The sequence below is a fragment of the Prionailurus bengalensis genome, chromosome D2 (assembly GCF_016509475.1).
Source record: "Prionailurus bengalensis isolate Pbe53 chromosome D2, Fcat_Pben_1.1_paternal_pri, whole genome shotgun sequence".
NCBI lineage: Eukaryota > Metazoa > Chordata > Mammalia > Carnivora > Felidae > Prionailurus > Prionailurus bengalensis.
Window position 1 is genome coordinate 54,713,321 of NC_057351.1, and position 288,358 is coordinate 55,001,678.

At 39.7% G+C, this 288,358-nt stretch overlaps 3 protein-coding genes, 3 long non-coding RNA genes, 1 other non-coding gene and 1 pseudogene across 14 annotated transcripts; 5 read left to right on the forward strand and 3 right to left on the reverse strand.

The window, feature by feature from the left end:
• Window positions 1-4,475: 4,475 nt before the first annotated feature.
• Window positions 4,476-100,663, forward strand: ENTPD1 (ectonucleoside triphosphate diphosphohydrolase 1). 3 transcript variants are annotated; one of them, XM_043597098.1, is made up of 10 exons: window positions 4,476-4,610; window positions 50,216-50,343; window positions 75,373-75,490; window positions 78,091-78,241; window positions 80,227-80,386; window positions 81,082-81,321; window positions 82,526-82,783; window positions 93,949-94,065; window positions 95,831-95,968; window positions 97,968-100,663. In XM_043597098.1, the coding sequence occupies exons 1-10, from the start codon at window positions 4,595-4,597 to the stop codon at window positions 98,172-98,174; spliced, it is 1,533 nt and encodes a 510-aa protein (XP_043453033.1). In that variant the 5' UTR covers window positions 4,476-4,594; the 3' UTR covers window positions 98,175-100,663. The 3 variants fall into 3 exon arrangements, with proteins under 3 accessions (XP_043453033.1, XP_043453035.1, XP_043453036.1); XM_043597101.1 differs by lacking the exon at window positions 4,476-4,610 and adding an exon at window positions 43,312-43,561; XM_043597100.1 differs by lacking the exon at window positions 82,526-82,783 and having other exon boundaries at window positions 4,489-4,610.
• On the forward strand, window positions 5,277-7,476 carry LOC122493065 (annotated as a pseudogene).
• LOC122493067 lies at window positions 24,023-29,453 on the reverse strand. Its single transcript, XR_006299813.1, has 2 exons — window positions 27,387-29,453; window positions 24,023-27,002 (listed from the first exon to the last, which is right to left on the reverse strand). It is a non-coding gene; the product is annotated as an uncharacterized LOC122493067 (long non-coding RNA).
• Window positions 98,868-113,070, reverse strand: LOC122493066. The gene is made up of 2 exons (XR_006299812.1): window positions 112,959-113,070; window positions 98,868-102,188 (listed from the first exon to the last, which is right to left on the reverse strand). It is a non-coding gene; the product is annotated as an uncharacterized LOC122493066 (long non-coding RNA).
• A 180-nt stretch (window positions 113,071-113,250) lies between these two features.
• Window positions 113,251-215,979, forward strand: CC2D2B (coiled-coil and C2 domain containing 2B). Of its 3 annotated transcripts, none has more exons than XM_043597095.1 (33): window positions 113,251-113,382; window positions 117,495-117,559; window positions 121,481-121,546; window positions 126,372-126,455; window positions 129,717-129,915; window positions 130,222-130,358; window positions 130,460-130,588; window positions 136,900-137,109; window positions 138,618-138,715; window positions 144,230-144,370; window positions 147,065-147,173; window positions 147,370-147,488; window positions 149,749-149,926; window positions 152,539-152,689; window positions 153,519-153,666; window positions 166,281-166,419; window positions 167,571-167,774; window positions 178,173-178,265; window positions 178,451-178,542; window positions 180,075-180,245; window positions 181,478-181,574; window positions 182,415-182,524; window positions 188,372-188,465; window positions 194,353-194,451; window positions 196,770-196,952; window positions 197,118-197,315; window positions 199,567-199,656; window positions 202,481-202,594; window positions 204,706-204,840; window positions 205,219-205,341; window positions 209,920-209,978; window positions 211,908-212,085; window positions 214,406-215,979. In XM_043597095.1, exons 1-33 carry the CDS (start codon window positions 113,265-113,267, stop codon window positions 214,592-214,594), a joined length of 4,320 nt encoding a protein of 1,439 aa, XP_043453030.1. In that variant the 5' UTR covers window positions 113,251-113,264; the 3' UTR covers window positions 214,595-215,979. The 3 variants fall into 3 exon arrangements, with proteins under 3 accessions (XP_043453030.1, XP_043453031.1, XP_043453032.1); XM_043597097.1 differs by having other exon boundaries at window positions 113,272-113,423; XM_043597096.1 differs by lacking the exon at window positions 126,372-126,455.
• A 10,385-nt stretch (window positions 215,980-226,364) lies between these two features.
• Window positions 226,365-244,987, forward strand: CCNJ (cyclin J). Of its 4 annotated transcripts, none has more exons than XM_043597102.1 (6): window positions 226,365-226,574; window positions 227,231-227,340; window positions 232,366-232,576; window positions 240,298-240,597; window positions 240,685-240,844; window positions 241,879-244,987. In XM_043597102.1, the coding sequence occupies exons 2-6, from the start codon at window positions 227,272-227,274 to the stop codon at window positions 242,288-242,290; spliced, it is 1,152 nt and encodes a 383-aa protein (XP_043453037.1). In that variant the 5' UTR covers window positions 226,365-226,574; window positions 227,231-227,271; the 3' UTR covers window positions 242,291-244,987. The 4 variants fall into 4 exon arrangements, with proteins under 4 accessions (XP_043453037.1, XP_043453040.1, XP_043453039.1 ...); XM_043597105.1 differs by having other exon boundaries at window positions 226,405-226,574; window positions 240,721-240,844; XM_043597104.1 differs by having other exon boundaries at window positions 226,407-226,574; window positions 240,718-240,844.
• A 21,766-nt stretch (window positions 244,988-266,753) lies between these two features.
• On the forward strand, window positions 266,754-268,893 carry LOC122493069. Its single transcript, XR_006299814.1, has 2 exons — window positions 266,754-266,953; window positions 267,099-268,893. It is a non-coding gene; the product is annotated as an uncharacterized LOC122493069 (long non-coding RNA).
• LOC122493626 lies at window positions 268,210-268,298 on the reverse strand. Its single transcript, XR_006299982.1, has one exon. It is a non-coding gene; the product is annotated as a small nucleolar RNA SNORD88 (small nucleolar RNA).
• Window positions 268,894-288,358: the final 19,465 nt, after the last annotated feature.

Consider the following 288,358-nt stretch of genomic DNA (forward strand, 5'->3'; position numbering starts at 1 on the left):
ACCCCCTGGCCAGACTTATTAACCATCAAAGAGAGAGAGAGAGGACCCAAATAAATAGAATCGTGAATGAAAGAGGAGGATCACAACCAACACCAGAGAAATACAATTATAATGCTCATATTATGAGCAATTATATGCGAACAAATTTGGCAATCTGGAAGAAATGGATAAATGCCTAGAAACATATAAACTACCTGAAACAAAACTAAAACAGGAAGAAATAGAAAATTTGAACAGACTCATAACCAGCAAAGAAATTGAATTAGTAATCAAAAATCTCCCAACAAACAAGTCTGGGGCTGGATGGCTTCCCAGGGGAATTCTATCAAACATCTAAAGAAGAATTAATACCTATTCTTCTGAAACGATTCCAAAAAATAGAAACAGAAGGAAAACTTCCAAATTCATTCTATAAGGCCAACATTACCTTGATTCCAAAACCAGACAAAGACCTTAATAAAAAGGAGAATTACAGGCCAATATCCTGATGAACATGGATGCCAAAATTCTCAAGGTACTAGCAAATCGAATCCAACGGTACATTAAAAGAATTATTCACCACAATCAAGTGGGATTTATTCCTGGGCTGTAGGGGTGGTTCAATATTCACAAATCAACGTGATATATCACATTAGTAAAAGAGAGCATAAGAACCATATGATCCTCTCAGTAGATGAAGAAAAAGCATTTGATAAATATAGCAAAGTAGGGATAGAAGGAACAGACTTTAATATCATAAAGGTCATATACAAAAGACCTACAGCTAATATCCTCAATGGAGAAAAACCGAGAGCTTTCCCCCTAAGGTCAGGAACACAGCAGGAATGCCTGCTCTCATCACTGTTGTTCAACGTAGTACTGGAAGTCCTAGCCTCAGCAATTAGACAATAAAAAGAAATAAAAGGCATCCAAATTGGCAAGGAAAAAGCCAAACTTTCACTCTTCACAGATGACATGATACTCTATGTGGAAAACCTGAAAGACTCCACCAAAAAATTGCCAGAACTGATACATGAATTCAGCAAAGTCACAAGATATAAAATCAATGTTCAGAAATCTGTGGTATTTCTATACACCAATAATGAAGCAGCAGAAAAAGAAATCAATGAATCAATCCCATTTAAAATTGCCTCAAAAGTCATAAGATACCTAGGAATAAACTTAACCAAAGAGGTAAAAGATCTGTACTCTGAAAACTATAGAACACTTATGAAAGAAACTGAAGAAGGCACAAAAATAGAAAAACATTCCATGCTCATGAATTAGAAAAAATATTGCTAAAATGTTCACACTGCCCAAATCAATCTACACATTCAATGCAATCCCTATCAAAATAACACCAGCATTTTTCACAGAGATAGAACAAACAATTCTAAAATTTGTATGGAGCCAGAAAAGACTTCAAATAGCCAAAGAAAAACAAAGCGGGAGGCATCACAATTCCAGACTTCAAGCTGTATTACAAAGCTGTAATCATCAAGACAGTGTGGTACTGGCACAAAAACAGACACGTAGGTCAATGAAACAAAGAAAGAACCCAGAAATGGACCCACAACTATATGGTCAACTAGTCTTTGACAAATCAGGAAGAAATACTCAATGAAAAAAAGACAGTCTCTTTAACAAACGGTGTTGGGAAAACTGGGCAGTGACATGCGGAAGAATGAAACTGGACCACTTTCTTAACCACACACAAAAACAGATTCAGTGGAATACTACTTGGCAATGAGAAGGAATGAAATATGGCCTTTTCTAGCAACGTGGATGAAACTGGAGAGTGTTATGCTAAGTGGAATAAGTCATACAGAGAAAGAGAGATACCATATGTTTTCACTCTTATGTGGATCCTGAGAAACTTAACAGAAGACCGTGGGGGAGGAGAAGGGGGAAAAAAAAGTTAGAGAGGGAGGGAGGCAAACCATAAGAGACTCTTAAAAACGGAGAATAAACTGAGGGTTGATGGGCGGTGGGAGGGAGGGGAAAGTGGGTGATGGGCATTGAGGAGGGCACCTGTTGGGATGAGCACTGGGTGTTGTATGGAAGCCAACTTGACAATAAATTTCATATTTAAAAAAATAAAATAAAATGCATTCAAAATGGAGGAAAGTCCTAAATGTGAGACAGGAAACCATCAAAATCCTAGAGAACACAGGCAGCAACCTCTTTGACTTTGGCTGTAGCAACTTTTTACTAAACACATCTCCAGAGGCAAGGAAAACAAAAGCAAAAATGAACTATTGGGACCTCATCAAGATAAAAAGCTTCTGCACAGTGAAGGAAATAATCAACAAAACTAAAGGGCAACCTACGGAATGAGAGAAGATATTTGCAAATGACATATCAATAAGGGGCTAGTATCCAAAATATATAAAGAACTTACCAAACTTGACACCCCAAAAAGAAATGATCCATTGAAGAAATGGGCAGAAGACATGAAAAGACATTTCTCCAAAGAAGATATATAAATGGCTGACACATGAAAAGATGCTCAACATCACTCATCATCAGGGAAATATAGATCAAAACCACAATGAGGTACCACCTCACACCTGTCAGAATGGCTAAAACGGACAACTCAGGAAACAACAGATGTTGATGAGGATGCAGAATAAGGGGAACCCTCTAGCACTGTTTGTGGGAATGCAAACTGGTGCAGCCACTTTGGAAAACAGTATGGAGTTTCCTCAAAAAGTTAAAAATAGAACTACTCTATGATCCAACAATCACACTACTAGGTATTTACCTAAAGGATACAAAAATACTGATTTGAAGGGACCCATGCACCCCAATGTTTATAGCAGCACTATCAATAATAGCCAAATTATGGAGAGAGCCCAAATGTTCATCAACTGATGAATGGATAAAGAAGATGTGGTATATATATATACAATGGAATATTACCCAGCCATCAAAAGGAATGAAATCTTGCCATTTGTAACAACATGGATGGAACTAGAGTGTATCTTGCTAAGTGAAATAAGTCAGCCAGATAAAGATAAATACCATGATTTCACTCATATGTAGAATTTAAGCAAAACAGATGAATATGGAGGAAGGGAAGGAAAAATTAAAAAAAGATAAAAACAGAGAAGGGGGCAAACCATAAGACTCTTAACTATAGAGAACAAACTGAGTTTGCTGGAGGGGAGGTGGGTTGGGGGATGGGCTAAATGGGGGATGGGTGTTAAGGAGGGCACTTGTGATGAGCACTGGGTGTTATATGTAAGTAATGAATCACTAAATTCTACTTCTGAAACCAGTACTATACTAGATGTTAAGTAACTTGAATTTAAATAAAATCTTTAAAGAAAAAGAAGTAAAACTCTATAGTGGTCACTAATTTAGTAGTTTATATGAAGAAAAATGTCTTATGGTATAATTGCATTTAGACACAAATTCTCATGCTAGAGAGGCAACGTAGAAAAAGCATGAAGTAGGAATCAGAAAATCCTATCTGCTCTCTGCTTTGTTATTTATTCGTTAATTCAACCATCTATCAAACATTTATCGACAGCCTACTCTGTAGAGCAACTTTATTACGTGCTGGGGAGCATGGTAGCAAAAAAGAGAGACCCCCTCCCTGCTTTCTCTCTTTGTGTGAACATGAGCAGATGGCATAACTTTTCCTCCTCTCTAACCTTGGTTAGACTAGATGTCTGTGATCTGTTTTCAGACCTAAAATGCTAAGGTTTGTGACAGCCATGTGGAGGGAGAATTTGCCCAAGGAGCGAGCCTTGGGCCTTGAGTACTTAACCTTCCTCTGGGAGAATTAGGTCTTGTCCTGATTTCAAAATAACATAAATACACAATTTGAAAATGTTTTGGTCAGCCTCTTATCTGCATTTGACTCATCTTGGCAAAGCCTGGGTGTGGCAGTTCATGCTGCGAAGACTTCAGAGGTGGGACGTTAAAGTTTGGAAAAGGTGGACGACTTGCATCAGTACAGCTGGATAGCGGTTCCCAGCCTCCTCTGCCTTCCCACCAATAATGTGGCTTCTCCTGCCACAGTGACTTTTCCTGCCACAGCATCCATCCGTGACAGGACTGTTGCTCTTGTGGTCTAATGAGCCTGGAAAAGGGATTGCTCTTCAGCCGACCAGAGGTAATCAGCTTTATGGGGCAGGAAGAACTGTTCTTGAGTTCTTCTAGTTTTTCTAGTGGGTATCAGGTAACAAGCTTCTAGTTATCTGGCTTCAAAACTGCAATAAGTAAATAGCTTTTTTGCTTGCAGCCAAGATAACATTTCTCGAGAGAAAAAAATGGATTTCTGTAACAAAATGAGAGGGAGAGCGAGACACTTGAACATACATAGCTTTAAGAATACGAAAAATGACCACCCCAACCCGGTCAAATCTTCGTGTGCTTTAGGGAAATGAGCAGCGGGACTCAGCCAATCTATTCTTTCCAGTCAATGAAAGAGACATAGGGTTTGAAGTTCCTTCCGAAACGGGGCCGGCTAATTTAGCCCCTCCCACAAGCCCGAGGGTCTGTTATATCTCAGTTCCTTGAGTACCTCTCTCACTGAGACCGACCACAGCAAGCAGAAGCTGAAAAAAATAAAGAGCAAAGAGGAAGAAAACAAAAGCTGCCAATTATGGAAGATAGAAAGGGTAAGAGCAAATTGATTTGATCTGAATCCTTAAGAACAAACCAAAGGAAAAAAAAAAAAAAGAAGGAAAAAAAACCCAAAAACCCAGACCAAAAGCAAGTACTTGAAAGAGCAAGAGGCATAAATCCCCAAATGAACTTTCCCACCCTCTCGTTCAGAGAGGAGGCAGAGAAAGAACTTTGGGAAACTTTTTAGGAAGCAAAGCCCCGGGGTTTTAGTGAAGGGTGGCTCTTGAGTAAGCTGGAGGGGCTCATGAATATTCATGATCAATTTGCATTCAACTCTAGTGTTTTAGCGGCAAATGACTCCTTCCATCCCTTTGCGGTTTTAAGAAGCAGCTGCCTCATTTATAGTCCAGAGTCATCTTGCTTCGGGTCTGTACCTCAGCGAGTTTGCTTGAAGATGCTGGGCTCTGTGTGTAGGAGATTTGTTTTGTTCTCAAGTTTCCTGCGTGCTTTCCTGTTGTTAAATTAGCCAAGGGTTCTCTGCCAGGAGTTAGATAGAGAAGTTAATGTGGCAAGAGGCTGTCACAACAGGACCTCACAGTATGTCTTAAAAAAGACGAACCGCTTCTTGGGATGTGTGTATATGTATGGTGTGTGTCTGGGTGGGGGTGGAGTGAAGGAGTGGAGGGGTGAACAGTTTTATCTTAAAAAAGCAAGGCATATCTGGGTGACTATATTTAGATTTTGTCTAAAAACTGTAAGAGCAGCCTAGTTTGCACAGATGGTGTGCGCTCTCTTTTACCTCTTTTGGGCATTTTCTGCCACGATGGAGAGCCAGCTGCTTGCCAGCCCATGGGAGTCAGGGAGAGTCTCCACAGCAGTGTGGTTGTGTAGGGTTGCAAACCTTCTTCTTCATCTCTAATTTCTGATAGCCCCACACGTTTTTATCACATAGAATGCAGAGCAATGGGATGAGTAGTCAACGTGTTCTTAATGATAGTGATAAAAGCTATTAATGTTTACTAAGTCTTTACTCTGCGCCGGGAGCTATTCTAAACACATTACCTGTATTATTTATTCCTCACATCAACTTAAGAGGTGAGTGCTATCATTATCATTCCCATTTTCCACATGGTGGTGATATAATGAGAGTGTTGCTTGCCTTGGGATCACACTGTTAGTGAATGGGGAATTTAGATACAGGTCTTTGGACTCAGGGTCTATAGGCTTTTTTTCTATACTCTCACTGTTACACCTCCTGAAGGCTCTGGCTACTACGGCCACATGTGGTTGATTCGGAGTCTGCAGAGCTTTGAGCTGCTGGGAGAAATGATACTGATGAAATCTCAAGTCTGAGAAGGAATCTGTGCTTTGCTATCAATTCACATACATTTTCTCACTTGGTGCTCATGGCCATTCTCTATGATAGACCCCCAGGTATAGTTAATTTTACCCTTTTACAAAAGGAAGAGAGTGGGACCAGGAGGGGTTATGTGACAGTAATCACACAGCTAGTTTTTCCAAGTCCAGACCAGAAATACCCTCCCTCTGGTTTCCCTTCTAACCTGCAGAGTGAGCCCAGTCATCTCTGAACTTCGGTCCCCACCCCCAGCCACTTTCAGTTCCCCAAGTGACCTTGTTTCTTTCCGCCCTCTCAGACTGTTACATGGCACTCGCTTCTGCCTTGAAGGCCTAGCTGGCCTTCTCCTTCCCCTTCAGTCTGGAGCCCCACTGCCTAGATTTGAATCCCAGCTCCACCATTTACTAACTGAGTGCCTTGGTTTCTTCATCTATACAATGAAGAGAATAATAATATCTACCTCATAGCGTTATTATAAAGACTAATTGAGGAATTTATGCAAAATTCTCAGAACAGGATCTGACGTATAGAGTATGTGTTCAGTAAATGTGAGCTGTTGCAATCATTCTTTCAAGCTTTATCTTGGTTACCAACTGCCACTTCATGCCTTCTCCTTCCCTTGAGCCTTAGAATAACCCCTGACTTGGATGTTTCTACACCTCCACTGCTTACGCCTAAGCTGGTGCTCATGATACTCATCCACATTGCTGTCCTCTGCATTTCCTCCCCCTTACCCTGATTATAATTTCTTTATTCACCTTTGGATTGGCAGTGTCTAGTACAATGTTTAGCACATAATAGGAACTCAACAAATATTAGGCAAACTAAGTATTATTTTTTTAGCTGATGTTTATCCAAGAATCAGAAGGCTAGTTTAAAAGGGGACCTATGACTCTTTTCTGATTATTGTGGTGCATGGCACCATGAGCAACAAAGTCTCCCGTGACACCCTGTATGAGGCGGTGCGGGAAGTCCTGCCCAGGAACCAGCCAGCACAAGCACCAGGAGTTTTGGGAGATGGTGGAGCTGCAGGTCAGCTTGAAGAACTATAACCCTCTGAAGGACAAATTCTTCTTGGGCAACATCAGGCTTACGTCCACTCCCTGCCCCACGTTCTCTGTATGTGTTTTAGGGGACCAGCAGCACTGTAATGAGGCCAAGGCTATGGTTATTCCCCACATGGACATTGAGGCATTGAAGAAACTCAACAAGAATAAAAAATTAGTCAAGAAGCTGGCCAAGAAGTATAATGCCTTTTTTGCTTTAGAATCTCTGAGCAAGCAGATCCCACAAATCCTGGGTCCAGGCCTGACTAAGCCTGGCAAGTTCCCTTCCTTGCTGGCCTACAATGAGAACATAGTGGTCAAAGTAGATGAAGTGAAGTTGGCCACATGAAGACGACAGATGATGAGCTTGTGAACAACATTAACTTAGCTGTCAATTTCCTGGTGTCATTGCTCAAGAAGAATTGGCAGAACCTCCTAGCTTTGATACTTCAAGAATACCATGGGCAAGCCCCAGTACCTGTACTAAGGCACAGTTTAATAAACCCTAGTGCTGCCAAAATAAGTAAGTAAATAAAAAAATAAATGAGAAATAAAAGGGGACCTATGAGTTTTCAGTAGAGTTCCCGCTGGTACATACCGCTCTTTTATTCACTCTATTAAGATACCCCCTAAGTGAATGCGCCGAGAAACAAGATGCATCCCTTCTAGGAGGCTGATCATCAGAGCTGATGTGGCCCCATGCCAGGGTACCCAGGTTGGCCAGTCCAGCTCTGGCAGAACTTTAGCCCCCACTCCCCATTCAGCCAGGAGCCAAACTGGAGATTTCAGATGCCTCATAGCACAACCTCACTATCTCTGAACAGAGCATCTGGTTCCAGAAATAGTGCCTCCCCAGCCCCTTTTAATAGCAACCTTATAGTCCGAGACAATGTGTTCTGGTAATAGAAGAAAAACATACACTGCAGAGGTTGGCCCTGAGTAAAATCATAAAGTACGTTAAACTTGTTTCCAGCACCCTCCCTTTCCTCTTCCTGGCATGCCTTCAAAGCAATTTGACAAATATTATTGTGTGTCTACCATTTGTAAGTCCCCATGCCAGATGGGTGAGATGTAAACAGTTTGCTCACAGTCTAGTGAAGGAAGACAGACATATATACAACCAACTCTAACTGAAACCAGACTCTGTGAAGTGTTAATAATAAGAGCTAACATTGATTACTATGTACCAGGCACTGTAATTTTTATATGCATTGTGTCATAGAATCTTCACAACAAACCTGTGATATTGGTTTCTGCATCTCATAGCTGAGGAGGGAAGTCACTTGGCCAAGGGCCCAGAGATAGTATAGGAAGAGGGAACATTTATTTTATTCAAGTGTAATTAACATGTGGAGTTATATTAGTTTATATTAGTTATATTAGTTTTATTGATTCAACAATTCTATACATTACTTGGTGCTCATGATGATAAATGTACTCTTAATCCCCTTTACCTAGTTCATCCCCCGCTCTGGAAACTACCAGTTTGTTCTCTGAATTTAAGAGTCTATTTTTGTTTTTCCCTCTTTGTTTGTTTTGTTTCTTAAAATCCACACGAGGGGCACCTGGGTGGCGCAGTCGGTTAAGCGTCCGACTTCAGCCAGGTCACGATCTCGCGGTCCGTGAGTTCGAGCCCCGCGTCGGGCTCTGGGCTGATGGCTCAGAGCTTGGAGCCTGTTTCTGATTCTGTGTCTCCCTCTCTCTCTGCCCCTCGCCCGTTCATGCTCTGTCTCTCTCTGTCCCAAAAATAAAATAAACGTTGAAAAAAAAAATTTAAAATCCACACGAATGAAATCCTATGGTATTTGTTTTTCTCTGACTGACTTATTTCGCTTAGCATTATACCCTCTAGATCCATCTATGTTGTTGCAAATGGCAAGATCTCAGTCTTTATTCTTTTTATGGCTGATTAATATTCCATTGAATATATATAATGCCTCTTCTTTCTTTATTTCATTTTTTTAAGTAAGCTCCATGCCCAACATGGGTCTTGAACTCACAACCCTGAGATCAAGAGTTGTGTGTTCCACTGACTGAGCCAGCCAGGTGCCCCTACCATCTCTTCTTTATTCATTCATCTATTGATGGATGCTTGGGTTGCTTCCATATCTTGGCTCTTGTAAATAATGCTGCAATAAACATAAGGGTGCATATATATATTTTTTTCAACGTTTATTTATTTTGGGGACAGAGAGAGGGAGAAGGAGAGGGAGAAAGGGAAGGGCAGAGAGAGGGAGAGGGAGAATCCCTAGTAGGCTCTGCACTGTCAGCGTGGAGCACAATGCCGGGCTCAAACTCACGAACCTTGAGATTATGACCTGAGCCAAAATCAAGAGTTGGACACTCAACTGAGTGAGCCACCCAGGTGTCCCTGGTGCACATACTTTTAAAATTAGTGTTTTCATTTTCCTTGGGTAAATACCCAGTAGTGGAATTACTAGATGATATGGTAGTTCTATTTTTATTTTTTGAGGAAGCTCCATACTGGTTTCCACAGTGGCTGCACCAGCTTGCATTCCCACCAACAGTGCATGAGGATTCATTTTTCTCCACATCCTCACCAACACTTATTATTTCATATGTTTTTGATTTTAGCTAATCTGACAGGTGTGAGGTGATATCTCATTGTGGTGTGATTTGCATTTCTCTGATGATGAGTGATGTTGAGCATCTTTTCGTGTATCTGTTGGCAATCTGTATGTCTTTCTTGAAAAAATGTCTGTTCATGTCTCCTGTCCATTTTTCAATTGGATTATTTTGTTTGTTTGTTTGTTTGTTTGTTTTGGTGTTGAGTTGTATAAATTCTTTATATATTTTGGATATTAACCCCTTGTCAGATGTGTCATTTGCAAACATCTTCTCCCATTCAGTAGGTTGCCTTTTTGTTTTCTTGATGGTTTCCTTTGTTGTACAAAAGCTTTTTATTTTGGTGTAATATCAATAGTTTGATTTTGTTTTTGTTTCCTTTGCCAGAGGAGACTTTGAGTCACAGATTACCTATGTCATTGCAGGATCATGGGAAATGTCATTCATTCATTCGTTCGTTCATTCATTCAGCCAGGGGCCATTTATGTCTTCAATAAATGAAGGGTTTATTCGTTTATTCAATACATGGCCTAGAACAGGAAGCTAACCTCTAATTTGCCATACAAGAAAGAAGTCTGAATTTATCGCACACAAACTATTATTACTAAAAAGGCCCTGTGAAGAGTTTCTAAATATTGCCCACTTTTTCTCCATGGCTCCAAGTCTCCCTGCTTTTATTCCCTGTCTCCAACCTGAGAAGTACTGGAGAAGTATTGTCTCTAGAACCCTTTCCTGGATGTTTGGAGTACCATGGAGTAGGGGTAGCAGGGACTCAGGGCTCTGAGACTGGGAATAGTGTGCCTGGGGCATTGTACCCACTCTGCAGAAGTGAGGTGGGAATGATTCTAGGTGCAAAGGGGGGAAGTGGGTGCAGAGAGGACCAGTGGAATTTCTTTAGTTTGGAAAATTGAGGGAATTATGAGGAAAAAAGAAGCTGTTGGAGAAAAGAAGGCAGAGGAGAGTTTGTGTAACATGCTTCCATCCTGTTGTGTTTGTGCTAGAATATCAACATGACTTTAGAGACCCAGGAACAATGGCAGTACATGTCCTTCATAAAGAAGTGTTTCCTTTTGATTCATAGAAGGTATGTGGACAATTCTTTATGACCGCGACAGTGTAAGTAATATGGCACATGCCCGTTAAAGAAAACATGAAAATACAGATTAGGGGAGAAAAGAAAAACAATCATTCCCGACAATATCTTGGTGTATTTCCTTGCAGTTCCTTTTACTATGCCTGTGTTGTTTTTCTTTTTGCATTTTCTTGGCTAGGATCTTGAAAAATTATGAGATGGCATTATGATTGTTAGGCTGTACATACAGTTTTAAAGCCTGGATTTTAGCATAGCAGTGAAGCACGAACATTTTATCTTAGCCTTGCTCTGTTATCACAATTTTTATGGTCCCATAATTTAATAATTCTCCTGTTATTGAACATTTAGGTTGTTACCATTTCCAATAAACGTCTTTATGCATAAAGTTTTTCCATACGTAGGGTTGCATGCTAGGATAGATAGAGTCCCAGAAGTAGAAATACTAGATTAAAACTTGTAAATAGTTTTTAAAGTTCTTGATTACTGTTGCCAAGTTGCTTTCTGTAAGGGTGGACATTTCATGCTTCCACAAGCAGCTCCTGTTTTGTTGCATCCCTGACAGCTTTGGTGTTGTTTTAAAAAATAATCTTATCTACTTTTATGTTATTTTAATTTGTGTTTTTTTAATTTTGTTATTAATTTTGAGAGAGACAGAGAGAGCATGAGCAGGGGAGGGGCAGAGAGAGAGAGAGTCCCAAGCAAGCTCTGCACTGGCAATGCAGAGCCCAACATCGGGCTCAAACTCATGAAACTGTCAGATTGTGACCTGAGCCAAAATCAAGAGTAGGATGCTCAACCTACTGAGCCACCCAGGCACCCCAAATTAGTATTTCTTTAATTACCAGTAAATTCAGTGTTTTTTAACATAATGTCCTTCTTCTTTTGTATACTGTTTATATCCTTTGCCCTTTTATTACTTATTTGGATTTTATGTTTTCAATTTAATTTATGTGAGCTCTTCATCAAATAAAGATATTCAAGTTTTTCTGCTATATTCACAACAGTTTTTCTGAGTCTTCCCTTAGTGTTTTTTTTGTACAAAGACTTATAGCTATAAATAGATCCAATACACTTTTATCAGTGGTGCTGTGGTTTTCAAAATAGTTTGATACTGCATTTTTATGGTCTCTTTAACCCAGAATAATATATATTAAGTTCCAAGTGATTGTTATTTTTGTTTAAACTATTAATTTTAATTAAAATTTCATTTTATTTCACAATGGATAGAGAATATGGCTTTATAATTTCTGAGGTTTCTTTGTACTTAAGCATGTAGTGAATTTTTTGTGAATGCTTATAAAGGAGATATATTCTGCTTTTAAGACATAAGGGTGGGTATTTAAAAATCTATCCAGTCATTTCAATCATATGGTAACCCCTCCCCAAGCATAATTTTCTCCTATGTGAAATGATAGTCAATATCCATTATTTTCGGTTCTGGTGGGGAAATGCGACCTGAGTCATTTTTATTGTGGCTTGTTAGAAAAGTAGGGGCATGATGAAAAGTTGGGAGTACGGAGGGAAGGTCAAGAAGATGCAGAGAAGGAGTAATTCAGTGTTGGGAAAGAGACAAGAAGGTGAGAGGAAGTTCTCAGGTGACACCTGAAGCAGCTGAGCCTCGTATGGCTAAGTATGCAGTGGCTGTGAGTGAGAATTACCCGGCCTCTCTGTTTCATGTAACCATGGCAGGTTCCAGGAGGCCAGAGCCAGGATGTGGGACTGTTTGGCAGGATTTAAGAGGTGGGGTCAGAATCACTGAACCATAAAACTGAAACAGTATCGCTTAAGTGGATAAAGACTCAGACACATGCACAAAAAGACATCTGAAGTGATGCGTCATCAGTAAAATAATTTTTTAGGCTTCGTGCTCAAAAGACAGGGTAGATAGGACCCGAACAACCCTTGTTTCCAGTGAACAGGGTTAGTTAACAGAAATTAATAGCGCAGTACTCATATTTTCTAATTTCAGCTATGTAAAAACGTTGTTGGTACCATCTTTTGCTTAATGTCTTCTTTTAAATATTTTTTTAATTTTTTTTTCAACGTTTATTTATTTTTGGGACAGAGACAGAGCATGAACGGGGGAGGGGCAGAGAGAGAGGGAGACACAGAATCGGAAACAGGCTCCAGGCTCTGAGCCATCAGCCCAGAGCCTGACGCGGGGCTCAAACTCACGGACCGCAAGATCGTGACCTGGCTGAAGTCGGACGCTTAACCGACTGCGCCACCCAGGCGCCCCTAAATATTTTTTTAAATTAATTTATTTGGAGAGACAGAGAGAGTGCACGGGAGGGGCAGAGAGAGAGAGAGGGAGAGAGAGAGAGGATCCTGCTGTCATTGTGGAGCCTGTCACAATTGTGGGGCCTGCTGTCATTGTGGGGCTCGATCCCACGAACCATGAGATCATGACCTGAGCCAAAATCGAGTCAGATGCTTCACTGACTGAGTCACCCAGGAGCCCCTATGTTTTCTTTTTATTGCTTTCTTTTGGTGAGTTGAGAAATAGATTTTTTCATAGAAATAGAGCTTTTCCCCATAGATTTACTTTCTTTTTCTTCTTTTTTGGTCAATATAGTAACCGAAGTAGGCTGCAAAGATTATAGCTCCTAATCTTTAGAATTCATGCATGTCCTATTGAAAAAGAGTCTTCACAGATGTGATTAAATTAAGGATCTTTAACTGGGGAGAGTATCCTGGATTAGCCAGGCGGGCCCTAAATGCAACCAATATCCTTATAAGAGGGAGGGAGTGGGGGATTTGTCACAGAAGGCAATGTAACCACTGAAGCAAGATGCTGTGCCTCTGGCTTTGAATGTGGGGGAGAGGGCCACTAGCCAAGGAACGCATGGAATGGAGTTTAGAAGATGGAAAAGGAAGAACGGCTCTGCCAACACCCTGATTTCAGCCCAATGAAGCTGATTTCAGACTTTGGACCTGTGAAACTGTGAGAGAGTAAATGTGTATTTTGCTTTAAGCCACCAAGTTGGTGATAATTTCTTATGGCAGCCGTAGGAAACGAATACAGTAAGTTTTTAATGCGTGGAAGTAGTGGTGACTTTAGTTAGTTAACCTACAGGTTCCGTGTGTATTGGGCCACCTGCTGTTCTAGTCACCTTACAGCTGTTAACTCAGTTCTCAAACAAGTTTTGGAGATCAGTACTGTTTACTGTCCCTGTCTTACAAACGAGAGACTGAAGAAGTGAGTTAGCAAAAGTCTCTCCATTGGTCAGTGTTGAAGTTGAGATTTGAACTCATAGTTGTTGATCTTACTATTATTTTGAGATGTAATTCACATACCACATAATTCACCCACTTAACATCCACTTTTCGGTGTTTTTTACTACGTTCACAGAATTGTGTACTCATCGCTACAATCAATTTTGGAACATTTTATCACCCCAGAAAGAAACTCTGTACCCATTAGTCGCTTCCATTCCATCTCCACATACCGTTTCTTCCCCCCACAGCCTTTGGCAAACACCAGCCTCCTTTCTGCTAAAGTTTTGCCTCTTCTGAACATTTCCTATCATATATTCTACTGTATGGATAAACCACATTTTATCCATTCATCACTTAGTGGATATTTGAGGTGTGTCTACCTTTTATCATTATGAATAATGCTGCTCTGAGCATTCATGGACTAGTTTTTGTGTGGATCTATGTTCTTAATTTCCCTTGGATATATACCAAGAAGTGGGTCATATGTCTATGCTTAACCATTTGAGGAACTGCCAGACTGTTTTCCAAAGTAGCTGCATCATTTTACATTCCTACCAGCAGTGTGTGATGGTTGCAGTCTCTCTCCATCCTTACCTAGCCCTTTTCATTTTTTTATTGATCTTTGATTATAGCCATCATATTGAGCGTGAAGTGGTGTCTTGTGGCTTTGATTTGCATTTCCTTGATGGCTAATGATTTTGAGCATCTGTTTGTGTGTTTAATGGGTATTTGTAGATCTTCTTTGGAGTAGGAACCTTTGTCTAATCCATAGTCATGAACATTTGCACTTATGTTTTGTTTGAACGATTTTCTGGTTTTAGCTCTCACATTTAGGTCTTTGATCCATTTTGAATAATTTTTGGATGTAGTATGAGGTGGAGGCCCAACTTCATGTGAATATCCAGTCGTCCCAGCACTATTTATTGCAAAGATTATTCTCTTCCCCAGTGAATTTTCTTGGCAGCCTTGTTGAAAAGCAAGTGACTGTAAATGTGAGGACTCTCAGCTCTATTCTGTTGATCTGTATGTCTATCTCTGTGTCAGTTCCACCCTGTCTTGATTACTATAACTTTGTAGGAAGTTTTGAAATCAGAGTCAGTTCTTTTTTTCAAGATTGTTTTTACTATTTGGGGTCCCTTGAATTTCCATATGAATTTTAGGATCAGCTTGTCAATTTCTGCAAAGAAGCCAGCTGGAATTTTCATTTTATTCTCCATGCATCCTTTATGAACCATTGGCTTTAAAAAAAAATTTTTTTTTACATGTATTTATTTTTGAGAGGCAGAGAGAGAGAGAGAGCACAAGTGGGGGAGGGACAGAGAGAGAATGAGGCACAGGATCCAAAGCAGGCTCCAAGCTGTGCACAGAGCCTGACGCAAGGCTCGAACTCACAAACTGTGAGATCATGATCTGAGCCAAAGTTGGACGTTTAACTGACTGAGCCACCCAGGCGCCCCATGAACCATTGGTTTTTTAAATCCAAGTTGAGTCTCTGGAGAGTCTCTGGAGTTTTCATGGAGGAATTTATATTAGTTCACATTTATTTTACGTACCATTCTTGTTTTATTCTCCCTGGTGTTGAATGTTTTCTCATATTATGCTTTTTGCTATATGGACTCTGCACTTTTGCTTATTTATTTTTATCTGTATTTCTAGAAAGCTGTGGATAACAGATATCTTATTTTTATTTTTGTCTGTGGATATATTAAATGAAAATAAAAACATTCCTGAGCTTAAGTTTATCTTAATATCAAAGTAAAAACAAGAGTAATTGTGGCTGTGTTATGAAAGGTAAGAATTTAAGAGCTTTTGCTTCCCTTGGTCTTCCTTTCTTATTTTAATTATTTAATTTCATAATATTATAAATTCTAGTATCTAAAACTATATTAGGCATTTATTTAATAAGTTTTTCCTTTTTATTTGGATATTAATAATTATACTCATCCCTCCATGGATTTAATTGGTTTCAATATAGGTCTTTTCTCATTATGCGTTCAATCCCATCCTTGAGTTCTTAATTTTGTTTCTCTTCATAATGCTCTAGTCAGCATACCAAAGTAATTTTTTAGAAAGGGCATCAGTGTGGTAAGAGGGTGACAATTTGTCTAAATATAGACATCTTATCCCCTCCTGTAATTGGAAATATTCTTCTACTGTCTTGAGGTATTTGGTGCTGAGAAGTTTGAGGACAGCTGTTTTCCAGCCCTAATGTTCTTCTGTTCTCTAGTCCTGACATTTTATACTTCTTACAGCAAGACAACTGAGTACAGACTTCCTTTCACAGATTTTGCCTAGAATATGGTAAACCCCCTTGATTGCCAAATTCAGGACTTCTTTAGGAGCAAGAAAGATTTCTCTTGGCATAACTCCTGTCAGTGTTCCTGCTTTGTTCATTTTTTCCCTCCAGGACCTATTATTTGGATCTCTAATCTCTGAACACCATCTACCTTTCTCTCTCTCTTTCTTTCTCTTTCCTTTCCTTCATTGGTTTTTCTTTGTATTCTGAGAGTGTTTTCCTACAATATGCTCTATGTCACTGATGCAATTTTCCTTAATTATCTCCAATATAAACTTTTCATTCAGCTGCAGTGTTTTTGGTTACCATGAAATCTTTTATCTTAGTCTGTTCTCTTCTCATAGCAACATCCTCTTGTATCTAACTAAAAAATAAACAAGGAAAGATTTCTCTCTCATTCTTGCATCATATCTGTTTTAGAGGCAAGCTTTTCCTTCATCGTTCTTTCTACTTTACTGTAAAATTTATTTAGTCTAAGGCCTTACCCTTAAAAAAAAAAAGATTCCTTTTGTATGTGTGTGCAAATGAATGTGTGTATTTTTCACCTTGTTCTAAAAAGAATTGAAGGAAGTGTTGGGGGAGATTCATCCTAGCCCAGTGTTAGAGATGATTGGAATGCATAGTCTCCCCTTGACCCCCTCAAATTCCCTTTGGATCCTGGAAGAATGCAGTCACTAAGTGCTAGATCCCCTTCTACATGTGGGAAGATATTTCAGTCCTCTAGCCAAAAAAACCTAACTCAGATCCAGGAAGGAAGGCAAATGTCCTGTCACTATTTAGTCATGTTTGAGAGGACAGTCTATAGTTGTCAGAATTCTCTCAATGTTATTGTCCAGAGGCATAAAGACATCCAGGAAGGACCCTTCTTAGGACCTGTTTTCTTCTCTTGTCCCTTCCCTACTGACAGCAAATTTATGTTGAACTGAAGAGTGAGCAGCTGTTCCACTGCTTAGTGCCTTGCCTGAGTAATGCCTTTTTTTTTGGAGATCAATTCTAAGATCTCTTTATACTCATGGTAGACACATGGCTGCCAATTCACAGAGGCAAAAACAAACTCAAACAAACAAAACAAAGCGAGACAAAACAACCAACCCGGGACTTCTCAAAGAGTTACCCTTGCCTCTCCCATCACACTCTGCTGCTCTTCTCCCGTAATGTGCGTTTGTTCTTTCTAAGTTAATGGGTGTTTAGGAGGGCCAACTAAGGCCTTTACTTACTTGTGCCTGGTTATGCTGCCATGTCTCAGAAGAGATGATGCTGGCCATTAGTGTCATGTCTTAATTCGAATACAGCGGCTTTTCATTTGGGAAAAAAATCCCATTTCTTTTAAGGCATAGTTGTAGATTTTCACAAAAATGTGGGAGTGTGGCAAAGTATTTTCACTTATGCTACCATCATGCTTGGTGGTCATAAGACTTGGCTTTGTGAAATCATTCTGGCAGCATTCTAGGGAATGAACCAAGATTGGTGAGCGATGGAGGGAGACTCGTATTGGGTTTCTGCAGTAGCCCAGTAGGCGAGAAGTGATGGGGACTTGCACTAAGGCATTGATGGTGCAGGGTGTGGGGGCAGAGGAATGAATGGGAGGGGCTGGATTTAGACAATTTTCTGAATTATAGAGTCTGAAGTAGAGAGCTAAGTGGTTTGTTGGGAGAGAAGGAGAGAGAGATGTCAAGACTTATTCTCAAGTTTAGATTTGAATGATTGGGTCAGTAAGTGCTTATAAAATAAGGCTAGGAAGTGGGGAAGAAGAGTAGATTTGACAGAGGAGGAGAGAGATAACAAGTTCATCCTGGCACATGCTGAACACGAGATGGTTATAAGACATCAAGCAGAGATACTATGTTGATTGCTGGAAATTTGGGTCTAGAGCTTAGAGAGGTCTGTCCAAAATCCAGAGATAATGAGAGTTGGAGTTGGAAAGGATGGGCATGAATAAATCTCCCTGGAAAGGGTAGAGAATGAAAACAGAAGAGGATGAAGAATGATACCTAACAAGTACCAACGTTAATAAAGGGATGGGAAGAGAAAGGATTTGAGAAAAGAGATTCAGAATCTCTTCTGGTATTTGTGCTTTCTGTTGCTTATTTTGGTAGCTGAGTGCCTTTCTTTTTTTTTTTTTTCTTTTTTAATTTTTTTAATGTTTATTTTTGAGAGAGAGAGACAGAGAGACAGAGTATGAGTTGGGGAGGACCAGAGAGAGAGGGAGACACAGAATCTGAAGCAGGCTCCAGGCTCTGAGCTGTCAGCACAGAGCCCAATGTGGGGCTTGAACCCACAAACTGTGCGATCATGACCTGAGCCAAAGTCAGCCACCCAGGTGCCCCATGAGTGGTTCGCTTTCTTACATTCCTGCAGGGTTGCCTTCTCCACACCATCGTGATGTCACAAGTTTCGGTTAAATCCATATGCAATGTTTCCTTTAGCATGACTAATTATTTTTTGTGCCTCAGATGTTCTTTCCTATAGGACTTTTTATTTTTACTGACATTAATAAGGCCTCTCACTTCTTTATATGCTTAGTTCTCAGTGTCTCTCTATTAGTAATCCTTTTTTGCAAACCCTTTGATACACTTTCCTACGTAGTCAGTAATTTTTCTTTTTTGTCCTTCTTTTCTTGTCTGTTCTTTTTTAAAACCTCCTCTCTGAACCTGTTGTCCTATCCCCATCTAAGCTCATTGCTCTTCTAGACTGCTGCATGGTTGTCTTCGTGGACTTCTTCCCCTGACCTTTCTACTGTTGATTTTGATTCTTCATTTGTACTACATATTTTCCTTTTCCTAGGGTCACTACCTCATTTGGGTGGAGCACATCCTTTGGTACTTCCTGAGAAAAGGTGCATTGGATTAAAAATGTTGAGGCCTTTGTGTCTTTTGGATTTTTGAAGTCTGATGCTATTCTTATTCCCAATTATTTTTATGCCACTTGTTCCTCCCACCCCACCCTCTGTTTTCTAGGAAGCATTTAGGATTTTTTCTTTATCCCTTATGTACTAAACATGTATAGTGATGTACTTTGGGGTGTGTTTATTTTCATCTATTGTGTTGGGCATTCAGCCCCTCCCATCTGGCAACTCAGGTCCTTTAGTTCTGGGAAATTTTCTCATATGGTTTCTTTGATAATTTTCTTTCCGTGGTTTTCTCTGATCTTTCTTTCTGGAAGGTGTATTAGTCAGGTGCTGTCTCTCTTGTATTAATAATTTTAATTTCTTGTGTTTTCTCCCCATCCTCTTTGGCAGTCAGCTCTACCTTCTAGGATATTTTCTCAACTTTATCCTTAAAATTTCAAAGACATTTGTCAAGTTCATTTTTCAGTTGTTGTAGTTTAAAATTCTAAAAACTTGTTTTTATTTTCTAATTGTTTATTTAAACAAAATTGTGCACTCTTTTGGTCTCACAGATGCAATTTTTTCCTCATCTCTGTGAGGATAATAATTGAAAATTTCCCCTCTGTTTCCTCTGGGCTTGTTTATTTGTTTTCATTTTAGTCTTTCCCATTGAAGTCTTTTCCCACATATGATTATTATCTTTACACAATTCTGTCAGGTCAATGTTATTATTATCCTCATTTTATGGTTAATATGTCTTAGAAAGTATATCACTGCTTTATTTTTCTTACCAGGGATGTCTGAAAAAGTTATCAGAAACCAGCCAAATCCACAGTCCAGCGTCTTGATCAAGCTGAATTCTCTGTTGAGTCCTAGAGTCTCTGCTTGCCCTCCTATACTTTACTTTTCCTAAATGCCAGATAGAGTTCTCTTACTATATGAGATAGATCTGTTACAAAGATTTGCTCTTTTTAAAATTTAACTGAATGTTTCTCCTTTCCTGCATCTTCCTTCTGCCATTTGCACTAGTACTTCCCTCTGAGCCATAGAGGTGGGCCAGATCTAAATCCCTTTCCGTGGGATAGTCCCTCAGATATTTGAAAGGATATTGTCATGACTCCTCCGTGTCTGCCATTCCCCAGCTGAAGAGGCCTCAGCTTTCCTACTGTATTTCACTGTTTTGTCAAGTTCCAGTTGGCTAACACTTTTGTTTTTTGGGAAGCTTCAGATCAGTTCTAGGCTGTTAAGGTCTCACTTTAAGTGTGTTGTCTGAAACTTAATACAGAGTCCAGATGTGCTTTGAAAGCCTGAGCCTTGACTGGGGTCCTGTCACTTTATTCATGTGTCCTGCAGTTGGTTTAGTTTTAACTTAAGAGAGTGTCGTATGCTCTAACATCTTTTCCTAGTAGGTTATAGTTTTGATAAGCGTCTCACAAGTTTTAATTTCTGAGACTCTGAGCTGCTTACTTCTACTTACTTCCTTTTGATTAGGGCTATGAGTATGTTGTCCTTCTTGGTTATTGCTTTTACTACTTAGGATTTCCTTTATAAGGCCAATTGCTCTTGACCTTAGATATTAACCCCAAATGGAGGTTCTAAGGTGAGATTAAAAAATGGAAAGATCTTGTTAATGTAAACTACATAAATAAAAACTATCATATGCAAATTTGAAAAGGAAGATACAATGTAAACAGGAGTTTTCCAGGTACCATCTTAAGCACGTTGAACCCATTACCTCATTTGACCTTTACAAAAATCTTATGACATGAGAAATACTGTTATTCTTGTTTTAAAACTGAGGAAGTGAGGCCAATACCATATAGCTAGGAAGGCCAAAGGTGTGATACAGTCCTAGAAACACCATGCTCAAGGCTGATAATGCTATTACCTAGAGAATTGAAGCTCACACATTACATTTTGTGCTAATTATAGCTAATATTATTGAATGGAATTATCTTATATAACCTACTGAGGTGTATTACATCTGTTTCTTTTAACAGAGCATACCAAGGATAAAAACGTTTATTTGACAGATCAAGGCGATGACATTGACATTCTGAACATTAATTCTTACAGTTCTTTAAGAGCAGGGATTATTCATACTTTATATATCTTATTAATACTTATATATATCTTATACATACTTGTGTATATCTTATATATCTTATAAAGTTTTATTCATACTTTATATATCCAGTACCAAGCACATTCCAGACAATCAAATGTTATTCAAATCAGTGCAAGCGTGAATATATAAATGAGTACATAATGAATGAACGAATGAAATTATAAGATATCAGTGACTAGTAAAGTTTTTAGGTCTATTAAAGTTTTGAAGCCTATTTGCCCCATACATCTTCAATAAATTTGTCCCTGTATAAATCTTCAATAGGTTGCTTTGCTTTATGAGCTCATATGTTTGCTCTTTGTAATGTTTTCATCTCATTGTCAGTGTTCTAAATGGAACATCCATAGATATGACATGTACCTGAAGCTCTTTGTAGATGGGGAGAGTAAAAGGAAGTTCCTGTAGGTAGCTCAGGTCATTGTGTCCAAGGGAGACAAATAAAGTCATGTTTGATCCAGACCATGGGTGTATTCAAGGGCTTTGATCCAAGGTGGGGGTCCAGCTGCAGGGGCATCTGGGAAGTACATCCTTGGTCTGTTGCCAAGTCATTGGGCAGAAATGTCTGTCTGAGGTCACTGGAAACTGAATTCAGATCCTACATGAAAGTAGTGGACTGAAACCAGCATACAAGGTCACTCCCCTACCAATTTGGTCAACATCTGTGGTCTGACTCTAATCCTAAGGTGGAAATGAAGCAAGGACCAGGAACTGGGTGGCCAGACTCTAATGTACTCTATGATGAATTTACCTAAGGAGGTTTGCCCAGATTCTCCCAAAGGGGTGGTTAAATTCTTTGCAGGACACTTGACCCAAGGCATGGAAGCAACATGGGTTTTCAGATGCTCTCCCATTATGGTGAAGAAATTCCCAATATACTGTAAGAATTAGGTGGAATTGACCTCAGGAGATAAACCTGTTGTGTCTTTACCAGAGTAGAGCAAAGCTGGACAGCCGCAAACAGAGAGGAACAAATTGCTAATGGAACTTTTGTGAGTAGGAGCTTCTGTCTCTCCTTTGAAACTTCTGCCCTCCAATTTATTGTCTGTCTCAAAATACACTGCTCTGGGGGTGCCTGGGTGACTCAGCTGGTTAAGTGTCTGACTTTTGATTTCAGCTCAGGTCATCATTTCGTGGTTTGTGAGTTTGAGCTCTGCATCGGACTCTGCACCGACAATGTGGACCTGCTTGGGATTCTCTCTCCCTCTCTCTCTCTGCTCTTCCCCTGCTCATGCTGTTTCTGTCTCTCTCAAAATAAATAAATAAACTTAAAAAAATACATTGCTCTGAACTGAAGATAATACTTCAGAGAGAGTGCAATGAAGGCATTGATTTGCAGGGAGTGGTTCATAAAAGGACTTACATTGTGCCAAGACCTATGCTAAGTGCTTGATTTTCACTATCTCATTTATCCCCACAACAACACTTTTTGACCCATCGAGCTATATATAGAGTATTTCCACCACTCAAAAAGTTCCCTCATGATTCAGTGCAAATTTGTTTACTTTTAATTGATTCATTGAGTAAAGAACTGGAAATCACTATGGGTGGTACATTCCCTTTCTGCATCACATTGGAAGTGAGATGTTGACAAACTGGGTGGGTGGGTATGTCCAGAATGGGAAAGGATTCAGAGACCATGTTGTATAAAGAACATGTGTCAAAAGAAATAGTGACATGAATATGACTGGTACTAATATGGTAGTTCTAAGAAAAATTGGAAACCTGCGTTTGGTCAATCAAGGTTAGCCAAATATTTTAAGAGACTTTCCAATATTGGAGGAAAGGGTTATTATAGGGCCATTTGGGGGAAGTCCGAGGTCTTAGGACAGTCATGAGCAGAGAGGATATGAAGGAGGGAGAGAGAATTTTCCCTGTTGTGTTAGTGACTGCATCCTGCATTAGTTCATCTCAGCTTTGTTTTTTCCTTCCCACCCCACCCCCCACAGTCTTTCCATTATTTTATTTATTTATGAATTGCTTCTCTAAGAACTCTTAAGTCTGCCTGTTTAACTCCTGGTCCTCTGTATCACAAATTCTACTGGTTTCAGGATTCTTGGATGATAGAAGGTATGGTGAGGTGGAGGCATAAAGAATATTCAGGATAAAAAGACATGGGACTGGAAGTAGAAGACTTGGTTGAGTTGTACACCCAGTAGCATATAGGTGGGGCAAGTGTCCTTGCTCTTCAGCCTCAGCTTTTGCATACTTGTAAAATGGAACTGTGTGTGTGTGTGTGTGTGTGTGTGTGTGTGTGTGTGTCCTAGGGAGTTTCTCTGAGGATCAAAAAGAGAGGGAACATAAATGCGTTTGCAAACTGTTGTTGAGATAATTGAAATGTAAAGTTTTCTATCACTATTGCCATTGTGACATTACCATTTGCAAGACCTCCTTTAATTTGGAAGCCCCCCTTAAGCCACAATGATTTGTATAGTGGGGTCATTACTGTGTTGGAGCCTTAAATGGAGACTTTATCCATGATTTCTGAAAGGTCACCCACCCCAGAGACACATGTGAACAGAAAACAAATTTGTTTGTTAATTGGTTTCAGTTCTGTTGGCTTCAAATAGAGATCTCTGGGAGTCCTTGGCTGGCACATCAAGGGGACATTTCGAAGGAAATCTGTATGAGACCTCAGAGCAAATAGGCACTCAGCTATTTCCTTTCTAAAAAGGAAAAAAATTCTGCTTGTTTGGGTGCATGAACATATGTATAACAGCTTGCTCTAATCCTTTCCCCCATGCCTTGTTCCATTTTAAAGATAGAACAATCTAACACCCCAGCTTTTATATTATGTTCCACTTTAGGACTTTCACAGTATTTCTGGAAATTTTGCCTAAGCAGCATTACACCTTCTTTATTTCACAGGTATGCATAAAAAAGCAATATCCATTAACATTCTTCATGGCATTTTGATGGTAGGAAAAATCTCTGAGTTTATTTTTAGGGAAAATCACATGGCAGAAAGAATAACAAATATTTGTGGTTGCCTTGGGAACTCAACTTCTAGATATTATGATTATGGAAAGGAGGAACAGATTTGGAGCTGGGGCAATTGGTTACCAAGTAATAGAACAGCAAGAGAACCTGCAAGAGAGTTAGAAAGAAGTAGATCTATGTAAAAAAAACAGGTGCCTTGTCAATTATTTTTTCTTTTTGTCTATCCTGCCTTCCTGAGAGAGGAATGTGATGGGATGCTTAATATAACCAAGTGATTTTCTTGTTCTCTCTCTCTCTCTCTCTCTCTCTCTCTCTCTCTCTCTCTCTCGTTCTCTCTGTGCATATGCGTGTGTGTGTGTGTGTGTGTGTGTGTGTGTGTGTGTGTGTAAAGGTCAAGTTACCAATTTGACCTTTTGCCAAATTGTCCTCAGAGGAGAAGGTTTCCAAGGGGAGGCACTGGAGCCAGGAAATCAAACTTTTTGTATTCCTGGATCTTTCTTGGAACAGCTCATTATGTGTGACATTTACAGATGTAGCCCCAGCTGCTCAGGAGTGTAAGTTCCTCAGAATACACATGCTTTATAGGAGCATTAAAAGTGTCCTATGTGTTGGGAGGAGCACTGGGTGATGTATGGAAACCAATTTGATAATAAATTTCATATTAAAAAAATAAAAAAATAAAACTCAAAAAAAAAAGTGTCCTATGCTGCTTGTTGCCAGCATTTCTAGCACTGATACTCACTAGCAGCTTGTTCCTCTGGCCAACCTCAGAGACAAGGGGACTTCTGTGAGCTCTGATGTCTTGTGCAGACAGTGGGACTAACTGTGGGGTTTGAAGGCCTGGAAAAGGATTCTAGTTTCATTCCCCAGTCACTCCAAGGCCTTGGTGGACCCAGGATATGGAGGTTCTGTACTTGTATGGCCTTCTGAGTTGCATACGGCATTTGACTTGCTGTTCCCCCAGAAAACATTTGATGTACACCCCAAACACTCAGGACCCGTTGGAAAGCACCCCTAGGCCTAATACTCTTTCTCTTGGAGCTGGCAGACAATGGAAGGAAAGAGTTACTTGGGGAAAGAAGTAAAGCTGGATGTCAGAGTGGGGTTAGGATTCAAGCATCAGGGTCTACAGGGCTCCAAGACTCTCGCCACTCCATTCCCACAGGACAAGATAGTGATGGGGTGTGTTATTGGGAGTTTAAGCCTAAGGGAGGGATATGTGTGAGGCATAAGTGACAAGGACTGGGTTAGGTTATCTGGGGTGATAGGGGCTGACAGGCCCATTTGGAGAAGTCAGAAAACACAGGTAACAGACTCTATTGCTGCATATAAGCTGGCAGGAACTGCTTTGATGAGGGCATAGTGCCAGCCCGCATGACTGGGCAGCCACTGTGGAAGTCATCCTCCCTGATTTCTCTTCCATTGCCAAAACTCAGCTCTTCTTTGATTCTGTCTCTGTGTCTCCTGCTGCACAGGATGCACTGGCTGGAAAACTCCCTTCTATTGTCACAAATTGTATTCGAGAGGGTTTCTTGTTCCAGGCCAACCCCATTGATCTCCTAAGAAAAAGAGGTAGAGCCGAATGTTCAAGCATTTGGATGAACCAAACCTCCAATCCTAGTTCTGCCTCTTACTAGCTATATCATCACCGCAGGCAGGTAACTTAACTTTTCTGAGTCAGTGTTCTCAACCAGTACAATATGATTAATTTTGTATTGGTTTGTTCAGAGGGCTAAATGAGGTAATGCAAGCCCAACCGTGGCTCAAGCAGTGGTTGTTGGCGTAGTCTATTGTGGCCAAGATCATAAGGTCACAGGACATGAAAAGCAGCCACAAAACCCAACCTAGACATTTATGAGGCAGAAACCACCTGTGGTGACCTTCTTAGAAGATGGCTATGTTAACTGGCCATACTTGACTGAAGGAAGTGGGTAGGTGGTAGGTGGGGGGAGGGGTAGGAGGAGATAGAAAAGGGAAGAGTTAAATGAGTGTCAGTTCCTCCTAATAACGAAGAGCATAGTGTTCCCACCATCACACAGGCTTGTGCTTACATTCCAGCTCTGCACTTACTGTGTGACAATGAGCACATTACTAAACATCTGACCCCCAGTTTCCTCAAGTGCAAATTGGCCTAATGATATCTATAGTGTTGTGAAGATTTCATGGATGGTGCACGTAGTGTTTAGCATAGTGCCTGGTAGCCAGCAAGCACATAACAAATGGTAACTGTGAGGATGAAACTGAGAGTTTTCCAGTGCTGCTCTTTCCATCCAAGGAGGCAGGAAGGAGACAGGGTGGGTACTTAGTAAAACTGGGTGCTGGTGAAGTGGATGTGGTATCTGAGAGCTTCATTTCTGGACCTCTCTTCTATATCCTGAGCCTTATGTCCTCCCACCCTGCTGCCCAGTGCCTGGGTGCTGCCAAAGTCCCTTCCCTCCAACCCATCCCAAGGGATAGTTTGTCCCTTGCCCTCCTCCTATACTGCCTCCAAACCCGTGTTCTTTCTATTCAGGTTTTCCACAGCCAGGTTTGGGGAACACAGTCCATCTCAACATTTCACGTTAAGGTGTGAAGAACCACACAACTCCCTTCCACTTTAAGGCCCCAGAGTATTTCTTTACTCCCCTGAATTGGAAATGAGAGTGAGAAGCAGTGGAGTAGAGAGTGTACTTTGAGCCCAAGGACTTCCATATTGCCCTGAAAGGAGCCTGCAAGACAAGCCTGGAGGAAGGGCAGAATCAGCAGGGGAGGGAGAAGGTGTGGGTTTCCCTAACCTCCCTACAGCATCCCCTTTCTTTGCCTGAGAAGGCAAACCCTAATTCTAGAACTTGAAGCTGATGTTGCTTTCCAAAGAATAGGGTGACCCAGGACTGATACTCACCAAGCCAGGCTCAGTCCTAGATTCTGGCTTCCAGTGTACTGTCAGCAGCAAAACCTGGTTCCCAAACCACCAAGTCTAGTGAGAAAAAGTATCAGCAAATGGTGAAGTGACAGGAATCTTTGTACCCACCCTAGACTTTTCTATCATGAGAAAAAGAAGAATCCTGGAAATTTGGGAAATTAAAACACTTTTCAACACCATTTACAGATGTAAAAAGCCTCTGGTTACTTGGGTATTGCGCATTTGCATATTTGATTTTATACATTGATTCAAATGAAGTTATGGCCTTGCAAGCTATAATCATCATTATCATAATAATCATATTCGTTGAATTTACAGTTCATATGGGAGTTTCTTAAAGATTATTCAGTTTAATTCTTTTAGCAACTCCATCAAATAGGTAGTACTGTTAATCCTCCTTTTACAGTTGAAGAAACAAAGACTGAGAATGTGACTTACTCAAGATCCCAGCTCCTGTAACCTCTGGGTGTTGTTTTGCTGTTGCTTTTTCATTTAGGTAGTCTGCTGCCAACTTTAGAATAATTCATGGAAAGGTGTGAGGCTATGGCTCTTTGCCTCTTCCAATGTGAAGCATAATAAGCTGCATTAATTTCCAGGAAAAGGGCTGAGAGAGAAAAAAGGAGAATACATCTATGATTCATTGATACAACTTTTAAGGAAATTTGATAAGTCTAGAATTTCAAGCTTTCTTTTGACCATCTTCATTTTTTTTCGAATCAAAGTTTAACCTATTGAAATAAATATACTTTTACTCTACCTAAACATGAAGCTCCACATGTCACAGGGCTTAGAAGGGTGGGTCTCCTAACTGATTGGAGGCAGTGAGTTCTATTTCTTATTTAAAGTCATAAGTGTTTTAGAATAAGGAGGGAATGTTAAGATATTGTTTGTATGAAAATACAAAAGCATGAGATTGGAAGCTTGTTGCAGGGCTTTGGATGAGAGCAAAGGAGGGAGAGTGAAAACCGACATTGTTGTATGAGTATAAGATAAAACCACCCTAGTCAGGTGGAAGCTTTGGATGAAGTATTTCTATTAAAAAGCAAAGACAGAAGCAAAATAAACTGTGAATGGAGTTTTCCAACTAAAGGAGGTCTTTGCAAACCAGATATTCTAATAATTAGTATTTCAAAGATACTATGCCAGCTTGGTCTTGGGGAAGTTGCTTAATCTGTCTCATTTGTGTTTTCCTTATCTGTAAAACAGGAACTAAAACAGTAGTTAACTTATAGTTCCTTTAAGAGTATTAAATGAGAAAAAAAATTTTTATGTGGTGTGCCTAGTACAGCGCTTGGCATGAAGATCACAGTAGATGTTGGCAACACTTTCCTTCATTACCCCCCACCCAACCCCTTTCAATTATGAAAGTTTGAAACACTGTAACTTTACCTAGATATTGATTGGAAATCTAATTTTCCAAAAATATATGAAAAATTCTTAATATTCCTCATAGATACTTTTTGCAAGTTAGAGGAGGATTTTAGTGCCCTTCTTCCATCTTCTTTGATTTCATTCTGATTCAAAAGAAAGATATGGCTAAGAACTAGGAGAAATGAATAGTTGATTTAGGCATTAATAATCTTGAAGGAGGAAAACAAGGCAACCAGCACTTGGCCTCAATTTTTAGGAAGAAGGATTAAAAAAAAATCAGAAAAATGATAGGTGAGATCTCATGGTCAGATTTGCTAAAGAATATGGCTCAAAAGGATAGGAGTCTAAAAGTGATATAACCAACTAAATGAGCAATCAGATTATGTGATCAGAAGTAATCTTAATAGGTAAGGGAAGTGAAAGGCATTTAAAATACTTATTTGACCAGAGGGACCTTGATAAGGAGTTTAGAAATTAGGGGTGAGTTTAATTTTATTTTATATATTTCTCCATTTTCTCAAAATTTCTATGATCACCATGGCTTTTATAAAATAAAGTCCTCCCCCCCACCCAAGGATTTGTACAATAGAGAAAAAAGATGGCAAGTAGTCGAGAAGAACGTTTAGAAGCTAGGAGAATTCTTTTAAAAGTAGCATCCCTTGGGCTAAGTATCACTTGGAGATGAGGCGTGCAGGAAAAAATGCTAAAGATAACAAAAAAAGTTATTTTGATTACGGTTCAGTGCAAGACATGAACAGGAAGAGGGATTCACAATGGTAATGGATTATGCAAAAGAATTGGAACCTCTGAACTTCTATTTTGCTTGAGTCTAGAAAGATGCAGTTCAATCAATTCAAAGTGAAACATACCTCATTAAGAAGTCATTAAAACAGATGAGAAGTTATTAAGAGAGTCCATGATTTTTCTAAATGAATTTAAAGAACTTTATAGACATGATGGTCTTTAAGTTCTCAGAGTTAGTAACCTAAATCATAAAATATGAGGAGGATAGGTTCAGGAAACTCCACATGAGGTTGATTCTTGGCAAAGTCTTAAAATAAATATGGAAGATTTGTTAGCAACTAAAAAAGAAAGCCCCAATCACTTGAAACTGGCATGAATTTATTAAATCAAGTTATATCAAATTGCCCCAATTAGGAAGATGCATAGGAGGATGTTAGAGTTAATGAATTTGGAAGTCTCTCAAATTCATAGAAATAGTGTATTTTATTTCAGCAAGAGGTTCATAAAATTTTTTATAGAACATTTAAAACAAAACCAAAAAGAATAATATACCTCTATATACCCATTACCCATCTTCAACAGCTATCAATATTCTGAGATTTTTGTTTTCCCTGTTGCTCTCCCCTCCACCAGGTCTTTTTATTGTTGGTATTGGAATACTTTAAAGCAAATCCCAGATATAATATCATTTTACTTGTAAGTACTTCAGTATGAGAAAAACGTATAATATACAACAGTGTGAAACTGGGTATCTTTGTGGATTAAAATTGTTAATGAAGAGAAGTAAACATACTGCATTGCATCATAGCTTAAAGCTGAAATCAGTGGGTGGGAGTTAGAATGAAACAAAACTTGCATCGTGATAAAGAGCTTCCTAGAGATTAGCCATGTCTGCCAAAAGCATGCACTACATGGACATGTATTTCTGTCAGTGGAGAAGGATACTGCAGAGGTTAAATACCCAGCTTTCAAGAATTCCGTAGAAGTAGATTTTCTGCTTAGAAGCAATTTGAAACCTTGGCTACACATTAGAATTACCTGAGGGGTTTTAAAAATGACTAGTGCCTGAGCCCTAAGCCCAGAGACTCTGATGCAGTTTCTCTGGATGGGACTGGAAAAAGTTCTAGGAGATTCTCCTGTGCATTTGGGGCTGGGAACCTTGGAGTGCATGAACTCTAAGCTTCTTTCCACTTTGAGATTTTTTTTGATCTGAAAAATATGTACCACATTCATGGAGTATTAAAAAGTCAAAATGGTGGAAAGCCTAAAGATGACAGTGAAGTCAGACACAAAACTGAGCTCAGGGAAGAAAAGAGAATTGATTAAGTGAGACTGAAAGTGCCAGAGGCTACGAGGAGAGAGTGCATCTTAGAAGAGGGGGTGCCCCTGTCTTTGGTAAGAAGGTAAGAATGAGGCTGAGTGAGAATGGTAGAGGGGATGAGAGCATGACTAAAGAACATGGGGGTCTGAAGAAGAAGCTAAATTCAGGATGGTCCCAGGAAAACTGGGGTGGTTGATCATCCTAAAATTGCCCCCTGGCCCCTAAATGAGGACAGCACAAGAGACCTTTTCTTATCTTAGTCCCTCCCCCTCGCAGAGTGAAGCTGTGTTGTGTATACATCTGAGTGGGTCATACTGGCATAGCGAGCATCAGCAGAGGTTACAATTCATGCTCCCTCTAGCTGTTGGTTCCCGTCACGGGGTCTTGCTTGCCGGGCATCTTGCTGGGGTGCTAGTGTTGGGCTCACTTCCTTTGGGCTGCCTGCGAATCCCTTACCCTACCTCTCTCCCAAATCCCTGCTGAAACCTCTTAGAGTGATTTTGAACCTTGTTTCTCTGAAGAGCTTCCTAGAAGTTCCCTCACTGTTATTTCAGTCCCCCTCTCACCATGATGTTAAACAATCTCGAAGGTGATTTCCCAAATCTGGCTGGCTTCAGGGATAGTGAACAAGGGCTGCCTTTAAAAAGTAGGCTAGATGGGGTGCCTGGGTGGCTCAGTCGGTTAAACGTCCGACTTCAGCTCAGGTCACGATCTCACGGTCCATGAGTTGGAGCCCCGCGTCGGGCTCTGGGCTGATGGCTCAGAGCCTGGAGCCTGCTTCCGATTCTGTGTCTCCCTCTCTCTCTGCCCCTCCCCCGTTCATGCTCTGTCTCTCTCTGTCTCAAAAATAAATAAACGTTAAAAAAAAAAAAAAAAAAAGTAGGCTAGAGGGGCGCCTGGGTGGCTCAGTCGGTTAAGCGGCCAACTTCGGCTCAGGTCATGATCTCGCGGTCCGTGAGTTTGAGCCCCGTGTTGGGCTCTGTGCTAACAGCTCAGAGCCTGGAGCCTGTTTCAGATTCTGTGTCTTCCTCTCTCTGACCCTCCCCCATTCATGCTCTGTCTCTCTCTGTCTCAAAAATAAATAAACATTAAAAAAATTTTTATTTATTTATTTATTTTTTTTAATTTTTTTCAACGTTTTTTTATTTATTTTTTGGGACAGAGAGAGACAGAGCATGAATGGGGGAGGGGCAGAGAGAGGGAGACACAGGATCGGAAACAGGCTCCAGGCTCTGAGCCATCAGCCCAGAGCCCGACGTGGGGCTCAAACTCACAGACCGCGAGATCGTGACCTGGCTGAAGTCGGACGCTTAACCGACTGCGCCACCCAGGCGCCCCAAAAAAAAATTAAAAAAAAATTTTTTTTCAACATTTATTTATTTTTGGGACAGAGAGAGACAGAGCATGATCGGGGGAGGGGCAGAGAGAGAGGGAGACACAGAATTGGAAACAGGCTCCAGGCTCTGAGCCATCAGCCCAGAGCCTGATGCGGGGCTCGAACATACGGGCCGCAAGATCGTGACCTGGCTGAAGTCGGACGCTTAACCGACTGCGCCACCCAGGTGCCCCCCCAAATTTTTTTTTTTTTAAATAAAAAGTAGGCTAGAGGTGGCTGAGGGATTCCCTATTAAGAACAGGCTAGAGGCATGCTGCTTTCATGATCTCTTTCTCACCAAAAGAGAAATATAGGTGGGAGATGTTGAGTCATTTACAAAAATAGCACAGAGGAAATCCCTCTGAAATCATAGGAGAAATGCCCAGAGTTGTGCTTTAAATATAAAGAATAAATTGGATGGTCTTCACTGACTGTACCCCTAGTACGCCTCACAAGTGCTCTGCAACTATTTTTTTAAATATCCACCATTGACTAGGGTGTAGTTAGAGTGCATTATGAATTAAAGCAGTAGTTTTCAAAGTATGATTCCTGGAGTAGCCACAGCAGCGTTACCTGGCAACTTATTAGAAATGCAAATTCTCTGGCTTCACCCAAGACATAGTAAATCAGTAACTGAGCATAGGGTCCAGCAGTTTTGTTTTAACAACACACGTAGGTGATTTTGAGTGGGTTTATGGTTGAGAACTGGATTACAGAAACTGTGTCTTTAGAATGTTCTCTAAAGGACTTGCCCAGAGCCTGCCCTTTGACGTAGGCAAACTGCAAGCCAAAGGAACTTCAGTTCTAACCACCGAGCCAGGGTGGGGGTGGGGTTAGTATTTTGCTTAGTAAAATAGGTCATGTGACAGGAGAGAAAAACTACAAACAGGGAAGAGTAAAATCAAATAGAATCAGAGTGATAAAGCAGTGGACAATCCAGTTAATTCATGTCATTACAAAATTCAAAAGTCATTATTCAGATGACTATAATTATGAATACATACCTACATAAAAAGGAATTGTATGATATGAATTGGATTTTTAAATATGCTGTATTTTGTTTCACCTTGGAGATGTGATTTATTGTGAGAACATTATATAGTAGGTTCTGGTCAGTCCTCAATTGAAGGTCTGTGTTGACAGGAAAATGGAAGAAACATGCTGAATTTTAATAATTCAGCTGATTTAATAATATCAGCTAAAAGATAATTTAGCTGCTACAGGTTTATTTTCTTGGAGTTACGTGGTAAAGAATCACAGATACCAAAAATGTGAAAAAGTTACGATCTTAATCATAACCATATCAGCCACAACAATAACAATCATAACTACAATTGCCATTTATTGAGTGCCTATACTGTGTGCACACACTGCTGTGTGCTTGGCACTAGGGATGAAGTTGTGGACAAGCAGACATGGTCCTTGCCCATGAACCAGTGGTTCCCAACCTCGGCTACACATTAGATGTACCAGGGAGCCATTAAAAGATTGCAATGTGTAGGCCCCACCTGCAGTAATCCTGATTTAATTTGTCTGGGGTGGAACGCAGGAGTTGGTATTTTCTCCAGTGAATTTAATATGCAGCCAGTATTGAGGCTGGTGTGGTGGAATACTTACGTATGTAGATAATTAATTACGATAGCTTTAAGTGATAGAAAAGTTTCGAGTGTCATGCAGAGGGCCTGCTAGAGTGAGTTCATAAAAGGGTTCCCTGAGGCGTCCTTGAGGGAGTCACTTTCAGTTGGGATCTGAAGGCTGAGTAGAAAATAGCTAAACAAAGGAAGTGGGAGGAGAATGTTCCAGGCAGAGTAAAAAAATTGTGCCAGGACCTTGTAGCAGGGGGAGAGTGGTGAAGTGAGGCTGAGGGGAGGCAGAGTGAGGGGAAGAGTGGTGAGTCTAGAAACCCAGAAAGGGTAGAGCACACAGAACCTATGGCTTACATGAAGGTTTCTGGTTTTTATTCTAAAGTAATGGGAAGCTCTGAAGTGTTTTAAGTAACTAGTGGGTGATGTGATCATATAGGCACCTTGAAAAGATCACTCTGGCTTCAGTATAGAAAGTAAATTGTCGAGAGGCAAGAGTGGATGCAGGGAGATGAGTTAGGAGCCTGCTGTGGGAGGTGGTGGTGGTTGGACTAAGGAGGTGGCAGTGTGATGGAGGGGGGTGGGGAGGCATCAGAATCTTTGGGAGGCAGGACCCAGGACTAGACACAAAGTCTCAGAAAAAGTTCCTGAATAAATGGGTTGTTTGGGTGTGAAGGGTGAAGGTGAAGAAGAAATGGAGGATGATGCTGTTCTTGGTATCACAACTGGGTGAGATCTCAGTAGAGATGTTCACTGAACTATAAATGTTGAACTATGGGAAGTCGGAGGAAGAACAGGTTTGGGGGGAGGAGAGAAACATGCATTCTGTTTGAGTAGAATGGGTTTGAGGTGTCTGTGAGTCATCCAAGCTGAAAGGGCAAAGAGGGAGCCAAAAAGTCAAGAATATGTATGTCTGGACTAAACATAAGTTAAACTATTTCCCACACATTGACAGTAGTAACTGAGGCCATGGGGTCCGTTGGGATCACTCTAATCACTCTTTTCATACAGAGCTCACTACATCTTCACATCAACTTCCCAAAGTAAGTGATGGATGTTTTAAAAATTTTAGTCTAGAAAATGAAGATTTAGAAAGTTAGAAAGTTTAGAAAGCCCAAGTCACACAACTAGTAAGATGCAGAGTTGAGAGTTTATCCTATGAGATTATTACATAGTCATAAAAAAGGAGATGCATTACTACTTAATCATACTCTCTTTAATCAGAATGACTCATTGCCAGAGACAATGTAGAGTTAACCGTACTTGCTTAGAAAGAACCAGCCAAATGTGGAGTTCCTTCTATTAAAACCTATCATTTAGGGCTATTATTCTTTGTAATTTAGTGAGAAAATATTCCATGGAGTTTATGACTAAGCACTGGGATCCAGATTTGGGATTTACTACCCAAACATTTGTCCTCTTGCTTCCTACAGTACATGCAGACTGAAGTTGAGGTTTCCTGGCAGCTCACTAAAAATAGAACCATGGAGTTGAGAAGTAAAACATTTGAAATATTCAAGCCCCCCACCCTTTTTCTTGATGGAAAATGTTGTATACTAAAAATTCAAATCAATCTTATCCATTCATTTATTCAACTGAACTGATATATGGAGTATTGACATAGGCCAGACCCTTTGCTGGTTTCTAAAGATCTAAAAGATACTCTGTGTTCTCAGGGCACTTATTCTCGTGGAGGAAACTGACACAAGTTAAAGGCCATTGTAGCACTGTGCACGGGTACCATGAGAGAGATGCAGAGGAAGGGCCAGAGGCTTTCAGGAAGACTTTCTGGAAGCAGTGACACATAAACTGCTTATTCTCTCTCAGCCTCCATTTCCCCAGAAGATAGTTAGATAAAGAAGTGAGAGGGGCGCCTGGGTGGCGCAGTCGGTTAAGCGTCCGACTTCAGCCAGGTCACTATCTCGAGGTCCGGGAGTTCGAGCCCCGCGTCGGGCTCTGGGCTGAGGGCTCAGAGCCTGGAGCCTGTTTCCGATTCTGTGTCTCCCTCTCTCTCTGCCCCTCCCCCGTTCATGCTCTGTCTCTCTCTGTCCCAAAAATAAATAAACGTTGAAACAAAAAAAATTAAAAAAAAAAAAAAAGAAGTGAGAGGAAAGAATAGTGTTTTACACAGAAGAAAGAAGCAGAAACATTGTGTAAGGCATAAGGATATGAAAAAGGGCCAGTGTAGAAACTAACACCTTGAAGTATACCTGGGGACATGGCCTCCAAACTGTTGTTAAAGAGTTTTGCTTTTATTTTGAGATATTGCTCAGAGAATCAGAAGTTCACACTGGTGGGATTGTAGAATCAGGTTTGCATTTTTAGGATGTTCGTGCTGGCTCTAAAGTAGAAAATGGACTGGAAGGGGAAAAGCCTGGATATGAGAGGGCCTCTATAGAAGCTGTTGTAGAAGTCCAGGCAAGAAGAGATAAATGAAAGGATTTGAGAGATATTTAGTGGGTAGAATCAATAAAACTTGGAGCTTGATCAGAGGGAGAAGAAGGAGTTTAGGGACACTGGTGGTATGGTGGTGACCTTCACTGAGCAGATTATAGAGAAAAATTAGTGTGGGGAAGACAGTTAAGTTTTAAACGTGGTGATTTTGGCTGTAGAACATTAAAGCAAATATGTCCAGTAGGTGGCTAGAATTACAGATTTGGAGCTTAAGAGCAAGTTCTGGACTGGAGATAATAGATGAGAGAGTCATCTCCATACAGATTAGGGAGTCATCTCCATACAGATTAGGGAGTCATCACCCTTGAGTTGAGTGTATGTATATAAAATGAAATGAGCCAAGGTTCTCAGAACACTATGGAACATCCCTATTCAAAGGGTATGGTGAGAAAGAAGAGCCAGTAAACCAGGGGTCAGAGAAATAGGACTATTACAAGAGAGCCTGGTGTCATGGAAGCCAAGAAAGGAGAGACTTTATGTAGTAAGAAATTAACAGTGTCAAAGTCTATAGGAAATGTAAATACTGAAAAGCATCCATTGACTGTTTTATGAGTGGCTTTAGTGGGATGGTGGGACAGAAGTCAGGTGTGGTGGATCAAGGAGGGAGTAGGTTGTGAGGAGGTGGAATTTAGGAATGCCCAGAGTATACGGAGAAAAAAAAAACAAGTTAGAGGAAGTCACATCTTAAGAACTGCTGGGGCATGACGGGTCAGGTCACTGGAGATGCTGGAGGGAAGAGCTGGAGGCAAGAGAAGTGGAATGAACATACCAGTAACCATATAAAAATCTAAGAAGAGAGGAAGTGGCCTTTCCCCACCTAGTCCTGAGAGAATAGGTAGAGGGTGGGCCCAATAGTTTCTTTGTTATCTAACTTAACTATCCCATCCCTAAAGATGGGTCTACCAATGTGTCATTCCCAGAGGTCAGTTCTAGGCAACAAAGACTTTCCCAAAAGGTGGAGTAAAATTTTCCTCTTCAACTCAAGTGTTCCCCAGAGTACTTGGGTTTTCAGGAATTTCTATAAAGAGTTTGAACTATTTTAGCCATCATTTCCAAGGACCATAATGTACGCTTCCTTTTTTGTGGTATGCTGAGGTAGAGACACTTTCCCTTCCATTCAGAACAATATTATAACTCCAAAGAAGAGAAAGCATATGGAATCACTCTTGTCTGCTTTGGCCCCCCAAGTCTGTTTCCTTGTCTGGCTGCACTCCTCCTACCTCTGTAAGTCTGAGCAAGTAGATAGCAGACTGTATGGGTGTGAGCAAGAAGTCAATAGAATGTGCTGTACACATGCCTTTGGTGGTCTCTGCGTTGCATCCATATTCTACAGACAGCCTGTATCTTAAAGGGAAAGACAATCTATTTCGCTTTACGGAATAAAAAGAATGACAATCCCATGCAACTCAATATGCAAATGATGAGTGTATAAGGCATAATACCCACTTATTGTTTAACAATGATCAGCTCATTTTTTACCCTGTTAGTTGTGGCAAGACAGCTTGGTGGACATGAAATCATAGTCAGGGAGGTTAGTCTCATTATCTTAGAGGGGTCATCCTTCATCACTATGGAGAAAGAACTTTCAGGGAAGTGGCATACTTGATTCCATGGTGAAGGCAGCTTTCCCCCAGACCATGCTGGAGACACACCATGCTGTCTGATTCTTTTAGTTGCCATTTCACTCCTCACAGATGACCCCACCTCACCATATTTACAAATTCTTCATTCAGGGTACAAAATTGAGTAGGACACCACTTTCTTAGTTGTATTCTGGATTTGAGGAAATACTTAAGTCACAGGACTGAACATACACTTAAGATAAAAAAAAGTGTGGGCAATTTTGGTAGGACCTGCTCTCATCTGGTTATGTGTTGGTCTTACTAGTTTTACCCTAGAAGGACACCCCTTTCTCCAAGATCCAGGGACCTTTCTGTAACGCCTCCTGCCTTCCGCCTCCCTAAGTGAATACAGAAAATAAACTAAAAAAATCTGGGGGACTCTTAGGTTGTCCTTCCCAAATATCAGTTGTATCTGTTACACCCTTGACAGGAACTAGATACTTATTCAACTTGAGATTGAGTTCTCACATAAGTATCTAAAGTGCAGATATTCTGTGTTGCTGGTTAAAGAGAGAGCCAGCTGCTTAATACTGATGATCTGTGATGGTTACCAGAGAATTTAGAAACTTGACTATATCTTATCCAGAGAGGTGTTGCCTCTTGTATTTACATAACAGCAGAGGTACCTAAGAGGAGATGCCAAATTTCCCTCAAAATAAAGTTCTGAATCCACCCAAAGTTCTGTCTCAAAGAATACAAAAGAGATTAAATGACCTGAGAAGAATGAATGAGTGGGGATCCAGAGGTGGCTACTTGGCCTCATCAAGGTTGGTCAGTGGGTAGCAGGGTGGCAGTGAGCAGAGAATCCGTAAAGTCAGCATCAAACCACCAATGCAAAACTTCCCATTTACTCATTCCCTAACTTCTGGGCTCCTAGCATCTTTGCCACTTTACTCTAAACTGGAAACCCTCTGTAAATATTTCTTCTTCAACTCAAAGCCTCTGGGTTTTCAGGAATTTCTATTAAGAATTTTAAATTACTCAGGGAAACGAGGAGGGAAGGGGAAGAGGAAGGAGAAGGAGGGAGGAAAAGGAGAGAGGGAAGGAGTAAGGAAGGTCATGTGGTAAAATATTTTAAGAATTGCTTGGTGCAGAAGGGAATCAACATGCAGACCTGGGACTGCTGTCCTTGAGAGGACCTGCTTGCTGGGTTGAATCCCTTTGATCGTGTCTGGGGGCTTGGGTTTCAGAAGAGTTGTCACCATTCTGAGGATTGGTGGGGATGGCTTGCTGTGCTTGTACTGTGCAGGTAGCGTGGTTTGTGCTGAGCCCCTGCTTTCCTTCTGGGAAAGGAATTCCGTCTGGAATATTGGTGTATGCTGAATGGAAAGTGCCTATGTATCAGCTCCCAGTGATAGCCCTGGGCACTAGATCTCTGGTGAGCTTCCCTGGTAGGCAATATTTCACATATGTTGTTCTAACTCATTGCTGGGGGAATTAAGTATGTCCTGTGGTCTCCACTGGGAGAAGACTCTTGAAAGCTTGTACCTGTTTTCCCTAGACGTAGTCCCATGCTTTTTTTTTTTTTTTGTCTTTGCTGATGCTTCATATCCTTTCACTGTAATAAATCTTAAGCCATGAGTATGACTATATGCTGAGTCCTGAGTCCTAGCGAATCCATATTCTTCCAGAGATGTCTATGCCTTTATCCAATGGGAACATACTGTACATATTGCTCCACATTTTGCTTTGCATATATAAAATATTTTGAAGACAGTTTGTATCAACATTCGTAGATCAAAATCTTTTTTTTCATGCCTGAATAATATTATCTGCTGTGTTTTAGAATTTTAATATCCAGACCCCAATTAATAGACCTTTGTCATTTTTAGTCTTGCTATTACAAATCATGCTGCACCAAACATCCTTATACATTCATCTTTTCATATATTCATAAGTATCATTAGCAGGTTAAATTTTTAGAAGTAGAATTCTTAGGTTACAGGATATGTACACTTCACTCTTTCATACATATTACAAAATTGCCACCCACTAAAGTTGTATGAATTTTTACTCTCACCAACATGTAAGAAATGCCTGTTTCCCCACTTCCTTGTTATTTCCTTGTTGATAAATAGAATTTCTCTATTGAATTTCCTTACTGAAAACTCACCCTTGTTAGGTATACAGTTCTATGAATTTTAAACAAATGTATATAGTCATCTAACTACCCCCACAATCAAGATACGGAGTATTTCCATGATCTCAGAAAGTTCCCTCATGACCTTTTGCATTTTGTAGTCAGTCCTCTGTTCCTGAACCTCTACCCATTGATCTGATTTCTGTCCTTAGTTTTGTGTTTTCCAGAATACTGTATAAATGAAATCCTACAGTATATAGTCTTTTTGAGTCTGGCTTCTTTCACTTAGCATAATGCTTTTGAGATTCATTCATGTTGTTGCATTTATCAGTAGTTTATTCCTTTTTTGTTGCTGAGTAGAATTACACTGTATGATTGTGTCATAATTTGGGTACATTCACTAGTTGATAGGCATTTGGGTTATTTTGAGTTTGGGGTGATGTTACAAATACTTAGGTACAGGTTTTTGCGTAGGCTTATGTACTAACTCTCCTTGGATAAATATTTAAGAGTGGGGTTGCCTGGTCATATGGCAATTATATGTTTAACTTCATAAAGGACTGCCAAACTCTTTCCAAAGTGGCTGTGCCATGTTGCATCCCGGGTAGCAACATGAGAGTTCTAGTTGCTCCACATCCTTGCCAACATTTGGTATTGTCAGTATTTTGGGGGTGGGGGGGCATTCTAATAAGCATTTAGTAATGTTATCAAATAAAAAAAACTTTTCTATTCTGATAAGTGATAAAAGTTATCCCATTTTTCCATTTGCATTTCTTTAATTAAGGACACTGAGAATACATTTAATATATTAAGAATATATTTCTTTGAAGTGCCTATTCATGGTTTTTGCTTATTTTTCTCTTAGATAGGTTGATCATATTCTTAATGATTTTTAATGACTCTATATATTAAGGAAACTAACTGGTTCATAGCTGTTACAAACATTTTTCGTACTTTGTAACTTTTTACCTTGTTTATGGCATATTTTCCTGCAGAAATATTTTTATGTTGCTTCTGACTTTTATATCTCATGGGTGCAAAGATGTGGAGATAGAAATGAGAGAATTTATGAATGTAAGGTATAGAACACAGGGGACTGTAAGTCTAGGTAACCTGAGTGAGTCAGTTTATTCCACCTTGGCTCTGACCCCCTACTCTGGTGATATATGGCCAGTACAGATTTTCATAGTCTTTGTCACTGGCTGAAACTAACCAAAGCTTATTGACAAATGCAGCTGCTCTGAGAAAGGGCAGAGTCCCCAGGGTGCATTTCTTCAATTCAGTTGTGGAAGAGGATTCATTTAGTGAAAGCAATATGCTTAGTGCAAAGACCATCAATACATGAGATTGTTACACTTGTTGGCTGGGACACAGGGAATTCCTGTCTGCAGTCTCAGTGATGTCACTTTGCTGGAAACAACCCTCTTCCTTGCCAGCCCTATACTTGAATACGGGATTCCATGATGACCACAAAGACTTATTGTGCTCCCTGCAGTCTATGGGCAAAATAATTCAGGAGAGGCCAGAAGGGGTGTGGGTGAGGTGGTAGATGGTATGGTGGGAGGAAGTAAGGAGAAGAGCGAGGAAGGAGACTCCTTTGCTTCCTTATTTCTCATACATAGAGCCCCTATTGGCATTTGATTTTTGCAGTCATTAACAATTTTTCCAGTCAGGCACACCAAATGCAAAGTCAGTTACTTGCTGCTAATCTGAAAAGAGCACAGCTCACAGCAAGAGCCTTGGAGAGGGGAACATGGGGGTGGCAGAATCCAATTTGCAGGAAGAGCTCAGCACCCCTACTCGCATTTCCACTGCCTGAGTGTCCCTAGCTGGGCTCCTCCTGCCCAAAGCTGAGCCTCAGATGGGGCTCACTCAGGACCAGCCAAGCCACTTTGTTAAGATAAATGTGCTCCTTTTCTAAAGAGTTGTGGGCTGAAATTAACCAGCTAATTAACATTTCAAAGATTAGGAATAAATGATCATAAATAGAAGCAAATAGCTTCCTCTGAAGTCTGTGGTTCAAGGGATCAGTAGGACAGGGCATGGGTAATTTACTCAATTAATCATCTCTCCCTCTCTTTGCATTCCCATCCTCCACCTCTCCCTTCCCCTCTTATTCTCTGGATCTGTCTTCTTGCCCATGTCTCCCAAGCCTGGATCAATCGTGTTTTCCCTCCCTCTCCTTTGCCTTTTGCCCTTTAACTAACTAGTCATCATTGAGGCCTTTCAGTTTATTTTTAGCATTTGTGTATTTGTTGACATTGTACTGACTTCCTTGACTTAAAAACACAGGAAAAAACCCCACCAAATTAAACAGCTTTGTCCTCAAATTTGACTCCTGATTTATTAATTGGGAAAATATGGGGGGTGTGAGATGAAATATGATCTTTCCATTTGAACAGAACTTGGGGTGTGTTCTTTTGCATTGAGTCAAGGAACGAAGCTGAGTAATTTATTTCTACATGTCCCTAATGCAGAGCAATGGCTGAGGCAGTGGAGTGGACATGAGAGACTTGGATCAAAACCCTCTCTGCCATTTGCCACACGTCTGTATGTATGACTTTGAGGGGCACCAGGGTGGCTCAGTCAGCTAAGTGTCTGACTTTGGCTTAGGTCATGATCTCATGGTTTGTGGGTTAAAGCCCCATGTCAGGCTCTGTGCTCACAGCTCAGAGCCTGGAGCCTGCTTCAGGTTCCTCTCTCTCTCTCTGCCCCTCCCCGCCCCCCCCCCCCCAACAAACCAACAAACCAACAAACCAACAAACAAAATGTATGACTTTGACCAAGTCCCTTAACTTCTTGGGGAATTACAATCTCAGCCTCTGCTACTTAGCTCCAAGCTTCTGACTCCTAGGGACCGAAGACTCTATTTTAAAGGTAAAACATTGTCTGTTGTCACCTGTGACAACAGTCCAGACCACTCTTATAGCCAAATCCTCAAAGTCAGTCACTTTTCACTTCTGGATGATGGGACTGGCTCCCACATACAGCACCAGTACTATGTGCCAAGCACTGTACTAAGCCTCAGTCATGTGCTGCAGGGTAGGGCAGTGGTTAAAAGCCTGGCCTCTGGGTCCAGAATACCTGTGCTTACTTCCTGGTCCCAACATTTACATCGGTGTAACTTTGGGCAACTTACTTAGCTTCTCTGTGACTCACTTTCCTCATCTGTAGAGTGACAGTAATGATGATGATAGTACCTACCTGTAAATTGTGAGCTTATTTAGAAAAAGGGTCTTTGCTAATGTAATTAAGGATCTTGAGATGAGTTCATTCTGGATTTAGGGTGGGCCCTAAATCCAATCACTGGTGTCCTATAAAAGAAAAGAGAGGGAAATGTAGCACACACAAACACAGGGGAAAAGGCCATGTGCAGGCAGTGATTGGAGAGATGCAGCCACAAGCCAAAGAATACCAGGAGCCACCAGAAACTGGAAGACGCAAGAAAGAAATCTCCTCCAGAGCCTTTGGCCCTGTTGACCCCTTGATTCTGGACTTCTGCCTTCCAGAATTGTGAGAGAATAAGTTTCTATTGCTTTAAGTCACCAAGTTTGTGGTAGTTTGTTGTTGATAGCCCTAGGAAATTGATGCAGATGATAATAGTACATCTACGTCACAGGATTGTTGTGAGGGTTAAATGGGTGGCTATATTCAAAGTGCTAAGAGCAGAATCTGGAGTACAGTGAAGGCTCTTGAAGTATAGGCTGCTATGTATTGTTTGCTCATTGAATCTTACCTAGCAACCCTATGAAGTAAGTACTATTATGGACCCCAATTTGCACATGAGGAAGTGGACACTCAGGCTGAGCAAAGGTGAGCTTGTCTGGGCTCTGCTATATCTTGAGCCACCCTTCAGACGTTTGTGGAGTTTAGCATTCTGCTCATGGATCATGGTGACTATTGGCTCAGTGAACCCTCATGATGTTGTTCTCTCAGCAAAGATTCTCTGGTCCTGATCCACCAAGGCCAGAAGGTATAGAGAAGACCTCCCACGTGATAGTATTTATTCCTCCTGGATCCATCTCACCTGGTCTTGGCACAGTCTTTTCTTCAACAGAGCCAGGTCTGCCTATATTTGGTTGTGTGATTGTGCTGTGACCTGACCTCATTGGGGTAGCCTCAGCACCTCATCACAAGAGGCAGGTGTGTGCTGCCTAAAAGGCCACATCCTCCCTTTCCAGGGACTTTAAAGGCCCTTGATGATTTCTTATTTACCTTACGGTGCTGACTGTAGATAATACAAATGACTAGAAATAAGTCAGATCTCTTAGAATAAGGCAAAACCTTGCTGGAACCTGCAAGGTCCTATAAGCAAGCAACCCAGTTACCCACCTGACAATCTTTTATTATTCTCCCCTGCATCTCTCTTCCAGTCACACTGACCTCATGACCAGGCACTGTCTCACCCTCAGGGCCTTTGCACATGCAATTCTGGTTGCTTTAAATGCTCTTGCTCAACAGGTATGCATGCTTTCTTTTCACATCTTTGACTATCATCAATATCACCATCTCAGAGAGACCTTTCATAATAAACTTATCCTTTCTCTTCACCTTTCCTGCTTTTTTCTCCTCCTTCCTTAGCCCTTATGGTTATGTAATATACTCTAAATTTTACTTATCTTGTTTATTGTCTTTTCTTCCAGACTAGGATATAAGCACCATGCGGATGGGGATGCTTATCTGTTTTGTTCATTGCTGTAGCTTAGAGCCTAGGGCAGGTCTAGTGCACAGTATAATACATTCCATAAATAATTATTGAATGACTAATTGAAAAAACAAATGAAGCATAGCCCCTCCCCAAATAGCTATAGACCTCCCAAACAAATGGCTCAATCCATTAAGTATCCAGAAGCAGCACATGGAGAGAGAACTACTGGAACAATTGAGCTTTGAAGCATATGGATGGGAACAAAGCTTCCTATTGAGCTTGATTTTATTTTTTTAATTTTTATTTACTTTGTTATTTTATTTTTTTAATTTACATCCAAGTTAGTTAGCATATAGTGCAACAGTGATGTCAGGAGTAGATTCCTTAATGCCCCTTACCCATTTAGCCCATCCCCCCTCCCACAACCCCTCCAGTAACCCTCTGTTTATTCTCCATATTTAAGAGTCTCTTCTGTTTTGTCCCCCTCCCTGTTTTATATTATATTTGCTTCCTTTCCCTTGTGTTCATCTGTTCTGCGTCTTAAAGTCCTCATATGAGTGAGGTCATATGATATTTGTCTTTCTCTGACTGACTCATTTCGCTTAGCATAATACCCTCCAGTTCCATCCACATAGCTGCAAATGGCAAGATTTCATTCTTTTTGATTGCCGAATAATACTCCATTGTATACATATACCACTTCTTCTTTATCCATTCATCCATCGATGGACATTTGGGCTCTTTCCATACTTTGGCTAATTGTTGATAGTGCTGCTCTAAACATTGGGGTGCATGTGCCCCTTCAAAAAAGCATACCTGCATCCCTTGGATAAATACCTAGTAGTGCAATTGCTGGGTCGTAGGGTAATTCTATTTTTAATTTTTTGAGGAAACTCCATACTGTTTTCCAGAGTGGCTGCACCAGTTTGCATTCCCACCAGCAGTGCAAAAGAGATCCTCTTTCTCCACACCCTCACCAACATCTGCTGTTGCCTGAGTTGTTAATGTTAGCCATTCTGACTGGTGTGAGGTGGCGTCTCATTGTGGTTTTGCTTTGTGTTTCCCTGATGATGAGTGATGTTGAGCATTTTTTCATGTGTTGGTTGGCTATCTGGATGTCTTCTTTGGAAAACTATCTATTCATGTCTTTTGCCCATTTCCTCACTGGATTATTTGTTTTTTGGGTGTTGAGTTTGATGAGTTCTTAGAGATTTTGGATACTAACCCTTTATCTGATACGTCATTTGCAAATATCTTCTCCCATTCTGTCAGTTGCCTTTTAGTTTTGCTGATTGTTTCCTTCGCTGTGCAGAGGCTTTTTATTTTGATGAGGTCCCAGTAGTTCATTTTTGCTTTTGTTTCCCTTGCCTCCAGAGACTTGTTGAATAAGAAGTTGCTGTGGCCAAGATCAAAGAGGTTGTTGCCTGCTTTCTCCTCGAGGATTCTGATGGCCTCCTGTCTTACATTTAGGCCTTTCATCCATTTTGAGTTTATTTTTGTGTATGGTGTAAGAAAGTGGTTGAGGTTCATTTTTCTGCATGTCGCTGTCCAGTTTTCCCAGCACCACTTGCTGAAGAGACTGTCTGTATTCCATTGGATATTCTTTCCTGCTTTGTCAACAATTAGTTGGCCATACGCTTGTGGGTCCACTTCTGGGTCATCTACTATGTTCCATTGATCTGAGTGTCTGTTTTTGTGCCAGTACCATCCTGTCTTGATGATTACAGCTTTGTAATACAGCTTGAAGTCTGGCTATTGAGCTTGATTTTAAAAGAGACAAGGAAAAAGAAGTGGAGAAAGAGGGGAATAGAATTCTAAGTGATAGAAATTTCAGATTCTCAGGAGAAGAATCTGAAGATTTATTTATTCATTATACTGGGAATATGGCAATGAACAATCCAGAAGAAAAGTCCCTGCACTCAGGATATTTACATTCTAGTGAACATGATGTCAGGCAGTATGATCTTGAAGAAAAACATCTGCTTCTTGGAATGGTGAGATAGAAAGGGCTTACATTTCCAGAGGGTTGAGAGGTCTAGGTAGATCAGTATGGCTTTCATCTGACAGCCCACAGGAAGCTACCTTAGACTCTTGATCAGGAAGAACCATGGGAATGTCAGTTATGGGAGATTTCTGCAGCCATACATGGATGGATTCTGATAGGGAAGGGCACTGGAAGGGGTGGAAGGTATAAGAAAGGTCTGTCATAGCAGAGGTGGAAGTGACTGGACCAGAGTGGATATCACCACAGAAGAGGGTGGGTCTAAGGCACCTGGAATGAACTGAGAATTGAGAAAGATCTTAAAACCCTGAAGTGTGAGAACAACCTAAATGTGTGTCACCAAGAACAACTACTTGATGGAAAAGAAGGAAGATAGGAGAAATGGAGCAGGGACTTTGATGCTGGGATTTGGGGGAATGGTGGGGCCAGATTAGGACCAGTCCCTTGAACTTCAGTGACTGTCCTGTCACTGGGCTTTGTCAATGCCCACATCAAGGGCTACAGCACTCTACTGGTGTTTACTTACCAGTGCTTGTCTGTGTTTGCTCTTCTTCTATGTGATGAGCCAAGCTTAGTCCGGATGTGACCCATCAAATTGGAAACGGTCTGAATCTAGTGAGTCACACAGGATCTGCAGAGTAAAACTTGGGTTGTTTTTGCCTGAAAGCCACCACATCTGCCAACACTCCAAATCTTTTTATTCATATAGTAAAATTTTAAGATATTACATCTTTGATATCATGAAGTAGAGATGCCAGGATTTCTCTGTTCAGCAGAATTTTCGCTAAGGACAAAACTAAATAAGACTGATCTTCACTTTAATAGGATGCTAACTATAGATGTCAGGATGGCTGTTGCATAAGAATAAAAACATCATTTTTTGTTTTTGGTTTTTTTCCTCAGACATAGCTGATTGGCTTTAAATCAATCGGTTTTCTCAAAGCTTGGGTTTCCTTCAGTTTTGTGTCTCAAGTGAGAGCTGAACTTTCTACTTGGTTCTCTCATCTTAAATAGAAACATTTCCCTGCTCATCATTTGAAAGGGGAAAATGGGAAAGAAGTAATAATCTTGAATTTTCCAGTATAGTGAGACAATTCAAAGGAAAACAACACAACACTTTGCCATTAGATATTCTGATATAAAATGTTTCTTGAAATTGGTTTTTGAAATCGTATTTCACATAGTGTGATAGAAACCAAATTTCTGTTATCCACAAGGCAAATTAAGGGCTTTTCAAGGAGTCTGGGAGACACAGTCACTGTGAATTTTCCATAACAGGATTTGATAAAAGCAGTCATGACATCTGAAAGGTTTCTGGGGGCCAGAGAAGAGGGGTAGTAACCTAAGTGGTTCCCTTTTTATGAGCACAACACAGCTAAGTCCCACCTGGACCCTTGTGTTTAGTGGTACATCTAGGACCACCTCCTAAGAAGAGTCTGGATTCCTGCATGTGATCAGGGCTTTGGAAAACTACCTGCCATAATCCATAGAAAACATGGTAGTATTTTAATTACTCCTCACTGGGAATCTAGCCAGTTACATAAAAAACAAACTGAGCCATTATTTTTTTGGTTTATTTTAAAAAACGTGTATGAAAAGTTCCTTAGCTTTCTCTTCAAGTTCTTTTTCTTGTCTTATCTTTAATAAGAATATGATGAAAGTCTTCAATACGTTCTAATAATATGGATGTCATCGAAAACCTGGGTAAATGTGGGAAAGTATATTTCCAACTGTTCAGGAATAATGATGTTAGTAAATAATCTCATTAGGAAATTGAAGAAACAGTCACATTGAGCTGTTTCCTACTTCAGGGCTTTTGCAGTTGCTGTCCCCTTTTTCTGAAATGTTGTTACTCCTTCTCATAGCTCAACATCCAGGTATCAGCTCAAATGTCACCTTCTTGGAGAGGCTTTCCTGCTTCAGTTTAATTCTCCCACCACAACTTTGCTGCATATCCCATTACTTAATTTACATTAAACTGTAAACATTCCTTAGTTTAAATTTCTTCTTAGCATGTATCATGACCTGAAGTCACTTATTTGTCACTTCTGTTCTGGTTTATTTATCTCCCCAGCTAGATTGTGAACTCCAAAGAGTGGGGACCTTGTTGGTCTTTTTCACCACTAAGATTAGTGCCCAATGGATGTGGAAGGAAAGTGAGAAAGCAAAATTGTCATACTTATGAGAACAAAACAACTTAATAGGTAGATTTTTTGGGAACAGCTTGAGGGAGTAGAGCATTCAAAATTCAATTAAAGTAGAAACATTGCTGCAGTGCGCTACCCTTGGTATTTGATTTGTAATTGTTCATCCAAAGTGCTGCTTGTTACGAGTTGTGATTGTCAATATCATAACTTTGGCAACTGAGGCAGGTAGTACCTAGGGGATGCTCTTTTCCAGACTCCAGAACCCTGGCATCAAACAGACTTCTGTCATACCAGTTATATTAGGATGTTTTGGCTTCAAAGTATTAAAATATTGACTCTAACTGGGCCAAAGCCTAAGTCTCATGGGAGGACTGGATCAGGATTTGTTGTTTCACCAGTACAAAATGCCATTAAAAACTTAAGTTCTCTCCATCTCTGTGTTCTGCCATCATTGGATGTCATCCTATCCAGGCAGGGTAATGTCTGAGGAAGACAAGAATGCTGCCTTTCTTTTCCTGAACTTGCCCCAGCAGCCTTCCTCTAGGATCTCATGGACTATTTTTGGGTACATATCCATTGTTGAACTAGTCATTGGTGAGGGAATGAGATTATGCACAACAATCAGGCTTGACCCTGAGCTTGAGGGTTGTATCCTTTTCCCATGAGGTATGTGGACCGCTTGGAGGAATGGCAAGCATCTGAACAAAATTGAAGTTCTTTTGAGAAGGAGAAGGGGTGGGGGAAGTGCTGTATATTTCATCTATTGTTGCTGTGTTTGGAAGCAGTAGCTAATGATTTTGTTAAAACTTTTTCTCCTAAGTTTTGTACTGTTTGGTCTGATGGGTAAAGATTGGTCAAGATACTAGAGGTTGATGAGCAGACTGGAGACCCATGCAGTTACAATTCTTTGGATTAAATCCAAGCTTCTGCTCAAAAGCTTAAGGAGGAACTCCTGTTTCAGTATGCAGTAGCTGCTGATGATCAAGAGGGAAACCCAGAGGGAAAGACTCAATTGGGCTCCTCTTTCAGCTGTTTTAATCCCATGCCCTGTCTTTAGAGAAGTGCAGTCTCTTCTGTAGAACCCATCTCATTTCACGTGCTTCTTTATTGCTTTATCCTATCCTTCTTCTTCAAAGTCTAAGAAAAAAGTTTAGGGATAGTTTGGGAAGTTGAAAGAGGAAGAGAGTGAGTTGTTAGAATGGAGGGAGTGGGCAGCATTCCATTTCTTGTTCACTTCTGCTATATGCTGTCTTCATAATGATCGAAGTAATTTTTGCCTTTTATCTAATTCTTTGCTTGGAGCTTTTTTATGTCCCATGACAGGTTAAGAACAGAATAGATGAGATAATGGGAATGATGATATGTTCAAAACTCCACAGCCTCTATGCTATTACCAATTACAACATATAATGTGGCTGAAATGCAAGGGGATATCAAGCCAGAAAATATCTTGAGGTAGTGGGAGTTTCATGTTTGATGATATATTCTGAATACTTTTTAACATCTTTTTTTAAAAATACTTTTTAACATCTTAAACATTTTGTGGTATATTTGAGAAATGAGGACGATTCTTGCTTTTTTGTTATTTGTTACTTGTGTCCTGATAGACCTATATGACCTATTAAACTGCCAATTTGGGATTCTTCTGTCTCCTCATTCCTTATCTGACCACTGACCCAATTCTGTCCATTCTCCTTACCAAAGCCACTAATTCAGTCTTGGTCCTCATCACAGAACAAACAAATCCTTTTGTTCTTGAATTATTTACCTATTACTTTGCAAGTGTTTTATGAATAAAGATGGACCTTTATCTATCTTTGATGTCTCCAGATAGCTAGCACAAGACCATACAGAAAGTGGAGGAAAAGTCAATGTTTGTTGACTTCTTACTGATATTTCCTTTTCTGCTTTTGATTTTAGAGTCTGAACTGAAGAGTTTTTGTTCTAGAAATATACTGATCATCCTTGGCTTCTCCTCTATCATGGCTGTGATTGCTTTGATCGCTGTGGGGCTGACCCAGAACAAACCATTGCCAGAAAATGTTAAGGTAAATCAAATCTTGAGGGGGTCTGGTTGGGGTTGGGCGAGGGAAGGAAGTTATGGTAAATCAGAGCTTTCAGGAGGAGTGGAGGTTCTGGCAGCTCAGGAGCAAGTCAATATCCATTGAATTAAGGGGTAAAATGGAAACAATGTTCATTCTGGAAGAGAGAATGCCTTGAATCAATTAGTGGTAGGAAGAGAATTGTGTTTATGCTTGTTCAGCAATAATTATTATTAGTACTTTAACAGAAACAGATACTTAATTCACTACATCCAGATATGCGCTAGTGTTTTGTGGGAATATTTTGTGCTGATATTCTCTGATCTAGTACTATCTCTACTTCTTACTCATTGTTTCATTGTGGATGTGTCACAACACTGTACTCTTTGTTCTTCTTATTCAATTACTACTGTCACCAAAATAATAAAATTTATTAGCATTGTATAAAGCACTTTGAAGGTCAAAGAATGTGGAGAAGATCTGTTCCTCATCTCCAAAATACTAAAGAAAGAAGCAAAATCAGTTTTAAAAATGCAAAGAAAATATACATGTATCGAATATAGTAATTTGAAATGAATTCATGGGTGGACAGATTTCTTGGGAAATTTCCAACATTTGAAGAGCTAGTTAATATCATTGAAAATAAGAATGAAATTTTGCCATTTACAACAACATGGATGGCACTAGAGTGTATTATTTAAGCGAAATAAGTCAGTCAGAGAAAGACAAATATATAATTTCACTCATATGTGGAATTAAAAAAATTTTTTTAATGTTTTTATTTATTTTTGAAGGAGAGAGAGACAGAGCATGAGCAGGGGAGGAACAGAGAAAGAGGGAGACGTAGAATTTGAAGCAGGCTCCAGGCTCTAAGCTGTCAGCACAGAGCCCAATGTGGGGCTCGAACTCATGAACTGTGAGATCATGACCTGAGCCGAAGTCAGACGCTTAACCGACTGAGCCACCCAGGTGCCCCACTCCTATGTGGAATTTAAGAAACAAAACAGATGAACATAGGGGAAGAGAAGGAAAAATAAGACAAAAACAGAGGAGGCAACCCATAAGAGACTCTTAAATACAGAAAATAAACTGAGGGTTGCTGGAGGGGAGGTAGGTTGGGGGGATGGGCTAAATGAGTGATGGGCATTATGGAGGCCACTTGCTGAGATGAGCACTGGGCGTTATATGTAAGTGACAGAATCAATGGGTTCTACTCCTGAAATCAATACTACACTGTATGTTAACTAACTTGAATTAAATAAATAAATTTTTAAAAATAATTAGGGTCATTAACTCTGTTGTGATTTATTTCTGCTTCCTTTCAAACTCATCAAAGTAAAATTTCTAAAACATGAATGTCTCATGAGTGCCTTATAATGTGGTCATTATTTAATCTGTTAAGTAATAAGCATATGGTAAATGTAAATTTATGTTGTAAACACACCTTTTTAAACTTTCATTGAAATTAATCTACAAGTAAATAAAACTAAAATGGCCCAGAATATATTAATATGCTAATGTTGTACATATTGGCACGTATGTACATGAATTGTACATATGTTCAGAAGTTAACTTGACCATGGAGGCTCTGGAATACATCTTCAAAAGTATATTTTCTTGTATTTGAAGTTACTAAACTGTGAGACTGGAAAGATGGATGCATATGCCGGGCTTCTAAAACTTTTGCCACCCACCCAAATCAGTTGCTGTATAGCAGAGGCCTGGATATTACATTGGCATTCCTTTGCAACACAAACTCAACTCAGTGGAACTGTGCACAGCAGCCCCTTTGTCAGCACAGAAGGCTGATATTATCTCATTGTCGATGGTCTCTTGCCTTTTAATGTTGAGTGATGTCGGCTCTCTTGGCAAAACTTCACTCACAGTTGAAGTCTCGTGACATCTTGGTTCTGCTATTTGTTTACCAGCTCCAAAAGTACATGCCTTCTTGATTTGACCTTTTTATATGTTCATTATTGCATCATTGGAGAGGGGGACTGTCTAGGAGGCAAAATCCATGACAGACCTGAGCTCCGTGTTCCCAAAGAATACTTCTGCAATCACAGTGGTCACCATTGACTCTGTTGTGATTCTGTGTTGTACTGGACCCACAAAATGGAACAAAGTCTTTAAATAAAAAGTATGAGTATTTGAAGAGTAGGCACTGGCATATGAAATGAATCTTTATAGCAATATCACTGGTTTATTTAACACAAAGATCAATTTATATATGCAAGTTAGCTATTTATTAAGGTCATACATTCATTTTAATAAGATTGCTGGCATATATTGAGGGCAAAAGTATTTTAGGCACTTGTCTTTGGTGATGGCTTTAAGCTATGTATGCTACCCAATTTGATAGTCATTAGCCCTATACAGCTATTTCAACTTAAGTTAATTAAAATAAAAGATTTTGTCTTTTAATTGTGCCAGCCACATTCCAAGTATTCAATAGCCTCATGTGGCTGGTGGCTACTAAATTGGACAGTGCAGACATAGAACATTTCCATTGCTGCAGAAAATTTAATTGGACATTGCTGCTTTGGAGCATACTCTTTGATAATATCTCTTAAATCATTCAAAACTAAGTTTGATGAATAAGGTATATGATTAAATATTATATAATCTAAAATAAGGAGCAATAAACGAGACTCTTTTCTTGGGTGGTTTGTAAACTAATACCAGGATCATCCCAAATATCATGAGCTACTTGAGTGCTTTGAGTAGTTTGTTGGAATCAGTTTATTTCCTTTCAAAAATGATTTAAAGAATAACACTTATTTTGATATTTGTACCTGGTACATTTGTTTGAAAAATGTATAATATCAAACTTCTGGGGAAGATGGAGTAGGAGGACCCTAAGCTCATCTTGTTCCATGGAACAAGATAACACCTACATCAGTGTAAGTAACCAAGAAAGTGATCTGAAGACTGGCAGAACAGACTTTCCACAGTTAAATGTAGAGAAGGGTAGGGGCGCCTGGGTGGCTTGGTCGGTTAAGCATTCGACTTCGGCTCAGGTCATGATCTTACGGTCCGTGAGTTCGAGCCCCGTGTCGGGCTCTGTGCTGACAGCTCAGAGCCTGGAGCCTATTTCAGATTCTGTGTCTCCCTCTCTCCCTGCTCCTCCCCTGTTCATGCTCTGTCTCTCTCTGTCACAAAAAATAAATAAATGTTAAAAAAATTTTTTTTTTAAATGTAGAGAAGGGGACCACATTGCAGAGGGTAGGAAGGGCAGAGCTGTGTTTAGAAGCTAAATGGAACTGTGCGACTGTCTGTGGGAGGGAAGAACAATACAGGCATGGAAAGGGGAGAGGACAAGACTCTCACACCAAGCACCTCAGGCACGGGGATCCTGCATGTGAAGCAGGGGCCTACACCTGGAACTTTGAAAATTAGTGAGCTCAGTTCTGGAAGAGCTGGGATGGTGAGAGGAAACTAAGTCCCCAGCCTTAAAAAGATAGCACAACAAACAGCCCCTGGAGATACAACCTAGAAGCAGCAGTTTGAAAATCACCTGGAGTGTGCAGGAGGGAGATTTGTTTACTAATCTCAGAGCATGTGCTTGGAAGGGTAGGGATCATTGAGAGACTTCTCCAGGAACAAAGAAGCTGGTAGATGCCATCTCCCTCCCCCACCTCCCAACATAAACACATGGACACCTGTGAACCAGCACTGTTCCAACACTAGCTAACTTGCTAACAGCCTGCCCCCACCCTTGTGTTCTCCTGAGGACATGCAGGTGTCTCACTCCAGGTCTATCACAACAGACCTTGCTAACACAACCCACCCTGCTCCCAAGTGCTTCTTGGGATCTACTCCCTCTAATCCAGCCAGCCTTGGTTCTGGTGGCTACAGGTCCCCTTCCACAGCAGACCTACACAAACCTTGCTAACACTGTGTGCCCCAGCCCCCCAGCCCTACATTCTTCTGTGTACCTGCCCCGTCCAATATGCCCTTGACCAGAGCCCATCCAAAGTGGTGCAACAAGCCCAGCAATGTGTAAGCAGCCCTGATGACCCAGCACCACTCCAAAGTGACTCCTGCCCCAGGGAGAAAAGATAACCACACACACCAGTCTGCCTGCAGCCCTAGCAGTGGGCTGGGGCAGATATCTGGTCTGACTGTGGGCCCCTTCAACCAATGAAAGTCTCTCAGAAGACAACACAAGAAACACCCTGCAGTTTGTGCTAATGCATCTCTGGCCAACCCCTGGTCTGACTCAACTCAAGCCAAAGGTGACCCCAGACTGGCCCACTAATAGCACAGGGGCCAAACCCTGCCCACAACAGGCAAAGAGAGCCATTGCAGACAATTGGACTGAAGTAAAAAGTGGCTCAGCCACAACAGCAGGGCACATGCATCACACATAGGAGACACCCCTGAAGTGCCAGGTTCTGGTGAACAGGGAACACTGCATGCCAGGGCACTACAGGACTTCTTCTTTATAAGGCCATTACTTTCAAGTACAGGGGATGTAGCTATCTTTCTTAACACAGAGAAGAAAAAAATGCAGAGAATTAGATAAAATGAGGAGACAGAGGAATTTGTCCCAAAGAAAAGAACAGAACAAAATCACAGCAAGAGATAACAAACAGAGATAAGTAATATGCCTGACAGAGAATTTAAATTAATGGTCATAAAGATACCCACTGGACTTGAGAAAAGAGTGACATCCTTAACAAAGAAATAGAAAACAAAAAAAGAACCAATCAGAGATGAAGTACTCAAATTGAAATAAAAAATACACTAGATGGAATAAATAGTAGACTAGAGGAAGCAGAAGAATGGATCAGTGACCTAGAGGGCGGAGTAATGGGAAGCCATCAAGCTGAATGGGAGAAAAAAATAAAAACAGACTTAGGGAACTCAGCAACACCATCAAGCATAAAAACATTTGCATTATAGGGCTCCCAGAAGGAGAAGAGAGTGTAAAGGGGGGCAGAAAATTTATTTGAAGAAATAGCTGAAAACCTCCTGAATCTACGGAAGGAAACAGAAATCCAGATCCAGGAGGATCTCTTTGAGTGGTAAGGAAAGATCATAGGCGGAAGTAAGAAAAGTAGGAAGCAGGAACCCATGAACAGCGAGATCATGACCTGAGCCAAAGTCAGACACTCAGTTGACTGAGCCACCCAGGTGCCCACAGAATACACATTCTTTTCAAGTGCACACAGAATTTTCTCCAGAATAGATCACATATTAGGCTACAAAGCAAGTCTCAATAAATTAAAAAATACTGAAGTCATACCATGGATCTTTTTGGACTACAACACTCTGAAACTAGAAATCAACCACAAGCAAGAATCTGGAAAGAGCACAGATATATGGAAGTTAAATACCATGCTACTAAACAATGAGTGGGTCAACCAAGAAATCAAAGAGGAAATAAAATCATGGAGACAAATGCAAATGAAAACATAATTGTTCAAAATTTGGGGGATGCAGCAAAGTTGTTCTAAGAGGGAAGTTCATACCAATACAGGCCTAACTCAAAAAACAAGAAAAATCTTAAATAAACAACCTAATCTTACACCTAAAGGAGCTAGAAGAATAAGAAACAAAACCCCAAACGAGTAGGAGGAAGGAAATATTAAAGATTAGAGCAGAAATAAACTCAGTGGCAACTAAAAATGACAATAGAACATATCAATGAAACCAGAGCTGGTTCTTTTTTTTTTTTTTTTTTTTTTCTCTGAAATTTATTGACAAATTGGTTTCCATACAACACCCAGTGCTCATCCCAAAAGGTGCCCTCCTCAATACCCATCACCCACCCTCTCCTCCCTCCCACCCCCCATCAACCCTCAGTTTATTTTCAGTTTTTAACAGTCTCTTATGCTTTGGCTCTCTCCCATTCTAACCTCTTTTTTTTTTTTTTTCCTTCCCCTCCCCCATGGGTTCCTGTTAAGTTTCTCAGGATCCACATAAGAGTGAGACCATATGGTATCTGTCTTTCTCTGTATGGCTTATTTCACTTAGCATCACACTCTCCAGTTCCATCCACGTTGCTACAAAAGGCCATATTTCATTTTTTCTCATTGCCATGTAATATTCCATTGTGTATATAAACCACAATTTCTTTATCCATTCATCAGTTGATGGACATTTAGGCTCTTTCCATAATTTGGCTATTGTTGAGAGTGCTGCTATGAACATTGGGGTACAAGTGGCCCTATGCATCAGTGCTCCTGTATCCCTTGGATAAATTCCTAGCAGTGCTATTGCTGGGTCATAGGGTAGGTCTATTTTTAATTTTCTGAGGAACCTCCACACTGCTTTCCAGAGCGGCTGCACCAATTTGCATTCCCACCAACAGTGCAAGAGGGTTCCCGTTTCTCCACATCCTCTCCAGCATCTATAGTCTCCTGATTTGTTCATTTTGGCCACTCTGACTGGCGTGAGGTGATACCTGAGTGTGGTTTTGATTTGTATTTCCCTGATAAGGAGCGACGCTGAACATCTTTTCATGTGCCTGTTGGCCATCCGGATGTCTTCTTTAGAGAAGTGTCTATTCATGTTTTCTGCCCATTTCTTCACTGGGTTATTTGTTTTTCGGGTGTGGAGTTTGGTGAGCTCTTTATAGATTTTGGATACTAGCCCTTTGTCCGATATGTCATTTGCGAATATCTTTTCCCATTCCGTTGGTTGTCTTTTAGTTTTGTTGGTTGTTTCCTTGGCTGTGCAGAGGCTTTTTATCTTCATAAGGTCCCAGTAATTCACTTTTGCTTTTAATTCCCTTGCCTTTGGGGATGTGTCGAGTAAGAGATTGCTACGGCTGAGGTCAGAGAGGTCTTTTCCTGCTTTCTCCTCTAAGGTTTTGATGGTTTCCTGTCTCACATTTAGGTCCTTTATCCATTTGGAGTTTATTTTTGTGAATGGTGTGAGAAAGTGGTCTAGTTTCAACCTTCTGCATGTTGCTGTCCAGTTCTCCCAGCACCATTTGTTAAAGAGGCTGTCTTTTTTCCATTGGATGTTCTTTCCTGCTTTGTCAAAGATGAGTTGGCCATACATTTGTGGGTCTAGTTCTGGGGTTTCTATTCTATTCCATTGGTCTATGTGTCTGTTTTGGTGCCAATACCATGCTGTCTTGATGATGACAGCTTTGTAGTAGAGGCTAAAGTCTGGGATTGTGATGCCTCCTGCTTTGGTCTTCTTCTTCAAAATTCCTTTGGCTATTCGGGGCCTTTTGTGGTTCCATATGAATTTTAGGATTGCTTGTTCTAGTTTCGAGAAGAATGCTGGTGCAATTTTGATTGGGATTGCATTGAATGTGTAGATAGCTTTGGGTAGTATTGACATTTTGACAATATTTATTTTTCCAATCCAGGAGCAGGGAATGTCTTTCCATTTCTTTAAATCTTCTTCAATTTCCTTCAGAAGCTTTCTATAGTTTTCAGCATACAGATCCTTTACATCTTTGGTTAGATTTATTCCTAGGTATTTTATGCTTCTTGGTGCAATTGTGAATGGGATCAGTTTCTTTATTTGTCTTTCTGTTGCTTCATTGTTAGTGTATAAGAATGCAACTGATTTCTGTACATTGATTTTGTATCCTGCAACTTTGCTGAATTCCTGTATCAGTTCTAGCAGACTTTTGGTGGAGTCTATCGGATTTTCCATGTATAATATCATGTCATCTGCAAAAAGCGAAAGCTTGACTTCATCTTTGCCAATTTTGATGCCTTTGATTTCCTTTTGTTGTCTGATTGCTGATGCTAGAACTTCCAGCACTATGTTAAACAGCAGCGGTGAGAGTGGGCATCCTTGTCGTGTTCCTGATCTCAGGGAAAAAGCTTTCAGTTTTTCCCCGTTGAGGATGATGTTAGCTGTGGGCTTTTCATAAATGGCTTTTATGATCTTTAAGTATGTTCCTTCTATCCCGACTTTCTCAAGGGTTTTTATTAAGAAAGGGTGCTGGATTTTGTCGAAGGCCTTTTCTGCATCGATTGACAGGATCATATGGTTCTTCTCTCTTTTTTTGTTAATGTGATGTATCACGTTGATTGATTTGCGAATGTTGAACCAGCCCTGCATCCCAGGAATGAATCCCACTTGATCATGGTGAATAATTCTTTTTATATGCCGTTGAATTCGATTTGCTAGTATCTTATTGAGAATTTTTGCATCCATATTCATCAGGGATATTGGCCTGTAGTTCTCTTTTTTTACTGGGTCTCTGTCTGGTTTAGGAATCAAAGTAATACTGGCTTCATAGAATGAGTCTGGAAGTTTTCCTTCCCTTTCTATTTCTTGGAATAGCTTGAGAAGGATAGGTATTATGTCTGCTTTAAACGTCTGGTAGAACTCCCCTGGGAAGCCATCTGGTCCTGGACTCTTATTTGTTGGGAGATTTTTGATAACCGATTCAATTTCTTCGCTGGTTATGGGTCTGTTCAAGCTTTCTATTTCCTCCTGATTGAGTTTTGGAAGCGTGTGGGTGTTCAGGAATTCGTCCATTTCTTCCAGGTTGTCCAATTTGTTGGCATATAAGTTTTCATAGTATTCCCTGATAATTGTTTGTATCTCTGAGGGATTGGTTGTAATCATTCCATTTTCATTCATGATTTTATCTATTTGGGTCATCTCCCTTTTCTTTTTGAGAAGCCTGGCTAGAGGTTTGTCAATTTTGTTTATTTTTTCAAAAAACCAACTCTTGGTTTCGTTGATCTGCTCTACAGTTTTTTTAGTTTCTATATTGTTTATTTCTGCTCTGATCTTTATTATTTCTCTTCTTCTGCTGGGCTTAGGCTGCCTTTGCTGTTCTGCTTCTAGTTCCTTTAGGTGTGCTGTTAGATTTTGTATTTGGGATTTTTCTTGTTTCTTGAGATAGGCCTGGATTGCAATGTATTTTCCTCTCAGGACTGCCTTTGCTGCGTCCCAAAGCGTTTGGATTGTTGTATTTTCATTTTCGTTTGTTTCCATATATTTTTTAATTTCTTCTCTAATTGCCTGGTTGACCCACTCATTCGTTAGTAGGGTGTTCTTTAACCTCCATGCTTTTGGAGGTTTTCCAGACTTTTTCCTGTGGTTGATTTCAAGCTTCATGGCATTGTGGTCTGAAAGTAAGCATGGTATAATTTCAATTCTTGTAAACTTATGAAGGGCTGTTTTGTGACCCAGTATATGATCTATCTTGGAGAATGTTCCATGTGCACTCGAGAAGAAAGTATATTCTGTTGCTTTGGGATGCAGAGTTCTAAATATATCTGTCAAGTCCATCTCATCCAATGTCTCATTCAGGGCCCTTGTTTCTTTATTGACCGTGTGTCTAGATGATCTATCCATTTCTGTAAGTGGTGTATTAAAGTCCCCTGCAATTACCACATTCTTATCAATAAGGTTGCTTATGTTTATGAGTAATTGTTTTATATATTTGGGGGCTCCGGTATTCGGTGCATAGACATTTATAATTGTTAGCTCTTCCTGATGGATAGACCCTGTAACTATTATATAATGTCCTTCTTCATCTCTTGTTACAGCCTTTAATTTAAAGTCTAGTTTGTCTGATATAAGTATGGCTACTCCAGCTTTCTTTTGGCTTCCAGTCGCATGATAAATAGTTCTCCATCCCCTCACTCTCAATCTAAAGGTGTCCTCAGGTCTAAAATGAGTCTCTTGTAGACAGCAAATAGATGGGTCTTGTTTTTTTATCCATTCTGATACCCTATGTCTTTTGGTTGGCGCATTTAATCCATTTACATTCAGTGTTATTATAGAAAGATACGGGTTTAGAGTCATTGTGATGTCTGTATGTTTTATGCTTATAGTGATGTCTCTGGGACTTTGTCTCACAGGGTCCCCCTTAGGATCTCTTGTAGGGCTGGTTTAGTGGTGACAAATTCCTTCAGTTTTTGTTTGTTTGGGAAGACCTTTATCTCTCCTTCTATTCTAAATGACAGACTTGCTGGATAAAGGATTCTTGGCTGCATATTTTTTCTGTCTAGCACCCTGAAAATCTCTTGCCAATTCTTTCTGGCCTGCCAAGTTTCAAAAGAGAGATCAGTCACGAGTCTTATAGGTCTCCCTTTATATGTGAGGGCACGTTTACCCCTTGCTGCTTTCAGAATTTTCTCTTTATCCTTGTATTTTGCCAGTTTCACTATGATATGTCGTGCAGAAGATCGATTCAAGTTACGTCTGAAGGGAGTTCTCTGTGCCTCTTGGATTTCAATGCCTTTTTCCTTCCCCAGTTCAGGGAAGTTCTCAGCTATGATTTCTTCAAGTACCCCTTCAGCACCTTTCCCTCTCTCTTCCTCCTCTGGGATACCAATTATGCGTATATTATTTCTTTTTAGTGTATCACTTAATTCTCTAATTTTCCCCTCATACTCCTGGATTTTTTTCTCTCTCTTTTTCTCAGCTTCCTCTTTTTCCATAACTTTATCTTCTAGTTCACCTATTCTCTCCTCTGCCTCTTCAAGCCGAGCTGTGGTGGTTTCCATTTTGTTATGCATTTCGTTTAAAGCGTTTTTCAGCTCCTCGTGACTGTTCCTTAGTCCCTTGATCTCTGTAGCAAGAGATTCTCTGCTGTCCTGTATACTGTTTTCAAGCCCAGCGATTAATTTTATGACTATTATTCTAAATTCACTTTCTGTTATATTATTTAAATCCTTTTTGATCAGCTCATTAGCTGTTGTTATTTCCTGGAGATTCTTCTGAGGGGAGTTCTTCCGCTTGGTCATTTTGGATAGTCCCTGGCGTGGTGAGGACCTGCAGGGCACTTCCCCTGTGCTGTGGTGTATACCTGGAGTTGGTGGGCGGGGCCGCAGTCAGACCTGATGTCTGCCCCCAGCCCACCGCTGGGGCCACAGTCAGACTGGTGTGTGCCTTCTCTTCCCCTCTCCTAGGGGCGGGATTCACTGTGGGGTGGTGTGGCTCGTCTGGGCTACTTGCACCCTGCCAGGCTTGTGATGCTGGGGATCTGGCGTATTAGCTGGGGTGGGTAGGCAAGGTGCTCGGGGGCAGGAGGGGCAGGCTTAGATCGCTTCTCCTTAGGTGATCCACTTCAGGAGGGGCCCTGTGGCAGCGGGAGGGAGTCAGATCCGCTGCCGGAGGTTTGGCTCCGCAGAAGCGCAGAGTTGGGTGTTTGCGCGGAGCGAGCAAGTTCCCTGGCAGGAACCGGTTCCCTTTGGGATTTCGGCTGGGGAATGGGCGGGGGAAATGGCGCTGGCGAGCGCCTTTGTTCCCCACCAAACTGAGCTCTGTTGTCAGGGGGCTCAGCAGCTCTCCCTCCCTTTGTCCTCCAGCCTTCCCGCTTTCCGAGCAGAGCTGTTAATTTCTGACCTCCCAGACGCTAAGTCGCGCTTGCTGTCGGAACACAGTCCGCCCGGCCCCTCCGCTTTTGCAAGCCCGACTTGGGGGCTCTGCTTGGTCGGCGAGCCGCCCCTCCGCCCCGGCTCCCTCCCGCCAGTCCGTGGAGCGTGCACCGCCTCGCCGCCCTTCCTACCCTCTTCCGTGGGCCTCTCGTCTGCGTTTGGCTCCGGCGACTCTGTTCTGCTAATCCTCTGGCGGTTTTCTGGGTTATTTAGGCAGGTGTAGATGGAATCTAAGTGATCAGCAGGACGTGCGGTGAGCCCAGCGTCCTCCTAAGCCGCCATCTTGCTGCAACTCCAGAGCTGGTTCTTTAAAAAGATCAACCAACTTGATAAATCTTTATCCAGGCTCATCAAAGAGAGAGAGAGAGAGAGAGAGAGAGAGAGAGAGAGATGACTCAAATAAACAAAATCAAAAAATGAAAGAAGAGAAATACCAATACCACAGAAATATAAAGGATTATAAGAGAATATTATGAAAAATTATATGACAACAAACTGGGCAACCTAGAAGAAATGGACAAATTCCTAGAAACATAGCCTCCCAAATTTGAATCAGGAATAAATAGAAAATTTGAGTAGACCTATTACCAACAAAGAAATTGAAATAGTAATCAAAAAACTCCCAACAAACACAAATCCAGGACCAGACGGCTTAAGACATGAATTCTACTAAACATCTATGTATGTAGGTATGTGTGTGTGTATTTTATTTATTTATTTTTTATTTTTAAAAATTTTTTTTCAACTTTTATTTATTTTTGGGACAGAGAGAGACAGAGCATGAGCAGGGGAGGGGCAGAGAGAGAGGGAGACACAGAATCGGAAATAGGCTCCAGGCTCTGAGCCATCAGCCCAGAGCCTGATGCGGGGCTCGAACTCACAGACCGTGAGATCGTGACCTGGCTGAAGTCGGACGCTTAACCGACTGCACCACCCAGGCGCCCCAATGTGTGTGTGTATTTTAAAGATTTTATTAAATAATCTCTACACCCAACATGGGGCTCGAATTTACAATCCCAAAATCAAGAGTCACATGCTCTACCAACTGAGCCAGCCAGATGCCCCTCTACCAAACATTTAAAGAGCTAATACCTATTTTTCTCAAACTATTCCCAAAAATAGAAGAGGAAGGAAAGCTTCCAAATTCATTCTATGAGGCCATCATTACCCTGATACCAAAACCAGATAAAGACACTACAAAAAAAGACAACTACAGGCTAATTTCTCTGATGAACATAGATGCAAAAATCCTCAATAAAATATTAGCAAACCAAATCCAACAATACATTAAGTCATTCACTACAATCAAGTGGGATTTATTCCTGGGCTTTAAGGTAGTTTAATATCCACAAATCAATCAGCATGATATATCACATCTGCAAGAGAAAGGATAAAAACCATATTATCATCTCAATAGATGCAGAAAAAGAATGCAACAAAGTATAATATCCATCCATGACAAAAACCCTCAACAAAGTATGTTTAGAGGGAACATGCATAAACATAGTAAAGACTGTATATAAAAAACCCACAGCTGGGATGCCTGGCTGACTCAGTCAGTAGAGCATGTTACTCTTGATCTTGGGGTTGTGAGTTCAAGCTCCACTATGGGTGTAGAGATTACCTAAAAATAATATCTTTAAAAAAAACCCCACAGCTAACAGCTCAATAGTGAAAAGCTTTCCCCCTAATGTCAGGAATAAGACAAGGATGTCCACTCACCATTTTATTCAACATGGTACTAGAAGTCCTAGCCACAGCAATCGGACAAGAAAAAGAAACAAAATGGTATCCAGATTGGTAAGGAAGAAGGAAAACTTTCACTATTTGCAGATGACATGATACTATATATAGAAAACCCTAAAGACTCCACCAAAAAACTACTAAAACTGATAAATGAATTCAGTAAGGTCAGAGGATACAAAATCAATATACAGAAATCCATTGCATATCTATACAATAATAAGAAGTAGCAGAAAGAGAATGTAAGAAAAATATCCCTTTACAGTTGCACCAAAAAAATAAAATGCCTAGGAATAAACTTAACCAGGGAAGTGAAAGTCTTGTACTCTGAGAACTATCAAACACTGATGAAAGAAATTGAAGATAACACAAGCAAATGAAAGATATTCCATGCTCATGGATTGAGAGAACCAATATTGTTGAAATGTCCATACTACCCAAAGCAATCTACAGATTTAATGCAATCCCTATCAAAATACTAATAGTATTTTCACGGAACAAGAACAAACAATCCAAAAATGTGTATGTAACCACAAAGACCCTGAATAACCAAAGCAATCTTGAAAAAGAAGAACAAAACCAGAGATATCAGAATCCCAGATTTCAAAATATACTACAAAGCTGTACTCTTGAAAATGGTGTGGTACTGGCACAAAAATAGACACACAGATCATTAGAACAGAATCAAGAGCCCAGAAACAAACCCATAATTATATGGTAAATTAATCTTTGACAAAGGTGGCAAGAATGTGCAATGGGAAGAAGTTTCTTCAACAAATGGTGTTGGGAATACTGGACACATACATGCAAAAGAATGAAACTGGACTACAAAAAAGAAACTCAAAATTGATTAAGGACCTAAATGTGAGACATGAAACCATAAAAATACTAGAAGAGAACACAAGCAGTAATTTCTTTCACATCAGCTGTAGCAACATTTTTCTTGATATGTCTTCTGAAGCAAGGGAAACAAAAGCAAAAATAATCTATTGGGATTTCTTCAAAATAAAAACTGCACAGCAAAGGAAACAATCAACAAAACTAAAAAAAGACAGCCTACTGGGTGGGAGATGATATTTTCAAATGACATATCTAGTAAAGTGTTACTATTCAAAATATATAAAAAACTTATACAGCTCAACACCAAAAAACCAGATAATCCGATTAAAAATGGACAGAAGACGTGTACAGACATTTCTCTAAAGAAGACATACAGATGGCCAACAGACACATGAAAAGATGCTCAACATCACTTATCATCGGGGATGTGTCAATCAAAACCACGAGATAATCACCTCACACCTGTTAGAATGCCTAGACTCAAAAACACAAAGAACAACAAGTGTTGGTGAGGATGTGGGAAAAGGGAACCATTGTGCACTATTGGTGGGAATGCAAACTGGCACATCCACTGTGGAAAGCACTGTGGAAAACACACACATATATATGGTATATATATCATACATATGGAATATTATTCATCCATAAAAAGAATTAAATCTTGCCATTTGCAACAACATGGATAGTGCTAAAGATAGAGAGTATAATGCTAAATGAAATGAGTCAGGGAAAGACAAATGCCATATGTTTTCACTTATCTGTGGAATTTAAGAAACAAACAAAAAAGAGACAACCCAAAAAACAGACTCAACTATAGACAACAAACTGATCGTTACCAGAGGGCAGGTTGGGTGGGGAGATGAGTGAAATAGGTAAGGAGATTAAGAGTACACTTATCATGATGAGCACTGAGTAATGTGTAGAATTGTTGAATCACTATATTCTACACCTGAAACTAATATAACATTGTATGTAACTATACTGGAATTAAAATAAAATAAAAATATATAACATCATCTCTTTATGACCATACCTTACTTAGCAGATCTTTGTTCACAGATTCATGTATCAACAATTATGTATTAAGTATCTGTGTTAGGCACTGGGCTACACAATTGGGAAGCCAGTATAGATATGATTGAGCTTACTATCTGGGGAAGGAAACACATTTAATAGATGGCACAAATTATTAATTATAGTTGTGCTGAATGCCACCAAGTGAAAGCCAGGCAGTCTTCCTTGAAAGAAATCACATTTACAATAATGTTTGAAGGATGATTAGAAGTTAGCTGAGTTAGGGGTGCCTGTATGGCTCAGTCGGTTAAGTGTCCAACTTAGGTCATGGTCTCAAGGTTCATGAGTTTGAGCTCCGTGTCGGGCTCTGCTGACAGCTCAGAGCCTGGAGCCTGCTTCAGATTCTGTGTCTCCCACTCTCTTTGCCCCTCCCCCACTCACGCTCTCTGTCTCTCTGTCTCTCTGTCTCTGTCTCAAAAATGAATAAACATTAAAAAAAAAAACCTTTTTTTTTTTTAAAGGAATGAACATACCTTACTTTTCAAAGTTAGCTGACTTAGGGGCACCTGAGAAGTTCAGCCGGTTAAACATTCAACTCCTGATCTTGGCTCAGGTCTTGATCTCAGTGTTGTGAGTTCATCCCCCAAATTGGGCTCTGCACTGGGCTTGAGTCTACTTTAATAAATAAATAAATAAACAAATCAATAAATAAATAAATAAGAGGAAGTTAGCTGAGGTAGAGACGGATAGAGAGTATTCCAGGCAAAAGGAAAGCAAGTCCAAGAATCTCACAGATAAAGATGGTGAGAGAGGTGGTGCAGTCTGTTTCTTGCAAATCAGGTTGAGGGTTTTAGTTTTAATCCTAAGAGCAATGGGAAGGACAGTAACACCAGATTTGTGTTTTGCAGAGATCACTCTGGCTGCAATGAAGTAGAGGGTGGGAGGATAAGAGCAGATGTAGGAGACTAGGCTATTACAGTAATTTGGAAGGGGGAGAAGGTTTTGAGTTAAGTTTCTGAAGAAAAATGTTCTTGTTTTTGAGGTCTTGGACATCCAAGGAGAAATGTCAAAGCAGTTGGATAATCAGATCTAGACCTCATAGAAGAGGTGTAGACCCACACTGGTTATGAGAAGTATAATGCAAGCCACATTTTAATTTTTCTAGGAGCAGCACTTTTATTTTTTTTTAATTTTTTTTTCAACGTTTATTTATTTTTGGGACAGAGAGAGACAGAGCATGAACGGGGGAGGGGCAGAGAGAGAGGGAGACACAGAATCGGAAACAGGCTCCAGGCTCTGAGCCATCAGCCCAGAGCCCGACGCGGGGCTCGAACTCACGGACCGCGAGATCGTGACCTGGCTGAAGTCGGACGCTTAACCGACTGCGCCACCCAGGCGCCCCAGCACTTTTAAAAAGTAGAAAGAGGTGAAATTAATTTTAATAACGATGTAATTAAATGCATTAATTAAATTTTAATGTAGTGCAATTCATTATATCCAAAATATTATTTCAACATTCCATCAAAATAATTATTAATGAAACATTTCCCATTCCTTTTTTCATGCTATTTTCAAAATCCAATGCAATTTTTAACTTAAGTCACATGTTAATACAGACTATGGTTGGCCCTTGAACAACATGGGTGGTTAGGAGTACCATTCCCTGCCACACAGTCAAAAATCCATGTATAAGTTTTGATTCCCCAAAAACTTAATTGCCTACTCTTGACCAGAAGCCTTACCAATAACATAAACATAAAATATGATTCACACATATTTTGTATGTTGTATGTATTATATACCGTATTCATACAATAAAGTCAGCTTGAGAAAAGAAAATGTTATGAAAATAAGAAGAGGGCACCTCGGTGGTGGTTCAGTTGTTAAGCATCTGACTTCAGCTCAAGTCATGATCTCACAGTTTGTGGATTCAAGTCCCCACTTGGGTGAGCACAATCCCTGCTTCTCTGTCTCCTCTCTCTCTCTCTGCCCCTCCCTCACTTGTGCTCTCTATCTCTCTCTCAAAAAGAAAGAAAGAAGGAAAGAAAGAAAGAAAGAAAGAAAGAAAAGAAAGAAGAAAGAAGCAAATCATAAGAAAAGAAAAATAAGATAAAAACAGAGAGGGAAGCAAACCACAAGAGACTCTTAAATACAGAGAGCAAACTGAGGGTTGCTGGAGGGGTAATTAGGTCAGGGGATGGGCTAAATGGGTGATGGACATTAAGGAGGGCACTTGTTGGGATGAGCACTGGGTATTATATATAAGTGATGAATCACTGGGTTCTATTCCTGAAACCAAGACTGCACTGTATGTTAACTAACTTGAATTTAAATAAATAAATTTAAAAAAGAAAATCATAATAAGGGAAAATACATTTACAGTATTGTACTGTATTTACTGAAAAGAATCCATGTATAAATGGACCTGCATAGTTCAAATCTGTGTTGTTCAAGGGTCACCTGTAGTCAACATTTCAAGGGCTCAATAGCCACAAGGGCTATTTCAAGGGCTGCCTTATTGAACAGTATGGGTCTAGACTAAAGATATGGTTCTTATGTCATTGATGTAGTGAAGTCCTAGAAGTATATGAAATTATAGGAAAGGGGTAAAAAGCAAGAAGAGGGCAAGGACCAAGTCCTGAGGAATTCTATCATTCTAATATAGTGCTTGCAGTTTATAAATCATTTCCATTTTTTCTTCCAGGACTGCTCTAAGGAATGAAAGATTATCCTCATCTTATAGATAAACAAAATGAGGGCCTTTGAGGTTCTCTTGCACAAGGCTCAGTATCTCATGGGTTACCGCAAGAACTAATTGGGATAAATAAATGCAAACGTGAAGTGCTGAGCAGGAGTCCTGGCCCACTGTGGACACTCAGGATTGATAGATCATATATTATCATCTTTGCGGCCTGTCTGCCTGGTGACAAATTGCCATTTTATCCCTGCTTCTTCCCATCTACCCCACCCTTGTCTAACCCAGCCCAGGTCAACCCTCCCATTCTGCTGATGCAGTCCTGTCATCTTCCTACCTGACCCAGTTTGGATTCTGCCTTACTGGAGAAGTAGTGGCCTCATGCCCACGCCACATCTAGAAAAACACAAGAACTCCTTCTTGTACTGATGTGTTGTTTACTTGCCCAGCTACTGAGGTGGTAATCATGTTGAGGACAGGGCCTGGATTTCATATGTCATTGCATGCATTTTATTCATTACTCAACTTATTCACTTAACAAATAGTCATTGACCATCTACTCTTTTTTAAACATTTTTATTTATTTTTAATTTATTTTTAAATTTACATCCAAGTTAGTTAGCATATAGTGCAATAATGATTTCAGGAGTAGATTCCTTAATGCCCCTTACCCATTTAGCCCATCCCCCCTCCCACAACCCTTCCAGCAACCCTCTGTTTGTTTTGCATATTTAAGAGTTTTTTATGTTTTGTCCATATATGAGGATTTTAAGATACAAAACAGACCATCTACTCTTATTTTAGGTCCTGGGTTTATGCCAATGAGCAAGACTGGCAAAGTCCTTACTTTCATGGAGCTTATAGTCTAGTGGAAGAGATAATCATTAATCAAATAATCACAAAATCCATGTTAAATTATAACCAGCACAGCATCTGACTTGGTTGCCTCATAGAAGTTTGCTGGCTCAGTGAATAGAGTTACGCAGGTTAAACTGCCTCCTACTTGGATGTAAAGAGCATGTGAAGGACCAGATTGATGGCAAGATTTGTCAACATGGGAGGCAGGCCTCTGTCTCCAAATCCCCTGGAGACCAGGGTTCCCTATTCCACCCCTGTCCCCCCAGCCCCAACTCAGTTTGAACCTTCAGGTTGCAGGGTTTGAAAAACCTACCTGTTGAATATGCATTCTGGGACATTCCCATGCCCTTAAAGTCTGGGAACCAACTGTCCCATAGATATGCAATGATGGCTTTCAAAAAATAGGCCTTAGTGAACTACGTGCCCCCTGGGAAAGTGCCTTTATCCTAGTGGACCTGGATGGGGAGGTAGCTTTTCAGATCTGCTCAGTTCATCACTTCCTTAATTTCCTGCTCATTAGTGAACACTGGCATTTAGCGAGTTACCAGATATTCCTTATAGCACAAACATTCTACATTCTGGCACACACAGATCCCCACAGGGTTCTCTCAAAGGCACCAGACTGACCCAGTACCAAACCACATGCCTTCATTAACAGCTGCCACTTCTGTGGAAAGCCTGCTGGCTCAGGGACCAGATGGTTTTGATTTCAGTCTCAGATCTGCTACTTTCTGCTATGAGACTTGGGCAAGTAGGATTCTCTCTCTGTGCCTCAGTTTCCTCATATTAAAATGGAAGTGGTTGTGAGGATTATAAGGAATAATACCAGTGGCTCACTTATCAGAGTATCTAGCACATCAGAAGCCCTCGTGGAGACCAGCTGTCCACACTACTTTGAGGGAGATGAGTTCTAGGGAAGGCCGTTAGCTGCTAATCTGTTAAGGTTGCTGAGCCTGTCCCAGTATATCTGCTTTTTCACAGGGAATTAAAGTGGTCTTTTTCATTAAGCATTTGTGATTGTGCGATTGTATCTTTTTATGGAGAATTTGGAAGGATTTGCTCCAATTGTCAATCTCAAATACTCCCGGAAAATGTCTATATTATTTGTACTCCACTGGATTTTAATGTTGTCTTGTTTAAAAAACAATCCCTGGTGATGGATGGTGGTGGTGTTTGCACCAAAGTGTGAATGTACTTAATGCCACTGAACTGTACATTGAACGTACACTTAAAATGGTTAAGTTTATGTTCGGTGTATTTTACCACAATTAAACAAACAAAAGCAATAAAACTGTGGTTTGTATTGAAGGTCTAGTAATTCCAATTAAAGGGGAAAAAAAGGCAGAAAATGGTCTCCAATTGTTTATAGGCCCTGCCGGCATTGCTGTAGCTAATGGAGACCTGATTTGTTTATAGAGTCAAGTTCAAAAGGATTAGTTTTGTTTATTCAAAAGGACTCACTGAAACAGACTGAGGAGGCTGCTAAAAGTACAACTAAAGCTACAGAGACTTTTAAGAAAGATTCTAAAGAACCAGTATGTTTGAAATGACCAAGAGAAGTTAATTATCCCATGGCTGCCCATGTTACCTGGCTTACGGGTTTTTTTTGGGTGGTGGTGGTAGTGGTGGTGGAACTCAACCCCGATGGCACTACTTTATATTGGGCTGTGAATATTAACTTCTTTTGAGACTGGAAGGAGTGCAGGAACCATATAATTCTAACCCCCCTCATTCATTCATTCGATACAACAATTGTCTGTTGATTCCTTCTTTGTGCCTAACACGTGGTAGTGTATACTGTGGTGGATGCTGGCTATACCATGGTAAGCAAAATAGAGCTGCCTGAACAATGTACCACATCCTTATGGGGAAGACAGACATGAAGCAAATAGCCACACAGACATGTAGTACACGTCATGGTAAGTGCTGTCTTTAGAGCAAAAGTACAGGTACTCTGAGCCATGGATTAGGAGGGTAGAGTCAAATCTGAGAAGGTCAGAGAAGGCTGGCATCTCAGGTGAAGGGCATTCTGGGCCAAGGCTGTGGAACAGAAGCTACCTGTCCTCCAGGGAATTGAGGGCTGGTCAGTGTCATGGCAGGTGCTTCTGAATGAGAAGACTGAAGTTGCATATCTCACTTCTGCAGAGTCAGGAATAGAAGTAGATCATCTGATGCTCCAGTTTTCTGTTTACCCCACATCTAGGGACATTTACTCAGACTCTTGGACTTGTGACATTTGTGCAGGTAGAATTACTTCCATCTTAAGGAGAGTTTTGGCCCACCTCCACATGACCCCTCTCGGTGGGCTCAGGGTCTGTTGTCACCTGTACCTCCAGGTCTTCACCAAATGCCCTACATTGGCCTCTCCATGAACCAAGCAAGGTCATTTTTATTGTTCCTTTCTCTTTCTTTTTCTTTTTCTTTTTTTTAATTTTTTTTAACGTTTATTTATTTTTGAGACAGAGAGAGACAGAGCATGAACGGGGGAGGGTCAGAGAGAGAGGGAGACACAGAATCTGAAACAGGCTCCAGGCTCTGAGCGGTCAGCACAGAGCCTGACGCGGGGCTCGAACTCACGGACCGCGAGATCATGACCTGAGCCGAAGTCAGACACTCAACCGACTGAGCCACCCAGGCGCCCCAGTATTGTTCCTTTTTCTAGAGCACTGCTTCCGTTCACTCAACATAGCTTAGGAAGATTGGTTATGATTTTTAAATCGTGGACATGATCAAAAACTAGCCTAAGATAAAATTGTATACAACAGTAAGATTTCAGCTATATAAAAATTTATGCATTTAGGAAAGACTGGAAGGAGATAAATCAAAATGACGGTGATGTCTAGTTGGTAGGATCTTAAGTATCTTTTTACACCTCTCCCCTTCATTTCCTAGATGCTATTTAATAAATATTTAAAATAGAAAGTAATATTGAAATAATACTAGGGGAATATCGTATCTCTTCATCATCACACAAATCTTTGATGTTTCTTTAATGTGAACAACAGACTCACAGGGGCTTTTAGAAGTGTTTTAAATATGAGCTACAGAAGCACTGGGTAAGAGTGATAGGATGGCACAAGACAAAGCATTTGTCAAAGCATTTCTGTTGGGTGGAGATTTTTATTTTAAACAGAATTCTGTTGTCATGGAGTCTAGGGAATGCTGGCTCAAACAAAGTTAGGCAAATTTCTCCACCACCAGACTTCTGTGAAGCATTCACTACCTAGTGGGTTTTATGAACCCAGGAGAGAGGAAGAGAGAGAGCACATTCAGCTTTCCCCAGATTTCTGGGAAGGTTTATTTGCTTGGATCCTTGCAGGCTTTGTGCTCGCTGGAACATGCACTGGAAATGCTGCTATGAAAAAGAAACAAAAGGCGGTGGCCACCTGGGCCCCACATGGGTCTCCTAAGGCCTTCACTATCTGGACTTGTTAGGCAAGTTGTCAAATTGTACCGGACATAGTTTCTCATCTATCAAATACAAAGATTAGATGGAATGAACTTCTAGCTCTAAGATGGGAATGTGTAAAAATGCTGACAGTTTTGTAACAATGAAAGGCAGACTTCCAAAATGTTCAAACAGAATGTTCATACAATCAAGCTTTATCTGTCCCTCAAGCAGCAAGCGATGCCAATTCTTTACTCTGCAAACCACTTCCGAAGACAAAAAATATTTGGCACCGTTCAACAGATTAGCATTCCAGTCTGCTGTATACACAAGGTGAAATGTCCTCAATGCCTGTGTTACAGTATACACTCCACTTTCTCAAACACTTGACAAGTGAAATGTAGTGAAAACAATCGTTTCTTAGCCACCTCCCTGTGTAAGGCTTTTGAGAAGCAGGCTGATAGAAGTAAGGCTGATTCCTTTGCTTTACTGGAAGAGTGACCTTCATGTCAACAAAGAATAGAATGTCCTGATTCCAGATAGAGGCTGCTTGCTGCTGCTGCCTTGATAGATTTTATCATCTGCTGCTGTGGTTGGAACATTTTCTGGCGGGAAGGATTCACGGACCCTGCTAGGGAACAACAGAATTTTCTGCTGTGCAACCTCTGAGACTCTTTCTCCACTCTAGGAGGCTTCCCATGGTTCCAAAGGCCCCAGACCCCAGGCATTCCCCTCTCTGCCAGCAGTGGCCAATACCTAAGTCAATTCGTGGTTTCCTCTCACTGCAAGCCTGCTTGCAGAGGAGTCTGTCCAGCTTGCTTTCTTGCCAAGCATACAGGCATTTTTCTTTTTAAGGGCATAATGCTCATTGCCACAGGGAGTCCTGCTGTGTGTAACTAAGCTGAGAACACTGTGGAGGTTATGGAGGGTCAAGGATCCTCCCACTGCTGCACACTGATATTCCCTAATCTGGAAAAACAGAATAAAGCTTGACACCTCAGCAGAGTCCACTTGTAGCTCTTCCCAGTGGTCCAGGGAGGTCTCTTGAATCCTCATTCTTGTCTTCTTTTCTCCCTGGAAGTTCTTAGGTTCTTACCAAGTAATAAGACAGTGTGAGAGGATATATATAAAACAGCTGCTGAGCTGAGCATTATCAAGAGGCAGACCACACTTGGAGGTCCACAGTAGCAAAGTGTGATGAGAGTGATTGGCTCACATTTTAGAAATGCTTCCTCTTTTTCTCTTCCTTCTGCTTCCCTGTTTGCTTTCCTTCATGTTTCTCTCTAGTATAGGGCTGATAAATAGAAGTACATGTGCTTTCATGCTCTCCTCACAAAATCATGGCAGACATTGTTATTCAATCATGGCATTTTTCCTGATTTAACTTAGGGATGTAACCAAAGATGAAGAGGAGATGATCAAAAAGGGCACTCGGGGGCTGCCTGGGTGGCTCAGTCAGTTAAGCGTCCGACTTCGGCTCAGGTCATGATCTCACAGTTCGTGCGCTTGAGCCCTGCATCGGGCTCTGTGCTGACAGCTCAGAGCCTGGAGCCTGCTTCGGATTCTGTGTCTCCCCCTCTCTCTGCCCCTCCCCTGCTCATGCTCTGTGTCTCTGTCTCAATAATAAAGAAATGTTAAAAAAATAAATTAAAAAAGGCATTCGGCAGTCTACTCCTAGGTCGATATCCAAATGAAATGAGAGCTTATATCCACAAAATGACATGTGCAAGAATGTTCCTGGCGGTTATATGCCCAGTAGTCCCAAACTGGAAACAACTCAAATGTCCACCAAAAATAGAATGGATAAAAATATAGTGCATGCAGTAAAAAATGAAATATTCCACAGCAACAAAAAGGATGAACTATTGCTGCACACAGTCTGGAAGCATCTGAGAGACAGTATAGAGGAAAAGAAGCTACCCATAAAGGAGACACACAGTGTGAGTCTCTTTACCGCAGCTCAGAAATAAGCAAAACTCACCTGTGGTGATAGAAATCAAGACAAAGGTTACCCTCAGGAGAAACTGACTGAAAGGGGCACTAGGAAGCCTTCTCAGGAGTAGAAAATGTTCTGAATCTCGATATTGGTGGTGGTGTATATGGATGTGCACATATGCAAAAATTCATTGGGATGCACACCTAAAATCTGTGCACTTGGCTGTAGTTACCCCTTGTTAAAAGCCTTTAATAGGGGATCAGTTTGAGAGCTGTTGTTCTGCCCTTGCTCCTGTGTTTGTCTGTATATACAGCATGAGGTCTTGGGTGTGACTGTGATCCAAATCCAGGCTCTGTCACCTATTGGCTCTGTATCTTGACTAAATTACTTAACCTCTTTGTACTTTAGTTTCTTACCGCTATAGCATGGATAAAAAGAGTACCTACACTACAGCACAGTTTTGACAGCACATCTCCCTGGTACATTTAACGTACTCATGAAATGTAATGTGAGGACTTTGTTCTTTCCCCCTTTCTCCTCTGACCATCTAGTTCTTTCTCATACTGACTTCTCCCCCTGTCTTCCCATCATCTTTCTTCCTTTATTCTTGCTTTCATACCCCCTAGATGCAAAAGCCCAAAACATGAAAATACATATTTTAAAAGTTTTATTGAATACAATATATAGTTATATTCATAATTAAAAAGCAAACACGCTTAGTATTTTCCATGTGTCTCTTCCAAAGCCCAGGCCACATACCAGACCAATTAAACCACATATCTGGGGATGGAACACGGGCATCAGTAGCCTCTGAGGCTCTCTAGGTGATTCTGACATGATTCCAGTGTGTACATAAGTTTGGGCACTGCTGGTTTCATGGCTGTCTGTTCCATCCATATTGTCTTAGCTGCTTCAGCATATGGTTCTGATTCCTGGCTGGCCATTAGAATCACCTGAGAAGCTTCTAATTCATACTGAGTCTCAGGCCCCATCCTGGGTAAGGCCTGGATATTTCTAATGTGCAACCAGCATTAAGAGCCACTGTTCTAGAGGGACTGGTATCCTGGTAGGTCTTGTGATCAGGGCGACACCAGGCATACCCCCTCCACCCCCATGTCTGTCTTGAATTAAAATCCTTCTCTTCGTTTTTGAAAACTCCTATCTTTGTCTCCTTTCTGTTGAAAGCTGAGTATGGAGAAGAATATTGTAATGCTGATAAATTCTTGATATGTTTTACTCTCAGTATGGGATTGTGCTGGATGCAGGCTCTTCTCACACGAGTTTGTACATCTATAAGTGGCCAGCGGAAAAGGAGAATGACACAGGGGTGGTGCACCAGATCGAAGAGTGCAAGCTGAAAGGTAAGATGAAGGAGAAGGGGGGACGGGAGACAGTGGGGCATGAGAACATGAGGAGAACATACATGAGAACATGTGTGACAAGTGGAACACATGAGAAAAAGGAAGTTGGGTAAAAGAACATAGTGGAGCTGCTGTTGTTGCTATTTTATTGTCATTATAAAAATAATATTGAAATCAGTCCTTAATGATGGAGCCCTTGAGGAAGAAACAAACTTTAAAACCCTTGAGTAATATGGTAGCTCCCATCACCTGGACACTTCTGTGTGCCATGCACCAAGTGCTGTAGATGCATTATTTCATCTTCACGGTCTCCCTTTGACATATGGAATATTAGTCCCATGGTTTAAAAATGAGGATCAGGTGCCCGGGTGGCTCAGTTGGTTAAGTGCCCAACTCTTAGTTTTGGCTCAGGTCATGATCTCATGGTTCATGAGTTCAAGCCTTGTGTAGGGCTCTGCACTGATAGCACGGAGCCTGCTTGGAATTCTCTGTCTCCCTCTCTGCCCCTCCCTCACTCATGCTATCTCTTTCTCAAAATAAATAAACTTTAAAAAATAAAATAAAATAAAATAAAATAAAATAAAATAAAATAAAATAAAAATGAGGGCATTGAGCTTAAGAGGGGTTATGCCACTTGTTAAGGTTGCTTTGAGCTAGTAATTGATGGAACTGGGGTTCAAATGGAGATCTGCTCAACTTTGAACCCACGACTTCTCCAGTGGTTCTCAAATTTGAATCTTTAGCAGAACCCCCTGGAGGGTTTGTTAAAACACCGATGCTGGGTTCCACCCCCAGAGTTAGTAGGTAGTAGGTCTGGGACAGGCCCCAGAATTTGCATTTCTAACAGGTTCCCAGGTGATGTTGATGCTGTTGGTCCAAAGAATTGTTACTCTTAATCTTGGTCCCCTAAGCTACAGCTTGGAAGAAATTTTCAAAAGCCTTTAGTTTTCACATAGGCACGGAAGGCCAAAATCATAGACTCCTAGGCCTGGAAAAGGACCTCGTGGGTCATTTCAATCTTGTTCTCAGAGAAGGAAGCAAAAACCTGGAAGACTAGTGACTTATTGGTAGCAACAGAACCAGGACAAGAATCTAGGTCTCTTAACTGCACTCCAGGCTCGCTGCTACTTTGAATCACCGCATTACATACTGACTTTTGTTCCTAGTTAGTTTTCTCCTAAGGTCACAGAACAGGTTAGAGTTGTCCATTCAGCTCCTTCCACTCCATGCACCCAATACCCCAACATGCACTGAATGTTACCACACTGCACCATGCTCTTTTACCTTAATCTCTCTTGGCCTTTTGAGTCGGGGGCCCATTGTATATTCTTAGGTAATCTAGCTCCAAGAAGATTGACTTTTACTTTGATGGCCTGTGGGGTCCCCCAATTTTCAAAGTTTTCCAAGAAAGTGGTAGAGAGGAGATGTTTTCAAGAGAGCAAGTCATTTTACCCAGTAGCTTGATGTCCTCAGATGTTGGCCTCGTCCATTTTGAGATGGTACTTTAAGCATTTCTTAAAGCCCAAATCCCTCATTTTATTGACTTCTAGTTAATTCACTGCCTTCCATTTTTTAAAAAGCTTTAAAAATTTTAATTTAGTAGCTTTTTTAATTTAGTAGCTACCTTTCTTCTGAGACTCATCCCATGTGTGTCTGGCCTAACACGCGCAGGGCTTTTCCCTTCTCAAAAGAGAGAATTCTCTAATCAAATATTTAGATGAAAGTTGAGTGGAAAGCCTCCAGTTCTTGAAGGCTAGCCTTTTTGAATCAAAACTGATAACTTAGAGCTGATTTTTCATTACTGTTAAGTAAATAGGCTCTTTTAAAAACCTGTGAAAGATATGGATAACATATCTGTCCATTATCTTTAATTCACATTTTCACTAAAAAGCACTGATGGTGTAGATGTTTATTTTAAAGTGAGCTGAAATTGTTAAGCATAACTTCAAAAAGCTTAAGGAATCTTGGCTCTAATCCTCTTCTTAGCAACAGTTAGTTTTGCTCTAACACTGGAAAAATAGTTTCACTAGGGGGACTCGGTTTCAGAGTGGAAAAATCTCTGAGACACGTATTCTAACAAAGGAAGAAACTCCACTTCAGAAATTTTAGGTACTGGCCATGATCACATAGCTAGTTAGTAGCAGTTCCTGTCTTTTCAGTAAAAGCCAGTGTACCTTGTGCTTATTTTAATTTTTCTAGGCATTAGTGTTAGTTACAACTTTACAGAAGAATCATCAAAAAGCAGCTCTCTAGGGTAGCTGTCTGTGAGATCCCCATTAAACTTTGAGAGAACCTGTAAGGAAGATTACGCAATTGAATGTGAAAATTGCGCCATCCAGCGGCAAAATTATTGAACAGTGGACAGACCCAGTCTGAGGCCTGAAAATAGATCTTATCAAGGCCAGGTTCAGAGAGTCACCCTCTAAGTACACCAACTTAATATATCGTAATATATCACATCATATATAACTTAATATATCACACCAAAAAGCTGTCTTCTTTGATGGTCTCTAAAGACACCAGTGTTTTGCTCTAATATTATCAAAGTGTGTCTTGTACTTTTAAAAAAGATTGTCATCTGCTTCTACATCTTTCCTTAGGTCCCGGAATCTCAAGATATGCTCAAAGATTAAACGAAATAGATGCTTATCTGACTGAATGCATGGAAAGAGCCAGTCAAGTGATTCCAAAGTCCCAGCACCAAGGGACGCCTGTTTACCTGGGAGCTACGGCAGGCATGCGGTTGCTCAGGTATAGCAACAGGTGGGGACAAAGAGGGCTGGGGGTTAGGCTTGGCATTGTGAGAGCCTCTGAAGTTACGCGATAGTGCCACACCTCCCTAACACCCCAAATTTAGATATCCTTAATGGCAACACTTTAGAAAGAAGATCTCAGGAAGTGGGTAAAACTCCCAAATTCTTAGTATGTGTAATGGTGGGAGTTTAAAGTATGATTTTAAAAAGTCCTCTTGCCCGTCTGCCCCCAGAGAATTCAAGGGGGCAGGGGCACAAAGAGAGAAATGTTGAGCCTCTGTACTCTGGGATTTGAGACTACCAATTTAGCTATCCAATATCTGGGAGGAGGAAGACCAGAGGAGACCCACAGAGGTCCCAAGACACAAATAGTCACAACTAGCACATCTTCATTGGTCACCACTGAGTACCCGTGTGCGTTATCTTTTGTTCGCTCATTCATTCATTCAGCATGTTTTGCCTGCCTACTCTGTCCTGGGACATGAAAGTAGGTGACTCAGCTCTCAAGGAGATCAGAGTTTCGATACAAGCAATCAGTTCTTCAACAGAGGAGTGTTCAGAGCTGCTGTGGGAGCACATTTGGCCCTGCCCAGAATGGGAAGAGGAAACACAGGAACTGATTCATGAAGGACAAGCTGGAGGGTGGGGGAAGGGCACATTAAAGGCAGAGAAGATGTCACGCATTCTATTACCTATGTTTCTCCAACATCTGTTATGTGGCAGACACTGTTCTAAGTGCTGGGGACACAGCAGTGAAGAGGACAGAGTCCCTGCCTTCCTGAAGCTTGCGTTCTAACAGAAGTGCAAATATAGGGATGAGTGAGAGACCAGGGCATATTCAGAGGACCATAAATAGTTCTGCATTGATAGAACATAGACTGCATATAGTAAAATAATAATAAAAACAATAGTAATAATAGCTATGAAGCAGCTTGTATTTGTTGAGCCATTACTATGTTAGCGCTGTGCTTTAATTTAATCATTATAACTCTTTGAGGAGGTATTATTGGCTATTCTTAGCCAGATAAGGGAGCTGTGGCATACACGCGTAGAGTAACTCACCCAAATTCACACACGTGGTAAATGGGAGGATCAGGATTCTAAGTGGAATTCTGAAGAGGCAGGGTCCAGCGCATGAAGTGCCTTGTGGGCCACACTGGGAGTTTGGTGTTCATCTGGGAGATAATGGGTAGCCATTACAGGATGGTACACAAATGACGACACTGGAAGAGAGGTGGATTGGGAGGGAGGAGAACTGGGGATGAGGCAGCCACAGGAAGGGTGTGAAGCTATTCAGATGAGTGATGAGAGGATTCAGCTGTGGTTGGAAGACAGCATTCTCTGACCTAGAGGCTCTCAACATTGTGTAGTCTAGATCTCAGAAGCAGATGTATCCCATCTTCGTTATGACAACCCTGGAAGATTCCTTCTTTAGGTCTCCATGTCTCAAACAGACCCAAGAACTGAGATTCAATGTGAATAAGATTTTTTTTCCCAGTCTGGCTCCAATGGAGGTTTGGTATCTGTCCCAGGACATTTGCCACCTGGTATCTACTACAGCCCTAATTAAAAACCTCAAGCAGAGCCTGACTCTGGAACTAGCTAGAAGCCACCAGCAATGGCTAATGCAGCATTCGTCATCTATAGGTGTGGTGATAACCAATATCCAGCCATCACCGCCCCCCAAATTAAAATTACTTTGATAATATCTTGGAGCCAGGGAGCAACAACAAAAAATGGTATTTTAGGAAGAGAAGTCTATGTAGGGACTGGAAGGATTTGGATTTGGAGGGGGGGGGCAAAAGACTAGTTCTGCCTCACCCAAAAGGAGGGCTCCTCAGACAGCTGTGTGTGTGAATCTCTATCTCTGTTTCTTCCAGCAAGTTATGGTTCGCTTCCTAGGAGTGTTGCTGGAAGCTCTGACTGAAATGAGTACCTGTAGTTATTCAACAAAACCGGTAAATTCAGCTCTTCTTTGTGCAGGATGGAAAATGAAAAGTTGGCAGACAAAGTCCTGAGTGTGGTGACCAAGAGCCTCAACAACTACCACTTTGACTTCCATGGTGCTAGAATCATCACTGGCCAAGAGGAAGGTGCCTATGGCTGGATTACTATCAACTATCTGCTGGGAAAATTCACTCAGGTGATTATCTCACAGCACCCAAGGGAGGTCGCTCCCAGGAGGTCAGTGCCATTGCTATCTCAGGCAGGATTTGGATAGGTAGCCAGAATGAATGATGGATGAATGGATGAAGTAATTTATCCCCACAGTTGCAAGGGTCACCAGCGGTATTCTGATGAATTTTAGTATAAGAACGTTTCCTCTTGGAGGATGAGGAAATCATACTTTCACCTTAGGGAGACAGAGAGGAAATAAAAAATCTATCATTAAAAATAAAAATAGCAAATATTTGCCTAGTGCTGTGTGTCTTGTGCTGTGCTAAGCACTTTCCATGTACTGTCTGATTCCATCTTCAGAACAATATGAGGAATTCCCTCATTTAGGAGTCTCAAATTGAGGCCTAGAGAAGGTAATTATTCTGTTCCAGGTCACATAGCTAATGAGCAAATGAGTGGAGACTTGAACTTGAGTCTTTTCAGCCCACATTCCTTGTTCATAAACACTGGCTATGCCACTTCTATGTTGCTGCAGTCTGAGCTCTATCTTCAAAGTCCCTTAACCTGCTGTTGATCTTATCCAGATTCAGGAGCCTTCAGTGACCTTTGTGTCACCTTATGCCCCCTTTTCTTCACCTTAGAAAGTCCCTGAGTCCAAGATATAGTGTGAAACAAAGGTGTCCAGAAACTGCTACCACTGATGACGGTACTCTCTTTCAGAAATTGAGTTGGCTCAACCTGAAGCCAAATGGAGGCAATTCTCAGGGAACCTATGGAGCTTTAGACCTTGGGGGAGCCTCTACACAAATCACTTTTGTGCCCCAAAACGAGAGGATTGAGTCTCCAAGCAACGCTCTGCACTTTCGCCTCTATGGCAAGGACTACAGCGTGTACACGCACAGCTTCTTATGCTATGGGAAGGATCAAGCACTCAGGCAGAAACTGGCCAAGGACATTCAGGCAAGTTTAACTGAATCCAGACCCACCCTCCCCACATCTGGGCCACCAGCCCCCACATCCTGTTGTTGTCTCTTTCTACTTCAGTAATTGGTCTGAACTTGGTTACTGTACTTTCCAAACCTTTTCAAACAGGATATCTAACTACATCTGGTCGACCCCTGTGAATCGTCCCATCCAGACATCACCTCCTGTGTTTGTTTACTGCACTGTCTCCAAGGACACAACTCAAATCCTTTCTTGGCAAATAATTTCTCACCCCTGTGGGCTTGACAGTGAAAACTACATGCTAGAGTATTGTTGGGGGATTGTGCAATTTATAAGCTCTTTAGCACTTTTTAGTCTCCATTTCCAACAAACTGCAGAAAACAGGGCTGTTAGAAACAACCTGGAGAGAAGGAGAAAAACACTCAGGGAAAACAGAATTTATCCATCAACACTTCAAGTCTTTTCCCCAGACGCTTTTTGTTTCTTGAAGACAAGAAAAGTTAAACACACTCAAAATCATGTGAGTACCAGGCACACCCTGACACACACAGCAAGGATGTCACATCCAGCTGAGTCTTGTCTCCCCTGAAAGGGCAACCAGTTCCCTGCTCTCCTCCAAAGCTCTCACTCTGGTTCTCAGAAGCACTGTCAATAAGGCACCTCCCATTGGAATAGGAGCTACTGAGAGATACCTACTGAGCCCCAAGGCTCTACTAAGCCTTTTTTCATACCAGCCCCCTTTCTTCTCTTGAACATACTGAGGTGTGGGTTAAAAGTCATTTTGGTACTCCTGGCTTAAATGCTCTAAGGCATTTTCAGCTGTTGGAGCTTCTGATTTTTTGCTTGAAAGTGGGGATGGGGTGTGGGCAGACTCCTCCTGGAGAACTACCCCAGCTTGGACTTGTGAGAGCCTTGAGAGTTTTCCTTGTGAATCTTTCATTTGTACTAAGCACTAGGGGACATTCCAAAATAATGGCATTTCTTCCAGCTTGAACTCTATTAGCTTTCTATGAATAGTGAAAGTTCATTTACATCTGATACCACTTCTGGTGCCTATTATACAAATCTGACTATTCCTAAGGGTGAAAAAGGCATGGCAAGGGTATATTGATGCCAACGCTAACATATTGTAAAATTCCTACACATAAATGAAGGCAGAGTGGTGCTTTTGTACCCAACATATTTGCACATGATGTCTTCATGTGATTTTTCCATTCAGGGTACAAATGGAATCCTCAGGGACCCATGCTTTCACCCTGGATATGAAATAGTAATGAATGTAAGTGAACTTTACAGTGGCCCCTGCACCAAGAGATTTGAGGTGACTCTTCCATTCGATGAGTTTCAAATCGAAGGCACTGGAAACTATCAACAATGCCATGAAAGCATCCTTGAACTCTTCAACACTAGTTACTGCCCTTACTCCCACTGTTCCTTCAATGGGATTTTCTTGCCACCACTTCACGGGGATTTTGGGGTAAGTTGTAAAATAATAAGGTATATTGATTAGGATGATTTGGGTTGCAAGTTATAGAGTATATGTCTACATGGTGTTTAAGTAATAGGATTTATTTTTCTCTCATATGATAATAAGCCTTGAAGTAGATAATTCTGGGTTAAGTCTTTGTTTTAACAATGTTGGGACTTGGATCAGCTTTCTTATTATCTTCTTGGCCTTTTTTGTGGTGCTAAGATGGCAGCTTCTGTTTCATATGCAAAACTAAAGCAGGGGAGGAGGAAGTTTCTCTTGCATACATTTCTGTCCAATTGTGCAGAAGTGCCAACAACTGTCTTTTCAGATGCCATTGGCCAGAATTTGATGAAATACACACTTCTAACCCATCTGTGAACAAGGGGGAATGGATTACCATGTTTGGTTTAGACTAATCATTGTTCATCCTTGGAAGTAGAGAGTCTTTATTACACATATTGTGTTCCTCTACATGGGTAAAATCAGGAATCTGTAAGCCAGAAGAACGAGCTGGCTGATGGATAGGCACACCCATTGGGATCTGCCATAGGTGGCTTCATGAATGTCAGAAGAAGGAGAGGTAGCAGTTAGATGTCTTGGCTAAAGGTTTTCCTCTATAAACTCAAGTAGAAACTTAGGAAATCCCAAGGAAATATTGAAGATAGCATCATTTATACTACATTTTGATCAGCTGGGGGACTAGTTGAATCCAAGCTCCAAATTCCTTTTTAATTACTCTAGAATAAGACAAAATATTTGAGCAGAGGTAGAAGAGGTGCTGCTTGAACTACGCATAATTCAGATTTCATATTTTGGTCCTGGAGACCAAGCATTATGATCATAGTTTAGTAATAGATTGCAAAATTAGCTACCATCAATTAAGACCAATTATTAACTAGTTACTTAATTACTTAAGATATCACTCATAGAACAAAAAGGACTTTTATCTGCCTTCACACTCTTTCTCCCTTTCCCAGAAAACAGATCAGCATATGAGGAGAGAGGTTCAACTCTCCTATGGGACCCCCGCAGGAGAGCTTCACCCAAGGTTTCCTGGCTCAGCCCAATGTCACAGAAAGAGCTCCCTGGATAGAGCACAGGCCCTGTAGTAAGAGTACCTGCTTTAAATTCTGGATTTGCCACTTGTCAACTATATGAGCTCTTCATTCCCACGGTCTCTGGGAAAACAATAGTGGGTGGTACCATGGATCCAGGCTTACCTTACCCATGGCTCAGACCATAGTTCCTCCTCCCCTCAAGGTTCCTGATGGAAATAACATGCAAGAACAATGCCTGGCAGAGTAAGGCTTGGTGATTAGTTAGCTCCGAACCTAAATTTGTTACCAACTAGAACCTCACCTGGATGCCCTATAGCTGAACTGGCACTGGCAGCCCATGTTGGACTTTTCTGAGCCAATGCAGTTGCCTTGGATCTAACTGCTGGAAGATAAAAGAGGGGGACCCAAAAAGGAGGAAGGTAGCGAGGGGTGCTGGGGACAGCCAAGGGCCCTTTCCATTCCGGTCACTGATAGGAAGTACATCTGGAGGAAAAGAAATGTACTATTGTGTACTGACTTTTTAACTTTTCTGAAAGTTTCACCTCCAGGGAAATATAGCCCAATTCTTGTCTTCAAGCATGAGCAAACCCTTTCTACTTGAGGGTGGTGGTGGTGGAATTTCTTGCCTTTGAATGTGATTCTTCCAACCAGGTAGGGAGAAGTGGAGTTGAAGGGGTAGAGGAGACTTGAGTTCCCCTTGGATGCCTTTTTGTTTGGTCTCTTTGTCCCTCGCTGAAATTGTTCTCCTTACAGCCTTCTGAACCTCTACTTGGCAGTCTCCTTAGACTAGCTCATTGTTTTCCTCTGAATAAGATCTTTTTTCTCTGAATATAGCCCTTAAGGTCAGCACTGTACCTGTACCTATTCCTGCTTTGGCAGTTTCTGTTACAGAACTTTTTTTCCCCTCTGTAATTTCTTCCTAAAGCCTAAAAAAAACTTTTTTGGTCTGCTTCCTCATTTATAAAACGGGGACAGAATTACCTGTCTCCTTGCTAGTTGTGTGTGATAAGCCAGACAAGTGGTGGTGGACTAGTAAATGTCTAACAACCAGCTCTCTGGGGATGGAGGGGCTAAATTGTGGCATTTGCCAGTTTACATGGTAGTACTCCTACCATGGCCCATTTTAATCACCATAATATCAGCTGGCCCAAAAACTCTTGAAATTTTAACATTAGCTCTTGTGAGTGGATAAGAGCCACCTCCAGCATATCACCACCAGTAGCAGAAAGCTAACATACCCTAGCACCATGTGGGCCCTTAGTAAGGTTAGCCCTTTGTCCTAATGGTCCTCACCCTCGGCTGTTATACCTGCAGAAGTTCCCACTGCCAAGTTCTTCATCTGGAAGCATAACTATTTGCAACACAAAAATCCAGTTGCATTCCAATTATTTCCAGGACCAATTAGCCTGGGTATTCTCAAGCCACAGAGAATTTGCAGGGAGGGAATGTTTGCCACAATTACATTCAGCGCTGGTGATTTAATTCTTACTCTTTAAATAGGGTATTAAAAAACTGTCGATGTTGTTTTTCTCAGTTTGACTACATTGGTTGCTAGACAGAATCCAATTTGTAGGCAAATCAGAAACACCAAAAAGGAAAAGGGAACATCTGTAGAGAATTATTTATGAGGTAATTTAGAAAAATTTTTTAAAGATCACATTGTATCATTTATATAAACAAGAAAGAATGTAAAACAAATTCAAGAGGGAACTGGAATTAAAGAACATTAAACACTTGTTTGTTTCCATATGTATACATATACTTGTGGGGGGGGCGCGCACGTGTGTGTGTGTGTGTGTGTGTGTGTGTGTGTGTATTTAGCTCTGAGCTTCTGAGTAGCCAAGGGGAAAAATAAGACATAGCAAGATACATAGTTTTCATTATACCCAGCATACTGGGTCCCAGGACAAAGCAGAGCTATTCCACAATTGATTCCCAAGGATATTTTATAAAGGAGATTTCATTAGACAATGTCTTTGACCATATTTTTTTTAATTGCAATTTCTTATAGCAACTATAAGCTAGAGGCATAATATTAAAAAGCCAACTCAGTCATAGAAATTCTGTAATGGACTGAGGCAGTAGGTCTTTGATAGATACTCAGCTTGATAGAAGGGAAGAATTCAGAGTAGCTGGAAAAGGGGGAGACATGTATCTTTCAAGTCCTCTTCCATAAATATCTAAGCTGGAAACTGGAAGATGGGGAGCTGACCTTTTGAGACTATATGTTCTCTAAAGATGGCCTAGAATGTTACTATTCTCAGTTGCTGTTTAAATATGGGCCCATAGGTTATAGACACCAATCAATTAAAGGTTTATAAAGTAAGGCTAATTCCTAACATGGAGATTAAGAAGCTGATCACAGATTTTGACCTCAGTAGTACAGGCCATCCCCCTTAGTACCTAAAGGCAAAGTCAGGAATTCCTAGAACTAAGTCAGCATTTCCCTTAATAATTGCCTTTAGGTCCATTCTGGCAACAGAATGTCTATCTGATGTATGGAGTCTCCTAAATCATACCCCAAGAACAGAATCAGAATGATTTTTTTTCTTCCAGACTTTTAAAGAGTCATCTACCACAGCCATAGGAAGAAACTTGGTGATGTACCCTTGAACCATCTGATTTTGAGCAGTGTATCCTCATGAGGTATTAAAAGAAGAAGGTGGTTTTGTCATTCAGTATAACTCTTGGGATTATGAATAGAAGCATTCTTTTTTTAAAAAAACTTTTACAATGTTTATTCATTTTTGAGAGACAGAGACATAGTGTGAGTTGGGGAGGGGCAGAGAGAGAGAGAGAGAGAGGGAGACACAGAATCTGAAGCAGGCTCCAGGCTCCAAGCTGTCAGCACAGAGCCCGATGCATGCAGGGCTTGAACTGACAAACCAGGAGATCATGACCTGAGCTGAAGTCGGACACTCAACCGACTGAGCCACCCAGGTGCCTCCCCAAATAGAAGCATTCTGAATAGGGTTAAGATTACTTTTTAATTACATAATATAAATAAATAAAGGAAAAAATACTCACCCTAAACGTTATCATCCCATCCCATCTCATCAGCACTTAATTTTTGTGAGTTCAATTCCAATGCATGTTTGTATAAACAATATTCCACCCTAGAAGAGACTTTTCCAAGGGATGTAAGAGGCCAGCTTAGATACTAAAACTCACCTGAGTGGGTTTCTGAAGAGCATATACAGCCAGGAAAACTATCAGTTAGGCCTTGACACATGAAGACTTTCAGAAAAGATTGACAGATATATAAAATGAAAAAACAAGTATGAATTTGAGTATGAATGGTTCCTAAGCAGAAGAGAAATAGATGACCTTATTCTGGAGCACAACTGCCCAAGAAAGAAAGATGAATAAACATATTCCCAGCTCAAACAGCAAGCAGGATTTGCCCCTGATTCTAAGACTTGATCTCTATTGTGGCTACAGAGGAATAGTAATTTCTATAGTCTATTTCTATACGGAATATAAAAATAACATTATGATCTGAAAAAAAAATTAAAAATATGTAAAGGAGATGACTTCATCAGTATGCAGGAGACTGAAGGGGAAGGACCCAGAAAGGGAAGCTGGTCAAACATCTAGAGCCAAGATGAAAAGCTAAGACAGGTGTTTCTCATAATGATCCATAAACAGATGCTGACAGTCACATTCAGGTGCGTGTTAACAAGGCTTTTCTTCCTTAAGGAATATCAGAACCAGACTGCAGGTCGGGTCCAGCCAGGACACCTAAACTATGAGCAGTTTGCTGAAGGTGTCCTGCAGGGATAAAACATTAAGAAAGCTAACTCTTTATCTTCCCAGTTCCTGTGGATGTAGATGTGGCTGAGGATATTAGGGCTGAGAGAGTTTAAAACATTACTTCAAATTTGATTCAGGTATTTGTAATAGAAGGGCATATTTGTATTTATTTTATTTTCTATTCCTTATATAATGGCATTATTTCACAGTTGCATATTGCTTACTTGATTCTATTTTGAGAGAGGACTCTGAATCATAACCTGCACAGTCAGGTCAACAGCTGGCATCAAAATATAAGGGTTGTCTAGACCAGCCGTGTGTGTGTGTGTGTGTGTGTGTGTGTGTGTGTTAAAATGTACATAATAGAAAATTACCATTTCAACTACTTTCAAGAGTACAATTCTGTGGAATTAAGTACATTTACGTTGTGCATCCATCACCATCATCTACCTCTAAAACTTTTTTGTCTTCCCAAAAACAAACTCCACTCATTGAACAAAACACTAATTCCCCACTCTTCTTTCCCCTCTGCTCCTGACAATCACCATTCTGCTTTTAACTGCTCTGAATTTGACTATTCCAGGTACCTCGTATAAGTGGAATCCTATATTTGTCTTTATGTGATTGGTTTATTTCACTTAGCATAATGTCTTCAATAGACCCATCATTCTTAACTCTTCAGGGGATCACAAGACTCTTTGGAGAATGTGTTGAAAGCTAAGGATCTTCTAAGCAGAAAAATGGATGCCCAAATTTTGCATACAGTCTAAAAGATATCATGGTTCCTTGAGATGGACCTTTGAGCTCCACATTAAGAACTCTTAATCTAGAACAAAAGGTACCTAGAAGCCAGAGATTAAAGTAGAACCACAAGCCCAAGCAGGGCAGTGGCTTGGAATGAATGTCACACAAGCGTTAGAGGTGAGTCTGTTTAGATGGATGGGAAGCAAATGTAGACACATGTGCCAGAGACAGATGATCCTGAAACTGATACTATGCCTGCCTCTAAAATGCTTCCTGCCAGGGCAGAGCAAACCTAATATCTAGTAATAAAAGCAGGTCAGCCACACTAGAGAAGCGAGTTTACATGTGTAGTCAGGTGAGAACAAGGAGGATAGGAGAACATGTCAAGTGGTCAGTTTGGGGTGGAATCTTGAGACTAAACTGTAATACTTGTTCCTTCTGTGACTACAAATACTTCATTTAATCTTTATTCCAAAGTACTATCAATAGGTTTTTCATTGGATCTTTGGAAAATGATTTGACAAGCCCCCTTCCTTCCTTTATAGACAATTTTGGCTTTGGGTTAATTTTCTGGATTTGTTTCCCTGGAAACGTGATAAAGATGGGAGTGCCAGTTATATTACTAGGCAATCGTTGTTCTTATGAAAAAAAAAAAAAATGACCCCTGAAACAAATTGCATCTGGACTAGAAGAAATTAGAAAATGAACAATACCTACTCTATGGACTTCTCTAATCTGAATAAAGGCTCTGTATATGTGGAGTATGTAACAAAAGGCTTTATTTTTATAGCACTTATTTATTGTCCATCATACCATCTGCTACTTGTTTGGGTTATGCTGTCTTCCACTAGAGGGCAGGGATTTTCATCTATTTCCATCACTGCTTGGAACATAGTTGTTATTCAGTAAATAGTTGTTGAATGAATGAATGAATGAATGAATGAATGAATGAATGATATGCAGCCAAAAGTCAAGGAAGAGGTGGAATGAAAAAAAAAGGCTATTGAATTTTCCAATTAGGAGAGATTTTAAGGAGCATAGTTTCAGAAGCCATGTCAAAGTAAACAGAAAGCTCCCTGCGAGATGTTCCAAAGTTGGGGGAGCAGGGAGGAGGGTTGGTAATTGATATCACAAAAACAAGAAGAAACTTGAGAGAAGATAGACGCTGCACTGAAACCAGCTAAGTTAAATTGAACAGGAATACATGTATTGCATTTTTGTATAGATTAAAAGTTGCACAAAATTTGGCTGGCTGGCATGGGCATGGTCTTTATAGGTTGACATGTCAGTCTCCCCCACTGTGGGGAAGAAGGGAAGGATGGTATACTTTTTATCTTTTTATTTCTAGGCCTGCCAGAATGCCTGGAATATTGTATATTTCAGTAAGAGCACTTTAGTATTTGGAATATTCTAGGGATATGACCAGCATGCATAGAATGGAGGTGGAAAAGCATGTAGCATGTTCAGAGACCTATAAGTACTTCAATTTGTTTCCATGTGGGCAGGCAGGAGACTTGCCTCTAGTATTCCAAAAGTTTTCCCCCAAGCTTAAAGATAGCGTTTTGATCATTAGATGCCTTTGTCTGAGGTTTATGATCTGTAAACTCAGTTGTGTATAGTACAGGAAAATGATGGTAATTTTAGGAAGATTAAAGATGAAGATATGGTTCAGGGGTTTGGAAAGAAATAATTCCAGGCTTTGGAGGAAATGAATAACCCTGTTTGAGGGGCTTATAAAGTACCATTTTTGGGACTCAAAGAAAATAGAGCATATTTTAAGCTTTAGGGAAAAATTATCTCCTACAGTTATAAAGTGTTAAGAGTCTTTGAAAGAAGATCTCATAACATCTGTATAGATATTTTAAAATTTTTAGGTCTGACATACTTGCAGTAAAGTGTGTACATTTTAAGGCCATAGCCTGATAGTTGTTAAGGACTACACCTGTGAGTCCATCATCTAGATGAAGATATAGAACATTCCCAGCATCCTAAAAGGTTCCGTTACCCACTCTCCCAGTTGACACACTCCCTCTAAAGATACTTACTAGCCTGACTTCTATCCGGATAGATTAGTGTTGCTAATTCTTGGAATCGTAGTATGTATTCTTTTTTGTCACACTTCTTTCACTCAGTATTGTCTGAGATTTATCTATGTTGTTGCATGTAACAGTAGTTCATTCTTTCATTGCAATGTGATATTCCTTTGCATGAATACACTAAAACTGGGGTGCCTGGGTGGTTCAGTCAGTTAGGCACCTGACTTCAGCTCAGGTCATGATCTCAGGGTTCATGAGTTCAAGCCCCAAACTGGGCTCTCTGCTGTCAGTTCAGAGCCTGCTTTGGATCCTCTGTCTCCCCTTTTCTCTGCCCCTCCCCCCCTCAAAAAATGAATAAACATTTTTCAAAAATACACTAACATTTATCTATTCATTCTATAGTTAATGGACATTTAAGTTGTTTCCAGTTTGGGGATATTATGTACCACTTTATGAACAGTCTTTTAGTGCATATTTCTACTCACAAAATATATTTACCTTATGACCAAACATTTTGCCCTCAGGAAATTCTCTCAATGCAAAGGTTCAAAGATGTAAGTATATTGTGGCATTATTTATAATAGTGAAATATTAGAAAGCCTAAATACTCATGAATAGGAGATTAAGTAAATTATGATATAGCTATACATAGTAACCTTTTATAGTTATTTACATGGGTAAGGTAAAATCTACAGGGAAATTTGCCCATGATGTATTATTATCAAGTGGAATGAAGTAGGATTATAAAACAATGTGTCTGGGGCGCCTGGGTGGCGCAGTCGGTTAAGCGTCCGACTTCAGCCAGGTCACGATCTTGCGGTCCGTGAGTTCGAGCCCCGCGTCAGGCTCTGGGCTGATGGCTCAGAGCCTGGAGCCTGCTTCCGATTCTGTGTCTCCCTCTCTCTCTGTCCCTCCCCCGTTCATGCTCTGTCTCTCTCTGTCCCAAAAATAAATAAACGTTGAAAAAAAATTTTTTTTTAAAACAATGTGTCTAGTATGATAACATTTAGGTAAAAATATATACATATATTTTAATATTTTACATATATATTTGCTGCAGGGATTAAGCAGCAAAATTGTTAAAATTTTTTAAATTGTTTAAATTGTTAAAATTGTTTCTCTCTAGGGAATGGGTAGATGAAGGGGAAACTTTTATTTACTTTTTATTTTTTTAATGTTTATTTTTTAGAGAGAGAGAGAGAGACAGAGTGTGAGCGGAGGAGGGGCAGAGAGAGAGAGAGACAGAATTGGAAGCAAGCTCCAGGCTCTGAGCTGTCAGCACAGAGCCCAATGCAGGGCTCAAACTCATGAGTGGTGAGATCATGACCTGAGCCGAAGTAGGATGCTTAACCCACTGAGCCACCCAGGCACCCCAGGGAAACTTTTATTTTTAACTTGTAATAATTAAATTCTATACAACAAACGTGTTAACTTTCTAATAAGCCAGAATTATTAAGACATATGTATTTTGAAGGGAAAGAAATGAAGAGGGTAACTTTGATATATTGAAAAATAAGTAAGAGTAGGATTGAGATGCTAAGGGAGGTTTCTGTAGTTCAGGCAACAATCTTCAAGAGTCTATGGCATGCAGAGCTTTGGGGGTAGGTGGTGGCATAGACCAGGAATTCCTGGAGACAAACTGAAGACTCAATATTTTGCATTATCTGCCTACACAAATTTTCTATTTGTTAATGTTTTTCACAATAATTTACTTATCTAAAAAGCAAATGTCATGCCTTAGCAAAAGCAAGAGAGTTTTTAGATGCTTAACTCATTAAGCCTTTTGCTGGTAGAATGAGCTCTAGGGGTAATTTCGGAAAGTGTTCTGAAATGTAACAACTTAAGGAAATATTAATTATAAAAATTAAGACATGCTTATTATTAAAAAATCAAACTATACAAAAAGCTTAAAGATCCAACTATATGTTCCACAAGAAACTCACTTTAGACTTAGGAAACTCGCATAGGCCAAAAGTGAAGTGATGGAAAAAGATATTCCATGCAAGTGCCAACCAAAAGAAAGCAAGGGTGGCCATACTTAATCAGACAAAATATATTTTAAGTCAAAAATGTTCACAAGAGTCCAAGAAGGATATTATATAATGATAAAGGGCCAATTCACCAGGAAGATACATTAATTATAACTATGTATATACCCCAAATCAGAGCACCTGCGTCTTTAAAGCAAACATTGATAGAACTGATGGGAGGAAGAGACAGCAATATTATAATTGTAGGAGAGTGCATGAGCAGGGGAGAGGGGCAGAGGGAGAGAGAGAATCTCAAGCAGGCTCCATGCTCAGCATGGAGTCCTATGTGGGGCTTGGTCCCACAACCCTGGGATCATGACCTGAGCCAAAATCAAGAGTCAGATGCTCAACTGACTGGGCCACCCAGGCGCCCCAGTGCCTCACTTTCAATAACAGATAGAACAATAGCAACTTGAACCACTCCATAGACCAATAGACCTAACAGGCAAATACAAAACATTCCACCCAAGGGCAGCAGAATATATATTCTTCTCAAGTGCACATGGAACATTCTCTAAGATAGATCACATCTTAAGTCACAAAATAAATCTCAATGAATTTAAGAAGATTGATATTATACCAGGTATCTTTTCTTTCTTTTCTTTCTTTCTTTCTTTCTTTCTTTCTTTCTTTCTTTCTTTCTTTCTTTTTTCTTTTTATAAAGTTTATTTATTTTTGAGAGACAGAGAGCACAAGCAGGAGAGAGGCAGAGAGAGAGACACAGAATCTGAAGCAGGCTCCAGGCTCTGCGCTCTGAGCACAGAGCCTGATGCAGGGCTCAAACCCACGAACTGCGAGATCATGACCTGAGCCAAAGTCAGATGCTTAACCAACTGAGCCGCCCAGGTGCCCCACCAGGTATAAAATTCCCCACAATGGAATAAAACTATAAATCTATAGCATAAGGACACTGGAAAATTCACAAGTATGTGGAAATTAAATAACACACTTTTGAACAACCAAAATCCTCAACAAAATACTAGTAGACTGAATTCAACAGTACATGAAAGGCTCATACACCATGACTAAGTGGGATTTATCCCTGGGATGCAATGATGGTTCCACATACAAAAATCAACTGGTGTGATATACCATATTAACAGAATTAAGGATGAAAACCCACATGATCAGCTCAATAGATACAGAAACAGTGCAGAGCCTGCTAGAACTCACAAATGGTGAGATCATGACCTGAGCTGAAACCAACTAAGTGCCCCAATACACAGTTTTTTAAAGATGGGATTTTTAAAACCTGTTCCTCTCTCTTCTCTTCTCCTCCCTCAACGTTCTTTCTCCCTGACTCTTCCATTAAAATTATAGAGAAAATTAGTTACCCGGTACCTCAGAAATGCACATCAGCAGCAAAGCAGCAGCAACAAAATGATACCTCTTTCAGGAAGGAAGCAGCTTTGGGGGCAGGAATATCACTTGGTTCGTTAGTTTACTCAACAGAGATTTCCAGGCACCTTCACCATGGGTTCAGCCTTCTGGAGAGTGAGTCAGTGTCCCCCTGTGTTGGACACAGTGCAAAACTGCATTTTCTGTTGCAGGCATTTTCAGCTTATTACTATGTGATGGAGTTTTTAAACTTTACATCAGAGGAAACCCCTACTCAGGAAAAGGTGATCGACAGTATGGAAAAGTTCTGCTCTCAGCCTTGGAACGAGGTAAGTGACTGGAAATAGCAGCTTTCAGTATTGCCCCATGCTCTTGACGTCACAGAGGATGTAAGTCTGTTCTTTAAGTCCTGCTAACCTGACCAAGATCCAGCAAACATGTTAGAAAGGCCCAGAGGGTGCTCTTAGGTAGGAGTGAGTGCATCAGCCATTTCTTAATAACTGGACACACAATGGCTTAAACAAACAGGGTCTTACTTTTCTCACCTAATACCAAGTCTGGCAGTTGGCAGCTGCCGGTATGGGGTCAGCAGTTGACTCTATCTAAGCCATTACTTCTTCAATTCTGGTTTTGTTTTGTTTTGGTTTGGTTTTAGTTTATTTATTTATTTTGAGAGAGCACGAGCAGGAGAGGGGCAGAGAGAAGGAGAGAGAGAGAACCCCAAGCAGGCTCCACACTGCCAGGACAGAGCCCAAAGTGGGGCTCAAACCCACAAACCATGAGATCATGACCTGAGACAAGATCAACAGTAGGATGCTGAACCGATGAGCCACCCAGGCCCCTCTTCAATTCTCTTGTTATGCCTATCTTCTCATGGACACAAGTTGTGGCTTCAGAGATCACAGTTACATTCAAGGTCAGAAGGGTAGAGCCAGATACATCTGTTCCATTTTTCAAGAAACTATAAGCTATCCTAGAAGCTTCTGAGCAGTCTTTCTCTTACTTGTTAGCCAGGACTGGCTGGGAAAGCAGGGTGCAGGATATTAGGACGGGCTTAGAGCCTTAGATCCAGTGTGAGGTACTCCCTGGACTGGGCATGTTGTCACACATTCCCCTTCCCAGCCCCCAATCAGAGTTGTATGAGCAAGGAAGACAGGGAATTCACAGAATCTGCTATAAATGCCATTGTGTTAAGACCCTTTCTCCACTGCCCAGGTCCAAGGTATCTCCTACTTATTCATAAATTTGAAACACAAATTTTTTCTTGTCTGAAGCACTGAGTCATTCAAAATCTAGTACTTCTTTTTTTTTAATGTTTGTTTATTTTTGAGACAGAGAGAGACAGAGCATGAACCGGGGAGGGTCAGAGAGAGAGAGGGAGACACAGAATCTGAAGCAGGCTCCAGGCTCTGAGCTGTCAGCGTAGAGCCCGTTGTGGGGCTCGAACTCACAGACCGTGAGATCATGACCTGAGCTGAAGTCGGACGCTTAACTGACTGAGCCACCCAGGCACCCCAAAATCTAGTACTTCTTGATGAAAGTTTCCAGGGAGGAGAGAGGTATGGGGTCTACTCTAATCAAAAAAGATCATCTAGGGGTAGGTCAAAACAACACCTGTTTTAAGTTGACAGGGTTGCAAATGTGAATGGTGCTTTCATTCTGAAGAGGTGTAATTAATTAAAAATGGGTGCTCTTCTCCTTGGCACTGACCAGAAAAGGAAGGAAGATTGTGCAAGAGGCTCGGACTTCTCCCTCATATTCTGAGTTAGAACAGGAAGGAAGGGTATTCAGAGCTTTCTGAAAGAGCCCCTCAAAATACCTCAGCACTTTACAGCTAACAAAACACTCAGGGGAGCACGTATTACTATCTCATAGAACCCAGTGGAGGAAAAGCTTGCATAACGGACCCTAAACTGTGAGCCCCTGCATCCGCTAAAGGAGTGCAGCCCCCTCCTAAGGCCCTCTGGAGAGGCCAGCGCTCAGGCCTGGCTGGGCTGGGCCTTTCTCCTCAATTGCTCAGCTCCGATGGTGAAAAGAGGGCCACGGAGAGGTGTCTGTTGTACATGTGTGATATTTCCTTCACTTCACTTCCAGCTGAAGACATATTTTGGTGATGTGAAGGAGAAGTACCTGAGTGAATATTGCTTTTCTGGAGCCTATATCCTCTCTCTCCTTCTGAATGGCTATCATTTCACAGCTGATTCCTGGAAGAATATTCATTTCATGGGCAAGGTAATTTGGGTACTTGCTGGGTTGTGGGCTGATTGGGTGACTGAGGCAGCTTTGGGCTTGAAAGAGGTAGGAGTCAGCCTGTTAAGTTTGGCCTGGTGTCCTGTTCTACCATTCACCTGTAACCCAAGCTGACATTTTGTGTCAGGCCCTCCTATGTTGACCGGCCAGTTGAGGATAACCTATCTAAGGAGCACTACCTGTACAGAATCCTTTCTGCTCATATAACAGTGACTAATTCCTTATAAAACAAACAGTGAGATATTAAAGTAATGTAACAGAATTTCAGTAGCCTCATTGATTCTGTTTGCTGACCTCAACATCCATCCCAAAGGCCATCTTCCCAAATGATTATCCCAAATCATCCCAAATGATTATCATGGCTTCTCATCAGGGCTCATCAAGATTGAGTAAATTGAAAGCTTAGTGTAAAGAAGGAGATGAGTAACTGTGAAGTCAGGTTAGCGTCAGCCTTACAGAAGCAGCCTCACGGCTGTGCTTTACCAGAGCGCCACCTGCAGGTATCCAGGCATAGAGAAACATTTACACTGATGGGCAACTCTCTACCTTTTCGACCCATACCCACTAATGGCAAAACACAATACTCCCTTTATTAAATATGGTGACTTCAAGCAAAGCAAAGCATTGAAGCACAGGGCTGTAGCAGCCTTAAGAATACTGTTTTCACTATTCTCTTGTCAATGTTGACCTTGCTAATTCAAATGCAAATCTTTTCCTTGTTTTAATATCCTGGTCTGTCTTTCATTTTGTCACAATTTATTTTGTCTCTCTGAAGGATGTGTTTATGTCAAATTTATGAGTGATTTCTATTCTTTGAACTTCGGTGAATGAGCTAATATGTCTAAACCCCAGGTGGTAACTTCTCTAACTCTGAGCCTTCCTTGACCCTGCCCCCGCCCCTCCACCCCCATAAAGGGAAGTCAGATAAGGTTCCTTCCCCCACCAAGAGAAGTGGACCTTTTACAAATTATTCTCAGCACTGGTAAAGGTTTGGGGAGAGGAGCATTTCCACATGGAAATTGGTTGGAATGTGAATTGGCACAACCTTTCGGGAGACTGTTTTGGCAATATGTGCTAAGAGCCTTAAAATACACACATCATTTTATCCAATTACTCCATTTCTAGGATTTATAAATAATTGGATAAAGTGAGTAAAAGTAAACATATAAGGCGGTTCATGCCAGTGATGATGCCTTGAGACATGAGCTATACAGTTTAATTACATGTTCTGTACGAAAAAAACATGCACAGACAAGACTTGGGAGGCCGCAGCACGAAAAGGTAATAGCAGCAACTTCTGAGTGATCAAGTACAGGAAGTTTTAATTTTCCTTTTTAGGATTTTCTGTACAACCTCATTTTCCCACCATGACCATGCACAACTCATGTAATAAAAACATTTTCAAAATTATTTATTATTCATAGACTATCTGTATTCCAGTATGTTTTGAGGTGACTGGAAAATATCCAAGATGGCAGGCCCAGGGCGTGTTTTTATCTTTAATAAGAATCCTTTCTCATGCATATGTACAGTCTTCCAACTTCCACAAAGTAACACAGACTTGCTGGGATTATTCCCCAGTCTTTCCTCTTTGAATCATAAAGATGTCCTGGTTACATATGGATGAAGTTCCTGGGCCTGACATAGATGGTAAAGACCAGAAACAGTCTTTATTCTCTTATCTTTTGACCAGAGAACTTTGTAAGTTCTTCTTGGCAGAAGCAGGAGAATTGAGCAGTTATTCACCAAATTCCCTTCTGAATTTCAGGAATATAACAGTGAGGCTCCCCAACTCACCTTAATCACATGCTCTGGCTCCATTTTCCCCACAACCATATTCCCAGCTTAGAATGTAAACACGATCCATTAAGAGAACTGGACACGGCCCTCTCCACCTGCTCTATCAGTGTTATGGATGGGATTGTGTGAAAGCTCATCTAACCCTCTGGCCAGAAACAACAGCCTTTCCCCCACTTTGCAGATCCACAGCAGCAGTGTCGGATGGACTCTGGGCTACATGCTGAACCTGACCAACATGATCCCCGCTGAGGAGCCGCTGTCCACACCTCTCTCCCACTCCACATATGTCTTCCTCATGGTCCTCTTCTCCCTGATCCTGGTTGCAGTGGCCATCATAGGCTTGTTTATCTTTCACAAGCCTTCATATTTCTGGAAAGACATGGTATAGCAGGAGCAGCTGAAATCTGCTGGCTGGAGTGAGAAAAAAAACTTGCCCAGGGAGCATTTTCCTCCACAGTGGTGTTCAAAGCCATCCCTCCTTGCTCACCAAGGCCAGTCTTGACCAGCACGGAGCTTCCCTGGCTTTTGCTGCTGCCTTTCTATGGGAGGTATTCACCACCACCTGCCTCAAGGACTACCCTGCAGACGTCGTCTCTTTTGTGAGTCCTTCCCATCTCCCCTTTTCTCTTTTGTACTCTGTGCTTGTGTAGGTCTGGAAGACCTGCTGCCTTTCATGATCTTAGCTCTATAAAAGAACAATCCTGACTTTGTCCTGAAGAACTGAGGGTCCTGCGTCCTGCGCTGGGAAGCTGCGCTGGCTAAAAGAAGAATCTCAGGAACCGGTTCAGCTGTACTCACAAAGACCCTTTCTTTCTCCTGTTGCCCATTTATTAAGAACGCCATACAATGCCTCTGGAGAGGGCAAACACACATCTCATTCCCAGCCTGCTGTTTGCACAGGAGAATTTTCTAGACGAGACAAATATGTGCTAGAGCCAAAGAGTCTCGCAAGGGAATTTATGTGCTTGTGTAATCAATACAATACTTGAGCCAATCCAAAACAGGGATGTGGATGAGTTACATGTTCCTCGGTGATGCCAAAATGCTACAGAACAGGACCCCCAGACTAGAGATTTTTTTAAAAAGCTGACGTGACATATAAGCATTCAGATATAAGGGCATACTACATGGTAGGTAAACATGTCAGGAAGAAAAATACAATTACTATGAAGAATTTGGAAAATGCAGCCTTCAGTATATCTATTGGGCTTTTATTTTTATTGTAATAAAAATACATATAACATGGAGTTCACCATTTTAATGTGTACAATTCAATTGCATTTAGCATATTCACAGTGTTGTGCAACCATCACCACTATCTAATTCCAGAATATTCTGCCCACCCAGAAATTAGCTGGAGACAAGACCACCCCTGGGTGGGTTCAAACCATCAACCTTCTACTTAATAGCCAAATATGCTAATCAATTGCACCACAAGATGCCCACTGAGTTTTAAAGCCACTCCAGGCCTTACTGTCACAGGGTTTAATTTAGTGAGAGCTACAGCATGCCTCTTCACTGCCATGGCATTTACTCATCAAAGTGTGCCAGGAACCAGGTCTGAAAGTGTTGTTGCCACTCCTGTCACACAAGAATGGGATCTCTTTACTTATTCCATGGACTATTTTGTGGGAGAAGCAGCAGCTATGGACCTTGTCACATAAACGTGAAGAGACCCTGTACCTTCTTCCTTTAATGACTGCTATAAGAGTTACCTGTTGAGTAGCGTGGAGTGGTGACGTGTTACTCTGACGTTGTCCCAAGCTCCCATCTCTGGATCTGGGGACGACTGTTGAGCTGATGCAGGGAGGAGGTGGGGTGGGGGAGGAAAAGCTTTCCCACAAACTGGAAGCCAAATGCCCTTATATGTCTTGGATAACTAAGTCATTTTTTTACAACATCCAGGTGAATACAAGCTTAATAAAACTGAGAACAGGAACTTTCTCTTTTCTGCTACTCACAATTGAACTTGTTGTACTTTGATTAGGAATAAGAAGCCAAGTTTGGGCACGTTTAAACTCTTTTTATTAGTAGAAGTGGCTCTGTTGTCACAGCTAGTATTTATGGAGCATTTGTTGTGTCCCCATGTTCTGTGCTTCCATGCATTACGTCCATTCTCTCATTCAATCCCTACAACAATCTGACGAGAGCCACTACCACTCCCATTTCACAGAAGCAGACTGAGGCTCAAAGAGGGTAAGTCACTTGCCCAAGTGGCTGACCTAAGGCCTGCAATGCACTTAGCCATTATTTTCTCTCCCAAATATACTAGACTGTCTCTTTATAACTTCTAAGCACACACTTAACTCTGTATGAATACAAGGATCACAGGCATGGTAGAAAGGGAAGTAGACATATGATCTCTTCCCTGATGGACTTGTGATTTAATATTGCTTTAAGTCCACAAAGTCTGTCATGGCAACACCGATACTCTGTTCACGTACTTTGCATGGTGATATATGTGGCATACGATGCTAATCAAGGATTCCCCATATTCCTGGCTTCTTAATTATAGTGCTTGCTCACTGCATAGCAGTTCTGCATCAAATAAATAATAGTTGATGATACCGATGAAAATAAAAAGTCATATAACTAGAGCCAACAGCAGCTCCTTTCTTCCTTATGTCTACATACACAAAGCCCTGTCACGCACATTCTCTATTCTGATTCTTAAAAAACCCCATGAGGGCATAAGTACTATTTCTATTTTATAAATGAGGGTCACACAGACGAGTAGATGGTAGAGTGGATATTCAAATTCATGTATTCTGTCCCAAGTTTATTGCTCTGTCTTTTCTATAAACACCGTCCTTTGGCAAATTGGAATTATAATCCACAATTTTCCTTCAATAAACATGGAAATCTTTTCTTATTCCATTTCTGTCTTGCGGCCTGGGTCCAAAACAAGTGCATTAAGGTATTCGGGAGCCAAATTCCACTTGTTTTAAGTCTCAAGTCATGGAGATGATCATCAGGCACAACCTAATCTCATTTCTGTTGGAGGGAAAGATGGTTTTGTGGCAGATTCAGGAATCTGCTTTGGGCCATTCTGTATGAGAAAGGCTAAATAAAATGGGTCACTGTCAACTGGTTTTAATACTGAATTGGCCACTGGTTATAAATGATTACCATTCCTTCCTGGCCCTTCACCTAAACTTAGTTCTGCCATTCCTTTAGAAGGTGGGAAACTTTTTTCTGTGGACCACATCAGAAATGGTTACTTCTGTAGACAAAAGAATGAAGTGTGTGTGTGTGTGTGTGTGTGTGTGTGTGTGAGAGAGAGAGAGAGAGAGAGAGAGAGAGAGAAAGTTTTCTCCTTATCCAATTCTTTAATAAGAAATATAAAATGCAATATAAATGAAAGTGTTTAAAAGTATACTTCATTTTAATGTTGTATCAGTCAAAATCTCTGCAAGAGATGGTGCAAAGTAGGGAACTAAGAAGAGTTTAAGAAATTGACTGTATCCAAGGTATTATCATTTCAACATGTAGTTAATATAAAAATCACTAACATTTGTTTTTTCACATTAAGTTTTGAAGCCCGCTGTTGTGCACTGCAGTTACAGCACATCTGAACGAGGACCAGCTATGTTTCAAGTGATCAACAGCCACGTATGACTAGTCACTACTCCACTGGACAGCACATGTCTAAAAATATGTTCAAGGCTTAAAAAGACACAGGCAAGAATCCTTTGTCTTTCTACTGAGGGGGGATTAAAAGAAACAGCTATAGACACTGTAGCATCTTGCTATTATTTATTATATATGAAGTTAAAACATTATTCTTAAAACATCATTCTTCTTTAAGATCTCAGCTCAGAATTTCACTTTATTCCTCAGGTCTTGCTGCCTTTTTTTGTGAAGGCAGAGATGCCTGTTGTTCAGGCCAAGATGCCTGATGAAAGACCTTCGGGAAGTTTAATCTGGATTCAAAGATGACACAAGATAATTTTGATGATTATATCCTATAATCAAATTGTAAATCTGAATATTAAAGGTTAGTTTCTTAATAGCTCACAAAGGTTACCACATTATTATATTAAAATTACTGTTAAAATATATTCTTATTTATCGTCAGCTTTAAAGATGAGCTGAATTTCACCCAGATTGGTCTGTTCTCTCTCTGATTCAGGTTCTAATAATCATCATCTTGTTAGAACAGGACAGTTGCTTATAGTTAGTTGTGCTCGCTAACCATGATTCTTTTCAGTTTGTGTTGAGTTTTATCTTTTAAACTTGTAACAACCTTAAAGTTTGCATGGCTTACCACAGTAAGCCCATGTCCATGATTTTGCATGTCCATGGGTTGATTTTCATGTCCTTGGGTCTGCATGTCAGCTGGGCAGCTCTCCTCCAGGCAGTTGGTCTGGTTCAGGCCTGCTCCAATGTATCTTGCATTCTCCTACGAGAAATGAATGGCAGGGACACAAGACAGTAAGAGGAAACATGGGAGGCCTCTTATATAGCCTTGGCCAGGACAGGCCCCTGTCCCTTCCATTCACATTCTATTGACCACAGTAGGTCATGTGACCAAGCCCAACATGACAATTTGGAGAAACACTGGGAGGAATGGCTAGGTCATAAGGCAAAGGACACAGATGATGGATCCCAATACACAGAGGAGTGAAGCAGGGGGCACAATGATTGAACCCACCACAGTGTCTCCTTAAACTAAAACATGAAGTGTGTTTTCTATAAATTATAGTCTACTTATCTTGTCAAGGAATATTCTTCTTTAAAAATGTCATTACTTTCAAGTAATTGACAGTCAATCTGCCACTTCTTTCCACAGCCTCAATCAGGATGCTCTAGCAGCTTGCAAATTAGCCATATATTCCCAAATGGTAGATTTCCTAAAAGAACATGTGTCTATTTTCTTCATTTTATGTGTTTAGGACAATGTGTAGTTAACTACCCGGGTTTTTATTTGTACATGAACTGTAATACAACTGAATATAATTGGTTTTTATCACAGGTATGATGGATTTTTTAGTAACGGGGAAAGGAGTACCTCCTTTAGAGGTACTGGCATTTAAGACTATACATGTGACAGAAGCACTGCTATACCTTTTGCGTTTCTCTATTTTATTTAAGTTTATTTATTTATTTTGAGAGAAAGAGAGAGAGAGCATGGAAGGGGCAGAGAGAGGGAGAGAGAATCCCAAGCAGACTTCACACCATCAGCACGGACCCCAATGAGGGGCTTGAGCCCATGAGCCGTGAGATCACGAACTGAGCAACTGAGCCACCCAGGCGCCCCTTGCATTTCTCTATTTAAAATTTTTTTTTAATGTTTATTTATTTTTGAAGGAGAGAAAGAGGATGAGCAGGGGAAGAGGAGAGAGAGAGAGGGAGACACAGAATCCAAAGCAGGCTCCAGGCTCTGAGCTGTCAGCACAGAGCCCGACATGGAGCTTGAACTCACGAACTCACAAACCACGAGATCATGACCTGAGCCAAAGTCAGAAGCTTAACTGACTGAGCCACCCAGGTGCCCCTACATTTCTCGATTTTAAATTTAAGTTGATACAGTAGTGGCATCACCCTCATCAGCACCTGAGTTGACTTTTTATTTTAATACCCCTATTGAATGTGTGTTGAAGAGCAAAGCTCACCAGAGAATATGGATCAGTCGATGACAAATGAGACACAGTCACCTAAGAAACAACATCATTCCTTATAATGAAGTTCTAAGAAGAAAGGGGAGGCAAGCCTTGAGAGCTAGGTAAGGAATGCTGTGACCTAAACCATACTGGTTCTCCTCCTAAACCTGCCCTGCCTGAACTGTATAACTTAAAGCCACGACTGCCTCAAGTAACCAGGATAAGAGTCAACTTCATCAACAGCACCTGCACACTTTGCCATGGCAACATTTTTCATTCTGATTCCCCTTTCCAATCTTATTATCACCCCAGTAAAGACCTGATACCAGGAATGGTGGTCACGTCTCCAACCTATTAAAGCCAGAATAAGTTTTATAAAAAGCAGGTTTTGGATGCCTGGATGGCTCAGTTGGTGAAGTGTCTGACTCTTGATATCAGTTCAGGTCATGATCTTGTGGTTTGTGAGATGGAACCCCATGCTAGGCTCAATGCTGACAACATGGAGCCTGCTTGGGATTCTCTCTCTCTCCCTCGGCCACTCCCCCCTTCAAAATAAATATATACATATATATTTAAAAAGGAGGTTTTAGGGGCGCCTGGGTGGCGCAGTCGGTTAAGCGTCCGACTTCAGCCAGGTCACGATCTCGCAGTCCGTGAGTTCGAGCCCCGCGTCGGGCTCTGGGCTGATGGCTCAGAGCCTGGAGCCTGTTTCCAATTCTGTGTCTCCCTCTCTCTCTGCCCCTCCCCCGTTCATGCTCTGTCTCTCTCTGTCCCAAAAATAAATAAACGTTGAAAAAAAAAAAATTAAAAAAAAAAAAAAAGGAGGTTTTAGGGGCGCCTGGGTGACGCAGTCGGTTAAGCATCCAACTTCAGCCAGGTCACGATCTCGCGGTCCGTGAGTTCGAGCCCCGCGTCAGGCTCTGGGCTGATGGCTCAGAGCCTGGAGCCTGTTTCCGATTCTGTGTCTCCCTCTCTCTCTGCCCCTCCCCCATTCATGCTCTGTCTCTCTCTGTCTCAAAAATAAATAAACGTTGAAAAAAAAAATTAAATAAATAAATAAATAAATAAATAAATAAATAAATAAAAAGGAGGTTTTATCACATTGCTTCCTAACAAAATTGCTGGTGGCTTTCCATTGCCTACAAAATAAGGTCAAACTCTCCAACAGACATTCAAGCTTTTTGATCCATGCCTATAAGCTGTCTCCAGGCTTACATCCCACTCCACCCCTCTGACATTACCTACACTCCAAATACGATAGACTGCCTCTTCACCCAACACTGTTCAGGTTTTTGCTCAATTTGGAACAGCTTTGCCCCACTCTACCTTCAAAGCTCAGTTCAGATGCCTTCAGTGAAGTCTTTTTCACATCTCCAAGTCAGAATAAACTTCTTCCCTGTGCTAGGGCAGCCCTTTCCCTGGGCCTGCATTAGAATACTTAGACCAGGGGCGCCTGGGTGGCTCAGTCGGTTGAGCGTCTGACCTCGGCTCAGGTCATGATCTCGTGGTCTGTGAGTTCAAGCCCCGCGTTGGGCTCTGTGCTGACAGCTCAGAGCCTGGAGCCTGTCTTGGATACTGTGTCTCCCTCGCTCTCCGCCCCTCCCCCATTCGTGCTCTGTCTCTCTGTCAAAAATAAATAAACTTTAAAAAAAATTTAAAAAATAAAAGAACACTTAGACCATTCTATTTGTTCTATTCGGTGTCTGAGTTAAGCTCCTCAGGGGAAGATACGTGACTTCTCTCTTTCTGAAAAGTTGGCCTCAGAGGTATTTTAGCAGGAACTAAGGTAATAGTCCTAGTTAATCTCTATCTCCACTGCCAGGAAGTCTGGTCCATACCACTATTTCTGCTTCGGTATCCATATTTTTTAATCTTTGACATGATCTACGTCTTCCGCCAGCTTTTAAGGACCAGCTCAACTCCTGATTCTTTGGTGGTGCCTCCTTGGATTACCTACATTGAACTTTTCCTTCTTGGACCATGCATTTAGTTTCTGTATAGCTCACCACACAGCCCCTGATCGCACATATTACTTAAGTAGAATTTTAAGGATTAGAATGCACCCTAAAAGTCATGCTTATCAAAATGTAATGTGTATGTAACTCACCTAAGAATTACTACTAATTTTTTTAAAGTTTTTATTTATTTTGAGAGAGAGAGAGAAAGAGAGAGAGAGAGAGACAGAACGCGGGCATGAGCAGGGGAGGGGCAGAGAGAGAATCCCAAGCAGACTCTGCGCTATTATCACAGAGCCTGACAACGGAGCTCCAACTTACGAACCACAAGATCACGACCTGAGCTGAAATCAAGAGTTGGCCGCTTAACAGCCTCAAGCCACCCAGATACCCCAAAATAGATATTAATTTTAGTTAATCAAAAAATGATTGCATAGGTCTGCGGTGAGGCTGAGGTTCTCCATTTCCAACAAGCTGAATGGTAATGCCACTACTTTAGCATTCCATGGAGTTCCTTCTGCTGACTCTCAGATAAGTGGTCATCTTCAGCCTGAATGCCATTTGGCAGCCTGTCCCAGTGGGCCAGCTCAAGTGCAATTTACAAAGCTTACTCTTTCTCTTACACAACATTCCTCAAGGGTTTCTTTTCGGGTCAGTTTTCCATGCCTCTGGAGATTTCTGTCTGCCTTGCTATCTGCCTTTGGGGAACAAATGCCTTGCACTCACTGAAGGCCTGGTGTGCCTCAGAGAGATTTCTCCCAGCTCTTCTGCCCTGTATCAACATTCATAGATCAAAATCCTTTTTCTCATGTCTGCATAATATTATCTATAGTGTTTTAGAATTTTAATATCCAGACCCCAATTAATGTACCTTTAGTCATTTTTAGTCTTGCTATTACAGAATCAAGAATGTTCGTGAGATAGTGAAGAGATGGTTTGTTGTAGGAAACAGAGAAGAGTATGATGAGAATGGGGCCAGATTAAATTGGGCCTTGAAGAATATGGAAAGGAGTTTAGATGAAACACATTAAAAACAATGCAGAGGGCAGAGAGAACTGAAGTTTTTTTTAGGAAGGACCTGGAATGGGTATGAAAATGACATTTAGGCACAACCGGTCAAAAAAGAATAAAAGAGACGAGCTGCTGAATAATCAGGTAAAAGACCTGGAGAATATGAGACACGTTATAGAAGAAAAAAATCTATAGGTTTTAGCCCTTGACCTGATATAGGATACCAGAAAGACAGAGATGACTCAAGGGATTTGAAGTTGACTGACAGGCTTAACAGTGGTGCTTTCAGGAGAAACAGGAAAGTTAAAGAGTTTGCTAATTTGTATTTTTGGGAAGGAGTGGTGTGGAAGTAAAGAAATGATTATGTTTGGTTACATGTATGTTGAAGTATGACATGGCAGCAAGATATCCAAGACAAAATGTCACCTAATCAGGGAAAAAATGACAGATGACATCTTTGATGGCACCAATCCAATTGAACAAGGTTCAAGAGTTATTTTCCTCTACAACAAGGTTTTAGGGGAGCCTGGGTCACTCTGTTGATTAAGTGACTGTAGGAGGGGCCAACAGGAGGGGAAATGGGTACAAGGTTTCTTTCTGAGGGAAAGAAAATGATCTGGAATTGGTGGCAATGATTACACAACTCTATGAATATATTAAAAACCACTTGCCTGTATACTTTAAAAGGGTGAATTTTATGGTATGTGAATTATATCTCAATATGTTAAAAAAGTAACTTAAAGACCAATGAAAGAAAAGGCTGAGTTAAATTTGGGGGTCAGCATAAAAGACTCTGAACTATGTGCTCCTATGTTCCCAATGTCAGAGCAAGTAGGAGAAAGCAAAGCTGCCATGCATCTGAGGTCATATAAAAACATGGCATGGGTTTCAAGTATTTTGAATTTTTTTTTTTTTTTTTTTTTTTTTAGGAAGTACTACACACAGGATATGACAAATTAGTAAAGGAGTGCTGATTTCGGGGGGAAGTACTAAAAAGTTATCCATCTTTATTTCTGGATTATTTTGGATTTGATTAAAAACAAATTTTTTATTAGTTTTCTTTATTTTTGAGAGGCAGAGAGAGACAGAATGTGAGTGGGGGAGGGGCAGAGAGAGAGAGGGAGACACAGAATCCGAAGCAGGCTCTAGGATCCCAGCTGTCAGCACAGAGCCCGATGCAGGGCCCGAATTCACAAACCGTGAGATCATGACCTGAGCTGAAGTTGGACGCTCAAACGACTGAGCCACCCAGGCGCCCCTGGATTTGTTTTTTAAATAGGTCAAAACCTAAAAACCAAAAATAACATTAGGATTAAAGATATTTTTGCTCAAAAAATTTAATCTTGTCAAATTTTTTTTCAATAAAATAAATTGAACCATTGAAACATTAACTTGGCAAGAAAAATAAATGAAGTGTGCCATACACTACAACATAGGTCAATCTTAAAAACATTATGCTAAAGAAGCCAATCACCAAGGGCAGATACACCGTTCCATCTACATGAAATGTCCCGAGCAGTCACATCTATGGAGACAGAAAGGGGATTAGTGGTTGCCTGGGAGGTGGGGGTGGAAGCTAGGGGGAAAGAGGAGTGACTGCTACTGTGCTTGGGTTTGGGGGGAGGGAGGGGTGATGAAAATGTTCCAAAATTGTGGTAGCAGCTGCACAACATCATGAAGATACTAAAAACCACAGTTTACATTAACCAGGTGAATATGAATAGGTGAATTACACACCAATAAAGCTGTTATTTAAAAATTAATTCAAAATACTCCCTTCCACTAGAATGAGCAATTAATAATTACATGTGTGAAAACGTCTACTGTTACTTCCATAATGTCAAACATTTGCTGGAAACTTACAATTCACATATTTTTATGAAGAAAAGCATAATATTAAGTAAACATGGATCACATCAGTCCCAATTCTTCTCCTTACATGATAAATAAGAAAATAATTTACATATTCCCTTTAAAAGTACTTTAAGGGGCGCCTGGGTGGCGCAGTCAGTTAAGCGTCCGACTTCAGCCAGGTCACGATCTCGCGGTCCATGAGTTCGAGCCCCGCGTCAGGCTCTGGGCTGATGGCTCAGAGCCTGGAGCCTGTTTCCAATTCTGTGTCTCCCTCTCTCTCTGCCCCTCCCCCGTTCATGCTCTGTCTCTCTCTCTGTCCCAAAAATAAATAAACGTTGAAAAAAAAAATTAAAAAAAAAAAAAAGTACTTTAAACACAATAAATTGTGTCCCAGGTAGAGGATGTCCAATTGGCATCACAGTGCTCCACCTGCAATGAAAATAACAATTATAATAAAAATAGTTTAATAACTCAAGATGATAAAGAAATTATTCTTTAATAAATAGGGCCTAATTTGTTGGTTAGTTGCTTTCTGAGTGCTATCATGTATGAAATTTTAATTTACTGCTTCCTCCCTCAAAAAGAAAACACAAAAATAATGGAAGGTTTTACATATGTACAGCACTTCTACAGTGAATAAGGTAGTATTTGTTCCTGATATAAACTTTCAATACCCAAAACAATATTTTGTCTTTGTTTTTCTTGGGTAATAGGTAAAAGAAGGAAAATAGTTTATGAATTTTACATCATCATCACTGATTTATACTAAGCGGTAATATGTATTAAATGTAGGAATAATCAAAGTAAAACATGAAAACCTACAGTGTTTTAGTAAGCAGGAAACAAAGTCACTTCTTCAACATTATTTTGGAGATGTCTTGTTTTAATTTCTGATTAATCTTGAATTAAGAAGTACAGTTCATTGGGGCGCCTGGGTGGCTCAGTCGGTTGAGTGTCTGACTTTGGCTCAGGTCATGATCTCGCGGTCTGTGGATTCAAGCCCCACATCGGGCTCTGGGCTGACAGCTCAGAGCCTGAAGCCTGCTTCAGATTCTGTGTCTCCCTCTCTCTCTGCCCCTCCCCCGCTCATGCTCTGTCTCTCTCTCTCTCTCTCTCTCTCTGTCAAAAATAAATAAACATTAAAAAAATTTTTTAAAAAAGAAATACAGTTCATTAACTTTAAACATCTTTATAACTTTTTATGAAAAACAAAGTAAAGAAATTGGTATTAAAAATAATTGTCATCTAATGATGTCCTGTTATTTTTTATGAATTCTAATTTTAACACATGAGTATTTCTTAAAATGAGCATTTTAATGCCCTGCTTACTTCTCCAGCTTCATTGCTGTTCCATTTTTCCTTCCCCAGTCTGGCTTCACCTGGTTTCCTTTCCTTAGTCCTCCCAATGTTCCATGCTGTTCCTTCTGCCCCTTCTCCCATGTCACCCCTTCAGTCATGCTCAGCTTGCAGCTCCTATATCAGTTCTCAGGAAAGTGTCTATCATCCATCCACCTATTCTCTTTAGACATACCTTTTACCTTCCTTCCTGGCACTTAACAGAGTTTGTAACTACACACATGATTATGTGAATTTTTTTTCTGACAAATCGTGGTTTCTCTCTTGACCATTAACTCTGTGAGAGTGACCATGTCTGTCTTTCTTCATAGTACAGTGCCTGCCATACCACAGATACTCCATAAACATTAAATTAATATTGAATAAGTTTGGCTTCATAAAATCACTACCTAATGTACTGATTAGATGTGATTAACAGCTGACTTATCATTAGGAATAATGACTGTCAGAGGTAGGAGCATGACATTCAAATGCTGAAAGAAAAATTCTAGCCAACCAAGAAGTCTATATCTAGCAAAACTATCCTTCAAAAAGGAATGATTACTATGTTCCAGTAGTCCTTTGCTTTGCAAAAACAGAAATTTGATTTTGATAATTTATCTAGAATTGAAAAATACAGTTTCTCAAGTTTTTAAATACAATCCAAATGGCACCAAAACCCAACAAAGCAATGATGTTGGATTAGGCTTCTTTCTCTTTAAAAATTAGAAAATAATTTCTATCAAAAGTAAATAAAAGGCCTCATCTCTAAATAAAAGGCCTCATTTTTAAGTAACTCATTAACTCTTAGATTTTTGCTTGTGACATTTCTAGAAGATCATTTCTTTGATGGAATTCTTCATTGTGGAATAAGATACCCATGAATAGTTATGACATTTATTCTTTCCTCGATAGCATAACTCCACCATTATGAATGATATTCAATTATGACCATGATAATTCTATAAACATGTTCATCTTTGGTTTTGACATCCAGTTGGAAGCTGTTCTTTTAGCATTAACTATACAAGGAAACCATATGAAAGGAATTTTAGATCATCTGCTAATACTGCAAACATTACTATAACATGCACTTTTTTCAATTCATTTATTTCCACAACTAATGTTTCCACAATAACATAAATGATGGAATCGAAATAAACTGGTGCTTCATTTGAATTATCTAGTCAGCTACTTTTTTAAAAAAAGTGAGTCTATATACATTCCCAATTTTTGCTTCTGGAATGCAATACTTTTGGGTTTCTGGTTTTCAGACAGATAAAATTTTATTGAGCTCCTAAAGAAGGCAGAAATCTTTAGTGTACACTATACAAAAAAAAAAAAAAAAAAACTTGCTTACAGAATTCTTGGACACATTGTAAGATAAAAGGCAATTACCATTGCAAAATTAAACAATTTAAAAAAAGGTAGAGACTATATGAAGAAAAACTATAGTGTTCTTAGCACTACTAACAGATCAAGAAGTTGTTAAGCTGTCAATCATTCAAGCTATGTGAATGGATGAAAATACTAATTTAAGATTATAGAGGCAGGGACAGAAGGATGTTATAGACAATGTCTACTAGAAAAATCTTTCCACCTATTCAAATACTACTCTGTTGTCAATTTCATTTTTTTTCAGGGACTTCTCCCCCCCCCTCCTCCCTCACCCCCCCCCCCCCCCCCGGCATACACAGCTATAGCTGTCCTTCTCATGGCGGACCCTCTGGTTTTGTGACAGCTCTGAAAAATGGGCAAATGAGTGGAGGAAGACATAGTATAGGAGTGAGAATCACAATTATTTTGAATATGAATGTAGTGGCTTGAGATGGAAAAATCCTCAGTGTGATTACTTTGTCACGACATGTATAAAACCCATCAGGGCTCTTACAGCGATGCACAGAATTTTACTTGGAAAAGAGACTGGATGCAAAATACAATCACCAGGAGTTGCTGTTATAACAGAGGACAGTTTCTCAAAAAAAAAAAATAATAAGGCAGAGAGTTTAATTAAATTGTATTCTAATTGGATCAAATAAACAGCACATTTCTGAAAAACTCATGTTAAAATATTCTATAATTTAAAAGGGCAATTGTACATTTTTAAATTGTTTTCTAAATCTATCCCAATTAGAGTATCTCTCATCTGTAGCCCTATATATTTCTTCTCTTTCTTAAAAAACAAAATAAAACAAAACAAAAAACTTTGGGAAGAGGGGTCACTGGAAGGTAAAAGTAAGTCTATACCTCCAGACAAGAAAACTGCTGTTTTAGAGTTACTGCTACTAGTTTGTTTAGAGGCTTTAGTTTACAAAGCACTTTCACTGTCACATTTCACCATAATCCCAGGTGGGAGGTAGGACACTGAAAACTATGATCACCCAGGCTGTTCAGATGCTAAAACTACACCTCACCAAATGAAGGGCCTCTAAGCATATTTAAGTGGAGTCATCTTATGAGGCTCATAATAGGGCAGGTAACCACCCTCTTTGACAAAACAGTCCTTCACAGCACCGCCTCGCTGCACTCAATATGACGTTTTATTCTGGAAACAAGTAATATAATAAACTTCAGTTCTTTCCTCCCATTTACCCTTTACAGCTGGAGTTACAAATTCAAATGCCAGGCAGGCTGACATACCTAAGTAAGACATGTCCCAAATAAAGATATGATTTAAAAAAAAAAAAATCAACGAAACTAAGTCTTGGTGCTGCGGAGGCTACAGGGGGATGGGACACTTGGACTGAAGAACCGGAGAGGCTTACTCTTCACAGGGAAGACCCTGCAAATCACGGACTATTGCCATGTACAGATCTGGTTTCCTACGTCTGATTTTTCAAGAAATCTCGATTTTCATGTGAAGTTCCTGATAATGACAGCGACTTAACAAAATTAAAATAAAATAAAAATAACTTAAGTACTTTGGAAGTGAGATTGGGACTACTAAACTGAGATATCTGCTAGACCAATACTATTTCCCTTCAAACCTGAAAATAAGTCTGATATATATATGTATATATATATATGTGTGTGTATATATATATATATACATACACGTGTGTGTGTGTGTGTATATATATATATATATATATATATATATATATTTTTTTTTTTTTTTTTTTAATCCCCCTAAACTACAAACTGTCCAGTATTAGATCTCAAATCCTACACTGCCTCCTTTTAGCCTGTTGTATATTCAGGCCAATATACTTCATAACACTTAGGTGTAGTTATAATACATCTCAGTAAATACACGCTATCAGCTCCCCCATCTGCGCCAACCGCCGCGCACACCGGCGGGAGGCCACTCGACGCACGTTGACTTTGGACAAGCGGTCTCGCGCGCACGTGCCCCAGGACTCCGGTTGTCGCTGCGGACCCGTGCGCGCCGGGAAGCTCGCGGCAGGTACTCACCCGTTGGGGATACGGTTCTTCACCATGACGAGAGAAGTTCGGGGCTCCCACGCGCCAGGACAACCAGCTCTTAGGCTTCTTCCAGAACAGACCCTCGGGCAGCTGCGGCCACCGGGGCGCGCACTCAGCCCGCAGGTGATCAAAGCCGGCGTTCCTGCAGGAACTATAAGCCAGGGCAGGAGTGACAGACTCCGACGCCTCAATTCGAGTCACAAGCCCAGGCTGCGCGTGAACAGACGTAGCGCACCGAAAACTCCCGAAGACTCCCGAAGGCGCACGCTCTACCCCTCACGAGCCGCATCGCGCATGCTCCTGGACCGCCTTGACTTCAGTGCCGGAGGAGCGAGCGCTGGGCAGGCGGCGGGCGCGGTGGTCCGGATCCTTGCTGGGCGGTTGGTGACCTTCCCAGAGTCCGCAATAAATGGTGCGTCCTCGTAACATAACAAGAGTGCACTCTCCATCCAGGTGAATGTCATACTGCCTGTTAAAGCCCCCTGGACCCCACTGTCTTGTCTGTTGGAGTCCTGCTCTGTGGGCAAAACCAGCGGCGGCCCCCAGTAACCAGAGACCCGCACAGGCCGCTAGAAACTTGTAGTCCCCAGAACCTGGCAGACCTGTCAATCATGCCCTTTGGGAATTGAGAGGGTTGAGAAACACTCCCATTTTCCAGCATTCGGGAGTCGAGCTTGATTTGCAGCAAATCCAAGACCATGTTATTTATTGTCTACTGTGTGCTGAACATCTTGTTAGGATTGGTGGCGGACGGATGAGTTCGTACCCCAGCTCTCATCCTCACGTTATGGTAGGCAGAAAGCTGAACTTGCAAAGTAGGATGTAAGAAGAAAAAGTGCAATCGTAAGTGCTCTTCAAGGTCACAGAAGGGTCAGAGTAACAATTTCCTGGAAGATGCGAGGTTTGAATTAGGCTTTGAGACGTGAAATGCTCTAGATTAGAGGAAAACTGCAAAAATCAAAGGATGGATGTGGCAGAGAGTGGCAAGAAGAGTGGTCAGGCTATAGTGGAAGGTGTATGTTGGAGAGTGGGAAGCAGGGCTTAGCTGGGGAGGCAGACCAAGTGGTCTTTTCGCCTCACTTTCAGAAAGGCCCTCGTTTTGACTTTCTCTCGGACTGAAACTCAAAGCACAGGCACTGCGATATGTTGTCAGTTTTAAATAAAAGACAACCTCACAGGACTTACCTGTGTCCAGTTTCTGGACCTACTATTGCTCTATGAATTAGTACATTTTTTATAAATCCTGTAATTAACTTGGGAGTAGCAAAATTACATTACAGTGTGTGTGTGTGTGTGTGTGTGTGTGTGTGTGTGTGTGTGTTATAAACTTTCAAAATATGCCATAGTTTTTGTAACCTGTTTTGGCATTATTCAGTTTTTATGTGCCTGAAGACTCAAGGGAAGTGAACCCAAATCTTTCTTGACTTACAGGAGCAGCTTATGATGATTTGGGGGCTTAGTCCTGTGCAGTGGATGATTCCATTTTGATGCCTTTCCAAGACTTCTATATGAATTCACAGAAAATCTTTGTTAGGCCACTTGTTCCTAGTTTTTTCTTTTAGAAAATAAGATTATAGGGGCGCCTGGGTGGCGCAGTCGGTTAAGCGTCCGACTTCAGCCAGGTCACGATCTCGCGGTCCGTGAGTTCGAGCCCCGCGTCAGGCTCTGGGCTGATGGCTCAGAGCCTGGAGCCTGTTTCTGATTCTGTGTCTCCCTCTCTCTCTGCCCCTCCCCCGTTCATGCTCTGTCTCTCTCTGTCCCAAAAATAAATAAACGTTGAAAAAAAAAATTAAAAAAAAAAAAAAGAAAATAAGATTATAGTTAACTAAAAAGTATTTGTTTTCAAATTTGTCAGGTAATGAAACACCTGGAAGCCATGATGCTTGTGAAATAATGCTGTTATATTTAACCAATTGTAGAATTTTTTGTTAAATTCCACCTTTTCCACATCTTAGTACCAGTATATTTGCCATATATTTAATAAATTTTGATGTTGGCAAAATGCTATCCATTACCTTAATTGTATCATAACTTTGAGTGAGGTTTTAAGTTTTTTGCATACCATCACAATGCAAATCGAAGAAGTCTGGGAAAGCATTATTTGAGAAACACTGCTATACGGGAGTTCAAAAAGGACTGATCAGACTCTGTGACAATCGATGAACTAAGAGATAAAATTGGATTTGAGACTGAATTCAGTTCCTCTAAAGAAGGAAGATGGATTAATACATTTGGAAAGATTTCCAAGAGCTGGGGGAAAACTAAAGGAAAAACAAACTTCTAGTTAGTTCATAATTAACCAAAGAAATACTAGATAACAGAATATGCGTTTTGTGACTATTCCATATGCTAGAGTTTTTTTGTAATTTTATTCTGCTAACACTCCTGATATCAAATGGCATGTGACAGAAGCAATCAAGGTGATTGAGTGTTAAATTTACACACAACATAAAATTTCACTTCAGGAATCACCTTGGTGATAAAGGTGTAACTGGATAAATTGGCAGAACACAGAGATTTCTAAATGCTAAGCAAGTGGCATTTATACACATAAATTGCCTTCTGTTTGCTCTGGATCAGAAAAGAGTGAATGAACTATTTGATTTTAATTCTCAGGTTTTGACTATGGACCTCCAGGTCATCTTATACAAAAAAAAAAAAAGCTAATCCTCAATTTCCTTACCCTTTAGAAAGAGCTTTAACTGCAAGAATTGTAAATTAGCAATAATCTTGAAGAGAAGATTGGGTTTAACTGTTGGAGCCAATTTTTTTTTAATATGAAATTTATTGTCAAATTGGTTTCCATACAGCACCCAATGCTCATCCCAACAGGTGCCCTCCTCAATGCCCATCACCCACCTTCCCCTCCCTCCCACCCCCATCAACCCTCAGATTGTTCTCAGTTTTTAAGTCTCTTATTGGAGGCAAGTTTTTAATAAAGAGGAATGAATTGCCGTAAGAAGGTATGAGTCACAATTTTCCCTTAGGCAAATTTTCAAAAAGCAAATGCAGTTTTTTCCAGATCTTCAATTTTATCTAATATTTTGTCTATAATAATTTATTTATCTTATGGAATGATAAATGAACCAGGTTAGAAACATCACTAAGTCTGCAAAACAATATCTGGTTAAAAATTTCTCATATGATAAGTTTTTTATTTGATTTATTGTAATTTAACTATCTGTAGGATGTGTTGTCGCTAATGTTTCCCCAAGCTTAGCAGATAAAATTTACAGGTGTAGGCATTGGTAAGCCAGATATTGATTTTAAGTTCATTTTACATGTTCTTGCAGAATGCAAAGTAAGTTAAAAATTGTTTTCCTGACATCATATTCCTGTTGTGCCTAATTTAGGTATATTGTTAGGAAGAATTTTAAAGATGCTTTAAAGAATCTTAAATCTATTTCCTAAATGTCTATTTACTGATTAAACAAAGAATTTTGCTAATTTAGACTTCTCTTCTGTTCTCTTCTATACAGTATTTTTATTTTTTTATTTTTATACAGTATTTTTAATCATCTTCTGGATGTCTCACCTGAATGTCCTATAAACATCCATTAGTAACACCCAAAAACTGAACTTATTGATTCCCTACTCCACCTTCATTCCTACATTGACAATACTTGAAATGATACTTCTTCTCAATGACTAAAACCAAACACCTAGAGTCCTTGATTCTCCCTCACTTTGTCCTATGTTTAATTGCTCATGAGATTTTGTGACTTATACCTTTTAAATGAATCTTTCTCCACCCTCCATTCCCACTTCCATTTTTTTTAGAGAGAGAGAGACTAAGAGAGAGAGAGAGAGAGAGAGAGAGAGAGAGAGAGAATCCCAAGCAGGCTCCATGCTCAGCAAGGGGCCCAACGTGGGGCTCTATCCCAAGATGGTGAGATCCAGACCTGAGCCAAAATCAAGAGTCAGACTCTTACCTGACTGAGCCACCCAGGAGCCCCACCCACGTCTATTTTTGATCCAGATCTCTCGTATCTCTCACCTCCACTATTATAATGGCCTCTTAACCAATCTCCCTGCCTCTGGTGAATATCTCCATGTTTAATCAGATATTTTTTCTCACTAAAGTTTTATAGTTTGGGAGGGTTCCCACATATTTTAATTGAAGTTATTCCTAGGTATTATGAAAATGTTTTTGTATTGCTATTATGAAAGTGGTTTTTTCTGTCATATTAATATATAGGGAAGCTATTAACTTTTATATACATGATCTTATATTCTGCCACTTAACTTTCTAATTGTGTCTAAACTTTTTGATTGAGTGTCCTGGGTTTTCTACATATAAAAACCTATCCTCTACAAACAATGATAACTTTGTCTTCTCTTTTCAATAGTTATACCTCTTCTTTTACATGTCTTATTACATTAACCAGCATTTTTACTGCATATTAAAAGTGATGGCATATTTCTTTGTTTAGTTTCTAGTTAAATTTAAGTAGCATACTTTTAAATATCACATCATACTTTCAGTAATATATCATCCTTAAGACTATTTTCTTATTTATTTAGAAAGTAGAAATGAAAGAACCATCATGAAAAAGATCTCAAAGAGGAGAGAAGATACGGAAAAAAAGGTAAGGGATTGATGGAGTTTATAAGGATCTTGATTATACTAATAGCCCAATTATAAATGTAGGATAATCCTGAACAATGTGATATATTTGGTTCTATATTCAAGTCATATAGTTCATGTGGAGACCACTTTCAGGCAAATAGGCTTGAGCAATGAAACACAGACAGGCCCATCAGGCCACCGGCCTCAAAATATCCAGAGGCCTTAACTGAAGGGCTACTTACAACCAGGCACAGTTACCAAAAAAGGGGGAATTCCATTTATTGCCACACCTCTTCACCTTCCCTCTTTAAAAACAGCCCCCTCCCACTGCCTCATGGCAGACAGTCTCTACTGTCTTGTGCGCCGCCTCCTTGTGGGGAGTCAGTAAATTTCTAGCTCCTTTGTTCTGCCCCAGGTGAATTCTTTCACCTTCTGCATCACTGGCTTTTTCCGGATGGTCACCCCACATTTGGGGTCCCTTATCCAATTGAGAGACACCATAGTTCGTATGTTAAAAAAATAATAAACTTAAGAATGAATTGTACTCTTTGGTCGGTTAATTGTACAATAGTATTAGAGGTGAAGTATTTATTTATTTGTTTATTTATTTATTCTCTTATATAAATGCTAATTCAATTACCTGTTTTCTCAGCCAGCAGTCCATTGCTGCTGTGCTCAAAAAAAAAAGTTTTCTTTTTTTAGGTGGTGGATTAAACATATATAGGACCAATATCTACATGTCTTTTGGAGTAACTTCAGCTAAGATTCCTGTTTTATCCCTGTCTTCTAGTGGGAAGTTACAGAGAAATATGCAGAACCCTGAAATGCTGGATGAGTTTATTAGGAATTAAAGGGAGACCTCTATCAGTCACTTGCTAGGGTTGATATTCCATCCCACCTTGAAGGATTGCTGTTCCTTGGTCAAGAGTAGAATTAGGTATTTTTAATTGTGTTGAGGAAGATACTAAAGGTTTAATAAAAACAGAACATCTTAGTTTATGTTGGCCTCATTCAGTAGTTCCTTAAAAAAAATTTTTTTTAATGTTTATTTTTGAGAGAGAGAGAGAGAGAGACAGAGTGCAAGCAGGGGAGGGGCAGAGAGAGAGGGAGACCCAGAATCCCAAACAGGCTCCAGGCTCTGAGGCTTCAGCCAGAGCCTGAAGCGGTGCTCGAATTCACGAACTGTGAGATCATGACCTGAGCCAAAGTCAGACGCTTAGCCAAAGTCAGACACTTAACCGACTGAGCCACGCAAGCACCCCTCAATAGTTCTTAAGTGTGGTCCAGGAAGCACTGGTAGATTTTGAAGTTCTTTCAGAAACTCTGTAGACGAGGCTCTTACTGTGATAACGTCTTTTATTTTAGTTGTAATTTAAGGAGTCTTTTGCCATTGTATTTCTTAAACTTGAAATGAAAAACAAACTCATAATCTATCTTGTCCTAAAAAAAGACTTAACATTGCTAGTATGGTGTAACTGCAGAATATTAAGGCCTAAAAAACTGTAAAAGAAATAAAAGCTCATTTGAACATATTGAGTTTTTGATAATGGTAAGATATTCAGTCAGAAAAACCAGTAGGCAGCTAGAAATATGGTATTCAGGATAGCAGTCAAGATTGGACAGAGATTTGGGAAGCCCTGGGAATGCGTGCGCACACTCTCCGAGGCCTTGGAATATGCCCACGTTTAAGCTATGAAGAGAAGTGTGACCATTGAAGAATACACGGGATAAGGCGCCAGAGAGGTAGAAGAGTGGAGAACAGTGACATACAAAGTTTTCAGAAAATAAAGGTGCCCAACATCATCAGATGCTATAGAGTAATCAAAGAATAGCTAACACTGATAGTGTTGGGTTTCAAAGTATTTTCATATGTCTGATCTTATTTGACCCTCCTAAAAGATATGTGAAGTTGGCAATACGTGAACACTAAGAACTTACCCATTGGATTTTATCATTAAAACGTCCTTTTGGATATTACAGAGAGCAGTTTCTTAATTTAAGATCCACCATATTTAAAGAGCTCATGTCAGTTGACAAAAAGGTGAAATTTAAGAAAACAGGCAAAGAATAAGACTTGGCATACTAAAGGTGATGACTTTCAAAGGGCTGATGACCACATGAAAAGATAAAACAAAAAGATGCCAGGTAACCCCCCACCTCAACTTCTTTGCAGATGTCAGAAGATAACAGTGCAGAAGAAAATATAGACAAGCATCTCCAAAAAGCTTCTCAATAAGTATACCACCACTCTGATACTGTTGGTTTCTGTTTTTTAAAGATGTACATCTACATCTAATTCTTGGGTTTCAGCTGGGAACCCAAGTTTCTTAAGAGATGGGCTCAAACAGAAACGAAACTACCTGGATAATGCAAGATGGGCATAAGAAAATACATAGTAAATATGTGTAATAAAGCCAAGTTATGTTTTCTAACCCTTTTCACAAACGTGGAGAAGCCACTAGTGCTTGAGACTGTGTTAGACCGTAAAGATACATAGATACAGAACCTGCTTCGGGAAGGTGTAGAGCTCAGGGAGAAACACAGATAAATATGGTTGAACCCTGGGTCATCCATCCATCAAACATTTATTGAGCACCTACTTGGTGGCATCTGCCGTTCTAAGTTCTGGGAGTAGAGTATAAAACCAGCAATTTTTAAATTTACCAAGGGATACTGCAGTAAGATTCTCATGACATACAGTGATTTAGCTTTATACTTAGCCTTTATTTCCACCAGCCTCTGTGCAACCTTTGAGTACTCAAAGGAGAAGAAAAAGACAAATGCTAGGTCGAATAACCAATAGGCCCTCTATTTTCTAAGGTACATAGGACAGCACAACCCCTGTCCTTCTCAGGCCAACTGGTGGATTGTCGGGTGGATAAGCAGAAAATTACACATGGGTTGGAGTGCACACAACACTGGAATCTTCTTTATACCCTATGTTTCATATCCCTAAGAGCTGGCAGAAGTGGGGGGTTGGTAGTATTATATTGACTTTACAGAACTGACATTAGTAGTTAAAATGGGTACCTAGAAACTTATCTCTCTTCCTTTCAGATTCCTTTTTCTCCAGTTTAATCAGATTGAAATAACCTTGCTTTGTTATTTGTATATTCTGCGGGACAGTTTGTATAGAATATGACTATTCTCATGCTTATCTGAGCTTGCTTTTTTTTTTTTTCTTTTTTTGCCTGACTACAAAGAAAAACTCTAGCCAATAGCTGATACAGGAGCTAGGGGAAAAGTCACAAAAAGAAACAAAATTCCATCCTGTTTTTAGTCCAGATTGAGAAAGAGGGAAGGGACAACAGCCATGGTCTTAGGTTCTGAGCTCACATGGGGCAATGACCGAGTCTTCATAATTGTCATAATCTTTAGAAATACATGCAATTTAGCTATTTAGTAAGTACTTTTGCCACTATTGCTATTTAATTATGTTATAAGAAAGTGTTATGAACTCTATGTTATTATGTTGACTTCTTGGTAGATTTAGATGCAGAAGAAAATCAAAACATAATAGAAATGTTGAGAGGCAAAGTAAGAGAAAAACTAAAAAATGTTCAGGTAATGCTTCTTTTTTCTTTCCTATTTTCAGATTTACTGTTTACTGCAAATATGCATCATAATAGACTTTCCTTTGTCAAAAAAGAGTGAAAATTCAGCCTTAATATATAGCTCCTTAAATACCAACATCTTCAAGTTCTTTTCCATGCTTTTTTTCTTCAAACCTAAAGCCAAGAAACGTTGAGTTGGTCATGCTAGATGACATCTCAAGGGAAAACATGTATGTGCTTGTTAAAAGAAAAAAAAATGAAAAAAATAAGAAAAACATTGAGAAAATTTGATTTTTATCCCTTTGGACAAAAGACTTATGAGCACAATTGTGGCCGTACTTGTGAAGATTAACTTTTCCATTACACTTATTTATGTTGTGTTTCAGATTAACCAAGGCGAAAACTCTTTAACTCACCTACTCATTGATGATAAGATATCTCAATGGCCTAAGGTAAATAAATTTTCTTACACTTTTTTTTAATTTGAGAGAGAAAGAGAGAGTGCAAGCAGGGAAGAGGGGCAGAGGGAGGGAGGGAGAGAGAGAAAGAGAGAGAGAGAGAGAGAGAGAGAGAGAGAGAGAGAGAGATTGAATCTTGAGCAGGCTCCATGCTCAGAGTGGAGCCAGATGCTGGGTTCAATCCCACAATCCTGGGATCATGACCTGAGCTGAAATCAAGAGACAGACACGCAACCAACTGAGCCACCCAGGTGCTCTGTTTTTACTTTTTTTTTTTAATTTAAATTCCAATTAGTTAACATACAGTGTAGTATTGGTTTCAGGAGTAGAACCCAGTGATTCATCGCTTCCATATAACACCCAGTGCTCATCCCAACAAGTGACCTCCTTAATGCCCATCATCCATTTATCCCATCCCCACCACCTCCCTTCCAGCAACTTTCAGTTTGTTCTTTGTATTTAAGAGTCTCTTATGGTTTGCCTCCCTCTGTTTTTAATCTTATTTTCCTTCCCTTCCCCTATGTTCATCTGTTTTGTTTCTTAAATTCCACATATGAGTAAAATCATGATACTTGTCTTTCTCTGACTGACTTATTTCACTTAGCATAATACATTCTACTTCCATCCACATTGTTGCAAATAGCAAGATTTCATTCTGTTTGATTGACCAGTAATACTCAATTGTATATATATACCACATCCTTCTTTAAAAAAATTTTTTTTAATGTTTATTTATTTTTGAGAAAGAGAGAGACAGAGTGTGAGCTGGGGAGGGGCAGAGAGAGAGGGAGACACAGAATCTGAAGCAGGCTCCAGGCTCTCAGCTGTCAGCACAGAGCCCAACGCAGGGCTCGAACCCACGAACTGTGAGATCATGACCTGAGCCAAAGTCAGACGCTTAACTGACTGAGCCACCCAGGCGCCCCATACCACATCTTCTTTATCCATTCATCAGTTGATGGACATTTGGGCTCTTTCCATAATTTGGCTATTGTTGATAGCACTGCTGTAAACATTAGGGTGCATGTGCCCCTTCGAATCAGCATTTTTGTATCCTTTGGATAAATTCCTAATAGTGCAATTGCTAGGTCATAGGGTAGTTCTATTTTTAATTTTTTTGAGGAAACTTCATACTGTTTTGCAGACTGGCTGCACCGGTTTGCATTTCCACCAACAGTGTAAGAGTGTTCCCCTTTCTCCGCATCCTCACGGACATCTGCTGCTGCTTGAGTTGTTAATTTTAGGCATTCTGACACCTGTGAGATGGTACCTCATTGTGATTTTGAGTTGTATTTCCCTGATAATGAATGATGTTGAGCATTTTTTCATGTGTCTGTTAGCCATCTGGATGTCTTCTTTGGAAAAGTGTGTATTCATGTCTTTTGCCCATTTTTTCACTGGATTATTTGTTCTTTGGGTGTTGAGTTTGATAAATTCTTTATAGATTTTTGATAACCCTTTAACCAATATGTCATTTGCAAATGCTTTCTCCCATTCCATCAGTTACCTTTTAGTTTTGCTGATTGTTTCCTTTGCTGTGCAAACTTTTTATCTTGATGAGATCTCAATAGTTCATTTTTGCTTTGTTTCCCTTGCCTCTGGATATATGTCTAATAAGAATTTGCTGCGGCTGAGGTCCAAGAGGTTGTTGCCTGTTTTCTCCTCTAGGATTTTGATGGCTTCCTGTCCCACAGCTAGGTCTTTCATCCATTTTGAGTTTATTTTTGTCTGTGGTGTAAGAAAGTGGTCCAGGTTCATTCTTCTGCATGTCACTGTCCACTTTTCCCAGCACCATTTGCTGAAGAGACTGTCTTTTTTTTCCATTGGATATTCTTTCCTGCTGTGTCAAAGATTAGTTGGCCATATGTTTGTGGGTCCATTTCTTGGTTCCCTATTCTGTTCCATTGATGTATGTGTTTTTGTGCAAGTACCATCCTGTCTTGATGATTACAGCTTTGTAATACAGCTTGAAGTCTAGAATTGTGATACCTCCAGCTTTGCTTTTCTTTTTCAACATTATTTGGGCTATTTGGAGTCTTTTCAGGTTCCATACAAATTTCAGAATTGCTTTTTCTAGCTCTGTGAAGAATGCTGGTGTTGGGGCGCCTGAGTGGCTCAGTCAGTTAAGTGTCCAACTTTGGCTCAGGTCATGATCTCATGGTTCATTATTTGAGCCCCGTGTTGGGCTCTTAGCTGATAGCGCAGCACCTGCTTCAGATCTTCTCTCTCCCTCTCTTTGCCCCTCCCCTGCTCCCTCTCACTCTCTCTCTCTCTCTCAAAAATAAATAAATGCTAAAAAAAATGCTGATGTTATTTTGATAGGAATTGCAGTGAACACGTAGATTGCTTTGGGTAGTATAGACATTTTAACAATATTTGTTCTTCCAATCCATGGAGTGATTCTCTATTACTTCTTCAATTTCTTTCGTAAGTTTGTATAGTTTTCAGCATACAGATCTTTTACCTCTTTGGTTAGGTTTATTCCTAGGTATCTTAGGATACCTTCTATCCTGACTTTCTTGAGGGTTTTTATCAAGAAAGAATGCTGTATTTTGTCAAATGCTCAAAACCCAAAGTCTTAAAGGACCTGACACCACGTGGATCCATTCCCCTCCTCCAGAGTAGAGCTTCTCCACACGGTGTCTGACACCCTCTGTCCCTGAAAAACAGCTCCCCGCCTGCACAGTGCACAGAATCTATGGAGTAGCACTGCTAAAAGTAGCAAAGGTTATATCCCCCTGGATGCACCTTTGTGACCTGTTGATGAAAGGTCTTTGGCTGGCACCCTTAGGGTCTTTTGTCCTTGGGGAGGCAATAAACCCTCTTCCAAAAGTACTCCAGGAAAGGGAATGTTCTCTCACAATGCGCCCCAGAGATCTCTGTACCACACTATGCCCTCAGGGGATAGCTCCCTCCTCCCCAGGAGCACATGTCACAGCTCTGCTCCAGAGAAAGTTGCACACTTCCAAAACCTCAGAGTTTGAGCTCCAATTGAAGTTTGTGGAAAAAAAAAAAAACCCTGTGGAAAACAAACACACTGACAGACAGACAAACAACCCTGTGGAACTCAGCACTTTTTGCTCCCCAGTCTGTGATCCAGAGAGGTTTTCCTTTTGTGAGAAATTGATGCCACACTTTCTCAATCTCTCTCTCTTTCTCTCCCTTTGGTCTCTCCATGGAAAAGGTTCCCTCCCCTCCGTGACGCCACTGTTTTTCTCTCCCCCAATTCGCTTCCATGCACCTCACACCTACCACGCTGTCTCCCTCCAACTGTGGAGATCCTTCTGCCAGTGGGCAGGTCGATTTCCTAGGTGTTCCAAGTGATCTGACCACAATACAGCTGTGTTTGAGGCACAAGGAAAGTCCAGGGTCCCCATCTTAACCCCTCCCTCTTTACACTTTTTAAAACAGCTTTATTGAGATATACTTTATGTTGCAAAAATTCACTCATTTTAAGTGTATGACTTAACGATTTTTAGTTAACTTACAGAATTATGCATTCAAAGGAGGAGAAATTGGCTTCTAAGGCTCTCCATACCAACCACTAGATAGAAATATCTGCTCAGGAAGTTGAGGATTTTAGCAAGTGGTTTTGCAATGAGCAGAGATGAAGGGAAGTAAAGTGTATACTGACAATTTAGATATGCAGCATTGTTGCAGGGTGAATTTTTTATTTTTTATTTTAAAGTTTATTTATTTATTTTGATGGGGGAGAGAGAGATAGAGAGAGAGAATCCCAAGCAGGCTTTGCGCTGTCAGCACAGAGCTTGAATGTGGGGCTCAGTCTCATGAACCGTGAGATCATGACCTGAGCTGAAATCAAGAGTCTGATGCTGAACTGACTGAGCCACCCAGGAGCCCCAGGGTGAATAACTTTTAAAGTTAATGTGACAGTTGCATTGTAGATACGAACAAGGTATAAAGTAAGCTTTGTATTTTACATATTTTAAAATTAGTTGGCTTCTAGTAACTATGAGTTTTACTTTTTTTTTTAATGTTTATTTAGTTTTGACAGAGAGAGAGAGAGAGAGAGAGAGAGATCACGGGCAGCAGCGGGGGAGGGGAAAAGAGAGAGGGACAGAGGATCTGTAGCAGACTCTGTGCTGACAGCAGGGAGCCCAATGCAGGGCTCCACCTCATGACTACTGTGAGATCATGACCTGAGCTGAAGTGAAGTCAGATCCTTTAACTGACTGAGCCACCCAGGCGCCCCTGAGTTTTATTTTTTATTATGGAATTAATTCCTCTCCCAAATCTCCCTACAAACAGTTCATTTTAATATGTGTGTGAGAAAGAAATGGTGATTTACATTTAAAAGATTCAGACTTGACAGTATTGAAAAATGAGAGCTTATTTATCAGCAAACTTATAACTAAGAATATGCCCCTTTTAATACTTTGAACTACCTATAGCCGTAAAGGCTGTAGATGCCCTGTGGTGGTACTCGTGTGTTAGCACATCAGAGCACCCAAAAACTGGGAGAAAAAAGAGTTTGCCCTGTGCCTTCATTTTGGTCAAACTGTAAGGTAATACTCTTAGTATTAGTACTCTTAGTAGTATTCCTACTCTTAGTAGTGAAGAGATAGTTTGGGAAGCAGAAGAATTGGGCTCTACATCATTCTGTTTCTTATTGCAGTTACCAGAACCTTCAAAACCAAAACCAAAAAACGTAATGAACCAAACAGACTCTTGGTGCTCCTTGCTCACGACTAAGACAATAATTAGTGTTTACCACATTACCCAAAAGTTTTTCTTCCACTTAGAAGCAGAAAAAAGTATTTCCACCCTGAATACCGCTTCACCATTGTTTAATCCACAGACTGAAGTCTCATTCGATGAAGGCCTTTGGTTTTTCATGCCTCGTGGTGACGAAGGCTCCGATTCAGGCCGGTGTTCAGAGCAGGTTGGATTTGTTCCCCTTCCTCTTGTGCCTCAGGACAATGAACTCTTTATTAAAGGCATAGAATGAAATGCTTGGATGGGAGATGAAATTTTTATTACTGAGTCACCTTCTTCTCTTTTAATTAAGAATATGTTCAAAATAATAATTCTAAACATTGATTGAGTGCTTACTGGATGCCCAATGCTGTACTGAATTTTTAATATGGACCATATCATCCAATCCTCATCCTAATCGTGTGAGGCAGGTGTTACTATAATCTCTACTTTATAGGCAAGGAAGCTCAGGCACAGAGGGTTAAACATCAATAGAGCTGGAAGCACCGGCTTTCCCTCCAAAACCCGTGTTTTCTTTTTCTTTTGTTGTTCCTGTCCTTCTCTCCAAGTGTCCCACGCTGTTCTCCATGATCTCCATTACTCTCCGTGGATAACTGATTCTCCCTCCCTCCCGGTCTGATCCAGGACTCTTCTAATTTGTAGCAGTTCTTCCACTTCTCTCCAAACTCCTCAGCCTCCTGTTACTCCCTGGTGGTCCTCTCCTCCGGTACCAGTTAGTCTCACGAGTCTTTCCCCATCTCCTGAGTGTCCATCCCCCCGCCGCTGTCCCTGCCTGCTTCTGTTCTACCCTTTCTCTAACTCCTCTCTGCCTTCAGTCTCTGCACAGTTTCCTTGGTCCTCTCCCCCAGCACTACTGGACCCAGTGTCTCTTGACACCCCTCAGCTGTTTTCTAATCCCTCAGGCTTCAGGAGTCCCTCTTGGGCACCCATTTGCATTCTGATTTACTTCCCTTTCCCTTCCACCCCCGTTTCTCTGTATCCTGCCCCGGTCCTTTCGGTCCTTCTTTGTTACTGTTGTTTTTTCTACAATAAAAAGAGCTTTATCTTTTAAAAGTTTAAAGAAAGTGTGTACAGTATTTTTAAAAATTCAGAAAACATGTGGAAGAAACTGAAAATCACAGGAAATCCCACTGCTCTGAGATAAACCACTATCATTTTTCACATCTTTCTCTATTCTTATGCCCATACTTGCACGGACATGGGCTTTTATATGAATAGAATCATATTTGTAAATGGCCATTCCATTTTCCAGTTGCTCGGCTGAACCTTGGTGTCATCCTTGGATCCTCTTTTATGGATATGGGTATTCTTTTATTTTCCCAGAAAAATTCATTCTTTAACCCATACTATGAGACTCTGGGAGGTCAGATGACTTGGCGGAGCATGTACATGTTTGAAACTCATTTATTCAACACTCATTAGAACATTCATTGAGTGCCTAATGTGTTACAGGAAGAAGATAAATAAACAAATGACAATATACCTCACATCCAATTCATCACAAATCCTATTGGTTCTACCTTCAAAGTATCCTAGAATCTGACCCACTTTTCACCACCCCCACTGGTACAACCCTAGTCTAAGCCACCATAACCTCTCATCTGGATCATTGTCAGTGTCACCCTCTGTTTTCACTATTACCTCAACAGGCTATTTTCCGTGTCATACAGTGGGCAGAGTGATCCTGTTAAGATCTAAGACCATGCTTTCGCTTACACCTTCTAATGGTTTCCTATGTCACTCAAAACAAAACCTCAAGTCCTCCAAGGCCTATGTGACCTGGCCCCCTTGGTACCTCTCTGACCTCATTGCTCACTTCTCTGCCCTTCTCCCACCCAACTCCAGACAGATTGGCCTCCTTCTTATTCCTCACAGCATGCTCCTGCCTCAAGGACTTCTACCTTTGATTTGTGTAGGAAGATTTTCCCTTATCCTCATGCTCTCTCTCTCTCACTACCTTTGGGTCTCTGTTCAAGTGACACATAATCTAAGATACTGTGTCTGACAACTCTGTCTAGTACCCCCACCCACCTGGCCTGGTATTCTCTAACCCCTTATCTTGCTTTTCTGTTTCTCAACATACTTGTCACCACCCAACCTATATCCCTTATCTATTTGTTTATTTTCTTCCTGAAACGTATTAGGCACTCAGTGAATGGTCCAACGTATGCTGAATAAGTTTCAAACATGTGCATGCTCTGCCAAGTCATTTGACGTCCTGGAGTCTCACAATATGGGTTAAAGAATGAGCTTTTCTGAGAAAACAAAAGAAAGGCCAGCCAGCAGAATATACCAGGGTCAGGTGCTCTGGTTATGGCTGCTTTCCTTCTTGGAGGGCAGGCAGGAGAGCAATTAGGTCAGTGAGGCAGACCAGCTACTTGGACTTCAGTGAGTCCGCGTTTAGGATTATTTAAATTTTTTTCAATGTTTATTTATTTATCTTTTTTTGAGAGTAAGAGGCAGAGCACGAGTGGGGGAGGGGCAGAGAGAGAGAGGGAGACACAGAATCCAAAGCAGGCTCCAGGCACTGAGATTTCAACACAGAGCCTGACCTGGCACTCAATCTCATGAACCGTGAGATCATGACCTGAGCCAAAGTCAGATGCTTAACCAACTGAGCCACCCAGGTGCTCCTAGGTCTGGATTGTTGAGAGGAGCTGTCTGGAGAAGCCATTGCCCTGATGACTTCCTTGTCACAAAGAGAAGAAAGCCACTGTTTTGTTGGGGGTTGAGTTTCTTCCTGCTGGGAGAAAGGGGAGTCCTGGTCCCAAATATATTGTCTGGACAGCCCAAAGTGAGGTCCAAGGTTATTTTCAGACAGTTCTGCCTATCACACCACAATCAGCAAGACATGTTCCTGTGACATGGGGGGCGGGGGGAGTCAGGATATCTCTTTTCTACCACACCATACTCAAGTGTATCCATCTACACTTATGCATGGAAAGTTAGGTGGATGCTTCTGACCTCATACTCCCTGTCACATAACACCTAACAGCACAGACCCTGCTCTGCTGTGATCTGGTCACCTTCCTGAATGGTGAAAAAAAAATGCAATTTAAGACTGCATGGCCTGATGTCTCTGGACTTTGCCCTACAACTGAATTCTCAGTGGTTGAAATATCATAATCCAGTATCTCAGGACATTCTCCATGAGAGAGGAAGGGCTTGAATTATAGTTCTATTCCAGTAATCTTTCATTGTGAACTGCAAAGAAGGGATAGAGAAAAATCATACTGCATATTGTTAAGCCTTAAATGAGTTCCTCTATGTTCAATGAAATTTTATTATAACAGTTTCAGCTCGAACTTGAACTAGGTGGCATGGATCAGAAAGACAATTCACAGCAAGGTCCCAATACATCTCATTTATCTATGTATTAATCTTGGGGACAACACATTTACTTATTTTTCTTCTCGGTATTCAACAGAGATCAGTAAATGACAGCTATCCCAAACACTTTTCACTTGATGATAATTTACAAAATTTTGCTGAAGACCAAGGTGAAGATTTTATGCAGGAAGTCATTTTTCCAGATTTACTTGAAGTAAAAGCTGCTGAATATGAAGTTGATCAAGAACAAATCAGAAAACAACAGGCAAACATTTTTGTGCCAAGTAATTCTCCAGGTAAAATTCCTTACAATGAAATATTTAAGTCATGAATGAATCATATGGTAGAATAATAGCTTTTTGTATGCTGGATAGATACAAACTACCAGGCTAAAACTAGAGCAAGTTTTCTGTATTTGTTCCTCATGTCTTCTCGGACTTTAAGGAAACTGGTTAAAAGAGCTCATTCATTGTATGTATACATTTAGACTTCCTGCTAGACTTTAGTGGTAGGGGATATGATAATTACCTTTTGCTTCTTGTTTAGTCAATACCAGTTTAGGATTTTGGACTTTAGAGTAATATCAAGGTTTTGTTATGAAGTGGCCAACGAGCGTAAACTGCCAAAAGATATGATGCCACGCATTTTAGAAGATGAAGGATTCTATATTCAGAGAAAACCAGAAATCCATAAAAAGACCTGCAACAAAATGGAAAATCGCCTACTTACCATAGAAGAGGCAAGTACGCCAGCTACCAAGTTACATCACTCATTCAGAGCATGTGACGTTTGTTTTTAGCGAAATATCTTATTACTCTGTTTCTTGAATATTTTTGATAGGGGAAGAGTTGGTTTGAAGAAAGTGGAGAAATTATGTCATTACCTTCACCCATCAGACAATCGTGGAATTTCAGGCTAAACACAAGCAAGGGATCTTTAAATCCAGCACTAAAGACCATATACAGAAAGGTAACCGGCAAGTTTATTTGTAATGATGGTTAAAAGAATTCTTGTGATATCAATGATAACTTATGTCTTTGTGGTGTTAATTCACCCTTTATTGATATTAGTAAATCTAATGATAAATGGCAAAACTATGATGAAATGTAAAATAGTCATGAAAATTATGTTTTTGAGGAATATTCAGTGATGTGGAGGAAATGCTCAAAATAAAATGCCAAGTGACAAAAAAGCAGAATGCAAAGTTATATGTGATCCTAATTTTATAAGAATAAAGAATAAATGAATCAATGAATGACTAAGTGTATACATATATGTGTAGATAGATTAAAAGTGGAAAAATATATCAAAGTTAATAATTAATTATCTCTTGTAGGGCATAGGATTATTTTTGCTTTATTTCTCTGTTCTAAATTTTAAAAATGAATATATATTATAGTCAAAGAAACAAATTTTATATGTATTCCAAGACATTGTGAAAATTAGCAGTCCATTAACCTAAGAGAAGAAATACTTAGACAGAAATAGTTACATTTAAAAATTGGTTTGGGGGGCGCCTGGGTGGCGCAGTCGGTTAAGCGTCCGACTTCAGCCAGGTCACGATCTCGCCGTCCGGGAGTTCGAGCCCCGCGTCAGGCTCTGGGCTGATGGCTCAGAGCCTGGAGGCTGTTTCCGATTCTGTGTCTCCCTCTCTCTCTGCCCCTCCCCCGTTCATGCTCTGTCTCTCTCTGTGCCAAAAATAAATAAACGTTGAAAAAAAAAAAAAAAAAAAAATTGGTTTGGGGCACCTGGGTAGCTCAGTTGGTTAAGCTTCCAACTTCAGTTCAGGTCATGGTCTCACAGTTAGTGAGTTCAAGCCCCACATCAGGCTCTGTGCTGTCAGCGCAAAGCCTGCTTGGGATACTCTATCTCCCTCTGTCACTGATTCTTCCCCACAGGCATGCGCATACACTCTCTCTCTCAAAAATAAATAAACATAATGGGGCACCTGGGTGGCGCAGTCGGTTAAGCGTCCGACTTCAGCCAGGTCACGATCTCGCGGTCCGTGAGTTCGAGCCCCGCGTCGGGCTCTGTGCTGACAGCTCAGAGCCTGGAGCCTGTTTCCGATTCTGTGTCTCCCTCTCTCTCTGCGCCTCCCCCGTTCATGCTCTGTCTCTCTCTGTCCCAAAAATAAATAAACGTTGGAAAAAAAAAATTTTAAATAAATAAATAAATAAATAAATAAATAAATAAATAAACATTAAAAAATTGGCCCGAAAAATTTAAATCAGAACTGTTTACAAGACTCAGTTGCCCATTCACTTGCCTTAACTATTCCATATATAAGAGATTTGGCTATAAGTAGATACAAAGTGGAAATAATACTAAAAATACTTACAGGATGTTGTTCTTTACTCCCTCTGTTGCTTTGCTCTTTTTTTTTTTTTAATGTTTATTTATTTATTTGAAGGGAGAGAAGGAGAGAGAGAATCCCATGCAGTATCTGTGCAGGGTTTGAACTCACAGATGGGAAGATCATGACGTGAGCTGAAGTTGGACCCCTAACTGACTGAGCCATCCAGGCGCCCCTAAATTATTTTTTATTTTTAATTCTTTCTGTCACTTTCCGTCTGTCACCTGATTTCTCTATTTTTCTAATTCTGATTTATGTTCTTTAATGTCATACAATTTTTCTCAATACTTTTCGTTCATTTGGAAGTACATTTCTATTTTTATCTGTTTCTGGATGTCTTTCTGTTGTACTTTGTCAGTGGGGATAGTATTTTACTGTTTATTCATTATTCTTATTTCTATAGATTTAATCTTGAGCCTTTTTTCTACTACTCATTTTATATTAAATTAGTTTTCCTGAACTTTTAGAGAAAAGGCTTGGCTTTCCTAGAAAGCTTTTTCTAATAATGTCACAGAACTCTATTGTTCTTGTGTAGGGTTAAAAAAATATAGTGTCTGGATTTCTGAAATTTCTTGGCTGTGTTTCTCTTCCTAGATATTTTTCTGTACCTTCTCTTTCTGTAATCTCTGTGATCCCCGGCCTTTTCTTTTTTTTTCTTAATTTTTTTTTTTCAACGTTTATTTATTTTTGGGACAGAGAGAGACAGAGGATGAACGGGGGAGGGGCAGAGAGAGAGGGAGACACAGAATCGGAAACAGGCTCCAGGCTCTGAGCCATCAGCCCAGAGCCCAACGCGGGGCTCGAACTCCCGGACCGTGAGATCGTGACCTGGCTGAAGTCGGACGCTTAACCGACTGCGCCACCCAGGCGCCCCGATCCCCGGCCTTTTCAATTTGTGTTCCACTCCTAGCAATTTCTCTTTAGTATGAAGACTTGTCCTAAAACTTCTTAGGAAGTAGGTGCCTCTAAGGCCCTGTAGTCCTTAGCAAAACCCCTTGCACTCACCCACAGTTGGAGTAGATAAAACCTCTTCTAACTTTACCTGCTGTTTCCGAGTTGGGATGCTGTACTTTCTGGTGAATATCTGTTGGCCCTTTGGGGTTCTCCTGCCGTCAGGGCCTTCAGTGGCTTCATTGCGCCTCTCTTCCATACAATCACCAATACCATGCAGGTCTTTTTACTGTCAGTGGTTTGTCTCCATCTACTTATATTTTGGGTTTCACGGAGGATTCTTGAGATCTAGTTTTGTTATGGATCTTGTCCATGGATTTTGAGCTTTGCTATCTAGTTTCTCTGCCTGTTTTATTTATTTTTATTATTTTTTAAAAAAATTTTAATGTTTATTTAAACATTAAACATGAGAGAGAGAGAGAGAGAGAGAGAGAGAGAGAGAGAGAGCACAAGCAGGGGAGGGGCAGAGAGAAAGGCAGACACAGAATCTGAAGCAGGCTCCAGGCTCTGAGCTGTCAGCACAGAACCTGACTCATGGCTTGAAGCCTCGAACTGTGAGATCATGACCTGGGCTGAAGTTAGATGCTTAACTAACTGAGCCACCCAGACATCCGTCTCTGCCTGTTTTAAAGGTAGAGATTTGGGAATATGTAAAACTATATTGCCATGGTATTCCCAGAATTACCTGTCTAATGAATTCTTAATTTCAGATATTTTCAGTATAATTTTAGCTTTAAAATGTTCTTTTGACATTTGATTCTTATGTATATATTCCAGTTTTCTTCTAGAATACTCCCATTTTTTCATGTATTCTCCCTTTAACTCTGTTTTTTAAACTTTTACTCTATTTTTTAAAAGGCTTTTTGTTGTATTAAAACATGTATGAAAAGTTATAAAATCTCTAGGTGATATCTTTTTTTCAGAAAGGTTCTGTCCTTTCCTTTGTTAGGCATATTGAGTGGGGATAATAAATCCTAACCCAGTTCGAGACTTTATTGATTTCAGACTGGGTTGCAGTTTTGTTAAGGTTCAATCTGTATCTGTATCCTCTGTTTACCTAATCTCTTTCCTGCTTGACTGAAGAGAGTGGTATTTTCTTTCCTTTTTTTTTTTTAAATCAATTGCTAACACATATCCAAATGCCTAGCATAGACACTCAATGAGTGCTTGTATTATTTGTAATGCAACCTCAGTAGATGTCAACTTTTATAGTCCTAGTATACATCAGAAGAGAAAGACATCAGCTGACTGCCATAATCTTGGAAAATATTATTTTTTGCATGGTGCCTGTCACACCATGAGAGACTGGTAATGTCTCTGCCCTATCCTAATTTGTAATATTACACATTTACTGACATTTTTTAAATGAGCTTTCCATCCCCAACACACATACACACCCAACATTGCAATGTCTTTCTGTTTTTTCCAGTTTGGTTACTATAAAAATCCATATCCATTAAAAATAAAAATGAAAGAGGGGTGCCTGAGTGGCCCAGTCGGTTGAGCGGCCAACTTCGGCTCAGGTCATGATCTCACACTCCGTGAGTTCAAGCCCCGCGTCGGGCTCTGTGCTGACAGCTCAGAGCCTGGAGCCTGTTTCAGATTCTGTGCCTCCTTCTCTCTCTGACCCTCCCCTGTTCATGCTCTGTCTGTCTCTGTCTCAAAAATAAATAAACATTAAAAAAAATTTTTTTAATTAAAATAAATAAATAAATAAATAAAAATGAAAATGAAAGAATGAAAAAGAGGGAAGAGGGAAAACCCCTAGATTTTATCTCATCTTGTTCTTTGCTCTTATGTGGCATAGCATTTACACCTTATAGCGACAATATGTTTTATCTAAATATTGCTGAGGATAAAGCACAGATATTTTGACATAATTATCTGAGATGAGTCTTCTTAGGGAGAGAGATCCTTGAAACAACTTATAGTTTGCTGAATGAATGAACGAACAATTGTATGAAAAGAAATAAATGCAAAATGTATAATTTTTGGAGAAATATTAACCACCATCCAGATTAACCTTTGTAACCACCATAATCCCAAATTGGAAACCACTGGGCTGAACAAGTATCTTTTTCCTCAAATGCCTGTGTTCTCACTTTATCCAAGCACAACTTCAGTATCTCATGGACTCTTAGACTTGGAAGTAAATGGAAATGTCACTTCACCAAGCATCTAAACTGAGTATTCAAATTCATTCTGTAGCATCCTTAACAGATAATGTTCTGGAATTTGTGTCAGCCAAATGCTTCTGCCTGCTTTCCCCTTTTATCTTCTCCACATTTGTTACTCAGCCCAGCTAGCCTTGGAGGCAAGACTCATTTGGGGTTTCTCACCAGAATAAAAGAAATATGAGGGCGACCGAAGCATAGGTAATAGCTGCCCAAATACCAAAGTCCTGTCTTTGTTCTTGCCTCTGCCAGATTCCTCTACCCCAGGCCTTATTTGCCTGTTTGCTGAGTAGTTTTGCCTGACCATTTGACTATGCCCTTTAATCCCTCTTCCAACATTCCTCTTATGCGTTTGCATAGATTTTATACTTGTCGCCAGCTTGGATTTTTTTTGCATTTATCCAGCCTTTGATTTATTGTTGCCTAGATCTTTGTGCTTTTGGTCTAACACACTTACCTACTTCTAGAAGTTCTCTTAATCCTCTGACTTAACTGACCAGTGATGAATCTGCTCAATAAAACAGGCATCTCTAGCTTAGGAACTCTAATTTTCAAAAGTTTATTTATAATTTGGTTGCTTAATACCAAAGCCGTTTATTTCATTGGTGTTTTTGCCTGGTAGATGACCATTTTATTGCCAATTAACTAAATCTTATAAGTGGAATCAAGAACAGGTTTTCTTCTCTGAGTTGGTCCTTACATAGAACATAGAGACTTACAAGATAAGGATAAAACAAAACAAAACAAAACAAACTTTATGGCTCTTCTCTTGCCTCCCCTCAGGCCAGTGAGGAAATAGGGGAATATTCCTGGCTCAGGAGAGAGTAGATAGGGAGAAATGTAGGCATCATACTGGTAACCTACAGTCCTTGAGAAGCACTGGGTCTGCCACACCAAGTCAAAGGTACAACAGCAATTTTTCAGTGTAACAGCGATTGTAATAGCAATGGCACAGACTGGGAAGCACATCCTATTACACCAGACTGATCCAGAAAGAGGGCTCGAGCTCTCCTTTTTAGGTGGATGCAGTCATGGATCTTATTGAGAGTGGCTAGGCATTCATGAACTAGGCTATCTATGCTGAGTAACCTCTTAACTCTCTCAAATTACATCACTAAAAACTAGTCACGTGCATATTCAAACACATGTACTTAAATTCAGAATAGTGTACTAAAACATAATTGAATCATTTGGTATATTGGTTAAGGTTTACAGACTTCAGCTAATTTAGGGGCAGTTTGGTTTACACGTGGAGACAATCTCATGTATAACAAAAGATGGTCTCCTTGTTAGGTAGCATTTATTTTGAGGGTCCAGGCCCCTCCAGGGGATTTTCCAGGGCATTACCAATATATTCACATAAGAACAATCTTTTAATAAGGGTTTACCACTTAACTCTGGCCCATGGATGACTATTAGAGATCATCAGGTAGTCGAACTATTGACCCAACAGACCTAAACTATTAACCCAACAGACCTAAACAGACCATTTGTCATAATGTTTCTATAGGAAATCATTGTGGGGCTTATAACTTGAAAGTGTAACTTCTACCAGCACACAACAATAAGGTATGTGACACTAATTTATAGAAAGATGATTAAAATGATGCAATATAAATATATTTTATGAAATCAAGAGCCATAATCAATTTCAAGGAAAAAAAAGCAAATTATTTATTGCTTTCCTGTAGCCCTTCATTTTCTTACAGTTAATGTGTTACTTTTATAAGGAAAAATCACTTATAATTTCAAAAGACATACAAAGAATAAAGTTAACATTATGTACATATTTTTCTTAAAAGGCAGTGAAACCTGATCTGGAAAGCTCTATGAGGAACAAAATGGAAGGTCAAAGGGAAATGTATCAATTAGATCTTAACATTGTGGGTTTGCAGTTCAGCCATCATCCTCTCTTCAATCAAGAACAAGTGTTATGTGCTAGGCTGCTTCAACTTTATGAGTGTTTTCAGGACAGGCAGCAACAGAATTTACCTCAGCTGCTTTATGAGAAGGTGAGAATGGTTTTTATTCTATTTATAGAGTTGACCATTTAATATTGAAAGAGAAAACAAGTCATGCAGAGCAAGCTATCACAGAACCGAAATCAAGAGTCAGATCCTCAACAAACTGAGCCACCCAGGTGCCCCTAGTCCTGCCCTGTCTTAATTACTATATTTAATTGTTAAATTATAATGCAGTAGGACAAGTGATTCCTCATTTTTTCTAGGATGTTTTTGTATGCTCTTAAAGATTTGATCTTCCATGTGTTAGAATTAGCCTGTCAACTTCTATTTTTAAAATTCTATTACCGTATTTACTGTGATTGCATTATATTATTATATTAGTTTCAAAAGAAATTTTATCTTTATTCAACGTTTTTTTTTTTTAATTTTTTTTATTTTTGGGACAGAGAGAGACAGAGCATGAACGGGGGAGGGGCAGAGAGAGAGGGAGACACAGAATCAGAAACAGGCTCCAGGCTCTGAGCCATGAGCCCAGAGCCTGACGCGGGGCTCGAACTCAGGGACCGCGAGATCGTGACCTGGCTGAAGTCAGACGCTTAACCGACTGCGCCACCCAGGCGCCCCAGAAATTTTATCTTTATAAAAATTGTGTTTCCTTATCCAAGACTATCATATGTCTTCCTATTTGTTGAGATCTTCTCTGATTTCTTCCAGTAAACGTTTATATTAATTGATTCTAGTCTTAGAGTTCCTACAAACTGTCCCTGTGACACATTTCTCCTATGCATGTTTAAGGATACAGTTTCCTCCAGTTTTATTTCTCTAAAGATATTCTCTATGGATATTTCTGCTTTATACTTTCCTCAGTATATCTTTTTCTTTTCATTTTATTTTTTTCTTGTTTTCCTATGTTATACATTTATTTTTTATAGAGAGATATAGATATAAATGCAGTCATAAATATACATATATAGATATGGATGTGATGTTGGCAGTAGATGTGGACAAAGACAGATAAACATATCTTTTCTGTAACCATGGAAGAACCCCAATGTAACTGTGGAAGATAAGGTAGATTCCTGTGCTCAATATGCCATCTTAATTGGTTGGCATTTTTTTTACATTAATTAATGAACTGATTAGAAGGTTCTAGGTATAATGTTTCTTTCTTTTTTAAATTCATTTTGAGAGAGGGAGAGAGAGGGAGGGAGGAAAACGGGGAGAGGGAGAGAGAGAATCCCGAGCAGGCTGTGTGCTGTCAGCACAGAGCCTGATGCAGGGCTCAGTCCCATGAACTGTGAGATCATGACCTGAGCTGAAATCGAGTCAGATGCTCAACCTACTGAGCCACCCAGGTGCCCATAGGTATAATGTATTGAGGTTATTTTCAGTTCTGCCCCAAGGTACTTATATGAAATATATTTTGGAAGATAAGACAGTAATACACAAAAGGTTATACAGTTGTGCTTCTGCTGCACACACCTGGACCTTCAGAGAAATTGGAGTATTGGTGACAGTGGATGAAATGTACTAAAAAGCTCTATTCTTTGTTGTAGCTGATAGCACTGAGAGACGCTACCAAATTAGCAAGTGAAAATTTGGAAATAAGTCAGCTAACCAAAAAATCTTTACAAGATTATTATTGGCAGTTAAGGTAGGTTTTTGACTATTCGTGTATTTCTCAAGCATTTATTAAGAAACTCCTTAGAGTATTGCACTTGCTATGGAAGATATAAAATAAGAAAAATACAAGGTCCTCACTCTTTAGACAACTACAGAAATGGTTCCAACCTTTCCTTAAGACCCAGTTTTGAAAAAAAAAAATTTGTGCAAAAATATTTCATAGAAGTGTCACATGAAAGTAGTTGTAATTTACACATCCATTGATTTAAAAAAACACATGCTAATTAAAAACCACCATGAGTTCACTAGTATTTTTTGGAACATATTAGCCTCAAGTGTTTGTATATATTTGAGAATTAATCCATGTATACGTATGTACAAGATAATTAATTCAGCTAAAAACGTTACTCAAAGAGCATATAGATTTAAGGATCCCTGTAAAAAAAAAAAAACATGGTGTACAAGTTGGGAGCCATAAGCTTATAGAGTAGTTGGGAAGATAAGTTAGGAAAGTATGAAATAACTAAATAAAGTACGTCTCGGGGCACCTGGGTGGCGCAGTCGGTTAAGCGTCCGGCTTCAGCCAGGTCACGATCTCGCGGTCGGCGAGTTCGAGCCCCGCGTCGGGCTCTGGGCTGATGGCTCAGAGCCTGGAGCCTGTTTCCGATTCTGTGTCTCCCTCTCTCTCTGCCCCTCCCCCATTCATGCTCTGTCTCTCTGTGTCCCAAAAATAAATAAACGTTGAAAAAAATAAATAAATAAATAAATAAATAAATAAATAAATAAAGTACGTCTCAAGGACACTCCAAAAGCAAGAAATCTCACTGGGAGGTACTTATTGTATAGAAAGTTCACTTATGCACAAAGATAAAATAAATGTCTATATAAGAGAGTGACTTGATAGTTAAAGAATTTCCCTCACTCCCTGCCCATTGACCTGACATGGTTCTACAAACTCTAGAAGCAACAGTCAATTTAAATAATTGGTTTCCTAGAATAATCTAGTTAAACACAAACAATGTTACCTGAGAAACTTGATATATACCTTGCACAAGTCCTGGCACATAATGAGTTCTTGATAAACATTACTTGAATGAATGAATAGAAGCCACCAGTATTTACAAAACCATAAACTGGTGTTATTTATAAGATTAACTAAAATTAAAGGCAAAGAACAGACATTGGCACAGAGCAAGTAAGCTTTAATGAAGAAAAGAGAAAAGTAGGCTTTAGATGGGATCTGATGATGGTAGATAAGGGCCTACCACTATGCACGTGTGCGCGTGTGCGTGTGTGTGTGTGTGTGTGTGTGTGTGTGTGTGTCGGAGGGTCATTGAAGATATCATTGCTTTATCAAAGCAGAAAAAAGCAATGTAATAGATTTACATTCAGGAAAATTCTTAGAGTGGTGTTGAAATGCTGCAAAGAGTAGTTTGTGGACATTTGAAAAACAGTGTTTCCATTAGAAAAGATATATTTAACCTTTTATGACTATCTAACCTTTTTTGTGCCTGATACCCACAATGAGCTGGTCCCCAGGATAGAAAGCTGTAAGTCATTCATGAACCCCCTTCTTGCCTCTCCTCTCATCCCTCACCTCCAAACAGTAAACATTCCCACTGATTCTGCCTTATTTCAGGTGCTTATCTCATAGCCTGACTACTCAGTCTCCTAGAATACCTCTCTTTAAGCCATGCTCCGTATTGAAACCAAAGTGATTTTTCTAAATAAATAAGCCACAATTAGTGGTTTCCTATTACCTTCACAATAAAATTCAATAGCTTTAGTATGATCTGTAAGGCCCTATGTAACCGGACTCCTGCTTCCCTCTCAAGCTTCATGTTAGGGGATTTCTGCTTTGGAATTTCATAGTTGAGTGCCCTAAATGGACTATGTTGTCTAATATCTAAGTATCCTTGTTTTAATGCCTCTTGTTTCTAGAAGGTTCTTTCATTGTTTTCTACCTGACACTTAGGCAACATATGCATTTTATTCAATTTCAAGTTTCTCAGGGAGGCTCTTACTTGCCCATTAGATTAGATTAAATTCTTTCTCTCTTTATTTTGTATATTCACATGGTATTTACATATTCCCCCTTTCATAATATTCATTATATTTGTAATTACTTGTTCTGCATTTTTCCCTGTTGGGATATTAGTTATCAGCACCCAAAATATTCCCTACCACATAATAGGTATTTATTATGTGTTTGTTGATTTGAATTGAGTGTCACATACTCTTAAGTTTTCCCCTGCTATTGCCTTTTAGCTCTTATTTATGCCCACACTCTAGCTGTGTGGACTTCTGTTATAACACCTATAACATTTTATTGCATTGGTTAGTTTACGTGTCTGTAAGCTTCTTGAACCCAGAGAGTATATCTGTTTATCTTTGTATCCCTCTTTTTTTTTTTTTATTTTTTTTTTTTCAACGCTTATTTATTTTTGGGACAGAGAGAGACAGAGCATGAACGGGGGAGGGGCAGAGAGAGAGGGAGACACAGAATTGGAAACAGGCTCCAGGCTCCGAGCCATCAGCCCAGAGCCCGACGCGGGGCTGGAACTCACGGACCGCGAGATCGTGACCTGGCTGAAGTCGGACGCTTAACCGACTGCGCCACCCAGACGCCCCATGTATCCCTCTTAACTAGCACAGTGCCTGGCATGTAGTAAGCATTCAGTGAATATTTGCTGAATGAATAAATGGCAATGGGCTTCTATTTCTGGTAGATTAGATTTCATGAATGGCCCTTTTAATGAAAACAACTAAAAATGTCTGATAAAATATGAATGTTATCTTTATAAACATATTCCCAAAATGGCAAAAAGTAAGGAATCTGCAAAAGCCAAAAACAAACTGAAAGGAAAAATCATTCCTCTAATCATAAAAATTAGAGAGGGGTAAAGCCAGCTTTTATGCTGAGGATATTTGTTAAATATTAGTAACCTTGAGCTATCATTCAGATGGCTTCAGGGAGTACCAAAAGTAGAAGATAAAGAAAGCGAAGGTCAACTTAATTGGAAAGTCTAGTAAGAGATCATTCTATAATGGGTGTTAAACCTCATGAAGGGGGAATATAAAGAGGATGACAAAAAAATTTGTCTTGGACTTTGTCACTAGGCAGAAGGGGGAAAATGCTCCTTGGAAAATTCATAACCACAATCCAGCATTCATACAGATTTATAATCTGACTTCATAGTACTTATGTGATCTAAAATATCAGATTTAGAACTGAATTTAAAATAGTCCCAGATTAGTAGTGACAGCAGACAATTGGCAAAGCCAATAAATATTCTTTCTGGAAGAGCACAAATTTAACCTTAGCTCAGAGATTTTCACAGATTTGGAATTCTAAGGAACATGAGCTTACAGTAAAAAATGAATCAGGAAGTATTGAGGAGCAATAAAGGTGGTAAATATGCAGGCAATTCTCAGTGAACAAGTGATGTAATGGTGTCTCATGGGTATAAAAACATAGAGTTCAAATGTATCACTTGTAGAATGGAGTAAAGAATGGAGGAGGATAAGAGTAATTAAAGATATTTGCATTGTTCAGAAGGAGAGTAAGGGTAAAGCTTAATATTAGACTTTGATAAATCAAGGGCTCAGATTTTAACTTACAACATCTAAAGGAAAATACAGCTTTCAAGTCAATAGGAGAGGAAAATGAGACAATAAAGAAATATTCAAACAATCCAAAAGAAGACAAGAAAAGAGAGAAAAAGGAACATAGAAACATATGAGACAAGTAGAAAACATAAAAGAAAATGGAGTGAAACCTAAATATATCTAAATGAGCTAAGTGCTCCATTTTTGTCTAGGTTGGTAGACTGGATTAGAATTTAGAAAACAAAATCCATATGGAACAACCTAAGTGTCCATCAATAGATGAATAAAGATATGGTGTACACACACACACACACGCGCGCGCGCACGTGCATAGACACATACACACATATACCACAGAATATTACCGAGCCATAAAAAAGAATGAGATCTTACCATTTGTGACAACATGGACCTAATGGGTATTATGCTAAGTGAAGTAAGTAAGACAGAGAAAGACAAATACCATGATTTCATTTATATGTGGAATCTGAAAACAAAACAAATAAATGAACAAAAAGCAGAAACAGACCCATAAGTACAGACAACAAACTGGTGGTTGCCAGAGAGGAAGGAGGTAGGGGATGGACAAGATGGGTGAAGGGGAGTGGGAGGTACAAGCTTCCAGTTATGGAATGAATAAGTCACAGGGATGAAAGGTACAGCATGGAAAATACAGTACTAGTGTATTGTACTAGTGTTGTAAGGTGACATATGTTAGACAAATTTGTGGTGAGTATAGTATAACTTGTAGAATTGTTGAATCATTATGTTGTACACTTGAAACTAATGTAACATTGCGTGTCAACTAAATTTCAATAAATTTTTTTAAAAGGAGGAAAACCAAAACTAAAATCTAATTGTATGTTATTTATAAGAGACTTATCTAGATCATAAAGATATGAAAAGTTAGGGAATAGAAATAATGGGAAAAAATACCATACAAACACTAACAAAATAAAGCCAGCATAGCTATATTAATATAAGGTAAAATAGATGTTTAAGGCAAAAAGTTTTACTAGGTATAAAGAAGGGTACATCAAAATAATGCAGTTTAATTAAGATGTATTTATATATATGCATACACACATATACACATATATGCGTATAATAATATGGCTTCAAAATATATAAAGCAAAATTGATTAGAGGAGCACCTGGGTGACTCAGTTGGTTAAACATCCAACTTCACCTCAGGTCATGATCTCGCGGTTTGTGAGTTCGAGCCCTGCGTTTGGCTCTGTGCTAACAGCTCAGAGCCTGCAGCCTGCTTTGGATTCTGTGTCTCCTCCTCTCTCTGCCCCTCCCATGTTCATGCTCTGTCTCTCTGTCTCTCAATAATAAACGTTAAAAAAAATTAAAAACAAAAACAAAACTTAATACAAAAACTCTTGCAACCCAATTTAACGCATGAACATAGTTACAAACATGCTAAACAGAATTCTGTCAATTAATACAGTGAAGTTGTTGGGGCCATTCCAGGAATGCAAGGGTGGGTGACTTAACATTAGAAAGTCAGTGTAATTTGTCATACTAATAGTGTGTTTGCAAAGTCATGAAACAGAAGAGGCATCTTCAAAAACTGTAGATTACCAATATCCAAATCATATGATCACTACCCCATCCAGCAAAGTATCTCTAAATTTGAAGCAATAGTTTCAATTGTTGATCTGGAAAAAAAGTATAATAAATACACTGCAGAACATCTGGAAAAGTCTGGATTTTAGCAGGGCACTTTTGAATTGTGAAAAATCTTCCAGTCGTAAAGGAATTAATCTCTTAAGTGGAATTTCTATAGCTATATCAAGACGTGGGTAAAATGCAAAAAAAATCATAAGGTGGGGGTATACAGAACAATTCGTCAGTACATTCTTCCAGGCCATTTTTAATGATTTCTATTAATGACCAACGTATTTTTGATCTACCATTATTGTTGTAGTAATACAAAACAGCTTTATGATTTAGAAAGAGGAAAAGACTTCTCCCTATTACACAGTATATCACGGACTTGGAAACAAATAAAATCCCTCCGACAACAGCAAGGGTTTACAAGCACCCCAGTAAAGTTACAGTTTCAAAGGTGAGTGGCTACTCTGTTTGTTCTTATAAGTCTCCTGAGGAACCGCCCATGAATAACTGGACATTTACAGTAACTGGGAGAAAATCCAGAAGCTAGACATCTACTTGATGTCGTCAACAAAGGACTTGTATTTTGAATACTTGAACAATCCTTAAAACTTAATGAGACAACTTGATTTCTTTTTTTTTTTTTTTTTGCATTCTTTTTTTTTTATTTTTATTTTTTATTTTTATTTTTTATTTTTTTTTTCTGAAATTTATTGGCAAATTGGTTTCCATACAACACCCAGTGCTCATCCCAAAAGGTGCCCTCCTCAATACCCATCACCCACCCTCTCCTCCCTCCCACCCCCCATCAACCCTCAGTTTGTTCTCAGTTTTTAACAGTCTCTTATGCTTTGGCTCTCTCCCATTCTAACCTCTTTTTTTTTTTTTCCTTCCCCTCCCCCATGGGTTCCTGTTAAGTTTCTCAGGATCCACATAAGAGTGAGACCATATGGTATCTGTCTTTCTCTGTATGGCTTATTTCACTTAGCATCACACTCTCCAGTTCCATCCACGTTGCTACAAAAGGCCATATTTCATTTTTTCTCATTGCCATGTAATATTCCATTGTGTATATAAACCACAATTTCTTTATCCATTCATCAGTTGATGGACATTTAGGCTCTTTCCATAATTTGGCTATTGTTGAGAGTGCTGCTATAAACATTGGGGTACAAGTGGCCCTATGCATCAGTGCTCCTGTATCCCTTGGATAAATTCCTAGCAGTGCTATTGCTGGGTCATAGGGTAGGTCTATTTTTAATTTTCTGAGGAACCTCCACACTGCTTTCCAGAGCGGCTGCACCAATTTGCATTCCCACCAACAGTGCAAGAGGGTTCCCGTTTCTCCACATCCTCTCCAGCATCTATAGTCTCCTGATTTGTTCATTTTGGCCACTCTGACTGGCGTGAGGTGATACCTGAGTGTGGTTTTGATTTGTATTTCCCTGATAAGGAGCGACGCTGAACATCTTTTCATGTGTCTGTTGGCCATCCGGATGTCTTCTTTAGAGAAGTGTCTATTCATGTTTTCTGCCCATTTCTTCACTGGGTTATTTGTTTTTCGGGTGTGGAGTTTGGTGAGCTCTTTATAGATTTTGGATACTAGCCCTTTGTCCGATAGAGACAACTTGATTTCTTAAATGGGCAAAAGATTGGGGTGCCTGGGTGGCTCAGTTGATTAAGTCAGACTTCGGCTCAGGTCATGATCTCACGGTTTGTGGGTTCAAGCCCCGCGTTGGGCTCTGTGCTGACAGCTCAGAGCCTGGAGCCTGCTTCAGATTCTGTGTCTCCCTCTCTCTCTGCCCCTCCCCGCTACTCACACTCTGTCTCTGTCTCTGTCTCTCTCTCTTTCAAAAATAAATAAACGTTATTAAAAAAATTAAAATGGGTGAAAGATTTGAACAGACACTTCACTAAAGAAGGCAAATGGATGGTAAATGGACACATGAAAAGATGCTCAGCATGGCATGGCATGTCAGTAAAGAAATGTAAATTAAAACCACAGTGGGATGACTATACACCATTTAGAATGGCTAAAATCCAAAACAAGACAAAATTAAAATGGCAGTAACAAATATTGATGAAAATATTGAGCAGCAGGAAGTCTCATTCATTAATTGCTGATGAGAATGTAATTAGTGCAGCCATTTGAAAACAGTTTGGCAAAAAAAAAAAAAAAAGAAAAAAGAAAGAAAGAAAGAAAGAAAGAAAGAAAGAAAGAAAGAAAGAAAGAAAGAAAGAAAACAGTTTGGCACTTTTCTTACAAAGCCTCACATAGACCCAGCAATCATACTCCTAGGGGAAATGTATAAGTCATAAAAACATGGTTAGTGGAGGAGATGGTTACAGTTCAAATCTGTATTTGCTAATCACTTAAGCTGTGTGTGAATACATTGAAATAACTAGTTCCCTCCCCACAACCCATGTCTTTTTCAAAACTAAGAAATTAGTGTAACTTCAGCCTATTAAGAAAGACATTTACTTTGTTGATTTTTTTTTTCCTGCTACAGTGGTTTTTAATGAAAGTGCTTCTTGTGGTTTTTCTTTTTTTTTTAATTTTTTTATAATGTTTGTTTATTTTTAAGAGAGAGAGAGAGACAGTGTGACAGGGGGAGGGGCAGAGAGGGAGACACAGAATCTGAAGCAGGCTCGAAACTGTCAGCACAGAGCCCGACTCAGAGCTCAAACTCACGAACCACGAACCACGAGATCATGACCTAAACCATGAGATCATGACCTGACCTGAGCCTAAGTCAGAAGCTTAACCGACTGAGCCACCCAGGCGCCCCAGCTTCTGACAGTTTCTGAACCTAACCCAGCATGAAACTTTTTCGTAGAGTTCTGAATTCACGTAAACTTGCTGACTTGCCTCCATTCCTTTAAACCAGTCTGATATGCCCATGCATTATGAGCCCCTGGACGGAAAAGGAGAGACAGAGGTGCCATAAGTTTGTTCAGAACAGCAGTTCTAGACCAATACCGCCTGCTCACCACTCACTTTTACTCTCACTACTAATGTTCTTGGGGTGTACAATTATTTGTTGTAAGAGATTGGTCGTGTGTGTGTATATGTGTTAAGAACACCTCTAACAGATTTCACATAGTCCCATTATTTCTGCTTCAAATAATTATGTTTATTATCAATTAGGGTAAAAATGAATAAATGTGATGAGCAAAACCAAGAAGAACTGTTAGAAATGTCTGAGACTCAGAAGAAAACTGAAGGAAGAGCATTTAAGAATGGGGATAAATGGGAGGTATTTATATTTCAAAATAACATTCAACTCCTCTTTGCTGGTTATAACATTTAATTGTTTGGTAGAATAGGAAATCTTGGTATTTGTAACAGTTACCCAACAAAATGACAAACCTAAGAAAAGTGTAATTTCAAGAATTCTTGTCTTAAGCAGTGAACTTATATTGTAAATTATATATTTATGTTTTGGTTTCTAGAGCCTCTCATACTTAGCTTCAGAACTTGAAGAAACAGATATTGAAAGAATAAGACCAATTACCTTGATGCCACAACTTTCTTTCACTACAGAATTAACAAACTTATCCAAGTGTTCACTGTAAGCATTTTAAAGGATTATTTCTTCATTATATATTGTCTGTTGTATTGTTTTAATAATAGTATTAGACTAATAGTATTAGAGTGAATACCAGATGCCAGGCACTTTACTAAGGTTTTAAATACATTTGCACATTTAACTGCAACCATATCTCTGTGGTATTATCCCCATCGTAGATTTGGGGGAATTTATGCTTATGAAGGGTAAGTTGCCCAGGGTCACCTAATTCATGACTCAGGTAGGACATAAACCAGTTTGGTTTGGTGATTGTTTTTTGTTTTGCTATGGTACTAATTTTTGTTCAGGTATAGATAGCCACTGTAGAAAATAAGAGTATGTGGTTGCCCACCTCTTGCTTCCATAAGTATTCTGTATCTGGAGGAAAATTTTCTGCTTTATACAAACTTCTTTCCTTTCCGGTTGTGGTTTTTTTCCTTGAGCTGTGTTTTCTCCCTATTCCTAGGACATTCATGCAAAAACAGATCTCATACAGATTCCCATTTCTCCCATCTCTGAGCCCATGGACCTCATCTCCTTTAAAGGAGATGGATATAGCATCTTGGGACATTGAACTGGGTCCAACTTTTCAACATCTCTGCCCCATGGGACACTTTGTACCCATTCATCTTTGAGTATTGTATGAATGTGCATCATTTAATACAGCGTTGGAGGGTAGTAAATGCCCGATAAATATTTATACTTATGAAATGAATGGATGGATGATTACATTTGAAATGAACATAAAGAGTAGCAGACACAAAGACACAATTACCACTACCCTCTTTCTGACTAGCAAAGTGCAGCAGTGAAGCAATGCTTTATTTGTTCTGCACCTACTTCCAAAGAGGGCCTGAGATAATTATTATGTAAGACAGGCATACAAAAGGACCATCTAAATGAGGATGAGAGAACAAGAGCCACAAAATAGAAGCTAGAAGTAAAGAGTGGGAAGAGAAGGAAGAAGATATATGTGCTGGAAAACCTAGGCTAAAACTTAGTGGAAATCAAGGCAAAAGGAAATGGGACATGTTCTGTCTTTTCAAAGCCAATGCTATTATGGGGCACTGCTGTCATTATTCCCTTAAAATGTCCAGTTGAATAAGGATTGATTCTCTAGAAAGAAGAATATACCGGTGTCAGGGATAGAGATGAAAGGAATACAAGGATTAAAGAAGAATTATAAAGAGTTTATAGGTGACAAAAAAGGCAAGATTTCCCAAAGATAAATATAATCCTGAATTAATAGATTTTCATAATCAGTTCATGAGCTCATTGTTAAAACTACTTTCAGAGGGCAACATTAAAAAGTAATTTGTAAAAAGTAAAAAGTAATTGGTAAGATGCTTAGAAGAGGCCAACAGGGAGATAAGAAAAATAAGTAATCTTTTGTCTCCTGAACCTCTGAAAAGGTTACAGAGAACATGGGCAGATATGGAGGCTGGGAGATGCTGGGCCCCTAGGATGATTACGGTGGAGAACAGAAGGGCATGTTATGTTTCATCCCAGAGCTTATCTTCCAACCAGTCTTCTCCCTTCTGAAAAAGAGAAGCCCTAAACATCATTAGGTCAGTTGCCTTGCAGCTGAGAAGATAATTCAATAAATGTTGGTTGAATGAACAAATGAATGAGTGGCCGGAAGACTCCCTTTAGGAGTTTCATATCACTTAAGGGATCAGTTTGACTTCCCAGCAAGTGTTTCATAGAAGCCCCAGGGAATCTGGCTTGCCTCTCTGGTCTTTGGGGTTAGAGAAAGAACGCCCTAGAGAAAAAAGAATGTGCAGCCTAAAGCCTAAAGGGGTTTATAAAGACCTTTAAGAGGACACAGCAACTCTGTTGACTTAGAGCCGCCTCACTGAGGTTATTGAAAACATGGTGTATTTCTTTTAAAAGTGTGTCTTTCTTCTAGAAGTTAGAAAATATTTTTGAGTTTTTAATTCAAGCTCCTCCCCCCCCCCCATTCCTAAGTCCCTCAGTTTTCTCCTCTTAGGAGACTAAGTTACAGTTTAGTAAAATAAATAGCAGAGTGATATATAGTACCTTGACTTTACTTCTTTATTTTTAAGTAAATATCTTAAAAAAAAATATTTGAGTAGGAGAGGCTATTATCCACACATAGGCAAGCATTATTTGGCTCAAAGATAGCATTAAATGGTTTCAAAAAAGGTCATACTTTAACATGCTTAGGTACATTTTGAAAAGAACAATATTTTGTACCTGTCTTGCTTTTCAAGGATCCTTTAAATATTTATTTAATTTTTAGGCATGAACAAAAGAGGAGAGCCAAAATTCAGAAGCTTAAATATTTTATTAAAATATTATCCAATGATAAACAGGTTTCTTGCACGTCCGTATCTCCCCTACAGTTTGATTTTAAAGTCATGTTTCAGCAAATTTTCAATATTCAGATAATATGTTGGCCAGAAACAATTTGCTTGGAGGTATGCCATTGTCATTTACTTCTGTATCTTATTTTATGTCATACATACTTTTATATTTCTTGGTAGCTACTGTTATATGTGACAAGTAATTTCTGTTTAGAGATGATCGATCTGTATGGGTAGGCAAGTCATTTATAAATAATGTATTTGTAATTCAGCAATAGTCTTTTATACTACAAGTATATATTATTTGATTTGTGGTTGTTCTAAATATTTCCATTCTCTCCTGCTGAAATTCCTACCAACGCTGGATGTGAAGCATTACTATTCACTTGCTAGCAAGGTGTAAGGCAATTATTTAAACTAAAATGAGTAACATAGCTTTTGTAAGTGCTGTTTGATTTCTCCAAATAGTCCCAACCCTGACTTGGTGATTTCAGTCTTTTGCTGAATTTGTAAGTATGTATGTATGTATGTATGTATGTATGTATGTATGTTATTTATTTGTCTGTTTGTTTATGTTTTGGATCCCTTTAAGAAGCTGATGAAAGAACATACATATAACAGACTCCTAATTGCTGTCCAAAGGCCCCATCATCAGAACCCCTGCACTAAAGGAAGAAGAAAATAGGACAATGGAGAAAAATTAAAGACAGTAAAGGAGTCTAGATAGGAAGTCTTGGCTATAATGGGGGTTAAACTTGCAACTAGACTTGAAAGGAGAGTTAGGAGGGAATAAAGATTTGTGTATATGAGCATGGGCTGAGGTTTGAGGAGTGAGGAAAGAATTATAATTATAAATCTAAATCAGAGATATGTTTACAATACATAAAATAATTTTTTCTATCTCTGCTCAGAGGCTACCTTCATTTTGTTTATCTAAACTTTACAAGTTTCTATCATCTTAAAATGCACCTCTGTTGAAATTCCTATTTTAAAAATATGCTAAGGTATATACTGACTATACTTTCCTGTTGTACTTAAAATAAACTGTGATACAATAATCTAACCACTTGAAGTTTAAAACTTGCCCCCACCCAAGTAGACAAATGTGTATTTTGAGTCCTTCATCATCGTACTGCCACTTAGAACATGATCTTAACAAACTCAGAGGCAGGGAAGGAAGGGAATCTAGCTAGGAATAAAGTGTACCATGAGCTACTGCAAAAATTGCAAAATAAATCTATTTATTTAGATAGCCTAACAGATGCTAACCTACATTTTGAATTGAGGAACTCCTTGCCGTTCCTCTTTATTCCTTTCTCACCTTAGTCAAACTGAACTGCTTGGTTTTTTCCCCATACATCCTTGCCATTTCCTACCTCTGAGCTTCTGAACATTCTAGTTCTTCTACTCACAAGGCCCATTTTCATTCTTGACACTCCATCCCAGCCACGCAGTGGTCCAGAGAGCTGCCATCAGGGGACAAGGCTCTACCAGGAGACTTCACAGAGGTGGAACTCTCTACCTTTACAGTTACTACCCAGGATCTGGTCTCCAGCCCTGCAGTCTCAGAAACTGAATTTGATAGTCCCGTGAGAATACGTCTATATCCCCTAAACAAAACACAAGACTGATGTGTAAAATCAAAATGCCAATTTTACATTTGAATATAGTTATCAGTGCATCACCTCTCTTCAGATAGCCAATTTACTGAGTTGCAGTAAGAAATTTCTCTCATAGACCTGAATCCTATAAGTCCATTAACTACACCCCTATAAACTTTTCTACATTAGGGATGCCTTTGTCAAGGAACTAGTGTGCTGACTTATATTCACTCTTACAAGGACAGTGCTAAGATGACCGGAAAAAACATTTGCCTCTTTGACTCTCCTTTTTCTCTACTTTTCTGGTTAACCACCCATCCTTTTGATTGACACGTTCTTATCTTTCAGGAAGCATTTTCTCCCTCCTTGATTTCCTTCTTCTTTGAGCACCTATCACTGTTTCCCCAAACACTGACAACACAGTATAAGTCAAAATAAGATTTTTCTAAAAAAACCCATTAGGTTTGTAGTTATGGCAGTGATGGGATTGTAGTATAGAACAGCACGCAGAATCAGAAGTCCCGGGTTTAGTATGGAACTGTCTACTCAGCACCTCCCTACTCCTTCTTCTGGGACTCTTTCTCCCTCCCGTACCTCCTATAGCTTATTTAACTTGTCCTTGGACTCCATGAACCAATGGATCTCCCCTTTTGTTGAGCAATTCAACCTGGGTTTCTATCATTTATAATAAAAACTAATGTAGTTTCATATAGAGACTCAGTTTCTTCATTTATAAAATTGGAAGAATAATGCCTATTTCCTATAATTTTTATCAGGTTTAAATGAGATAAAGAACTTTAAAAGTGCTATCCAAAAGCAAGTTATTCAGGTATTGTGTTATATGTACCCATATGCTCAGAACTGTATTTGTAATCCTTTTATTCAATTCATTTTCTTTGAAACCACTAAAAGGCATTGTATTTTTAAGGACATGTGATTATTTCCTTTTCTTATAATCATGTGGATGAAATGCTATACCTATTTTATATTCTAGTATTTTTAAAAAAGAATAAAAATGTGTTAGTGAAGATTCTTATTTTAGCTTTTTATTTATTTATTTATTTATTTATTTATTTATTTATTTGGTACTTCCAGTGAGCTATCAACTGTTTCTTTTATATTTAGGTTTATGAAGTAAGTCAAAGGACAAGCTTACTGGCAAAACTGTATTTACCTTTACCTAACAGCACAGAGGTGAAAAGCAAAACTGTTTTGGAGTATGTAGAGTTTAGCTCTGATGAGCTGGTCACACCTGCATATGGAGAAGTAGGAAGCAGTAAGTTTATTTAAAACGTCCCCTCCCCCACCTCTATTCTCTTTTTGAACTCTGTATCCCACGCGACCCTGGATCATTTATGTGAGTAAAGAATGCTATGTTTACGGTATCAGGTTTGAAGTGTGTTAAACTCTCCTTTCAGATGTTAAACCAAGATTTTTTACACTTTGTCTTGAATCATCAGATCTTTGGGAAATCTAAAATTTGGAATCAGCACCTGTGCTTTTCCTAAATTATCTGAAACAGGAGCACGGTGCTCTGTGGAACAGGAGTCTGATCCTGAGTGGAGAGACTGCTCTGCTTCTACCTCTCCTTCAGTGAAGCCTAAAGAAGCTCCAGGACGTGTTGATTTGTCTTTGAACTGAATAGGGAAGGGAGAGAGAAGGAGGGAGAGAAAGAGAGAAAAGGAGAGAAGGGATGTATTGTTAAGCCCCCTGGAGACTGAGAAAGAAAATGGGTAGAGGGAGAAGACTCGGGAATGTAGGGAAAAAGGACGGAGTAGTAGCTAGTTTGGTGCTTGACCTGCTGCCAGTGTCCTTTCCTTCTGGAAGCCACTTCCAGAAGGAATGGTTAAGAAAAGTTCTGGTTGTAAAGAGAAGACAGTAGAGACGTTCATCCCTAGGTTTTCCTCTCTCTTTTGTAGTCTGTTTGAAGTCGTCTGCCTTGAGGTACCTTAGATGGGAAATGAGGGAGAGCTCTAAAATTAGAGCCTGGGGTCACTACAGAACAGCCTTGGGTTCCACAGGTAAAAGTCAGGGGAAAACATCTACAATGTGTTAAACTCTGTGCTTTATTTAAATTGCATGTTTTTAATGCTTTTTATATACAGATGTGCCTTTTATTCTTGAGGGAAATGCAACTGAAGAACTTTGTCTTTTGACATCAGGAAAACTTAGCTACTGTCTATCATGGGCTTTAGACGAAAATGGTATTCCTCTGACACCCAAGTCGCAGTCCTTAAGATCTGCTTACTGCAGGTAATAAACTTATTTTATTTATTTTATTTATTTATTTTTTAATTATTATTTTTTAATATGTAATTTACTGTCAAATTGGTTTCCATACAACACCCAGTGCTCCTCCCAACGAGGTGCCCTCCTCAATGCCCATCACCCGCTTTCCCCTCTCCCCCACCCCCCATCGACCCTCAGTTTGCTCTCAGTATTTAAGAGTCTCTTATGGTTTGCCTCCTTCCCTCTCTGTAACTTTTTTTCTCCCCCTCCCCTCCCCCCTGGTTTTCTGTTAAGTTTCTCAGGATCCACATAGGAGTGAAAACATATGGTATCTGTCTTTCTCTGCCTGACTTATTTCACTTAGCATAACACTCTCCAGTTCCATCCACGTTGCTACAAAGGGCCAGATTTCATTCTTTCTCATTGCCGAGTAGTATTCCATTGTATAAATAAACCACATCTTCTTTTTTTTTTTTTTTTTATTTTTTTTATTTATTTTTTATTTTATTTTATTTTTTTATTTTTATTTTTTTTTCTGAAATTTATTGACAAATTGGTTTCCATACAACACCCAGTGCTCATCCCAAAAGGTGCCCTCCTCAATACCCATCACCCACCCTCTCCTCCCTCCCACCCCCCATCAACCCTCAGTTTGTTCTCAGTTTTTAACAGTCTCTTACGCTTTGGCTCTCTCCCATTCTAACCTCTTTTTTTTTTTTTTTTCCTTCCCCTCCCCCATGGGTTCCTGTTAAGTTTCTCAGGATCCACATAAGAGTGAGACCATATGGTATCTGTCTTTCTCTGTATGGCTTATTTCACTTAGCATCACACTCTCCAGTTCCATCCACGTTGCTACAAAAGGCCATATTTCATTTTTTCTCATTGCCACGTAATATTCCATTGTGTATATAAACCACAATTTCTTTATCCATTCATCAGTTGATGGACATTTAGGCTCTTTCCATATTTTGGCTATTGTTGAGAGTGCTGCTAGGAACATTGGGGTACAAGTGGCCCTATGCATCAGTGCTCCTGTATCCCTTGGATAAATTCCTAGCAGTGCTATTGCTGGGTCATAGGGTAGGTCTATTTTTAATTTTCTGAGGAACCTCCACACTGCTTTCCAGAGCGGCTGCACCAATTTGCATTCCCACCAACAGTGCAAGAGGGTTCCCGTTTCTCCACATCCTCTCCAGCATCTATAGTCTCCTGATTTGTTCATTTTGGCCACTCTGACTGGCGTGAGGTGATACCTGAGTGTGGTTTTGATTTGTATTTCCCTGATAAGGAGCGACGCTGAACATCTTTTCATGTGCCTGTTGGCCATCCGGATGTCTTCTTTAGAGAAGTGTCTATTCATGTTTTCTGCCCATTTCTTCACTGGGTTATTTGTTTTTCAGGTGTGGAGTTTGGTGAGCTCTTTATAGATTTTGGATACTAGCCCTTTGTCCGATATGTCATTTGCGAATATCTTTTCCCATTCCGTTGGTTGCCTTTTAGTTTTGTTGGTTGTTTCCTTTGCTGTGCAGAAGCTTTTTATCTTCATAAGGTCCCAGTAATTCACTTTTGCTTTTAATTCCCTTGCCTTTGGGGATGTGTCGAGTAAGAGATTGCTACGGCTGAGGTCAGAGAGGTCTTTTCCTGCTTTCTCCTCTAAGGTTTTGATGGTTTCCTGTCTCACATTTAGGTCCTTTATCCATTTTGAGTTTATTTTTGTGAATGGTGTGAGAAAGTGGTCTAGTTTCAACCTTCTGCATGTTGCTGTCCAGTTCTCCCAGCACCATTTGTTAAAGAGGCTGTCTTTTTTCCATTGGATGTTCTTTCCTGCTTTGTCAAAGATGAGTTGGCCATACGTTTGTGGGTCTAGTTCTGGGGTTTCTATTCTATTCCATTGGTCTATGTGTCTGTTTTGGTGCCAATACCATGCTGTCTTGATGATGACAGCTTTGTAGTAGAGGCTAAAGTCTGGGATTGTGATGCCTCCTGCTTTGGTCTTCTTCTTCAAAATTCCTTTGGCTATTCGGGGCCTTTTGTGGTTCCATATGAATTTTAGGATTGCTTGTTCTAGTTTCGAGAAGAATGCTGGTGCAATTTTGATTGGGATTGCATTGAATGTGTAGATAGCTTTGGGTAGTATTGACATTTTGACAATATTTATTTTTCCAATCCATGAGCAGGGAATGTCTTTCCATTTCTTTAAATCTTCTTCAATTTCCTTCAGAAGCTTTCTATAGTTTTCAGCATACAGATCCTTTACATCTTTGGTTAGATTTATTCCTAGGTATTTTATGCTTCTTGGTGCAATTGTGAATGGGATCAGTTTCTTTATTTGTCTTTCTGTTGCTTCATTGTTAGTGTATAAGAATGCAACTGATTTCTGTACATTGATTTTGTATCCTGCAACTTTGCTGAATTCCTGTATCAGTTCTAGCAGACTTTTGGTGGAGTCTATCGGATTTTCCATGTATAATATCATGTCATCTGCAAAAAGCGAAAGCTTGACTTCATCTTTGCCAATTTTGATGCCTTTGATTTCCTTTTGTTGTCTGATTGCTGATGCTAGAACTTCCAGCACTATGTTAAACAGCAGCGGTGAGAGTGGGCATCCTTGTCGTGTTCCTGATCTCAGGGAAAAAGCTTTCAGTTTTTCCCCGTTGAGGATGATGTTAGCTGTGGGCTTTTCATAAATGGCTTTTATGATCTTTAAGTATGTTCCTTCTATCCCGACTTTCTCAAGGGTTTTTATTAAGAAAGGGTGCTGGATTTTGTCGAAGGCCTTTTCTGCATCGATTGACAGGATCATATGGTTCTTCTCTCTTTTTTTGTTAATGTGATGTATCACGTTGATTGATTTGCGAATGTTGAACCAGCCCTGCATCCCAGGAATGAATCCCACTTGATCATGGTGAATAATTCTTTTTATATGCCGTTGAATTCGATTTGCTAGTATCTTATTGAGAATTTTTGCATCCATATTCATCAGGGATATTGGCCTGTAGTTCTCTTTTTTTACTGGGTCTCTGTCTGGTTTAGGAATCAAAGTAATACTGGCTTCATAGAATGAGTCTGGAAGTTTTCCTTCCCTTTCTATTTCTTGGAATAGCTTGAGAAGGATAGGTATTATGTCTGCTTTAAACGTCTGGTAGAACTCCCCTGGGAAGCCATCTGGTCCTGGACTCTTATTTGTTGGGAGATTTTTGATAACCGATTCAATTTCTTCGCTGGTTATGGGTCTGTTCAAGCTTTCTATTTCCTCCTGATTGAGTTTTGGAAGCGTGTGGGTGTTCAGGAATTCGTCCATTTCTTCCAGGTTGTCCAATTTGTTGGCATATAAGTTTTCATAGTATTCCCTGATAATTGTTTGTATCTCTGAGGGATTGGTTGTAATCATTCCATTTTCATTCATGATTTTATCTATTTGGGTCATCTCCCTTTTCTTTTTGAGAAGCCTGGCTAGAGGTTTGTCAATTTTGTTTATTTTTTCAAAAAACCAACTCTTGGTTTCGTTGATCTGCTCTACAGTTTTTTTAGTTTCTATATTGTTTATTTCTGCTCTGATCTTTATTATTTCTCTTCTTCTGCTGGGCTTAGGCTGCCTTTGCTGTTCTGCTTCTAGTTCCTTTAGGTGTGCTGTTAGATTTTGTATTTGGGATTTTTCTTGTTTCTTGAGATAGGCCTGGATTGCAATGTATTTTCCTCTCAGGACTGCCTTTGCTGCGTCCCAAAGCGTTTGGATTGTTGTATTTTCATTTTCGTTTGTTTCCATATATTTTTTAATTTCTTCTCTAATTGCCTGGTTGACCCACTCATTCGTTAGTAGGGTGTTCTTTAACCTCCATGCTTTTGGAGGTTTTCCAGACTTTTTCCTGTGGTTGATTTCAAGCTTCATGGCATTGTGGTCTGAAAGTAAGCATGGTATAATTTCAATTCTTGTAAACTTATGAAGGGCTGTTTTGTGACCCAGTATATGATCTATCTTGGAGAATGTTCCATGTGCACTCGAGAAGAAAGTATATTCTGTTGCTTTGGGATGCAGAGTTCTAAATATATCTGTCAAGTCCATCTCATCCAATGTCTCATTCAGGGCCCTTGTTTCTTTATTGACCGTGTGTCTAGATGATCTATCCATTTCTGTAAGTGGTGTATTAAAGTCCCCTGCAATTACCACATTCTTATCAATAAGGTTGCTTATGTTTATGAGTAATTGTTTTATATATTTGGGGGCTCCGGTATTCGGTGCATAGACATTTATAATTGTTAGCTCTTCCTGATGGATAGACCCTGTAACTATTATATAATGTCCTTCTTCATCTCTTGTTACAGCCTTTAATTTAAAGTCTAGTTTGTCTGATATAAGTATGGCTACTCCAGCTTTCTTTTGGCTTCCAGTCGCATGATAAATAGTTCTCCATCCCCTCACTCTCAATCTAAAGGTGTCCTCAGGTCTAAAATGAGTCTCTTGTAGACAGCAAATAGATGGGTCTTGTTTTTTTATCCATTCTGATACCCTATGTCTTTTGGTTGGCGCATTTAATCCATTTACATTCAGTGTTATTATAGAAAGATACGGGTTTAGAGTCATTGTGATGTCTGTATGTTTTATGCTTATAGTGATGTCTCTGGGACTTTGTCTCACAGGGTCCCCCTTAGGATCTCTTGTAGGGCTGGTTTAGTGGTGACAAATTCCTTCAGTTTTTGTTTGTTTGGGAAGACCTTTATCTCTCCTTCTATTCTAAATGACAGACTTGCTGGATAAAGGATTCTTGGCTGCATATTTTTTCTGTCTAGCACCCTGAAAATCTCTTGCCAATTCTTTCTGGCCTGCCAAGTTTCAAAAGAGAGATCAGTCACGAGTCTTATAGGTCTCCCTTTATATGTGAGGGCACGTTTACCCCTTGCTGCTTTCAGAATTTTCTCTTTATCCTTGTATTTTGCCAGTTTCACTATGATATGTCGTGCAGAAGATCGATTCAAGTTACGTCTGAAGGGAGTTCTCTGTGCCTCTTGGATTTCAATGCCTTTTTCCTTCCCCAGTTCAGGGAAGTTCTCAGCTATGATTTCTTCAAGTACCCCTTCAGCACCTTTCCCTCTCTCTTCCTCCTCTGGGATACCAATTATGCGTATATTATTTCTTTTTAGTGTATCACTTAATTCTCTAATTTTCCCCTCATACTCCTGGATTTTTTTATCTCTCTTTTTCTCAGCTTCCTCTTTTTCCATAACTTTATCTTCTAGTTCACCTATTCTCTCCTCTGCCTCTTCAAGCCGAGCTGTGGTGGTTTCCATTTTGTTATGCATTTCGTTTAAAGCGTTTTTCAGCTCCTCGTGACTGTTCCTTAGTCCCTTGATCTCTGTAGCAAGAGATTCTCTGCTGTCCTGTATACTGTTTTCAAGCCCAGCGATTAATTTTATGACTATTATTCTAAATTCACTTTCTGTTATATTATTTAAATCCTTTTTGATCAGCTCATTAGCTGTTGTTATTTCCTGGAGATTCTTCTGAGGGGAGTTCTTCCGCTTGGTCATTTTGGATAGTCCCTGGCGTGGTGAGGACCTGCAGGGCACTTCCCCTGTGCTGTGGTGTATACCTGGAGTTGGTGGGCGGGGCCGCAGTCAGACCTGATGTCTGCCCCCAGCCCACTGCTGGGGCCACAGTCAGACTGGTGTGTGCCTTCTCTTCCCCTCTCCTAGGGGCGGGATTCACTGTGGGGTGGTGTGGCTCGTCTGGGCTACTTGCACCCTGCCAGGCTTGTGATGCTGGGGATCTGGCGTATTAGCTGGGGTGGGTAGGCAAGGTGCTCGGGGGCAGGAGGGGCAGGCTTAGATCGCTTCTCCTTAGGTGATCCACTTCAGGAGGGGCCCTGTGGCAGCGGGAGGGAGTCAGATCCGCTGCCGGAGGTTTGGCTCCGCAGAAGCGCAGAGTTGGGTGTTTGCGCGGAGCGAGCAAGTTCCCTGGCAGGAACCGGTTCCCTTTGGGATTTCGGCTGGGGGATGGGCGGGGGAAATGGCGCTGGCGAGCGCCTTTGTTCCCCACCAAACTGAGCTCTGTTGTCAGGGGGCTCAGCAGCTCTCCCTCCCTTTGTCCTCCAGCCTTCCCGCTTTCCGAGCAGAGCTGTTAATTTCTGACCTCCCAGACGCTAAGTCGCGCTTGCTGTCGGAACACAGTCCGCCCGGCCCCTCCGCTTTTGCAAGCCCGACTCGGGGGCTCTGCTTGGCCGGCGAGCCGCCCCTCCGCCCCGGCTCCCTCCCGCCAGTCCGTGGAGCGCGCACCGCCTCGCCGCCCTTCCTACCCTCTTCCGTGGGCCTCTCGTCTGCGTTTGGCTCCGGCGACTCTGTTCTGCTAATCCTCTGGCGGTTTTCTGGGTTATTTAGGCAGGTGTAGATGGAATCTAAGTGATCAGCAGGACGTGCGGTGAGCCCAGCGTCCTCCTAAGCCGCCATCTTGCCGCAACTCCCAAACCACATCTTCTTTATCCATTCGTCAGTTGATGGACATTGAGGCTCTTTCCATAATTTGGCCATTGTTGAAAGTGCTGCTATAAACATTGGGGTACAAGTGCCCCTATGCATCAGTACTCCTGTATCCCTTGGGTAAATTCCTAGCAGTGCTATTTCTGGGTCATAGGGTAGGTCTATTTTTAATTTTTTGAGGAACCTCCACACTGTTTTCCAGAGCAGCTGCACCAGTTTGCATTCCCACCAACAGTGCAAGAGGGTTCCCGTTTCTCCACATCCTCTCCAGCATCTGTAGTCTCCTGATTTGTTCATTTTAGCCATTCTGACCAGTGTGAGGTGGTATCTCAGTGTGGTTTTGATTTGTATTTCCCTGATGAGGAGTGATACTGAGCATCTTTTCATGTGCCTGTTGATCATCTGGATGTCTTCTTTAGAAAAGTGTCTATTCACGTCTTCTGCCCATTTATTCACTGGATTATTTGTTTTTCAGGTGTGGAGTTTGGTGAGTTCTTTATAGATTTTGGATACTAGCCCTTTGTCCGATATGTCATTTGCAAATATCTTTTCCTATTCCATCGGTTGACTTTTAGTTTTGTTAATTGTTTCCTTTGCAGTGAAGAAGCTTTTTATCTTGATGAGGTCCCAATAGTTCATTCTTGCTTTTAATTCCCTTGCTTTTGGAGATGTGTCAAGTAAGAAATTGCTGCGGCTGAGGTCAGAGAGGTCTTTTCCTGCTTTCTCCTCTAGGGTTTTGATGGTTTCCTGTCTCACATTCAGGTCCTTCATCCATTTTGAGTTTATTTTTGTGAATGGTGTAATAAAGTGGTCTAGTTTCATTCTTCTGCATGTAGGTAATAAACTTTTATGAAATAATACCAATCTTCAGCAAAGCATCACACAGAATCTATATCTGTAAAAGGGAAAAAAACTCTAGCAGTGGTTAGAGCAGGTCAGTTTATTTGGACTATTTATTTTTATTTGCATTTACATGTAAGTGACTGTATCTCTTTAATGCTTAGGTTAATAGCTACATGGATGATGACAGAGACGGTTCCATAGCTCTTGCAGGCAGGGGCCAAGTACTCCCAAGGATTTTATTTGTGAAGCCTTTATATCTCCCAAACATTTTGGATTATGAAAGAATCATTTATGCATTATCAGTTTGCTAGAAGAAAAATCCTAGAAATCTTATTCATGTCCCAGGACTTCTTTATTTATTTTTTTTAAGTTTATTTATTTTGAGAGAGAGTGAGAGAGACAGAAAGAGTGAGCACGAGAGTGCAGGGTAGGGGCAGAGAGAGAGGGAGAGAGAGAATCCCAAGAAGGCCCCATGCTGTCAACACAGAGCCTAACATGGGGCTTGATCCCTCAAACTATAAGATCATGACCTGAGCTGAAATCAAGAGCTGGACGCTTAACCAACTGAGCCAGCCAGACGCCCCTATGTCCTAGGACTTCTTAGAGAAATTGGGATTAATTTCTAGATTATACCACAAATAGGATTGCTAGAATTAAGTACAGTAAAATTCTGTAAAAATGATAATACTGGTTTATATGTTTGCTGCATTTAAATAAAATAGTAAATGTAAGCGGCAAGTGGTTTCCATCATTTAAAAATTAATGAATGATGATAACAAAAAGATGGTCTTTCCCCTCCCCATCAAAACACATATTTGTTATTATTTTTTAATAGTATGGAATTTTTATGTGTTTTTTTAAGTTTATGTATTTATTTTGAGAGAGAGAGAGCACACACAAGCAGGAGAGAGGCAGAGAGACAGGGAGAAAGAGAGAATCCCAAGCAGGCTCTGTGCTGTCAGTGCAGAGCCTGACGCAGGGCTCAGATTCACGAACTATAGATCATGACCTGAGCTGAAATCAAGAGTTGGTCGCTCAACCAGCTGAACCACCCAGGCACCTCTAAACACATATTTTTAAAGGACGTAGTTATATATCCAACTATATGACATTATGGAAAAGTCAGAACTGTGGAGACAAAAAAATATCAGTGGTCGCCAGGCATTAGGAGGAGGCGGGGATGAATAGGCAGGACACACAGGATTTTTAGGGCAGTGAAACTACTATCTATATGATATTATCATTGTAGATACCTGTCATTACATGTTTGTCAAAACCTATGGAATGGAATGTATAACACCAAAAACAAACTGTAATGTAAACTGTGGACTTGGAGTGATAATGATGTGTCAACCATTGATTGTAACAAATGCAAGTCTTTTATTGTGATGAATGTACTAAATTATACATCTGTTAAAGGATGTTGATAGTAGAGGAGGTGGCATTTTTTGGGGGGTGGGAGCGGGGGTAGGAGATACATGGAAACTGTGCACTTTCTGATCAGTCTTGCTCTGAACCTAAAACTCTAAAGAGTCTATTTTAAAATAAAATAATTTTTAAAATTTAAAACATTGCTATAAGTAACGGGTTAAACAGGAAACCAAGACTGAAATTAGAGACTATTTTAAAAATAACAATGAGATCACTGTGTATAAAACCAGTGAGATATGGCCAGAGTGACAGTAAGAGTTCAAAAATGCTTTCCTTGGCAATAGTTTTAGAGAAAAAAAACAAAGTGTCAGTAGCACTCAGCAATTGATATTGAGGAAACTGAGGTCAAGAAGTTTTAAGAAGAGGCTGAAAATAAGAGAGACAGTAGAATCGAAGTATAGGTTTCTTGAAAGTTGGGGCAATCTTTATCTTCCTAGAACAAGTAATGAAATCCATAGAGAAAGAGCCAGAATGTACTAGAAAGAGTATGCGATCCTTCACAGAAAGAAGATGTTGAACCAGAATGCAAGTGAATAGCTATGGCTTCAGAGAAGAGGAAATATCTCTTTAAATCAGAGGAGACAGAAATAACTATGTAGACAGAAACAAAATTTTAATGATGTCCTTGTTTTGCTGAGTACACAAGGTCATCTCCTTAGAGACCTGAGTAAGGGCATTTTAGAGAAAAATGGAAAATTAATAAAGGTAATTCATTTGGAGCTAGTGAGTAACCTTTTAATACTCTGAACCATTATTTGTTTTTATTTCTTAGTTTTTCCCTAGCATAGTCCCCACTGCAGCTATTTCCAATCTTTGCCTCATCATACTATTCCTTGCTTTTTTTCTTGGAGTCAAATGTTTGTTCTCCTTACTCTGAAGCTTTTATACAGGTAATTTGGAACTTTGTCCCCTTTAGGATCCTGATGATGTATTTATATCCCTTTTTCTTACATTATCTTTATTCCATTTCCCTAAGCTGTTAGTCTTTGGTATCCAAGAAGCCTTCTTTGTTTTAAAACAAAGAAAAACCCAGGCATTTGATTAAACTCTGAAGACCTGTCTTGACCATTTTTCCTGTCCAAGTCCTCATTTGTGTGGTCTACTCATCTTTGTACTTTGCCTCCACTTTTTATTCACACATTCCCTCTCTAACTTAACCAATTTATTCCTGAATGCTACCAGTGAACTTCTGGCCATATTCACTGGCCTGTCCGTATCATTTCACTTCTTGAAGCTTTTTCTCTGATGGCATCTGTGATGCTGCAGGTAGCAGTTCCTTTACTTGGGAACTCAAGTTTACAAAAGATGGAAAGCAGTTCTGTGAAAGATCAGGACAGATGACAGATTTCAACAGGAAGTGAATTGCAAGAGAAGGTTTCAAAGTCCAGAGTGCTCTCTAAAGTAGTTAACTTGAAGTAAAACTTTATAGCTGGGGCCTCTGTGATCAGCATCATTGGTTCCAGAACTCTCCTCTACAGTTGTGGGTGCTCAAGGACTGGTGCTGAGAAGGTGTTCCAGAAACCTAGGATGGGTGCTCCAAAAAGCAAGGCTGGCTTGTGAGAGTCAGAGCGTGGAACCAAAGGAGATCCAAAATAAAGGCTTCATTTATTCTCTGATTTACTCATTCATTCATTCATTCATTCATTCATCAATGAGCTGGAGATGAAGCAGTGAATGAAAAGAAAATCTTGGCATGTTTTAATACCACACTGAGCACATCTCTCTAATCTCAGTGATTGTTGTCTAGAGTTTTGGTTTAACACATTTTTAAAATATGAAACAGTTTTTCTTATGCTCATTAGTTAATTTACTTTTCTGCCATGATTGACTTTTGTATTTGCACCTGTTTATCTTTCACACTTTCATTCTACATTTACTTTTCTTACTGAAAATTTGCTCCTTTAATGATTCTTCCACTCACTTTCTGTGGCTAGCAAATTTGTTTAGTTATTGTATATATTTATTTAGTCCTCCTACTTCTTTGAGAGAGAGAGAGAGAGCAGGGGAGAGGGCAGAGGGAGAATCTTAAGCAGGCTCCCTGCTCAGTGCAAAGCCCAGTGCAGGGCTGAGTCTCATGACCGTGAGATCATGACCCAAGCCAAAATCAAGAGTCTAACACTTAACCAACGGAGCCACCCAGGTGCCACCTTTGTCCTCATTCTTGAATAATAGTTTGGGTGTAAAATCTGAGGTTGATTTTTATTTTATTTTCCATTGACACTTTGAAGCTAGAATTGCATAATTTTCTGGGATTTATTATTCCTGTTTAAAAGTCTGCCGTGTTGGTGTTTTGTAGACAGTCTGTCTTTTCTCCCTTAATAACTTTACCTTTTTTTTAATTTTTTTATTTTTTTTTTTGGCTTAATTCATAGAGACAAAAGCCAGCAGTTGAAGGGAGGGAGGAATGGGGAGTTGTTGAGTTGCTGTTTAACAGAGTTTCTGTTTGGAATGATAAAAGTTCTGGAACGAGATAGTGATGGTGGTTGTACAACACTGTGAATATATTTAATGCCACTGAATTGTGTTACTTGCTTGGCATTTGGTTGTGGAGAAGGAAATACAGGTGACAGGGATTTTGCCGTAGCCCACAGCTGAACACCTATGAGGTAAGGGGAAGAATCACTGTAGCAAAGGTAGGAGATGTTCTGAGGTCTTTATTACTGTCCATGAGGCAGAAATCATGGGTAAGTTTCTCTCCTTAATCTATAACATGTAAGCTTTGTCTCGGGCTTTGTGACCTAGGCCAGGGCTCTTCCTAGGAGAAGGAAAATTTCCTGTGACAAGGAAAGTTTCTTACATGATAACGTCAGGGGTATTAGGCCCTAGAGATCTCTTGTGACAAAGATATCAAAACAGTTCGAATACAAGGACAGAAATAGGAATTAAAGAAAGGAAGAATACTCATACTTCACCTATTTGTAATTGTGTTTACATCCTATCAAACCAGGAATTGGCTTAGTGAGCAATAGCTTCTAAAGATTCATCAGAGAAATATGAATAGAAGCTGATGGAAAGTAGACAATATAAGATAGTGTCCCTGTTTGGATTAAGACATTATTTAATCTGAGTTAGAACTGTATTTCTGGACTCCCAGTTTATGGACTGGAGCGTTTCTTGAGTTACTTTATGGAAAGGATCTTAGAGATTTTCTGGTACAAATCCCTCTAATTACACATGATGAGGCAAATTATCTATAAAGAGAGAGATGAAATAACGGATAATTGATGGCTCCAAAGAAATCCTTACCGTTTGGGGTTGAATTTCTTTTGCACTTAGCCTATAGCTGAGGCCACCAAGAATGAATTATGAGTCTAGATTCCTATAGCTCTCCAACTTCTCCAGATGGCCTCATATGAGCAAAGATAGTCTTCTGGCAGAATATGTCCCAGTATTACTCTATATTATGTTTCAATTGTAAAGATAGAGCCTAAAGATTCTTTTTATATTGTGGACTTTATTAATTTTGCTAAAGCTAACATCTTGATTAAATTTCAATATTGTGCGTCCTATAGAAAGAAAATATTTAACAAGTTACTTTCCTCAGGGTTTACAAAGTACATTCAGTAAGCACTATTCACTTGGGCATCTACTGTGTTTTAGCTACTACACAGGGTGGAGATGGCAAAGATGGATATTTATAGCCGTTACTGTTAAGAAGCTTATTGTCTCTTAAGGAAGGTGGTAGACATGTTAATCAACAAGCTATGATACAAGTTAGAATGTGCGAAGAACCAGGAGAGATATCACACCCAAATCTTCTGTTTTATCCTTAAATGCAGGGGAAGGATAGCTTTCATCTTTAACTACCTGGAATGGGTAGGTTTTACCCAGCATAACAGACACACAACCTGCATATAGCATGCAAAGTCACCAAATACTTTTCTCTATGTTAGTGTGTTAAGGAATGTAGATGCAAGAGGCGTTCCTGGAATTCCATGGCTCATTAATGCACGGAAGCTTTTTGAATGGGCAAACGAAGTAAAAATTGATCCAAATAATCCAGAATATTCTGATTTAATGGAATTTGTCATGGTAAGTTATAGCAAATATCAATACTACAAATATATTCTATTTTGTAAGCTCTCCTCCCTCATACTTCAAAGTTTGCTGTATATTTTTCTAGGCACCACGAGGCATGTAAAGATAATTCTGGGGACATAACTTTCAACCAGTTTACAGTACTGTAAAGGCGATTAGAAATTTAGCAACTGAAATAATTGCTAGTGGAGACCTGATGGTTGGTACTCTGCCCTTCCTTAGCAGCCTGCAGTACACCCTACAGGCTAACCTTCAAGCTAACATCTCTTATGTAACTACTGAGGACCAGTGGTATTATAGATGCCAGAGGTATAAAGATGATTTATAGACACATTCTTTCCCTCAAAGGCTCCATTATCTGTTCACTTCTCTTTCTTATAGCCATCTGAACTGCTCTGTGTGCCTCAAACATGCATTCTTCATACCTTTATGCATGTCATTCCCTCTGCCCAGAAGGGCACCCATGGTGACTGTCTCACCTACCATGCAAGTCTGGTGAAGGTTTCCTTGATAACCTCAGTTAGATACGGGCCCTTCGTTCTTTTTGCTCCTGTTAACTTTTTTTTCTTTTTATAACTTCTATGGCTCTGATATTCTGCCTTTTACTGTAGTTATTCATTCTGTGTTTTATTTTTCCTTGTAGAACTACAGCGAATAAATCTTTGGCAGCTAGCTCTCTTCTTTACATGAACCATGTACTCCCATGTGCATTTATAGGCTAAAACAATGCACAGATCGTTGCAGTTAAGCTTCCCTAGATCGGAGCTCCCCAACTAACGTGCTCAGTTGGTTACAGGTGTACAGAAATTTTGATCCTTTCTCAACAGTTATGGCAACCAGATATAAATAGTCTCCTCTTTTAACCCAGTGTGCAATACAAATATTTTCATTTTTCGCTCAAGTCACGACCAGGAAAAGGTTGGGAAGCCATATATGCTGGATTCTGTTTTTCCTTTTCTTTCTTTCTTTTTTTTCCCCCAGATTCTATCTCTTGTATAGATTCATTGCTCCATTTCCTACATATATGGAAACTCTCACATCTCACAGTTGGGCGGGGGGAGGGAGAAACAGTGTTTTGAAATAATTCTTGAATTCAAAAAAATTAATATTTTCAGTAAAGACTTTACATTATTTATGTTTTATAGTACATGAAACATAAAGGACAGGACATTCCAAAGTATTTTCGTCTTGAACAGATGCAAGATGAATTTAACTTTGTCTCTGAAGAGGAAATGGAAAAGAGTAAACGTTTCCAGCTATTGCAACTTAGAAATGCAGGTCAATTAGATGTTTTCCTTCTGCAGCAAATGCCTCTCTATGATAAAGAGATTCCAGATTTAGTCTTCCAGGTACATGGTTTCTATTTGAATATGACTTATTGTGTGATAGATTAATATTTTTGCTGCTTTAAATCTATCTTATTTTTTCTTTTTTTTAACTAGTAAAATACGTTTACTTTAAAAGTAGGTTAAAATAGGTTTTTTAATTTCACTTTGGTTATTATCAATCAATGAAAAAAAAAATGAATAAATTCTTTGATATTTGTTTTTGTCCTGGGCTGAAAGGAAATTGCAGTACACCACTTAATATTAAATATAGTAAAACTTGTTTTAAAAAATAATGTAGGGGTGCCTGGGTGGCTCAGTTGATTAAGCATATGACTTTGGCTCAGGTCAAGATCTCACGACTGGGTCTGCTGACAGCTCAGAGCCTGAAGCCTGCTTCAGATTCTGTGTTACTTGCACTCTGTCTCTCTCTCTCTCTCTCTCTCTCTCTCTCTCTCTCTCTCAAAAATAATTACACATTAAAAAAAAATAATGTAAAGAATTCTGTATGTTTGTTTTTGTTGCTGCCACTTAGCCATCCTTTAGCTTTTATACCCTAATTTAGAGTATATGCAAACAAATATATACAAGACTCATTACATTTAAAACTCAAGTTATAGGGAGAGGTTGGGAGATGAGAAGGCACCACCTACACACCCACTGGATGATTAGATTGAGTTTCAGATGTAATCAGCCAGGGATGCAGAAACATACAGAAGCAGAGCAGAACATAGGACAGGACACCTGCAACAAATTTTGATGCTGGTTTTTCCTGGGCTTTGGAACCCTAATGGGGATTAAGCTTCTTGTGACATGTCCACACAGAGTAAGGTTTTGCCAGAGTTAACAAAACAAAATGAAACAAACAAACAAACAAATCAATCAAACAAAAATCCCCTGTACACAATAGGCAAAATTTACATAACTACTCTAGGAGAATTAATACTTATATGGTAAATGCACTTCCATTTAAGGGCATGTTTACAAACTTTGGACTCTTCTGGCTCTTGAACCCAAGTCAAGGCCATATTATCCTTCAAGAAAAGAAATAGAGCCAGTACCTAAGTGTCCCTGAACAAATTCTCTGTCTCCAGCTTTCTAGCATTCTGGAAAAAACCTGTTCCTTATAATCGGTCCCGTGAGTATGATTCAGTGACCCTACTGTCTGTGTGGTTCTGAAACTGAGTTGGTGTAAGGATCATGACCAGAAATCTGTTTCCTCATAGGCTCCTAGAAAAATATTATACTCAGTGGATAGACATCAATTTTCCCATTAATCTGAACAACATAAGGATGGCCACTATTATCTCTACCAGTAAGAGCCAATACATTAAGACAAAAAGAAGAAAGGAAAGAAGGAAATTAGAATTAGAAAAGACAAACTGCCTTTGTTTGCAGAAAATACATTTGTCTTCATGGAAAACATAAGAGAATCTACAACAAACTATCAAAAATAATAAATTTGTTGAATATAATATCCATATTTTAAAATGAATAGCAATTTTGTTAGGGCAAAAAGAACATTGTGCCTCTACAATGAAGAAATCTAGTTGTCACCATCTCGACTCAGTGATCCAACTTAATCTTATTAATTGTGGTAGACAGAATAATGACTCCCTAAGGATGTCCACTCCCTGATCCCCAGAACCTGTGAATATGTTCTGTTACGTTGTTTAAAACAGGGAGATTATCCTGGATTACCTGGGTGGACCTAATCTAATTATATGAGCCTTTAAAAGCAGAGAAATTTTTCCAGCTGGGAGGAAAAACAGCAGCAAGAGAAATCAGATTTGTCAAGAGAAGGATTCAACATGTGGTTGCTGGCTCTGAGATTTAGAGGCCCACCTACCTGTAAAGACTGGAGACGGGTCCCTGGAAGCTAAGAGGGGGCCCCAGCTGACAGCAGCAAGGGAATCAGACCTCAGTCCCATAGCTGCAGGGTCCTGGATTCTGCCAACAGTGTCAGTGAGCTCGGAAACAGATCCTTCTGGAGCTTCCCAATAAGAACCTGGCTGGCCTACACCTTGTGAGACCTGGGGCAGAGACCTGGGGCAGAGAACTAGAACCTCACACCTACAAAACTGTGAGAGGATAAGTTTCTTTTGTTGGAAGCCACTTAATCTGTGATAATTTGTTACAGCAGCAATAGAAAACTGATACACTAATAAAGGACAGCCAGATATTACTGGCCCTTACATGATACAGTATAAAATACACAACATTATAATGAAGTATCCTTGCCAAATATGTGTAATCTGATTCCAATTAGGACTTTAGATGAATTTGTTTACAAGAGATAGGAGGACTAGAGAAACAAGCTAAGTGGCACCACTGAAACAATCAAATTTGCAATGTGGGACAACTGGCTGGCAGGTACAACTGTTTTAATCTCTTTAAAAAAGCAGAGTATTCTAGATTAAAAAAGACTAAAGAGACAACCACAGGCAATATGATCCGTAATTAGATCTAGATTTTGAGGGGGAAAAATGGCAATTGGTGAAATTTGACTATGGGATGAGTATTAAATAATACTGGGAAGTTGTTAATTTTGTTGTCTGAGATTATGGCATCGTGGTTGTTAGTCCTTAGTTTTTTGAAGATTCATGCTGAAGTATTTATTTAGGAATGAGGTATCATGGTATCTATAATTTACTTTGAGATATTTTAGCCAAAATAATAAAAATAATAAAAGAGATTAAGCAGATGTGGCAAAGTACACAGTTGATCCTGTAACAACTTGGGGGTTAGGAGCGTCGAACCCTGAGCAGTTGAAAGTTTGTGTATAACTTTTGACTCCCCTCAGACTGAACTAATAGCCTGTTGTGGACTAGATGTGTTACCAATAACATAAAGCATTGATTAACACATATTTTGTATGTTACATTATTATATGCTGTATTCCATAAAGTAAGCTAGAGAAAAAGAAAATGTTATTAAGAAAATCGTAATGAAGAAAAAATATATTTTCAGTACCATACTGCAAAAAAAATCTGTATCTAAGTGTGCCTGCACAGTTCAAAGCCATGTTGTTCAAGGATCAACTGTAATTACTTAATCAAGAAAATGAGTATATGGATTTTAACATTCTTGGTAATTTTCTGTAGGTTTGAAAAATCTGAGGAGAAAATAAAGACAAAAATAAATAGCATTCTATACATCAGTAAAAACCTACTAAAAATGTAACTTAATGAAGATACCCCTTCAATGACAATAAAAACTCTAAGATACTCAGGAGTATATTTAACAAAAAGATGTTCAAAAACTTAGTGGAGACAATTATAAAACATTTTGAATGATGTAAAAAAAATCTGAGTAAGTGTTCACTGATAGGAAGTTGTAAGATGCCCACATTGTAGGATGCTGGTCCTCCCCAAATTAACGTGAAAATGTAGTAATACAATCCCAAACCAGTGAAATAGAGCACAGGGCCTCCAAACAGACTTATCATGCATGTGTGGAAACTTCTATGTTTGGCAGAGGTATTGTCACAAATCAGTTGGAAAAAAATGGACTATCTGTTAAGTGGTTCTGGTCATCTCTGTAGAAAGAAGGAAAGTCAAATTCAAATCTCACAAAAGGAATACATACCATGTGTAATGAAGATTACACGTGAATTATGTTACCTATACTGGAATTAAAATAAAAAACTTCATAAAAAGGAAAATGTGAAAAGCAAAACTTAACTGAATATCTTAATCTTGGGGTAAGAAAGTATTTCTTAAAACACAAAAAGTATAAATTAAAAAGGAAAAGCTTAATAAATTTGATACTAAGATTAAAACCCTACAGATTAAGAAAATATATTTATAACACATATAACAAAAATTAATATCTAGATATAATATTTAAGTAATTCCTATAAATTAATACTTTAAAGAACGAAGTGATATGAAATATTTATATATTTTTAAGTAAAAGTTACCAACCAACAGAATTAAATTCAAGATTTCTTGCAGAAAATTGGAAGAACAAATAAGTTACTTTCAGATAAAAGAATGTTCATTGTAATATAGCTGAAAGTTATAAAGTATCTACTTCATTATTTTTGGGTAGTGTTTGGTGATATCCATAATGTAAAACGATTTCCATGTACATTAAGGATGTATCCCACAAATGCAGATATAACAGATGCAGATTTATTCTAAATTATATAGATGACACAGCCTGACAATCTTATACCAACTGTTGGATGTAAAATTAAAGTTATCATTAACTTTTTTTTTCAATATATGAAATTTATTGTCAAATTGGTTTCCATACAACACCCAGTGCTCATCCCAAAAGGTGCCCTCCTCAATACCCATCACCCACCCTCCCCTCCCTCCCACCCCCCATCAACCCTCAGCTTGTTCTCAGTTTTTAAGAGTCTCTTATGCTTTGGCTCTCTCTCCCACTCTAACCTCTTTTTTTTTTCCTTCCCCTCCCCCATGGGTTTCTGTTAAGTTTCTCAGGATCCACATAAGAGTGAAAATATATGGTATCTGTCTTTCTCTGTATGGCTTATTTCACTTAGCATCACACTCTCCAGTTCTATCCACATTGCTACAAAGGGCCATATTTCATTCTTTCTCATTGCCACATAGTACTCCATTGTGTATATAAACCACAATTTCTTTATCCATTCATCAGTTGATGGACATTTAGGCTCTTTCCATAATTTGGCTATTGTTGAGAGTGCTGCTATAAACATTGGGGTACAAGTGCCCCTATGCATCAGTACTCCTGTATCCCTTGGGTAAATTCCTAGCAGTGCTACTGCTGGGTCATTGGGTAGGTCTATTTTTAATTTTTTGAGGAACCTCCACACTGTTTTCCAGAGTGGCTGCACCAGTTTGCATTCCCACCAACAGTGCAAGAGGGTTCCCATTTCTCCACATCCTCTCCAGCATCTATAGTCTCCTGATTTGTTCATTTTGGCCACTCTGACTGGCGTGAGGTGATACATGAGTGTGGTTTCGATTTGTATTTCCCTGATGAGGAGTGATATTGAGCATCTTTTCATGTGCCTGTTGGCCATCTGGATGTCTTCTTTAGGGAAGTGTCTATTCATGTTTTCTACCCATTTCTTCACTGGGTTATTTGTTTTTCGGGTGTGGAGTTTGGTGAGCTCTTTATAGATTTTGGATACTAGCCCTTTGTCCGATACGTCAATGGCAAATATCTTTTCCCATTCCGTTGGTTGCCTTTTAGTTTTGTTGGTTGTTTCCTTTGCTGTGCAGAAGCTTTTTATCTTCATAAGGTCCCAGTAATTCACTTTTGCCTTTAATTCCCTTGCCTTTGGGGATGTGTCAAGTAAGAAATTGCTACGACTGAGGTCAGAGAGGTCTTTTCCTGCTTTCTCCTCTAGGGTTGTGATGGTTTCCTGTCTCACATTCAGGTCCTTTATCCATTTTGAGTTTATTTTTGTGAATGGTGTAATAAAGTGGTCTAGTTTCAATCTTCTGCATGTTGCTGTCCAGTTCTCCCAGCACCATTTGTTAAAGAGGCTGTCTTTTTTCCATTGGATGTTCTTTCCTGCTTTGTCAGAGATGAGTTGGCCATACGTTTGTGGGTCTAGTTCTGGGGTTTCTATTCTATTCCATTGGTCTATGTGTCTGTTTTTGTGCCAATACCATGCTGTCTTGATGATTACAGCTTTGTAGTAGAGGCTAAAGTCTGGGATTGTGATGCCTCCTGCTTTGGTCTTCTTCTTCAAAATTACTTTGGCTATTCGGGGCCTTTTGTGGTTCCATATGAATTTTAGGATTGCTTGTTCTAGTTTTGAGAAGAATGCTGGTGCAATTTTGATTGGGATTGCATTGAATGTGTAGATAGCTTTGGGTAGTATTGACATTTTGACAATATTTATTCTTCCAATCCATGAGCACGGAATGTTTTTCCATTTCTTTATATCTTCTTCAATTTCCTTCATAAGCTTTCTATAGTTTTCAGCATACAGATCGTTTACATCTTTGGTTAGATTTATTCCCTAGGTATTTTATGCTTCTTGGTGCAATTGTGAATGGGATCAGTTTCTTTATTTGTCTTTTCTGTTGCTTCATTATTAGTGTATAAGAATGCAACTGATTTCTGTACATTGATTTTGTATCCTGCAACTTTGCTGAATTCATGTATCAGTTCTAGCAGACTTTTGGTGGAGTCTATCGGATTTTCCATGTATAATATCATGTCATCTGCAAAAAGCGAAAGCTTGACTTCATCTTTGCCAATTTTGATGCCTTTGATTTCCTTTTGTTGTCTGATTGCTGATGCTAGAACTTCCAACACTATGTTAAACAACAGCGGTGAGAGTGGACATCCCTGTCGTGTTCCTGATCTCAGGGAAAAGCTCTCAGTTTTTCCCCATTGAGGATGATGTTAGCTGTGGGCTTTTCATAAATGGCTTTTATGATGTTTAAGTATGTTCCTTCTATCCCGACTTTCTCAAGGGTTTTTATTAAGAAAGGTTGCTGAATTTTGTCAAATGCCTTTTCTGCATCGATTGACAGGATCATATGGTTCTTATCTTTTCTTTTATTAATGTGATGTATCACATTGATTGATTTGCGAATGTTGAACCAGCCCTGCATCCCAGGAATGAATCCCACTTGATCATGGTGAATAATTCTTTTTATATGCTGTATCTATTTATATGCTGTATCGATTTGCTAGTATCTTATTGAGAATTTTTGCATCCATATTCATCAGGGATATTGATCTCTAGTTCTCTTTTTTTAATGGGTCTCTGTCTGGTTTAGGAATCAAAGTAATACTGGCTTCATAGAATGAGTCTGGAAGTTTTCCTTCCCTTTCTATTTTTTGGAATAGCTTGAGAAGGATAGGTATTATCTCTGCTTTAAACATCTGGTAGAACCTGGGAAGCCATCTGGTCCTGGACTCTTACTTGTTGGGAGATTTTTGATGACTGATTCAATTTCTTCGCTGGTTATGGGTCTGTTCAAGCTTTCTATTTCCTCCTGATTGGAAGTGTGTGGGTGTTTAGGAATTTGTCCATTTCTTCCAGGTTGTCCAGTTTGTTGGCATATAATTTTTCATAGTATTCCCTGATAATTGCTTGTATTTCTGAGGGATTGGTTGTAATAATTCCATTTTCATTCATGATTTTATCTATTTGGGTCATCTCCCTTTTCTTTTTGAGAAGCCTGGCTAGAGGTTTATCAATTTTGTTTATTTTTTCAAAAAACCAACTCTTGGTTTCGTTGATCTGCTCTACAGTTTTTTTAGATTCTATATTGTTTATTTCTGCTCTGATCTTTATTATTTCTCTTCTTCTGCTGGGTTTAGGCTGTCTTTGCTGTTCTGCTTCTATTTCCTTTAGGTGTGCTGTTAGATTTTGTATTTGGGATTTTTCTTGTTTCTTGAGATAGGCCTGGATTGCAATGTATTTTCCTCTCAGGACTGTCTTCGCTGCATCCCAAAGCGTGTATTTTCATTTTTGTTTGTTTCCATATATTTTTTAATTTCTTCTCTAATTGCCTGGTTGACCCACTCATTCTTTAGTAGGGTGTTCTTTAACCTCCATGCTTTTGGAGGTTTTCCAGACTTTTTCCTGTGGTTGATTTCAAGCTTCATAGCATTGTGGTCTGAAAGTATGCATGGTATGATTTCAATTCTTGTATACTTATGAAGGGCTGTTTTGTGACCCAGTATTTGATCTATCTTGGAGAATGTTCCATGTGCACTCGAGAAGAAAGTATATTCTGTTGCTTTGGGATGCAGAGTTCTAAATATATCTGTCAAGTCCATCTGATCCAATGTCTCATTCAGGGCCCTTGTTTCTTTATTGACCGTGTGTCTAGATGATCTATCCATTTCTGTAAGTGGAGTGTTAAAGTCACCTGCAATTACCACATTCTTATCAATAAGGTTGCTTATGTTTGTAATTGTTTTATATATTTGGGGGCTCCTGTATTCGGCGCATAGACATTTGTAATTGTTAGCTCTTCCTGATGGATAGACCCTGTGATTATTATATAATGCCCTTCTTCATCTCTTGTTACAGCCTTTAATTTAAAGTCTAGTTTGTCTGATATAAGTATGGCTACTCCAGCTTTCTTTTGACTTCCAGTGGCATGATAAATAGTTCTCCATCCCCTCACTCTCAATCTGAAGGTGTCCTCAGGTCTAAAATGAGTCTCTTGTAGACAACAAATAGATAGGTCTTGTTTTTTTATCCATTCTGATACCCTGTGTCTTTTGGTTGGCGCATTTAGTCCATTTACATTCAGTGTTATTATAGAAAGATATGGGTTTAGAGTCATTGTGATGTCCGTAGGTTTCATGCTTGTAGTAATGTCTCTGGTACTTTGTCTCACAGGATCCCCCTTAGGATCTCTTGTAGGGCTGGTTTAGTGGTGATGAATTCCTTCTGTTTTTGTTTGTTTGGGAAGACCTTTATCTCTCCTTCTATTCTAAATGACAGACTTGCTGGATAAAGGATTCTCGGCTGCATATTTTTTCTGTTCATCACATTGAAGATCCCCTCCATTCCTTTCTGGCCTGCCAAGTTTCAGTGGAGAGATTGGTCACGAGTCTTATAGGTCTCCCTTTATATGTTAGAGCACGTTTATCCCTAACTGCTTTCAGAATTTTCTCTTTATCCTTTTATTTTGCCAGTTTCACTGTGATATGTCGTCCAGAAGATCAATTCATGTTACATCTGAAGGGAGTTCTCTGTGCCTCTTGGATTTCAATGCCTTTTTCCTTCCCCAGATCAGGGAAGTTCTCAGCTATTATTGCTTCAAGTACACCTTCAGCACCTTTCCCTCTCTCTTCCTCCTCTGGAATACCAATTATGCATAGATGATTTCTCTTTAGTGCATCACTTAGTTCTCTAATTTTCCCCTCATACTCCTGGATTTTTTTATCTCTCTTTTTCTCAGCTTCTTCTTTTTCCATAATTTTATCTTCTAGTTCACCTATTCTCTCCTCTGCCTGTTCAATCCGAGCCATGGTTGTCTCCATTTTATTTTGCAGATCATTAATAGCATTTTTAGCTCCTCCTGGCTGTTCCTTAGTCCCTTGATCTCTGTAGCAATAGATTCTCTGCTGTCCTTTATACTGTTTTCAAGCCCAGCGATTAATTTTATGACTATTACTCTAAATTCACTTTCTGTTATATTGTTTAAATAGTTTTTGATCAGTTCATTAGCTGTCGTTATTTCCGGGATGTTTTTTTGAGGGGAATTCTTCCATTTCGTCATTTTGGTTTTTTTTTTTAAATCTTTTTTTTTTCAACATTTATTTATTTTTGGGACAGAGAGAGACAGAGCATGAGCGGGGGAGGGGCAGAGAGAGAGGGAGACACAGAATCGGAAACAGGCTCCAGGCTCTGAGCCATCAGCCCAGAGCCCGACGCGGGGCTCGAACTCCCGGACCAGGAGATCGTGACCTGGCTGAAGTCGGCCACTTAACCGACTGCACCACCCAGGCGCCCCCCATTTCGTCATTTTGGATAGTCCCTGGAGTGGTGCGGGACTGCAGGGCCACTTCCCCTGTGCTGTCTTGAATAACTTGCGTTGGTGGGTGCAGTCAGACCTGATGTCTGCCCCCAGCCCACCGCTGGGGCCACAGTCAGACTGGTGTGTGCCTTCTCTTCCCCTCTCCTAGGGGCGGGATTCACTGTGGGGTAGTGTGGCCCGTCTGGGCTACTTGCACACTGCCAGGCTTGTGGTGCTGGGGATCTGGCGTATTAGCTGGGGTGGATCTGCAAGGTGCACGGGGGCAGGAGGGGCAGGCTCAGCTGGATTTTCCTTTGGAGATCCGCTTCAGGAGGGGCCCCTCTTCTGTGGGCCTCTTATCTATGCTTGCCTCTGGAGAATCCGTTCTGCTAGTCTTCTGGCGATTTTCTGGGTTATTTAGGCAGGTGTGGGTGGAATCTAAGTGATCCGCAGGACACGTTGACCTCAGCGTCCTCCTACACCGCCATCTGCCTATCATTAACTTTTTAAAGCTAGAAGTTAAGGGGCACCTGGCTGGCTTAGTCAGTGGAACATGCAACTCTTGATCTTGGGGTTGTGAGTTCAAGCCCCACATTGGGTGTAGGGTTTACTTTAAAATTTTTTTAAAAAATAAGGTTATAAATTAAAAATTAAAGTTATTGATACTATACTGTTTCCTATATGTTTTATTTTCAGTGATTGCCAGGTAAATATATGCATAAAGAACATTTCTCAATCATCTTCACATTTTTTCATAATTTCTCAATCGTAATTTTTTCCTCAACATTACTCTATTTTAAAAGATGAATGGACTTATCCTAGAAGCAAACAAAAGAATCAAAAGCTCTTCTTACCTAATGCTCAGTGATTTCCAGCATCTCCTATCCATGAACCAAAGTGAACATTTAATATTTTATTGTAGTGTATCATAGCTGAGCTCTGTGACATTGAAGAGGTGAAACTAACTTAATTCTCTGTTTAGGAATATGAAACTCAGATAGAGAAGGATATCCCCATTTCAGATGTCAATTCTATTACTGCACAACGGATTAATTCTGCCAATTTTCTGAAAAAGGTAACAATGGCAAAATAGTATCATTAATATGTTTGCATTCACTTTTGTGAAATCCTCCTAATCTCCTTTTCCATTCATTGCTTGCAAAAATTAGGAGTGAAAAATAGTGGCACCATTACCATTGTAAATACTTAATCTTCAAATAGAAACTGTTATTTCTTTAAATTAAATTTATTTTTTTGTAGATGAAAAAGTTGATAATGAGAAGAATTGTCAAAGTTAGCAAAGTTAACTTATCGGATGTTGTGGCTGATTATGAAGAAATTGTATCTGCAAGGTACATAGTAAAAATTATTATTTAAATATGAAATATAAAGCTGTAAGATAATGCCTTCAAATTTCTCTATGTTCTCTGTTCTAATATTAAGTTACATGCAAAGGATGCATTTACAAAGCTTAAAGTGAAATATAGTGACTTAAAATATATTATTAATTTTTTTAATGTTTATTTATTTTTGAGAGAGAGAGAGAGACAGAGTGTGAGCCGGGGGAGGAGCAGAGAGAGAGGGGGACACAGAATCCAAAACAGGCTCCAGGCTCTGAGCTGTCAGCACAGAGCCTGATGTGGCGCTCTAACCCACGGATCACGAGATCATGACCTGAGCCAAAGTTGGATGCTTAACCAGCTGAGCCACCCAGGCGCCCCATTTTGTTATTTTTTTATTAGGGTTTTTTTTTTGGTTATTTAAAATTGCACTTTGGACATATCTATATGATATGTATTTTCAGTTGCATAGCATTTTAATTTTTTAATGTTCATTTTTTAAGAGAAAGCACAAGCCGGGGAGGGGCAGAGAGAGACACACACACACAGAATCTGAAGGGGGCTCTAGGCTCTGAGGTGTCAGCACAGAGCCCGTTGTGGGGCTTGAACCCAACAGCCATGAGACCATGACCTGAGCCGTAATTGGACGCTTTAGCTGACTGAGGCACCCAGGTGCCCCGGTAGTATTTCAGTTTTTAACCCTCTCCTTATTGAGCGTTTTTAGGCGAGAAAGAAAAAGAAAAGAAATACCTTTGTCCCAAATTCGTTTTGTCCTAAGATTTTCCTGTCCTGGAACCGCTACTGGAAAAGTCACTGCTGGCAGCACCACACATTAAGCCTACAATCTCCCCCTTTCAAAACTGAATCCTCAACCATACATGGTGCTGCGATCCACAGACAGCAGTTGGGGGAGCCTTTGGCTGAACTCAATTCTTATATCATTCTGTCTCTGAAACTTAGCGGTGGGACCGGTACTATGCATGCCATGTTTCTGGGAACCCTCCCTGGGGCCACATGCAGATTCCTAATGTTACTAATAAGGCTTTAAATTGGTTTGGATGCAGAAATCTATTGTATTTTATTTTCTTTTTTTGGGGGCGGGGGGGGGAAATGCGTGTGGCCATAAAACTATAATTCCATGGATTTGTGTTGGCAGCCTGTGTAACTAACTCCTGTCTCAAAGCCATGCAGAAAAGTTGAGTGTCTAACCACTTTCAAGAGAGCAATTCCTGAAAAATGAATAATATTCTGAAAGAACATCATGTTTTGTGGAATTACCTCTACTTGTCTCTTCTTGGGCCATGTACCCAAAGGGCATGGAGCAATCACATTTTCTCATAACATGACAGTGAGCCTAGCATCTCTTCTATGCTCCAAAAAAGCTTCTTTCCTTCGGTTTAAGACAACTCTGTATCCGCTCCACAATGGAGAACATATGGGTTCAGAATAATGGCCTTATTTACAATAGTTAACTTTAAAAATTGATGTCTTTTAAAACAAAGTAATCTTGTGTATATGCGGATGATCACTTTTTTACTCTTTAGCCAGTTGACATATGCAGTTTGTAAGCTTGTTGAACGACAAAGAAAGTTAAAGCCTCAGAGGAAAGAAAGGAGAAAGGTGGCTGCACAGACTATCTGTGATGGAGATATTAAGATTCTTGTTAGAATACTGCGGGCTTACAATATTCCTACCAGAAACACAACAGTTAATAGGTAAGACAGTGTGCACCAGTTTTTACAGTTGCAAAAGCTCTGTCTTAAATATAATTTCCAAACTGTCCTATGTGTAAAACTCTGCACTTTATTAATGCTCCATATACAGAAATGGAATGAAAGCTGAAGTCTTCATTTGGATAGTCATACTGTCATTGCCATGTCTTAAGAGTTTTCAGAAGTTTGAGATGCACAAAGTAACTTCAGCATGTGTATTTTGGGGTGACATATCAAATAAATACCTTTGTCCCTATTCCCTGTTGTGGAAACTTGTGATGCTGCTCTTGCCAAGTGCACTGTTCTCTGCCACTGGCCCCTCTTAGTATTGAAAGTAGGCTCTGTCTGAGACTTGTCATTTGGGTTGACCTCTGCAAAAATCAGATCTTACCCAACTCTTCTGCAGGCACTCTCTGTGTTTTATTTATGTTTCTTGAGCCAAGGATATGTGGGGCCAGAATAGACATTGCCATTTAGTGGCCACATTAAGGCATCATGAATATTAAATGCTCATGTATATTTAGTGTATCCTGAATATTGAGTGTCTTATATATTTAGTCTCATGTATGAATCGTATATTATGGATATTTAGAACCCAGGTATCTCAGGAATATTAAGTATCCCTTCCTATGTTTAACACCTATGTGCTCTTTTTGTCTTATGTTAACCACATCCCATGATTTCTACATGTGAAAAAATATTTTGCTTACTAGGTACTAATCTATAGATTATCTATAAAACCTAATTTATAAAACCTCTCAAAAGTTTTTCCTATGTTTTATAAACTACATCCTTATTTATCCAATAGAACTGATGTTCTCAAAACAAATGCACATTTCAAAGGCTAACTTTTATGAAATAAGGACATCATAAAATCACCACCATTTTCTGTAGTCATCAATTTGTAAAAGACAGAATATTATAATACCTAAAACAGGAAGGATATAATCTCCATGTATCGCTTACCTTATTTTTCTCCTTTGCAAAGTCCATTAAAAACTTATCACAAACTGGATCCAATACATAGTTCCGCACTTAGGAGCCAGTCTTCCAGAATAGTGATTATCAAATGTTTAGCTCTAACCACCTATGATAAGAAGATACAAAGCAAATTTTCAGATCCAGGGTAACTGAATTCTTTATCTCCATGAACATAGGCAAAACGCTACTGATTCCCACCAACACTAATGTTAAAATTACTTAAAGTGTTTACCTCTAACTCATTTTTCCTGAAGAGCCTTGGATCTGCCCACTTATTTGATATCATCCGTATCTCACCTCAGACATAAGGAAACAGTCAAATCAGTATCTTCAGATGAGATCTTAAATGAGGTAAGTATTTAATAACACTTCTATAAAGTTCAATTTTGATTATGTTTGCCCTGAATTGTGACTGGCTGCTATCTGGCCTCTCCATCTCTAGCGTCTTGAGCTTCCAGTTGACTTTCTATAACACAATGAACGTGCTCTTTATAAAATGTAATCCTAACCAATTCATTCCATGCTCCCCTGCTCTCAGGGCCTACAGAATAAGGTACAAGCTCCTTTAGAATACCTGCAAAAATCTGTGATGATCTGGCCCTTACCTACAAATCAGCCACATCACTCTCCACCCCACGACAGTATCATATCATATCATATCATATCATATCATATCATATCATATCATATCATACTTCTACTTCTAGAAGGTCTCTTGCCCTTTCCTTTACCTGGAATGGCCTCCACACAGCTCCATGTTATTGGCCACATGAAACTTCCTACTTAACATTTCAGAGCTCAAACATGTTTTCTCTGTGAAGCTCTCCTTTTCCTTACCCCAGAAAATTAATCATTGGCCTTCCTGAGTAACTATTCTACCTTGAATATATTTCTTTTATTTTTCACATTTCATTGCAATTTTATTTGTTTACCTGTTTAACTTCCCCTGACAGGCTATACAATCCTTAAAGGTAAGTTCCATTTATGTTTTGATCCTAGAAAAGTACCTGATATTGAATAGGACCAATAAATATTTATTAAATGAATGAACCACTACTGGCTGTTTGAAAACCTGGAAAAAGTAAGCCATCCAGTTGTCAGTCAGTAACCAAGTAATGTCCTAGCCTTCTCCCTCTTACCAGCTTTATAAAATATTTCAAAAATCTAGTCAGTGTTTATTATGTGTTTCAGGGTACTATATACCCTTTCGTGGAAGTTTCCTTTCAACACACTGTATACCGAACCAGTACTGCAAGTGGATCTCATCCATGCTGGAACGAAGAAATTAAAGTAGATTTTATGTAGGTTGGAATCTATTTCTCTTCAGCTTCTAAAAACGAGCAATAACAAAATTGTTTTCTTACGCCATTTATCGAAAATAATGATTGAGATATGATTTATTTTTTAAGCTTTTAAATTATGAAATATTTCTTAGATAGGCATGAATATATATGCAAATGTAAGTTCTGAGGAAAAATGATAGTATGAATACCCATGTATTGGCCATCCAGCTTAAATAGAATATGACCATTACCTTTGAAGGCCAGGACCTCATCGTATTCCCTCTCCTTCCCCCTGGAGGTAACAACCACTAATCTGTGTTAACATTCCCTCTCTTTATGATTTTATATCATTAATATTTATCCCTAACTATGTATTATTTACTTGTGGATGTTTATATAAATTGAATCGTCTTTTGCAATCTTGTTTATTTGCTCTCAGTTATTTTGAGAGATTCATCTGTGTTCATACTCATAGCTTTCCTCTCTCCTCCTTCCTCCCTTCTATTTTCTTTCGTTCTTTGTTACCTCTTCTCCCTTCTTCCTCTTTTCTTTCCTTCCTTCTTTTATTTTCATTTCTAGATAGTATCCTACTGGACTAAAATGCCATAATTTTTTCTACTTTTTCCTGGTGATACACATTTTTCTTGTTTTAGGCTTTTTCTATTGCAAGTAATGTTGCTCTGAACATTCTTGTACTTGTCTTCTGGAGCACACGTGCAACAGTTTCTTTTTAAGACAGTAGTGCTCAAACGTTTTTGTGCCTTAGAATCACCTGTATGCTTCTTAAACCATTGCTGGGCCCCACCTTCATAGCTTCTAATTCAGTAGGTCTGGGGTAGGTCTTGATGATTCCATTTCCAACAAGTTCCCAGGTGTTACTGATGCTACTTAGTGAGGAGATATTTTGAGAGCCTCTGCTCTAGGATATATGTCCAGGAGTAGAATTGCTAGGTTATAGTTGAATTCAGCTTCAGCTTTACTAGATAATACCAAACTGTTTTGTAGTGACTGTACCAATATACACTCCCAATAGCAATATACAAAAGTTCTATTGTGTGTCGTATCTTCAATAATATTTTGTACTTTTAAAATTATGTTTTCCAATATGATAGATCTAAAATGATATTATCATTGTGGTTTAAATTACATTCCCTGTTTTCTAATGAGATTGAATTTTTTCCCCATTTTAAAAAAATCAATAGACTACTTTTTAGAGCAGTTTTAGGCTCACAGTAAACTTGAGTAGAAAGTGCAGAGAGTTCTCATATACACCCTTCCCACAATACACACACATACAGCTTCCCTCAGCATCAGTGTGGTATGTTTGTTACGATCCGTGAACCAATGTTGACACATCATTATCAACCATTACTTGAGAGTTCACTCTCATGTTGTGCATTTTATGGGTTTTGGCAAATGTATAAGGACATGAACCCACCACTATAATATCATACAGCATTGTGTTACTGCCCTAAAAATATTCTCTGTTTCATCTATTCATCCCTTCATCCTTCCCCTGGGACCTCTAGCAACCACTGACATTTTTACTGCCTCCATAGCTTTTTCCCTTTCCCAGAATGTCATTGCATTAACTATGGGTAGGCCTTATCCAATCAGTTGAAGGCTTAACAGGAAAAAGACTTACCTCCCCCTAGGGAGACTCAAACTGCAACTCTTCCCTGGGCCTCCAGCCTGCTGGTCTACCCTGCAGATTTTGGACTTGCATACCCCACAATCACATGAGTCAGCACTACAAAAGGTAATTTGCTTTACTCAAGGTCTACTAATTTTTTTTTAATGTAGAAATAACACTTCACATGAATCCTACCCCGTTAACCTTTAAAGTGTGTAGTATATTACTGTTGGCTGTAGGTACAATGTTGCACAGCAGATCTTTAGAACTTACTCGTCTTGCTTAACTGAAACTTAATGCCTATTGATTAGTAACTCCCCATTTGCCTCTCCCAGGCCCTGGCAACTAACATTCCACTCTTTGATTTTTTGAAGTTGACTGTTTTAGATGTCTCAGATAAGTGGAATTATTCAGTACTTGTCTTTTGGTGACTGGTTTATTGGTTTATTTTAGTTAGCATAAGGTCCTCAAGGTTCATCCATGTTGTCACATATTGCAGAATTTCCTTATTTTATAAGGGTGAATAGTATTTATTTCATTGTGTGTGTAGCACATTAGCTTTATCCATTCATCTGTCAACAGACATTTAGGATATTTTCGTATCTTGACTATTGTCTGCGCTACAATAAACATAAGAGTGCTAACATCTCTTTGAGATCCTGATTCAGATCTTTTGGATAGATGCCCAGAAATGGGATTGCTAGATCAGATGGCAAATCTGTTTTTAATTTTTTTGAAGAACCTCCATACTGTTTTCCATAGCAGCTGCATTGTTTTGCGTTCCTACTGGCAGCGTGCAAGGATTCCAGCTTTCCACATCTTTACTAACACTTGTCATCTTTCCTTTTTTGTTAAAAACAAAGCCAAAAAATTTGTCCAGGTGTGAGGTGGTATCTCATTGCTGTTTTGATTTGAATTTCCCTGATTATTAGTGAGCATTTTATTATTGGTTAACAATTATTGAGCTTTTTTTTTTTAATAATTTTATTTTATTTATTTATTTTTTCAACGTTTATTTATTTTTGGGACAGAGAGAGACAGAGCATGAGCGGGGGAGGGGCAGACAGAGAGGGAGACACAGAATCGGAAACAGGCTCCAGGCTCTGAGCCATCAGCCCAGAGCCCGACGCGGGGCTCGAACTCACGGACCGCGAGATCGTGACCTGGCTGAAGCCGGACGCTTAACCGACTGCGCCACCCAGGCGCCCTGAGCTTTTTTTTTTTAAAGATTTTATTTTATTTTATTTTTTAAGTAATCTCTACACCCAGCTTGGGGCTTGAATTTATAACCCCGAGGCAAAGAGTGCATGCTCTAGTGACCGAGCCAACCAGGCGCCCTGAGCACTTTTTCATATACTTGTTGGTCATTGTAGATCTTCTTTGGAAAATGTCTACTCAATTTTCAGCATATTTTAAAATTGGATTATTAATTTATTATTGAGTTGTATAAGTCCCTCATATGTTTTGGAGATTAACCCTTTATAATACATAAGGTTTATAAATATTTTCTCTCATGCCATACATTGCCTTTTCACTTCGATGATTGTTTCCTTTGCTGTGATGAAGATTTACATTTTGATATATTTCCATTTGATTATTTTTGTTTTTATTGCCCGTGCTTTGGCGTCATATCTATGAAATGAAATCATTGCCACAACATATGCCATGAAGCTTTTCTCTTGTGTTTTCTTCTACGAGCTTTACAGTTTTAAGTCTTTAATTTTAAGTCTTTAATCCATTTTGAATTGATTTTTGTGTGTGGTATAAAACAAGGGTCCAATTGACTATTTTCGCATGTTGATAGTTTTATTGATACCATTTGTTGAAGAGACTATTCTTTCCACGTTGTGTATTCTTGACATCCTTGTCAAAGATCGGTTGACCCAATATAGATGCGGGGATTTATATCTGGGCTCTCCATTCCATTGGTCTGTATGTCTGTCTCAATGCCAGTACCATAATATTTTGATTACTGTAGTTTGTAACGTATTTTGAAATCACGATGTTGGATGCCTTCAGCTTTGTTCGTCTTTCTCAAGATTTATGTTTGATGCTGTATCTATGTAAATAGACTTTTGTTATTGGAAATAAGGTACATTGATCAAGACAAATTTGAAACATAGAACTTAAAATTGTTCTCTAAACTCAATAAGCAATTTTCAGTTGTCACTTCCTATGTATCTTTAGCTCTCACTGGGGTGAAAGTAATATAGAGAACTGGCAACTACATCCATTATCAAACTCCTTTCTCTTGTCCTGGTTCCCTTTCCCCCTTCTGCCAATCTTGTTCATCTCCCTCAAGTTCTACAGATCATGTGGTTCCTGACTATTGGCATGGTTCTTTGATGGTGTCACTGTATTAAATAAAAGGATTTAGGAGAACACAAAATTGTAAGATAAATAAACTTACAAGTGAACTGAAGAGAAGAAGGCTGCAGAGTATTTGCAGTTACAGCAGCGAGATAAGCCAGGAACACATTTAGAGAACAACCAAGTAGATCAGAGGATTCAGCTAAGGCACAACCATTCAGTTACCCACTTTTCGTTCCATGACATACCAGAGCTCTGTTCCCTTCTCCACAGGACATTTTAGTGAATAAAGACCACATGCAAATGGGATAGATAGTAATAATAAATACATAGTAGATAGTTATTAGCCTTGTGAGCTCTACTGTGAAGGAGAAATTGTGAAATTTGAGTAAGTTTTGAGTAGAATACAAAATGCAGGACAATGCAGGACTTGAGTGATTGAAGGAACGTGCTAAGTTGACACACTCAAAAATGTTTGAGGATGACAGTTATCATTTCTCCTACTAGCGTAGTGCTGTAAGTATTCATGGCCTCATAAGTCTTTGCAACATGAAAAGGAACTCTGGAGGAGTAGGGTAGGGAAGTCCGCTTATCACTTAAAAATATAAGGAAACTTCAAACTGTTCTGTAATCTCAACTTACATTTTGCAATTGTCACTGACTGTAGGTCTCAGAAAGGTACAGAAACTGTCAGAGATCCTTTGAAATAGTTGCTTCCTTAGCAACAAGCTTCAATAATATTATCGGTGGCAGTTGGTATAGTGAAATGAGTTCAGGTAGGAGCTCTGTCATTTGCTGGTGGTATTTTCTCAAGCAAGTTATTTAACTTCTCTGAGCTGTTAGAAGTTTGATCATGGTCAAGATTCCATGCACAGGCTGGAGCTAAGAGTGAAGAAAGTTCATTGCTTGTGGTATACCACACTCTCCTTTCACTACCTCCAGAAATGTATCTAGTCAAGTAAACCATCAACAGACAGCTTGCAAATGCATTCCTCTGTCCCAGTTTCTAGTTGAAGAAAATAAATGCAGGAAAGAAAAAAAGCTTTATGGTTAAGCAGTCGTATTTTTTAGCTGACAGCAAAAGAGCAGTTTAACTGTATGTGGGAACTAGCAGAAGACAGCAGAATTTAAGATATTTAGACAATCTTTTTTTTTTTTAATTTTTTTTTTAACGTTTATTTATTTTTGAGACAGAGAGAGACAGAGCATGAACGGGGGAGGGTCAGAGAGAGAGGGAGACACAGAATCTGAAACAGGCTCCAGGCTCTGAGCAGTCGGCACAGAGCCCAACGCGGGGCTCGAACTCACGGACCGCGAGATCATGACCTGAGCCGAAGTCGGCCGCTTAACCGACTGAGCCACCCAGGCGCCCCTATTTGGACAATCTTAATGCACCATACTTTGGATAATTTGTTTGCAATGGATTGCTGTAGTAAAAGTCTTCCTGCTTGACATTGAAACACTTTTAATGCAAATTACCTCAAGAGAGGTACAGGATAGGGGCGCCTGGGTGGCGCAGTCGGTTAAGCGTCTGACTTCAGCCAGGTCACGATCTCGCGGTCCGGGAGTTCGAGCCCCGCATCAGGCTCTGGGCTGATGGCTCGGAGCCTGGAGCCTGTTTCCGATTCTGTGTCTCCCTCTCTCTCTGCCCCTCCCCCGTTCATGCTCTGTCTCTCTCTGTCCCAAAAATAAATAAACGTTGAAAAAAAAAATTTAAAAAAAAAAAAAAAAAAAGAGAGGTACAGGATAAATTACAAAGCACATACTGGCTTAAAGGAAGATAACAGTCATCTGCAAAACACATAGCTTTTTCTTAGCCTACACTTTGTAAAAGAAAAGAAAACAGGTAATTACATGGTTCTTTATTAATAATGCTCTTATAAAACAAGTTAAGCAATTTATATGTTTTTTTTTATTTACAGCTCACCAGGACATGATTATAGCTTCTCAAGCTTATCTAAAATAAAAGATAATATATATATCAACATTTTTGATGAAATGATTATTGAAAAACAGGTAATTTAGAATAATTATAACAATCAATGGTGAACTAATTTTAAGGTCAGACTGAATAAACCCTAGTAACATCTTTGTAAATTTGCTTTTAGATGCAATGTCTTTTTCCAACATTTTCTAAAAAGAACTTGGGGCAACTTGAAATAAAATCAGACATGTGACAAGTCAGTTAAAAAATATCAGAGATCATAAACCACATAGAGGAGGTGGAGGGGGTAAATATACCAAGATTTCAGGAGAAATAGGTTTCTGCAGTTTAACATTACATTTAAATGTGAGCTTTCTGGGAGCCAAGAAAATTGAAACGAAAAGAAAATGCATTCTGTATTTCTCACTGCCTGATCAAAGAAAACATACCACTTCGGCAAAAGACACCAAAATTATTCACAGAACTAAAACCCAGTTCTAGTCAATCAGATTTTTTAAATTACTGAATGTCTTCATCATAGATACGCAAAAGCTCCTAACAATGCTTAGTGTAATCTCTCAAATAAATATTAGCTTCCTTCCTACTAAACTTGGCACCAGAAGTATAAAGATGCATATCCATTATACCTCCTCTCTTGGGACTCTGATTAAACGCTTTATTATAAATGCTCATCAAATTCTATGGCCGTGCTGTTGAAGGAGCAATTAGTTCTATCTAGGGACTGGGGCTCAGAGGGAGAGAAGTTGAACTAGACCTTCAAGTATGGTTTAGGAATGAGTCTTCTATAAGAACTAAGAAACATAATGTCAATGTGTTCCAATTCAGTTTTCCAGGAGATGGGACACACATTCTTATTAAAATAGTTTCTATCAATTCTCCATAAATGCTTCATAAAAGGTAAAATATTGAACAGTAATTTGGTGATGGCTGTTCTCCAAGGAGTTAAACTGAGTAGTTTTCTGATTAAACTGATAATGAAAGAAAAAAAAAGGAGAGCTTGGGTGGCTCAGTCAGTTAAGTGTCTGACTCTTGATTTCAGCTCAGGTCTTGATCTCATGGTTGGGAGATCAAGCCCCGAGTAGGGTTCCATGTTGGGTGTGAAGCATGCTTAAGATTCTCTCTTTCCCTCTCCTTCTGCCCCTCCCCCACACATGTGCTCACATGCTCATTCTCTCTCTCTCCCTCAAAAAAATAAAAATAAAAATAAAAAAATAAACTGATAATGGGTAGAACTTGGGAAACCCAAAAAATGCCTCACAGACTTTCTCTCTCAGAAGTGAATTATCTGGTTTGACTGGAATTGAATAATATTTGATTCATAGTTAAATTCTTGTAAGTGCTTTGTGTTGTTATTGAATGAAATCCATATGCTTTAAGTATCAGGACATATGTGACAACATGAGCCTGCTATTTAGGAAAGGAAAGGGCCTGGCCTATGTTCTTGCCTTCCTCTCATGCACTGGGTTACAAGGTAACTACAGGCCAAAACATTCCTTTTTCTCATAAAAGACCCCACCTAGGCTGAGCCCCAGGATGACTACCCCGCTGAAAGAAGGTGTTGGTGTATCATCAACCACTGTTTTTTAGAAAACAGTTTCTTCCCATGCTTCAGTTTTCCTCTTGTCCTTGTGTATTTTTTCTTCCTGCTATCAACTATTTCTTACTTCCTGTGGGTTCCCCCTTCATTAGTTAACTTGTTAGCAGGAAGCTGAGGACTTGGAAGTCTCATAGAAATGTGGCCTATTTTTAGCACTGGGGATGAAAGAGCTGGGCTCTTTCTAAGACAAATTTGGAACCAATCTCTCTCTCATAGGAATGGAAATATTTTAAGACCATGAATTTATCTCTAGAGTATCTTAGACCACGTCTTTCATATTAGGTTATTTTTATTTTTTGTTATTTTCTATGTAGTATTATTTTCTCTTGACCTACTACTTATTTAATAATATGTTTTTATATATTTTCAAATGACTAATGTAACTTTTGATTTCAAATTCTAGTTTTATTGTATTGTAGTCAAAGTGCTTTTGTAATTTTTAATAATCAGAACTATGATTGTTGAAAAACATAACTCTTTAGAACTTTTTATTTTTGAGGTTTAATTTTAATTACATGCTTTTTCTAGAGTTTACAAACCACTTCAGGTAAGTTTGAATTATTCAGAGGCAAGAGACTCAACCTAGGATTTCTTAATTAAATTTGTATTGACAAGCTTATTCTGGCAAACATTTTGCTTTATATCCAAGGGGAAATAAATAGTGGAGACAAAAGGCTAAGAAAGTAAAAATGTCAGTGCTTCAGATCATGAAACCAAATATTGCTAGTATAACCCTAGAAGCCTCTTTTGTGCTCTATCCACATTCATTCCTCCCCACGAGTAACTATCTTAGCTTCTAACAGTATAGATTAGGTATCGCTTATTTTTGAATCTTGTATGATTGAAATCATACATTATGCATCCATCTGTGAGTGATTTATTTCTCTCTACACTGTGTTTGTGGAAGTCATCTGTAATGATGCTCATTGATTCTCATTGCTGTATGGTGTATTGTTGTAGGAATGTACCTTAACTTTTTTATGCATTCTACTATTGATAGATAATTTGTTTCTTTCTAGTTGTTGGCTCTTATATTTAACACTGATATAAATATAATTGTACATGTCTTGGGGACATCTGCATTTCTGATGGATATATAGTTAAGAGTAAAATTGCTATCTCTCGGACTGTGCATATGCCCAGCTCTAGTTGTTTAATGCCAAGCCATTTTCAGAAGGGTTGTGTCAATTCACACTTCCCACCACCAGTTTATGAGAGTTCTGGTTGATCGTATCCTTGTCATTACCTAGCATTGTCTGATTTTTTCATTTCAAACACACTGATGAAAGCAGCCATATCACCTTACGGTTTTAAGTCTCATTTTCATGATAACTCATGAAATTGAGCACTTTTTTCTATGTTTATTGGCCATTTTGATGTGAAATGTGTGTTTTGTGAAAGGTGTGTTCAAGTATTTTGCCCATTTTTTTCATTGATTTTTAACAGTTCTGTGTATAATCTGGATATGAGTACTTTGTCAGATATACAAGTATTTTTCCCACACTGGCTTGTCTTTTTTACTTTTTTACTTTTTTAATGTGTCTTTTGATGAACAGAAAATCTTGATTTAATGTACTGCAATGCAGTGGTGGTACTTTTTTGGTCCTCTTTAAGAAATATTGCCCACTTTAGATCATGAAGATATTATCTTGTTTTTGCTTCTAAAAGTTTAATCGTTTTACCTTTCACATTTAGATTTAAAATCCAACCAGAATTGATTTTTATGTGTCTGTGAGGTAGAGGTTCAGGATTATTTTTTTCCCCATAAGTATATTCAGTTGACCCACCACCATTTATGGAAAAGATCATCCCTTCCCCCACTGCATTACAAAGTCACCCTTTGTTATGAATCTGGTGACTGTATAAATGTGGGTTTATTTCTGGACTCTGTTCTGTTCTATTAGTCTAATATGTATCCTTGCATTGATACCACACTGTCTTAATTACTAAAGCTTTGTCATAAATTTCGATATCCAGAAATCTAAGTTTTTCAGCTTTGTTTTTCTTCCTCAAGATTGCTTTGGCTATTCTTAGCCCTTTGTATTTCCATATAAGTATTAAAATCAGTTTATTGCTTTCCAAAAACAAGACAAAACCTGCTAGTATTTTTATTAGGATGGATTGAATACATAGATCGATTTAATTAGAACTGACACCTTTATAATACTGATCTTTCCAATCCCACATACATGGTATATGTCCCCTCTCCCCCTTTAATTTTCTTTGTATTAGTCAGTATTCTCCAGAGAAACAGAATCAATAGGATAGATAGATAGAGATATACATGATATATAGATATAGATATATCATATATATGAGATAGATATAGATATAGGAGATTTATTTTTGGCTCATGGGATTATGGAAGCTGAGATATGCCACAATATGCCATCTGCAAGCTGGAGAGCCAGAAAAGCAAGTGCTATAATTCAGTTTGAGTGCAAAGGCCTGAGGACTGAGAGACTGCTGGTGTAAGTTCCAGAGTCTGAAGCCCTTGAGAACCGGGAGCTCCAATGTCTGAGAGCAGGAGAAGATGGATGTCCCAATTCAAAAAGAAAGAGAGAATTTGCCCTTCCTCCACCTTTTTGTTCTATTCAGGTCCTCAGAGGTTTGGATGATTTCTGCCCACATTGGTGAGGGCTGATTTTTACTCAGTCTATTGATTCAAGTGCAAATCTCTTCAGTAACACCCTCACAGACACACCCAGAGAAAGTGTTTTACATATGTGGGCATCCCTTAGTTCAGTCAAGTTTGCATGTAAAATTAACTATCACAATTTCCTTCTCCCAATTTGCACCATGATGGGGCTTAAGCATGCCTAGAATCAATCATAATATTCTAAACAGACCAAAATGATTAATTTCTCTTTGCACACAAATGGATGGTCTCTTTTTTACTTTAACAGGATGGCCTGTTTACTTCTTTAATGATAAGTTCCTAGAAGTGTAAGGTAGGCTCTATCCAAGGCCAAAGTGAGGATAGAAAAAAAGGGAAATCAAACCAATCTTACCAGTCTTGCAAATCTAAAATTCCCATGATAAAGCCGATCAGGACCTTGGGAAAAATAAACAATCTCTCAATAGCATAAGAAATATAACATTCCAAGCAGTCAGAGTTGGTCTATCAGTGCAATCACTTCTCAATATAGAAACCTTTCTTAGAAACTGAATGGGGCTAATAAACAAAAGAAAGAAAAAAGGAAAGGGAGGAAGGAAGGAAAGAAGGAAGAGAGAGAGGGAGGGAGGGAGGAAGAAAAAAAACTGAACTGGGCTCAGAAGACTACTAAGTAAATCAGAGAAAACTGAATTGCATGGTCTTAAGGGCTTAAGTTGAGGTAGCCTTGGGGGTTACCTTTTCCTAATTGGTACCATGCACTTAAATTAACTTAGTCATGTCAGCAAAACCTGCTTGTTTTTTATCATGTTCTATCAACCATCAAACTTCTACTCTAAGCCTGCTTTTCTCCCTGATCTACAATCTATGATGCTATTCTCCTCTGAATGTGTCCTCATCATTTCAACATATTTTCACTACAATTTAACATCTTAAAATGTTGTTAGTGGTTGTGATGTCTTGGGGGTTGAGTTAAAGTAATTTTTATTCTTTTCTCTATATTCTTTAGTGTATTTTCAAAGTTTGCTGCACTGAGCATATCTACTACAATAATGTAAATAGCTGTACATAGGCCATAAACTCCACAGTGGGTCATTATTTTGCTTTAAATAGTCAAGTGTCTTTTTTTTTTTTTTTAATTTTTTTTTTCAATGTTTATTTATTTTTGGGACAGAGAGAGACAGAGCATGAACGGGGGAGGGGCAGAGAGAGGGAGACACAGAATCAGAAACAGGCTCCAGGCTCTGAGCCATCAGCCCAGAGCCTGACGTGGGGCTCAAACTCGCGGACCGCAAGATCGTGACCTGGCTGAAGTCGGACGCTTAACCGACTGCGCCACCCAGGCGCCCCGTCAAGTGTCTTTTAAAGAAATTAAAAAGATGGGGCGCCTGGGTGGCGCAGTCGGTTAAGCATCCGACTTCAGCCAGGTCACGATCTCGAGGTCCGTGAGTTCGAGCCCGGCGTCGGGCTCTGGGCTGATGGCTCAGAGCCTGGAGCCTGTTTCCGATTCTGTGTCTCCCTCTCTCTCTGCCCCTCCCCCGTTCATGCTCTGTCTCTCTCTGTCCCAAAAATAAATAAACGTTGAAAAAAAAAAGTATTAAAGAAATTAAAAAGAAAGAAAAATATTCTTTCTGTTTACTCTGGTTTCTTTTTAAGAATAAAAAATGATTTTTTATACTTATGTGAAGTTTGTGAAATTATTCACCATGTGATTAAAGTAAGTAACAAAAATTATCTCTATTAACAGGATCCCTATTGCAAGAGCTGCAGTAGTTATTCACATATAAGAAAGAATTGGCTCGGGTCCATTGTCTTCCCTTTCTCTGCTCTTCTGCAACAATCTGAGGTAATAGAAAATGAGTATTTGCTAACTATTCTAAGTTTTTACCTTGGCTAGTAGAAACTTACTGTTATCATGAATTAGATTCTGTGATTACCAGGTTGGTAGGTCAAAGCAACCCTGTTTTTGAGTGCCCCTGGGGTGTTGGAGTATTTAAATATTCTAGCTGTCTCTAGAAAAGGAGACACCCACAAATTTATTTCTTATATGTTTAGAGTGTTTGATGATAAAGAATAATACATCTAGGGGTGCCTGGGTGGCTCAGTCAGTTAAGCGTCTGACTCTTGATTTCCACTCAGGTCATGATTCATGGATCATGGGATCAAGTCCCACGTCGGGCTCTGGGCTGACAGCATGGAGCCTGCTTGGGATTCCCTCCCTCTCTCTCTGCCCCTCCCCTGCTCATATGCACACATGTGCTTTCTCTCTCAAAATAAATAAATGAACAAACAAAAAAATAACACAGCTAGCCTTAGGTCTTGAAATAACATTAACACTTGCATATAATAGTTTTTTAGGATCAGATTCACAAATGTTCTTTGATTAATGATAAATGATTCATGGTGTTGCTTTGTGACTGGGTTCTAGGAGTTTCAGCTCCTCAGCATTGCTTATTGATAATGGTGAGACTGATGATTAGCACCTGTCTCTGTGATATCCCCACAGGGCTCTCCTGTTGAGTTGTGTAGCACAAATATGCCTACATGACCAGAAAAATAGAAAAAACCCAGCCTAGACTCTCTTTGGGGCTTTGTTAGTTAGTTATAGAGCTATGCCATCCATAGAAGTTTCAGAAATGAATTTTGTACCTCAAGGAGCTCGCCGTCTATAGAAGAAAACTAATGCTATAGTGCTTTGATAGGGGCACAAGACAGATACTATGAGAACATACAGTAGGGAGTACCTTACTCTTACTGGTTTGGAGAAGTGGAGGTATTCACAGGGGCCAGGGGTGAACAAGAGGGGTATGAGAAGGAGAAGGAAAGGTCAGAAAAGTATTTACCAAAGAGATAACTTTTGAATCAAGTCCTTAAAAATGGTTGTCAAACAAAAGAGGGCATTTGACTCAGAAGGAACTATGTGTGTATTATTAGAATTGCATTCAGCCATTTGCCACAGAAAACCTAACAATGAGTGATATAAGGGGTCTATTTATCTCACCTAAAAAGAAATCTAGATGACAGTGCAGCAGCTCAAGAATATCACATTACATATCATGTGGCTGTCATCCTCATAATTGCAAATTATTCAGTGCTCCTCCAGCCTCGTATTCATGTTGCAGATGAGAGCAGGGTGAAGCAAGAAGGGGCAGTGCGCTTTCTCAGAAAACCCTGGCAGCCTTCTTACATTTATGTGACTTGGCCACTATGTGCCTGTCATATTGCCACCTGAAACTGTTGGTGAGAAAGGAGAAGAGAATAGACATTAGGGAAGAGAGTAGAAATGCCTGCATAATATGTTATCACGAGGGATGTCATGAGGGAGCATGTTGCAAGTATCCGGACTGCAAAGAAAGAGCAATAGAGATTTAAGTTGTTGGGGTACAGGGCTTCCTACATCTGTAAATCTCCGAGTATCTCTCAGTCTCAGGCTGGACTCCAGGATAGAGAAGTAGTTAAGAATGTGGGCTTCAAAAGTGGGCAGACCTCATTAGCTGTGTGAGTTTGCACGAATTACTCAAATTCTGTAAGCCTCAGTCTCTTTATCTGCAAAGTGGGAGATTAGAGGAGTATTTACTTCATTGAGTGATATGATCTACATCAAGCACTTAGCATAGTGCCTTGCACATAGTAAGTGTTCAGTAACTATTAGCTATTACTATTAGTTATTATTATTGTAAATCAGCTCCTACCTCTGCACATGCGCACACACACACACACACACACACACACAAGATTCCTCCTCCTGTGGACCTGTGGGTTGTCTTTCCTGCTGCTGCATTTTTTCTTCTCTTTCTAGACCCAATATAAAATGTACCCAGTGTAACATGGTCTTTTAGCATCTTCTCTGAGCCTGAATTAGATCTTCTAAGAACTTCTATCACTCTGTTAGGGCAACTTGCATCCTTGCTTCATCCCTTTTCTACATCTGCCCTGTCCACATAGTGCATGTTAGACAGGGACCCAGGGTGTGGAGGGTGTGTGTGAATAGATCACCATGGGGAACCTGATCATCCTTGTGCAGGTACATACTGGTAGAACCCGCATGTGCGTACCCATGCAAGTCTGTTTCCTCTTTGGGAGAAGACTGGGACAAGCTGTACTGTATTTGACTGATGTGTATTTTTGTCATGAAGAATCTATTATATTGATATATTCTTTCAGATTAGTGGAACATTTCAGGTAAATACTCCACCAGTTTTGCTTGGGTATACTTGGAGTAAGACTCATGCATCTCCTAAAGAAGATTATAATGGGCAGAATTTTAAAGAATCTACCTTCTTAAATATTTTTGCTACCATTGAACCTCAAATATCATATGTCACCTGTAATCCAGAACTAGACAAGGTAGGTTTTGCACTGAATTGTTTTTATAGGTACTATTAAAGAAGTATAAACTTGTTTTAAAAGCTAGTAATAATTTCAAAGTGGATAAAAATGAACATTGGTTCTTGGTATTTTCCTGTGGGAACAATATGGAATAATATTGAAATATTTTGAACTTGATTCTAGTTTTCAGATCAAACAGATGTTTTCAAGAGAGCACAGATTTTTAAAAAAAGTTGTCAGGCGATGTTTCCCAACCGAAGAGTCACAGCTACTGTCTTTAATGGTGAAGGGATACAGATCTTAGTAACAAGATATATCAAGGCATTAAACCCACCTCAGCAACTCCTGGATATATTTCTTCATGATTCTAATGCAACACTTGTAAGATATGTATTTTAGTAGCTTTATTGATATATAATTCACATTACATATCATTCACCCATCTAAGGTATACAGTTCAGTGGTTTTTAGTGTATTCACAAAGTTGTGCAACCATCACCATAGTAAATTTTAGAACATTTTGTTACTCTATATTTATTTTAATTTGTTTATTTTTTATATTAACTTTGAGCATAACTTTCTTACTAAAATTGTTTTGTTTTCAAAAACAGTTTCCTGAGAGAGAAACCATCTGTGTTACAGTATGTCCTCTTGAGCCCCAGATGGGAGAAAATATTTCTTCCTGATCTCCTTCATTTCTACCCCCTTGGACTAGAGAGTCACTGTTGCTACACCAGTTCATGTGATCACACTAGCTTTGTAGTGTTTCTACCAAACTTTGGAAAATGACACAGAAAAATTCCTTTGACTTCAGGCAAAATTAAGTTATGTGTCTGGGGGCGCCTGGGTGGCTCAGTCGGTTGAGCACCCAACTCTTGGTTTCAGCAGATCATGAGCTCACAATTTTGTGAGTTCAAGGTCCGCCTCAGGCTCTGCACTGCCAGTGCAGAGCCTGCTTGGGATTCTCTCTCTTTCTGCTCCTTCCCCGCTCATGCTCGCTCTCTCTCTCTCTCAAAATAAATCAATAAACATTTTTTTTAAAGTTATGTTTCTAAAGGAGTTGTGTCCTACAAATGGCTTCTCAAAGGGTTGCTTCTCATTGTTACATGGGAATGAAGAAACTATGTTATATTTTTCTCTGTAAACTGCCATCATAACACCTCCTACCCCATCCTATGTGACTTTTCCTTTATGCATATCTATTTACCAGCTGACAAGAGAAACATACTCAAAATTGAAGTTCATATAAAATGAAGATTTATTCACTATGGACTCAAAAACTCCTACCACTTTAAGAAAGGAAAATATGAAATCAGAGCTATAAGTCTCCTCTTTGAGGCAAAAAAAATAAGCTTTGCTTAAAAGGCATCCACAAAAAATCACTTATACCTTTTGTTTATTCAGGTTTGATTGAGTCAGTTGGCTCACCTCAGAATATTTGTATTATTTTTCCACTATAAGGCTCCCTTAGCTGCACTCTAGGATGCAATAAAATATCCTAACTTAGGTTGCTTTTTGCTATGCTCTGCCTTTCCATCATGAGTTTCTTTCTGCCCATGTTTTCTGACACCCAAAGTCCAAAGAGATAATAATGCTCTAGATTTATATCAAAAACCATCTTTGCAGGTCTTTTGTTTGTTTGTTTTTTATTTTAGACAGAGTGAGAGAGAAAGAGAGCAGGGGAAAGGGTCAGGGAGTGAGAGAAAGAGAGAGAGAGAAAGAGAATCTTAAGCAGGCTCCGTGCTTAGTGTGGAGCCCAACGTGGAACTTGATCCCATGACCCTGGGATCATGACCTGAGCTGAAGTCAAGAGTCAGATGCTCAACCAACTGAGCCTCCCAGCTGCCCCAATCCTTTTTTGTTTTGTTTTGTTTTGTTTTGTTTTGTTTTGTTTTGTTTTGTTTTGTTTTGTTTTTAAATATAACTCCTAGCAACTTTGCTTATGAAGGACTATGAATCATGAAGTCAAAAACATGACCAATGTAGGAGGTCATTGGTGCATAAATGATGGCTATTATAAATCAATGAAAATGTCAGTAAACTTTCTGTGTTACTCATTATTTATTTGTATCCCTTTCTACTTTCCTATTTTAGTCCGAGTCCTTGTCTCTAGCCCAGTAGGGGGAACAATCCACAGTGTAACTTCTGTTGTTTGAGAAAGCAAGCTGTACCAACATCTTCCTGCTCCAATAACTTGTAACAAGCTTGTATTAATAAAAATAATTCTAATAGATTTGGAACCTAAAAGCAAATCAGTTTTGCTATTCTTCAATATATTTTTAAAAAAATTTTTAACAGTTGTAATTTAAAGTATATAGGTAATATATATAATGTTTAAATTTTCTAGAATTTATTACAGTGAAGCATAGTGGTTAATGGGCATCCTCTGGAGTCAGGCTAACTTGGGCTTGTTCCCAGAGATTCCATGCACTGTGTTAGCTGTGTGACCCTGGGCAAGTTATCCTAGCATGCTATGATTTTTTTTTCCTCTTCTGTAAAACAAAAATAATAATAGTATGTGCTTCATGGGCTTATGGGATACACTAAATGTGATGGTCATGCATGTAAAATACTATGCCCGGTGATGGGCATATAGTATGCACTTAATAAATGTTAGTTAATATTATTCTAGGACCTCATTGCTCGCTTTGTATCTTTGATTCCTGTTGTGCCCGATGTTCTGGATGAAAATGATGGTTTTGATATATGGATGACATCAGAGGTAACAAATTATGTTTTATAATTCAAATATATAGTATTTCTTACTTTTCTCATAAATAGATTTTTAAAAATAGTATGCACATATGTAATACTTTGTTTTGTGAAATTTGACATCATTTGATAATTTAATACATCATAGGCAGCTCTATCATAATCCATAGAAATAATTCTCAAGATGGGGCGCCTGGGTGGCTCAGTCGGTTGAGCGTCCGACTTCAGCTCAGGTCACGATCTCACGGTCCGTGAGTTTGAGCCCCACGTCAGGCTGTGTGTGGGCTGATGACTCAGAGCCTGGAGCCTGCTTCTGATTCTGTGTCTCCCTCTCTCTCTGCCCCTCCCCCGTTCATGCTCTGTCTCTCTCTGTCTCAAAAATAAATAAATTGTAAAAAAAAAAATAAAAAAAAAGAAATAATTCTCAAGAGGAACAATCTATTCAATGTTATAAGTGGTAGCTCATGAATATTTTCATCCAATGGAAATTCCAGGAGTACAATATTATGACATCCTCCAGACAGAACTTGGCTTGTCACTATGGAGCTGGACAGACACTGAGTCTAGGGCAAAGACCACCCCTTCTCAGAAGCTTTCCCCAGTCTCCCCACATCTCAATGAAGAGCATGCATAGCAATGCTCTTTCCTCAGCACTTGGATTAAAATTCTCTTTAAACTGGTCACCAAATAGAATAGAGGCCCCATGCAATATTTGAGACATATTTATACTAAAAATTTATTTATACTAAGTGCAGATTTAATTGGCCATCCTATGTTTTCCACAAATCTGGCAACCCTAAGTAGAGCACTTTTTTCAGTGCTCTTATATTTAGTTGCTTATATATTGACTCTACACCCACACTCTGCACATATACATCCCAAGTTTAATCTCTTTGAATGAATAAGTAGATTTGATTATTATTTATTTTTATGTAAAGTCAGCAAGCATTCAACAAATATTTTTGATTGAAAATTACTAGTATGATAGGAGCCTTAGAGAGGGACACTTTCCATCTGGAGCCAATGGTCCTGGTACTTATCTAGAATGTTTTAGAAGTTAGAGTTGAGCTGAAATGGATCTAGGGGGCACAGGGCTAACTTAGTAGGTCACTGTCTTTTGGTAAGTGAGAACAAGGGAGACAAGCATGTGGTTCCAGTGATTCAGTAATTCAAAAATCTGGTAGAACTCAAAGAGGTCATTAACTGTAGACTCTTCTGAGACTCTCTCATCTAATCAAAATGTGTTCATGGGTATTATAATCCTGCAGAACATTGAAAGAGCCTCTAAAATAGCTAAAAAATAACCATAAAAATAACCATTCAGGCAAATACTAGTACTCTCGAGTCCCTCCCCACCCCCAACCACCAATCCAAACAATACCCATTACCGAGAGGTTATTACAAGTATGGGATTCCTCTTGGCTAATGTCTTCCCACTGACATGAACTCTTTGGCCATGGGATGCCCATGATATATGACTATTAGGCTGTCACAGGACAAGTGTTATTTTCTCCTTCCTAACACACAGTCTGTAGAGAAAAACAAACCTTGGTTCAAATCCCACTTCAACCACTTAAGAGCTTTGGGACCTAAGATAGATCATTTAGCTTCCTTGGACCTCGACTTCCTCATCTGTGTCATACAGAGGTTTTGAAAGGATAACATATATGCAGGTATCTGGAACTTCGTATGTTAGTTACCTGTTCTCACCTGTTCTCTCCTCCTCTTATGAAATCCAGTCAGGGCAACCTCCTTGGCCTAACAATGAAGACCAATCATACTTTGCCCTTCACTCTTCTGTTCACACTTTTCTTTCAGAGGAGCCATGTTACCATCCTCCCTAAACTCCATCCCTCACCACCATGTTCTGCCAGTGTGAATAGATGTGACCATATCAGTTATTAAAACACTGAAATGCTTTCATACAGAATGGTAAATAGTCACTTCCTGAGGTCCCACATCCCCCACCTCCCTGGCCACTACAGCCCTTTACAGAGGACTGTACTGAACTGGAAGGCACGCGTCCTGTCTAAATGTTGCAGCTGCTATTCAACAACAACAGACTTGCTGTATGAACATTTGGGCCCGTTTATGTTGTTAGATCTTCTGATTTTTTTTCAAGGGAAGCCGGAAATGTAGAGTTTTAGATGAGCTCTCCCAATTTTAAAAAACATTCCAGGGCCAAACAAAAAACACACCTTTAGAGTAGAACTAGGTCATAGACCACCAGTCTGCCACCTCTGTCGTGCTTTTACTCTCTTGCAACAACTGTTTTACTAGGCACCCTATATTTGACTACACCCAGCCCCAACTGTCCAGCCTTTTTAGTTGAAGATGTTTCAATCATCTTCCTGACCGGGCTTCAACTCCAATCTCTTCCTCTCTGTGACTTGAGAGCACTCTATTGATACATGACAGTGTATAGCTCCATTGACCAAAGGATCCTTTCCCCTAAAAACTCTATGGGATTTCCTATCACATGAGGTTTTCTTAGAATATCAGTCCATATGTCCCTGTTTGCCCAGGGCAATTTAATATTTGTCCTTAACAGAAACGTTCTAGATTGGATGATAAACTGGTCACTTGCACAGTATCCACATTAATTGCCCCACAGTAGAGTGACCCCTATATTCCAAGCTAGTGTTCTCGCCAGTGTTTTCAAAGGCAGAAGGTACCAGACCTTGCAGCTTTGCGGTCAGTCATCCCAGCGACCTGGCAAAAATATGTGTGTTTGAAGCTGGAGGGAGGAGAGGGGCCCAAGTCTGTTGGATGCTTGCATTGCTTATCTTTCTCTTCCATTTTCTTCTGGCCTTGTTGCTTTTCTTTTGCCTTAGCGCTGCATCAGTTTGGCTATTGGGAATAAGGAAGAGCATGCCATACTGCTCTGTAATTTCTTTCTGTATTTTGGAAAGAAAGCTTTAGTCGTCCTGGGGACTTCAATGTTGGAAGTAAGTGCTGGTGTTAATATTTACATAGTGTAAACAAAACTAATCAACTTTCAGCTGTAAGTTTAAAAGACCTCAATCCCAATTTTCCTTCTTTTCACAAGCTAATTGGGGAATTTCATGGGCAACCAATGATTTAGTTAAGAGGATAATGTTGGTTCATCCAAATGACCACAGTGTAAAGAAAGGCTTTCCTTTCTTTTCTTTGTAAAACTGTACTAATAATAGTGCTACTTCATGGGGCTACTAAAATGTTAAATTACATAGTGACTGTGTGGCACTGAGAATAGCACCTTGGTCCATGGTGAAAACTCAATAGTCACCACTTGGTGGTGGTGGTGGTGGTCTAACAGTTATAGTGATGGTTGTAGGAGTTATTAACCATCACCACCACTATCATCTTTATAATTTTCTAATACTATATTTAAAGATCCTTAAGAAATACTTCTCCTTATTCTTCATTTCTCTCTTTTTAGTCATTCAAGAAGTGGGCCTGCAATTTGAATTTACCTACTGACATTTTTACACCTTAATTATATACTCCTGCATTCATACCTCCAGAACACTACCTTCCTTTGGACTGTTTCTATTTCTACCACGAATATCTTGATGAGGGTCAAGATTTCCAGTCTCGTTTTAGGCTTTGTGTTGTGATCACTTATTTCTCTATGTTTCCTTGGCATGGCTTATTATTTGTTTTAGCAGGCTAAAAGCTTGTGGTTAATTTCCCCCACGATCCCCCTGTGTAGGTTTAAGTGCCACTAGATGGCAGTAAACAGTCAACAGTATTTCAACAAATATTTGCATTTATGCCTGCGAGTCAACACCATGGGTGGTAGGTACTTCGGCTGTGTGTTTCACCTCAGCTCTGTGGTTGAGGCGAAGCCTCCCCCTTCCTGAAAAGAAGCCAAGCACAGTGATAAAGAACAAGAGCTTTGGAGAGACTAGGCACAGTGTTAAGAATATGTGTTTGGGGGGGTCAAAGAGCGGTTGAAAACCCAGCAATGCCATTTACTAACTGTATAGTCTCAGCCTTGTTTACTTACTTTTCTGAACCTCAGTTATCTTCCCCATAAATAGGACTATATGGTTACACTACACAAGCCCTTCAACCTCTGACTCTATCTGAAAGATGAGCATAATGATCACCCCTACCTCAAAGAATTTGGAGTGAATGCAAGTGAAAAATTTAGTGTGAATGCTGAGCATGGTGCCTGGTGCACATATTCCAATTAAGTGTTCAGTAGTCTTTATTATTACCTGAAATTGTTATTCTTTGCTAATAAAACTTTGCACTTAAAAAGGTATGTTAAGAACAGAATAATAACATAATGACTACTTTTATTCTTCAGATGGTCCCCTGTATACTTTCTCTCTAGCCTCCAATGCCAGATCTTATGCTCAAAATTAACTTAATGACCTTTTAACTTCACTTGGCTTTTTCAGAGCCTTCGGCAAGTGTCCATTTCCTAAATTCAGTCCCCAAGTATATTCCACTCAAAGCAGGGCTGGCCTATACAGTGCTTTTGTGTGCATTAGACCAAAGTGTCCCTACCTTAAAACACTTCAGGGGCGCCTTGGGTGGCTCAGTTGGATAAGCATCCTTCAGCTCGGGTCATGATCTTGTGGTTCGTGGGTTCAAGCCCCGCATCGGGCTCTGTGCTGACAGCTCAGAGCCTGCTTCAGATTCTGTCTCCCTCTCTCTCTGCCCCTCCCCCGCTCGCACTCTGTCTCTCTCTGTCTCTCAAAAAATGAATAAACATGTTAAGAAAAATTAAGAAAAAAACACTTCAGTGCTAGCTGTTGGGAAATTGTCAAAACATACTGATTTTTCTAGAGCAACATGTTTCATTGCTGTGAGGGTAAACCTTACAGGGCTGCACATGGCAGCACCAGCTCAGAAGTTCTCTCATTTGAATCCTCATGCTAGCCTGGGCCTGAGGAGTTCTAGAGCTTTAGCTTTTTTCCTTTTCAAAAAGACTTTGAAGACTCCCCCCAAAAAGACTTGTAGAACTCAAAGATATCATATACTTACATTACAATTTCCACATACAAAAATGAGTTGAATCAACCACCTGCCAAAAATGACGTTAACCATCTTTTTCCTCACACAGGGGCAAGTAGCTTATGTATTAACTCAAGAAACTGATGAATATTTGCTTTGGAATCCATTAACTGGGCAATGTCATAAGCAGTTTGACCCATTTTGTCCCTTACAAAGTGTGGACTGTTTGTTTGATGATGGAAATGTAAGTATCTGGGGAAAGAAGTCTTATTTGGAGTTAATATCCTCAAGAGTCAGGCAGTTCTCCTCTACTCTGGCTCTACATTAGAACCATGTGGACTCTGAAGAAAATACAGATGTTCAAGTAGAATCCCTGGGTTATGGAGCCAGGGATTCTTCATTCCCTAAAGTTCCCCAGGTGATTCTGTAGTGCCTCCAAGGTTGAGAACCAGTGATCAATCTAATGTTCACATGCCCGTGGAATCTCTACCTCCTACCTCAGAACCTCCCTGGGCTTCTACCTTTGCTGGGTAGTGGGGCTGTAAACTTTTTCTCCATCCTAACCAGTAAGGGCTTTGTGCTCTCATGTGCCTATACCGATTTTATGTTAATGTTTTAATAGGTCTGGTTTAATATTCAACAAAATAATACACCAATGGCTGTACATTTTGACTATTCAAAAGAAAGTTTCTGGAAACAGTTGCTTCCAAAAGATTTCCAAGGGACAAACGCACAAAGCATACAGGTAAACTAAATTCTTCTCAGGTGTGTCTGTATGAAAGCTACCATCGGTTCTAATCTTTACCAGTTGTGCCAGCTCTCGTTATGTTTATACAGCTGATTGCAGACTGAGTGATTTGGCAATGCTAATAAAATCTAGTTTTCTCTGCCATCCAGCCTGAGTTTGGGCTACTCCTATCATACTCCTCTACTTGCAGAAAAGAAGAATCGAAAGAAGTCATCATCTTCAAAGTGAATGTAGATTTTAAAGGGAAAAAATGTAAATGTTTATTCTAAAACTGAAAATATAATGTCAAGATGGTGTCGTAAGTTTACCTTGACCTAGCCCTCTGCTCCACATCCATGGTAATGATAAAATATAAAGATTGAAAAAGAAAAGGTTTACCTGGGCTCCAAACCATGACAATGATCTCATGGAGTAGAAACAGGACAGAAATACTAGCAATGAGTAGGGCTGAATGAAGGACGGCAACAAGGTCTGAAAACGGTTCATGAAATCCAGGGAACCGGGCCAGCCTCACTTTTCGAAGCTAGGGATTGGGATGGGTCCCCCTGCGTCACTACTCTCAAAAGAAGATGGAGAAGAAAAGCTGCAGACCCAGTGCCAGGAGAACCGAGGCAGGGGTGGAAGCACAGACCTGAGGTCAAGAACGACGGAATTACCAGGTGGCTCAGCCAGTGGATCTGTGGTGCACGTGACGGCCCTTTGTGAGGGACCCCAAATTCCACTTCAGTGGCTGTTTCTGGATCAAGGCCCCCGGCATGGCAAGGTGTAGGCAATTACAAAATCCATAAACTAAGAGCTATGAGCCGAGAAGAAGTGAAAGTTAAAAGAAGATAGTGGAAATATATAGTAGAAAAATAGGCAGAAAACAATTCATAGAAGCAGAAACTTGAATGCTCAATCTCACTCACAATCAGGAAAATACAATTTAAAACAACAAAGCACCTCTTTACATGGTTAAGATTGGCCAAAAAAAAAAAAAAAAAAAATTTAAGTGTGATCATACCAAGTGCTGGCAAAGAGGGAGAAGCGGTGGGAGGGTAAATTGCTGTAAGTGCTCTGGAAAGCAGTGTGACGAGATCTGATAAAGCTGAAGATGCTCAACCTTTGACCCACCAGTTCATCTTCTCAGCATATATCCTAGAGGAGCATGCACAGGAAGACAGCCGAGTACAACAGTGTTCTTTATAGAATTGCTTGAAATAGGAAAAAAATGAGAAAAGAATTCATCAACCAGAAAAAGAATACATGAGTTGTGAAGTACTCATAGTATGATTTCTTCTATGTAACAGAAGAAAAAAAAGTATGAACCAACTTACACTAGTTCTCAACTTGACTGTACCTCCATTATATCAGAGTCGCTGAGGGTGGGACATACACACCCATGTTATTTAAAGCTCCCCGGGTGATTCCAATGTGCAACTGAGGTTGAGAGTCATTGATCTAGAGCTATGAGTATCAACAGGAATGAATATAAAACAAAGTAATGTCAAGCAAAATGAAAAATATATGAAATGACACGCATAGTACAAAATCACTTCTATGAAGTTTGAAAATGATGTGCTGTTTATGTATATATGGACACATATTGATGGTGTAAAATCATTCCTAGAAATGATACATACCAAATTTAGGTTAAAGGTGACCTTTGGAGAGAGGAAAAAAAGGAATGAGGTCGGGGAGCAACATACAAAGTACTTCAAGTCTGTAATGTTTTACTTCTTTTTAAAAAATCTAAAACAAATATGCAAGAATGCAAAGGTGAGATGTAGCTAAGTGGTAGGTATGATGGGTGGATTTTCATTACCTTGTTCTCTATGCTCATCTATATATTTGAGCCATTTCACAAAATCAGAAGGAATGCATGGAAGTTACAGAGAGGGGATCATACAGTACCAAACTGTACAAAGAATGTCTCTCCCTTTCAACATCTCTTTCCCACTCTCTAAGAAATAAACACTGTTAGTAGTTACTTGTGCATCCTTCTAAACATTCTCCGTGTGATGCAAGCATGCGTATATATGTATACATATTTCCTGTTGTAAAGTCATTTTAAAGAAGGGGAAGTGTAGTTATCTCTCTAGAGCAAACAACATTTTCAGCATCCACAGGCCATGCCTTGCTTTTCCCATCCCAAAGTTGCAACTGATGTATTGCCGCCTCTGGCAGCGAGGTGACATATTTAGAGATGAGGGTTTTTTTGTTTACTGTTAATCATTCTATTAGGGCTTCAGTGAAATGTTGCTTGTGTGCCTGAGCTATGTGAGGCATCAGTACCACAAGGAAAACATGTGTCTCAGTATTGCCAGGACTTGTGTTCTCAAGGAGGAAAGAGAAGGGAGCAGGCAATTGCAGGACAGAGTGGTAAATGCGATCACAGAAGAAATGAGTGTGCTTTTGGGAGCGTGCAGCAGAGGGCCTGAGGGGAAGGACAGCTTCTGGGGCTTCCTGGGTAAAAAGCAGTGACCAGCAGAGTGAGGAAGGTGAGCAGGAGCTGGCCTGGAGGAAGGTCAGAGTAGAGAATAGTCCCGGCAGAGGAGAGGACACAGCAGGCATGACAACCAGCAGGTGCAGGCAGGTGTCTGTCGAGCTAAAAGGCCAGCTTGGCTGCGGCCAGGGGGTGAGCAAGACAAGCTCAGGGGTGAGCAGAGTCCTGGTAAGGACATGGGCGCCTGTCCTCAGGACAGTCAGAAGCTAATATCACTAAGGCAAGGGCTGCCGTGATCAAAATTGTAGTTTTTAAAAGCCACTCTGCCCAAGTATGGAAACAAAACCTTTTGTCATGTCGAATCTATAAATATAAAACCCAGTATTGCATTTGACTTGCATCTCTGTTCTTTCTTGTGGATTAATGGCCCTCAATCATCTGTCTTGCAACACACATCCCAAAATAAACCACTATCTGTGGTGAACACTTGTTTTTTTGTCACAATTGTGAACCCAAATTTGGGTGTGTAAGATGAGCGTGTGGGTACTCAGAGATGAAGTTAACAGGGAGATCCTCTTGAAGTTTTAAAAGATATGAATTCCCTGAAAGAAAGGGCCTTTGCCAAAGAAAGCAAGTGGACTAACACCTCATAAACTTACCGAGTTAACGTTAACCCAGGCCTCTTTTTCAGGCCTGAAGGTGGCCTAACTAATCCACTAGTTACCTGACGGAGGGAGGGGCCGGGGAGGGGAGTGGGGGCCTTGGAGGGTTACACAGTGGTTGGTGGCAGCAATAAAGGCATTCAGTTTACCTGTGCTGTCTGGGACAGCTGGTGGCCCTGCAACATGACGTTGGAGTTCATAGTTTCCTTTTTCCAGTGTCTCCCCTCTCCTGGAGGAATCTGTTGTGGGGGAACTCCCTGTGCCTGGGACTGTTGTCTAATCTATCCATGGTGGCATCAGAACCCTGGCAGATTGCTGGGCCTTGCCCTGTGAGTTTCTAATTCAGCGGGTACCACATGGGGGCTGAGAATTTGTATCTCTAACAAGTTCCCAGGTGTGAGGTTGCTGGTCCAGGGGCCACACTTCTGGAACCACTGGCTTAGATCATCACCTGACAGACTGAATCTTCTCAATCACTCTTGAAATATTCTAGCCCCTAGAGGTCTGAAAACTGTTGCCCTCTTATTGCACAAGCCTCCTTCCGCCCATCTCCCTATCTCTACAGCTACCTCTATTTCTCAGTTCAGGAATGCTCAAAATAAAAATGCCCAAGCCCAGCCCCTCTGTCTTGTCCATGTGAGCCCTGCAGGGAGGGACATGCACACAAAGACCTGGCTCCTGCCAGCTGGAAGAAAAGGATATTCAACCAAAGAAGGAAGATAACAAACCGTGTTAAAAGAGTAGTAGGGCGCCTGATTTGGTTCAGTCGGCTGCGCGTCTGACTCTTGGTTTGGCTCAGGTCATGATCCCAGGGTCATGGGATTGAGTCCTGTGTGGAGCTCTGCACTGAGTGTGGAGCCTGCTTGGGATTCTCTCTCTCTTTCTCTCTCTCTCTGCCTCTGCCCCTCTCTCCTGCTCATGCCCTCTCTCTCTCTCTCTCTCTCTTTCAAAAATTTTTTCAAAAAATGAAAGAGTAGTAGTAATAATACCTGATTTTATTGAACGATATGTGCCAGGCTTTGCATATATTACTTTATATCAAAATCTTCACAAGACCCTAGGGAAGTAAGTACTATTATTGTCCCTTTCTTAAAGATGTGGTATCGGAGACTTGGAGAAGTTAAGTGACTTCACCAAGGCCACAGTTAATAAGTGGACGAGACTAGTGCAGGTGCCGAAGATTTTCTGGTATAACCAATAAGCATGTCAAATGTTTGTTTGAATAAATGAATGTGGCCAGCAGACCTGTCTTACCCAGGAAAAATACCTTGTAAATCCTCTCCTCATCCCGCGCTCTGGTGAAGTAATACTAAAATCAAAGGAAACACTGTGATCTGTGTTTTACCTTTGTGCTTCTGTGGTGGAGTGCTTTTGCCACATGAAAGTGGTTTGGGTTCCCCTCATTATAATTAGCACTCCAGGGGTGACTGTGATGTCAAAGTGGTCTCCCTAGAATCTTTATAACTTTCAGTTGTCTGTATGTTTCAGCCTGAGGAAATAATTTATTGTGAGACTAATAAAAGCATGATAGAAGATCTAAAGAGCAGGTATGACCTTTATTTATATATTACGATTACTACGTTTTCTCCCTTATCTCTTGCTCCTTTCAGTTCTCCAACCCAGGCTCTCAAAATACCTATTAGATTCAGCAATAGAAGCAAGAGATGGAGGTTATGGTAGTGTCTTCCACTGAGTCATTGACTTTTGGTCCGTGCATCAAAAAGCAGTTCCTCTGTCATTCCAGGACACTCCTTATAAAAGACCATCTAAGTTAAAAAGTGGTTGCCTCTGGAAAATATTGTAGGGCTACTGCTGGGAAGTTCTCAACACAGACACCTGTTGAAGTTATGGTAACAATAATGCAGTAACTAATACTTCTTGAAAGGAAATGAAGGTAAATGGCCCACCACTTGGAGTATGGAAAAAACATCCAAGTTGGGTGGTAGAAACATCAATATTGTCCCTCATCGGCACTCCCCACTTCCCCAAACACACACACACACACACACACACACACACACACACACACGTCCCAAGGAGTTGTTCAGTCAAGCTGAATAAGTTTGTCAAAGTCACAAACTTTACAGCAGGGCTTGCTTCTACTCCAAATGTGTCAGAAGCTTCTAGATCTTATTGTCTCCAGTGACTCATGCTGACATAGCAGGCTGCCATATAAGCCCCTACCAACTAATCAAAACAAAACATAACAAATAATATTGCCACTCCCTTCTGTCACTAGTACACAACTCCCACCTCTTATTTCCTTCCTTCTTCCCCAGTTCTTAACAAAAAAAGGAAGCAATGCAGTAGAGAAATGATTCCAACTTCTGGTTTTCATCAGAATCACTTCTAGAACTATTTTAAAAAATAGATGCCAGGATCCCAGACCAGACCTGTTGAATCAATACCTGAAGGTGAAATATGTTGATAAAGCCCTACAAGTAGTTCTGATGCTTAGCCGCTTCTGGGACTCTGCAAACTCCAAAACTACTCAGTCACACTACAGACTCAGCCAGGAGGAAATTCCCAGTGGCTTTTTGGTTTTTTTTTTTTTTTTTTTTTTTTTTTTTTTAATTTTTTTTTTTTTCAACGTTTATTTATTTTTGGGACAGAGAGAGACAGAGCATGAACGGGGGAGGGGCAGAGAGAGAGGGAGACACAGAATCGGAAACAGGCTCCAGGCTCTGAGCCATCAGCCCAGAGCCCGACGCGGGGCTCGAACTCACAGACCGCGAGATCGTGACCTGGCTGAAGTCGGACGCTTAACCGACTGCGCCACCCAGGCGCCCCGTGGCTTTTTGTTTTTAAGCACACAGTGATTCTGTGTAAAGATGAGGCTTCTCAAGGGGCCCCGTCAACCAACGTACACTGTCCCTGGAATAATCTACCAGCAGGCACTGTTTAAGGGGCTGAATACAAAGGCACAAATCTCTGCCTTTATGGAGTGTACATTCTAGCGGGGGAAACTGATCATCATACTTATCAGTCTGTGCCTCATTTCCTTCCAACCATGCTTGCTGTATTAACTAATCTAATAAATCCATCCCTGCTGACATCACCCAGACCAGATATCTGAACTTTCATAAATGCAGTTTCTTGGAAACACAATATTTTATGACAGAGGAGGGCCCTGGAGAATGGGGATGTCAGTCCAGTGATCAGACAGTAGACGTTGTCACATCACACCCAGTAGGCAGCTGTCTACACACAGGTAACCAGAAAAGAGATGTGCCTTTGAGATCCAACTGTTGGCTCTCCTGGGAAGCTTCTTGCTTTCCCAAGCCAAGCAAGTGCCTGCTTCTCCCCAACTTGATTAATGTGAATGATGGTAGATATTCTTAGCCATGAAGGTCTGGTTTATCCTAAATAAAATTAAAAAAAATATTCTTGCACTTGAGTAAAGTGACAACACTCTTATCACTCTTATTACATGAATTGTAATTTGTCATAAAATAACCTTTGCATTTTTACTTTAGGATTGAGAGGACTCTGAAATGTAAAATGATGGAATGGCGACCTAAACAGCCAACACGCTGGAATCGACAATGTACTTATATTTTGCAAAAAATCCTTCCTAAGCTAGAACTTGGCACTGGAAGCTTTGTTTTGTCTGAAGAAGAGGGTGAATTTGAAAGGCTACTCCAATTTTATTGGGTATGTGTATGATTTAGTGCATTAATGACATTTGTTGTATCTATGTTGTTAATTGCTAGGGAATAGTAATCTTCAATATCCCTGAAATGCTTTTTTATCTTGATCCTAGACAACAGATGATAAGGCATTAAAATACATTTATTTTTAGGCTAAGCAATTTCAAATAGACTGAACAACTATTACCATGACCACACTGCATGACGTTTTCTTGACATGTTTTATGTTATATAGCCACAAAGTTTGGAAAAAGAGATGAACAAAAGAAAGTCACCTGTAAATAAGAAATTGAAAAATGATCTCTGGTTGGTAGTAATAGACTAGATTCTCTGTCCTTGGTTCTGGGCAAGAGGACTCCAGGCAAGCTTTGATACCTTTCACATGCAAAATACTCCCAAATTTCTGTATCCAGCCTGGTCTTCTTTCCTGACCTCCTTTCTTATATATTTGCCAACACATTTGTCATCATCTTGGTTGGTTAAAAGGTATCTCAAACTCAACAAGTTTATAAACAGACATGGTGGGCATTTGGTATATTGTTTTTCCCCTACCTACCACCAGCTCTTGACATCCTGTCACTGACTCTTCCCTGTGAATTGATCCAATGGGTTTTTGAAAGCCCCAGCCTCCCAAGAGTGAGATTCTTTCCCCCTACCATCTCGTAGACTAGACATTTTCTAGGGAAACCCTCTGAGAGAAGAAAAGAAGGAATCTGTCTGGAGTTAAGTACTTAAGCTGTCAAAGAGGGATCTGTGGGTGCTATTTATTCATGAATAGGGAGGAAGTTGCTTTTATTTGCATTAAAAAAAAACAGAATTAGTGGTAAACAGATAAGCAAAGCAATATAAACCGAGGCTAATATAAGCCAAGGTTTAAAACGTGTACTTTCTTTGTAAAATTATCTACTTAGTAACACATAATCATAAACCTGAGCTTAATCTTGTGGTTTGGATTCAAACCCCGGTTCAACCATTTATCACTAGTTTTGACCAAGTTACCTAACTCCTTTATACTTTCCACCCCACTGGGCAAGATAAACAGGGATAAAAATAGTTAATCTGGTTTGTGGTTCTGGTGAGGATTAAATGAGCTGCTACTTACCACAGCACCCAGCACTTAGCAAATGTTCAGCAGATGTTTATTATTATTTGTATTACATGTGACAGGCCTTGTGTTAGGCACTGGGGTTATGACAGTAAACAAGACAGATACAATCTTGTGCATTCACAGAAACTACAGGCTAATGAGACAGACCAGAAAACATGTAATTGCAGTCTAGTTTACGAAGTAAGTTAGGGAAGGACAGCATCCTATTGCAGCCACATGGGAAGAACACATGAACAGATTTAAGGATCAAGAAAAGCCTCCTGAAGTAAGCAATCTAAGGCTTGAAAGAGGTTTCTGATTGTTATCTGCATCTTATTAAATAGATAATTTTACATAGGACCATGTACCATAATCCTTTAATCCTGTCACACAGTTGTCACTTAATAAATATAAATTGAATCAGTGTTAAATAAATTCTTCCATAATGCTCACTTAAATACCTCATTTGTAGGACCAAGTAATATTCCCATTGGCAGTTTGCTATTCTAGAAAGGGTGCACGTATTTGGAGTGTTAAGTGTGAGGGCTGTGGTATCTGGCTTTGTTCCTCTCTCTCTGGAAAGTGGGAATTATAGTAGAACCTACCTCATAAGGTTATTTGAGGATTAAGTATGTATGTGAAGCATTTAGTACTGTTCCTGGAACACGGTTGATGAAGTTTTGGGGGTGATAGTGGGGTCTGTGGGGTCCAGAGGCAATGGCCAAGAAAGAATTCTTGAAGATGTCTTTGGTGCAAAAAGGTTATTTTTTAAAGCATGGGGACAGGACCGGTGGGCAGAAAGAGCTGCCCCAGGAGCAGGAGGAGAGACTGGTTATATACTCTGGAGTGGGGGAGGTAGAGTCCAGGGGAAGTTTCCAGTGAGATTTTCATATGCTAAAGAAGACTCACGAGATACTGGAGGCCTAGCTATTGTCAAGCTAAGGTTGTTTTTCCCTCTAGCAAAGCATTAACATTAAGATAGCAGGGAGTTCCTGGAGAAACATTTTACTCCGCCAGCCTCAAGTGTTTGTCAATGGGCTGCAGGTTATAAGGAAATTTAATTCTATCTACCATTTTCTTCTGCCTTGTTTCCCACATCAATTGTAAGCACCTAGAAAATAACATTACTTCGTGACTACCATTTTTTGAGGCTTCTGTAATATTTTTGCATACAATAATTCCTGACTGCCTACATGCCTGTAGCATGGGTTTACATGTTATTCTGTCTTTTGTCTAGGTCACAGGATTTCCTATGCAGATGCCATACACTGATGTGCAGTCAATTATTGACGCTGTGTATCAAACTGGAATTCACTCTTCTGAATTTCCCCAGACAGAATTTGCTCTAGCTGTATACATTCACCCATACCCAAACAACGTATTATCTGTGTGGGTCTATTTGGCTTCCTTAGCTCGACATGAGTGAAAAGGAAGAAGGAAAAAGGAAAAAAAAAAAAAAAATAGGCCTTGGGCCCCTCGCCCAAAGCAATCAAGACTTTTCCGGTACTTTAGATTTTGCTACTTATCCTCAAATCCAGCCAAATGTGAGCCCGATTGTTGGTTCTCTTATAGAGTTAGGCACCATGGAGACCCACTCCCTGAACCTTTGAGAATGAGTCTAGATGACCTCCCGACCTCTTCAAGGAAAACACTTCAGTCAGTCTGGTGGCCTTCAGTCACTGTCTACAGTGGGTCTTATCATGGGAAAGAAGTAATTCTGGCCCCTACCTTTTAAGCCAGTATTACTCAAATCGTAGGCCTCACACCAGCTCAACTGAATCACCTGGAGAGCATTGTTGAAAATGCAAATTCCCACATCCCCCTAAGACCTACTGAATGGGAACCTTTGGGAGTGGAGCTCCAGAACCCACATTATTTTAAACAAGCTCCCTAGATCATTCTGATGACCTGTTAAGAGTGAAAACCCCGCCTTTTAGAATGCTGTCATTACCAAAGTGAGGCTGGTACTTTTGACGCGGTTCTGATGCAATTCCAGGTAGAAGATACTCAAGTACAAACTCCAGGTCATTGCCTCTCCAAAGATTATTTCACTGGTTAAGAGTAAAAGAAAAATCTGCCAGGTGGGGCTGAGGGCTGAGGTCAGCTTCTGGGGCCTCCTAAAAGTTTTCACTTGGCATGCTACTGACTTGAAGTTCTTTCAGCTCCTAGTATTTGGAAGGGCTTCCCAAGAAGCTCTAACATGCTTTCCCGATTCTGTGAGAAAGGGAGAAAATGGTCTTACCAAATCTCAGGGCTCCTTTTCTCCTTAGTGAGGAGTCCGCCATTTTGCTTCTCGCACTTTTCTGCTGCTTTCCTTTCCCAGCAGTGACTCCAAGGAGGCCTCTCTAGATCCTAGGAGCCTTGAGAGAGAGTGGACAGGGATCTAAGTCAGAAGCGCTGTATTTTCTTCTATTTGGTTGTTCTGTGCTTCACTGAGAAAAGTATTTATACAGTTTACTTAAATGTTGCATAATTACTTACTCTAAAAAAAAAAAAAAACCAAAGGTACAGATTTCCAAAGGTTGATGAAAGCTTTTTTTGTATGAGGTAAAAACAGGAGAAAGAAAATTCACCTCTCCCACAAGCTGGAGTTTCTTGGGTCACTCTCACAAGCAGAGATCCCCCCAAATACATCCCCAGGGACTCCTCAGTCTGAATTCTGTCCTGCAATGCACCTGCATGGGCTGGTGCCAGGGAAGACCTCATTTATGTGCAGTGATGTTAGTCTTGGACGAAACTTGTGACTACCTAAGTAAAATAGTAGAGATGTGGGTGAAGAGAACGCTTTTTCTCCAAGATTAAAACCTAAGTGTGTGTATCCCCTAGCTGATCAGAATTTTTGTTCTTATTTGAATGTTCTATGAAGTTTTGTTATTAGCAAGTCAACCATATTGATTGGGGTAGCAATAAATGATGTCTATGGAAAGACAATGTTGACAAAAAAATACTGAACTCACGCAGTTCATTTCTGTGGCACCTTCAATATTTACATAACTATTTTGTTAGTCATTTATGGTTTTCAAATTGATAGGCCACTTAAGAGTTAGGTAGAAAGTATTCATAGGCAAGCATAGAGAACCCTTCTGTATCATATGGTTTTTTTTGCAGGTGTATGGATTTCTCAACTAAAATTTTTTCCCTAAAATTTTGAAACTGTGTAATGAACCATTTTTTCATTTGTATATTTTAAAAATATGTGATTTTATTTTTAAATTTTTATTTTAATTCCAGTTAGTTAACATACAGTACTTTATTATTAGTTTCAGGTGTACAATATAGTGACTCAACCCTTCCATATATCACCTGTTGCTCATCATGTCAAGTGCAGTCCTTAATCCCTATCACCTATTTAACCCGTTCCTGCACCCACCTCCCTTCTGCTAACCATCAGTTTGTTCACTATAGTTAAGAATCTGTTTCTTGGTTCGTCTCTCTCTCTCTCTCTCTCTCTCTCTCTGCATTGCTCATTTGTTTTGTTTCTTAAATTCCACATATGAGTGAAATCATATGATATTTGTCTTTGTCTGACAGGCCTATTCCACTTGGCAATATACTGTCTAGCTCCATCCGTGTAGTTGCAAAGGGCAAGATTTCATTCTTTTTTTATGGCTGAAAAATAAATATTCCATTGCATATATATACCATATCTTCTTTATCCATTCATCAATCAATGGAAACTTGAGCTGCTCTCGTATCATGCCCATTATAAGTAATGCTGCTATAAACATCAGGGTGCATGTATCCCTTTGAATTTGTATTTTTGTATTCTTTGGATAAATACCCAATAGTGTGGTTGCTGGATTGTATGGTAGTTTTTTGTTTTTTAATATTTATTTATTTTTGAGAGGGTGGGAGCAGAGAGGGAGACACAGAATCTGAAGCAGGCTCCAGGCTCTGAGCTGTCAGCCCAGAGCCCAACAAGAGACTCAAAACCACAAACTGCAAAATCATGACCTGACCCAAAGTTGGAGGTTTAACCAACTGAGCCACCCAGGCTCCCTGGGTAGTTCTATTTTTAACTTAAAAATACATGATTTTATTTTTTTATATTAAAAAAATTTTTTTAATGTTTATTTTTGAGAGAGACAGAGAGAGAGAGAGAGACAGTGTGAGTGGAGGAGAGGCAGGGAGAGAGGAAGACACAGACTCTGAAGCAGGCTTCAGGCTCCGAGCTGTCAGCACAGAGCCCGATGAGGGGCTCGACCTCACAAACTGCAAGATCATGACTTGAGCGGAAGTCGGACACTTAACTGACTGAGCCGCCCAGGTGCCCTCAAAATACGTGATTTTAAATGTAACATAATTTTAAAGTTCTTTAAATCATTCCACAAATAATAATGGAGCCTCCATTATGTACCAGATACTTCATTATGTGCTGGAGTACAGCAGTGAAAAGACAAAGTTCCTGCCCTTGTGAAGGTTACATTCTTACAGGGAAACAGACCATAAGCAAATAAACAGTAAGTAAGTTAGATAATTTCAGTGTGTACTGAGTGCTGTAAAGAAAGCAAGCAGGATGGCCTGATGGAGAAGGACTTCAGTGGGGACGGAGGGTATAAGTAGAGTAGTCAAGGAAGTCCTCTCTAAAGAGACAATGTTACAGCCAAGATTTAGAAGATGACTTATCGACTAGAATTTCATTTGGTTGCATGGAACAGAAACCTAACCGCAGCCTCCTAACCAAATAGGGATTACTTTTTCACATAACTGCCAAGCCCAAAGGAGGAAGTCCAAGTCCATGCAGTGACTCTGTAATGTCACAGGTGTACTAGTCTTCATCCATCTTTTCGGCATCTCTAAGGAGGCTTCTGTCCACTAGCTTAGTGGCTCTCAAACTTGCTTAAGACCCACCTGAACAGTAGTTGACAAAGATAGCTGGGCCCTACGCTCAGAATTTCTGATTCAGTGGGTCTGGGTTGGGGCCTGGTAATTTGTCATTATAACAAGTTTCCCAGGTGATGCTGAGACTGCTGATCTGAGGACCACACCTTGAGAACCTTTGCTTTAGCCTCACAACCATTTCCATGGCAAAAAAACGCAGAAAGAGAAGGGAAAGTTAAAGGATGCAGCTGGTGTAGCTCCTTTAAAATGCTTCCCAGGAGGCCATGCCTAGTAACTTCCACTTATATCCCAGTGACCGGAATTGTATCACTCCTAGTGATACAGTGGAAGCTGGGAGGTCAAATATTTTAATGAGATATTGCTGTCCCAATAAAATCAGTGTCCTGTTGGTGAGGAGGAAGGGGAGGGTGGCTTATTGGGTAGGCATTTGTGGAGAGGAAGCCAGTCATGCAAACCTATATCAAAAGTATATCAGGCAAAAAAAAAAAAAAAAAAAAGCCTATCAGGCAGAGGAAACTGCAATCGCAAAGTCCTTGTGTCCAGAAAGAGACTTACATAGGGAGGGGACAGTAGAGGCACATAATGTTGGAGAGGTGGTCAAAGATCAGATCACAGAAGTCATGGTAAGGAATTCATATTGTATTTGAAGTACAATAGCAAATCATCAAAAGGTGTTAAGTAACTGAATAAAATATTTTTCTCTTTTATATTTGAGATTATTTCAAAAGTTATTTTTACAGATATTCATTACAAGTGTATAAATGTGATCATATTTTTTAAATGCAGCCTTTTTTTTTTTTTTGCTTAGATCCCTGTTCCATTGTTCTCCCCTCCCCTTTCCTCCACCCGCATTATTCACCCGGCTCACCTGCTTAGTAACAAAGTATGCATCCTTCCACTTACCATCATTCTCAAATACACATATGGACATATACGTGTGTATGTATATGTTCCTGTTTTATAAAAATGTGACCATATTCTGTATGCTTTTCTATATGTTGCTTTTCTCTTTCAAAAATAGTAGAAAAAGCTCCCAGTAAACAAATTCATAAATGGTGTAAGTTCTAGTCTGAAAGCCAGCAGGTTCGAGACCCACAAAACTCCAGTGTTTCAGTTTGTCTGAAGGCCAAAAAAAGGCCTATGTGCCAGCTCAAAGCATTAAGGCAGAAGGAATTCTCTCTCTCACTCATAGGAGGGTCAGCCTTTGTGTTTTATTCAGAACTTTAGTTGATTAAATGGGGGCCACCCACATTAGGAATGTATGATATTGTGATATAATAAACATGCGTTTGGTCTTTGTCCCAAGTTCCTGATAAAAGACCTTCTAAAACCCTTGGAATTTCTTGAATGATAGGGATAAGAAGAGTATCTTCTAATATTTATAAGAAGCTCTTTCAAGCATACCTGAGTTTATACTAATGATGTGACTCTTGGTGGACCCCTAGATAGCTTCTGGATGGAGGCTGGAACCAACCATGTGATTAGGGGGTTGGAACTATCAGCCCTATTCCCCGACCTCCACGGAAGGAAGAGGGGCTAGAGATCGAGGTAATCGCCAATGGTCAATGGTTTGATCAATCATGCCTACATAATACAACCTTCATAAAAGCCCTAAACAACGGGGTTCAGAGAGTTTCTGGGATGATGAACACACTGAGATGCTGGGAGGGCAGCATGCACAGAGCAGGTATAGAAGCTCCAACCCCTTGCCCATACGTTCGTTACCCTACTCTATCTCCTCCTCCATAGTGTATCATTTATAATAAACCTGTAGTAGTAAAGTTATTTTCTGAGTCCTGTGAGCTGTCCTAAAAAATTATCAAACCTGAGGAGGGAGTCACGGAACTCTTCATTTATACCCAGTCAAAAGTCTGAAAGCCCCAAAACTTGCGATTCATGTCTAAAGTGGGGACAGTCTTCTGGTACTGAGTGTTTGTAGGATATGACACTACTCCAGGTAGACAGTGTCAGAACTGAATTGAATTGTAGGACACCCAATTTGTGTCTAGAGGGTTGGCAAGTGGGTTAGTGTAAGGTTGTGAATAAAAACATTTTTATTCAAACAGGAGGGCAATATGCTTTACCCAGTCTACTGATTCAGATGTGCATCTCATCCAAAAATACCCTCACAGACACATTCAGAATAATGTTTGTTCAAATGTCTGGGCAAGTTGACACATAAAATTTAACTGTCACAACCATCTTACCTGGAAATGGAACATTGCCATATAGCATTTTCAAATTTGGAATACCCCCTTGTTGATTAGAGATTATAAATGTCTACATATTCTGTGCCCTATTTTTTTTTTTTTTTAAATATTTTTTTCAACGTTTATTTATTTTTGGGACAGAGAGAGACAGAGCATGAACGGGGGAGGGGCAGAGAGAGAGGGAGACACAGAATCGGAAACAGGCTCCAGGCTCTGAGCCATCAGCCCAGAGCCTGACGCGGGGCTCGAACTCACGGACCGCGAGATCGTGACCTGGCTGAAGTCGGACGCTTAACCGACTGCGCCACCCAGGCGCCCCTTCTGTGCCCTATTTTTAAAAATAGTCTTGACAGCTCTCTTTAACATTATGCATTATGCTAAAACAGTTTGGAAATGTAGTCAAGGAACTCTTCCATGCCATGTTTATAACAGGTGTGATTTACCTTTTTATGACCACTCCAACTGCTAGGGGGTGAATACTTTAGAGGATAGAACTAGTGGTAATACAACTCATTGAGAAACTATCGTACAAGTCCAAGTAAGAGATGATGGTACCTTGGGCTAGGATGTCGAGAATGGACACAAATAAGCTGTACTGACTTGAACAGCTCCTCCCTTCAAAAAAAATTTTTGTATCTCCAGAAACTTAGAATGTAATCTTATTTGGAAATAGAGTCTTTACAGATATAATTAGTTAAGATGAGGTCATACTGGATTAGGATGGGCCCTAAATCCAATGATTACTATCCTTTCAAGAAGAGGAGAGGACACAGACACAGAGGAGGGGGTACTGTGAAGAGGAAGGCAAAGATTGGAATCATATAAGCCAGGGAACACCAAGGTTTGCCAGGAGCCACCATAAGCTAGGAAGAGGCAAGGAAGGATTCTTCCCTAGAGCCTTCAGAGGAGCATACTGACAACTTTATTTGAGACTTCTGGCTTCCAGAACAATGAGAGAATGAAGTTTTGTTGTTTTGAGCCACTCGGTTTGTGATAATTTGTTATGGCAGCCCAAGGAAACTAATATAGTAGTAGACCAACCCAAGACATATTTTGGGGGTAACCAACAGAACTGCAGTTATGAAACATACTTCTGAAGTATCAAAACAAGCAAAGAACAAAGTGTAAGACTTTTACTGGAAATAATTCATTCAACTTCAAGTTAAATGTAGTAGACTGAACACAATTTACTCTACTCCCTCTCAAGTGGACCACACAAGTGAATAAAAGCTAAGAAACTAGAAAGTAGATAGACGCATGATAACCAATTTACCAGACCACAGGAAGCTGAAAATGAAATGCCTATAGATTCAGGGATGTTGGGACTTTTCAAAGTCAACAAAGAACCTCAGAAAACTCAGGACCTGCGACACTTTAAAGATGGAGGTAAGGGTAGAGATACGAGGTGAGTTAAAAATAGCAGGCTCAGTTAAAAGTCTTTAAAAGGAATGGCTATACCAAAATATCCCCTTCCTCATCCTTTGTAGCCAGGCAACTCTACTTACCAACACTAGAAGTCTGAAAGCTTATTTTCTTTTTTTTTTTTTTAATTTTTTTTTTCAACGTTTATTTATTTTTGGGACAGAGAGAGACAGAGCATGAATGGGGGAGGGGCAGAGAGAGAGGGAGACACAGAATCGGAAACAGGCTCCAGGCTCTGAGCCATCAGCCCAGAGCCCAACGCGGGGCTCGAACTCACGGACCGCGAGATCGTGACCTGGCTGAAGTCGGACGCTTAACCGACTGCGCCACCCAGGCGCCCCTGAAAGCTTATTTTCTAAAGAGGTTGAACTGTGGGGAAGCGGGGGGGTGGGGGGGGGGGTGGGGGGGGGGGGTGGGGGGGGTGGTTCTGAGAACAGAGAGAGCGTGTGAAAGTGTGTTCACTGTATGGTGAAGACAGCCTTCCAGGCTGCTTCTCCATGTAGCCTCCAATCCCCTTGGCAGAAATGAGAGGGCTAGAAGGCATTAACTAGAGCATGAATTCAAAATTGTGAGGGGAAGTGATTTCCGGGTTAGAATTTCATATCTAGTCAAACAACCAAGGATGAGGGGAGAGTAAGAATACTTTCAGATATACCAGGTCTCAAAGATTTGCCTCCCAGACACCCTTTCTCAGAAAGCTGTTGGGATATGTAAGTCAAAGAAAAGAAAGACACGTGATCCTGGGAATAGGAATCTAACCCAGGATAGGCAGCCATCAGCTCTAGAGAGAATCCATCAATATTGGAGCTAGAGTGTCAGCATTAGATGGATCCAGGGGAATCAATCAAGAGTGGAAAGATAAAACCAATAGATGATCTGATAGGCTTGACTGTTTCGAAAGCTGAATGGAGACATTTTACAGAGCTATTGGAGGATGTAGAAAACTTAAGACACAGACTTGAAGAAAGCAAAGAAAAAGCATCTAGGAAAACAAAAAGGAAAGTATGATTATAGGAGAACATGTGGCTGCACAGTGAACAATGTGTAGTCATGACAATGAAAACAACTGAAAATGGATGTAACCAAAAATGTGTTAAAATTATATATTGGGGAGATGAAGGAAGGGGGAAATGTGTGTGTGAAAGGTAATACAGAGCATCTAATTTTTCATTAGCCAGGACAGTATACAAATGTATTTTAAAATGACAAATTGAAATCATAATATAAGCATGCCATTTTGAAAGATGATAGCAAACACTGTGAGAAATAGCTAAAAGAGATCAAAGTGGTTACCTTTTGGAGTAGGACTTGGGAGTGGGGAGGGAGTGCTACAGGGAATGGTTGCTCTCCATTATATGCCTTTTAGAGATATTGGACTTCTTAATTGGTGTACATACACGAATTGCCAGGATACATTTTCAATTTAAAACCTTTCAAACTGGGACACCTGGGCGGCTCAGCCGGTTAAGTGTCCAACTTCGACTCAGGTCATGATATCACGGTTCATGAGTTTGAGCCCTGTGTCGGGCTCTGTGCTGACAGCCCAGAGCCTGGAGCCCGCTTCAGATTCTGTCTTCCTCTCTTTCTGCCCCTTCCCCACTTGTGCTCTCTCTCTCTCTCTCTCTCTCTTTCTCTCTCTCTCAAAAATAAACATTAAAAAAATAAAACCTTTAAAACTGGACAATGATCAGAGCTTTATAAAGAGTGTTGGGCCTCTTTCCCTACAGAAGACTGTCACATGTGTGTAGCAAGAACAAAGAACCTAAAATGTTAAAGTCAAAAGCAATCTCAGTCATCGTCTAGTTCACTATATTTATTTTTGAGAGAGGAAGAGAGAGAGAGAAAGAGAGAGAGAGAGATAGGGGGACAGAGGATCCGAGTGGGCTCCACACTGACAGCAGAGAGCCCAATGTAGGGCTAGAACTCAGGAACTGTGAGATCACCACCAGAGCCGAAGTCAGACATTCAACATACTGAGCCACCCAGGAACCTGTTTTAAACATTTTTTTAAGTTTATCTATTTTTGAGAGAGAGAGAAGTTCACTTTATAGATAGGAACATGAGTCTCAGAGGAGACAAATTACCAGCACTCCACTAGGGAGCAATAAATCAAGAACCAGGAACCAGAGCCCAAGTCTTTGGGCGTCCAGTCCTTTGTGTCAGTGGAATCCAATGTAGCCACTGAAAGGAATCCTGGATGTTCTATTATTGAATGTTCACCAGAATATATTGTGTGACAAAGCTAGGTAGGTACACAACAGAGGGCATAAAGTGTGATGATGTGTGCACAAAATGGAGCATGCATTATGTATATGCACGGTTAGAAGTACTTGGCTATTTCTGGAAGGGTACAAAAAAAAAATAGAGTTAATGTTGCCTCTAGGAAGAACTGAGATTAGGGGAGAGAGGGAGATTTGCTAGTCCCTCCATACAGTCTTCTGTTTGAATGTTTTACCTTTTGCATGCATCCATTTAAAAAAAATTAAACAATTTAACATCAGTGGCCTTTTACTGCCTAAAGTTCCTGAGTTATAAAAGCATTGCAGAGAATCTGGTCCTATCCTCATCTTTGCATAATCCATTTTGTGCCTTAGGAGGCAGGCAGGCTGGACCCTTTGCAAATTTCCTCACTCTGCTCACTCTGTAGAAGTTCTGCCTCTTTTTTTTTTTTTTTTTTTTTTTTACTTCCATCCTTTCATACCATTCCTGGCTGCTGCTTCCAAGACTTCCAAGTCTTTCCTGTTTCTTCACTCCAAGCATACAAGGACCTCCATGTTCATTCCAAACGTGCCTTCTCCTTAGGGTCTTTGAATTTGCTGTTCCCTTTACCTGCAACCCTCAGCCACCAGAAACCTGCACGTTCCCTTGCTTCCCTCAGGCCTTTGCACACGTCACCTTATCAAAAAACAATGTCCAGTCACTGTCACTTTCTAGTCTCTATTTCTATTTCTTTTTCTTCACAGAACTTGTCACCACGTGGTGTTTTGTTGTTGCTCACTTACTGTGTTTCTCTTTCCCCTTTAGAAAATAAACTGTATGTATGAAAACCAGACTTTATTTCGGAATTAAGTACATACCTAATTGTGTCCAGCTTGCCCCAAAGGAATTAATGAAGAAATCGTAATAAACCTGAATTTACACTTTAGGGAGTTACAATCTAAGTTATATATGTATATATAGACAAACACACTCACACACACAAATCTATAAAATGCATGAACATTAAGGTCCTTTCATCATAGGAGGCAAATCCAGAAAATATGAAAACTGTTTGTGAACAAATACCTCCCAGTGAATAACATCCTTAAAGTAGAAACCACGAGAGACAACCTACTTATTACACTGATGATTTACAGTCTGTGACCTATTTTTCTGAAAAGGTTCTTAAATAGACCCTGCACATTTAAGTTACTGGGATGCCAAATTATTGTCATAAAGTTGCTTAGTGCACATGAATTAGAACCTGAGGAGGTAGGTACTATTTAAACAGCATTATAAATGGGATGGAGCTCTTAGCCTGATGTGTTCCTCTCCTCTCTAGGGAAACCCTGCAACTGAGATAGGCTGGGGCAGCCTCTCCCTGGGCAATGCTGCGCTGGGCTGGGTTCTGCCCATCTCTGCTTCTGGGTTTTCCTTGTCTTGCCATTACTTCCTGCAGCTCTCTTCTGGGCATGAGCATGGTCTCACATGGTTCATATACATATCTGCAGCTGTTCTTCAAATTTATCAAGATGTCAGTGTGATAAGTAAAACTGATTTATATAATATACATTCATCACTTTATAGTATCTCTTTATCATGCATCTTTGGGGACAAAGAATTCAAAGTAAAAGGGGGAAGCTTCCATGATTTATTTTTTAATATTAAAAGAGGTTGCTCTGCATTCTCAGAAAAGTGAGCATCACTGTCCTGGGTTGACCATGCACTTCTGTTGTGATAGTCTACCAAAAAGGTTAAAATACAATTGATTAGATTTCTGCGAATCATATTTCAGGTCCCACATCACCTTACTTGGTTTTGGAGTGTTTCCACAGTTTTATAGTTTCCGGATTTAAGACCATAGATGATTATTTACGTCCATTTTCAATCTGACAAACTAGGTTACTAAAGGTAAGCTCAACTTTATTCAAAGCTGTCGGGAATCTCTAAAGCAAAGGAAATGAGGGGGGAAGGTCAATTAGGTTTCTGGAAGGAGTGGGTCTCGAGGTGGAACTTAAAGAGACAGCAGAATCTCACAGAGAAAACGCTTTAGGTGTTTCGGCAACGGCCAAAAACACTTACGGGGCGGGGGGGGGGGGGGATTGGTAATGCCACTGAGCAGATCCTAGGATGTAAAACGGGGCTGTTATGATGTGAGATAAAACAGATTGAATCCACATTGCAATGAGTTTTAAAAGGCCAAGCTGAAGCTTCCGAACTTTCCTCCGCGGGCATCGGGAGCCATCGAAGGTTCTTAGCAGGTGAGTGGCATGACCAAATTGACTACCGGAACGAGGATGAACTTTGTAATTTCTCCGGCGCCTTCTGCCCGCCGCTCGGGCGGGCCTCACGGTAGGTGGTGGTGGAGCTGCTGGGCAGCTCCAAGCACCGGGTCGCGCCGGGCCGGCGGGGGTTGACGCCGCCGGGTCCCGGTTGGGGCCTCCGAGCCGCAGCCAGATGCTGCACCTGGACCCGGCCCGGCCGCCGATTGGACGGCTCGGCGTGACCCGGCTGTATCGCGAGACGAGATTGGCAGCGGCGGGGCCGCATGTGCCCCCGCGCTGGCTTTGTACGCCGAGCCGCCTGCCGGTCCTTTAACAATGGGCGGCGCGAGCGCCCCGGCGCTGGGCCCGAGCTGAGGCCGGCGCTTTGCGGCCGACTGTCCGCATCATGAGCGGGGCCGGCGTCCCCCGCATGCCGGCGGGGCTGGGGCTGTGAGGGCCGCGGTTCCGGGTAAGGGAGGCCGCCGTGGGGACCGGCAGGCCTGTCCTGGGCGCGGGGCACCGGACCCGCCCGGCCCGGCCTTTTGTTCGCCTTTCTGGGGCCGCGCGATCTCGTGCGCTGCTTTGGACGAGGTGGAGGCGGCCTGGGTGCGTGCCGGGCCCGGCGGGGGCCGCGGGGAGGCCCCCCCAGGGGGAAACGAGTGCCCTAGCGGCTGCCGCTGGAACCCGGGGCCGGGCGGGTATTCGTCTGCTGGTTTATCCGCGGGAGGTTTTCGCCTCAAGGGATCTTCGATTGGTGTCAGTCTCTCCGCTGCCCGGGGCCGGCGCGAGAATTCGAACCCGGGACGCGGGGAGCCCCCAGCCAGGCCTCCGCCTCCAGCTTCCCTTGCGCGCACCCCGGGCCGCGCCTTGGGAACTCCAAGTTGGTCCCCTTTGCCCGGCACCCAGGCCGGCAGTTCTCAGCGCGAGCCCGCTCCTCCTGACTGGGTAGCTCGGGCCTTACGCGCGGCGTCGGGGAATTGGTTTGGATCGGTGCTGGCTTTAGGTCGAGTCCGGTGAAGAGGAGCAGCCACCCAGGGTGGCTTGAGGTCACACCCCTCGGGGAGGGGGCGCTGAGGGTCGTGTGGAAGGAGCCGGCCTTGACCGCGTCTGGGGTGTGTCTTACAGACTGAAGTTGCCGCGTCTGGCCAGGCGCGTCGCCGGGTCCCATGGAGCTGGAGGGGCAGTGGTGGCGGGGACAGCTGGCCGCCGACATTCATCAAGCGCTTCGATACAAGGTAATTTCGGTGCCCGATTTTTCCATTCAGTGTTTTGTGCCAGTTAGTATAAATCGCGGCTCCCTGGGAAGTCCGGTCACTAGTTTCCAGACCAGAAAAGGCGAGTTTGCTTATTTGCTCGAGGTTAATTAACTCCTGGGTTTCTTCCCTGGGATGTATCAGAAGAACCTGTAACTTAAGTGAGGGTGGAGCGTGGTATTTGGGAGAGGGAAAGTGGAACATGAATTTGATACTGTTTTTAAACAGATGTGTGTGCTGGCTTTTATTGGGCAGAGTAGCCCTCGTTCTGTAGTTGCTGGTGCGGCCGCTGTTAGGTCACATCTGTACATAAATTCCCCAGCCTGTCCACTAACCTGCCTGCTATAAGACTTCGGACAAGTTACTTAATTTTCTCTTTCCCAATTTCCTCATCTGTAAAATGAATAATAATAGAATGAGGCTTGTGGGGAGATTGTGAAGATTAAATGGGTTGTTATTGTGCATGTGCTTTACAGCAGTGCTTTGGGCATAATAAGCCCTAAGAAAGAGGTGACTGTTGTTATTTTTCCCTGAGACATCCCCCCCCCCTCCCGCCCCAGATTTGGGGGCTGTTCAGAATGCCTTAAGGTAGGAGTTAGCTGCTCCTTCCAGCTAACTGAAAGCAGAAAGTAGACTTTAATACATATTGGGGGGGAGGGGAGGTTCGGTGCAATTTTCTGGCACAATGCAAAGTCTGTGTATTGTTCTTAAGTTAACAATTTTGCTCTTATGTCACATCTCAGTTTAACGGGTCATCTCTGCCTCTTTGATAACCAGAAGAGAGACCACATCCAAAACTGTCCCTAACTTAACTCAGTTTCATCCTGGATGGAGAGGGCCGTTTGTTATGTACAGAAAATGAGAAAGAAGCAAAACAACTGCCTCTTTAATAAAAGGGATACTATGGGGCACCTGGGTGGCTCAGTCGGTTAAGCCTCGGACTTTGGCCTCAGGTCATGATCTCACAGTTCATGGGTTCAAGCCCCGCCTCAGATTCTGTGCTGACAGCTCAGAGCCTGGAGCCGGTTTCACATTCTGTGTATCTCACTCTATCTGGGCCTCCCCCACTTGTGCATTCTTTCTCTCTCTCAAAAATAAATAAGCATTTAAAAAAATAAAAAGGTTACTGACTGTTGGAGTTAAAGTTCCTGGGATGATAATGAACTTGTATCGTCAGTTTTTTTTTTTTTTTAAACCAGGTTAACTACATTAGAAAACCTAATTCCGACTTAAATTGTTACAACTGTACCTGTATCTAAGGTTAGAGATTTTTTTTTTTTTACATTTATTCATTTTTGAGAGACAGACCGAGTACAAGTGGGGGAGGGGCAGAGAGGGAAGGAGACACAGAATCCGAAGCAGGCTCCAGGCTCTGAGCTGTCAGCACAGAGCCTGACGTGGGGCTTGAACTCACAAACCATGAGATCATGACCTGAGCCAAAACCAAGAGACGCCTAACCAACTGAGCCACGTAGGCGCCCTTGGTCTTTTAGTTTTAAATGTTCTCCTTTTCTAAATGTCAGCCCAGTGTATTAGGCTCTAAAGAGGATCGAAGGAATAAGACACAAGCCTGTACTAAAATTGCTTATGAACTATCGAACTATTGGAGCGTGGGGCCTGAGGGAATGCCACTGAAAGTTACCTTGGGTCACCTGTGGCGTGCTACCCTGGGTTGTCTTATTTTATCTTTAAGCCCTGTGTAAGCCACAATTGACACAATAGTCACACTTTGTGAAAAATTTATTAATCGGTAAATATGTTTATCGGTAAAACTTGAATCTTGTGGAACTGGAGAGACCCCTGTTTGTAGTATACCGAAGTCAAGAAAAGTTAAAATGAACTTTTCTTATAAAAAAATTAATTCCAGATTATTAATTTAGTGATTTAGTTGGATAGTCATGCTTATTTATTTATTCAACGTATATGAATACCTGCAATATACAAGGTACTATGCCAGGTGTTAGAATGGTAATAGTGGATGAGACAGACATGTCTCTGCCTGTGTGAGGTCTAATCTCACATAACTCAGCATCTCAATTTAGCTCTTCCTTTGCACAATTGCCATTTAGACACAATGGAAGGAATTATCTGTTTAGATCCAAGGTGTGTGGAGTAATCGTTGCTTTGACCAGCAGCATTGCATCTACTAGGGGAGGGTAAAAATTACAGCAAATGGAAATTCCCTTCAACCCCAAATGCAGCTGTTCTGATTTTTTGTAAAATATAACTATTTTCTCCTCCATTTCCCCCAAAAAACCCTATAAAGCAGCTGTCTTCTTACACTTCTCATATTGTTATCTTCTCATATTGTTATGCTATGTATACTAAAATCCTAGGATGGCTGGGAAGTATTTTCAGGAGTGTCTATGACAGATGGGAACAATGCTAGCTTGTGAAAAACACTCCAAAAATATCCCACAGAGTTGTATTTACAGTTGTGAGTACTGCTTCTATGCCTTTATTTCCATCTTGGCTGGACAGTAGCCCGTTCTGAGAAAGGGATGGCATTTAGGATGGTGAATGGACTAGTACTTGAGACTGGAGATGGAGACGACCTGCTCAGGTCTCCGCGCTTTGGTCCCATGAGATCCTGAGAAGCAGACGGGAACAAGAGTGTAAAATTCTAGAGTATCAGGAATAGACATTATAAAAAAACTTGTAAGCTGAGAGAAGCATAGGTCATTTTTTCATGCTTACATAACTGTAGTATCTGGATGAAGAAAACTGAATCTGACAGCCATCTGGTAAGCACTTGTAGTTTACCATTTAAAATGATATAAAGAGAATGTATTAGACACACTCTTAAAAATCTGTTGGTCCTTGGTGTTCTTGCCTTTGTTTTATCCACATTTAATAAGTTAACATAGTGAAAAATAAACTCCACCAAATAAAGTATTTTCCAGCTGTGTTTCCCAGTGAGTCTTTAAGACCTGTTCAAGCCTCTTTTAAAGAAAGCCTCCCCTGACTTTGTTTTTTCCCAGCACTCCATCTCCTGAGCTGGGTTAGATCTTCTGTCTCTCTGTTCTGTAATAACTTGTGATTACTGTATTATCTTCTAATAATCTTTGGTTTATTAGACTATTATATATAAATTTCCTGATATCAAGCCATCTTTGCATTCCTAGGGTGTACTACAATTGATGATGATGTATTCTTTGGATATACTACTAAATTACGTTGGCTAACATTTTGTCTAAAATTTTAGCTCTTATTGGTTAGGCAGATATGTAAGTTCCATTTTTGGTGTTTGTTTATTGTAAAGTTTTTACAACATAAAATTTTAACTATTTTTAAGTGGATGGTTCAGTGACATTAGGTACATTTACATTGTGTTACTTTTACCTCTACATCTGTAGAACTTTTCATCTTAAACTAAAATGCATTTTATCAATTCATATACTGAAGGGTTGTTTGTTTCTACCTTTTGGCTTTTGTGAATAATGCTGCTAACAATAGAGAGGTACAAATATGTGAGTCCCTACTTTCAGTTCTTTTTGGTGTATACCTAAAAGTGGAATTGCTGGATCATATAATAATTCTATGTTTAATTTTTTTGAGGAATTGTAATATCGTTATTCAGTGGCTGTACAATTTTATATTCCCACCATTCCAAAAGGGTTCCAATTTCTCACATTCTTGTCACCACTTGTGTTCTGTTTTGGATATTTTGATGATAGCAATCCCAGTGGGTCTGAAGTGGTATCTCGTAATGGTTTTGATTTGCATTTCCCTAATGATTAATAATGTTGAGCATCTTTATATGTGTTTATTGGTCATTTATATATCTTTGGAGAAATGTTTATTAAACCTTTTGCCCATCGTTAAGCAAGTTCTTTGTTGTTGGATTGCATATATAAAAGTTCTTTATAGGGGCGCCTGGGTGGCACAGTCGGTTAAGCGTCCGACTTCAGCCAGGTCACGATCTTGCGGTCTGTGAGTTCGAGCCCCGCGTCAGGCTCTGGGCTCATGGCTCAGAGCCTGGAGCTTGTTTCCGATTCTGTGTCTCCCTCTCTCTCTGCCCCTCCCCCGTTCATGCTCTGTCTCTCTCTGTCCCAAAAATAAATAAACGTTGAAAAAAAAAAAATTAAAAGTTCTTTATATAATCTGCATATTAACCGTTTACCAGATATATGATTTGCAAATATTTTCTTCCATTCTGTGGATTGCCTGTTCATTCTGTTGAAAAGAGTGAACTTTGCACAAAACTTTTAAATTTTGATGTTTAATTGATCTTTTTTTTTTTTTGCCTGTGGTTTTGAGGTCATATCTATGTAATTTCCTGCTATTGTGATACCTATTAGGTTTAATATTAGTATTATGCTGATCTCATGAAATGAATTTAGAACCTTTTTATCTTTCTGCTTTTTGTATGTTCTGGAAATACTTTAATAGTATAGAAAATTTCTAATTTTCGAAAAATGGTTCATGTAATTCTGAGATTGAACAGCAATGATGGGAGAAATTTTAGGTATATGAAAAGGTAGTGGCAAATGAGAGATCATAAAACTGCTCAAATGGAAACATGCTTAGAAGATACTAGTGGATGAATACTAGTCTCTACCTTCCACGTCTCTGCAAGTGTAATAGTATTTGACCTACTAGGAGCATATTCACTACCTGTTACCTTCTACCCCAAAGCTTTGAGCCTCCTAAAGGGGGTGTATATGTGTGGTGTGGTTGGGTTTTTGGTAGCAGTGTTTTTCTAAAAACACGTGGTAGGGAAAAAAGGATACAAAAATCTTGCTGGAATATATCCCTTCTATAATTAATGCATGAAACACCTATAACTTCTCACCTCACAGATGTTTAAAAATAAGGAGAAAAGTTTGGTTTTAAATTTTAAATGCCATTCATTATGGCATTAAACTTTTTCAAATTTGTGTTTCCTTCAAGAATTGTTTTAGGCACTTATAACACTAACATATTGGGGGCAAAAGTTGTCTTTGCATCATAGGGATACTACTCCTACAGGCCAAGTTAGACTAAATGTTGTTCCTCTTGATTTAGGAGCTGAAGTTGCCTTCCTACAAAGGCCAGTCCCCTCAACTAAGTCTCAGAAGGTATTTTGCTGACCTGATTGCCATTGTGAGCAATCGCTTCACTCTCTGCCCTTCTGCCCGACATCTGGCTGTCTATTTGCTGGACTTATTTATGGATCGGTATGACATCTCCATCCAGCAGCTGCATTTAGTTGCACTTTCCTGTCTGCTTCTAGCAAGTAAGTATGAACCTCATCTACATGACTAGAAGTTTCCATTGTTTGGAATAAAATAAATTCTTATAGAGGTCAGTGAAACATCACCAAATTGCATTCATTCCAGTTTACTAATATCAGAAAGTTTATGTTGAAAGTGCTTCTTGGCATAATCATTCTTAACTAGACATTAAAAGACTAGCTCTGGGGGCGCCTGGGTGGCGCAGTCGGTTAAGCGTCCGACTTCAGCCAGGTCATGATCTCGCGGTCCGTGAGTTCGAGCCCTGAGTCAGGCTCTGGGCTGATGGCTCAGAGCCTGGAGCCTGTTTCCGATTCTGTGTCTCCCTCTCTCTCTGCCCCTCCCCCGTTCATGCTCTGTCTCTCTCTGTCCCAAAAATAAATAAATGTTGAAAAAAAATTTAAAAAAAAAAAAAAAAGACTAGCTCTGAAGCCTTTTAAAAACTTACGTGCTTAAGCTCTACATCCTGAAGATTCTGATACAAATGTCTAGGCCACTCCAGATCTATTGACTTAGAATCTGTATCATGGGGCTTGAGTTCCAAAGCTGATTCTGATGTACCTTTCCATTTGAGAGCCATTGCCTTAGGCTTTCAACCAGGAAAAACTGACCCACAGTAAATAGTTGGCATTGGGTAGAGACAGTTTTGGTTGTCGTCACAACCTGGGAGGGTGCTACTAGCCTCTAGTCTAAAGTAGAGGGCTCTAGTAAGTAGAGGGTGCTACTAAATATCTATGATGCACAAGGTAGGCCCCCCCCCCCCCCGCCCCGTAAAGAATTTCTGGCCCCAAATGTCAGTGGAACTGAGGTTGAGAAACTCTGTCCAAAAGGTACTGTAGTCTTGTGTTGTTAGAATACCTTCTACTGACTACATAATGAGTTGACTTAATGAGCTGAAGGTTCACAGGCAGCTTCTACAAGTGGGAAAGACTGTTTTTGCAATAGGCCTGGCTCAGTGGTGGCCTGCATGGTAGACTCTGATAAATCCTGTTTGTTACCTGATGAAGAATGTACTGTTGGGTCTTTTGGTGGCTCTTTCTCTTAGTTTCTTCCTGTAATTCATTTCATTGTTAGTATCTTGACTGAAGAGAAAGAGGGTGAGTAAAGGAATTAAAATTGGGTTTTTCTTTTAGTAATGTCATTTACAGTAGAAATGTAATCCCCACTTCAGAGTACTTTGTAGTAACACCTACTGCCTTCATTTCTAACCCCCTCTTGAGGGTTTGGGATCTTATGTGAGTGCTGTCTAAGGAACATTCCCCCTACATGCTACCACCAGAGTTCTTTGTAGAACAGTTTTGTGCTTTGACTGAAAGTAAACCTAAAACCAAATGCAGGCCTTGTGATACCATTTCTGGCACTAATTTCTTCTCAGATTTTCATTTTCTTTTTCTTTTTCTATTCTTATTACTATTCCTTTGATCTGATAACCTCCTGCGTATTTCAAATTCTTTGTGGACCACACTGCATATAAATAAACACAGCCCCGGGGGTGACGTAGCACTCTTTGTGGGTTAAGGTAGAAACTCTTTAATGTAACACTTAGAACCTTGCATCTGGTCCCAGCCACCTTTACAGTCTTATCTTCCCTCCCTGTTCCCATACACCTTGAGCCAAATTCTTACCAGAATACTATTTTCTGAAAATCTATATTTCTCCTTTAATCTGTTGTCCTCTATGATCCAGACACATCACCTGCTCCTCTCCCTTCTATCCAGAATGCTGGAGAGGTAATACTTGTACATTTATAATTAACCTTTAATTTAACCTTTAATTAAAGTTTCATTCTCATAAGCAATCTCATGTACAATTCTGTATGTGTTTCACACTGGCTGTGAAGCCCTTTGTGCTTTCGTAGTTGGCATAGCATTAGAAAAACCCACACTTGATACATTGGATGTGTGAGGATTCACAAATGGAATGGCTTCTTATCCTACAAAATGTTAGTTTATAATAGGATCAGTTTATAATAGACACTAGAAATCACATATGCAAGTTAGGTTATTTTTAAAACTTAGGATCGTTCATGAAAAATGATATTGCCTGTTGTGGCCATCACTGCTTTTATTTATTTATTTATTTTTTTAATTTTTTTTTTTTGTAACGTTTATTTATTTTTGGGACAAAGAGAGACAGAGCATGAACGGGGGAGGGGCAGAGAGAGAGGGAGACACAGAATCGGAAGCAGGCTCCAGGCTCTGAGTCATCAGCCCACAGCCTGACGTGGGGCTTGAACTCACGGACCGCGAGATCGTGACCTAAGCCGAAGTCGGACGCTCAACCGACTGAGCCACCCAGGCGCCCCTCAACTAGATATTCTTTTTAAAAAAAATTTTTTTTTTCAACGTTTATTTATTTTTGGGACAGAGAGAGACAGAGCATGAACGGGGGAGGGGCAGAGAGAGAGGGAGACACAGAATCGGAAACAGGCTCCAGGCTCTGAGCCATCAGCCCAGAGCCCGACGCGGGGCTCGAACTCACGGACCGCGAGATCGCAACCTGGCTGAAGTCCGACGCTTAACCAACTGCGCCACGCAGGCGCCCCTAGATATTCTTAAACTACATGTTATTGCTAAAGTTTCCTGGGGATTCTAGTTGAATAATCTAAGATTTCTGGCCACCATGCAGTGTTTAGCATTGGTGCCAAGTTCTTGAAATTTCTACAATTTGGGGAAAAGATACTTTATTTGTGCACCATCTTAGGTTGATTGAAATGGAGCTTTTAATTGTTCTTGTTTTTTTAATTATCTCTTACTGTTTAAGATTATGATCAACTTATTGAAGATGATTTTTGCACATTTTCAAGGAACTAGGCTTTAGGATTTGTATTCCTGTGGCTTAAATATGAATTGTTGATCAGCTATTGCTGAGCGTCAGATACCTCCTCCCTTTGTTCTGCTGGCATCCGCTAACCTCTCTTTGCCGAAAGAGAGGAATTGTTTTTACATTGTTCCTTTTCCACTGGATAGTGAAGAGAGTGAGATAGGTATCCCCCAGGGTCTCAGCCCCTCCAAGTAGGCAGTGGTCAAGAGTTTAAGCTGTCGGCTGTATCCTTGGGTCAGGAATCAAAGAGACCCTTAGTAGTCTGTCTCTATTCTGTAGGTTTGCTGCTACAAACGTACTTAGGATGCGTATAAACTGGTAGCCTATTTTTAGTATCTGGTGTCTGTTTTTAATTTGTGGAGTACATTCTAGTGTTTCTTAACATTCTTACACTTTTCTTATCTTTGGCAGCTCTCCAATTAGGTTTCATAAACTTTGTTTAAGTCCTGCCTCTCTCCTCCCAGAGTGATTGAACTCTGTATGCTCGCCTTCCCCATCTGCTCCCTGCTTTAGGGTGAGCAGCCTGTTGCGTAAAAGTGGAGAACAGCTTGCAGCTGACAGGACTGGGGGACAGTGGATTCTGCTTATTAAATAGGATGGGAGGCTGTCAGTAGTTTGGCCAAAGATGGAGCACAGCTTGTGAGTTCCAGGTAATATCTGTACCCAGCTGCCTGTATGTCTGTACTGTTGGAGCTGGGAAGAAAGGTTCGACAGGCTGTCTCTGATGAAAGAGTGAGCCGTATGGTGTTTTACAGTAGGGATTACGGTGGTGAATTTCCTAGGTTTGAATCTGTTGTCAGCAATATGCATTTCAACAACCCTTAAGTCTGAAGTTACTTGTCTGTAGAATGAAAATAAAGACACTTAACTGACAGAGTTGTTGTTGTGAGGATCAAGTAGGGTAAGATGTTTAAAAACACATAGGAAATTGAAACATAAATGTTAGCATCATAATGATTAATTCTTCTATAAACTCTTCTATAATCTTTAGTCTGACTCCCTAGCTCTAAAGATTCTGGCTCTTTCCAGAAAAGTCTGTGCTTCATCCTGGGAAATTCTTAAGTTCTAACTCTTTGTCTTGTATACCCTGGCTTCCCTTGGCTTCTGTGATCAGCATTGAACTTGTAGAGAGCACGGAAGCAGTCTTGGATATGAGGGTTTTGATACTTTGGTCAAGGTCTTGTGTAACTAAGAAATGATCTCAAAATCAGGATGAAGCCAAAAGTAAGATAGGCTATTAGTAGTGAAAATCTGACAAATGCTTATTTCTCCTTGCTTACCAGTAATGGGTTGATAAAACTTTTTAATTGGTTATCTGAAAAGTGAAAATTTTACTTCCTAGTTGACTTGATTTACATCTTTTAATACAAATAGTTAAATATGAATAGAACCTTTTTTAAAATATGAATAGAACTTTTTTCCCCCTATGAATTGCCTCTTCCTGTTCCTTGGTTTTTCTCTTAGATTGGTAGTCTAACAAATTTGTGAAAATTCTTAGTATGTATCAAAGATGACTTTTTTCCTGCTCAATAATAAAAGAATCGAAATGTCTATTGGCAGAGTATACAGTGACATAGGATCCTGGCTCCTTCTGCCATATACCTACCATTCACTGCTGGCTTTGAAAATGTGCTGGTTTCCATAGCTGATCTGAGCATTTCCTATAAAGGAAAGAAAGTCCGATGTTTTGTTTCTGTGGCGTCTAATTCTTTATTTTCTGGGAAGCAGATGTGAATTTCCTGTGCCCTTATTTCCTGTTTGGGGCCTTTATCAATATAATCACATGGCTTCTGGTATTTCCTTTCAATTGAAGAAACTGATCTTTGTGATCTGTATGTGGTATTGCAGATAAGTAGATTTAAAATACCCATGCACATAGCTTTGAGCACAACAAAAATGATGGTTATGAATGCAGGTACTCACTGACGCTGTCACACATTTTTAAGTCTTTTAGTATCTATGTATCGGAGTATATCACTATATATAATGAAAAAGTTCCAAAAAACTTAAGCCTGAATAAAATCCCAAGTATAGTCATGCAGTACACAGGTTGTTTTTAACTTTGCAAGTCAAGGTACAAAGGCTTTCTTTTTACACTTGTAACCGCCAAGTACTTTATAAATACAGAAACCCCATAGATTTTTAATAATACAGAATTCTGTCTATTTTGATAGTTGTTGTCCCCATATAACCTAGTGCAATACTTTGATCTAGAAGTACAGATTTGGGAATTCAAACATAAGTCTTCCTTTTGGCTTCCATTTTTGGTTTGGTTCAGCTTACTTGACCTTGAATGAATCAGCCAACCTCATTGCCTTCGTTTTTTGAGCTTTGAAATTGGTCTTAGACAATTTTGTTTTCAGTGTTGAAAGTTTCAAAGAAATAATATGAAACATTCTTGATCTTTGAATTAAACAGTGAGTTATAGTGTATTAATTTCTTCAAAGGAACTTCAAGCATGATGTAAATAAACACATTAATTTTTATGATATTCCTTTGAAGTACACTGAGGGTGTTGCTGTTGCTACACAAATGGCAGGGTACTTTGAAAACCTTAATGATTCATCCAGAGGGATTGAACTAAATTCCTGGGACACTCTCCACTCTGACAATGGAGAACAGTGGGTTCCTTTCCCGTATCTTTATGCAGTGATGATGCTGGATGACCAGCTTGTAAAGATCACTTTAGTGCTCTCAGCCCTACTGAGTATATCATTGGAAACACTTGTGAAATTCATCTGTATGTGATTTGAATTGGGAGGGGCTATCTAGATTCTTTCAGAGTCTGAATTGTACATGGTTTTTTGACCACCTCCTACCTGTAGCAATATATAGTTAAGAGTAATTTAGATCTAAAGATACTCAAAATTTCTGAGGCAGGAGAAAAATTCTCTTTGGACTTCACCTCTTCATTAAGTCATAAGTTTTGACTCACCTGGCAAAAGAGACAAAACCTACCCCAGGTCCCCTCCCCCGTAAGCCAGACCCAAGGTAGCCAGCAGTACTTTTTCCCCAGCCCTGGGCGGACAGACTTGAATAGCACCACTGACTCTGGTCTGCTGAACATCTGGGCTGGTGACCATTACCATTTGTTGTAGCACCTCCAACACGTGATATAAACCCATCCTTTCTTGGAAAAGAAACTTCACAGGGAAGCTTGTGTGGTTTCTATTGCTTTGACAATCTTTCTGGCTCTTCTCCAAAACATGTTTTTAAGTGGATAAAATAAAATTACAAGATTTCCAAAGAAATCAAATATGTTGAAATAGTTCTCAAAATAGTAAAACAAAAAATTTTATAGAGTAATATGTAACATAGTCTAACAACTATAATTTTGAACAAGTATAAAAGCTTTTGTGAGAAATCTGTATGATAGATTGTATTGCATACAATACAATCAAATAATTGCAATATTATATGACTGTTTTAATGTAAAATAGAACATAATAGTAGAAGGTAGAAGGCTTTAGTTAATAATTTCCTGTCTTCTGTGGACCACCATGGAAGAAACCCAGAGAGATTTGAAGACAATTCTTTGGTTCTAATGCTGCATCTTGAAAACCATACCGGTACTGGATAGTTTGAATTTTTTCCAGCCATAAGTTCTAGAGATACCTAAAATGAATGATTTATATACAGTAAATTAAAGTGTAAGATGGTACATTAATGATCTGTAGAAACATTATTCTGGGGCTGGAGAGGGAATTCTATTCCTCAGCTGCACATTTAGATGAGTATTTCCTGAAAAGAAGTTTATGCCTTAGAATAATAAAGTACAGCTATCAGAATGTCTACTCCTACTTTGTAAGGGGATACAAAAGTAAATATAAAGTATTCTCCTGTTCCTTTTTTGGTAAGAGACTTACCTAGGTTTTGTTTGAATTCAGAAGAGGAGGCTTTTCAGTGTAATGAGAATGCTTCTTAGATATTCACCCAGTTTTTTCTTCCACTGTCTCTCTGGAATTGAGATTGTGCTGAAAATAAGCCAGAATGAAACACTTGAAGTTTTTTTTGGTTTTTTTTGGTTTTTTTTTTTAACATTTATTTATTTTTGAGACAGAGAGAGACAGAGCATGTATGGGGGAGGGTCAAAAAGAGAGAGAGACACACACAGAATCTGAAACAGGCTCCAGGCTCTGAGCTGTCAGCACAGAGCCCGATGCGAGGCTTGAACTCACAGACCGCAAGATCATGACCTGAGCTGAAGTTGGACGCTTAACCGACTGAGCCACCCAGGCGCCCCACTTGAAGTTTTTATGTATTTATTTTTGAGAGAGAGATGGAGAGAGCAGGGGAGGGACAGAGAGAGGCTCCCAAGCAGGCTCCACCTGTCGGCACAGGGCCCAATGCGGGGCTTGATTTCACAAACTGTGATATCATGACCTGAGCCGAAACCAAGAGCTGGACACTTAACCGACTCAGCCACCCAGGTGCCCCTGGAGCTTAGCTATTTTGATTTCAGATAACTCCGTGACATGAAATTCTTTAAACTTTCTTCTATTCTAAAATAAAAGCCTGTTCTCCCACTGACCACTGCTGTTCCCCCCTTGCCAAAAGAAGTTTCCCCAAAAAGATTGTGCTGGTGATTTGAGAGTTATTTTTTCATTGGCACATATGACTATTTTCATTATACAGTATGACATAGATCAGAATGTTTACATGTTCCATTTTTTGTTTAGAGGCGGGTAGGGAGTAAGGGATGGAGGCACCAGGAGAGGATACTGCAAAATATGAGAGCCAGAGTTCTGGCACACTTGTTTCTGCCCAAGAGAGGAGAAAGAATGTTTTTGGATCTAAGTCTTTGCAGTAAGACAGCAAATCCCATTGAAGTGACCAGACCTATAATGATCACTTGTATAACATTTTGTCTCTCTGTCTTACCCCTCCCCCCTTTTCTTATAAGGTAAATTCGAAGAAAAAGAAGATAGTGTGCCTAAGCTGGAACAGCTCAACAGCCTGGGTTGTATGACTAACATGAATCTAGTATTAACAAAGCAAAATTTGCTACATATGGAACTGTTATTATTAGAAACCTTTCAGTGGAACCTCTGCCTTCCAACAGCTGCCCATTTCATTGAGTATTATCTCTCTGAAGCAGTACACGAAACAGATCTTCATGATGGCTGGCCAATGATTTGCTTGGAAAAAACTAAACTCTACATGGCCAAGTATGCAGATTACTTCCTGGAAGTATCTTTGCAAGGTGAGTCATTGTGGACGCCAGTAAGTGACTTGTGAGCTTGTAACTTGTGTATTCTGTTGCTTAAGTTCATTTTTGATGTCTCCACAGATTATGCCTTTCTAAATTATGCACCTTCTTTAGTAGCTGCTGCGTGTGTGGCTTCTTCAAGGATTATACTTCGTCTTTCTCCAACGTGGCCTACAAGATTGCATCGTCTTACTGCTTACTCCTGGGATTTTTTAGTGCAGTGCATTGAACGGCTATTGATGTAAGCCTCCTTACCTCGTGTTTGTGATTTCTCAATACTTTTCTTCATGTACAAGGCCATAAAAAGAACTTCCTTTTTTTTTAAATGTTTATTTTTGACAGAAAGACAGAGTGTGAGCGGGGGAGGGGCAGAGAGAGAGGGAGACACAGAATCCCAAGCTGGCTCCATTCTCTGAGCTGTCAGCACAGAGCCCAATGTGGGGCTCAAACCCACAAACCACAAGATCATGACCTGAGCCAAAATCAGACTTTTAACTGACTGAGCCCCCCAGGTGTCCCTCTGAAAAGAACTTCTTAAAAGCACAGAGCTTTTAGGATTTTGGCTCTGACAGTTACTAGCTGCCATGAGCAAGCTATTTTATGATTAGTACTTGGCAGAAAGCTGTACTTTAGCTGTTTTCTAGTGAGAGGCTGTCATTGCTGTCATGATTTGGGGTACATGATAAGGAAAGGAGCTGCTCTTAACGTGAGCTCACAACTCATCAGTCCAGGCAAATCTTGCCCTTTTGCCCAACTCCACATCTTGAAATTGTAGGGCCACCAGATGTCACCAAAGTGGCAGCCACGTTTTAAGTGCTTATTGTGGAAATATTTCCCAAGCTGGAAATAGGCCTCAGAGCTACCAGCAGCCAATTCCCAAGGTTTGTGTCAAAGGAAGGAGCTTTTAGAAGGGTAAGAGTAAAATCTCACTGTTGTTAAAATTATGGTTACAGTGACTGCTACCTGGGCAGTGGGGCAGTCCATGGAGTCAACTGTTGAAGAGTTGAAGTAACATTATAATTTTTTTTTCAGTGTTTGTTTGTTTTTGAGAGAGAGACAGAGCATGAGCCAGGGAAGGGGCAGAGAGAGAGGGAGACACAGAATCCAAAGCAAGCTCCAGGCCCCGAGCTGCCAGTGCAGAGCCCAATGGGGGGCTTAAACTCAACGACTGCAAAATCATGACCTGAGCCGAAGTCGGATGCTTAACCGACTGAGCCACTCAGGCGCCCCGAATTGGAAGTAGTATTATTGACATTTTTCTTTCTCTCTACGCAGCGCTCATGATAATGATGTGAAAGAGGCAAACAAACAGAGAGGACAGGCAGGATCCCAGCCAGCACAGCTGAGTGTGTTCCAGTCAGCTTCTCAGCCCTCGCGGCCAGTTCACTTTCAGCAGCCTCAGTATCTCCATCAGACGCATCAGACCTCACTGCAGTATCGCCATCCTGTAGCGGAACAACCAAGCTGTCAGCAGATTGTATCCACCACACACACCTCATCTTACACACTACAGACGTGTCCTGCTGGCTTCCAAACTAGTGTTCAGGGCCTTGGGCATGTGCAGACTGGTGTTGGGATGTCACTGGCAATACCAGTAGAAGTTAAGCCCTGTCTGAATGTTTCTTATAACCGGAGTTATCAGATAAATGAACATTACCCTTGCATTACTCCATGCTTTGAAAGGTGATTTTATGTGAAGGTAATACCTGACCCAGACTGTTTGTGACTTGAAGCTCTGGGGCAAGCTTTTTGTAAACTTCTCTTCAAAAGGAAAGGGATCCAGATTGCATCAGAACTCTTCAGATACCAGCATGTGCTAGGAAGACTGAAAATCCCTTTCAGTGCGCCACAAACACCTGGGAGGACCGAACAAACACCGCAAACACTTTAACAGTATGTATATCAAATCCTGTTAAAACACATCCCTATAATGACAAAAATTTTCCAGCCCTGGCTGATGGTCCAAATATTTCAAAAATATTCACTACAACAAAATTTGGACAGACTCCAAATCGCCATTTTGAGATTGGCCTGCGGTGGGCTCTGGGCCCAGTGTCGGCTTATATGTCAGAGACTAATGTTTATCTGTGGACTTGCCAAACGGTCTTTTTATGAAGGAAAGTTACAGTATTAATTTTTGAAGAAGTCCTTTTTTTTTTTTTATTCTGCAGTTTTGAGTTCCATTTTTGATCCACAAATGAATTTTTTACTAAGTTTAAACTCATGAATTGCTATTCTATACCAATCTGCAGTAAAAGAAAAAAAATTTTTTTTAGATGATTCTATATAACTTCCTATCACAATATAAGTATCTGGATTCATGTACTAAGATTAAGGATGGATTAGATCTCTTAAAATCATGGTCATAAGTTTTTCTTATTTTTTCCCCCTAAGTGATCAACCTCATATCTTTAGAATTAAAACACATTTAACTCAGGGAATTTGTACTACTTGGAAACACTTAACTGTAATGCAACATGTTTTGGGAATGTTATAGTATGAACTACCTTTATAACATAGGTTAAAATACTCTTGCTAGGATGTGTTTTCAAATGAGAACATAATTATAGCTTAGAACGAATGAAGTAGTTCCTATCATTCATGATACATACAGAGGTTTTGCATTTCTCGGTGCAATCAATGATTTATACTCAGAATTGATGTTACTCTAGAGGTTTTTTCAAGGGAAGGCTTGGCTGTAAACTGTCAGTACTAGAATGAAGTCCTATAGGTTTATTTTGAAATGGAATGTGGCCAGGGTAGTTCTCAGGTTGTGCTAGAGCAGCACTTTGTTACGTGGAAGACAAGTTTTATAAGCAGCCTTTCAATCCAGCCAGTCAGTGTAAGCAGGCAAAGGAACTGATGACTAAATTTCAGTAGCCACTTTCATTACATCAGCCCCAGAACTGCCCTGGGACATTTCACTGTATTGGTCATGAGTGAAAACAGCAATAATAAGTCATTACAGCAAGGGCAATTTGGGGGAAAGAATTCAGAGGGAATAAAACGTAAAAAGAAAGAAAGCATTGTAATAACTGAAACTGTATACATTGTGCTCTTATCTGTGGGAGAACAGAGATTTGGTGGAGGGAAGCTTTCTGATTTAAAAATTAGTAAGGTGTGTCTTTTTGTTTTGTGTGTGTGTGTGTGTGTGTGTGTGCGTGTGTGCGTGTGTGTGTTTTTTAAAGATAGCACTTGAATAGAAGGGAAATTGCATGGCAGGTATGTGACTGCCACAATATGCATTGAAGACAATATTATAAATGTGTTGTGGGTATGCAGCAGGAGTCTCAGTAATCAAGCCAATGGCTTTTGTTAGGAAAGGAAGGGACTCAACGCAGTAGTGGACTGATCCAGATGGCTCCAGTGGATAAATGTGGGTGGGTGGCTTCTGCCAGCATGAATTCTTAGAGAATGTCCTTTCCTTAAAAGAATGGTAACTTGTGTAATAGAGTACATAGGGCATGATGTGAATTTATTAGTCTGGTAGATTAAAAACCACTCAGGTAAGAACACTCACTCATGGCAGTTTTGAAGCATGAAAATTGTTTTCTGAAAGTATCATCACTTTTCCTCTAGAAGGCTGCTAATTGGATTTTGGTAGTTCTTGCCTCAAGAGAGCTTGAATTATTTGGGGGAAAGTGGGTTCAAAAGAGAATATATCTTTCACATTCAGAACCCAGCACCTGGAGTCCAATTTTCAGTATTTTAACTACCTCAATAATGCTATGAATGTAAGATACTGGGATAGAGATCCCAACTTGAAACAACAGCCGGTGCCTATGGTAATTTAATGTCTTGTCAAATGCTTTTATTGATTGGTTTAAATGTCATTCTTGTTATAGAAGAATATGCCTTTTTAAAAAACTTATAACACTTTCCCAGTTTATATTTAAAAAAACTAAACACTGGATTAATTTGGGGGGGGGTAGAATAAAATAATTAATTGGTTACTATTGCTGCATACCCAGGATGGGGTGGGTGGGGTGATTGGAGAATCAGAACTATTTTTAAAACATTAGGTTTGAATATAAATACAACTCACAACTGCTAGCCTTGGGGGACGGGGGTGGGGGGAGTTGTGTGGGTTTTGTTTTGTTTAATTTATTGGTTAGTCTTTAAAGTAGGTCTTTTTTCTTTTTTTTTTTTTTTTTGAGATTACTGGACCATCATTAAATGTGTACTGTGAAGAGATTAATGATATGTATAAAGGGCTTTACCAAAGTCCACTAAATAAACACTACTCAAGTACAGACTGCAAACCAAAATGTATCTGTGTTGTGACATTAATTGCAAATAGCGAGTATGGTGCTAAATTCTACACCAATGGAATTAGATGAGTGCTATGCACTTAATTTTAAAATAAATCTAGTTTTCAGTAAAATGGCTTTAGTGTTTTGTTTTAAATATAAATTTGATATATATTTGTAGTTTCAGTGAACCATGTCATCGTATTAGTCAGACTTGGAATCCTAATTATATTTACTAAAAGCCATCCAGATGTAGAGTATAACCAAAGTGGTAGGAAACATTTGTGTAGTAATTATGTATTCCATACCGAGCATCAAAGCCCATAAAAGTATATTGCACACAGCTTTTGGACTTTTGAGCTTAAAATCAGTGTATTAACAATCGCAGCTTCTAATTTATTAAACAACACATACTTCAGAAAATTTGAAATCTGATCTCAGAAAAGTAGGGACACAAAACAGTCAAGGGTGTGAGAGGGAGCAGGGTCAACAGTGAGTGATAGTGGTCTGTTCACCTAAATATATCTTTTGCCACTTAATTAAACTTAAAACTCAGGTAGAAATTGTTTTGAAGAGTAAAATTTCAACAGGTTTGTATGTGTGGATTAAGAATTTCCACTCCTAGGGGCTCCTGGGTGGCTCAGTCAGTTGAGCATCTGACTTCAAGTTGGGTCATGATCTCACGGTCTGTGAGTTCAAGCCCCGCGTTGGGCTCTGTGCTGACAGCTCGGAGCCTGGAGCCTGCTTCGGATTCTGTGTCTCCCTCTCTCTCTGCCCCTCCTCTGGTCGCACCCTGTCTCTCTCAAAAATAAACATTAAAAAAATGAGAGGAGTATATATTATTTATTTCCCCACTGCTGTTAAGAACAAAAGATTGTAAAAACCTAAATGTCCATCAATAGGGGACTTTGTTTTACTATTACAGTGACATGTAAAAAGAACAAAGTATTACTATAAGCTGATATGGGCATTCTCCACGATATATCAAAGCAAAGGTAATGCTACCATTATGCTAATACTTACAGAGTAAGTAAGAAATAAGTAAGGCTTTTTTGTCTATTGATGTTCGTGGTCATTTGTGGTTTTCTCATCGGTCAATATGGAAAACTTGGAAAATAAAAAATATAAAGCAAAATGGCATAATTTCTCTTGGCACTTTTCCTATATGTATACATATATATACATATATATTTACATAATTGGCATGTTGAATATGTAACTTTGTACTCCACAATATATCAACAACATTTTTCATGAAATTAAAATACATCCAAATTAAAGTATATATGTTAGAAGGGTTGTTAGTATTCAATTATATGAATACAATATATTTTAACCATTTTCCAATGTTTTGAAATGATTAATAAACTAATGAACATGTATTTTACCACTTTCCCAACAATGACCAGAGTATGTGGGTTATAAGGCTTAAGAGTGTATCTCAGAGACCAAAGATCTAGATTGCTCTCCCAGGAATATTCTTTCTCTTGTATGAAAGCAACGAAGAATATAACAGAAAGAACCAAATATTTGCATAACCATTCATATGATTTCTGCAGTACCTTTTCCTCTAAAGCCGATCCACTAGGGATCAAGGAGTGTACTTATGAACAGAAAGCAACAGGTGTTATGAGTAGAGGTACCCCAATATCCAAACTGTTTCAAGTACAATTAGTGTAAAAGGACATAATTACGTTAATTGTATTACATTAATGTATTATACTTAATGTCTATATCAGTGTATGCATTTATTATATTTTTAATGTTTACTTATTTTTGAGAGAGACAGAGCGTGAGCAGGGAAGGGGCAGAGAGAGAGACACACAGAACTCAGCGAGCTCCAGGCTGGACGCCGGCAGCACAGAACCTGACGCGAGGCTTGAATTCACAAACTGAGATCATGACCTGAGCTGAAGTCAGATGCCTAACTGACTGAGCCACCCAGGAGCCCCTCAATGTATGCATTTAGAGTTCACAGAGCTTCCTTAGTTTTAATTTCACTTGAAAATTTTTAAGAAATGTAAAGGGAACTACTAGCTTCATGCTATAGATGATGAAAACAAAAGCCCAAAGATTTTGATTGTTCAAAGTCACAACAGATTAAAGCCCAGGTATGTCATCTCTTGTGCTTCTAGGAATTTTGACAATCTTCATATTGGCTACAATCTGAAAGGAAGGGGGAAAAAAGGATGAGATTTTTTATTTTCTGTATGTTGTTCAATTCCTCCTAGTTGTAGAATGTTTAATGTTGAAACATGGAAAGTCACTGAATCCAATTTTTTTTTCTTCTTTTTTAAATTTTATTTTTTAAATTTACATCCAAATTAGCATATAGTACAACAATGATTTCAGGAGTAGATTTCTTAGTGCCCCTTACCCATTTAGCCCATCCCTCCTCCCACAACCCCTCCTGAACCCTCTGTTCTCCATATTTGTGAGTCTCTTCTGTTTTGTCCCCCTCCCTGTTTTTATATTTTTGTTTCCCTTCCCTTATGTTCATCTGTTTTCTCTCTTAAATCCTCCTATGAGTGAAGTCATATTTGTCTTTCTCTGACTAATTTCATTTAGCATAATACCCTCTAGTTCCATCCACATAGATGCAAATGGCAAGATTTCATTCATTTTCATTGCCGAGTAATACTCCATTGTATATATATGCCACTTCTTTATCCATTCATCCATCGATGGTCATTTGGGCTCTTTCCATACTTTGGCTATTGTTGATAGTGCTCCTATAAACATGGGGGTGCATGTGTCCATTTGAAACAGCATACCTGTATCCCTTGGATAAATGCCTAGTAGTGCAATTGCTGGGTCATAGGGTAGTTCTATTTTTAGTTATTTGAGGAACCTCCATACTGTTTTCCAGAGTGGCTGCACCAGCTTGCATTCCCACCAACAATGCAAAAGAGATCCTCTTTCTCTGCATCCTCGCCAACATCTCTTGTTGCCTGAGTTGTTAATGTTAGCCATTCTGACTGGTGTAAGATGGTATCTCATTGTGGTTTTGATTTGTATTTCCCTGATGATGGGTGAGTGATGTTGAGCATTTTTTCAGGTGTTGGTTGGCCATCTGGATGTCTTCTTTGGAGAAGTGTCTATTCATGTCTTTTGCCCATTTCTTCACTGGATTATTTGTTTTTTGGGTGTTGAGTTTGATAAGTTCTGTATAGATTTTGGATACTAGCCCTTTATCTGATACGTTGTTTGCAAATATCTTCTCCCATTCTGTCAGTTGCCTTTTAGTTTTGCTGATTGTTTCCTTTGCTGTGCAGAGGCTTTTTATTTTGATGAGGTTCCAATAGTTCATTTTTGCTTTTGTTTCTCTTGCCTCCAGAGATGTGTTGAGTAAGAAGTTGCTGTGGCCAAGATCAAAGAGGTTTTGCCTGCTTTCTCCTCGAGGATTCTGATGGCTTCCTGTCTTACGTTGAGGTCTTTCATCCATTTTGAGTTTATTTTTGTGTATGGTGTAAGAACATGGTCCAGGTTCATTCTTCTGCATGTCACTGTCCAGTTTTCCCAGTACCACTTGCTGAAGAGACTGTCTTTATTCCATTGGATATTCTTTCCTGCTTTGTCAAAGATTAGTTGGTCATACATTTGTGGGTCCGTTTCTGGGTTCTCTATTCTGTTCCATTGATCTGAGTGTCTGTTCTTGTGCCAGTCCAGTTTTCTAATTCAGCATTAGTGGGTCATGAAATCAACTTAATGGGTCACAGTCAACAAACTGAATAGAAAAGAATGGAATAGAATATATGAATGTACTGCCCTAGTAAAAATAAGGATTGTTTTATTACACATTTCTAACTCCAAGTGACAGGAAAAAAAAAAAAAAAAAGCTTGGAAACACTGCTTAATCCCATGTTCTCAAACAACAGGTTGCCTAAGAATCGTCTAGACCTCAAGTCCAAAAGATTCTGATTCAGTAAATCTGGAATGGGAATCAAGAGCCTGCATTTTTAGAAGGCACTATAGGAGATTCTGATGCAGACAGTCTTGAGGTTGTGCTTTGAAAAACTATGCCCCATATAATGCAGAAGCAAGCTCTTCTGTACATGCATGTCTTCTCCAGAAGGTTTCCAAGACACCAGAAGACATTTCTTTTGCCGCAGAAAACCACCTCAGTACAAAAGTGCAGGGTTTGGTGGCATGTGCCCACTAATTACAGCCATGTTCTTGTATTGGTCTGCAGATTGTTCCCGTACCTGCCTCCATTCTGAGATATTAATTACTAGGCCAGCGACATGTCTGAGAAGGGTGATAACCATGACTAAGATCTGGATCTCTTACATCGTTAAGTGGCATATGAAGGGAGCTGGTGTCAATAATGTGTCCTTAAGTGTTCTTTGACCTTGATTATTCCTAATTGCTAATACTTTAACTAAATGCTACTACACTACTAGGCCCCAGGATTTGGGCTTGGCATTGGAGGGAACACAAAGATGACTGCCCTGGACGTCTTCACCCCATCCCAACACACAGAAAGCAAGAAAGTGGCTCAGCAAATATTTTGTCTTTGCTTTTTGCAGAGGTGCCTTGTGGATTTCAGATACCAGGGAAGTGGCTTCTTATAATCTGAGATGATGGGACTACACCCTCCAGTTTCACACTTTTCTTCCTTCTTTCACACACCAAAGGGAAACATTGCTCATGTCTTTAAGGAAATATATCCTCTACTGGTCCTATTATCAAGGCATCACAAAATAATATGTCATCCTAGAAACCATGGTCTCCAAAAGGTTTTGAGAAACATAACGAAAGGATTGGGCATGTGCTGGAGTATTGGCAATTAGTACATTTAGGAAGACTCATGTTTTACCGATATTCCTCCCAGTGAGGTGCTAAGTAAAAACAGTCTTTGGATTATAGAGAGGCTTAAAGCCCTCCCTTATTCACAAATCACTTGAAGGTAGGGGCACCTGGATGGCTCAGTCCGTTAAGTGTCCGGCTTCAGCTCAAGTCATGGTCTCCCGGTTCGTGGGCTCAAGCCCCGTGTCAAGCTCTGTGCTGAGTTCAGAGCCTGGAGCCTGCTTCGGATTCTGTGTCTCCTTCTCTCTCTGCCCCTCCCCTACTCAGGCTATGTGTGTGTGTGTGTGTGTCTCTCTCTCTCTTTCTCTCTCTCTCTCTCTCAAATAAATAATAAAAACATTTTAAAAAATACTTTTAAAAAATCACTTTTAAATCTAGTTGGTTCAAAGACAACTAACTTAATTTGATCATCTTAAAGGATGTTCGTCAAAGGGTTTAACATAGTAATTGCTGGGTAGTGGGACTGTCGATTTTAATTTTCTCCTTTATAACTTTGTGTTCTTTTTCTATAGTACATATGGATTACTTTTACAATTGGGAAAAATATATTTTGTATATCTTTTTAGAAATCATAAAAAGCATCTCAGATAAGGTAGACTGACTTCTTTATGTGTTTCAAAGAAGTTCTAGATGAAAGACTTAGTAAGTAGGGGCGCCTGGGTGGCGCAGTCGGTTAAGCGTCCGACTTCAGCCAGGTCACGATCTCGCGGTCCGTGAGTTCGAGCCCCACATCGGGCTCTGGGCTGATGGCTCAGAGCCTGGAGCCTGTTTCCGATTCTGTGTCTCCCTCTCTCTCTGCCCCTCCCCCGTTCATGCTCTGTCTCTCTCTGTCCCAAAAATAAATAAAAAACGTTGAAAAAAAATTTAAAAAAAAAAAAAAAGAAAGACTTAGTAAGTACTCATGCAGGTTTCTTTTTAATAGGATCCCATTCTCAATGCTCAAAGATGTATTACTTAACAGCAAGTAAAGAACCAGAAGGCTTTCCAGAATGGCCATTTATTGATTCAAAAATTGTAATACATCTACTTCACAATAAATCAATTCATTCTCTAAGTATAGACACTCTAGGTGACCCCAAACTTATACAACCCAGAGATCTCTGGCTAACATAACAATAACACCCTCAAATAAAGCCTTTGTGAAGATGGTGATGTTTTTCCGTTTTGGCGAGAACACATTTTCAGCATAAAACAGCTTTGGAGGACGGGAGTCCAACAGGCAAACATGTGCTCCTACTGTTCCCACAAAAGCAAAGCAGTTTTGCCAACTGTTAGAAACATGATAAAATCATGGCATATAAATTATGTAAACAAAACATGTTCTATTTGTTCCATAACAGTATAAAATCATGTTAATTTTCATCCAGATAGAAAGGCTTTAACCCTCTAAATCCAAATAATCTAAGCCCCTCATTGACACCCAAATATTTAAAAAAATTTTTTTTAATGTTTATTTTTTAGAGACAGAGAGAGAACATGAGTGAAGGAGGGGCAGAGAGAGAGGGAGACAGAATCTGAAGCAGGCTCCAGGCTCTGAGTTGTCAACACAGAGCCCAACATGAGGCTCGAACTCACAAACCACGAGATCATGACCTAAGCTGAAGTTGGATGCTCAACCAACTGAGCCACCCAGGCGCCCCCCACCCAAATATTTTTGATGTGGTATGCCTAAACTTTTGGGATGCCCTCTTCTGACCTTGTAAGAGTTTCCCATGTATGTAGATAAGTATTGTCTAAATAATAGTGAGTCAAAGATCTGGAATAAGATTAGGTCTATCATGAAATCCTTTGGAGATGGTCAACCAAGGCTCCACTCACATGTTACCACTATCAATTTTTTTAAAGCTCAGGTGTAGAGACAAGCATTTAGGGGAGGAAAAAAAAAATTATTTAAAATAATTAAACCTATTTATTTTGAATTTTTACTGAATAGCAGTGTAGAAAAAGCCCACGCTGATGTTTTGTTCACCAAAGCATTGTTATCACCAGAAATAGAAGAAACCTCATAATCTGATCTAGAACTTTGGAAGAGAATGGAAAATAGAACATCACAAGAGATCTGAAATGGTAATATTCTAAAGATTTGGGGGGTGACATTTTTGTCAAAACTAACAGGAGTTTTCACTGATTGTATTCAGAATCACTGGACTTTAAAGTCCGTTTGTTTTTCTCTTTGTAACTTAAAAAATATCATTGCTCCACAAAACAACTCCTAAGGAGGTAGCTGGGACTGAGGCTAGTGTCTAATTTAATTCAAGAGCTTATTCTAGGGCTCAGAGAATATCTGGATAGGACTGTGGACAAGGAGTGTGTGGCACAGCCTGCATTACTTGCCTCAAAACCCGTTCAGCCTCAGTAACAGAACCCAAAAGTTTAGCTGGGCACATGGTCATGAAGTGAAAAGGACTTTCCCAGCCTCCCTTTCATTGAGGCATGGCCACATGACTAAGTTTCAGCCATGAAATGTAAGCGGAAGCATTGTTTGGGACTTCCGGAAAGTCTCCTTTGTTTTTTTTATTATTTTTTTAATGCTTATTTATTTTAGAGAGAGGGAGAGAGACAGAGCACTCGCGGGGGAGGGGCAGAGAGAGAGGGAGACACAGGATCCGAAGCAGGCTCCAGGCTCTGGGCAGCACGGAGGGCTCAAATTCACACGCTGTGAGATCATGACCTGAGTGGAAGCCAGATGCTTAACCAACTGCGCCCCTGGAAAGTCTCCTTCAAAAGTGAGGGGGAGAGATATGCCCAAGGACACACAACGAGTAGGTTGTGGAACTGGACTCAAACTTCTCTTAACTGTGTGATTCTACTGCATCCTAAGGACATAGTGAAATCTTGTGAACCATCTACAGCAGAGTTTGGCAAGCATAGGTCTGCAAGCTAAGAATCATTTTTACCTTTGTAAATGGTTGAAAAACAATCTAAAGAATATTTTGTGGCAATTTCAGGGTCTATAAGTAAAGTTTCATTGGAACACAGCCACATTCATTCACTTACATGTTGCCTCTGGCACCTTTTACAATGAATGACAGGGCTGAATAGTTGTGACAAAGTTGCCATGACCTACAAAGACTAAAATGTTTATTATCTGGCCCTTCACAAAAAAAAAAAAAAAAAAAAAAAAGAAAGAAAAAAGAAAAAGAAAAGAAAAGAAAAGAAAAAAAAAAAAGAAATGTACTGATCTGTGACCCACAGAAAGGGAGGAGGTATGGAGTCAAAAGGGTGTGTGGCTAGGTAGGAACAGTGCAACTCTGGTAGCCATTCTATAAGTTCAAGTGGGCCAGAGATGAAGTGTCACTGCCTAGTAAAATCAGGTGCTCATAAGCATTTGTTCACGTGACAAAACATGTAAGTATGGCCAACAAGCACATAAAAAAAGATCCACAGAGGGTATTATGCTAAGTGAAATTAGAGAAAGACAAATATCATATGACTTCACTCACATGAGGACTTTAAGAGACAAAACAGATGAACATAAGGGAAGGGAAACAAAAATAATATAACAACAGAGGGGGACAAAACAGAAGAGACTCTTAAATATGGAGAACAAACAGAGGGTTACTGGAGGGGGTGTGGGAGAGGGGATGGGCTAAATGGTTCAGGGGCACTAAGAAATCTCCTGAAGTCACTGTTGCACTATATGCTAACTAATTTGGATGTAAATTAAAAAAAAAAAAAAAGATCTACAGCACCAGTAGTCATCGAAGAAATGCAAATGAAAACCACGAGACACTACCACACACCCACTAGAATGGCTATAATTAAAATGACTACATATTGGTGAGAATGTGGAGTAACAGGAACTCAGATATTGCTGGTGGAAATATAAAATGGTACAAACACTCTGGGAAAACAGTTTGGCAGCTTATTATAAATTTAAGGATCCACTTACCATATGACCCAGCCGTTCCACTCCTAAATATTTCCCCACAAGAAATGAAAACATATAGCCGAACAAAAGCTGGCCCCAAACTGGAAACATTCCAAATGCCCACTAACAGGTGAATGGATAGACCAATTGTGGCCTATCCATACAGTGGAATAATAGCAATAAAAAGAGACAAACTACAAATACATCAACAACATGGATGGACATCAGATACGTAATGCCGAATAAAAGAAGCCAGACTCCAAAGAGAACCCTTTGTGTATGGGTTCCCCACTTTTTGAAGGTTTGTGTTACACTACTTTGCTTTTACGAAAGACTTACATCGGTATGTGTTTTCACTAACCAAAAGAAATCCAAAGAGGATATTCACTTTGATGGAAAAGGCAAAAAGCAAGTAGCATCCAGTGCTCGTTTTGCAGTAGGTTATAGAGGCAACATATACCCCAAGTAGTGAAAGTGGCCCACCAAGCTCCCTCCCCAGGAAGTACACGAACACCTCAGCATCAAGCTGCCACAGCTTCGAATTGGATCTGTAAGCACCTGTGCTTTACCTCAATTTATATTGTGCATCCATTAGCAAGATGTATCCTTCTTGGGTCTGGGAACACTCAGACAATCTTCCATATTTATTAATGGTAAATGCTTCTTTGCTTTACAACATTTGGCTTTTATGAAAGCTTTCAGAGAATGCTCTATTTTCAGATAGTGGGGGAAATCTGCACTTGTATTTGTTTAGAACTCTAGGAAAGACAGGTTTATTCCACACTGATAGATCCTTGTCTCATGGATGTTACTCTCAATGGTTGCTTGGGTGGGGCTTGGGTTGGGGAGGTTTAGTGGGAAAGGGCACCCAGAGACCTTTTAGGGTAATGCTAATGTTCTAGATCTGGATTGTAGTGGTGGTTACACAGGTGTATGTATTTGTGTGTGTGTGTGTGTGTGTGTATTTATATATATATATATATATATGTATATTTATATATATGTATATTTATATATATATATATAAATTTTTAAAAAGGGGCCCACATCTTCAGGACCCAATAACAGGGAGGAGCACTGATGCTGAGCATCACCATGAATCCATGCAGTCATAAGAAATCCACATGGAAGAGAAGAACAAAGATAAAAAGGTTACTTTCCAGACAGAGTTTTTCTGATCCTACAAGGAAGTGGCCTCAAACAAAGTCTTCTTTGTAGGCTCCTTGCCGTAGGGCATTTTTGAGCCAGGAAAAGCCCAGCTTTTATCCTATATCAAGGGTTGCAAAGATCCTAGAAATGAGGCCTTTAGTACTCGGACCTTTGGATTTCTCTAAACTGAATAAAAATTATGAATACCCTCTTATTCAGTTTCTCTGAAGTTTCCAATCAGCAAGTTACCCACTTGGATTCTTCAACTGGGAAACGAAACACATTTACCTGCACTAAAAATGTAGTCAGTTGGTTTGATCTAAGTCCCTGCGGGAAACTTGATCCATCAAGGTAACTGGACCGAGTCAGTTGGAAGTTCAGGATGTAGTTGCTGGCAATTAAGTCTGCTTTAGTTTCAGCTAAATTAAAGTGGTCGTCCTTCCTCATAAGAAACATACTAGCTACTCAGAGTTGAAAGAGTAACATTCTAGCCAATCTGAGGGGTAGGGACAAAGTTCAATAAAATCGGCATCTGATTTCTCCTTTTGGGTAAAATTTGGATGATGGGGAAGGTTGTGACCTGGCCACTGAAATTAGAGAGAGATGGAAGAAGAATGGTTTTATCTGGGAATGGCCAGATGGAGCAGACGGTTCTTGAGGAATAACAGAAAATCTCTGAGTCTCCTTCCGCAGGAAGCCTGAAGCAATACCCAGGAGATGAGGATTGTTAAGGGAGCCAAGGAGGGATTCAAGTAACAAAGTGATCTGTAATTGCAAGTCTTTCCAGAAGAGGGGGAAGGCCACTTCATTATGCCTCTCAATTGAGTTAGAATTAAAAAGAAAAAAGTTTTTTTTTAAATACCAGTTTCAAATAACAACCAAGATAAATCCCTGAGAGAAATCACAACGGAATATAATGATTCTAGTCCTAAGACAATGAGACAGGTAAGGAAAACACCTTCAAAGGAAGGTGCTTGGGAAGATGGGAATGATAGAGAAATTTACATTTGATCTAGATTCTCTGAACCAATTGTGCAAATCCAAGATAAAGGGTGGGACCCTTATCAGTGATCTGTGGTGGGTGGTAGGAAAGAGGAAAAAGCGCTTAATGTAAGTCTCCTCAGGAGTCTTACACAACTGCAGAAGAGAATGGAATTTATAAAGCTATAAATTGAATCTATTCAGTCTAGAATTCAACTGAGTGAGGGTTTCAGGTTTTGGGGCAAGTCCTCAAAAGTAGCCAACAAAGTATAAAGAATTAGTTCATAATCAAAAGAGGCTATGAAGACCCCTGGCAATATGCAATGGGCAATGCCAGAGCGGAAAGCTCAAAAGCGGTTTCAGAGATCATTTCAGAGAAAGCGCAAAGCTTGTAAGAAGCCAGATAAGTTTGCAGAATGCTGCATATTATGGAAGAAGCAGTGGTGTAGCTCTGGATGTGATGCCTGGAGCTGCTGCAGCCATCTTGCTCAGCTTGATGTTAACATCATAATGACACTTTCTCCTACAACACAACACAACACAAAAGATGGCAGAAAGAGTTGGAAAGAGTCTGTGTCCTTGATGACATCACTGTGCCAATGAACAGAGGCAACCACCCCTGAAGCCTGCCCTGCACTTGGAGTTCCTGTTGTAAGAGCTAATTCTGCTGTTTAATCTTTGAGTTTGGGTTTGTTACTTGCAGCCAAAAGCATAAGAGATAGATTCCTCTGTACTACTTCCTGTACTCGCCTTCATGCGGCCAGATATTTATACATTTTCTTGTGTTCTCTTCGCTATGCCATCTTTTAGACTTCTGAACAATCTCAGGTAAAAGATTTTTTATGCACTTGTGTACACACACGCACGCACACACACACACATACTCATTTTTCTGAAGGTTAAGATGTTTCTATTTCCCATACATTTTGGAAGAGGCGTGTTACAGTCATGGCTCCTACTCCTACAGTTGCTGGTGCTGTGAAGGTTATGAATGCTACTGAACCATATTTTGGAAACAAAAATAAAATTTTAGCTAATTATACCTACCAATGTGGTGCTGTAATCTATGAATGTCTTAAGCCACTTAAGATGAAGCAACTGTACATCTTAACAAGCTCAGATGTGTAGGCATAGTAAGTGTCCCTGTTAATTCAAAGCTTGCTGATTGCCCTCAAGTGACAAATGCAGCAAACCTTCACTATCACAGGAAATGTGCTGGGGAATTTTCCTGCAATTTTACCACAGGTATTCATCTTTTAGGAACCATGTCTAAATTTGCATTTAAATTAAATGCATTAAATTAGAGATGAGTACAGTTACAGAAGGGATGGGGTAAAAAAAATCACTTAGAATATTGGCAAAAGAATGCTCCATTAGGCCATCCAAACAAGCTAAATAATCTCAAACTTGGTTATAAAAATTAGTTTTGCTCTTAAAATTATAGAGGTACTTTTCAATCTGGAGGCTGTCTCAAAGGTCCATGACTCAATTTTCTCAAACTTGAGGCTTTAGTTGTTCATATTCTGTGTATATAATAAGCTTCAAGGAGGGCCTAATCTTCTATGTCCCAGTGTGGTCCTCCATAACTTTTTAAAAGCATGTATATATATATATATATATATATATATATATATATATATTTATATATTTTTTTTAACCAGTGATTCTTATTTCACTGCCAAAAGGAATAATCAAAATTTAGTTTCTGCTAAACTATCAGCAAAATTTATATCCAATCTAACCCAGTATTCATATCTAAGACGAATACCATGTACAACCAACTTCTTCCCTTATGTTTCCATCACCACCACTCTGGCCTGAGCTACCATTATCTCACACCTGAATGACTGGACTTCTCACCTCCGCTCCACTCAACGCTTGTCCTTTCTTCCAGCTCAAACAAGGGGATCCTCTGAAAACTCAAGTCCGACCTCAAGCCTCATCTCCTCATTCTCTCCCCCGTACAGCCACGCAAACTTTCTTCTCATACCTCTTTCCTGACTGTTCTTTCCTATCATAGATTCTTGCACATTCTAGCCCTTTTATCTGGGGAATACTTTCCTTCCTTGTACACGTACACAACATTCAGTCAGTCTTCAGCCTGAGCACTATTTTAAGACTTCCTTAGTACAGTCAAATTCTCTTGTTCTAGACTCTCATATAACCTCATACTTCTTCCTACTACCTGTTAAATTTGCATTTTTATATTTCTCTGTGGTTGTCTGGTAACTGGTGGTGTTACACTAAACTGTAAGCTTTATGAGCAGGGGTTTTATCTGCTTTTACTCACCATTACATGCCCAAGGTTGGGCACAGCAGTGGAGGCTCAACGTATTTGTTGAATGAAAAAAATAATTTTGGCAAACATTTTCTCTCATACACAATAGTCTCAGAAGAAACATGAGTCTTATCATTTGTTTGTTTGTTTTCCCTGGTTGTTTTCAGTGATCAAAGGAACTCAATATGGATTCTTTGGCTAAAAGATTTTTCTTTTAAAAACATGTAATGAGAAGAAAGACCTGGACCTTCTTAGCACCCATCCCTTTTGGAGGCTGGTGGTAGACTATGGATAGCATAAAAAGATACTGCCAGAATGCAAATGTCCTATTACTTGTGACCACAAGATATCAACACCAGGACCATTTCCTTCTCTTGTCCCTAGAAATAGTTTCATCAAGTGAGGAATTACTCAGCCTCCTGCTTGTCCCCTTTTCTGAAGCTGACATCCTACTCAGCATTTGAACCCTAGTAGAAGCTAGAATCCTATTCAATCTAATTTCAAAATAATGATACCAGCTCTATCTCTTCATTTTCTCCTTTTAAAGGCCATGTTAAGTTGCTTTCCTGAATTTTATTCTTGTGACACCAATCAAGGCATAAAGGAGTGGGGGTTGGTGGGTCGGGAAATAGTGCCTTGTTCACAAATGTTAGGTTGAAGGACTGGTTTAATCTTAACATCTCAGAGGAAGTATACAATGGTTACAAAATCTCTCTTCTGGGAAAAGCTGCCTTCATTTTCACTTTCTGTGCCCCCCTTCCCCACTGCCCCCCCCCCCTTTTTTAATGTTCTTGTAAAAGATTCTACTAAGATAGATTGGAAGTTCCAAGGCAAGTTCTCTTAATCTGGAGTGATAAACAAGATTTAGCAATTGTGAAACCCTTGAAAACATATGCTAAATTTTGAGTGCATGTTTTGGGAGTACATTCTTCCAGCAAAAGACTCTGGGTTTTATGTCAGATTCTGTCTCTAGCATCTAGTACAGTGCCTGGCATGCAACAGATACTTAATAAATATATGAGTAAGGAATGAGAAAATGAATGAATGAGATGCCCTTAAAGACACTGAGAAGGAATGGCTACAGAAGTAAGTTATCTGATTCAAGGAAAAGAGTAGTGGCAGAGAAGCCAAGGAAAAAAAGATTTTATGAAAAGGCAGTGGATAAACTGCCGTCTGTTGAAGAATAGTCAAGTCAGATGAGGTCTGAAAAGTGCTCAGTGGATTTAGAAACAGGGTGGCAGCTGGAGACCTTTAAAACTGATAGCTTCCTTTGGGGTAAAATATTGCAGTTGGTTGGAGAATAGGAATACAAAGTAAGGAACTGTGGATAGAGACAACTCTTTCATAAACCACGGAAAATGATGAGTTGCTATAGGAAGGTTTTAGTTTTTTAAGATAGAAAAGGCTTGAAAATACCTAAATGCCAATGGGAAAGAGCCAAAGATAAGTAAAGGAACAAAGGTCCAAAGAAACAAGACTGGGAAGGGATCCAGAGCTTTGTATCAGAAGAGGGTCATCTTTTCCATTGTGAAAGGAGGAAGGAAAAAGAATGGGTACCAATTAAGCAAGTTAGAAGGTTTGGTGGTACTAATTTGAGAAAGATTGCATCTTATGGGTTCTATTTTCTCTGAGATAATGAGAGGTAAAATAATCTGCTGAGAATGAAGGGGTACAGGGGTGGGTGGATACAAGGGGAAGGTCTTAGGTGAGCAGAAATTTAAAATAGCTCCTGTGGAGAAAGGGAAACAGGGAAGAATTGCCAGGCAAAATCATGAACCTGTATTTGTTGTGCTGCTAGTGTTCTCTGATGGGTGCTTTTTCTCTAGGAAGTCTTTTAAGCAGAAAGCGGTTTCTAAGAAGAATCCCTACTCACTAGAAGCTAGTGAGCCTTCTCTAGAGGCTTCTCTCTTGAGACTGAGTAACTCAAATTCAGGTTCAGAACTGTGAAGATATCATTTCTGTATTACATACCGAAAGTATGGTGGCTTTGATATTAAAGGTAAGAAGTCATTGATATTATTTTAAATACATAGAATATAAAAGTTTGTCTTTTAAGTACCTAAGAATGGCAACAGGAAAGGTTTTTTTGTACTGGGAGCTAAAAATCACTGTTAAAACCAAAGCCCGAAAATAACTACGAGAGGGCCACATTGGTAGGCCCATTAACTGGAGCAATCAGCTCTCAAGAGCTTTATCCTGTCACTTGATAATGTCAGGGTCAACAAATCCATGACAAAAAGAGGGACATCTTGAGAAAGAAATCCCAGAGGAAAAACTGGTGAGAGTGATTGTCCCCAAAACAGATGGAGGACTCTCTCCTGTCTACTCCATTGCAGACAAAGCCAAGTTCAGTCTCTCAAGTTCAGTAGTTACCTGGTCATCAAGCAGAGGGGATATGTCATGTCCAACCCCCAGACTGATGCACATTCTCTCTGTAGTGTTCCTCTCCCTCTGGCTACAGACATCCAGAAGTAGCTGGTGGCATTAGATACCTCATCATTGTTAATTCCCTCTATGCTTCCTGCCTTGGCTTGAAACTTACCATGAGGGTAGGTACTGAACCAAGGGCTAAGACAAGTACTTTCTACACTCTCCATCTAGCCAAACCCACTCTGTCCCTAAAACAGTTCAGCAGTCCAAACACGGAAGCAGAGGAAACGGTTTGGAAGGAAGTCTAAAGTGATCGTGAAGAGCATGGTTCCTAGGAGCAAACTGCTTGGGTTCATATTCTAAAGATACTACTTAGAGGATAGAAACTGCTTTAGTTTCCTCATCAGCAAAATGGAAATGATAATAATGCCTGTCTCGTAGGGCTGCTATGCAGATTACAGGAGACAATCCTGGTAAACTTGGAGAATTGTCTGGAATACAAGAAGCACACAGCATATGTTAGCTATTATCATCTCTGACCTACGGCTGGGTTTTGCTGAGTAGGTTTAACAGAAAGACAAGATTACAAGAGTGCCATGGTTGAAATGATAAGAAGTGAAAAGCAGAAGAAACTGATAGAGTAGCACAGGCAAGGGCCTGGAGTTCTTGAAGTTGAAATCATTCCGTTAGAGGAAATTAGCAGAAAGTAGAAGAGTTTAAGTTTTTTGTTTTTTTTTTAATGTTTATTTTGAGAGAGAGAGAGAGAGAGAAAGCACAATCAGGGAAGGGCCAGAGAAAGAGGGAGATAGAATCCCAAGCAGGTTCTGTGCTATTGGTGCAGAGCTTGACATGGGGTTTGATTCCAGGAACTGTGAGATCATGACCTGAGCCAAAATCAAGAGTCAGATGCTCAACCGAAGGAGCCATCCAAGTTCCCCTATTTTAAACTTTTAAGTGTGAAGTTGACATAAGTGATGACAAGGTCCAGGGAGTGGGTAGCTTTATAGAAAAGGTGAGGACATTGAATTTGAGGAGGTCAAGCAATCAAGAGGCCAGGATATTAGCTGGGTTATCCACATGGAATTTTATGTAACCTGGCATAAAGGTGGGACTTGGGGAAGGGAGAGAAACTGCAAGTCAGGTACCAAAGTCTTCGGAGAATGAAAGGAAATGAATAAGGATGAAACACATGGACAGAAAAGGGCCCGAAAGTGGTGCAGTCGGACTGTGTTGAACATGCATAAAGATCAGAGCCCAGGAGTGAGGAAGCCAACTGCTCCTTGTGATGTCGCCTGAGGCTAGTTGGTGGGAAAGGATGATAGAGCCAAGAATGCTAAATATTTAACATTGCTTAGGAGAGTCTAGTCCAGTGATAAACTGTCCTATCCTAACACTGTCTCTGTTGAGGAATACAGCCCCCCAAATGTTTAGCATGCTTCCTCAAAGGAACCTGGCTATCCAAGGTATCACAGTTCTATGAAGCCACTCTCCTCCCTCTTAGCATGCTCTAGACCTCAGGAAGGATCACCCGTGTCTCTCTCTACCCTGTACATACTCTCCTCACAGTACAGATCATCCTTCATTGCACTTACATGTTTAAATGTCACTCTCATATAGATACTTCCAGGGTTGTTGCAAGATACACTGATCTTTTCATGTCTGTCTCTCAGCCCTGGGCAGGCATTCATAAATGTCATTTGTGAAACAAGAGACTTCTCACGGTCACCAAATTGGGAGGCAGAGCATAAAAAGAATTTTCTATTAAAATGGGTCATCAAGCCTTAAGCTTTTGATTATAAAGAATGATTTTCTGGTGCACCTGGCTGGCTCAGTTGGTGGAGCACCTGAGTCTTGGTCTCAGGGTGGTGAGTTCAAGCTTTGCAACAGGTGTAGAGATTACTTTAAAAAAAAAAAAAGATTTTCTAATAAATATTAGAAAGGAGATGTAATATTTCTTCACCAACTTGCACGATAACATTAAAAAAAAAGATTTTCTAATAAATATTAGAAAGGAGATGTAATATTTCTTCACCAACTTGCACGATAACATTTCTGAGCACCCTATATTAGAAGAAGTCATGGTTGAGACCTCAAAGGGAAAAAAATCAGGATCTAAAAAATAAGGTTGTGAACTTGTAAAATTCTTTACCTTCAATATACCAAACTAAAACCGATAATCAATTAGCAACATTTTATTTGTATTCCTTTTCTAAAAACTTTTAAGGAATTTACTTGCTGTACAGGTTAAATGTGACGCTTATAAATCCACTTTTGCTATAGGTAAATAACCTGAGAATATTTTATTTATTTATTTTTTAGTTTATTTATTTTGAGAAAGAGAGAGAAGGAGAGTACATGTGCAAACAGGGGAAGGGCAGATCCCAAGCAGGCTCTACACTAAGAGTGCAGGGCTAGATCCCATGAACCACGAGATCATGACCTGAGCTGAAGTCAAGGTGGGATGCTCAACCAACTGAGCTACCCAGGCGCCCAACCTGAGAAGGTTTTAAAATTTTGTTTCTGGGTTACTTTCAGGTGCCCCGTGCCTGATTTTATTATTTTGATTCACTAAGATTTTATACAAATGTCAAACTTTCTAAATCATATATATTTGACATAAATTCCTAAACATGTGGAGAAAATATACAAAACAAAATAAATGTATCCTAGGATTTTATTCTAGATGAAGTCACATGAAGTCATAATTGGCAGGTCAACCTAGTTGGCAGCCCAGGGAAGGGATAAGCGGCTTAGTAGGATTTATTTACAGGGAAGCAAAAAGATTTTGTTTTAAAGATGGGAAAATAATAGAAATTTTAAAGAAAAACATTATTTTGAGGTGGTACAAAGCATTACCATTAGGTACTTTAAAAAATCCTTTAGAGTTTGAATTCAAAGAACATATTTGCTCCAAATTTAGTGATAAATATCAGTCGTCCTTCAGTTCTTCAAAATGTACAGGAATATTTAATCAGTATACATAAATTTCTATAAAAACCTCATAAAATTATTTTATTTGAACTCATAATGTCCTGTGAGCCCTTGGCCTTATTCTCCTTAGAGTTTGGGGATTCAGGAAAATAGACATTTATACAGCCTTTGCAATGAATTAACTGACCACTATTCCCTCCTCATTACTGCACAGGCTGTAACTCATAAATGAGTAAAAACTGCATTTTCTATGAAAAGATGCCCTGAGAAAAGCAAACCGATAGTGGAAATTCAGAGAAGGTAGTGGTTAATGTTCATTCAGTAATAATAAAATGTGATACAGGGTTTCATTTTAGTGGCAGAGATTTTAGTAGCTATGTAAATTCGACTACCAAGTATTTAGTCTTTAAAAGTTGGGTATGCAAGCATGTAGACTTTCCAGAATTATGTGAGGAAAACTGTAGCTACAGTCATTTATAGCTATAGAATTAGAGATTTTGAACATTCTAGATCTATCCATCATGAATATAAAATAACTGTCTATGTCTCATTTTAGATAGACCATTGTGTTTTTTCAGGGTATGATATTTTTGGTTGATTTTCCCAAATCCTTTTCTGATGATATTTCACATGTTGTTGGTTTTTCTGGCCACAGCAGAACACTTAGCTGATTATCTCTCATGAACTGTCTACAACTCTATAATAATTCCTGTGTCTCCTTCGTGGTTCTAACTGAAAGTACAGCCGTCATCAGACATACTATAAATATAGTTGGGATAATCTCTTTAGTTACATTATCTTACACTTAGCCACCTCAAAACTTGAACACTTTTCTGCCTGTTCACACAGTTTCAAAATGTCTTTCAATTATACTTTATTTTTAGCATTCGTAACTCAGACACATTAAATACTATTTGTGTATTTAGAAGGATGGTATGGTTAATCACCTCCAGAATACTCATCAAAATTTAATGAAGATATCAAATAACATTTTCCCAACTTTTGTTAAAATAAAAATCTCTATATATTAACCAATGTTCCTATACTTTTGCTAACTAAAAAACAAAAACAAAAACCAGTTTGATTCCTTGTTTAAAAGTCTACATGCCAGCATTTCAATTTTTACTATACCTCTTCAAGGAACAAAATGTACCACACACTTGATGACAACCAATAACGACGCACAGAAAAGATGTTTGGAAACAATGACCACTGTTATTTATAAGAGTATTTTCCTGAATGCAAAAAATGTTAGCAAAGTATTTTTTCACTGTTAATACCACTCTATATTATGTCAAATTCAGGTCAAACACAATTTTTTAAAAAGCTGTATTTATAATGTGAAGATTTGCTTAATTTGTTCAGCAAATATTTACTGAGCATTTACTACCTGCCAGGCATTGTTCTGGGAAGTGAAGATTTAGAAATGAAAAAGACAAGAATGGTTCCCACTTTTCCATTACCAAGAAGCTTATTTTACCTTGGAGCATTCACATTAAAAAATACATAAACCAGCAGTAAAGTATTAGGTTGTCAGAGATGTCACAGAATTGGGGTTGAAAGGAGCTCAGAGATCATCTACTATGTATATTACCAATTCCAAGAAGCACCTTATTTTACATTTTGATGCTGCGAAAACAGCCACATCTTACAACGTGGTCAGACCAGGCGGTGCTCAAGGGAGAGCTGTCACTGCCTGCACATGCGTGTCAAAACTCAAGGAACAGGTGTCAGAAGCTTGGAAGACAATATGGGAGACAATGGTGAAGGCGTTCTTAAGGATTCTTGATGATGCAAGATTCAATTAAATACAATAGTTGAAAGTGTTCGTTTCTTATAGGAGAGGAAAATGAAATTCAGACAGGTTAAATGACTTGCACTAATTTACAAAGCAGGGTAGGTAGTATGAGTCCAGGTTCCGAGTTCTATTCTTATTCTTCTACCAAAGTCTTCAGATATATGCAGAGAAAGGCTCTAGAATATGGTTCTAGTTTTAGGACCACGGGCAAGGAACTTTATCCTCTGACTCAGTTTCTCCATCTGTCAAAAACAGTTTAACAGACCTAATTCATGACATTGTACTAAGTAAGATAATGTACGTACAGGACTTAACAGAGTTTGGCATACGGTAAGTGCCAAAAACTATCTGAGATCAAACTTCACATTTGGTAGGAAATTTAAAGTGACCAATTATCCTACAAATATTGCTCACTATACCAAGCCCACATCTAGTTATTTAACTAAAATACTGAAAATAAATAGACTGGTCAAATATTTGAGCTGATTAATAAAAATTTCCACCTTAACAATGCTTTGTCCAGGTCTATATGGTACTATGCCAAGAGCCCAGTAGACTTACCTGCAAAAAACCATAGAAAAAATAAGAATTGACACCAACTATGATTATCAAGTTACTAAGGACTCTGATGTATATGAATGCATTTATAAACACAACCTGAAACAACATATATATAAACAAGGAAAGAATATTCAAAATGCATAAACAGTTCATTTATTTTTGCTTTCTATAAAATATTATTACAACCATATATATTAATACTTGTACAAGAACCACAAGTTTTGGAGGTTAAAATGTACCTACCCTAGGAGGACATGATTTGGTCAGAAGAGTGAGAGTACTGTTCATGATCAATATATTCCTTTATATGTTGTAAAGCACTTTCCCATTCATTATCAACTCAGTGCCTTGCATATAGTATATAGTATATAATTTAAGTGAAAATCTAAATTATAACACACCGTGTTATATAGAGTCAACCCGCCTTACATATTAGTTTCTATATTTTTGTTATAAAAATAACATTCTATATGTATATTTCACATCATGAGTTTATTACATTCTATATGTACATTTCACATCGTGAGTTCATTACATAGTTTCAACTGAGATTCTGAATGCAACAGATATACAGTTAAGCAGTTAAAAAGTAATTTTAATTACTAGGAAATGTTAACCAATCAACTCACATTTGTTCTGGTTTCACCCGGAGACAAAACTGGAGAGAACTAACCTAAACGAATATATCTATATTTAGAATTATTGTATTTGCAGAAGCCTCTCGCAATTAAAGTCTTAACACGAGGTACAATTCCGGTGTCTTTGTGTTTCATCATGACAACTACGCAGTAGCAAAGTGCAACAATTTTCTGAATATTTTAAATATTATTTTATTTTCTTGTACCCGTTAGTGTAAGAATGCTTTTGTTAAGAAATCTCACAAGCTCTAATATGTTATCCAACTTTAAACCTTAAAAGAAAAATAACCCGATATTCAACATGTGAAGTTTCTCTATTAATTCTGAAATTTAAAACTAACATTATTAGTTTGCTTATGTTTGGAATTTTTAAAGACCAATCACATCCCGGATATTATTCGAGGGTCAAAGTCTAAAGCTGAGTATGGTTGGGTCGGCAGGGAACAGCCCGATGGCCAAATGTAAGAGCCCCACGGCAAGGTGCATGTCGGGCAAAAAGACCAGGAGCAAGACTCCAACGGGCACGGCCGCTCGAGGGCACTTAGTGGGGCGCCCCAAACCTCTGCCGCCCCCAATTTCCTAGCGTGCCCCGCCTCTCTCCGTCCTCGCCTCCGTCCCGCCCCTTCCTCCCGGGCTAGCCCCTGCAGTGCCCGCCCAACTCCAGGACTATGCGGAGAGACAGAAACCAAAACTCGGCACACACGGAAAGCCTGGGTAAGAAACGAGGCCCCACCCTGCCAAGAGGGGCGGCTCATTTAGAAACACTTGGCGGCAAGTTAACAGGAAGCGCGGAGGCACATTTTTTAGGTCTTTTGGAGTACCCTGCCGCCTAGTAATCTCATCTTTTGTCCTTTGACAGGCCTCCTTAAAGCCCCAACTCTGAGCGCTTTCTGGGCAGCTCTTGAACTCCACTGCGGCCCCTCACTGATGGCAGCCATGTTAGTTGCATCCGGGTATGTCGAGGAGCCCCGACCAAAGTCTCCCGGAAGTGACGCGAGCGCGGAGGGATTCGCGTTCGGCTGAGGTGAAGGGGCTCCGGAAGCGGGTGCGGTAGAGACGGTGACAGGAAAGGTTGGGTCTTATTCACTACCGAGTTCTTGTATCAAGTTTTATGTGTCATGTGTTGTGCTCGACATCAGCATTGCCATGCCATTTAAATCCTTTCTTCCCAACAGGCCCAGGAGGAAGAAATTTTATCCTTTCCAGTATGGAGACATTAAGGGTCGCAGAGGGCAAGTGAATTGTCTAAGGTCATTCAGCTTGTATTGATTGGAGCTAGTCTGACCCCCTCAGTTTGGCTGCGGAGCCTGTCTTTTAAATCTCCGTAATGCCTACGTTTCGCAAAATCCCAATCTCTGGTGCTTGCATCCTGGCAGGTCGCTTCGGCAAGGGCGTTCACCTTCAGCTCGGCAACATTTGCCCATGGAATGGTGCCAAGCCACCGTGGTCTTTGCGGTGGACACAGACCGAACTGTGTGCCGGGGTCACCTAAACTAACCCAGTGCCCTGGGATCTCACTTGGTCTCCTACCCCTTGAGTCTGCACATGCAGGGTTCTTGCTGACCTCGACTGCAGGTTAGTTGTGGGGATTGGGCACTGACTGTTGGAGCTGGGAAACATTTTAACTCCTGTCGGGCACTTGTAAAGTCAAGACTGTTCAGACCATTCGAGGCCTGTCATCATCGTCCAGTCGGTCTTGATAAAGGACTGACAGCTATTATGTTGGGTTTTCCACCAAATCAGTTGTTTCTCTTGGTTTCCATTTCTTTAGAATATGACTGAGAACCAGTACTTTGATCTTATGTCAACATTAACTATAACCAGCTTTCAAATACTGAAGTGTGAATAGCCAGTGAGGTCTTTTTTTCTTTTTGCTGTGTTTTGTTTTTGTTTTCTTTTTCTTTTTCTTTTACAGAGAGGCCACCAGGTGGGGAAATAGCCACACACACCCCAACACCTCCTTAGAATGGGAACTCTGAGACCCCTGGGTGTCAAAGGTCCCAGGGGCACCGTGTCCTCAGGGAAGGACAGAACCCAGTGCTGGATATCATGGGAGCGAGGCAATATTTTTGTAAAAATAAATTAGGTATAGAAAAAAGCACTAAACAAATACATCAGAATTAAGAATGATAATATTCGAAGAGTGGCCACTTAATTCTTTTCTTTTCTTTTCTTTTTATTTTTTATATCTGCTACAATATCTTTTTAATGTAGGGAAATAAACAAATTGACCACAGCAAATCGTTGTTAATTGCTTGCGATAAGGAAGACAAAGGCATATTGCCAGATTTTGACCAATGACAGTCCTTGACACAAATTACAGGAATTCTGTTAGGAAAAGCATTGGTTTTTGTCAGGATGTTATCAAAATACAGTTTGGGTATTGATGTTTTTCACACACCTTTGTATAAAAATATCCTACAATCAAAGTTTTTCTTCTAAGAGAAAGAGAAGGATTTGGGGCACTTGAAATTCTGGTGAACAAGTATAAAAAGCTATTTTTATTCTGCTTTCTTTGGGGTACAGCTTTAAGCTATTTATCAGGTTTAGACTGTGCAAAATAAAGGTTTCATTCTCTATTTCTGTATTCTGCTTCCCGCTGTTGCTCTTTAGTGACCTCTCAAGGAGTGGCACAGAAATACAGTGAAAACATAGACGAGAAGAATGAGAAGGGATTGGGGAGGAAGAAAATATAAAATGTAGGGGAATAAAGGAAAATGCTGATATTGGGGGATATTGGGGTTGAGGTTGCTTTGTAGTTCCAAGTTAGCGTGTAACAACCTTTTTATCTAAGTCTTGGCACAAGACCTGTTGTCCACTCAAATAGATTTGCATATACAATGTTCCCACTCACACATTGAGCACCCACTATGATAATTCTTACCAAAATGTCAGCATTATACTCCTGCAAATTAGACATATATTTTGACAAAACCTAGAGTGTTCTGAACAACAAAAAAAGTAAAATGCCATAGATTCCCCTGGGGTTCCTTCTTACCATATCATTCGTTCATCCTGTAATTAGTAGCATAACGATACTGGAGTGGGAGTGTTGCCTGCAGCATTGTAATACAACAACTATGAAACATCGAGTGAGGTCCTGACAAGATGCATGTCTTCAAAGGAAGTATCTTTTTAAAAAAATTTTAATGTTTACTTTTGAGAGAGAGAGAAAGAGACAGAGTGTGAGTGGGGGAGGGCAGAGAGAGAGAGAGGGAGACAAGGAATCCAAGGCAGGCTCCAGGCTCTGAGCTGTCAGCACAGAGCTCAATGTAGGGCTCAAACCCACGAACCACGAGATCATGACCTGAGCCGAAGTCAGATGCTTAACTGAATGAGCCACCCAGGCGCCTCTCAAAGGAAATATCTTTATGTTAGTCTGGGCCCTGGGAGAAACAGTTAAGATGAGATTAAGTGCTCAAGAATTTGTTAGAGGAAACAGTTGTGAAAGAGAAAGGAGAGAAGGCTGAGAGAGCCATCAGACTGGTGCAAGTCTGAAACTCTGTGAAGGAGGTCGGAGGAGGTTGGTGGAAGTGTCTCAGGCTGCTGAACAGTCTAAGGAAGATTTGGCAAGGCTGTTGGGAATGCTCAAGCTAAAACTGCCATCAGAGGAGTCCTCCTAGGAAGGAGTCTGCCTTATTATCTATGCTACATTCAGTCACTGGCTGGAGCAGCCCATGGAAAGCTTGCTCTTTGGTGCAAATGTGGCAGAAGATTTCAGAGGGTAACCTCTGGGGCCCTTGGTCAGTTTTGCTCCCTGTATTTGGTAACCACAGTCCAAAAACTGGCTTTTCAATTATTGGAGATTGTCACCAATTTCAAGGCTTAGAATATTATAAAAGAGGTGATTTCGTGAGGAGTTTTGGAGAGGGCCATTGTTATGCTTCCTCACTCCCCGTCAAGTCTACCGAGTGGGGCTCCAAAGGCACTACTTAGGGAACTTGATATGTCTCCCTTGGGTTTTGAGAAGTACAGTAGTGCCTGACTCACATCTGAGAATCCTAAGGTAGGAGAAATGGGTCAGTGAGAAGTTTGGGCAGAGGAATAAAGAAGAGTTGCTATGTTGGGATCAGCTGTCACTCCCATAGTTTGTCAGGGCAAATGATGTTCGAGTGTTTCTCGTGCACCAAATGTGTACCACATGTGGGAATGAGAGAGCTGGCCTGGGGCTCTTTTGACTCTTGCCCAAGAGGACTTCCTAGAAGAGAAATGGGACTCCAACTGAGAGAGTTTATGTGGTGTGGATTATCAGAAAGTCTGGGGCTATAGAAGGAGCAGAATGGGGGAAATAGAATGCATTGCCCATCTAGGATGGCCAACTTGTCTAAGTTTGCCTGGAACTCTCCATGCTTTAGTACCAAAAGTCCTGAGTCTCAGGAATCCCTCGGTCCCAGGCAACTCAGGATGGTTGGTCATTCTGCATGTCACAGGAGTTGCAGTCAGAAGGCATCCCAGCACGGAACCTCCAAAACCCTCCAAATCACCCATAAGAGTAAGAGGTAAGTTGAAATTTCAGGCAGGTCCCGAATATGCGAACCCAGCTTATGATTATGTCAGTATTGAAGTGGATATTGTCAGAGGGTAATTGGAAAATGATGCTGAAGCAGAACCTTCTTTTCTACACCTTCCCTTTGGAGTGTGTATAGGCTGCTCAGGCTGCCATAACAAAATACCACAGACTGGGGCGGCTTATACTACAAAACTATTTCCTCACAGTTCTAGTGGCTGGAAGTCCAAGGTCAAGGTTCTGGGCAATTCAGTTTTTGGTGAGAACTCCCTTCCTAGCTTGCCGATGGCCACCTTCTTGCTATGTCCTTACATGACTTTTCCTCAGTGCCTGTGTGAGAAGGGAGGGAATGGGAGGTATTTTTGGTGTTTCTTTTTATAAAGACACTAATTTATAGGATCAGGGCCCCACCCTTATCTTATTTAACTTTAAGTCTTCAGAGGCCTCATCTTCAAATACAGCAAAACATTTGGGGTTAGGGCATCAACGTATGAATTTTAAGAGAACAAACATTCAGTATATACCAGTGTGACTCCATAACACAGAGATACTTTGGGGGAGGGTCATGAAAATATTAGGCCTGCTTCATGCCTCATACCTTTATGGAGAAGATAGGCTATTGTGACTGTAGCCCTGTGTCTTTGCAAGAACAAAAGTAAGCATATTATATTTAGAGCTCATTTGTAACACTTTTTTAGAGCTCTTCAGACATTATTCTAATCATGTCAAGGTAAAGCTGAACCCCTCCAGGGCCTTTTTTTTTTCCCCCCCTGTCCTGTAGAGCAGAGGAATCCTTTTTAGGAAGGATTCCTAAAATCCTTTTAGGAAGCAGAGCTAGTTTTTAACTCTTCAAGGCTTTAGTAGTTGGACCTAGGTTCAGCCATGAGCACAGAGTAATAGAAAGCACCAAAATAAAAGTCGTTATGTTTTTAATATGACAAGTTTATTTTTTTCTTTCAAGAAATCTGGTGAAATTATCTTGGGATTAGTATGGTGATTCATGGGGTGAGGATTCCAGGCTCCTCCTACCTTATTGCCCCACTGTGTGTGACTTCCATTTTTCAAAGTAATTTCCTGGTCCAAGATGGCTGCAAGAGCTCCAGTCATTCTAGTGAACAGGAAGAATGGAGACCTACAAAGAACGGCACACCTCTTCCATTTAAGGACAGTTCCCAAAAATTGTACACAAGCTTCTACAAGAGAAGCTGGGAATAGTAATACTTTTTTCCTAGTGGGTCAGTACCCAGCCAAAAGTTACGAGATTTTATTACTCTAGAACAGAGATCAAAAACTATGGCCCATGGGCCAGTCATGTGTTTTTATAAATAAAATTTTATTGAAATACAACCCTGCCAATTTTACCTATTGTCTATGGATACACGTTTTTTTTGTTTGTTTGTTTTTTTGTTTAAGCACTCTTTATATTTTTAAATTTCAATTCCAGGGTAGGTAACATACAGTGTTATATTAGTTTCAGGTGTATAATATAGTGATTCAAAAATTCAATATATTACTCAGTGCTCATCAAAATAAGTGTACTCTTAATCCCTTTCACCTTTCACCCACCCCTTCACCAACCTTCCTTCTGGTAACCATCAGTTTGTTCTCTAGTTAAGAGTCTGTTTTTGGTTTGCCTCTCTCTTCTGCCACCATCCCTCTCAAGCATGATCATTTTTGTTTTGTTTCCTAAATTCCACATGTGAGTAAAATCATACGGTATTTGTCTTTCTCTGACTGACTTATTTTGCTTAGCATTATACTCTGTCTCTATTCGTGTCATTGCAGATGTCAAGATTTCATTCTTTTTTATGGCTGAGTAATATTTCACTCTGTGTGTGTGTGTGTGTGTGTGTGTGTGTGTGTGTGTGTGTATCTATCTTCCTTCTCCATTCATCAGTTGGTGGACACTTGGGCTGCTTCTATATCTTGGCTATTATAAATAATGCTACTATAAAAATAAGGATGCATGTATCCTTTTGAATTAGTGTTCTTACATTCTTCGGGTAAATACCCAGTAGTGCAGTAAGGTGATTGTTGGATCATAAGGTACTTCTATTTTTAACTTTTTGGGGAGCCTCCATACTGTTTTCCAGAGTGGCTGCACCAGTTTGCATTCCCACCAACAGCACATGAGTGTTCCTTTTTCTCCACACTCTTGCCAACACCTGTTGGTTCTTGTGTTGTTGATTTCAGCCATTCTGACAGGTATGAGCTGATATCCCATTGTAGTTTTGATTTGCATTTCCCTAATGATAAGTGATGATGAACCTCTTTTCATATGTCTGTTGACCATCTGGATATCTTCTTTGGAGAAATGTCAGTTCATGTCTTCTGCCCATTTTTTAATTGGATGGTTTGTTTTTTGGGTGTTGAATTTTATAAATTCTTTATATATTTTGTATGGATATATTTTTTTTTCAACGTTTATTTATTTTGGGGACAGAGAGAGACAGAGCATGAACGGGGGAGGGGCAGAGAGAGAGGGAGACACAGAATCGGAAACAGGCTCCAGGCTCTGAGTCATCAGCCCAGAGCCCGATGCGGGGCTTGAACTCACGGACCGCGAGATCGTGACCTGGCTGAAGTCGGACGCTTAATCGACTGCGCCACCCAGGCGCCCCTGGATACATTTTTAAAAAACAGCCTTATTGATATATAATTCACATGCTATAAAATTCAGTCATTTAATCTGTAAAATTAATTGGCTTTTAGTATCTTCACAGAATCATGCATCTAGCACCCAAATCAATTTAGAACATTTTTATTGCCATGAAAAGAAACCCCACACCATTTAGCTATTGTCTTTGAATTTCCCATTTCTTACCCCCCACCCAAGACCTAGGCAACTAGTAATAACTTTGTGTCTCTACAGATTTACCTCTTCTAGACTTTTCATATCAATGGAATCCTACAATGTGTGGTCCTTTGTGCCTGGCTTCTTTGACTTTGTATAATGTTTTCAAGGTTATTCTATTTGTAGCATATATTAGTACTTCATCAGTACTTCATGTCTTTTCATGGCCAAATAATATTCCATTGTATGGCTATACCCCTTATTGTTTATCCGTTCATCAGTTGATGGACATTTGAGTCGCTCTGAAGAGGCAATAATCCTTTATTCTGTTAAGACTGAAATAAAACAAACCAGCAGGTAGTCTAATCCAATATATTAACAATTTTAAAACATTACCTTATGGATTTTTATGGGACTGACTGGGCAAAAATATTCTGTAAAAATATTGATGATCTAAATAACTGTGATTAAGATTCAACCAAGGTTTATGAGAAATGGTGCAGTACTACAACTATTGCCAGTCCCTATTCAGAGTTACATACAGCTCCCAAATTGTTTGTGGAAGACTTCTCAACAATGCTTAAAGATAAGCTGTTGCCTATAGATTATGTGAACATAAAGACATGAGTGTTCTAGAAGACAGAGTCAGTTACCGTAATGACAATGTAAAAGTTTTCACCATGTATGTCCAACGCTGGAATCTTACATCATTTACATTATTATAAATGTATTCTGTTGAAGTGAGAGAATTCAGAGCCCCGGTCTAAATGTCATGTATGTGCTTTTTTACAAACTGTCTCCATTACTACTTCCTCCTTCACCTAGGACAAACTACAGGAAAGTGCTCTACAGATGGTTCTAAGAAGTCTTCGATGAAGCTAAAGAGAGCAGATTTCTCTAGTGTGTCGCCACCATCCCCCTCTGGAGACTTGGGAAGCAGAAGGATAGCAGTGAGACAGAGTGAAGCTGACATGCATAGAGAAGCTGGGGTAAGAGACCCATGGAAAGAGATCTGACAATTTTTATATCTTTGTTTCTGGGAGTTTCTGAGACCCAGTATCCTTTCTGCCCTTTCAGTAGTTGTGTGTTCAAGTTTTCCTTTCATTACAAAGGATATCAGACCTTCATATTTTTCTAATAAATCTATCTTTTTCAGACCAGTTTGTTTGTTTGTTTGTTTGAAACCAAAAGACTCAATGCATACATGATTATTGCCATATATATATATGGCAAGAAGTAGGCGGCTTCTCTTTCTTTAAAAAAAAATTTTTTTTTTCACATTTTATTTATTTTTGAGAGAGAGAGAGAGAGAGAGAGACAGAGCACAAGTGGGGGAGGGGCAGAGAGAGAGAGAGACACACACACACACACAGAATCCGAAGCAGGCTCCAGGCTCTGAGCTGTCAGCACAGAGCCTGATGCGGAGCTCAAACCCACGAACCGTGAGATCGTGACCTGAGCCGAAGTCAGTTGCTCAACCGACTGAGCCACCCAGGCACCCCGGAGGCTTCTCTTTCTTAACAATTTGTTTAGTATCTTCCCATATTATTTCTAGGCATCTTACACATATGAAATATCCCTTTATATTTACTTTCATTTACATGTGACTGTTTTACTTGGCAGTGTTGTGGAATTCTTTCTATGTTAAGATATATAAAATGTACCCCGTCTTTAAAAAAATTTTTTTTAATGTTGACTCACTCCTGAGAGAGAGCATGAGCAGGAGAGGGCAGAAAGAGGGAGAAAGAGAATCTGAAGCAGCTTTCATGCTGTCAGCACAAAGCTCGATATGGGCTCAAACCCACAAACTGTGAGATCATGATGTGAACCAAAGTCAGATACTCAACTGACTGAGCAACCCAGGCACCCCATAACCCATCTTTTTAATAGATGCATAATATTCCATTGCATGGTGTGCCCCAATTTATTTAACCAAATAATTGATGAATATTCAAAGGATATTCCCAATTTCATAAGTATTACAAGACAAAGATATAAAATTCATTCATCATTTATTAATTCAGCAAATATTATTGTGCCCACACTATGTGCCTCTTTGCCAGGTAAGGTAATTTCTGCAGTTTCTTTTGGTGTGGAGGAGAAGATAAGCAAGTAAACAAATAAATGTGAACTAAATAATTTCACCTACTAGTAAGTTCTGCGAAGAAAAGAAAACGTGGATATTTGATGAAGAATGAAAAGTGTGGATGTAGCACTTCTTTCTGCGGAGGATCTCAGCTGTTTCTAAAGGATGACATTTGGCCTAAATCCTGAGTGATACAAAGGAACCAGCCGGGTGAGATCAGGGCAGAGGGAGCACCAGAGCAAATGTCCTAAGGCAGTAAGGATTTGGCACTTTAGAGGAAAACAAATGAGGTCAGTTAATCAGTCAACAGTTGTTAGTTACAATCAGTAGAAACCAATGTAACAGTTTAAGGAGAAAAAGAATTCACTGAAATATACTAGGCAACCCACAGAACCTCTGGGATGCTCAGAGAACCTATCTTGGAGACTGTCTGACAAGACTAAGTCTCAAAATCCCATCACAGAACTGATGTAGTGGGGACGTTGGTAGTGTGACTACTGGTTGTAGACGCTATGGCTTGCACCAACGACAATATTACCACTGCTGGCTCTGAAATTCAAACCTACTTGCCACCATCCCCCTACCCTTATTTGCAGTACGTGTCTAATTTAAAGTCTGAACAAGTGACTCACTAATGTAGACCTTATATGTGTATTTTTGCACGTTTATATTGATACTTCTATAGACTCAATTCATAGAAGTATTGGATTTAAACAGAAACACATCAATTCTTTTTCTACTGAATTGTATTCCCTAAAATATGATAGTAATTTACACTCCCACCAACAGTATATGAGTATGCCAGTTTCTTCAAAGCCTCATCAATTCCAGGTTTGTGTTTCAGAGTAGTTTTGTAAAGCTGGACACACCTAGACTTGATTCTGGCTCCATGACTTAGTAATTGTGTGTCAGTGGGCAAATCTGTCCATTCTCTGGGTTTCATTTACCTCGTAATTATAGTATGGAAGTGATAACCATGTTGCTAAGACTGTTAGTTGTCCCCTAATACTCATTCTCCCCTTCTATATTCATAAGACCCCAATTTTTAGTTAGATCCAGAGACGTCCAGAATCAGTACTAAGTTACTAGCTTTTCTTAGTCATAGCCAGCATCAAAATCTGCAGAATGGGTGTCAGCTGTTTGTAAGAAAATACTGGAAATAATAGGCACTTTTTAAATGTATTTATTTTCAGAGAGAGAGCACAAGAGGGGAGAGGCAGAGAGAGAGGGAGAGAGAGAATCCCAGGCAGGCTCCACATTGACAGAGCAGAGCCCCGTGCAGGGTTAGATCTTACAAACTGTGAGATTATGACCTGAGCTGAAATCCAGAGTTGGACACTTAACTTACTGAGCCACAAGGTGCCCCAATAGTGAGGCACTTTTTACAAAAATTATATGTTACAAGCATTCTTTTTTTATTTTTTTTATTTTTTATTATTATTTTTTTTTAATTTTTTTTTCTGAAATTTATTGACAAATTGGTTTCCATACAACACCCAGTGCTCATCCCAAAAGGTGCCCTCCTCAATACCCATCACCCACCCTCTCCTCCCTCCCACCCCCCATCAACCCTCAGTTTGTTCTCAGTTTTTAACAGTCTCTTATGCTTTGGTTCTCTCCCATTCTAACCTCTTTTTTTTTTTTTTTCCTTCCCCTCCCCCATGGGTTCCTGTTAAGTTTCTCAGGATCCACATAAGAGTGAAACCATATGGTATCTGTCTTTCTCTGTATGGCTTATTTCACTTAGCATCACACTCTCCAGTTCCATCCACGTTGCTACAAAAGGCCATATTTCATTTTTTCTCATTGCCACGTAATATTCCATTGTGTATATAAACCACAATTTCTTTATCCATTCATCAGTTGATGGACATTTAGGCTCTTTCCATAATTTGGCTATTGTTGAGAGTGCTGCTATGAACATTGGGGTACAAGTGGCCCTATGCATCAGTGCTCCTGTATCCCTTGGATAAATTCCTAGCAGTGCTATTGCTGGGTCATAGGGTAGGTCTATTTTTAATTTTCTGAGGAACCTCCACACTGCTTTCCAGAGCGGCTGCACCAATTTGCATTCCCACCAACAGTGCAAGAGGGTTCCCGTTTCTCCACATCCTCTCCAGCATCTATAGTCTCCTGATTTGTTCATTTTGGCCACTCTGACTGGCGTGAGGTGATACCTGAGTGTGGTTTTGATTTGTATTTCCCTGATAAGGAGCGACGCTGAACATCTTTTCATGTGCCTGTTGGCCATCCGGATGTCTTCTTTAGAGAAGTGTCTATTCATGTTTTCTGCCCATTTCTTCACTGGGTTATTTGTTTTTCGGGTGTGGAGTTTGGTGAGCTCTTTATAGATTTTGGATACTAGCCCTTTGTCCGATATGTCATTTGCGAATATCTTTTCCCATTCCGTTGGTTGCCTTTTAGTTTTGTTGGTTGTTTCCTTTGCTGTGCAGAAGCTTTTTATCTTCATAAGGTCCCAGTAATTCACTTTTGCTTTTAATTCCCTTGCCTTTGGGGATGTGTCGAGTAAGAGATTGCTACGGCTGAGGTCAGAGAGGTCTTTTCCTGCTTTCTCCTCTAAGGTTTTGATGGTTTCCTGTCTCACATTTAGGTCCTTTATCCATTTTGAGTTTATTTTTGTGAATGGTGTGAGAAAGTGGTCTAGTTTCAACCTTCTGCATGTTGCTGTCCAGTTCTCCCAGCACCATTTGTTAAAGAGGCTGTCTTTTTTCCATTGGATGTTCTTTCCTGCTTTGTCAAAGATGAGTTGGCCATACGTTTGTGGGTCTAGTTCTGGGATTTCTATTCTATTCCATTGGTCTATGTGTCTGTTTTTGTGCCAATACCATGCTGTCTTGATGATGACAGCTTTGTAGTAGAGGCTAAAGTCTGGGATTGTGATGCCTCCTGCTTTGGTCTTCTTCTTCAAAATTCCTTTGGCTATTCGGGGCCTTTTGTGGTTCCATATGAATTTTAGGATTGCTTCTTCTAGTTTCGAGAAGAATGCTGGTGCAATTTTGATTGGGATTGCATTGAATGTGTAGATAGCTTTGGGTAGTATTGACATTTTGACAATATTTATTTTTCCAATCCATGAGCAGGGAATGTCTTTCCATTTCTTTAAATCTTCTTCAATTTCCTTCAGAAGCTTTCTATAGTTTTCAGCATACAGATCCTTTACATCTTTGGTTAGATTTATTCCTAGGTATTTTATGCTTCTTGGTGCAATTGTGAATGGGATCAGTTTCTTTATTTGTCTTTCTGTTGCTTCATTGTTAGTGTATAAGAATGCAACTGATTTCTGTACATTGATTTTGTATCCTGCAACTTTGCTGAATTCCTGTATCAGTTCTAGCAGACTTTTGGTGGAGTCTATCGGATTTTCCATGTATAATATCATGTCATCTGCAAAAAGCGAAAGCTTGACTTCATCTTTGCCAATTTTGATGCCTTTGATTTCCTTTTGTTGTCTGATTGCTGATGCTAGAACTTCCAGCACTATGTTAAACAGCAGCGGTGAGAGTGGGCATCCTTGTCGTGTTCCTGATCTCAGGGAAAAAGCTTTCAGTTTTTCCCCGTTGAGGATGATGTTAGCTGTGGGCTTTTCATAAATGGCTTTTATGATCTTTAAGTATGTTCCTTCTATCCCGACAAGCATTCTTTTTTTAAAAAAAATTTTTTTTTCAACGTTTATTTATTTTTGGGACAGAGAGAGACAGAGCATGAACGGGGAAGGGGCAGAGAGAGAGGGAGACACAGAATCGGAAACAGGCTCCAGGCTCTGAGCCATCAGCCCAGAGCCCGACGCGGGGCTCGAACTCACGGACCGCGAGATCGCGACATGGCTGAAGTCGGACACTCAACCGACTGCGCCACCCAGGCGCCCCAGTTACAAGCATTCTTTATGATACAGAGGATAACACTGTGTAGAAAACTTCAGATATTTATGCTTCTGAGTTAAGCGATTTAAGAATAGTTAGACTCTGAACATGAAGAAAAAATTTAAATATCTTAAATTATTTCTTTTGCTTACATATCTCTTTTATATATTTTTTAATGTATGGACAAAAGTGGCATATAATTCAATTCATGTCTAAATGAATCAAAAAGTTCTACTTCAATAAATACACAATAAAAATTCTAAGTGATAAGAAAGTATTGTCACAATTTAATTGGAAATGTTTTTTGTATTCTTAGATTCCATTAAAATATAAAGAGTAATGGTTTCAAATGTTAATTGTTACTTTCTTCTACAGTAACAGAACTCTCAAATTTAGTAGGACATAAGACTGCCAAAAATAAAGATTCAGGCTCCATTGCAATTAGGTCACGTGACTTAGTCTGGCCAATGAGGCATGAGTATAAGAGATGTCTGCAGATCTCAAGTCAAGACAGTATGGTACTGGCACAAAAACAGACACATAGATCAATGGAACAGAATACAAAACCCAGAAATGGACCCACAATTATATGGTCAACTAATCTTGGACAAAGCAGGAAAGAATATCCAATGGAAAAAAGTCTCTTCAACAAATGGTGTTGGGAAAACTGGTCAGCAACATACAGAAGAATGAAACTGGACCATTTTTTTACACCACACACAGAAATAAATTGAAAATGGATGAAAGACCTAAATGGGAGACAGGAAACCATCAAAATTCTAGAGGAGGACACAGGCAGCAATGTCTTTGACCATGGCTATAGCAGCTTCTTACTAGACACATTCCGGAGGCAAGGGAAACAAAAGCAAAAATGAGCTTGGGACTTCATCAAGATAAAAAGCTTCTGCACAGTGAAGGAAATAATCAATAAAACTAAAAAGCAGCCTACAGAATGAGAGAAGATATTTGCAAATGACATAGCTAATAAGGGGTTAGTATCCAAAATCTATAAAGAACTTACCAAATTTAACACCCCAAAAATAAATAATCCAGTTAAGAAATGGGCAAAAGACATAAACAGACATTTTTCCAAAGAAGACATCTAGATGGCTAACAGACACATGAAAAGATGCTCAACATCACTCACCATCAGGGAAATACAAATCAAAACCACAATGAGATACCACTTCAAACCTGTCTGAATGGCTAAAATTAACAACACAGGAAAAACAGATGTTGGCAAGATGAAGAGAAAGGGGGACACTTACACTGTTGGTGGGAATGCAAACTGGCGCAGCCACTCTGGAAAACAGTATGGAGGTTTCTCAAAAAGTTAAAAACAGAACAACCCTCTGACCCAGCAATTGCACTACTAGGTATTTATACAAAGGATACAAAAATGCTGATTCAAAGGGGCACATGCGTATAGCAGTGCTATCAACAATAGCCAAACTATGGAATGAGCCTAAATGTCTATAGACTGATGAATAGATAAAAGAAGAGTTGTATATATATACAATGCAATATTACTCAGCCATTACAAGGAATGAAATCTTGCCATTTGCAACGACATGGACAGAGCGAGAGTGTATTATGCTAAGCGAAATAAGTCAGAGAAAGACACATGATTTCACTCCTATGTGGAATTTAAGAAACAAAACAGATTAATATAGGGGAAGGAAAAAAAAAGAGGGAAACAAACCATAAGAGACTTTTAATGACAGAGAACAAATTGAGAGTTGATGGAGGAAAATAGGTGGGGGGATGGGATAAATGGGTGATGGGCATTGAGGAGGGCACTTGTTGTGAGGAACACTGGGTGTTGTATGTAAGTAATGAATCATCATATTGCAGCCTGAAACCAATTTTACCATATATGTTAACTAACTAGAATTTAAATAAAAACTTGAAAAGGGGGAAAAAAAGAGGAAAAGTTGTGCCCTTTCCTTCTCCCTCTCCCATCCTTACTGATAAGAATCAAGATATAGTGATGAACCACGTTAGGGCATAAACCAAGGGTAGCAAACTAGAAATGACTGAGCAATGAGACAGAAGGAGTTTAGTTACCTGACACTGTAAGTCACCATACCAATCCTAGATTTCTTAAATCTAGGTTGTTATGTAAGAGAGAAATAAATTGCTGTCAAGTATATACTGTAGTATCTTAGATCTCTATAACAGGAGCTGAACTTACACCCTAATGAATATAGTTCACTTACTTGAATTGTGGTGAATATTATTAAATTAGATAATGTATATAAAATACTTAGTAGAGGGATGTAATAAATGTGTGCTAAAGTAACTTGCCTTAAAGTCTCAAAACAAGCCATGGCAGGTTTTAAAATTTAATTAAATTTCTGTTTTTCCTTTATTTGTGCATTTAGTAAACACTTACTGAGAATTTACTATATTCCAAGTACCATGTTTGACTCTTGGTACAGAATGGAGAACAGATATAATAATATATAGTAATAAAATACAATGAAAAGCCAGGTGCTACAGTATAAGTGTTTACTCTCCAGAAGCTGGTCTTGAGGTGAAGCAATATGTCTGATGTTACTGGGTAGAAGTGAGAAGCAACCAAACATAAGAAACTCAGATACCCAAACTGGCAGCCCATCCTCACCCTGCTGCCCATTGTATACCACAGGCAATAACCCTAAGCAACTTGCTTTCATCTCTCCCACCAAGAAGGCTGCACTGAGGACTAGTAGGAAATCACAACTGCAAGGATGAGTTCACGGTCAATTGTCATGAGTTACTTAAGGATTGTAAACTCTGAAAGAAAAACCAAATAAGAAAACTCACACTCAGTGAAAGAACTAATAACGAATAAATAAAATTAATATTCTTAGATAATAAGGTATTTGATACATAAAGCAAGAACAAATGGGTTTTTCAAAAAATACTTACATTTTTAGAAATGAAAAATATAATTGCTGAGAATAAAAGCTCAGTACCTGGGCTGAACAACAGAGTAGACATAGCTGAAGACTGGGGTAGTAAGTTGGTCCATTGGGCAGCAGGAGGGAATGATAATAAGAAAGTATAGTATATATATATATATAAGTATATATATATATATATAGTAAGCTATTCTTATCTTTCTTATATATATATGGCTTACTATCATATATATATATATATATACTATCATATATATATATGGCTTACTATCTTCAAAACATTGTTCTAACCTATTTACTGATCTAAAATTCATATAATTCTCATAATAAGCCTGTCAGGAATGTGCTAGGATTATTCCCATTGTACTGATGAGAAACATATGGCACAAAAGGACTATAACTCATCCAAAGTAACACATCTGGTAAATAGGAGAGCCAAGATTTGAATCCAGAGTCTGGTTTTCAGAGTCCATATTTTAAACTCTAGGCTATACTGGGATGATGGAATGTTTAAATTAAATATTGAGAAACAAAAGATCAATTGAAAAACATTAACATCCATGAAGAATTTCAGGAGGAGAGAATACAGGGAATAGAGGGAAAGAAATAACAAATAAAAGATACGAATCCTTAGATTGAAAGGAGCCTTCCTAGTAGAATAAATAAGACATATTGAACATCGTATGGTGAGGTTTGGACAATTTATAGTGAAATTTTAGAAAATCAAGGATTAATTTTTTTTTCAACGTTTATTTATTTTTGGGACAGAGAGAGACAGAACATGAACGGGGGAGGGGCAGAGAGAGAGGGAGACACAGAATCGGAAACAGGCTCCAGGCTCTGAGCCATCAGCCCAGAGCCTGACGCGGGGCTCGGACTTACCGACCGCGAGATCGTGACCTGGCTGAAGTCGGACGCTTAACCGACTGCGCCACCCAGGCGCCCCAGAAAATCAAGGATTAAAAAACAATTCTAAGAGAGGAGATCTTAACTGTGCTCGCAAAAAAAAAAAAAAAAAAAAAAAAAAAGGAACTACTATTTGAGATTATAATAGAGATGTCAATTACCTTCTTTGTGGTCAACAACTCATAATGGATACATATATCAAAACATCATGGTGTACACCTTAACTCTATACAATTTGATTTGTGAATTACCCCTCAATAAAGCCTGGAGAAGAAGAGGCAATCCAAAAAGTTATCAGAGATAACCTACAAAAGGAATGAGAATCATTGAGGTCAGATTCTCATCAGCAATAGTGAAATCAAGAAGGAAAAAAACCATGAATCAATATCTTCAAAATGGTAAGAAAAAGAATTTCAAACCCAGAATTCTATACTTAGCCAAAGAATCTTCCAAATTCAGTGGTGAAAATTATATTTTAAGACATCTCAACAACTCAGGAATTTATCACCTACAGATCCTCTCTGAGCAAACTGTCAAAGGAGCACTTCTGCAAAGAAGAGTGAAATATAAGAAAAAAAGTGGACATATAATTCGTAAAATTTATTATTAAGTAAGTATTTGTAAAGAACTTCTTTTTTTAAAAAATTTTTTTTTCAACGTTTATTTATTTTTGGGACAGAGAGAGACAGAGCATGAACGGGGGAGGGGCAGAGGGAGAGGGAGACACAGAATCAGAAACAGGCTCCAGGCTCTGAGCCATCAGCCCAGAGCCCGACGCGGGGCTCGAACTCGCAGACCGCGAGATCGTGACCTGGCTGAAGTCGGACGCTTAACCGACTGCGCCACCCAGGCGCCCCTGTAAAGAACATCTTAATGTTAGTCTGATGTATATGCTCTAAATAATACTGTTATCAAGATTGAGTTTTCCAAAACTGGACATAGGAATATCCGTAGGAAAGTAATGCTTTCAGTTCCACATGCTTTTCAGAAATTTGTCATTCTTCATCATGATTTATTTCTCCTCCCTTTGAAGGTGGGCAGGTTTGTGACTGTTCTGACCAGTAGAGTGCACAGAAGTAACACTTATGCAGTTACACATAAGCAGTCACTTACGACTTCTGAGGGTATGTCATAAGGATAGAGCTTCATCCTAGCTCTCTCTTATGGGAAGTTGACTTTGGCAAAACCAGCCACCATGCAGCACAGAAGTCCAAACCAGTTCACAAAAAGAGGTTGTATGGAGAGGCCTCTATGGAAAGGGAATGCACTTCCCAGCCAGCATCCACCACCAGACTTCTGAGTAAATTAATTATCACATGAGTCTAGTGCCCAGTCTTTGAGTCTTCCAACTGAGACACCAGACATTCTAGAGTAGAGACAAGTCATCCCCTCTGTGCCCTGTCTGAATTTGTGAACAACAAAATCCATATATATGGAAGTTGGTGTTTTTTTTAACATTACATTCTGGGGTAATTTTTCACAGTCATAGCAACTGAAACATGTCAGTATTGTAGATAGTATATATAGGAAAAGATACAAGGGAAGTAAAAGCATTTTGTCATTTTCATCAAATATTTTGTGAACTCTACACTTGATAGAAGAAAGAATAAATTTAATGAAGTGTCTAATAATTAAGGATAGTTATTAAATGAAAGATGCAGATTTAATTTTTTAAGAATTATTTATTTATTTTGAGACAGAGGGGGAAGAGAGAGAGAGAGAAAGAGAGAGAGAGAGAAAGGGGCAGAGAGAGAGAGAGAGAGAATCCCAAACACTCCGTGCTGATCGATGCGGGGCTCGATCTCATGAACTGTGAGATCATGACCTGAGCTGAAATCAAGCGTCTGGCGCTTAAATGACTGAGCCATCCAGGCACCCCCAGATTTAATTTTTTAAATCAGTTTTATTCTGTTTATAAGAGATATCTGGAAAAATGTCATAATGAAAGGCTAAAAGTGAAGAAATAGGAATAAATATACGAGGAGACCTAATCTAGCAAAGATAATATATCATAGTAGAGTTTAATATGAAATTATTAATAACAAAAGAGACAATTTCTTAATGATAAAAGTAATAATCCATCATCAAAATCATGACCTTTGCTCTGTCCAACTTTATCATTCAACATGAATGTAGAAAAAACAATATAATTAAGAGGAAGAATAAGCAATTTCAAACCACCGATAAAGATCTAACACACTCTGTTTCAGAAACTGGTTGCTCAACCAAAAAAAAAGGTTTATAAAAATGCTTATCTAAATTTATATGTAAATTTAAATAAATATATGTAATACTTTGCATCCAACATAGAAAATGTATTCTTTTCAAGCATGCACAAAGTATTTACAAAAATTATATATTGAGACACAACAGAATCTTCAACAAACACTTTAAAAACTGATAATACAGAGACAGTGTTCTCTGACCCACATGAAATAAAAATAAAAATCAATGCAAAAAAGATAGTTTAAAAATTAATTTGGAGGGGCTCCTGGGTGGCACAGTCAGATAAGCCTCCAACTCTTGATCTCAGCTCAGGTTGTGATCTCACTGTTTGTGAGATCGAGCCCCATGTCATGCTCTGCACTGACAATGTGGAGCCTGCTTGAGATTCTCTCTCTCTCTCTCTCTCTCTCTCTCTCTGCCCTTCCCCTGCACTCTCTCTCTTTCTCTCTCTCAAAATAAATAAATAAACTTAAAAAATTAATTTGGGAAACAAAACCCTCACTTCTAAACATCTTAAGGTCCAAATAAGAAATCAAAATGGAAATTATGAAATCTTTAGAAATGAAAGCCAGTGAAATCACTTCTTACAAATGAGTAGTGACATGAAGCTAGCTAAAGTGGAGCTTAGAGGGAAATTTATACTTTTTACATATGAGAACACAAGAAATATGAAAAATAAAGTGAGCACTTAACTCGCAAATCTAAAAATAATTTAGAGTTAGCCCAGAGAATATAGAGGAAAACAATAATATAAAAGTGTAACTTAATTATTTAATAAAACAACAAGAGAAACAAATAATATCACCAAAAGGTTTTTTCTTTTTAATATTAAATAGATCAGTATAAAAAGGTAGAGAAAGAGGGGCGCCTGGGTGGCGCAGTTGGTTAAGCGTCCGACTTCAGCCAGGTCACGATCTTGCGGTCCGGGAGTTCGAGCCCCGCGTCGGGCTCTGGGCTGATGGCTCAGAGCCTGGAGCCTGTTTCTGATTCTGTGTCTCCCTCTCTCTCTGCCCCTCCCCTGTTCATGCTCTGTCTCTCTCTGTCCCAAAAATAAATAAACGTTGAAAAAAAAATTAAAAAAAAAAAGGTAGAGAAAGAAAGAGAAGGATTTAGCTCCTAGGAGAGTAATTTGAATGGCTATATTCAATAAATTTATAAAACTTACCCAAAATACATTATTTTCTAAGAAAATGTAAGTCAAAAAATCTTTTAAAAACCTGGTCAAATAATCATTCAAAAATCATAATCAGTATTAAAATTTCTACTCTCTACAATAAAGATGTCATCTCTACATAGGTTTATAAGTAGTTCTGACAAACTTTCAAAGAACAACTAATCACTGTCTTATACAATCTGTTGAAAACATAACTTAAAAAAAAAGAAGAAGAAACTACTCAATACTCATGAGGCCATATAAAATCAATGAAAAAAATTATAGGCAAATTTCACTTTTGAGCATGGATGTAAACACACTGTACCAACAAATTGAATCAAACTACATACTAAAAAATACATCCAGACCAAGTTCACATCAGAAATTCAACAGTGGTTCAACAACTAAAAATTCTATCATTGTAACTCACCATACTAACATATCAAATTGGAAATATGACCAGTCAATAAATAGGGGAAATTGTTGATGATATTCAAAATCTATTCATGATCTTAAAAAAAACCACAAAACTCTTTATTTAGCAAACTAGGATAAAGAGGTAACTCCTTGGGGTGCCTGGGTAACTCAGTTGGTTGATCCTGATTTTGGCTCAGGTCATGATCCCAGCGTTGTAGGAATGAACTCTGTGTCAGGCTCCACACTGAATGTGGATCCTGCTTAAGATTCTCTTTCTCTCTCCCTCTGCTCCTCTTCCCTGCTCACTCTCTCTCTTAAATTAAAACAACAACAACAACAACAAAAAAGGTAGCTCCCTAATGTTGTAACTGATGTCAATGCAATCCCTCCCAAAAACATATTAATCATTACATTTAGAAGTATTTTCATCAAAGTTAAGACACAGTATGGATGTATGATTTTTTTTTTTTTTTTTTTTTTTTTACCACTACTACTCAAGATTCTACTGGAGACCTTAGCCCTCTTCAGATTGCCTTCACATGCATTTAAGATTCTTCCAGGTCTTTCTGGCCTGATAGCTCATTTCTTTTTATTGCTAAATACAATTCTACTGCATGAATATGCTACAGTGTGTTCATCAGCTTATTCACCTTTCGAAAGGCATCTTGGTTGTTTCCAGTTTTGGGCAATTATAAATAAGGCTTCTATATAGACATTCATGTGTAGACTTTGTGTGAACCATAATTCTTGCAATTCATTTGGGTAAATACCTTAGGAGGACAATTCCCAGATTGTGTTGTAAGACTATGTTTAGCTTTGTCAATAACCGCCAAATGGTCTTGGACAGTGCTGTGCTATTTGTATTCCCATCAGCAATAAATAACTCTCCTCCACATCTTCCCCAGTATTTGGTGTTGTCAGTTTTTGGATTTGAGGCATTCTGATAGGTGTGTGGTGGTATCCTATTTTGTTTTAATTTGCATTTCCCTAATGATATATGATGTTGAAAATCTTTTCATGTGCTTATTTGTCATTGGTATATCTGCTCAGGTGAGGCATTTGTTCATAGTTTAGCTCATTTTTTACTTGTTTGTTTTCTTATTGTTGAGTTTTAAGACTTCTATGTATATTTGTTTTTTGTTTTTTTGTTTTTTTTTATTTACTTTTGAGACAGAGAGAGACAGAGCATGAACGGGGGAGGGTCAGAGAGAGAGGGAGACACAGAATCCGAAACAGGCTCTGG

What these genes read in the sequence shown, in the direction of transcription:
- ENTPD1 (XM_043597101.1), top strand. Translation starts at nt 43,417, where the DNA reads ATGATGTTGTTCTCTCAGCAAAGATTCTCTGGTCCTGATCCACCAAGG. An exon ending in TGCTGGGAAAATTCACTCAG is followed by an intron (nt 80,387 to 81,081) that starts GTGATTATCTCA and finishes ACTCTCTTTCAG; the next exon opens with AAATTGAGTTGGCTCAACCT. An exon ending in GCTCTCAGCCTTGGAACGAG is followed by an intron (nt 94,066 to 95,830) that starts GTAAGTGACTGG and finishes CTTCACTTCCAG; the next exon opens with CTGAAGACATATTTTGGTGA.
- CC2D2B (XM_043597095.1), top strand. Translation starts at nt 113,265, where the DNA reads ATGCTCCTGGACCGCCTTGACTTCAGTGCCGGAGGAGCGAGCGCTGGG. An exon ending in AGAATGGGGATAAATGGGAG is followed by an intron (nt 147,174 to 147,369) that starts GTATTTATATTT and finishes TTTGGTTTCTAG; the next exon opens with AGCCTCTCATACTTAGCTTC. An exon ending in CTCTTCTGCAACAATCTGAG is followed by an intron (nt 194,452 to 196,769) that starts GTAATAGAAAAT and finishes ATATTCTTTCAG; the next exon opens with ATTAGTGGAACATTTCAGGT.
- CCNJ (XM_043597102.1), top strand. Translation starts at nt 227,272, where the DNA reads ATGGAGCTGGAGGGGCAGTGGTGGCGGGGACAGCTGGCCGCCGACATT. An exon ending in ATCAAGCGCTTCGATACAAG is followed by an intron (nt 227,341 to 232,365) that starts GTAATTTCGGTG and finishes CTCTTGATTTAG; the next exon opens with GAGCTGAAGTTGCCTTCCTA. An exon ending in TGCATTGAACGGCTATTGAT is followed by an intron (nt 240,845 to 241,878) that starts GTAAGCCTCCTT and finishes CTCTCTACGCAG; the next exon opens with CGCTCATGATAATGATGTGA.